The sequence below is a fragment of the Ictidomys tridecemlineatus genome, chromosome 12 (genome assembly GCF_052094955.1).
Source record: "Ictidomys tridecemlineatus isolate mIctTri1 chromosome 12, mIctTri1.hap1, whole genome shotgun sequence".
Lineage (NCBI taxonomy): Eukaryota > Metazoa > Chordata > Mammalia > Rodentia > Sciuridae > Ictidomys > Ictidomys tridecemlineatus.
Genome location: NC_135488.1, coordinates 2,304,075 through 2,561,857, shown reverse-complemented (window position 1 = coordinate 2,561,857; position 257,783 = coordinate 2,304,075). Strand labels below are relative to the sequence as shown.

Here is a 257,783-nt window from a genome sequence, read left to right as displayed (position 1 = left end):
CAGCCATCTCTGTCACTCATTTCTAGAACTTTTTAAGCATGCCATTATTTACACTACTGTTGCACTATTGTTAAAATAATTTTAAGAATAAGAAACAGTGGCTTTATGATTACCCCTGTAGCTCTGACCAGTGGTCATCGTAACCTCCTGTAGAACCGGTTTCCTTTCCACAACATTGATCTCCCATGAGGAAGGCTGTCATGTTGCAATTGGTGCAGCCCTGCAGAGAGATCTGTGATCCAAGCTCAGTCCTTGCCCCCAAAGCCAATCCAATAATGAGGACGTGATTTTGAAAAAAGGGAAAAAGTTTTATTGACCTCAGGGGACTCCTGTCCCAGAGACTTAAGATTCTGCCCATTGGAGGGAACAGAGGGTTCTTACCGAGAGGGTTCAAAGGCTCCATTGTAGGTGCCTTATCAGGGGTCATAATTCACTCATGGGTTGGGAGCTAGCTGTTTCCTAGGCCTTCTGGTGCTGTTCCTGAAGTCTGAATTTCTGGATTCCTCCGTCTGACTGAGCTCTAGGACAGATAAGTGCCTAGGAGAGCAAAAGGACTGCTCTTGCTTTCCGCAAGTTTAGTGAAGGGAAGGGGAGAAGAGAAAGGGGAACAAACCACGTCAGATTTAAGATGAGCTACAGTGGCAGAAAAGAAAGGATTATGTTCACAGCATGAAGTGGACCCATTACAATCCAAAATTGCATCTAGTGATAAATGCATACCAAAAGCTCACAAGTGTAAGGTATGATGATTTTAACAGTTTATAATAGTGGTGAAGTGTAATTTGTTAATAATTCAAAACTGCACTTAATGGCCTTTATGTATATTAAAGAGTACAATTACAAACCTAAGACAAGTGATTATTCACTCATGCCATAGTGTTTGTGAGTGTGGAATGAATGGAAGAATGAGGTGGAAGAGCCAAGGTATTCCCCAGGCTCTGGGGACTGTGGAAAAGCAGCACAGCTTCTGACCACTAGGTGGCTCCAGGCCCGGATGCAGTTTTCCCAGCACAGTCTGTGAACCTGTGATGTGTTGACAGTTGCGTTCCTTACATGCCTCCTGTGTGGTTGGGTGTGTTGATATGTCATTGCACATCTGTCCATTCCTTGCCCCATTTTGAAAAAGCTCCTTCATGAGATGGTAATGATTATGTACAGGGCATTGTTTTTAAAAATCCTTTCTTGGGAAATTAAAGCAATAGCAACCTTATATTTGTTCCCAAAATGTTTTGGTGAAATTTTTCTATCCAGGAGAATTCCAAAGTCAGGTTAGATACCACTCTGCTGATCAGTGGAGGTCTTTCTGCTGAAGAGCCTGGATTTCCTCCCTCAGTCCCTTGTCTGCTTGCCACAGCCTGACACACATGGCTTCTCCTAACCTCTGGGTCTCCCACCACCAACAGACCCTCAATGCCTGTCTTCTGTCCCCATGTGATTGTTGTCTCTTTCCTAACTTTAGCAAGACTTTCTGGGAGAGGGGAGCATTTTAATTTTTTGCTTATGTGTTTATTTTTGCAAGCATAAATGGGTCCCTCAGTGTGGGAAAGGAGTCAGAGTGAGTGGATTGACACACAGGTGAGGGGAGAGACTGCACAGAGAGCAGACCCCAACCTTTGCACACCTGCAGGGACCCCTTCCCTTGGTATGCTGCAAACTGTGTCCCTACAGGGAAGCTGAGTTCAGGACCAGCTCTATTTGTTGGTGTCATGACCTTAACCTCAGTTCATCATCTATAGAATACATATAAGGCCCTCCAGCCACCCCTGGAAGCTGATGGTTAGATGCAAGACACCGGGCTGAAGATATAGCTCAGTTGGTAGAGTGCTTGCCTCACATGCACAAGGCCCTGGGTTCAATCCTCAGTACCACCAAAAAAAAAAAAAAAAAGGAAAAAAGATGTTCAGTTACAAATTTGGGGGGCTGGGGACGTGGCTCAAGCAGTAGCGCGCTCACCTGACATGCGTGCGGCCCGGGTTCAATCCTCAGCACCACATACAAAGATGTTGTGCCTGCCGATAACTTAAAAATAAATATTAAAAATTATTTCTCTAAAAAAAAATAGATGCAAGACATCTAAGATCAGTGGAGTTTTTTCCTTTTACTCCTAGAGCCATAATTCCAAATAGGGGCAATTTTTCCCACTGTGGGAACATTTGTCAATGTCTCGAGACATTTGGGAGTCATGAAAGTTGGGAGAGGTTTGCTCTCAGCCTTTAGTGGATAGAGGGCTCAGAGCTGCTACACATCCTGCAATGTACAGAATGCCTCCCATGGCAGAGATGGCCTATCCCAAGTTTTACAGAGGTGAGGCCAAGCAGTCTGTCCACAAGATAGTGGACAGTAGGACCCTTAAAGGTCTACCTGTAGTATGAGGTATTTACCTGAAATCACTTAATGTGAATATAGGTTTTTAGTGTTAAACACATATCTATATGAGTTTCTATGTCTAGAAAAAGTGAAAGAATGTACAGAAAAATACTTCAAGAAATAGGATAAAAGACAAGTGTTGTTTTTTGTAACTTTCTGCATTTTTATGTCTTTTAAATGGTGATCTCACATTATTTTAATAGTTAGAAAAACAAAAGCAAATGGTAAAGCCATTTGCCTTGATGTGAGGAGTTGGGCTGGACTGTAACTAACGGTGGTCTGCCTCTCCTAGGTTGCCTGGGCCCTTCCAGCACCAAGTACAAATGACTAGCAGAACCTCAGCTTGGATGTATCCATCCCCTTGACCCTGGCAGCATGCTGGGCTATGGACTAGGGATTCCTTCTGGCCCTCTGGAGAAGGAGGCCTGCTTACTTTTATGAGAAGTAAGTGGAACCTGATGTTTCAGGGTGTGGGGGAGAGCCATCCAGGGCTCTTGCTGCCCTACCCTGCCATTGTCTCCACAGCCACACTGCAGACACAGTCACTTGGCCCTCATGAGTAGGGGTGCTGTCTCATACTCCCTTCCCTTGAGTCTCCTCCTGCCTGTTCCTTTAAGCCATTCTCTGAAACCCAGGCTTGATACCTCTCTTCCCCTGAGCTAGAAGCGAGCCCTACTCGAGACTATGTCCCCTGTGCATGTGTCTTCCTTGTGGAGGTGACATGGGTCGGCAACACAGTGTGGGGACGCTCAGTGCAGATGGAAATATGACAGCTCTGCTCACTGCCATGAGCATGGCAGCCACGCCCCCTGCTGCTTATTGAGAACCCCCAAGGCCAGCATCAGTGGAAAGAGATCCAGAGGCCTCGGGCTCATGAACAGTGAAGCCTGTGCTGGGTGTGGTGGTGCACACCTGCAATCCCAGGGGCTCGGGAGGCTGAGGCAGGAGGACCCTATGTTCAAAGCCACCTTCAGCAACCTAGCAAGTTCCTAAGCAATTCAGCAAGATCCTATCTCTAACGAAAATACAAAAAGGGCTGGGGATGTGGCTCAGTAAAAGCAACCCTCAATTCAATCCCTGGTAGAAAAAAGAGTGTGGCCTGTTGGCAGGACAACAGTGGCCAGTGGCTACCTCTGCAAGGGCTTGTTCTGCACTGAAGTCTGGGTGGGTAGCATCCACTGGCATCTAGAGGGACCACATGAGAGAGTCAAGAGCCAAGGGGAAGGTCCTAGAGGAAGGCAGCCTTACCCACACCCATAGCCTCTGGCAGAGGGTCCTGGTCCTATCACCATGTACTACAAGCTGAAATCCAGCCCAGGAACCACAGAGATGGTGATTTTAACAAATTTCCCCACTGAGCTCTCTGGGTGCAGCTGCAGTAGTAGAAGGAGCAATCAGCAGAGCCAGCTTGCCCATATCTACCCTTGAACCATGACCATCTCTGTGCCAAGCCTCTGTCTCCAGTGTAAATTGCCAGGATTTTCTATATTTATGTAAATACACCAAAAACACACTGCAACAAAAAATATGGTTCCAAAGCCACTGTCCCTCCCCAGCTTCCAACCATATCTACTGTGCCTGTCCTCTCTGGTGGCATCTCATTCACACTGACCGTCTTGCTCCCCAGCACACCAGGTGTGTCTCACTGCAAGACAGCTTGTTATCCCTTGATGCAGCACCTGCCTGACAGACACCTCAGAACACCAGTCACAGCTGCGCTGCTGAGGTGCCCAGGCAGCCTGTTCAGCTGGGGATTGGCCTCAGGTTAACCCAGGAGCCATCTTTCTCATCCTGGGCCATGTTCTTATTGCAGATCACAGGATGTAACAGGACAGGACAGAACACATAAGCACAAGAAAGCCCTGTGTTCTCATTGACCTTAACCATTCATTGTGGGGGGCCATCACACTGAGTGACCAGCATTTTCCTTCCTGTGATGGGTAGAGGCTCTGCCAGTCACTTCCGTAATGATCTGGCCACATTCAAAGTGGCCCCAGATGGCTGCCCCATCCTCAAAGTAGCAGAATGTGTCCTCTTGTGTAGCAGTGGCCTCCCACAGCCCCAGGGGTAGAATTACCTTACCTGTCCTTGTAACCCTGCCCTCTTGACCTTTTCTGGATGGAATTTTCTAAAGAATGAGGATCCCCTCAATAAAAGTTCATTTTTGAACGTGCTGCTCCCTCTCGCCTGCCTGTCGTGACATTCCTCACTCTCCCGTTTGGGGGGCTTGAGGCTAAGAGTGAGGAGCCGTCCTAAAGCTTGATTTAAAGGTAAAGTGTGTGTCTGTGTTTAATTTGGTATCCTAGGAAAATCACTCGAGGACCTTTAGTTTAGCCTCCCGCGCTGGTTGGGGGCGGCAATTCATGTTTATTTTTTGTACAGAAAATGTTTTTAATTAAAATTTAACTAATTTCAGTTGGCTATATTCCCAGCTTTAGAAGCAGAGAATGGGAGCTTGCCCTGCCCAAGGTGGGGGGTGCTGCCATCCCGTGCACTGGGGTGGCTGTGTTGTAGTTAAGAACAGGGACCTCAATGCCATCTGCCTGAGGAAGTGCTTTTCTATCTAGCTTATTGTCCTGTCTTAGTTCATTTTCCTCTTATAAACCTCTATTAAATGTTAGCTAGGAAAGGCTGACATAGTCTGTAATGAAAACATTATTGTCCGTTCTCTGCCACCTCCATGTCTATCACTCTGCAATGTGATTGATTCCAAGCACTGATCACCATATTACATCATTCAGTCTATTGTTTGCCTCACTATGCAAAGTATGAGCTCCCCAGAGACCAGAATTTTGCCTGTACTGTCCTGCAAGATGATGAATGAATGAATTCTACATCTCTAGTTCTGGGACAGATTTGTCAGATAAGACCCTAAATTCCATGTCTTTCAGCTTGGAAAGTCCATTTTGAAAATGCCAGAGTGCCCATTTCAGATGCCCTTGGAGAAGCTGCAATCAGGTTCAAGGTGAGTTTCTAGCACAGTGCTGTGTAGGTGCACTGTGACAGCTGTGACATAGTGCTCCCCCTTTCTGTTCCACCCTTGCTTGGTCAGTGAGCACGGATGGCTCTGTTGGGAAACTGGCAACATGGAGACTGGAAACTTGCCTAACTCCTGCAGGATGGTGCTGTGGTCAGGACTGGGAATCGACTCCCTCTCTAAGACTTCCTGTTTGGTTGGAACAGTAAGGACTGGAGTTCTCCCTGCCAGTGGTCATAAGGAAGAAGCCAGTGGGTTCCTTGTTTCCAGCGCCAGGTGTTTGGGTCCAAAAATGGTGGGAAAAAGATGAGAAACAGGAAATCTAAACACAGGCAAGAATTTATTGAAGATAGTCCTATAATCTGTCTCCAAGGTTTAGGGGCATCTTTGTGGCTTGAGAGCCCCATTGAGCAAGTGAAATTGGCAGGTGACATGAAGACGTGAGCAAGGGGAACACCCTACTCCATGGTAGGATGGCTCCAAAGTAGACTAAAATTAGCTCAACTAAAGAGAGATTTTTTATTGTAAGGATTACTGTAATCTCAAAATTAAAAAGGAAATAATACAAAATTATGTAAAGGTCTGGGTGAAATATAAAAGGTATGTAACTTTTTAATATAAAAAACTTTAAATGACAGTAAAACGTGTACAGCATTTCATATGTGTTAGAGTTGATAAAGTTATACGTCTTTATGAAAGCTAAATGGATAGGAAGGACACATTAGAATTATTATACAAAGTCTGCTTCTTGGTTCAAAGCCATTATACAAACCAAGTTTTTTTTTCTCTCATCAGTTTCATCTTGTATTTTCCTTGTAAAACTTTTTAACTGTTGCCTGCTAGTATTTTGCAGAAGTACTACTCTAACAGAATAGCCTGAGTTGATTAAAGACAATAACCATCATCTATAGGACAGGTAGGATATGATGTTGACTCCCAGCTCTAATATTAATCCTAATTAAATGAAAGGATGTGGGAGGCCATCCTCGAATGTGATTTGAGTTATCTCCCTGGCTGGGTAACAGGTGCTTAGACACAGCTGTGTTATTGCCTTCCCCACCCTTTCCCAGGTCCGAGGGCTTGTCTGTGCAGAGGCGTGCCTGGCCACTGCCCCGAAGACCTAATCGTTGCCCTTGACATTGGGATGCTGCCCCCTTGACCTTCACTGGATGGGATTTTCCCTGGAAGTTTTTGTTCCCCAATAAAAGTCCACTCCTTGGTGTGTTCTCTCTCTCTCTCTCTCTCTCTCTCTCTCTCTCTCTCTCTCTCTCTCTCTCTCTCTGTCTCTCTCTCTCTCTCTCACTCGGTCTCTCGCTCTCTCTCACTAGTCTCTTTTGTAAACCTCGCCACCGCATTAGGTGGCTGGAGGCAGGAGCTAGAAGAAGCCATCTCGGAGCTGGTATTAATGGTAATAAGAGTCTTGTCTCTTTAATTTAAAACTCCCTAGCAATTACTTATGAACCCAACCTTCTTTCATGAAGCCAGCGCTGGTCGTGTGGCAGAGAAAGATAATATACAATCATAGATATTAAAGTTAAAGCCCTTCACTCCCACTTCAAGACTGGTGTTAACTGTCCTGCTCAGTATTTAAAACCTAAATTTCGGGATGAAAGGCAAGGAAGTAAAGGGGTAAGGACAAAGTGGCCAATATTTTAATCCTTTCCCTCTAAGTTCAGGCAGGACCAAGGGAATGATAGAACCTCTCTCAAAGCTCTGCAAACCCAGTGAGCCACTCAACCTCCCAATCAGGGGGATCGTGAGGACCCTAGAGAACAGGAAGCCACCAATGCACAGTCTGCATTAGAGTGGGACTTCTCCATGATGCTTCCAAAGGAAGCCATATATGGTCAGCAAGGCCTTGAACCATCCTGGAAGATGGCACAACTAGTAGAGCAAGACCAAAGGAGCCAAGAAGCTTCTCACAAGTTGCCAAGAGTGATCACTAAGGAATCTCAGTCAACTCTTAAGACAGGAGCATAGCCAGGTGCGGTGGTGTATGCCTGTAATCTCATTGGCTGGGGAGGCTGAGACAGAAGAATTGCAAGTTCAAACCCAGCCTCAGCAACTTAGGGAGGCCCTAAACAACTCAGTGATACCCTGACTCTACATAAAATATAAAATAGGGCTGAGGATGTGGCTCAGTGGCCAAATGCCCCTGGATTCAATCACTGAGCACCTGGCACTGTGCCTAATCATAGACTGCAGTCAGGGGCCAGGTGAAAGCTATCCTCACAGAGGGCCCTCAAGGAAGCTGGCACTTCCATCCAGCCTCCAGGCTCCCACCACAGAGCTCAGCAGCAGCAGCAGCAGCAGCTCCCACTCCAAATCCCGTGACCAACTCGACTGCAGCTCCTATCTCAGCATCCAGGAGATTGCTGACATGCCCAGAGTAACCTTGCCAGCTTCTGCAGCTCCATCACGAAGCTGCCAGCGTGAACTTGGTCTCAGAGCTTCCTGATGGCCAGGAGAGTAACACGACTGCCACGTGTCCCTCCTGGTGCCAGCATACCCCAATCAACATCCTCAGAGAGGATCTGAAGCCTTGGCTCTCAGACGTGGCTTCTAAACTTCCCTAGAGCAGCATGGCGGCCTGTAGTGCCCTGGGGTCTGGGCCTCTGTGGTGTTGCCATGTGCCAGGGCTCTGGAATTTGGCTTGCCCAGGGACCACTGGCATCAGCTTGGCATCAGCAGCACCTCCTGGTCTTCAGGCTGGAGCAGGCTCATGACTACAACAGGCACCCTCAGGCTCCATGTCTTGGTTCTGCAGCTCCAGGTCCCACCCCAGCTCTCTGGTGGGCAACCGCTCACCCTCCCTGTGAGCCTGACTGTGGACAGTGGCAACACATAGGAGAGCATCCTGGCGAGCTGGTGGTGGGGTTATCCTCTTGGTGCCCTCGGTTGTCAAGGCAACAAATACAAACTGAATAACATGCACCAGCCCTACCCTCCTAGAGTTGGCCTTCTAGTGGGTCGGGAAGGATGGATGGGAATAAAGAAGACAGAGTCAGTGCTATGCTCTGACCTGTAAGGAGGAGGGATCAGAGTGCCCAGCCCCCATTTGGGAGTGGGCCTGTGGGTTGGGGGCTGGCAGCAAGGTACCCAAGACTGAGGAGCAGGTCTTTGGGGTGGTGAGGTGTTAAAGGTGTCTAGGGTGCAGGCTGTGCTGTATGAACCTTGGCTTTTTTGCAGAGTTGAATGGGCCCTGGAGATCAGAGCAGAAGAGGCAGCCAAGACTTCTGGCATCACCGCAGGAGATAGGCTGCTGGGAGGGAGGGAGGCTTTTTAGGGGGCTGCTGCTGCAACCAGTAGAGGCTATAGTGGGCTGGTGGCCATGAAGGAGGCCAGCAGGGTCCCAGTTTGATGTCACTTGAACAGAGGACCAAGAGGGTCTGCTCACAGAATGTGTATGGTTGTGGAATATGGGCACTTGTCCTCCAGGAGCCCAGCTACAGATGGGCCATGTTAAAACCCACCAAAGCCGGGCCAGATGTCCCACTGCACCCCAGGCTACACTAAGCCTTTGGAGGCCTGGAGCTCTCGTGGGTGTTACCGAACACTCACCTGCTTGACCCTGTGTCTGTGTTCCCCTGTGCTGTGTCCCCTAGTGTCGTGTACTATAGCTGTTCAGCCTGTGCCAGCCACCAGCGCAGCCTGCAGCCCAGCACTGGCCTGGCACATAGGTGGAACTCGGCATCCAGCCTTCCCCTCCTCTCTTGGTGGTTGGGACTAGAGTGGGTCTGCCCCTGGTTGACTGGTCCTCTTACTTCTGTGGCTCCCCATGGAACAAAGGGAGATGCAGGCTGGTGAAGGATAATGGGGCTGGGGTATTTAGGAAGATCACTGCTCATTACATGGACGTCACCCTCAGGAAGCAGGAGGATATGAGGCCCCCAAAACCAAACTGTATCCCCTGTGCTCAGAGCCAAGGTGGTTCCTGATGGTGCCTGGCCAATGGACTCTGGGCCACCACTTGAGCTCATATCCAGGCCCTGATGCCCTGTTCACAACCCTGATCCAGGAGACCAGCCAAGAGAAGGCTTCTGCCATCATCCAAGGCCATGGGCTGGCACAACCTGGACAAGGGTGAGCTGGGGGACCATAAGCTACAGCAGACTGTCTCGGGGGTCACAGGAGAGAATTAGTCAGCAGGAGAATTAGGCAGTGGGGAAAGGTGACAGAGGATTGGGGTCAGCACCACTCCCAGTCCCAGATCCACGTACCGTGACCCAGGAAAATACACCAAGGGTGGAGTGGGGCCTGTGCAGAAGGCAGTCTCCCTGAGCAGCCCTGGATGTCCCCTCATTGCCCAGCAGCTGCTGGACCCACCATGTGTCCTCTAAACCTGGACAAGCTGTGCAAAGCAACATCAGAGGGGAGCAAAGAGAAAAGGGATTTTCAAGGGGCAGGATGGCCCTGTGTCTCTCTGGAAGGGGTGATTTCTGCCCCAGATGGGAAACGCGTACATCAGATGGAATCAGCCCTGCTATGGGCCAAAGCACCCCACGGAACACCTGTGCAGGCATGAAGCCCTCCCTAGAGGGAGCCCAGTCAGCATTGTGGGAAGAGGGGCAACACAGCCAAGAACAAGTGAGTGGGGAGGAAGGGACCAGGAAGAAGATACAGTCCCCCAGGGCAAGCCACAGTGGCACACTTTCTCCAGCCACGCTCCCCCACCTTCCTCCAGCTCCCACCCCCACCCCCCGTAGTCCTTTCAGCTGTCAGTGAATTAGTCCACTAACGAGGTCAGAGCCCTCAGATCCTATCAGTTCCCACAATTCCCCTGTGAACATTGCTGTGCTGGGAAGCAAGCCTTCAACACATGACACTCTGGGGGACATTTCAGATCCAAACCACAACCAGCTCCAGGTCAAGATGGGACACTCAGAGTCCAAGGAGCTTGTTAAGAAGAGGCCTTAGGTGTGTTCAGGGCCTCTGCAGTCTGTCTCCAGGCAGGAGTCGGGGGGACAGGGAGCCCCGGTGGGCTTGGAGCTGATTTGGATGGATCTCAGGTCTGTGGCTCAAACCTGTCCTTGAGGAGGCTCTCAGCTGGCGTGTGGGTGTCCTGCAGTGTCCCCCTTGAGTCCCACTGACCACCTCTTGCCCCAGTCCCACCAAGTGGAAGATCCATGAAAATGCCAACATGTTCTGCAGCGTGAACTCTCGTGACAATTATGATTTTGCCTGAAGAAGTTGACCTTCACCTGGGAGGCGAAGGTCAAGCATAGAGCCAGTTCAACTCTCCCTCATGTGAAGCAGAGATAGCTCAAGACTGCCAAGAGCATGGTCTGAGGATATCGCCCTGGGGTCTGGCTGGCCAGTGGTGAAGCACTTTCAGACTGGAGTGTCCAGATCAAGCAGGACTCCCCACATTTTAAATATGTCTGTATGTATGTATGTGTGTGTATATATGTGTGTGTGTGTGTGTGTGTGTGTGTGTGTGTGTGTATATATATATATATATATATATATATATATATATATATATATATATATTCATTTGTGGAGGGACACAATAAATTTATTTATTTTTATGTGGTGCTGAGTATCAAACCCAGGGCCTCACACATGCTAGAAGGTGCTGTACCACTGAGCCACAGTGCCAGCCCAAGCATGCCCCTCTGACCACCTGCCAGCCCAAGCCAGCCCAGGCTTTACCCCAAACCTCCCCTGCTTCCAGGACTGACACGTGCCATTCAACAGATGACCTGGGCCCCATGGGGCACTCGCTGCCTATGTGCCTCTGCCTCTGCAACTGAAGGACCAGCTGTCTGCAGTCAAGGAGGACTGGGAACGGACAAGACACCCTGCCTCCTCCTGGGCACTGCCCTCTGCACACTCCCAGGAAATGGTTGCTGCCCTGGGGTGATTTTCCCAGGTACATTTCACTACCCATGGACACCCAGGACACCTCTCACCCAGCAGCTCTGACCCCTGCGGTTTTCTCCTGGTGACCTCAGACACTGGCCTAGACCCTCACAGTGATCCTGATCCCAACTCCAGCCACTCTAGCCTTTCTCACCAAAGAGTCCATCTTCAAGGACCACTGAGTGAGAACACCTTGCTCACCACATGTCAAGCCCTCCCTGGGAGCAGACAGAGAGACCCCACTAGGGATCACACTCCTCATCTAGCTTTGAGGACATCCCGGTTGGTATCCAATCTCATGCCATGGAAACTGCCACTCACCACTGCATCCTGGGCCTCCTGAGACCCTGGGAGACAGGGAGACAGGGGTCCTCAGGAGAGGGATTTGGGAGGTGGAATGGGCAACAGACTGCTTGAAAATCAAAAAGAAATTGTTCGCTGATTGCAGTAGGGCAATATTCTTTGCAAATAGAAAGTGCTAGACTTGAAAACCATATCAAAGTCCTGTTTCTACCAGAGCCTGGTCACTGTGGTTTGGTTTGGTTTCCTGTGTTAATGGAAATGAGATAGAGAATTTGACGCTCAGGTGATAGGAAGTGAGCCAGCATGAGAAAGAGTCACGGCATGCTCCGCAGAGTCAGATTAAGTGGGGGAGCAGAAACAGCTTAAAAAGACTCTGTCTGGACTTTCCAATTGGCAGACTAGAAATCCCTGCAGATTAACTTTGTTCTTTCTGTGGATTTTTAATTTTATTAGTTTCTTATTCTTTTTTTTTTTTTTGAGAGAGAGAGAGAGAGATTTTTTTAATATTTATTTTTCAGTTTTTGGCAGACACAACATCTTTGTTGGTATGTGGTGCCAGGCCGCACGCATGCCAGGCGAGAGCGCTACTGCTTGAGCCACATCCCCAGCCCTTGTTTCTTATTCTTGATGCACTTTCTTTTTGAGTACCCAAGACCCAACAGTTACTTAGGCTGAACTTTCCCTGGATTGGTGAGTGTCCAGGCCATGAGTCCACAGGGCACAGGAGTGAGGCTGTCATACAGATTGATGGAAGCTCTGGGTGGTGATGGGAGTCATGGCTGCAGAGAAGGGAAAGGGTGCTTTCATCTGAAGCAGGGGTCTGAACTCTGTGATAAGGAGAAGCGCTGATGGTTTGGAACAGGGATGGATCAGGGCTGGGTGGGAAGGAGTGGTTCTGCAACGTCCTGCCATGAGCACAGAGGTCCCAGAGGATGGGCTGGCATGTCCCACCACCTCCCCAGCTCATGGACAGAGGCTCTAGGAACAAGCGGTGCTGCACCAGCTGGATGGGTCTGCAGGCTGTGTTGCCGAGAGAGCTGGTGATCAGCCCCAGAGAGTCACCCTCCTGTCCCCAGTCACAATAAAAAGCCTCTTGGGGGCACATTATGCTCTGAAATGACAGTACTCCTCCAAAGAGGGGACAGAACTCTGCATACAGAGTCCCGTAATGAGTCTGGCCAGTCTGAGTCAGAGCTGATAGCAAGCAAACAGCGTGATGTTCGTGTTGCACACACACCCTTATAGCTAAGAGTCAAAGGAAACCTCTCCATCTTAAAGACCTCTGCAGGGAGAAAGCAGAATCTCTTATGGTGGCCTCTGCATTCGCTGCTCAATGGGAACTGATTGCTCTGGTCTTCCCAAACTTTGTGTTTTTCCAGAGTTGTAATTTGATGTATTTTGCCAATTAGCTGGATTCTCTCAGGATGCCTCTTTTCTCCTCCCTCATCCTTGTTCCCACCTTTCCTCCTTCATCCTTTCTCTACTCATTTCATCTTCTTTCTCCCCCAACATTCCTTTTTCCTTTTTCTTTATTTTCCTCACTTTTATCCCTCTTCCATTCAATTTAATGTACTGTCATTGATGTGTAATAGTGTATTCTACCCTGTTGTTAGGGCTTGGATGTGGTGTCCCCAAGAGCTGTGTGAGATCTTGCAGGAATGGTCAGAGGTGAAATGAATAGGTTATGAGAGGAATGACCTGATGAGAGAATTAATCCAGTGGTGCAGTTTCCTGTGTTGATGGAAATGAGATAGGGAATTTGACGCCCAGGTCTACTACCTAGCTGGATTAACTTAGCAGGAACTACAGGCAGGTAGTGGGCTGGGGCTGAAAGAAGGAGTTGGCTGGGGGAGGCTTTGAGATTTATATTTTTGTCCCTGGTAAGCAGAGAGTGCTTCTTCTCTCTCTCTCTCTCTCTCTCTCTCTCTCTCTCTCTCTCTCTCTCTCTCTCTACCTGAGCACAGGATTGAGGCTCTCACATAGATACATAGATAGATAGATAGATAGATAGATAGATAGATAGATAGATAGATAATCACTATCCCTATCCCTGTCCCAGCTTCCCTCCATCTCTCCCCCTTCCTGGTGGCCATGTCCTGAGCTGGTTTCCTCTTGATGTCCTTCCACCCTTAATACTCTCCCTCACCTCTGGCCCAGAGCCATAGGGTTGGCCAACTGTGGACAAGCTCTGAAGCAGGGAGCCAAGACAAACATATTCTCCTCTGATTGGTACTTCTCAGGTATATTGGTCACAGCAAAGCAAAAGTTGGCCAAGACAGAAACGGGTACCAGGAGGGGAACCATTGCTATGACTAACCTGCCCAGGGGGTTGAGACACCTTTGGACAGGGCTTGTAGGGGGAGGAATTTTGAAAAGTTTAGAGATGCAAGCTGGAAAGCTTCAGAACGCTGTGAGCAGAGCTTAGTGGGCAACTCCAGGGGGAGCTCAGAAGACCAGATGCCAACAGAACTGTAGAGAGTGGAGACTGCGTTCATGAGATGTCAGAGGAGGAGGCCTCTATTGGAAATTGGACGAGCGACTGGTCATGTTGTATTCTCACAAAGAAATTGTCTACATTTGGCCCATGTCCTGAGACTTCTAATGAGGCTGAATTTAAAGGTGATATACTAATGAATCTGGTGGGTAAAGTTTCAAGGTAGCCCAGCATTCCGGTGATGTCACGGATATTGCTGGAGGCTTTGCACCAAGATCAGTGTGAGCATCAGCAGAAAGCAGAGCAGGAAGATTTGAAAATCTTACAGTACAGCCAAAAACATGGAAGAAAAACTGGGGCTAAGAAAAGTGTGACTGTTGAAGAGCCCATGAACGAAAGAATGCAGAGCCCGGTGAAGACACCATAGGAAAGAAGGCTTGAGGCATCTCAGGGATTGTGGGAGGCAACACCTGTCTCAAGCTCAAGGGTGTAAAGAAAAACTTTCTTTAAGATTAGGTGTGGGGGGCACCCTGTTTTCACAGGACTGACTGAAAGGCTTTTCACCAAGCTCAGCCACACAGACACTCATAGGCTGCTACAGTAGTCATGATCCCAGGAGGCCTGGCTATTACACAGGAGGCTGGTAGACCTTGGTATCAGCCACATGCGCTGGTTATGCAGCATGAAAGGGTCAGCGGGAGTCATTGAGGCTCCCACTGAGATTTCAAAAGAAGGCCTGGAGGCCAGGCAAAGAACAGGAAGGTGCAGTCCCTGAAGGCTTCCCCTGAGAAGGTGGTGCACGAAGCTGTGAAAAGAAAGCACAAAACGAAAGAGGTGAAAGGTCTATATAATGAAAACTGCAGAACCCTAAAGAGAGAAATCAGAGAAGACCTCAGAAGATGGAAAGATCTACCTTGCTCGTGGATAGGTAGAATTAATATTATCAAAATGACCACCTTCCAAATATTATACAGATTTAATGCAATTCCGATCAAAATTCCAATGACATTCCTCATACAAATAAAAAAAGCAGTCATGAAATTCATCTGGAAAAATCAGAGACCCAGAATGACTAAAGCAATACTTAGCAGGAAGAGTGAAACAGGTGGTATCACTATATCAGACCTCAAACTATACTACAAAGCAATAGTAACAAAAACAGCATGGTATTGATACCAAAACAGACTAGTACACCAATGGTACAGAATAGAGGACATAGAGACTAACCCCCTCCCCAAAATTAGAATTATCTTATATTAGACAAAGATACCAAGAACATGCATTGGAGAAAAGATGGCCTCTTCAACAAATGGTGCTGGGTAAACTGGAAATCCATATGCAACAAAATGAAATTAAACCCCTATCTCTCACTGTGCATAAAACTCAACTCAAAATGGATCAAGGACCTAGGAATTAAGCCAGAGACCCTGCATCTAATAGCAGAAAAGTAGGCCCTAATCTCCATCATGTGGGATTAGGCCCCAACTTCCTTAATAAGACTCCTGAGGCACAAGAATTAAAATCAAGAATCAATAAATGGGATGGACTCAAGCTAAAAAGTTTCTTCTCAGCAAAAGAAACAATCTGTGAGGTGAACAGAGAGCCTACATCTTGGGAGCAAATCTTTACCCTTTACACATCAGATAGAGCACTAATCTCTAGCTTATATAAAGAACTCAAAAAGCTAAACACCAAAAAAACAAATAACCTAATCGATAAATGGACCAAGGACCCGAACAGACACTTCTCAGAAGATGATGTACAATCAACCAACAAATACATGAAAAAATGTTCATCATCACTAGCAATTAGAGAAATGCAAATCAAAGCCACTCTAAGATATCATCTCACTCCAGTCAGAATGACAGCTATTGTGAAGACAAACAACAATAAGTATTGGCGAGGATGTGGGGAAAAAGAGACACTCATACACTGCTGGTGGGACTGCAAATTGGTGCAGCCAATATGGAAAGCAGTATGGAGATTTCTTAGAAAATTGAGAATGAAACCACCATTTGACCCAGCTATCCCTTTCCTTGGTCTATACCCAAAGAACTTAAAAACACATACTACAGGGACGCAGCCATATCAATGTTTATTGCTGAGAGCCACAAACAAGTCAAGATGGCGCCTGGCAGTATGCTAGGAGGAGTGGTTTGAGAAGTAACGCCAGAGAGCCATTAAGATGATGTTAATTAAGTTAAGCTGTGTGTAATTATTAAGATGAGGTAACGCCAGCGAGCCGTTGATGATAGAGATGATAAGATGATAGAGATTCCTTATTGGCTAATTGCTGTATCTAGATGATAATTGAGTTAAGCTGTGTATAATTGTTAAGATGATGAGGATTGCTGTATCTGGATGATGTTAATTGAAACAAGCTGTGTATAATCAGTTAAATGTGTATATACCTCTACTGTTCATAATAAAGCGGCTCCTGCTGTATCAGCCTTCACAAGTTGCTTGTCATTCACAGACACACACACACACACACACACACACACACACACACACACACACAGACAAACACACACACACACGCCGGCTATTTTGCCCAGCCAGCCCGGCTGCGGCAGTTTATAGCAGCACAATGCACAATAGCTAAACTGTGGAGCCAAACTAGGTGCCCTTCAGTGGATGTATGGATACAAAATGTGATATATATATATATATATATATAAAATATATATTCCATTGTATACATGTATATGTAATATAAATAATATGTATACATACATACATACAATGGAGTATTACATTCAGCAATAAAAGAGAATAAAATCATGGCATTTGCAGGTAAATGAATGGAGTTAGAGAAGATAATGCTAAGTGAAGTTAGCCAATCCCCCAAAAAACAAATGCCAAATGTTTTCTTTGATATACAAAGGCTGATTCATAGTGGGATAGGGAGAGGGAGCACAGGAGGAGTAGAGGAACTCTAGATAGGGCAGAGGGGTGGGAGGAGAAGGGAGGGGACATGGGGTAATTAATGATGGTGGAATGTGATGATCATTATTATCCAAAGTACATGTATGAGGGAGGACATGAATTGGTGTGAGTACACTATGTATACAACCAGAGATATGAAAAGTTGAGCTCTACGTGTAATAAGAATGGTAATGCATTCTGCTGTCATATATAAATAAAACAAGAAAGAAAGTAAGCCAAAGTTGCAGCAGCGACCCCCCTCCCCCAAGATTTACCAGATGCCAGTAAAGTTGATCAACTGCTGAAGAAAGCTGCAAAATTAAGGCAAAAACCAGGCAAGAGAGAGGCCATGTGGCTTCAGCCAGTCAGGTCACAGGCCAGAGCCCCACAGGCCCCTTAGAGAGAACATCCCAATGCACATGCCCAGGGCCAGTCACAGAGCTACAGAACTTGGTTTCCCAGCTGGACTTTGGTCTTCCTTTGGTCCTTCTCCTTCTTCCTTTGCTCATATTTCTCCCTCATAAAGAGAAGTATAAATGTTTACTCTGTGCCATTGTTTATTAAATATATGCAATTTGCTCTTGATATTTACAGGGCAAGAGCTTAGAATTTACCTTGAGACTCAGAAGAAATTTGGACTTGGACTTTGGGTAATCCTGGAACTGTTAAGACTCTTTGAAATTAACTAGAAGTATTTTGCTTTGTTAGATGGGCATGAGCTTTGGGAGGTCAGGAGCAGAATGTTACAGGTTGAATATGTAATGTCCCCAAAACTCATACCTGAAATAATGCAAGAATGTTCAGAAGTGAAATGGCACACGCCTGTAATCCCAATAGCTTGGGAGGCTGAGGCAGAGGATCATGAGTTCAAGGCCAGCCTCAGCAAAATCGAGGTGCTAAGTAACTCAGTGAGACCCTGTCTCTAAATAAAATACAAAATAAGCCTGGGGATGTGGCTCAGTGGCTGAGTGCCCCAGAGTTCAAGCCCCAATAACCACCCACCCTCCCAAAAAAAAAACCCAAAATTAGATTATCAAAGGTGTAACCTAATCATTGGATTAATCCACTTGAATAGCTTAACTGAGTGTTAACTATAGACAGGCAGACTATGGCTGGAGAAAGTAGAGTTGTGCCTTTGAGGTTTATATTTTGTCCCTGGTGAGTAGAACTCTCTGCTTTTTGGTTGCCATGTTCTGACCTGATTTCCTCTGCTACACTCTTCCACCACAATGTTCTGCTCACCTCATGCCCAGAGCAATGGAGTCAGCCAACCACGGCCTGAACCTCTGAAATAGTTAGCCAAAATAAACTTTTCCTCCTCTGAGTTGTTCTTGTCAGGTATTTTGGTCACAGCAATGAAAACCTGACCAAAACACCTATGTTGTTTCTCAACCACTTTCCTTTTTGAATAACAGAGTTATAGAGATCATTAGCAATAACTTCTTTAGTATAATTGAGACATAGTTGGCTCCTAAATTACCACGGTTACTAGTTCTTACTCCCTCTTCTCAACGTGATACTTTGATTTTGCTGATCCTGTATTGAAGCTAAGATACATCTCCAGCCCTGGGTTTGTTATAAAAACAAATAACAAATAACTAAAGGCCTTCACATATCCCCTTGTTTGGGGATCAGCACCATGAAGCAGCTCCATGCTGTTAACAGGCTGCTCTGGTGACACAGGACCAGGCCTGGCAATCTCCAGACCTGGGAACAAATCCCAGAGAAGGCCCAGTCCTCCGCCTGAGGTTGGCCCAGCTCATCTGGGTGCCTTGCTCCTGCCCCGTAAGTGCCAGCTGGCTGTCAATGAGCAGACATGTCTGTGACGGCTCCTGGCAGCCTCACGTCAGGTAGTGCCAGCCCCTGTCCAGGCAGGGGGTGTCTGGGGAACACACTCCCACGCCCCCACCTTGAGGAACTCCTTCTGCCCTCCCAGCTTTAGTGGCAGCAGAGCCTCTCAGGTGAGGGACGTCCCTTCTGAGTGGTCTTGAGCCTGAGTAGGGAACACGCAGGGCCAGACCTTCTGGTCTTAGCAATGCCTGCCCTTCCGCCCTCATGCCGTCTGGGCTAAGGGGGTGCAAAACTTGGCTCAAGAAGCTTGGAAGGGCTGGGGCCTGTGCTGGGCAGCCTTCCTGGCATCTGCAGCTGCCTTTGACTCACTCATTATGGCAAAGGTAAGGGGACAACAATGCCACCTGCTTCAGACAGAAAGGGTCTGGGATGGACAGCACCAGAGCTAACACTTATAGGCCCTTAGTTCAATCAGGAAAGGTAGATGGGCTGGGTGCGGTGGCACGGGCCAGTCAACCCAGTGACTCTGGAGGCTGAAGCAGAAGGATCTCAAGTTTGAGGCCAGCCTCAGAAACTTAGCAAGGTCCTAAGCAACTTAGGGAGACCCTGTCTCCAGGGCTGGGAATGTAGCTCAGTGGTTAAGCTCCCCTGGGTTCAATCCATCCCCAGGACCACACACACACACAAAGGTAAGTAGTTTATAGGGATTATTTAATCTCACTTTTCAATTCACCTGGCATCATCTTGTTTTTGAATGAATGCAGGTGAGGCCCACGAGGAAAAGGATCCAGTCCCAGCACACAAATTGCTATCTGAAGTGGGCAGGTGCAGCTTTTCCATCAGAACCAGGGCTTCAAAGTTCGGCAGCAAACAAGGATGAAGTTCAGGGAGTGGCCACGTGGGGGCAGTGGAGTCCCATCTCAGCACAGCCCAGCTTTAGAAGGCCCTTCAGGTCCGTTTCACCATCTATTCTATGGATTTCACAGGCCGCCATGAGACCTACCTAGGTAAAAGCCCCTCTGGGACCAGGGGTCCGGTTCTGACGCCAATTCTCTCATTCTCTGGCTGTGAGATCTGAGGGAAGTGCACACCACTCCTGCTCCCTCCCTGGCCTCTCCTCTCCTCTGTGAAGGGACTCAGCCAGGAGTGGGCCAGGGTCCTAAGTGGCCAAGGCTGTGACAGCACCTAACTGCAGAGCCAGGGGTGGGATGATCCCAGTGAGCCAGGCTGAGGAGCAGCTCACAGGCCAGGAGGAACATGTATCAATGCCTATTAAGCGTATAAAAGTTGATCATGTTCCTTGGTGAGATGTCTGTTTTGTCCACATATGAAGAGTGTCATTCTTGATTCTTGTCTTATGACTGAGTTGATTTTTTCTTTTAAGTACTAGGCATTGAACCCAGGGATGCTCTACCACAGAGCCACATCCCCAGCCTTTTTATTTTTTATTTTGGGACAGAGTCTCACTAAGTTGTAGAGGCTGGCTTTGAACTTGTGATCCTCCTGCCTCAGCCTGTGAAGTCCATAGGACTACAGGCAGGTCCATTGTACCCGGCTTGAATTTTTTATATATATTCTGGATATGGGTCCTCATCACATATGTGATGCCCAAGCAATTTTCCCTTGAAAAACCAGCCTCTACCTCAGAGCAAAAACTGTCCAAGGAAGGGACATGATCTTTGTCCTTGGAAAAACCCAGAGCACTCCTAGGTACATTCCCCCCCTGCTAAGTTGTTTATCTACAAATAACAGGAGAGATCTGCTGTGCCAGGTGTCCCCACTCAGTCAGGCTAGGTGGGGATCCATAGCAGCCCCCTAGCAGCCACCAATCAGCATGAAACAGGAAAATACCTGGGATGCCAGATGACCCTCCCAGTAGTTTATGGTGGTTGATAACATGTTGGGAAACCATGTAGTTCAGCACGTACACCCCTCTTGGCTTAAACCAAGCAGTTCAAATGAATACCCCTTTTGTACTGACCAATCACCCCTACCCAACTTGTTCCCACCAGTGAACATGCTAATCATGTTTTAGAGTTGTTATTTGATTTTCCCGCGGTGTGTGATGATTTGCTAAAAGAGGCTATGATGTATGTGAAGTCCCTACCCTCTCCAAAGAATGTATAAAAATGCTGCAAACCCTGGGCTCGGGGCCTCTCAGCATCACCAGTTGCTGTGTGTGTGCGCGGAGGACTGAGCTAGCTCGCAATAAACACCTCTTTGCTGTTTACATCGATCTTGGGTCTCTAGTGATCTTTGGGGGTCCCGAATTCAAGCATAACACCCTGTCTTTCTCTCTCTCTCTCTCTCTCTCTCTCTCTCTCTGTGAGTGTGTGTGTGTGTGTGTGTGTGTATGTGTGTGTGCATGCACATGCTGCGGATTGAGCCCAGGGCCTTGGTCGTGTGAGGCAAGCGCTCTGCCAACTGAGCTACATCCCCATCCCAATTTGTCCCTTTCTGTGGATTCTCTCTTCATTTTCTTAATAGTATCTTTCACCATTTGGTGTGTAATTTTGATGAAGTTTAGGGTTTTTTAAAGAAAATTCTTTTGGTATCCCATCAAAGAATTCTTGCCTAATCCCAGGCCATGAAAAGATTATCTCCTAAATTTTCTTCTAAAAGTTTTATAGTTTGACTTTATACATTTGTAACTATAATCAATTTTCACTACCACTAAATTCTATTACATCACTCAGAACTATGCAATAGTATTTTTTTTGAGAGAGAGAGAGAGAGAGAGAATTTTAATATTTATATTTTTTTTTCTGTTTTCGGCAGACACAACATCTTTGTTTGTATGTGGTGCTGAGGATCGAACCGGTGCTACACGCAAGCCAGGCGAGTGCGCTACCGCTTGAGCCACATCCCCAGCCCCTGCAATTGTATTTTTATTGCATTTATGCAGTCTGGCTGGGCACAAAATAATCGAGCTGCCACGAGGCACTTGTAGGTTCAAAACAGGAATTCATTTATTGCCCAAACTCTCGTGAAACCCACGCAGCCCTTCCAGGAACACCACCAACCAGAAATTCCTCCTCTGGCACTTCCCCAACCAACATGAACTCCAAAGTAGCATGAGAACTCCAAAGTAGTTGTCCCCCCCAGGTGGACAGCAGGGGTCTAATATACAATTGAATACACAGTTTAACATAACCATCATCATCTCAATGCCTCTCTGGTGTCACCTCTCAACCACTCCTTCTGGCAAAAATGCCATGCATCATTCCTACTCGGCTGTGGCTCTCAGCACATTTAAATTCACTCAACAGGTCGATATGGTGGCCATGCCTGGCCATGCCTGTAATCCCAGTGGCTCAGGAGGCTGAGGAAGGAGGCTGAGAAGAGTTGGCCTCAGCAACTTAGGGAGGCCCTAAGCAACTTAGCAAGACCCTGTCTGAAAATGAAAAATGGAAAGGACTAGGGATGTGGCTTGGTGGTTAAGCACCTCTGGGCTCAATCCCTGGTACCAAATCCCCAGGACCTTACCCAGGCGTGGCCAGTGCTCTGCCTCTGAGCTGCACCTGGCTTCCTTTCAATTCTCTTGGGTATTCTGCTGAAACAATTACATTGTCTACAAATAGAGATAACTTTATCTCTTCCTTTTCAATTACTATGTTTCTTGTGTAGTATGCTTTCTCTTGCATAATTTGTGTTGGCTAATACTTCCAAAATGATGTCAATCATAGTGGGGATGGTAGTCATTATTCCTGACCTTATACATTAAGCACGATGTTAACTCGTGGACAGACATAGTGGTGCACCTGTGATCCAGCTACCCAGGAGGCTGAGGCAGGAGGACCACCAAGAGACCAAAGTCTCTTAGTGAGACTATGTCTCAAAATGAAATTTAAAAATAGGGCTGGGGGTGTAACTCGGTGGTAGAGTGCTTGCCAAGCATGAAGAAGGCCCTAGGTCTCATCCCCAGTGTTACAAAAAATGAAAAAAAAAATTATGCTGTCTCCTGGGAAAATTTATATGCATAAAATCAGTTTGGATTATGTCAAGTTCCCTTTTTTTTTAAAGAAAGAGGGAGAGAGAGAGAGAAAAATTTTTTAATGTTTATTTTTTAGTTTTTGGTGGGCAGAACATCTTTGTTTGTATGTGGTGCTGAGGATCGAACCACATGCCAGGTGAGCACACTACCACTTGAGCCACATCCCCAGCCCAATCAAGTTCCTTTTTTTTTAACATTATCTTGGTGAGTTCCCTAGAAAACATACAAAGGATCCTGTGTGGAATCAAAAGTAGGGATGGGAAGAATCAAACCCGGAAAGGTGTTTGTAGGGGATGTGTAGGGAGGATGTGTATAGGTGCGTGTGTATGTATAGGTGTATGTGTGTGTGTGTAGGGAGTGTGCAGGGTATGTGTGTATGTAGGCTGTGTGTAAGGTTTGTGTGTGTGTGTGTGTGTGTGTGTGTGTGTGTGTGTGTAGGGTCTATTATAATATAATAGGCTGGGTGTAGGTGTGTGCAGGCTGTCTGTAGGCTGGGTGTGTGTAGGTATATTTAGGCTATCTGTAGGTTGTGAGTATAGGTGTATGCAGGCTATCTGTAGGGTATGTATGTAGGTGTGTGTGTAGGCTGTCTGTAGGGGGAGGGTGTGGTGTGTACAAGCTGTCTGTAGGGTGTGTGTGTATGTGTGCAGACTGTAGATTGTGGGTGTAGGTGTGTGCAAGCTGTCTATAGGGTGTGGGTGTGGATGTATGCAGGGTGTTTGTAGGGTGTGTGTGTAGGTATGTGTGTAGGCTGTGTGTGGGTGTAGATGTGTGTAAGCTGTCTATAGTGTGTGGGTGTAGGTGTGTGCAGGCTGTCTGAAGGGTATGTGTAGGTGTGTGTGTAGGTATGTGTGTAGGCTGTGTGTGGGTGTAGGTGTGTGCAACCCCCGGGTGGCTGCCAGAAATCACTGGATTAGAACCGGAAGCATCCGCTGTGCTCACCTGTGCCCTCATCAGCGCTGAACCATGACCCAACCCACAAAGAGAAATGCAGGTGTCTGCAGTGTCTGCTGCAGCCCACTTACCAGCACTCACTCTAAATGAGCAGCTCAGGAGGGGACCTGGGACAGTTCACAGGCTGACATTCCATGGGGTGCATGCTGTCAGACTTCCCTGCCACACTGATGTACTGCTGAGGTGTCACTAGGAGCAATAACGAAGAGCATTTGCAAAGGAGGGGAAAGGTGCCCACTTTCTCCACCAACTCTTGATCCTCCTGCCTCAGCCTCCCGAGTCACTGGGGTGACAGGTGTGTGCTGCCGTGCCCAGCACACCTGCACCTCTCTAAGGCTTCTGTGGCTCCCTCCTCCTACCTATTCACATGCTGTGCCACCTCCTGTCTCTGGAATTGCTGTCCATCTGTAGCCCCAGGAGAGGAGCCAGCCTTCCCTCACCTGTCCCTGCCTAGGAGTCCCAGGCTAGCATGCCTCTGCCTTCCCTTGGTTTCACCCAATGCTGGTGATCCTGGGAAACACTCCTCCAGGTGAGTGAAGCCAGCTGTCAAGGAGCCCAGAAGGTCAGAGGAGCCAAGGTCAGTGATATCCCAATTCAGTGGAGCCTGGAGACTGAAGCCCAGAAGGTCACCTGGGGACATAGGGCAAGGGGCTTCTTTTTTGGTTGTTGTTTTGGTACCAGGGATTGAACCCAGGGGTGCTTAAAGACTAAGCCACATCCTATCCTCAGCCCTCTTTTTCTTTTTTGTATTTTAGTTAGACACAAGGTCTCACTAAGTTGCTTAGGCCTCACTGAGTGACTGAGTCTGACTCTGAACTGGAGATAACTCCTGCCTCAGCTTCCCAAGCTGCTGGTATTACAGGTGTGGGCCACCACACCTGGCCCAGGGTGTTTCTTTTGAAGACAAAATAAACATTCCAGAATAAGGTGGTGCTCATGGTGGCCATGGTGGTGCACATCTGTCATCCCAAGGACTGGGAAGGCAGAGGCAGGAGGATTGCAAATTATTATTATTATTATTATTATTATTATTATTATATTTTGTTACCAGGGATGAACCTAGGGGTGCTTAAACCACTAAACCAAATCCCCAGCCCCTTTGAGTTTTTATTTTGAGCCAGGGTCTTATTAGGTTGCCAAGACTGGCTGAACTTGCAATCCTCCTGCCTCAGTCTCCCAAGCTGCTGGAATTATAGACATGTGCCACCATGCCTAGCCACTTTCATCTTTTGAGCGTTTTTTATTGGTTAGTTGGGTTGGTTGGTTTGTTTGGGTATGGTATGGTGATGGAACCCAGGGTCTTGCACATGCTAGGAAACATCCATCACTGAGCCACACCCCAGCCCTTCTAAGCGTTTTTATTGTTACCACTTTACTTTGATATCCTAATAAGATCTGTTAGTCAGCTTTCTGGTACTGAAACAAATACCTGAGATAATCAACTTATGAAAATGAAAGGTTTATTTGGGCTTGCAGCGTTGGAGCATTCAGACCATCTGGTCCTGTGGCTTTGGGGCACTGTTAGATGAAGCTGACTTGGGAACAAAGCACCAAGCAGTCCAAGTGAGTGAAAGAAACACCAATCAGGTACCAATCAGCTGGGTCTCCTGGCCAATCCTGGATCTTAGCCAGCTCCCCCGACCAATCCCAGTAGGACAAGGGACTCTAAAAACCCCTTTTCCTGTCCCAAGCCCTTCCTTCCTGCCCTAAGTCCATAAAAATTCCAGTACGGTCAGCCCGAGTACTTCTTCTCAGACCCTCTTCTTATTCTCCCTGTCTGAGGGTTCCGCCCGGGAGTGGAATCTCAATAAAGCCTTGTTCAGCGGCCTTTTAAAATCTGCCTCCTTTTGGTCACTGCCATTGCCTGACCTTACAAGCACAGCATGGGGAGAGCAGGGGGCAGAGAAAAGCCTCCCACCCATTGACCAAGATATGGAAGACAGAGACTGGGTCCCACAGCCCCCTCCAAGTGCAGGTCCGCGGCGCTGAAGACCCCAGCAGACCCACCTCTTAAAGTCTGGCCACCTTCCTCCCAGCAGTGCCAGGCTAGAGGCAGGGCCTTCAGCACCTAGACCTCAGGGACATCGCAGATCAGGACAGCAAGGTCCTTTAGGAGATTCCCCGTGGGCTTCAGCAGAAGAAAGGGACTAAGCCCCTGGTCCTCTGTGGGCTGGGGGCAACTCAGTGACAGAGCACCTGCCAGGCAAGCACGAGGCCCTGGGTCAGTCCCCAGCATGAAGAAAGGGAAGAGGAAACAAGAGAGAAAGAGAGATGGAGAGGAGATACTGGCCTCCTCCAGGCTGAGAGAGCCAGAGCCTGGGCTGCGGAAGTGGCTAGGTGGCAAGTGCTTGCCCAGCAGGCACAGGCTCTGGGTGAGACCAACAGAAGGAAAAGAGAAGCCAAGGACGCCATGGGTCGTGGTGAGGGGTGGTGGGTCGGGGTCAGGGTTCGGCAACCTGGGGTCTGCAGTGGGTCTGGACAGGAGAGGGGCCAAAGGGGTGGACCAGGATAGGAGCGCTTAGTTAAAGTCGACTCTTACTGAAGTCTCACCCATGCACCAAAAGCAGCAAGCCTAAGTGGGCAGCAGGGGATTTCCACGCCCCACATACCCACATGGCCACCCCCAGATGAAGATCTAGAGCACTAAGAACAACAGGGCACAGCAGCTCACACGTGTCATTCCAGCTGCTCAGGAGGCCCAGGCAGGAGGATGCAAGTTCAGGGCCTGGCTTTCTTAGAGTTCAGGTGATCGAGGCCCACAGGACAGGGAGCAGCTGCCACTGGAGACGTAGTCTGTGATTCAGAGTGCCCGGAGGAAGGGGCAGGCCAGTCTGCAGTCACAGGGGAAGCACCAGTCAGTCTGGGGAAGAGGACTGAGAGGGCTGAGCAAGAGCTTGCTGTGGCCTCTAGGTCTCCGGGTAGGCAGCAGAGGAGAAGCAAGACAAACTGGCTGAGCAGGTCTGACCTGGGCCAGCTGGAGCACTCCCAGTGGGCCCCAGGTGCAGGAGCTGTCCAGAGCCCTCTGGTACCTGGCCCTGGGGCGATTAGGGAAGGGAAACCTGGCCAGAGCACCCCAGTTTTGGAGCCTAAAGCAGGAGGTGGTTGGGGGCTGTGGCCGGCACTGGTTGCTCTGCATGTGAAAGGCCCCCTCCTGGGAGTCTGTGCCTCTCGGGAGCTAGCTGGCCTGGGGAGGGGTGGATTCTCCAGGTTAGCAAGGTCCCCAGAAAGTCAGATGCACAAAGTACAGAAAATAACAAGCATGAATAACACACATATTTTAGAATGAACCTGCCAGTCTACAAACCCCACACAGTCGGTTGTAGACTTTTGATCAGTCTTGCATTGAATCTGAGCATCAATTGGGAAGAATCAGTTTTCCAGGAAGTGGGGCTGCGCTCAGTGGTAGGTAGAGTGCCTGCCTGGCATACTGCGGCCCTGGCTGCTATCCCAGCACCCAAGGAAAAGCTCTTCTACTTGGTGAAAAACAAATACCCGCCTTCCCTCTCCATTGAGGACTCTTTAATTTCTGAGTGAGATTATTCTTTTTAAATATAGGTGAATTCAGTATGATAATATTTTATTCTGAATATTTTCACGTATGGTAATAAAGTTTAACTTACTACTTGCTTATAATATCTTTTTGAAAAATTATGTTGATGGGCCTGGAGGTATAGTTCAGAGGTAGATGGAGTACTTACCATGCATGCTCCAGGCCCCAGGATTGACCCCCAGCACAAAAAGAAAAGAAAAAAGAAAACCCAGAGTATGCTAACCTCATAAAATGAGTGGATTGTTATCCTGACCATTTCTATTCTCTGGAAGTGTTTACATAAATGTGTGTATTGGACCACTACTGTAACAAAGCACAACAAATCATTTAGCTTGTAGCAAGAGAAATTATTGGCCAGGTGCCTGTAATCCCAGCAGTTTGGAAGCTGAGGCAGGAGGATAGAAAGTTCGAGGCTAACCTCAGCAACTTAGTGAGATCCTATCTCAAAATAAAATATAAAAAGGGGTAAGGATGTGGCTCAGTGCACCTGGATTTAATCCCTAGTTAAAAAAAAAAAAAGAGAGAGAGAGAGAGAGAAAGATATTCTGGGGCTTACAAATCCAACATCAAAGGCCCAGAAGGTTTGCTCCCTTGGTGGCTCTGGGTGAGAGTAGACCAGTCCTCTCTCCTTGGGCTGCTGCTGATGGCTTGGAATCCTGGTAGGCCTTGGCTTGTGGTAGTAGCCTAAGCTCTGCTTCCATTTGCATGTGGTTCTGTGTCTCTGCTATTGAGGCCACATTTTTATAAGAAATATTGTGGTAGGAACTCCAATAAAGGCTCTGGTGTGGCCTCATCTTCACTGATCACATCTTCAGAGACCCTGTTTTCAACTGGTGTCACAGTGGGAATTCTGAGATCCAGAGGGTTAACATATCAACACTGTCCAACTCAAAACATATTGTGTTATTTGTTTCCTGAAAAGTTTAGAAAAGTTGATCAGTGAAGAGCCAGGTGTGTGGCACATACCTGTAATCCAATTACGTGGGAGGCTGAGGCAGGAGGATCACAAGTTCAGAGCTAGCCTCAGCAACTTAGCAAGGTCCTAAGCAACTAATCAGGACCCTGTCTCAAATTAAAACATAAAAAAGGGTTGGGGATGTGGCTCATTGGTTAAGCACTCCCCGGTTCAATCCCTGGTACCAACTAAATTATTAATAAATATGCCTCGGCTGGGCATAGGGGCACATACCTGTAATCCCAGGACTCAGGAAGCTGCATCAGGAATATCACAAGTTCAAGCCCAGCCTCAACAACTTAGCAAGACCCTAAGGACTTAGCAAGACTCTGTCTCAAAACATTAAAAAGGACTGGGGATGGGCTTAGTGGTTAAGGGATCCTGGGTTCAATCCCCAGTATTGAACATATGAGAGCCTTGCTGGGCATGGAGATGCACAGCCTCTTCCAGGACACTGAGGATCACAAGTCTGAGATCAGTCTGAGCAATTTAACAAGAACTTTTCTCAAAATAAAAAGTAGTTGGTACTGAATGTTCTCCAGTACCAAATGTATGTGAGTACACATACACACACACACACACACACACACACACACACACACACACACACACACACACACAGATAGCATGACTCGGCTAGGTCATATCTGTGTGTTTGTGTGTGTGTGTGTGTGTGTGTGTGTACTGGGGATTGAAGAACCCAGGGCCATACATTTGCCAAGCAGGCGCTTTACCATCAGGCAACATCCTCAGCAATTTAGCGAGACCCTGTCTCAAAATTAAAAATAAAAAAGGCTATATTGCCTTGCTAGGTGTAGTAGTGAATTCCTGCAATCCCAGTGACTCCCGAGGCTGAGGCAGGAGGATCACAAGTTCAAAGCCAGCCTTGGCAACTAAGTGAGACTATCTCGAAATAAACAATTCTAATTCTTTTTTTTTTTTTTCACTGCATCTATTTAGAAAGAGAAATAGATGGAACATTCACAGCCGGCAGGTTTTTTGTCTGCCTCTGCAGTTTTGGGGATCGATTCCAGGGCTGCACACCTGCTAGACAAGTGCTCCACCTCTGAGCCATAACTCTTTTTTTCCCTTCATCTATTTTGAAGTTATGTTGTTAGGCAAACATGAAGTCCTGAATTAGTCTATCTTTTCCTTTTATCATCAGGAAATGTCCCTGTTATCTTCACTAACGTCACCAATATTCTGTTTTAAAGCTGCTGGTTCTCACATTAGCTCAGACAAGGTGGCTTCTTCTTGTCGGGTGCTGGGATTAAACCCAGGCCCTGGCTTGCTCCCAAGCCTCTGGCACTAAGCGGGTGCTCCAGCCCTCCTCCACCAGTTGAGGGGTGATGGGGTGGCCTCCATTTGGGTTCCTAAGAATCATGCTGCTGTCTTCTCTCCTCAGACCACCATGACAAAATGCCATAGACTGGGTGTTATAAACAACAGGAGCTGAGGAAGTCCAAGACAGTGGTGTCCGGTGAGGGCTCTCCCCAACTGCGATGGCTGCCTGCTTGCTGTGTGCTCACGAGGGGCCTCCTCTCCTTTGCCCCCAGACCTATCAGACCAGGACGCCACCTTCTGACTTCATTGACCCCCACCTACCTGCAGAGAGCCCTGTCTCCACAGTTACAGTGGGGCCATTGCTTCAGCGCCTGAGCATCAGGGGACCTCAGCTTGGTGCACAGCAGCTGCTATGAGCAGGCGTGTGGCAGCCATGGGGGTTCCCGTCTCTTCAGCTCCCTTAGGTACCGGGTCTACAGGCCGAGTTGCTAGGTCATGCACTAGTTCTAGATTCACCATCTGATGACCCTGGTGCACGTGGCAGAGTAGGTGTGAGACTGCGCGCAACTCTGAGGGTTCCAGCCACCTCGCCTGAGCTCATCTCTTGCTGACAGCCCTTGGGTCTGCACACCGGGCTGTCTTTCTCTGGTAGGTACTGATGATGACCAGTTATAACATGCTTGCTTGCTATTTGTATATTTGCTTTGAGGAAATGTTCACTCAGACCTTTTGCCCACTCTTAAATCAGACTTTTTATTATTGAATTGAATTAGTTCATCATATAATCTAGATATGTCTGCTGTCTTATAAATTATTTGCAAAATTTTCCCTCAATCTGTGAATTTTGTTTCATTTACTTTCTTGATGGTGGTTTTTTTTTTATTTGTTTTGTTTTGTTGTTTGTTTGTTTGGTGTTTTTTTTTGCATGATGCTAGGGATCGAACCCAGGGCCTTGTGCATGTGAAGCAAGCAGTTTACCAACTGAGCTATATCCCCAGCCCTCGATGGTATCTTTTGAAGCACAAACGTTTTGGGATGTTGTTTCTCTGAGCCAGATCTTGCTATATTGCTCAGGCTGGCCTTGAACCCATGGCTCAAGAGAACCTCCTGCCTCAGCCTCCGGGGTAGCTGGGACTATAGGTGCAGGCCGCTGCCTCTGGCTAATTTGGGTGATGTGCAGTGTATTTATTTTTTCCTTTGCTGCTCTTATATCTGATGTCATATCCATTGCAAATAAAGGTGAAATGCAGGTCTCACTTCCTGTTCTAATCTGTGACAACATAGGACATTTTTGTTGTTGTTTTGTGGTACTGAGGATTGAACCCAGGGTACTCCACCACTGAGCTACACCACCATCACTTTTATGCTTTGAGACAGGGTTTCACTAAGTCACCTGAGCTGACCTTGAACTGGGGATTCTCCTGCCTCAGACTCCTGAGTAGCTGGGATTACAGGCATGTGCTATCATGCCCAGCTTTTTCTCTTCTTATTTTAACAGATCCTGGATATACAGTGATAAGAAAAACAAATAAAATGTCACAGTGGAGAAACACACATGCTCCTTGAGACGCCACCTCCTTGTGGCCTGCAGGGCTGAGCAGCTTGAGACGCAGTGATCAGCCTGAGTGCATCTGGTCTCTTTTCTAAGGACCAAGCTCCTTGGGAAGTGTGAACATAGCCACAGAAACACAGGAGCTCCTGAGCAAGGCCAGGTCTCAATATGACTGTGTCAGCACTGAAATTTGAATTTCATATAATTTTCATGTGTCAAAAAAATATTATCTTGGGGCTGGGGTTATGGCTCAGTGGTAGAGCGCTTGCCTAGCATGTGCAAGGTGCTAGATTTGATCCTCAGCACCACATAAAAATAAATAAAATACAGATATTGACAACTACAACTAAAAATAAATATTATCTTTCCTTGCGTTTTTCTCAACCATCTAAGAATATAAAGAAGATTCTTAGCTCACAGACCACACAAGAACCAGGAGCAGGTTGTGCGGGGTTTGCCTGCTTTTGAGAGTTTGTGTGGCCTCCACCCGTGGCACTGAGAGTCTCTAAAGTCTCAATGGGATAAAAGAGGGATGTAAAGGATTCACCCACGAGCTTCCTTCCTGGAATGTTGGCTCCTCAAGTTCTTGGTTTGTCCTGATATCTGGAAAATAGCTCAGTGCTGTTTGGTTTTGATGTTTTATTCAGAGTTTATAGCAGTTCTTGATGGAAGGCTCATCTGACATCAGTTCTCCAGTAGAATGGGAAACAACTCTCCTGATCTTGATTTGTTTGGGTTCTGGTGCTGGAACCCAGGGCCTCACACATGCTGAGGGTGCTGGGTCACCAAGCTGCACCCCAGCCCCAGCCCAATTGGCTACTTTCATCTACTATCAGGAGCGTCCTCTCACAGTGACAAACTCACAAAAGCACCATGATTTTACGTCTCAGTTCCCTGTTTGGGACATGAGATTGTTTCCAGGTCTCAACTGGGATGAGCTCACTTCTGCAGGTTTCTTGTACGCCTGGTTATTTCCTTAGTATAAAATACTAGAAGGACATGGTCGAGTCGAGGGTGTACACTTGCACAAGTTTCTATTTTTGTTCTTAGGGATTGAACCCAGGGACACCTTACCACCAAGCCACATCCCCAGCCTTTTTTATTTTTTTATGTTGAGACAGGGTCTCACTAAGTTCCTTAGGGCCTCGCACTAACCTTGAACTTGTGAGCCTCCTGTCTCAGCCTCCCGAGTTGCTGGGATGATAGCAATATGCCACATGGCTGACTTTCAGAGGTTTTGTTTTTGTTTGTTTAGGTGTAGATGAACACAATGGCTTTATTTTATTTATTTATATGTGGTGCTGAAGATGGAACCCCCTGTACCTCACATGTGCTAAGCAAGTGTTACCACGGAACTACAACCCCAGCTTTCACAGATTTTTTTGTAGGTAGTGCGTTTCCCTTCAGAAATGATACACAATGGCACACCTTGAAGCTGTGCATACTTCTAGGATTGGGGGACCAATGCTGGCTGTCACCACTGCATCCTACTGGTGCCAACCTGATAGATGAGAAAATGGCCTCTGTGATGCTTCAGTTTGCATTCATTTCTTCAAGGTTGACTGGTGTGATAGGTTGGTGATGGCTCACTCCCAAAGATATGTCCGTGACCTAATCCCTGGAAGTTGTAGCAGTCTTTGCAGTTGTGATTAAATTAAAGATCTTGGCACAGGCAGATTGCCCAGGATTAGTGGAGTGGTCCTAACTGCCATCACAAGTGTCCTTCCTGATAAGGAGACAGAGGGAGATTGGACACAGAAAAACAGAAGGCAGTGGGGTAGTGACAGAGACTGGAGGGATGTGGCCTCATGTTAGTACCAGCAGCCCCAAGCTGAAACAGGTTCTCCCAGGAACCTCCAGAGGGAGAATGGCTCTGCAGATATCTTGACTTCTCAGTGAAACTGATTTTGATTTCTGTGCCCCTTAGCTGGGAAGGAATAAACTTCTGCTGGGTTAAGCCACCAAATCGTGGTGATTTGTTGAGGCTGTTGCAGGGAACCAATACAATAGGGTTTCCATAAAGCCAGGGACATAAAAAACCTTCCGACTTTAAAAACTTATAAGGGGCTGGGGACGTGGCTCAAGCAGTATCGGGCTCACCTGGCATGCATGCGGCCTGGGTTCGATCCTCAGCACCACATACAAACAAAGATGTTGTGTCCCCTGAAAACTGAAAAATAAATATTGAACTCTCTCTCTCTCTCTAAAAAAAAAAATAAAAACTTATAAAAATATTATGCAATAATGTGTCTCTATATGGATATGCATACATGAGGATATGTGTTTACACATGTTCATAACTGCCTGCAGACCTCTAGAACACACATCAGACTAGCCCAGGGTGCACTGGAGGGTTTCAACTGAAAGTGGCTGATGGGAAGGGTCCTGTTCTGGGGGAAGATGCCCTTTTACTTTTCACTCAGGACACTACTCATGAGGATCTATTTGGTTTTTGAAAAAGGTTTAGGAGACCATATTCACATATTAATTGTGCAAAAATAGAAAGACATACAATTTGTTTTCTGTAAATAAAGAATAAAATCTGTAGAAAGTAGGAAACAATGCTGGCCCCCTCCTCTTACTATTCCCCTTTCCCAGAAATAGTCATTGATAATAATTTGGTGTACATCTCTGATTTTCGATTTGGAAAAAAAAATGTATGGACTCTTAAAACAAAAATGCAACAGTGCCTGCCATAAACTCTGGCTTTGTTGAAGAGTGCTGCGTCCAAATCACCATGGGTCCAGTGTTCAGGGACCGCAGCCTCACAGTAAGGTCCAGGACGCACCATGCCAGTCTTCCAGATGCTTTAACCTTCCTAGTACCTGTCTGTGACTATGCCCACACCTGTGTTACCTCTAGAAACTCTTCTGCAATTGTGTTTAAAATAGTTTTAGTTATTCCCCTACCACCTTCCAGGCATGTTTTTGAAATTTCTTTTGTCACCAACTTTTTCCCTCTGTGGACCACACAAGATGGTACAACCCCACCCGCCCCCAGCCTTGCCCCTAGCCTTTCGCAAACTGTCGGAGAGGACTGGAATAGACATGTTGGAGGTGGACTGAACCCAGGGCAGGCTCCACCACTGGCTGACAATGTACCCCTGAAATGGATAGAATTCAAATCTTTCAAACCAAAGACAGTGATTATTTTGCGTTAGGTCGTAGTTTCAAACTAAGGAGAAAGGGAGATCTTTGGGATTTCAGCAGGGCGTGACTCTGGACGTCTGGACAAGGAGGAAAACCTGGGCAGGGGAGAGGGGATGCGTTGGGATCCACAGGAAAGAGGAGCGGAAGGCCGCCCGGGAGTATTTCGGAATGCCATACATTTCCCCCAAACCCTGCTATGCATCCGCCTTACACCAGCGCGGACAGACCCGCGCTCCCGGGGACTCCAGTGCCGAGGGCCGTGATCTGCGAGCCTGAGGTTTTCCCGCAGGGGGCAGTGCCGCCCGCCAGCGCGCCAAGGCGGTGGGAGGGGGCGCAGACCGGCGCAGAGTTGTGGGGCTGTTTGGAAGAAAGTTAGGGGATGCGAAGAGGTGCGGGCAAGACTCCCCGGGTTTGCGCCAAGCTGCAGAGAGGGCCTCCGAGGCTCCGGGTGAGGCGCGGGGATGGCTGGGGAGAGCTCGGGGTCCCGCGTCTCGCGCTGCGGGGAGGCGCAGCCCCCGGAAGGTGCGAGTGTGAAGGCCAGTGTGAGCGCGCGCTGGCTCTCCGGGCTCCCTAGGCGCGCGGGTGTCAGCTTGCAGCGCGGCTCCTCCCTTCGGCCCCCCTGCCCGGCCGGCGGTCCCTCCCCCTGCCCGCTCGCCCCTCCCCGCAGGCCCGCGCCGGACGCCCCAGCGGAGCAGGCGGCCGCGGCGAGTTGGGGAGCCCGGGCTCGCGCTGCCCGAGGGGCCGATCTGAGCTCCGCGCCCGGCCGGCCGCGCCGCTCCCCGCGGGGCCACGCCCTGTCAAACTTTGCTGCGGCGGCGCCGGGGAAGGAGGGAGGGGCGCGGGGCTGCGAGCGGCGGCCCGGGTCCGCGGCCACCATGCCCCAGCTAGGCGGCGGCGGGGGCTGCGGCTCTGGATCCGGGGCGGCCGGCGGAGGGGACGACCTGGGGGCGAGCGACGAGCTGATCCCCTTCCAGGATGAGGGGGGCGAGGAGCAGGAGCCAAGCAGCGACAGCGCCTCGGCGCAGCGGGATCTGGACGAAGTCAAGTCGTCTCTGGTCAACGAGTCGGAGAACCAGAGCAGCAGCTCGGACTCGGAGGTAAGGAGGTCCCACGCCGGCCGCGGGGGACTCAGCCCCGCGCTCGCTCACCCGCCCGCGCCTTTGTGTCTCCTTCGCAGGCGGAGAGGCGCCCTCAGCCCGCCCGGGACTCCTTCCAGAAGCCGCGGGACTATTTCGCCGAAGGTACGTGTCCATTGGGCCAGTCCCCAGTGCCGGCCCCATGGTGTTCCGCGCCTCAGCAGGCGGCCCGCGGTCCCGTCGCCTGGGTGGCTGAGCCCCTGCTCTCCGCCCTCTCAGCAGCAGTCGCCCTGGAGCGTGCGTGAGGGGCGCTCGAGTCCCGGTCCCCCGCCGGAGCCCCCTGCCGCGGCTCTGTCCGGGGCCCAGGCCTCACCCAGCCTTGGTTTTGTCTGCAGTGAGAAGGCCCCAAGACGGCGCGTTCTTTAAAGGGCCCCCCTACCCTGGTTACCCTTTCCTGATGATCCCGGACTTGAGCAGCCCGTACCTCTCCAACGGACCCCTGTCTCCCGGAGGAGCGCGCACGGTGAGTGTGGGCCGGCAGCGTCGGGCGAGCGGGGGCGGCACCGCAGGATGTGCCCCCAGGCTCGGCGGAGGGGTGGGGGTGGGGCCTCCTGCGCCGACCCTGGGCAGAACTTTTTTGCGGAGTTGAACTTCTCGGTGGCTCCCGAATGCTGGGCTGCGCTGGCCACTGCCTGGGTGAAAGTGAAGTTCCCTTAACTATCCTCCTTTTGCGGCTCGAGGCTTTGGGATCCACCTTGGGGATGTCCCTAGCCCCACAGTCTTTTGCCTGCTTCAAGGAACGTTGGGTCTGTGCCCACTGCGGGGGTCTCACTTCCTTCCAGAGATCTGCTGGCCTGACTTGGCAATAGGGCCCGGAGGAGCCAGGTCGACATGGCCCTCATTTCCCCGGGTTCTCTGGGCGACCCTGAGCTCGGTGCTAACAAACCTGCATTCGGGGCGAACTGTTAACGACCCCGCTCTCCCCCTAGCCCTCACACTCGGGCCTCTACTTTTCTGCCGAGCTCTGGATCTTAAACTCCCGGAGATGATTTCGAGGCGACCCTAGGCATTCCTCAAGTTGAGGAACTTGGCTTTTCCCCCTCTTTTGTTGTGGGCTTTTCTCATTTAAAGCGAGCGCTGCGACACTTTAAACCTGTGAATGGGCGCGCATTGTGTGCTGTGCTCTGGCATTTGGAGCGGTGATTAAGCAAATTGACCCGGCCCCAGACGACGTGCAAATGAGGGCGGATTCCTTCGCCCTCTCCAGCTCCAAACTGCCCACCCCCACGCCCTCATAGCAAGGGGTACGGTCCCGGTCTGGCCAGGCCTTTGTATCCTCCGAGTCGCCACCCCACCCCCGCGATCGCTGCCCAGGTGTTGGGTCCTGTGGAGGGCCTTGGGTGAGCGCCTTCCTACTGGGTGCCCGCTGCGCGCTGCCGCTTCCCACCCATGGTCTTTGCTTCAGCCCTGTTTCCCATTGCCAGCGAGCTCCTGCTCGGGAGTGCTGGCCCTCTGGACTGGGCGTGGGGGAGGTTCTGATCCTGCAGAGGGGCGTGGGAGCGCACAGACCTCTCAGCGTCGCCCAGGGAGGGAGGAGACCCCGCAGGTTTGGCCCTGCCAGATTGTGTGACTTTCGCAGCAAAATTTGGATTTGGGCCTGTAACGGTTGCTTTTTCCCATGCCTATTTCAAGAAAAGTTAGGTGAACTTTCTCTCCTGCGGCCACGTTCCTTCCGGTGCCTGCAGGTGGAGGTGGAAATGGAGTTCCCTAACTTGGTGTGTGTGGTCAGATTTATGCATTGAGCCCCATTTTTCCATTTGCCATTAGGAGGTCTAGAGAGGGGTCCTGGAGAGGGGGAAGGGAGCCACTAACTTTTGTGTCAACCCAGAGCCAGGTTCTGGCCAGTTAGAGTCACCAGACATGTCTCAGGTATGACTCTTTTTTCCTCAAGATGGAGATTACTCCTGTGCCCATTTCTCTTTGGGGCGTTGGATTGTCAGCCTCACACGTTCCTCTTGGACCTTGACTGTGGAAGGGGTCTCTTCCTCTGCAGTCCCGCACCAAGAGCCAAGGCAGGCAGGTTTTCTGTTTGTGCCTGTCTTACCTCCTGTCCTCTTATGGTTTTTTTTTTTTTTTTCCGAACAACTGCAGGCTGAATCTTGCTGATATTGGGGGTTCTTATGACTAAACCTGGGTCTGTGTGGCACTTGGGAGCCTTCCTTAGGGAGTCGATTTTCCCTCTCTGACTGTCCCTGCCCTTCTTTGCAGCTATTCCTCATCGATAGCTCATGCCACCACCCTTTCAAGCCTCCTAGGACATTGTTCTCTGTGTCTGTAACTTGACCCTCTTCCTTGAACATCACCAGCATAAGGAGAGCAAGTGATAAGACTCTTAACCACTTGGTTGGACTGTGGGACTGGATGATGGTTTTCCTTGGGGTGATTATATCAACGTAGTTAACATGATTTTTACCATAGACAAATGGTTCATCAGACAGATTTGGCCTCTGCTGGTTCCCCAGCCCAGGAAAATGAGTATAGCTGGATGTGGGTGGGAAAGGGAGGGAGGTGGCTGCAGGCTGGGGAGGAGGTGTCTGCAATTCATGATCTGATCTCTGTTCTAGGCACCTTAAATCTTTTTTTTTTTTTTTTTTTGTGTGTGTGTGTGAGTGTGTGTATACCAGGGATTGAACCCAGGTATGCTTTAATTTGTTCTAATTAGTTACATGTGACAGTACAAGGCCCCCTTTTATATTTTGTTTTGAGACAGGGTCTTGCTACACTGTGGAGGCTGGCTTTGAACTTGCCATCCTCCTGCATCAGCCTCCTGAACAGCTAAGACTACAGCTGCGTGCCACCATGCCCGGTAGCATTTTAGATCTTGATTTATTTCTCCATCATATAGCTGTGGGCTCTGCTACTCTAAGGCTTGTAAGTGGTATAGAACTGATGGCCCTGGTTCTCTGCTGCTCCAACATTTCTGGAAATACCAGCTTAGGAGGAAGAGTGGGGATTGGCAGATCATGGGCCTTAGGAATCAGAGCAGGGGCAGGCCTCAGTTCAGGTTCCCTCCCCAGTGGCCGGGCTCCTCTGAGACAGCTGGAGCCTGCCAGTCCCACAGCCAGGCTGTCTTGCTCCCTGTGCAGCAGCACCTTGGCCTTCGCCCTGGCTTGGCCGAGATGTGGGGAAATTGCCTCTTCCTGAGGCTCTGTAGAGAAGAGGTCCTCTTGACCTGGGTGAGTGCCAAGCCTCCAAGCTGTGTGCTCATCTGGAGCCTGGAGCCTGGAGCCAGTGGCCTATGCAGAGAAGAATAACTGCCACAGGCCACTTTTCACCATTTGCAGTGTCACATCAAACTCATGTAGTCACCCAGGAAGACTTCCCAGGTTTACAAAACCACCTCAGCCCTGTTGACCAGAATTTTCTTATGAAAGCGTAAGTCAATATGTTAGAAAGTGGATCTCAAAAATAATCTAAGATAGGGCCAAAAAGAAAATGCTGAGAGCATTTCTGCCAGCTAACTCCAAAGGGACAGAGTGGGCTGTGCCACAGAGTGGGTGCTGATGGCCTTTGGAAGGGAGCAGCCCAGGGTGGGTGGTGAGGGCGCCTCTGGCTTCTGTGTGCTGTGTAAGTTTGGGAACTACGGTCCGCAGTGCCAGCAAAGTTTCTCATGTCCTCACCAGACCGTCAACTCCAGTTCTGCATGAAATTGTCTTTGAGCATATGCCCACTTTAAGTCCTCCTGTATCCCCCTGTTTCCCCTGGGCGGTCTGGCCAGGGTCCAGGCGCACCCATTCTTCCAGAAGGGCAGAACTCCACGTGCACAGAGGTTGCCTCGGGAGTTATATGTCACAGCTGAGGAAAACCTTTCTTTTGAAGGATTAGTATAAACATGCTGCTTTTGGTAAAATTCTTTTAAGTCATTTCATCTAAATATAACTTCTGTTCCATTTTTTCTAAATATAACTCTGTGTTTAATGAGGGCTTTTCAGAGAGAACAAGCTTCCAGAGGGCCCTCCCTGCGTTGCAAAAGTTTTGGCACTTGGATTGCTGGGGTGACATTTGATTTCAACCTCTGGGAAGGGACTTGAACCCTGTCAGTCTTTCTTTAGGTGGGTGGATCTGGCAGGGAATGTCTGACTTGACTACTTATGATTTTGGAAAGTTAGTTTGGTCTCATTCTTCATTGATTGCATTTCTTGGAGAGAGAGCAGGCTGTTGCAAGTACACACACACAAACACACACACACACACACACACACTTCTAACTTTAACAAAGAGTATTCCAGCCTTTCCAGGGACATGCAATGTTACCAAAAGAATTGTGGAAGAAAAGAATTTAAATATTTAACCCACTGGGAAAATTTTCTGTAATGGGAAGACCCTATTTATATTTCAGTTTTGAGGCAAATTTTATCTGCAAATTGGGAAAATTCAGAATTGCATCCTTTTTTTTTTTTTTTTTTAATTTTTAATATTTATTTTTTAGTTCTCGGCGGACACAACATCTTTGTTGGTATGTGGTGCTGAGGATCGAACCCGGGCCGCACGCATGCCAGGCGAGCGCGCTACCACTTGAGCCACATCCCCAGCCCCAGAATTGCATCCTTAATATTTTTTTTTAAGAGAGAGTGAGAGAGGAGAGAGAGAGAGAGAATTTTTAATATTTATTTTTTAGTTCTCGGCAGACACAACATCTTTGTTGGATTGAACCCGGGTCGCACGCATGCCAGGCGAGCATGCTACCGATTGAGCCACATCCCCAGCCCTGCATCCTTAATATTAACTTGTAACAGCTTGGCTCCTTCAATTGATTCTTATTGAGTACTTATCATGGACAGTGGCTAGGGGAGCATGGGAGACAAATGCGTTAGACTCAGTTTTTCCCTAAAGGATGTTAAAATTGAGATAACATGCTTGTAATCCCAGCAGTTCAGGAGGCTGTGGCAGGAGGATTATAAGTTCAAAGCCAGCCTTAGCAATTTTAGCAAGGCCTTAAGCAACTTAGTGAGACCCTGTCTCAAAATAAAACATAAAACAGGCTGGGGATGTGGTTCAGTGGTTAAGCGCTCCTGGGTTCAATCCCCAGTACCATACACACAAAAATAAATAAATAAATAAAAATTGAGTTAGGAAGAAGTACTATTAGCATTCAGAGATGCTATATGTCTATGTTAGAGACAAGACTGGAAGAACATTTTTAGAATAAGAAGAAGGGAAAAATTGTTTTGAGCTGGGATGTTGGAGGAAGGCAGGTAGAGGAGTGGTTTTAAACTAGTCCTTGAAACACATACCATTTGGGGTAGCGGGTACAGGGGATTGAACTCACTGGAGCTTTATCATAGAGCTACAACCCATGCCCTTTTTATTTTTTTGAGACATGGTCTTACTGAGTTGTTTAGGGACTTGCTAAGATCTGAGACTGGCCTTCAAGTTGTGATCCTTTTGCCTCAGCCTCCCAAGCCCTGGGATTACAGAACCATCATGCCCAACCCACTCATTTCTTAATTCAAAGTAATTCTTGGTAAATATTTTTTAAAAGTTATCTATACAGATGTAAGAGAGGGCATTTCACTCCATCTCACTCATACTTTGAGATGGGAGCTGGTGCAGGGGGGGCAAAGACCAGCAGGGAGGAGCCAGCCTTTTGGGCGTCTGCAGGTCACTTGGCTCCATCCACCTGGAGGAGAGGAACAGAGAACCCTGGAGTTCACGCAGGGGACTGAGGTGTGGCTGAGTGTCCAGCGCATGCCTAGCATGGGCAAGGGCCTGGCTTCCATCCCCAGCATCACCCCAAAAGAGTTATGATGGGAAGTGTTGGGGCTCGAGGGGCCAGACCAGGAAGGAGCTGACACGGAGCTGAGGCCCGGTGAGGTGAGACCATCTGAGTGGGAGAAAGCATGGGGATAGGGATGGCTGCCTGCATCTGCCTGAGTAGGTGTGGTCATCAGAAAGTGGTCCAGGTCACAGTTAACCCCTGGTGCCCCGTCCTGGCTGACCTGCGAGTGACCTCATAGCCGCCCCCGCCGGACAGATGCTCCCTGGTGTTTTGGCAACAACAGAGCCCACACTGCCCATGTGAGACTCTGGGGGAACTGCTGGGTTTCCCTGGGGACATGCCCAGCTCCAGGAGATGGTGCTGAGGGACTGTTGGAGCTGCAGGGCCTGGATGATGTGGGCAGCGGGAGGAGAGCAGGAGGAGGAGCACTGAGCAAGGCGGCTGAACCACAGAGGGACGCGAAGCCAGTGGAGTGGGCAGACGCCGGGGCATGTATGCTGGGTGGCCAGACGGCTCTGGGACAGTCTCAGTGAAGCCAGGGGCAGGTGGGCTGGGTCTGGACTGTTGCTGACAGCAGGGGGACTACAGGCCTCATTAGGAAGCATTGATGGTGGGACCTCCCTGCTAAATAAGGAGGTGCCACCGCAGTCCTGGGGACTCTCTCCGGCATGGCCTGGAGCTGACTGGTGCTGAAGGAGAGACATGGGAATCCAATGCGACTTGCAGCAGGGGACGGTGCTGGGATGGAATAAGTAGTTTGGGACCAGGAAGGTCCCATCACTTGTGAACGTGGAGAAAACTGCCCCAATTGGTTGATCCAGCTGCTTGGGGAGGCTTTGTATATTCTGTGTGTGTTCTACTGATTGCATTTAGGGAACGTCATGGGCTAGAAATGAGGTGTTCCCCAGAAGCTCATGTGTGACAGTGCAAGACAGTTTGGAGGAGAAACGATGGGTTGAGAATCCACTGATATGGATTAGCTGGGGGGTCACTGCAGGCGGCCGGTGTGGCAGAAGGAGGTGCGTCACTGGGGGTTGTGCCTTTGGGGTTTGTTTTGACCCTGGTGAGCAAAACTCTCTATGTGCTTCCTGGTGCCCTGTCCTGAGCTGCTTTCCTCCCCAGCCCTCCCACCACATTGTCATGCCTCGCTCAGGCCCCAAGCAACAGAGCCGCTTGTCTGTGGACTGAGACCTTGGAAACCTTGGGCTCCACGTGCACTGTTCCTGCTCTGTGTTGTTCTTCCAGCTGTTTTGGTCACAGCGGTGAAGAAGTGACGTCATCGCCATTCCTAGGCCTCCACCTTGGGGACAAGGGTGGGGGCTGGGCTCTCCCCCAGCTGTGGTGCACCTGGCACCCATTTCTTTCTGCCATTCATATAGTGTCCAGCAGTGCTCGAAGGAACCTTGGTTGGTACTTTTAAGGTTCTGAAACAAATTTCAAAATCCTAAAATCTTTTTCATTATGTGCAGAATCTACAGATTTTCCTGGGAAGTGAACATTTAATTTAGAAGTACACCTCAAAGTTTGAAAATAAAATCATCAAAATGCTTTTCTATCCATGGCTGTTTTTATGGAAATCATAAAAGAATGATAATCCTAGCTACCTGGAGTCCCCAGGACAGGAAATAAATCCACTCTCATGCGCTCCAATGGTTGCAGTATTTTTGGAAATCCATATTCAAGAAGAACAAAGCCCCAAATGTTCACCCTAATTGAAAGCAAACACGGTTGTAAAATTCACAAAAGAAGAAACTATAAATGGGTACCAGATATGTAAAACTACATTCCACCATGCAGGTAATCTAAAATGCTAATTGACACGAGAATCATCTTGGCCTATCAAATTGACCCTAAGATTTTGTCTTAAGCCCTTCAAGGCTGGCAGATGAGAACAAAACAGCTACTCCTTCTGTCGGTATGTGATGGATGTAAGTGGCCTAGTCCCATTTGGAAAGCACTTGGCAGTGGTTGCTGAAACCTTGGTGTTTCCCAGTGTCTGACCTGCTGGGAAGTAGACACTTATTCCCATTTGGCTGCTGTGCAAGCAGACTGTGGAAGTCAAGTGTCTTGTACAAGGTCACACTGCTGCTGATGGCTGAAAGTGAGTCCAGGTCCAGGTCTTCCCATTCTGTCCTGGACTCCACACAGCATGGGAGCATTTAGGGATTGCATTTAGGGAACTTACAGGACTGGCTCCTCTGGGGTAGGGCAGGGACAGTAGGTTTGTTCCAGGTGCAGATTGGAGTTGGGCATCCCTTCCCTAATCCACAGCTGTCTGCATGAGTGAGAGGCCATGGGCAAGCCCTGGCGTCAGGCTGGACTGCAGAGGAGGTGGTAACCTTTAGCCGGCTGCCCACAGGAGGAAGAAGTGGTGATCTGCCAGTGTTTGACTTGCTGGGAAGCTGGAAACTGGTTTTCCTTGCTGAAATCTGGGAGGGCTAGAGGAAGACATGTGTCTTTAGCATGGAGGGGCACGCCCATTCACTACCCTGCAACTTAGATCACAAACCCAGTTCTGGTAAATCAAGTGTGCAAATATGTCCTTGTGGTTCATTTATAAAATATTTGAAAATTGGTTGCTTTCTTTGAGCTCTCTACAAGTAAAAAATGAGTCTCAATCAGGGGCTGGGGTTGTGGCTCAGTGGTAGAGCGCTTGCCTAGCATGTGTGAGACACTGGGTTCGATTCTCAGCACCACATATAAATAAATAAAGGTCCATCAACAACTAATAAAATATTTTTTAAAATGAATCCCAATTATCTATGACAGATGACTACAGCGTGAATTGGTCACTGGGGTCATAAATACTTGACATTTACACCCTTTTCATTTTGGAAACTGAAGAGGTATGGGTCTCCTTGTCCCTGTTCTATGTGTGCAAGCACTTGTCTAAGTGGGTAAAATGATTTGAAATTCGAAATTGTGAAATTGAGTACTTCAGCCTTCAGTGTGCAGATCACCTCCAGGGGGTCTTTTCCTGGAAATAGCAGCATGGTGGCCTCCTGAGCATGGCTGTGGGGTTGAGGAGTCCTCAGAATGTTAGCTAAGCCCTCTTGGAGACCTGGGGGTGAAGGCGCTGGCTCTCAGTGAGAAAAGGTGTCCCTGTGAGGGCTGGTAACTGAAGAAACTGATGTATCTGATGAGGAGGAAGGAAAACAAGAAGCAGGAAGGAATGAGATGCAAATGGGTCAATTTGCAAGCCCAGATCTGTTGGCCACAGTGACCTCTGATGTTGGGGCTGCACTCCCCTCCCTAAATTCTCACTATGAGTATGTCAGGGTCCCCAAGATCAGCTGGATTCGTAGGACACCCTCCTTAGCCCTTAGCTGGAAGAAACTGTGAAATCTGCCCCACAGACTCGGGGGACTGGAGGCCCAGAGTGATCCCCCAACAGGTGGTAGGGCCAGTATCTAGCCTTGGGGTTTCTGGTCCACTCCTCCCATGGAAAGTGATCTGAATTTGCAGCAAAAGGCAGAGAGATTGTGTGTAGGTGGAGAGGTGAGTTCCAGCTTACCACAAGCTTCTGGGCTCTGCCTGTCCCTTCCACTCAGGATGCACTTCGGCCCCTGGCTGCTGCTGGAGCCGGATGGGACTGTCCACAGTCTTGGTGGTGTTCCTGGCTCTGATTCGTTCTTGATTTCCCTGTGCTCTGTAGCTCCATGGGATCTCTTTCCCCTGTGGACCCCTTGTTTTCCTCTGACCTCTCGAGGTGGCCGTCTTGTTTCCGAAGCCACACTAGAAGAGTCACATGCATCTCTTCCTGCTTCCTGCTGCCGACCAGCCCATTCTCTTGTAAGGACATGAGTATTATTGTGCATGTAAACTTGATGTAGTCATCACTTTTTTACTAAACAGTTTTCTAGGAGGGGTACACAGAGGAGAGCGCTATAGGACGGGAGGTGGACATCTGTAGTGCTCTGCTTTGCAGTGTGGGTTTCTGTGCAGAAATGCTTCTCAGGGAGATACTCAAGCTGCTGCAGCTTAAGTGGCGATGGGTGGTCTTCACAGCTGAATGCCCAGAAGGTGCTGATGAGAGGTGCAAGAAGAGGCTGGGGTGGATAGAGGTGTGGAGCCCCTTGGAGCTGTGCCCTTGACCTTGCACTGGAAGCTGAGAGGAGTGGGTGGAGGGGTGTGCACCACTGCAGCCCACCTTCCACCCAGGCAAGCAGTGGAGCTAGGGTTTGGCCCAGCTGCCTGGCTTGAATCCCAGCCCTGCCACGCCCTGGCTCTGTATGCCTGTGTCCCTCGCTGCCCTGGCAAAATGGGCATAACCATAGTACTTTGAGAAGCACTGGATGACTTAAAATCAGGATTTGACCAAGGCTATAAAATGCCAGTCATAGAACAGAGAGAAGAAATGAGAAATGAAAAAGAAATGAGAAATGTTATCACAACAATTGATAGCAGTATGGTATTATTACAGTATTATTAGAATATCCAGGAACCAAAAGTCATAAATAATGTTTTAATAAGTGGATATTTTCTTGCCCCATTTAAAAATATCTTTATAGAAAATGATTCAAGAGTATAATCGGGGAGAACGCAAAAGTGCTTAAGAGATACATCAGCATTAGTTTTGGTACAGGTTATGAATTTACTTGGCTCAGTTCCCATTGCAAAGATTCACATGTCACTTTAATAAAATCATGAGTTTGCACAAGTTCCCAATCACCAGACAGTGTGTGTACATGTACTTTTATACACTTTATCTATTAGTTACACTTGCCTGGTACAGTGGCACACATCTGTAATCCCAGTGATTTAGGAGACTTGAGGCAGGAGAATTGCAAGTTCAAGACCAGCCTCAGCAATTTAGTGAGGCCCTAAGCAACTTAGCAAGACCCTGTCTCAAAATAAAAATAGAATGGACTGGGGGTGTGGTTCAATGGTTAAGTACCCCCAGGTTCAAACCCTGTTATCAAAAACAAAACAAAACACTCCATTCTGTAAGTTAAACTTAATTTTTATATGGGATATATGTGACAGTATGTAAATTATATGTGTGTATTTTAACTTTGAATTTTAGACTAATTTCAGGACACAACAAACACAAAGAATTCAACAAATTCCAGGGAATTCCCCCAGGCTTCCCCCAAATGTTAATGTACATTGTTTTTCTTTATCTTTCTTTCTATAACTTTTTTAAGAGCACTTCAGATTAATTTGCAGATTCGAGATCCCTTTACTTACAGGACATAATTTCTCCAGAAGCTATATTATTTTGTGCCACTATATAGCATGCGTATATTCTAAAAAGGTGGACATTCAACACAATACAGTTGCCCAAATCAGGAGATTACCATAGACAACACTGCATCTCATTTATTGATCTTATTTAGATTTTGCTAATTGTCTTACTAATATCTTCTGTAGTGATGGAAAAACTTTTTTTTTTTTTTTAAATTTAGGGGCCTGGGGTGGGTAGGTCAGTGTAGAGAGCCTGAGTTCAGCCCCCAGCATCCAAAAAGGAAAAAAAGGTATTGGGTGGGTTCGGGGGGGGGGGGAGCAGGACTGGGGGCCAGGTTTGGCTTAGACATCTCCTTAAGAGATGGGATCTCCTTCAGCCTGGAGCAGTTCTCCAGCTGTCTGTTTCTCATGCTCTGGACGTTTTAGAGATTACAAAGCATTCTTGACTTGTTTTCTGTTTCTCCATGGGTGGATTCAGGCTGCTCATTTGGGTGGGGGCTATCTCATCAGGAGCTACATCTATTCTCCCAGTGCAGTTGCTGTTAGTACTCCTCATCACGGATGGAAACGTTCCTCCAAGAAAGTTACTATTTTCCTCTTTTGTAATTAATAAGTATCTTATGGGAGCTGCTTTGAGACTATGTAGCCATTCCTTCCATTCTCACCAAATTTTGATCCACTGGTTTTACTTGCCCTGAATGATATTTTTTCTTTTTGCAGCGCTGGGGATGAATCAGGGCCTCACGTGTGCCAAACAAGTGCTGACCACTGGGCCACCGCCCGGCCCTTGATAATTTTTGCCAAAAACAATTATTACTGTGGGAGTTACCAACATGATGATCACATTTTAAAAATTTGACATTGTGAAGAAGGAACAAAGATCTCCCAAGCTGCTGGCATAGTTGTGAGTACTAAGTAAGATGAAGGGATGAGATAGTTTTGGGTCCCTCATTATGAAGCAAGCAAACAGGGCTGGGGGGCAGCCCCGTGGTGGAGTGCCTGCCTGGCACACGTGAGGCAAAAACAAAACCCAAACCAGGTTCTGTTTAGATTCTCTATAGTCTATATTATATTTGTTTCAAAGATGATTTATCAAGAAATTATACCCGACATTGGAGGGTTCCCCCCATGGGAACCCTCTGCTCTTCTTTGCTGGGTAGGTGTCAAGAACTTGCTAATTAGATTTTTAGATCTTTTCCTTGATAACTCCTGTGGAGTCTCTCACCTTCTGCCTTTTGTTAAATGCTACCCCAGTGAGGTCTTTTCTGGTGTCTGTCTCTGTAATTTTTGGAAATTGCTAGATTTGGATTCTTCTGGAAGCTTCAGTGTCCTCTCTGGCTCTTCTTCACCTGTGTTTGCAAGACTATCTGATGGGGGTCATTCCTCCCTGGGAGCCGCCTGAGGTCTCTGTGTTGGTGGCAGTCACCAGTGAGGGGCACTTGCCTCCTTGGCTTCAGAATGGTGATGTCTCTGTCACCCCATCACCCCTCAGCTGTGATGTGTCTAAAAAGTAACACTGTCCAGCATCCGCTATTTAGCTACGTTAGGTCAAAGGTCAGCAAACTAAACCGACCTGTCATGTATTTTTATAGTCTTATTAGGACAGGCCTGCCTGGTCATTTGCATGGTATTCAGTGCTGCTGTTTGCATCATGAGGTGCCCAGTTGGGGAGTGGCAACTGAGGCCGTATGTGGCCCCAGAGATGGCCATTTGCAGACCTCATGCTTTATCTAGGTCATATGGGGAAAGCAACTCAGTGTTCAACTCTGTGCCTATTTACCAGTTTCTAGATGGTTTCTGTCACCCTGTGAAGGTGACTAGGGACTATCATTGTTGTCATGATGAACTTTGGGATTTAAACCCAGTTATCGTCTTTCAATCTATTCGCAGTTATTTTCCTCATGGATACATTGTCCCATCTTAGCCAGTTGGAACCTTTTCAAGTTGGCTCAGAATCCTCTGGGTACCGTCCCGGTGTGGCAGGATGTTCCAGGCCCATCTTGCTTCCTGTCCCAGACCTGGAGCCAACCATCTCTAGAAGGAGCTCTGACTCTGCAGGGGGAACAGTTACTTACAGATCTCCACGTAGACACCGGGTGTGATACCTAGCCACTAGAGGCCATGCTGGGTGCTGTTCTAAGGACACCAAGCAGTTCCGTGGGCCGGGAAGTTGAACTTATGCCTGTTGTGACTTAAGAAATTAATAAGCACTTCTTCCAAATGAATGAGTTCTTTTTAATGGACTCTTGATATTAGTAATGTTATTAGTCCCTTTAACAATTGGTATTGTTTACTCATTTTATATATGAAATTGAGGTCTTTTATGCTTATTTTCTTTTGGGGGGCGTACCAATGTTTGAATCCAGGAGCACTTAACTCTTGAGCCACATCCCCAGACATGCACCAACAAGCCCATTTTACATTTTATTCAATGAAGAAAAAATCCATTTGTAAGGGGGCTGCAGTTGTTGCTCAGTGGTAGAGTGCTTGCCTGACATGTGTGAGGTACTGGGTTCGATCCTCAGCACCACATAAAAATAATAAATCAAATAAAGGCATTGTGTCCATGTACAACTAAAAAAAGTTTATATGTATATATGACTAGGGATGGGCCCTGTGGTAGAGCACTTGGCTAGTACTCGCGAAGTCCTGGGTTCAATCCTCAGCAACACACACACACACACACACGTACACACACACACACACACACACACACACACACACAGTATATTTCTCCCAACTGATAGCATTTCAACAGATAACACAACTTACAGGTGGAGACAGTGACAGCAGACCCCCAGCAGGCTTCCTTCCCTGGCTCCTCGTGTTCCTACACAAGTCAGATCTGCTGTCACTTGAGCACACCCAGGACCAGGTGGGAGCTCAAGTGGAAACGCAAGCCAGCACCAACAGCAGATTTCCACTCAGTACCTCGGCTGAGCCGATCGAGGTCTGATATACCCTAGCTCTGACTTGTTGGTGGCTGAGATGGAGTATTGTACCTGCGTGTGGGAGATATGCCTGGCACACGGTGAGGGGCTTGTGAGCTAAGCTCAGTACAGCTGTAGTGGCCCTGTGTTTTTGGGGTCTCACTGGCTTCCGTGAAATGCAGTCTCATTGAACAATCCCCGGAGCGTGTCTGTTCCGTTTGGTTTGGTTTTCTGGTGCTGGGGATCATACCCAGGGCCTTGTGCATGCTAGGCGAGCACTCTACCACTGAGCTCCAGCCTGGCCCCTGCATTTAATTTTGGATGGCTGGCTTTCCACAGTTCATATTCCTAAGAGCCCAGCGCGGCTGTTTCCTTTTTCATCACCCTGACGAGGCCTTCCTTAACGGTCCACCTTTCTGCACGTGTGTGAAGATCTGATATTGTTTCTTTACGTTTCCCTCTTTTTTATGCACAGTATGTAATAAAACAAATATCAAATGGCTGCCTTCCTCTTGGACATTTTTAGGTTAACAAGGGAACTCATTGTTCACTTCTGGTACCTTGCAGTGTATAATTCTTGATAAGTGATCATTGGTGACTGATCATTTTTATTTTGCTTGTTATGGAAGTTTTCTTTCCACTCATCCCAGAATTGGGGCCATTCATCCTTTTGAAAACAAATGAAGCCAAGCTCTGGCGTGTGTCTGTGTACGTCCCTCCTCGGTGACCCTGACCATGTGTGCAGTTGTGGGGGCCATATGTTTTCCAGGCCTGTGCCAAGGAAAATACTTGAATTACATTAGCAACTCCAAGGTATTTTGGCTGTTCCGAGAGGACACATGATAGTTTTCCAGTTATAGGAACAAGGGCTTTTGTTTTATTCTGCAGTTTCTTATAGGCTATGAGAACAATAGCGCCTCTATGAGCCCTGTGCAGAGGGCATCTTCGCCGTGCATGGGGTGGGGGGACGTGCTGGCTGCGTCTCTGCAGGGCTCTGAGCCTTTATAGCCGCCTGGATCATGCAGGCTTCCTGGGGCCTGTTGGGCCAAATCTTTCCTTGGTCTGGAACATCCCACCGTGTCCCCGTGCCCTGGTCTTCCTGGTTTCAGCCTTGGACGGGGCTTCTGCTAGAAATCCTTAGCACCCTGCACTTGAGCACACCTTGCTGTGGTGAGGCTGGGGCCTGATCATCCCCTACACACCTGCTCCCCAGGGTGCACCTCACAGCTCCTGCTCCAGCACCAGGCATAGGATGAGGGCTTTGTGAGCCAAGCTCGGTACCCCTGTAGTGACCCGCAGCTACCAGGCCCATGTGAGGTCCACAGCCAACACCCATTGAACCCAGAGGCCTACTTTTCAAGTAGCATTTCGTGGGACTAGTGCTCTGTGGAACCCACTGTGGGAACCACAGAGTGGTCTGCGGTACTACTGGACTCTTAGTGTTTCATTTTCAAATGCAGGTAACTGGGATTCTGTGGACCTTCGTGATTCCTGTTAATTCCCTCGGAGCACCCAGCTAGCAGGAGCTGCTGATTTATTTTAAAACGGGGCACAGCTTGAAATGACTTATCTCGGCAGCTCACAGTGAGTCAGCCAGATGAGAACCTTGATTTCCTGCGACCGCCCGCCCGGTCACCCTGCCCGTCTGCTCCTGTTCTGTTACCTCAGTGGGAACCAGCGTTCCGACTGTCAGGGAAAGAAGTCAGATGCCCGTTTGTGCACTAATTAACGTGGGCAGAACAAAAGGCCCAGCTTGGTTTTCAAGTTCAAATTTGGCTCATAGGCAGTGTGCAGAGATTATGATCTTGGATAAATTAAAAACAAATGTTAAAGAAGTCATAATGAGGCAGAGAGGGAGTTCAGGAGCCTTGTTTTTAAACACCCGGGGTAGGCAGGCTGCCCTTCCTAGACCTCGGCCTCCCCGTCTCTGCAGGCCAGCCCCCTCTGGAGCTCTGGCTCAGTGTCCATCAGGCCTTCTTTCTATGTCAGCCTCCTTGTTGCCACACCTCCAGCCCTTCTGCACTGGGAGAAGTTGGGTGGACTTCATGTGTATCCAGAAGTTGGGTGGACTTCACCAAGTCCAAGAGAATCGCACATTTGGCTGAACTCCCCCTGCCTTGGGAATGACCACCACCTGCCGCCGGCTCAGCTTCCTTCTCTGTGGGCTCAAGGCACAGGTCAGGGAGGGATGACACAGACGCTCCTGCATTCTGCTCTCCAGGCCAGGCCCCCTGTGGGGAGCTCAGGTAGCACTGCATGGGACTGTAGCTGTAAATGGCAGAGAAGCCTGCAGGCATCCTTCAAGCACAGCCCCAAGTCCGGGACGTTACCACGAGCACATTTCAAGGGCTCTGTCGTGGAAACACAGTCCCTCTGCTCTCACCCCTGCGGCCCTGAGCACCTCAGGGCCAGTCAAGACTGTGGTCAGCCCCGGCCTGGGAAAGCACAGAGGGAGTCTGCTACCTGTGCCGGAACCGCCCCCCAAGCTCCTGGAGGAAGCGAAGGTGGAGCGGGCAGCTCCCGCTAGTTCAGCGTGTCCGAACATGCGTGGTGCCCTTCCGTGGGGGACACGTGTGCATCACAAGTCATTCTCAGCCAGGGCACGCGCCCAAGAGGCTGAGCACCCTAAGCTCACCACAGAGCTCGTGGCCCCAGGTGTCCACAGCCAAAGTCCAGAAGCTGGGGAGCTTACTCACAGGTTGATGTATTAGAGGGACTCAGACATGAGTTGGATCCTAGTTGTGATTGAGGAAACCGAGGCCCAGGCAGGAGAGGCGTCCTGGTAGGCTGCTTCTCCCTCTGAACACAGCTTTCCGCAGTGACAGCTCTGTCTCTGAGCGATCTCTGTGTCCAGGAGAGTCCTACATTGGTGACTTCATTTGGTTCTCAGAATGACCATGCAAGCACAACTGAGGTTTTCTTGCCTTTCTTAAGAGGAAATCAAGGCTCAGAGAGGTCAACAGCCTTATCTGAGGTTATCCAGCCTTCCAAGGGCAAGGACAGGCATTGAACCCAGGTTCACCCAGCCATGCCATGTGGTGCCACCCCTGCAGGTCATGGAGATGGCATGTGTGAGCCTGAGGGACAGGGTTGCACAGTGGCAGTGCTGGTCCGAGGACCCATCCTGGGGCTGCATGCAGTAGGCAGGTACATTCTGAGGCTCCACCTGGGAAATGGTGGGTTGGGCCTGAGCTGTCTCTAGGAGGACCAGCGGGTAGGGGCTCTTGAAGAGCAAGAGCCTGCCGGGTCCCAGGGAGCTGGACAAGGAGACCCAGCAGGCTTTCTGCCTCCGCTCCTGGCTCCCTCCTTCCCTGCTCATGGGAGGTCTGAGTTGGTGGGAGGTGAGGGGCAATCAGGGTAATTGCTCATCATTTGTGCAGACAGGAGCACGGATGTTAGCAATGCCTTCTGGGGAGAGAGCTGGGACCCAGCACTGCACAGACAGGGAAAGCCAGCCTCCCCTGGGAACTCCCCCGCAGACTGCCCACCTTGAGCCCTGGTGGTGGACAGAAGGCAGGCCAGGACTGGGAGCTGTGTGGCTGTGGCAGCTGCAGCCAGGCCTGAGGAACTGTTCAGTGAAAGGGCTTCATTATGGCCTAAGGAGAGGTCCCGACTTCCACAGTCATGTGCACCGTCTCCCGGAGGCCAAAGCCAGAAGGTCAGAGGGGTCTCAGACAGGGCAGTGGACGGCCTGTTCATAATTTCTGACCACACCTCTTGCTCAGAGAGATTGAGGGGCAGGAATGAAGCTTACTTTCAATCCTAAAGAAAATCACTGTTTGAATTGCTAAAATGTGTTAGCTTGGGCCGGTGGGGGGGGCATGTTGGGGGGGGTGACAAAGTTTCCCATCACCTTTTGGAAAAAAAAAATCCTAGAAATTTCTAGTAGCAATGTATTTTTTTCTTTTTCTTTTCATATTTTCTTTTTTTTTAGTTGTTGATGGATTTTTATTTTATTCTTTTATATGCAGTGCTGAGAATCAAACCCAGTGCCTCACAAACGCTCTACCACTGAGCCACAGCCCAGCCCCTCAGTGTATGTTGTATCCTGCTTTAAGAAAATGGTGTTTTGAGCAAAATAACGCGGTATTTTCTCTCAGGCCTCAGGGTGGCTGAGGTATCCAGCCTTCCAAGGGCAAGGCTTTTGGAGATGGTCCGAAGCACTTTGTCCCAGCTCACCTGCTAAAGGGCAGGCGTTCCCTGGGACCCCACACACCTTCTGACTCTCAAGACTGTGACACATGCTCTGATGAAGAATCCTGTTAGTGAAGGTCCATCTTAAGTCTGGCTCTGCCCTTCTCTGGTGCAAACTGTCTTCCCTCCCACAAGTTTCTGTCTGAGTTGGCGCCTGCAGGAGCACAATGGGGCTTTGTGGTGGAGGAGGGCTTCCCCAGCCCTGGGAGGTGCAGAGGGCTCCCTCCTTCAGGGGATCCCTGGAAGGAGGAAGCCCGGGCTTCTTGGCCTGGGCTGGAGCTGCCCTGACCCAAAGTCCCCAGGACAGACTGCCCTGCCGGGAGCCAGTCTCCACCTGCTATGGACCAGCATCTGCTCAGTCTGCAGCCTCTGTGGGCTGAGCTGTCCACTGCTCTGGGTGATTTGGGGACACTTCTGTCCCTCTGTGACTGTTCTTCAGTCCTCCCTCCCCCACCATGGCTGTGCAGCCTTCTCCAGAACCACGGAGATCAGAAGGGCACATCCTGGCTACTGTTCTTGGAGCTCTGAGCAGGGCATGAAGGCAATCGCTTGGCGGGGCCACTTCTTTCCGTTCCAGAGACGGAGGAACCCTGGAGAAATATAAGGTCATTTTGGGCTTCTCTGGGCCAAGTCCCCTGACAAGCCTCCATAGGGAGACTTAGGGGGAGGGTGGCATCTGGCGGGTCTCTGAACTTACCCGCACAGAGGCCTGCTCTGCCATCCCGTGCCCCTGCCAGCATCCTTCTGCAAGCGCCGAGCCCTTTGGTGCCTTTGTCCTCCTGTGCGGGGCCCAGCCTCTCCCCAAGTGTTTCTGCTCACACCTCCCCCGGGAACGCTGGTAGCTGGTCACTGTGTTCTTTGCCTGCAGAGCTTTGGAATATGCCAGCATCCCCCTAGCTAGGGACTTGCATCTGTCCTGCCCTAGGAAGACCTGCCTCCTGCTGTCCATGTCCTCCTCATTATTGTACCAGCATCAGTGCGAGAGCCAGTTTAATGGAGTGTAGACTCCAGAGTCTCTGAGATACCTTTGCAGTTGCCCAGTTTCCTGGTGAATTTTCAGATTCTCTGGTGGTTGGAGGCCTGGATGAACTCGGTATTTTTCAGAGTCAAGTCTATCAAACGTTATTCTAGTGCTTGGCCTTTAACACCAGAACGCGAAGCCGTCGGCCCTTGTTGGAGGGAACCGAGTCAATCTGGGGCTCCTCTTTAAGGAGGGCAGAAGCAGCTGCCCAGATGTGGCAGTCTCTGCCTCCTAGGATAGAGGTGGTGGCCCAGGAGGCAGAGAGGCCCTGTCTGCACAGGGGGTACACCGAGGGAGTGGGGCCACCCTGTGCAGTGCACCGCCCAAAGCCCCTGGGCAGGCTCTGCATCTCAGTCATTGCATAAGGATCGGCGTGCCTCTCCATGCTGGACTGAGGGTCCGTGGTGACTCACTTGTGGTGGGCCTGTGCTGGGGGTGTCCCCCTGGCATGGTGGTGCCAGGACCCTTGAAAGCAGTAGTCAGACTGGAAGGTGGCTGGGCCTGGCTGGGTCCAGGCTCGTGAGGTCAACTGGAGCCAGGTGGACAGTCTACCTAGGTGGGCCAGCAGGGCAAGCCGGGTGTGAGCCCACAGACCTGGCTGTCTGCTCGCAGGAATGAGGATCCAAGATTCATGCCCTGAGGTCCCCAAAGGCCAGGAATCACTGGCCCTCAGAAGCCCCTAGGGCTGTGTTTCGGGTTTGGTTTGACTGCACACATGGCTAATGCCGGGCTCAGAACCTCTGGGTTTCGGGCCCTGGAAGGTGGCTTTACTGAAAAGTCCCGTTCAGGTGGTGCAGGGCTCAGGTGGAGACCCCTACTAGAAACCTGCCTCAGCCCCTCCAGGCCACCCCGCCCCCTGCACAGCAGACACACTTGGGCAGTGGTGGGAAGTGCTCCTGGTCCCTGACGGTACCTCCCTATTTCCGTCTCTGCTCCAGCGGGACAGTCTGTCTAGATCAAGCCTTCTTACCCTCGCCTTGCTCAGCGGCTGGGGGCTTCTTTCTGGAGACCGGCCTGGAGAATTCTGAGTATTTGATTGTGGTTCAACTTCAAGCTCCAGGCACGAAGGTGCTTTGCACACACCAAAACTTATTGGATAATGTTTTCTTGAAAAAGCTCCCTTTTGCCTCTAACCCCCATTTATCAGAACAGCCCATCATTCCCTGGAAAGGGCGCCCTAGACTGAACCTGGAGGGAGCCAGGCAGCCCGGAGCACGCTCTAAGAACCACTAAGATAAACACAACACGCACTCTTGCCGGGTTCTGAGGAGGAAAGGCCCTCAGAGGTCACAGGGCCCAGCAGCTCTCAGCCTTGGCTACTCATCAGAATCATCTGGGGAGCTTTTTAAAAATGCTCATGCCCAGCCCCCACCCCAGCGGTGGCCATCCAGCTGGTCTGGGGTGGGGTTCAGCCTGGGTGGAATCTTCTGAAAGCTCCCCAGGGGCTTCTGATATGCAGCCAAATTTGCAAACCACTGCTAGAGACTAGAGCTGCTGCTGGAGACAAATGAACAGAGAACAGAGATCTCTGCCGGTGGGTTAGCCCCCCCCCCCCCGTGGGTTAGGGCCCCCCCATCAGGCAGTATGGCAGGTGGTAGACTTGCCAGCCACTCTGCCCCAGATTCCTTGAATCCCTCTATCGTCCAGCCCTGTGTCAACAAACCTTGGCCTCTACCGTCCCTCCTGCCCAGAGACCAGGAGCAGACTCTGTACCAAGCCTTATCTCAAGTTGCTCTGTGGTAAGGAGACAGTGTACTGGGCTCCAAATTAAAGTCTTGTTTTTTCAGTCTGTTCGTTTGATTTTGAATTGGGTTTTTTGTTTGCTTTTGTTTTTGGAAGCAGGGTCTCATCTCACCCTGTTGCCCAGGCTCATCTCAGACTCCTGGGCTCCAGGGCTCCTATGCTCAGCCTGCAGGGAAGCCGGGGCTGCAGGGGCCCCTCTGTGCTGGGGCCATGTGGGTTGTTTATTACTTTGGGGGTACTATAACCGACCACTGCAGCTTGGACAGCTTCAGCAACAGAAGGTAGGTGGCCCAGGTTCTGGAGGTCAAGAGTCTGAGGGGAGGGTGTGGACTGCCCTTGGCTCCTAGATAGCCCATCCTCTCCTGTCTCCTTGTGGTCTTCCATCTGTGTGTGTCTCACTGAGTCCCCTGGGATAAGGCACAGACTCATGGAGGGACCTCGCCCTAAGGACCTCACCTGGCTTGAACACCTCTGTGTGAAGACACAGTGCCCATATTAGGCCTCCCTGAGGCACTGGGAGTCGGACTCTGCCAACGGGGTTCCCCTGGCTTACGATGGGTCGCCCTGAGCGGTTCCGCGTAGCGGTTAGCGGCTGGAACTGGTGCGTGTGCAGGAGAAACGTACCTTGAATTCTCAAGTTGGACCTTTTCCTGGCTAATGGTAAGGTGTGCTGTGCTCTTCCATGTCAGGCGCAGTCCCAAGCCACAGCGTCCGTCAGCTGTGGGTGCAGGAGGGCGAGCGCCGGCCCTCTGGGGTGGGCTAAGGGGTTGAGCCGGGATGTGCAGGAAGTCTGGTGAAGTTGGTGCATCTTCAGCTTCTGGAATGTTCAATGGTGATGGGTTTGCTGGAGTGGCACCCCGTCTTTGATACAGCAGCATCTCTCTGGGGGGATTAGCTGCAGGTCTAACAGGTACCCTTCAAGCTCCAACTTGACTTGACTTCCCTTCAGCCCACTCCTGCCCTTCAGTTGCTCAAATGTGGAGCTCGGGGCTGGTTGCCTCTTGGCATTGGACATGAGCCCGCCCGCTGGCTGTTCCCACCTCTGCCAACCCCTGGAGGACCACGGAGGACCAGGGTTTGTGTTCAGCCTCCCTGGAGAGGAACAGAGCTCCTGTAATTTCCTCTCCCTGGTGGAGAAGAGGGTGGAAGACGGGCCTCTTGTGCCTCAGGCAAGGCTGAGGTCAGGGGCTGCCTCCCATAGGGGAGTGGATTCTGACCACTCTCTGGACAAGGGTCTTTGTTTTAAAGTGAGGGTGCTTTAGAATGTAAATATGTCAACTTCAGTGAGCGGGGGGACAAGAGTGACCAAGTGTGAGGAGGAGGCAGTGTTGGATTCCCACCTCCAACTCGACCACAGGGACCAGGTTCTTTTTTTTTTTTTTTTTTTTTTTTTTAAAGAGAGAGAGAGAGAGAGAGAGAGAGAGAGAGAGAATTTTTTTTTTTTAATATTTATTTTTTAGTTTTCGGCGGACACAACATCTTTGTTGGTATGTGGTGCTGAGGATCGAACCCGGGCCGCACGCATGCCAGGCGAGCGTGCTACTGCTTGAGCCACATCCCCAGGCCCGGGGACCAGGTTCTTAACAGGGTGACCCACAGATGGAGTTTTATTTCATAGTTGAAATGCTGCTTTCCTCCAGCTTGATTGTAGAGGACAAAGCATCCTGACATGGGCAGTTCTCATGACCATAGCCCGTAAAGGTTCTTAGGCGAGGTCCCCACGTGAGGTTAGGTATCATGGATTGTGCTTTTGTTCCTCACGTTAAAGGTCTTGGCCGAAGGTCATGGTAGACGTCTTGAATTATCCTGTCACTGCTGCGAAACTAGAGGGTTCTGAGACATATTGGTCGGTCTCATTGAACTTGGGAACTAAGTGTTCTCGCAGCGAGAATTTAAACTTTGTACTTTTATTTGCGCTTACTTCACAGTGAGTTTATTTCCACTACATATGCTCTCGTTTCTCGTGGGCGCCTCTCTCTGGCCTGAACAGCTTCCTCCTTTCCAGCGGGGATCATGGCCCTGGCGTGGCGGGGTGCTCCTGTCCACCTGGGCAAGCTCAGTGGCCAGGAGTCTGCACCTGGACCCTTATGTTCAGTGCTGCTCTGCATTTTCCAGCCTGTGCGGCAGAACTTCAGCAGGGCTTCTTGGTCCATGACCCCGTGTCCTGCCCTATTTGTCCTGGGCACCCCACCAACTCCACTGTGGTGAGGACAGATGACTCTTTCAGGTCCCCGATGGCTCAAGTGAACCCAAGAGTTGACCCTCTTGGCTTGATGGCTTCGTGGTGTCTGCTGGATCAAATGAATAGTTGAGGTTTCAGGCTGTGCGAGCTGCGTAGATTGAGTGCCATGTTTCTCTGGTTGGTTTCCTTTCCAATCCTGTGTATTGAATGTGTGCGTTTAGTACTATTTGGGAAAGGTCCTCAGCCTTGCCTTGGCTCCTGTTGGTGGGTAAGTCCTACAGATCTGTATTATGGTCTTGATGATCACTTGATTCCGTTTATATTTACAATTTTTTTTGTGGGAGGGGGCTTCCTAGGGCCAAGCAGAGTGTGTGTGTGTGTGTGTGTGTGTGTGTGTGTGTGTGTGTACACGGCTCTGTGCATTTTTGTCTTGTGTATAAATCTGTATTACTAACTGCCACCATCATGATGCAGAACTATTTATGGAACACACTTTAGACCTTGGTTGTGAGGCAGACCGTGCAGGGCACAGTGGAGGTGGCAGCCCCTGCCTCCTGGGTCGCCTGGACTGTCTGGCTTTCGGGCTGAGCCAGGGGCTGGCCCGGGACTGGCCGAGTCCCGGAGAGTGTGGGGAGCACTTGCTCCAGCGTCAAGGCCATCTGTGGACAAGCTCCATCGGAGCCTGGCAGTGAGAGTCTGGCGGCCACCAGGACCTGAGCCCAGCCTCAGAGCAGAGTCTGTTTCCCTGAGTGGGAGAAGAGGAATAAAGTAAGAGGGAGGCAGGGAAGAGGGGTCAGGCTGTGTAGATCCGAGGGCACAGAGGGGACGGAGAGAGGCCCTGCGGGATCTTGGCAGAGTTGGAGGGCTGTGGGCAAGGCAGTGGCTGGGTGGGCATGGGAGTGTCCGGGGCCTGGCCCCTTCCCCACCATGCACATCAGAACTGACCGTGCTGGGTACAGTTGGCCCAGACCCCGCTGCTGGGCACGCCTTCTGGCGCAGGGTGGGAACCCGACATGGTCCACTGCCTGTCATGTTGGGATTTCCAGACACCATAGAATAGGGAGGTTCTCAGTACAGAGCCCATATCCCACCAGGATGAGGGTGGGGAGGTCTCCCCAAAGCCAGTAACACGTTTATTTTCTCTGTGGTATCTCTCAGTCGACCACAAGGTCTGATTAAGTGGAATGCTTCGTTTTCTGACCACAGAGGATCAGCACTCAGGCTGCGTCTGGGTTTTATGGGTTTGGATATTTGGCAATGCCAGTGTGTGTGTGCTTCTAATTTTATTTTCTTGATGGTGCTGGGGATTGAACCCAGGACCTTGTGCATGCGAGGCAAGCATCTACACACTGACCTGTGTCTCCAGCTTACTTCTATTTTAATCTCTTGTTTGCTGCTTGTTCCAGTTTCCTTGGTCCAGGTTTCAGCTAGGTATTCACCATTTCAGTCAGTGTGGCTGCATACCTGCAACCCCGACCCCACCTTTGTCTTGGCCCATTCCTGCAGTGTGGGACAGCCCAGTGGGCAGTGGCCAGTCATGGTGAGGAACTGTGGCAAGGGAACTAAACATTAAAGATTGCCAGGCCCAATGATACCTCCACCCCTCCATGCATCCAAAAGAATTAAAATCTGGCTCTCAGAGAGATGTCTGCTCCCTCCTGTCCCAGTAGCTGGGAGACGGAGGAGAGAACATGGCCTGTGCGTTGTGGGGAGGTTGTTTGGCCCTGTAAGAGAAGGAAATCCTGCCACCTTGGAGAGCTCGGGGTCCCTGGAAAACATTAAGTAAGTGCAATGACCAGGCACGGGGCATGAGCCTTGCTGATTCTGCTTGTGTGGGAAATCCAGCATCACCACACCTAGAGGGACAGGCACAGGCACAGGGGAGTGTGGTGAGTCTGGTGGGGAGGAGGACCAGGGCACATTGTCACTCAGACTAGCTGAGGGCCTCTCGGAGCTGCCTGCAGCACAGAAGCTGTAACTCACAATGCGTGGCCCACTCAAAAGCTGGTTAGGAAGGCAGAGTTCATTCCCTTGGGTGTCCTGCATCGCCACAGTGACAGAATTCTTGGAAATGTTGATGTGTCCACCACCCTGACGGTGGACACAGGCAGTGTCCACGCTCATCCAGCATGTTAAACGTGCAGTATTGGAGCACAACTGGGAAACTTGGGGACATGCAGGTGCACGAAGGGTGGGCTTGGGGGCAGGGCAGCCAGGCCCATTCTCCGTCCACTGCCTACTCAGGTTGGCATGGACAGAACCCCACGGGTCTTCACACCCAGGCCTCCCATAACTCACGGATGAACAGAGCATGAAGCCAGGGTGGAGGCCAGGACTGTCATCCACATGGGACAGATCTGTCATCTCCACACAGCCACCCGCTGTCACAGCCAGCCCGCGGCACCCTCATCCCATGGCTTCATTTCAAGCAGAGCCATGACTGCGCCTGCCCCACCCCTTTCTCAGGACTGTCCACATCTGATCCCGCCCTGCAGATCATCCCCGTTGGCAAGCCAGAGCTCAGCTCCAGTCCACCTTGGGCCACGCTCAGGGATCGGCTTCCCCTCCAGGCCACCCCACACCGTTCCACTGTTTTCCTGGCAGCATGGGGTTGATGGCCCCAAGGCCACGGTGGCCTGCTGCCCTGTCCACCTGGACCTCAGGCAGCACAGCCGCTGGTTAATGGTATTGTCTCAGGGCTTCCGGGTGCTGCTGACGTGTGTGATCGGGAACAAGACAAAGCATGCCGTGCCTTCCCGTGCCTACAAGTTGTGTCCCTCCGGACAGGGCAGGGACCCGTGCTGGACTCCTCTGTCTGCTCAGCACCTGCTCCCTGGCTGCTTGCAGAGGATGCACACCGCCCCCTCCCCTCCCCTCCTGGCTGCCAGGCGGCTCTGGTCTGGGTCCTTGAATGCTCTTGCACACAGACTGGAATTCACAATTACAGTAGTCATTAGCTTGGAATGCGAGGGGCTGGCCATCTGGTATTTTAGTTAATGTTTAGGTTTTACTTGGGCGTGAGATAGCCAGTTGAACTCCTTTTGAGATTTGGCGAGCCGGCCACAAGCTGTGTGTGTGAACTATGAGCATTGAGCACATAAGTGGACTAGACTGACCTTGCCTCTGTGTTTGGGCTGGCCATGTATGTGCCCCTTTCCGCTGGCTCTGCCTTTGATCCCCACACAACACATGAGATGGGCGTGGCCTTCCTAGATGTCAATCAACCTGCTGACAGCTAGACATCAGGAAGCCAGGCTCAACCCCTGAAACCTGACTCCTTGCCTCATTTGAATGGCTTCTTCCCAATTCAACCCGGGTTCCAGGAGTGCTCCCTCTCTTTCTTGCCTGCCTTGCCCCCCTTGTGAGGACTGCGGCTGAGGCGTGGTCACTGAACCCAAAGAAAAGGTAGTTTCTGTGTCTGTGTCTTTATTTAGTCAGCCCAAATTTACTTGGAGTGATGCTAACCGGTTTAGTCATGTGTCATGACATTGAGATAAATGTGAAAGATTAGAATTGAAAAAATAAATAAATGGTATTTCTTTATTATTAAAAGTTGATGTGTTTGAATCATGCTTTTTGCAAACTCCGTTTAGGGTTTGACAAGGTCAACTTAGAGTGTGGGTAGTGGACACTGACGTCCCAGGGCCTCCTGGGAGCAGCCTTCTCAGTCCTGTGAGTGGAGAGCTCCTACCGCCTCTCCTTTGGGGTGGGCAGAGGCGTTGACTTTTGTCTGCTGAGCTGTTCTGGATAAGGGCTGAGGCGGGATCTCCCATAGGTAGACTTCATTTCAGAATCAAGGTTAGCATTTTTCAGCAAAGTGAGCAACCTTTAACCACAAAGTCAAGTCAATTTTGAGGGGAAAAAAATCATACATAATCAGCAAAAGATTGAGTCAGGAAATTGAGGAATATTTTGAAAGTTAAGGAGCAGATAGCTTTGCTCTAGGTTTGGAGCCAAGTCCTGGCTGGATCTAGGCTGCTGTGACGCGCTGGGGTTCTTAGAGTGTCCTCTGTACTCCTGGGCTCCTCCACTGGCCTCTGCCCCGGAGCAGACTGCCCTCATTGGAAAGGGAGGGGATTCTCTCCGGGTCTCCCTCCCTGTCTGCTGAAGCAGCTTCTGCTCATAAAGATCTTACTTCTGAATGCCCCAGAAAGAGCAGGGTGCCCTGGGGCCACCCAGCATGCAGATTGGAGAATCTGCTGCTCCCACCTGACCACATAGTAGCTACACGGGGATCCCTTTTTCCAATTGTCGGCTGACTGTAGCTCAGCAGAAGGACATCAGGTGGTATCAGAGAATTCCCTTGGAGTTTCCCACCTAGAGGCATCTTGGAAAATGCACCTCTAGAAATCAGTTCTGAATCCAATTGTCAAGGAAATCATGCAGAGGTTGGTCTTTCAGACTTAGGAAAAAATGTGTCTGAAAGGCATGGGGGTGCAAGTATGTTTCTGGGCTCCATCCTGAATGTTCTGATTCAGACAGGACAGGAACTCCTCGGGGGATTCTGATGACAGGCAGGCTGGAGCCTTGGAGCGAGTGCGAGTCTTGGAGCAAGTGCTCCTGCTCACAGGGCCAGGACGAGCTCTGCCTCTCAGGAGCTTCCAGCTTTTGTGGTAGCGGATATGGAGACGCCAGACCTCCGTGAGCCTGAGAAATAGCTCTCCTGAAGGTCAGCGAGAGGTGGCACTTGCCCTGGAGCCAGAGATGGTTTACAGCAAAGGAGGTGAGCAGCAGTAGATGGTCACCATGGGTCATCAGCAATGGAGGGTCACCATGGAGAGGGCAGCAGTGGATGCTCACTATGGAGTTGACAACTATGGATGGTCACCTTGGGCCAGCAGCGGTGGGTGGTCACCATGGAGTCAGCAGCAGTGGAGGGTCACCATGGAGTGGGCAGCAGTGGAGGGTCACCATGGAGTGGGCAGCAGTGGACAGGCACCATGGAGTGAGTATCAGTGGAGGGTCACCTTGGGTCAGCAGCAGTGGAGGGTCACCATAGAGTCAGCAGGAGTGGACGGTCACCATGAAGCAGGCAGCTGTGGACAGTCACCTTGGGTAAGTAGTAGTGGACAGTCACCATGGTGCGGGTGGCAATGGAGAGTCATCATGGAGTTGGTAGCAGTGGACGGTCACCATGAAGCAGGCAGCTGTGGACACTAACCTTGGGTCAGCAGCAGTGGGTGGTCACCATGGAGTCGGCAGCAGTGGAGGGTCACTGTCAAGTGGGCAGCTGTGGAAGGTCACTGTCAAGTGGGCAGCTGTGGAGGGTCACCATGGATCAGCAGGAGTGGAGGGTCACCATGGAGTCAGCAGCAGTGGGCGGTTAGCTTGGAGTCAGCAGCTGTGGATAGCCAGCAATTCCATGTGGTCATGAGAGAAGGACCCAGGAAGTCACGATGGCCAGGGTTTGAGGATGAGACCTCTTGTCCACCAGCTTTGTAGTCTGGGTTCTGGGCACTTCAGTCTTGTCACCATGGGGTTTGTGACTTCTCCAGGGCAGATGGTCCAGCGTAGGAATCATGCGTGCATCCGTGTCCTCCAGCTGGTTGCTGCTCTTCTGCTGGAAAGCATTCTGCATATGCTGGCCACGCTGCCCTGAGCACACTGTATCATGCTGGGTCTGGTTTGCACCTGGGGAGACAGGTTCCTGGTCCTTACTGCTCCCATATGCTCTTCTGGCACATCCAAGGAGCTGGGAAGTGTCCCCTACCAAGGCCTGCTCCACATGTCCACCACGAGACCCCATGATCCATCCAGGTTGGCTGCCTCTCCACCCCGCCCTCCTCAGGGAGGCGTCCTCTGCCCTCCTGTCTGGAACTACAGCCCCACGGGCCCCGGCTGTGCCCCATGCCTGCTTCTGTCTCCCAGAGCATCTGCTGCCGTCTGCTCTAGTGAGCCTGTGCTCAGGGCCTCCTCTGAGGGAGCTGTGCCCTGTGTCATCCCCACCTGGCACAGACCCAGCTCACAGAGGTGCTCAGGAAATGTTTTTAATGATTGTGTAGGTGTCAGTAGTATTTTAAATACCCAAATTTGCCTCCTTTTTCAACAGGAACATAGTTTCTGGAGAGACATTAAAGTCACCAAATCAATCCTCCCCTCATAGGAGAAGGAAGCTACAGTAGGAATCTTCCCTGGCAGAGGGGCCTGGCCAGGTGGCCACTGGGCTATCCTGCCCTGGCCACAGATGGCTGGGGAGGGGGGGGGTGGGAGGGGGCACAGGGAGAAGGGGGCTCCTGATGGTGGGCCCTTGGAGACAGAATAGAGATAGAGGAGCTTGTGGGTGGGCACTCAACGGTTTCCAGCCGCCGGGCTGCTTTATCCACAGAGCCCCGGCAGCCTCTCCCCTCCCACTTCCACCTTCGGCCACCCTGGCTTCTCTCTCTGCATCTTGCACATACCACGTGATGGAGCAGGGGTACGTGGTCTTTTCCTGGCTCCTTTCTTTTGGTGTCCTTGGGGTTCTCATGCCACGTGTTACCACTTGGTTCCTTTTTATGGCTGAATATTTTTCCCTTGCGTGGACATACCACATTTTTACCCATCCATCAGTGAACATGCGTTCTTTCAGCATTTTGACTCCTGCTGAGCCACTGGGACATCTAATGGAAGGCCTGTGTGCTTCTCAGGTGGGTCAGGTGGGGGGATGAGGCCCTCGGCATGGTAAGGGTACACATATCTCTTCCAGCTGGTTGCCGTCCACTTCAGAGTGTCTGTCCCCTGCCTCCAGGGCCCTTCTGTGCTCTGCTCTGACCTGCAAATGCTGACCTAGCACTCCAGGGTCCCAGGGACAGCCTCGCTCCTCCAGTCTCCACCGCTGCCCAGCTCTTCTGTTCTGAGGGCTTCTCACTTCCTATTCCCTCTCTGGGGGTCTAGCCTCTTATGTTTCCTGGTCACTGGCCAGGCAGGTCCCTGTCCAGCCCCACCTCTTCCTAGCAGGAGATCAAATCCCTGGGCCTCTCTGTAGGTTTCCTCTTCATAGTGGGGTCTTGTGTCCTGCCTGTGATGTCACAGCCTGGAGCCTCGACAGGGGTCTGGGTGGGGTGCCTTGAGCCCACCAACTCGGGATCTGCTCTTTGTCCGCTACCAACTGACTTCCTGGGGGTCAGGTGAGCTGTCCCCTTGCCCAATTGTCTGTGGACAGAAGAGTGAGCAGAGAAGCAGGGAAGGCCAGGAGGGGACACGTCTGGAGTCAGCGCGAAGGTGACCGGGACCATGCAGCCTGTGGTCCCACTTGGCCATGACAGTCTCCTCGTTACCCACATGCAGGCCAGTCGCCCATTGTTGACCATTTCCTGGAGACAAGAGGCAGCCAGCACCTCTCAGCTGGGGCTGGGCTGGGAGGCAGGTGGGGCTTCCTGGGGGGCATGTGGTGAGGCCAGGATCCGCTGCCTCCCAGTCTCCACCTCATGGAGCGTCCCTGGGGTGGACTGGGTGGCCCAGGGCTTGGAGGTAGCCACCCCGGCAGTCATTCACCAACCAGAGGCCAGGCAGAGAGCAGCCCGCCCCGAGACCAGGCTGTCGGAGCTCGAGAAGGTTTCCCCGAGTCCAGGGTGAGTGAGAGAGGGTCGCTGTGAACCTCCACAGTAGGAGAGGACAGGACAGTGTCCTCCACACTCAGCCTCTGTTGGCACCAGCTTGTTCTGGTTGCACCTGGCTGGCTTTTGTGGTGGTGAACGGGGATTGCTATGTCCAGCCATCTCCTTCCCCGGGCACCATCGCTGACCACCCTGCCTCTTCCTGGGATGCAGTTGTGTGTCTTCCACCCAATACATCCTTCAGGCCCCTCTGGACTCTCCTGTGCACCTGTTCCAGGAGCGCTGGGGCCAGGGGAGGGATTGCCATGTGGGCGGCTGTGAACTGGACCCCAGCCTTAGGGCACCTCCAGGATTCGCTCTCTCGAGTCAGGAACATAACCTTTGGCCAGTTCATTTGTCCCTGCCTGCCACCCTGCTGTAGGAGGGTTTTCCTTTTTGACACTGGGAACCAAACCCAGGGACACTCTACCACTGAGCTATATTCCTAGCCTTGCTGAGTTGCCCAAGCTGGCCTCCAGCATGCCATCCTCCTGCCTCAGCCTCCTGAGTAGCTGAGATCACGGGTGTGAGCCACTGAGCCCAGCTCTTCTTGTTCTTAATAGCAGAATGGGCATCACCCTTAGGGCAGTGTGGACGTTATCAGAATTGCTCTCCTGCCCTGAGAATGGAACTGCCAGAGGGGAGCTGGGAGGACGGGAGCCTATGCTGTCTCCACCAGCCAGGCAGGGAACAGGCTTGGAACAAGGCACCCTGAGTGCTGGACCATTGGTTCCCCACCGAGTTGCCTGTGAGTCTCTGACGCACTTGCCGATCCCTCCCATGCCTGGGGACACTGTGAACTTTCAGCTGCTGGTGGTCCAAGCTAGACCTTGGGGAATGCTCTACAGGAGCACTGCTTAGGCCTGTGCAGCAAAATGACCGGGGGGTAACGAACAACTTGTGTACATTGATACAGCAGGAGTGGGAGCCATTTATTGTAGGACAGGAGGGGTATATATACATTCCACACAGCTTATCTTAATTAACATAAACTAGATACAGCAGTCAACCAATAAGGAATCTCCACACTTAATGGCTCGCTGGCATTACTTCACAAACTACTCCCTCTGCAAAATGCCAGGCGCCATCTTGACTTGTTTACAGATTCTAACAGGCCTGGACTCTGCCCACCTTCCCTTCAGAGCTCCACAGAACCAGGAAGTGTGGCAGTGCCACCTCTGGGGGTCTTCCCTCCAGCTGAGAGCAATCAGGGGACCTTGGCTGTGGCAGGAATAGCTTGGCAGGAGCCTCCGTCTCCCTCCTGTCCCAGTGTCCAATGGCTGTGCCTGTTCCCTTGGGGATCCCTGTGTGTCCTGTGTTTTGCCGTCTCCCAGAGCAGTGGTTCCCTTGGGGGCATCTTGGTATCACCCGAGGGCTGGTGAGGCTGCAGGTTGCTGGTCCGTCTGCTATGAGGAGACAGAAGTTGGCACAGTGGCCCATGAATTTGCAGGAAGCCTGAGACGCACCCAGGCTGGGAGCAGCGTGGTGTCTCTGCCAGGGGCAGCACAGCACCTGGCTCTCCCTGGCCCCTGCCTGGAGTCCAGATCGCGTCCTGGCAGGCAGGAGCGCCTTGCACAGGGCAGATGGCGGGCAAGCTCACCACTGATGCCCAGCTTGCCGCCATGTAAGCATGCCAAGAGGCCACAGGCTCCCAGGAGGGGGTTCCCTGCCGGCCCCAGCCTCAGTCGGGTCCTGAGCCCCGGGGGGAGTGCAGAGAGGAGTGTGTCAAGCAGGAGCTCGTCTGTCCCCACCGCCAGCATCCCACTCCATCTCTGGACCCACGGCTGGCAGCCCAGAGCCCCCCTTGCTGGCTCCAGGAGCGGCAGGTGTGTGCTCAGTCCGGCCACGGGGGCCTGGGAGTGGCTGTCACAAGTTCAGCCCTGATGAGCCCCGCGGTGCAGCAGCAGGCAGTGTCCTAGAGGACAGGCCTCGGGCCATGCCCAGCAAGCATGCCCATCTAAAGGCGAGTGCAAAAGCTGGTGATAATGAGGCTGCAAGCTGCAGACTGGTCACCCAGCACCGACCTGAGTCCCGTCAGGACAGAGGACAGCAGCTGTATGCTGCCCAGGCCCCTCTGGAGCATCAGGCCTTGCTCTGGGGGCACCATCAGTGGACTTGGGCGAGCACTTGATGGTGAGGGGCTGGGGAGGAGGAGGGGAGGAGGAGGGAAGGCCGTGGGCCGGTCGGGGAAGCCCTGCTGGAGTCGGCTGTGAGGATGGTTGATGCCAGGCGTCTTTCCTGGGCAGGACTGGGCCTTGGGGCACTGGGTGCCGTGAGGTCCCTCTCAGTCTTAGATGCAGAGGCACTGGAGCTCCCCGCAGGGAAGAACCTGTTGAGTGTCTCTGGGAGGCCAGTTGGCCTGGAAGGAACAGGGAGCCCGTCTGGTCAGAGACCAGCAGTCAGCCAAGACGTGAAGGGCAGAGGCAGCACCCAGGTGGCCCCAGTGTGACCGAGAGGACAGGGCTGCACAGGCTGCTCTCAGAGCTGGTTCTGCAGGCAGGCAGGAGCTGTGTTCTGGAGAGCGCGCTTGCCCACAGCAGGCTGAGGCGAGGGTGACCACAGATCCTGCTTGTAAGTTTGGTCTGGTGCCTAGATGGTGTAGAGGGAGCCGGGACAAGGAGCCAGCATGCAGGACAGTGGTCTGCAGGTGCTCCAGGTGTCTGTGCGGTGGTTATCAATCATGAAGAGCCTGCAGCCCCAGCCCTCGCAGTGTGAATGTGGGAGGGGCTCCCGACCTGGAGCACAGTGGAGCATGGCCCCACAGCCCAGCCTTCCTCTCATGCTCAGTGTGTAAGCACCAGGCCACAGCACCTGAACTGTCCCCGAGATACCACTGTGCTGGGACTGGTGCAGGGCACCAGTGACTGTGCCCCCAGGCCTGGGCCACTCTCCCTGGGCCTGCAAGCATCAGAAACTAGGACTTTGCTGCTTGACTTAGCGCCTGCTATGGCCAGGCGTCTGGGCTCTCTCACGTGAGCCACCCCTTCCCTTCCTCCCAGCACCCCTGCAAGGCAAAGGCTCCCACCTCTGGATCTGGTATTTCTGGAATGAGGAAATGTGTTCAGAGAAGTCGAGGGCCTGCTTCGAGGTCTCACAGCAAAGTTGAGCAACAGGTTCTGCAGCGTCTTGGTTCTCTGACTGTGCATCTGGTACGCTCTCCTACTGTTTAGGACCTTTTATGACCCTAAGATTTCATGCTCCTTAGGAGTGTAACTGCCTGGACAGGGCAAGGAGGTGCCTGAGAGACCAGTGTCAGGAGAACCTGCCCCCACAGCGGTCAGCAGGGTCCTCAGGGCCAGCATAGGAACCAGAGGCACAGAAAGGTCCACGGGCCTGCTGGGGTCACACAGCACATCCAGTCTCAACAGGACCAGATGGTAGAGCCCCCACCATGTAAACCATGAGCTGCCAGCTCGGGCAGAAGGCCCTGGGTTCAGAGTGGCCCCCAGCTTCACAGGGTTATCCTGTCCTGCCTGTGGGCTCTAGGAGCCTGCACCAGAGAGAGGAGTGGGCCTCAGCTCGCAGTGTGGCACTGTGCTGGGTCTGTAGCCCCTGGCCTGGGGTTAGGGCAGCTTAGGGAGCAGCCACTGATGGCCTGTGGTGACCGATGGCTGAGAGGAGGGCAGACAGGCCCTCTGTGTGGCCTGCATTGGTCGAGGCCTGCCTCTGCCCTGCTGCCTCTTGCACTTGAAGCCCAGGGGTCTCCCTCCCTCCTGTGCAGGGGCAAATGCAGGATGTTTTAAGCGCCAATCAAAGTGGCGCACAACAGGGCCCATGCAGAGCTGGGGCCTCCCGTGCAGAGCTGGAGCCTCCCATGCAGCCATGCACAACAAGCTATCATATCTCCCCCAGCCCCTCTGCAGTTGGGACAGGTCCTAGAGACATCACAGACCCTGCAGGGAAGTGCTGGCTAGAGGTCAGTGCACTTTCCCTGCTGCTGTCCTGTGGGAGCAGACTCGGGAGTGAGCTAGACTCAAGGAGACGGCCACAGACCCCCCTTGCCGTTGCCCACCTGGGTATGAATGAGGGGTGTGGCCTAGGAACGTCCCTCAGCTGCCCTCCTAGAGGTGTCTGGCTAGGTGCAGATTTTGGAAAAGCTGATTTGCCTCCTGCACCATCCTTGTCTCACCATGTTCAGGGCCCTCTTCTCTTCATGTCCTTACTGAGCCTCCTCTGGGCCGTCAGCAGAGAGGGTTCAATGCTCTGATTCATCCAAGATCCTTTGCTTGCCCTTCTTATCTCTCACAACGGAACTTTCTAGATGATCCCTTAAGCCAAAGGTATGACTGTCTAATGGTGGAATTTCAGTCATCTGGGACAGACTGCAGTAGGTGCTAAAGAAGGACTCTTCCTGGTAGCCTGCGAATTACAGAATTGAGATATTTCCACGTGCCCTATGTTTTTTTGCTGAACGTTTTATAGTTCTGTACTTGACGTTGAACCTTTTCAAGTTAGTTCTTAGGGACAATGGTGATTGGATTGGGTTTGACCCCGTAGACGTCCGTTGGTCCAACACCGTCTTGAAAAGCTGCCCTCACCATTGAGTCACTCCGACTCAACTGGACTTGCTCACGTGGGGCTCCCTCCAGGTTCTCTGCTGTGCCCCTCTCTCGGGCCACCAGTTACTGCAGTCACATACCCGTGTATCATGGGGAGAGAAGTCCCTCTGCACTTCTTAAAAGTCATTTGGGCCTTTCTCATGCGTTCACAAAGAAACTTGTCCCTTTGAATGTTCATAGCACCTTTAATCAGAAGGCCACATGCCAGTAGCCAGGGTCTTCCACGGCGAGTGGCTGAACAAAGCATGAACCACAGAGTATGACTCAGCAATCAAGGAGCATGCTCCTGCCGTGTCAGCGGCACAGAGGGACCTCAAGGACCTCCAGCTGAGGGGAACTCCCATCTCCAGGGCCCCATGCTGCCCTCTGGCAAATGGCAATCATGAGCGGGGGAGGAGGTCAGCGGTTGGGGGCTGGAGTGGGGGACAAGGGACAGGGCTATGTGAAGGAGTGGCCTGAGGATGTGTTGTACAAGTCGGTGGCTTCCTGTGGTGCTGGCTACAGATGGAGCTGGGTGTCCATCCTGCACATCCCACCAGGCCCTGTCCCAGGGGAAAATCCAGAGGGGCTGGGGTGCGGCTCCATGGTGGAGGGGCTCCATGGTTGAGTGGTGGTGGAGGGGCTCTGTGGTCAAGTGGCTGTGTTGGAACGGCTCCGTGGTCGAGGGGCTCCATGGTGGCTCTGTGGTGGAGTGGCTCCATGCTGGAGTGCGTTCAATCCCAAGACTTGGGGGAAAGCTACATGTTATAAATTATAAGATCACTCAGAGCCACCTGCGTACGTGAGGGCTTTGCAGCAGGGCAGGTCTGAGCGTCCCGAGATGGTGCCATTGATGCCCTGGCTGGGCTGCGCTGTCTGCCTGTGCGATGCTTGAGCCTGGGGGAGGCGGCCGGGCTGCCTGCCTCCTCCCTGTGCATTTCTTTTCAATTTCTTGTGAATCTATGGTTATTTCAAGATGTAAAGAAGACAGCAATACTGCATTTTCTCATGTCCCCCCAAAGAGGCACACTTGTGAGGACAGGGACACGTGGCCACTCCTGCAGCAGAGCAGTGGCTTCGCCAGGTGTCCAAGCACTTCCTTTCCTTAAAAGGCCCTGGACTTGAAGCAGATGAGGCGGAACACTAACATATGGGATATGGATTTACCAGTGTTTATTATGCCCTTTTCTGTCCTTTTAAATTCTTGTTTGGTTGTGGCTTATCTAGAAAGTGAAATTTAATGCCAACAGGAGCAATAGTGGCCGGTGCAGTTGTGCACACCTGTGGTCCCAGGGACTTGGGAGACAGGCAGGAGGATCCTGAGTTCAAGGCCAGCTTCGGCAACTTAGTGAGGCCCTGAGTAATTCAGAGAGACCCTGTTTCTACATAATAGATATATAAAGGTCTGGGGTTGTGGCTCAGTGGCTGAGACCCCTTGGGTTCAATCCCCCGGGGTCAAAAAAGAGAGGGAGAGAGAAGCAGTAGTGGTGCCAGGGTACCTTTCATCCTGGTCCATTCACAAAGCTGAATGTTCAGTGTTTCCTTAGTAACGCTGTCCACAGCACAGGCTCCTCCCTGAATGCCACCTGCGGGCAAGGCCTAGGAGCTCGATGCACTCTGGCACTGCAAGGAGCCAGTGATTTTTAACTTGCATGGCCTTCCTGCGTGGCCTTCCTGTGTGGCCGTCCTGCTGGCCAGGTGCGCCATCTTTAACTCTCTTTGCGGGTGTTTCACATGAGGTGATCGTGAAAGCTGAGTCACCCTTCCAAAGGAGCCGCCTGTGAGTGGACCTAGGGCACTGGAGGCTGGGCAGCCCAGGGACTGGGGAGCCCTCCTCCCTTCCCTGTCCCACTCTCACACACAGATGGCACTTAGGGGCTTCATTCCTGGAATACACCATGACACAAGAACAGGTCAGTGCCTCCTAGTCCTCATTTAACCCTGGCCATGTCCTCTGGAGGTCATTTTTCTTGGTGACAGGTTAAACAAAATCCCAGGTCAGCAGAGTCCTGGAGACCACCGAAGGCTGGGTTGTTAACGGGTGTGCATGCGGGTATGTCAGAGAGACGGGTGCTGTTCTCTTCTTGGGCAGCCTGTCAGGTGTGGGCCTCGGTTCCCAGCCTCCTGGAGCACCATCCTCTGCGGCAGTGGCCAGCGTTGGGGGCGGGGGCACTCTTTGGTGGTGGCTAGAGCATGCCATTGAAAGCGCGGCCTCGTCTTCGCGCTGTGCTGCTTTGTGGCAGCATGGCCTCCCTTCCCGTGGGCAGCACCAGGCTGGAGCCTCCCGGCTGCCCAGTGGCTTTTGTGTGCACGCGGCTTTCAGCCCCTGTCCATCAGGCTGAATGGGCCCATTCAGGAGCATTCATGCGCCTCGGAGACCCTGGCCGCCTGGACACAATCAGCTGAGAGGGGCACTGCGGGCCCCGCACTGGAGAATGCGCCTGCTCGGCCTGCCTCCAGCGGCCCCCGATTGTGTGGAGGAGCCAAGGCCCAGGAGACCCAGAGGGGCATCAGTGGACAGCATTGGGGCTCATTCACCCTGGGTGCCCGGGGCTCCAGAGTGGGGGGACTCCTTGCTGGGGGGGAGGGGCTGCCTGAGCTTCTCTTTGGCTCTGACCTTCAGCCTTCATCTTTGTACCAGTGTCTGGTCCCCTAAGAGTGGAGACCTCGCATCCTTTATCTTGGTAGGCCGGCATACCTGAGGCACTAAATAAGTGCTTGTGGAATGAGTGAACTAAGTTGCTGCTGCTTCCATTTAGCCCGGTGCTGGTGTCCTTTGAGAGAGATCTTAAGTTTCAAGCACAGTTGGATCTGGGGGGACACTTTGAAGGTGGGAAGTGGCCATAGTAAGGGACATTTAGTAGCCAGAGATCTGCGTCTGGAACTTAGACGTCTTGGCAAAGCGCATCCAGGGCCTGCAGGAGTTGCCTCGAGAGGCCGGTTGCTGGGACAGGGCGGGACCTGGCTGGCTTGGCCAGTGGAGATAGCGGAGGTTGGGGCAGGTTAATGAACTCCCTGTGGTTTGTACCACCTGGCAGCCAACACCCTGGGAGCCCTTCCCTGCTCCCGCTGTGTCCCCACAGCCGTCTGGCCCCAGCAGCGCTCCTGTGAGCCGATGCACCATGGAGCTCTGCTCTGGGCCTGGGCCAGGGCTGCCCTGGGTCATGAGACAGGACACCTGCAGGGATGGCCAGCCCTGGGCGTGGTCCACCTATGGGACAGGTAGGTTTCCTCATTGGAAGTGGCACCTTCCTCCACCCACCAATCCCCAAGGGTCAGAGGTCAACGGCAGCCACTAGCGCCGTGTGTTCTGCAATGCAGAGCGGGTGCCGTTCTGTCCTCAGGGTGGCCCACGCTCCATTTCTGCTCTGCTGGACTTCTGTCCTGCATGTGCACAGGGCGTCCTAGCCATGTGGCTGGCATCCCTCACCCAGCCATGGATGCAGCGTGGCTAGCAGGGGTGGTAACCCCTGTGCAGAGCTTTGGCTTCCCTCAAACCCAGGGTCACGAGCTTCACCTCCTCCTTATCCCTAAGCCTGAGTTCACTCTGCAAAGACTCAGCACCTCTGTCCCTCCAGGCTCAGCCGCATGGTGACCTGCCATGGGGCTCCCTGTAGGGCATGGGTGACAGTATGGGCACTGACAGATCCCACCCAGGAAGCTCCTTGTTTCCGCTGGGTGAGCTGCACCTGCACCTGGGAGCAGTCAGAAGTTGTCACAGTGCTGTTGACTGCCACACTGGCTGGTCCCCTTCAGTATGCGGGGCTGAAGTCCCATGGCTCCCTTTCCTCTGCCCTGTGGGGAGATACAGCTGGGGCCCACAAGGAAAGCAGCTTGTCAGGGTGAATAGCCGGCATCAAGTGTCCCTTAAACAGGAAGCCAGGCTGCCACAAGAAGCTGCACGTCCAGTCCACACTCTGTCCAAGCTGATGGCATTCAGGACCCTGGGTTTTTGGTTTTGCTTTTCTTGCTCTAAAGGACAGTGTTAGGACAACTGACCACATTGGAATGAAGTCTGTAGACTGGGTGATAACATTGCATCAATGTTAATTTCCTGATTAGGTAATTAACCTAGAAGTGTCGGAGAATGTCTTGTTAGACACCACACAGGGTGTGCAGGGTAAAGAGGCGGCCTGTGCACTGCTGTCCAGGGCTGCAGAGCAGACGGTGAGCAGGTGGGACGGTCCTGCTGGGACCTGGGGGTGTAGAAGTCCATCTTACTATTCTCCCAGACCGCATCTGAAAGTATTTCAGAGTTTGAAAATTTGTTAAAAACATTCTTCATGTTTGGAGCACCCCTGTGTGTGACGGGGTGGAGCCCAGCACGGGGACCCTCAGGAGGTGAAGGGGGTAAAGAGAGAGGGCGAATGAGCTGCCAGAGAAAGTTCTCTTGAACACGGTACCTCCCTCCAAAACAGGGGGAGCCACCTTCAGGGAATGACCGCAGACCCCAGGGGCCTAGGAATTCAGGGGGGCGTTCCTGAGCCTGGAAGAGAAGAGGAGGCCAGGGTGCTCAGGAGGCCTCTGCTGTGGACCTTGGAGGATGAAAGCAGGTCAGTGGACAGGGAGGCACCCAGCATGGTTGAAGGCCCTGAAGGGCCTGAGCCCATAGCCCAGCACATTGAGGCGTGCCACATGATATGCTCCCAGAACCCTTGAGCCCAGGGTCAGCAGCAGGTGTGACTTGTAACCAGAGCTGTGTCACGTCCAGGTGACCTGGAGGTGGTGGGCACAGGAGTCACAGGAAGGCCTGTACAGGGACTGGAGCCTATCCCCCCAAGTCCCTGGGTGGTGGAAGCAGAAAATGACCCCTGTTTGCAGGGTCTCGGCTGCAGAGCTTGGGCTTGCTAGCACACTGGTTCAAGCTCTGTCACTGGAAAAGTGCTGCTTTGTCTGAAAGTGATACTTAAGTGATTTTTAACTTCGAAAGATTCAGAGCAGGCAGGGACTGACCGAGGCTTCCCCAGCCTCCTGTGCCTCCCTACAGCACATCGTGGGCACTGCTTGCCTGGCAGTGGTGGGCGTGGGCCCTAGAGCCGGTGGTGACGGGTTCTCCAGCCACCTGCTCCCTGCCAGCCTTATGACCTCAGCAAGTGGCTTCTCCTTTTCTGGGGCTGTTGTGAAGCCGCAGGTGAAGGCAGGACTGCAGGTGGGACCCACAGGTGCCCAGTGCTCAGAACTTAGTGATCACCCTGTCCTCATGCCCCGGACCTCCTACCCGCTATGCGGAAGGGTTCCTGCTTTTACCGCAGGTTCCTCGAGGCCTGCTGTGGTCCCAGAGGGCCTGAGATCAGCAGAGAAGGGATGTCTCTTTTCTTCTTCTTTTTCAATCTAGAATAATTTCAAATTTGCAAAAAGTTACAAAAATGAACACAGTAGTGGGAACACTCGTGTGGTGGGATCTTACTCGAGTTTGCTTACTGTTAACGTCGCTTCCTTGGCTCTGTCATTGAGCTGCACATCACTGCAAATTTGTCTCAAGTTATTGTTCCCATTCATGATGTACTTATTTGCTGTTGCTGAGCAGCATCACCAGTGTATAACCTCACAGTGGAAGAGGTACGAAATCTGAAGACAGTGTCTAGGTTCCCTGCCCAGGGCCTTATAGGCCCAGCTCACACACTGGCCTTTCTGTCACCTCTGGGAAGAATCTCTTCTAAGCTTATGCATCACTGAGGGTCAGACTCCGTTTCTGGTAGTTACATAACTGAAGCCCCATTTCCTGGCTGGCTGTTGAATGGTGATACTTGAGTGGTTTTTAACTGGCCACTCTAAGGTCCTGGAGGTCACCCCGACCCTTGCAACATGGGCCATCCATCTTCAAGCCAGCAGTGGAGAATCTGCCTCATGGCAAATCCACCTCCAGTTTCTTCTAAGAGCTCACCTGATTTGGTCCGGCTTGGCCAGGGTGATCTTTCTTAACCTCCACTGACTGAACCTTAATTACGTCCGCTAGGTCACAGGGTACTCAGATCTGTGTCTGGATAATGGGGAGATGTGTGTGCACACAAGGCGCAGGGATTTGAGGGGGTCACCTCCGCATTCTGCCCACCACATGAGATATGTCGCAAGTCTGTTTTAGTCTGGGCTCTCATAACAAAACACCAGAGCCCCCGGAGCTTCAACCATAGAAATTTATTTGCTCATATTGCTGGAGGTTGAAAGTCCAGGGGCAAAGTGTCAGCAGACATGATTTCTCCTGAGGCCTCTCCGTGGTCTGCAGATGGCTGCCTCCGGCTGTGCTAACCTCACGCGACCTTTTTCTCTATACATGATAACCCTGTTGTCTGTGTGAAAGGACATCAGTGCTCCCCGGACACTGTGGAACCAGCAGCAGCCCAGCCCAGGCACAGTTGCCACAAGGCTGCAGAGTTGAGGACATTGTCCTGGAAGGTGAGGACGTTGTCCTGGGGAGGTGAGGGCATCATCCTGATGTCCAGCCTACGGGTGGAAAGTGGACCCCACCTCCCTTCAGAGTGCAGCGGCCTGGATTCCCAACCAGAATGTGAGTTCAGGTCTGACCAGCGTCTCCTCAAGTGGCTGGTGTTGGCTGACCCTCGTGTCCTGTGGCTGGACTGTGGCTGAAGGATGTGAGCCTCTCTAGACCGAACCCTGGCGCTTTCAGCAATCCCCCGGGGCTGAGCGGTAGAGGTTTTTGCATTTATTTGCCTTTTTCTACATTTCCCTCTGAACATACTTGTGCTTACAAATATCTCTACACAAAATGTGGCATCTCCATTGAGCACATTCTTAGATTTAGAAAAGTATGAATTTTTTTTTCAAGTTAACTTTATAAAATATTCTGTGGGCATTTAAAGATATTTGAATGTAAGTAAACAGTATGTTAAGCAGTTTTTAGAAACTAGTAAAATACACATAAATTCCATCAACCTTTTTCGGGGGTAGGGGCAATAGGGAACCCAGGGGCCCTTAACCATTGAGCCACATCCCCAGCCCCTTTTATTTTTCATTTTGAGACATAGCCTCGCTAAGTTGCTGAGTCTGACCTTGAATTTGTAGTCCTCCCGCCTCAGCCTCCCCAGCCTTTGGGATGGCAGGCTTCCACTCCTGACTGGCCCATCTTTGGGGTTTTTGAAGGCTGCAGGCGCTGGGTGCTTTTGATGTTGTGCGCTTTCACCGCCGTCCCTCCTCAACTCTGCACTGCTAAGTACCCAGCAGAGCCCTGCATGGGAATGGTGGTGGGAGGGCAAGAGGCTATTTTGACCAGAGCGGGAGAAGCTTTTAGGCAGGCAGGAGGGAGAGCCAGGTGACCTCTAGTGGTAGTGGCCGTGGTCCACACTGACCTGTGCCCACCGCTTGGGAACATGGACCGCTCCAGCACCCTGGCCAGTGTGGATTGGCCCAGTAAGGCTATGGTGACTACAGAGTGTCCAGCTCAGGGCCATTGCTTCCCAAGCAGAGCCGCATGGGAGAGTGAGAAAGGGTCCAGCCTTGCTGTGGTCACCCTGCATGGCCTGCTCACCGTCAGGCCACATGCCAGCTCGGGGCTACGTCTGGGCTGGTGGTGGCCTTGGCCTGCTTTAGTTCCCACTGCGTTCTCCCTCCAGCTGGTCACCGTGGAAACCCTGGGGTGTCGAGGAAACCCTGGGTGGGGGGCTTTCTTGGTCTGGTTCTGCACACAGCAGGGCCTCAGTGAGGAAGGGGTGGGTGAACTGAAGAAGCCAGAACCCCCGCCCCTCCCCCGAGCGCCCTTGGCCAAGGTGGCAGATGAGACAGCCAAGGGGCAGTCTGTTTTCGGGTGCCCACAGGAGGCTGGGACCCACTGGATGTGCCCTTGCTCAAGCTGAGGTTTCCTCCTGGAAACAAGTGAGGATCGTGACTGGGGCTGTGTTGTCACAGCCCACCCAGCTCCTGGGGAGCAGACCGCCGTCCAGCCTCGGCTCACTGGGTGCCAGGGCTGGGGTTGGGTGGCAGCAGAGGGTAGTGGGGGTCTCCCTATTCTGTCAGTCCTGGAGTCCTGGAATATCATCAGGTGACCCCAGATCCTCTGCAGTGGGCCCAGTGCAAGTGTGTGTTGCACAGGAAGCTGTAGCAAGTGCCAGTTCTGTAAACACCGGGCACTCGGGTACTGTCTGTTCTCCCTCCCACCCTGTGCCACCACCAGGTGCCCCTGTGACCGGGGCCACTAAGCTCAGGATGTCACCATGGCATACTGTGTGCTTATTACAAGTTGGGCACATCTTGGCCACTGTTCATGCTTGTAATATGGAAACGTGAGCAGCATTCAGTAGTGTGCGGGGCAGTGTGGCCTAGTGGCATGGGGCCAAAGGGGCTGGCACCCAGGCATGACTCCCAGCTCAGCCATGGGCCTCCTCTGTGACCTTGAGCAAGTTACCTAACCTCCCTGTGCCTGTGTTAGGTTCCTCTATCAAATGAAGAGAACAAGGATATTGTAAGATTTCAGTGGGACCAGATGCAGCCTGGGAAGCCACCCCCATGGGAGGGTTTCCAGGTTGTGACTGATGCTATCATCTCAATGTGCATCCTGGCTGGCAGGTCTGGCTGTGACGATGTGCGTGGCACAGAGGCCGCTGTGTATACAAACACATGGCATCAAGACACAGGGGTCACAAACAAGCCAAAGGCCTCCGCAGCTCCCAGGGGGCCGGGACGAAAAACAGACCAGCAAATTTCACTAGACTGTCCTGCCGCCCGAGAGTGGCCTGCTAAGGCCCTGGCAGTGCCAGCTGCCGCTTACTGTTGGAATGGGTGGTTTTCAGCTTTCTGCATCAAAACAGAATCCTGAGGATGTGACTGGAAGCCGTGCTCAGTGTGCAGGGGCACCGTGTTCTCTCCTCCTCCTGACTCCCCTCTTAAGGGTTTTGGAGACGCTGTGCTCATGACAAAGGTTTTCCGTGGATGAGTGAGCAGCCTCCAGGTGAGCACAGTGACCAGGGCCAGAAGCCCCCATGGCCAGGTGGGTGCAGGCTGGACTCTGGCACTGTCCATGGCCAGGGTGTGAGGTGGGTACAGGTTGGACTTCAGGGCTTCCTGTGGCCAAGGCAGTGGTCACTCTGGTGAGCGGGCTGGGTGCCCATGCCCAGAGCTGTGAGCACAGGGTGGTGGCAGGTGCAGAGAGCCGTGCCATGGTCCTGGGGCCTGTGGGCGGCAGGGCTCCTGGGTGGGGACCACATTCCCTGGGAAGAAAGACAAAGGCCTCTTTATCGGTGCGAGGCCGATGAGGGGCTGAAGCCCCCAGAGACGGACAAGCCTGAAAACCAAACCAAGCCAACCAGCAGTCCCCAGCAAGGACACGTGGCTTCTCAGCACTCCTGGGCTTCCTGTTTGGGGTTTTATGAGCTCTTATGAAAGACAACATTGTGAGGAAACCCAGATCAGAATTCAGCCTATAAACCAGCGGGGTGAGTGAGAAGGCGAGATACAGGGGCCGGGCTCTGCCTCGGAAATCCCTGGGCGAGTGGCTGAAGGCCCAATAGAACCAGAACCCAGGGCCCGTCTTGGGAGTCCAGCAAGGGGGTGGACAGTCAGGAGCAGGAGCCCCAGAGAGCTGTGGATGGCCTCTGTCTTCAGGTCTGGGAGGTTCAGGGTGGTCAACCTCCCACTGATGACAGGGTGGGCTTGTGGAATGGGAGGCAGGAGGTCCCTTTTGGCCAAGCTGAAGGTGTCCTTGGGACATCGTGGTGGGCAGCCTGAGTTCCGCCCCTCCATCCTCTCTGGCCATCCCTACACCTGGGCTGTGCACTGTGTCTGGCGTGGAGCAAGCGGAGAAGAGGCTGAGTTGGGGTCCCCAGGATAAAGCTCTAGCCTGGCCCCAGCCCCCGTCAGTGGCCTTCAGATTCTGTCCGTGAAACAGCAATCTGCTGAAGAGACAATAAAATAAAATCCAAGTTCTCCTGGGTTCTGAGAACCAGAAACTGATTTTGAGAAAATTTTGTTTGTCCCATGGTGATGAGAAAGGAAAATATGAGAAAGGATAAATGACCGATACCCAGGCCAACACCAGGGACTCTTAGGAGCTCAAATTCTAGGGCAGCGTTCTCAACTCTGGGAGCTTCTGAAACACAGTCCCCAAACTGCACCCTTTACAGTGAAGCCCCAATCTGTGGGCGGGAGGGAGGGCCAGGCAGCTGCGGGACTGCGAGGTTCAGGAGAGGGTCCAGCGGGCTGCTTGGGGGTCTACCCTTTGGACGTGAGGATCCGGGCTTGCTCTCAGAAATGTTATGCAAGAGGATTTTCCTTTTATTTCCTTAAATGCGTGTTTATGCTGTTGGTTTCATTTAGATATAATCCACATTCCACAAAACTCACTCTTCTGTTACAGTGTCCAGTCCATGGTTTTAGCATATTCACAGTTGTGCAACCAGCACCACTAAATGATTCTGGAACATTCTCCTCACCCCGAGGAGAAGCCCCTGCCCATTAGTGTCACCCCACCTCCCCACCTTTCCTGGGTCCCCTCCCTTGGTGTCCCTCTGTCCCTGTGGAGTTGCAGGTCATGGAGGTTCAACATGACTGGCATCACCAGCATGTGGCTTGCTGTGGTGGGTGCTGTCACCCAGCACCACGCTCTCAGGTGACTCACTGTCGTGACTCAGTAGGGCTCCGTATTAGGGCTGGTCAGGATTCCATGGCACCTGCCTGTGTTCTGGCAGTTTCCACCCCTCGATCTTCAAGCCCTGCGCACTGCGGTTCGTCTGTGTGGCCTGGGGTCGCCTTGCAGCACAGGGTGGGTTGCTGGCCCGGGAGGACAGTGTCCAGCCCTCTATGGGCCCACCACCCCAGACATACTGGCCTCCCAAGGTGGATGCGCTGTCCCACGTTCCACATGGGCTGCGACTCCACCTCTGCTGCCCCCTCCTGTGTCCTTTGGAGGGTGTCCATCCGGTGGGTGGGAAGGTGTGTTATTGTGGAGTGGCTGTCATTTCCTTGGTGGCTGAGGACCTTGAACACTGTTTTATGTGCTTCTTATTAGTGATTTTATTTTTTATTAAGTCCAATTTATCTACATCTGCTGTCTCTTAAGTGTGAGGTAGCATATCCGAGAAGTCGTTGTAGAATCGTAGATGGAGAAAAACCGTGTCTGTGACTTCCTCTAAGAGCTTCATAATTTCAGCTCTGACAGTTTATGTCTTCGGTCAAGTTTGAGTTAATTTTTATACAGACTGTAAGGTAGATTTCATCATCCCAAATGGTACGGGTCTGCCTCGGCTGTGGGAGACCCTGAGATTGGACTGGTGTTGGAGAGGCCCTGGGGCCTGGGAGCTGCTGCCCACGGTGCAGTGGTGAGACCTTTGCTCCCAGGGGTTTCACAGCGAAGAACACAGGCCCTGAGGCCCCGGGGAACCCAGCAGACCTCCTAGTTTACCGGGGTTGGAGGGTGGCCCTGATTCAGCATCTCTGACCCTTGGAAGCCAGAGCTTACCTCTGAGGCATGTGTGTCTTGACCCAAATGAACAGACATGACCAGAGCCACACACCCTGCCACATGCATCAAAACATGCCAACTCATGTCCTGCTTTAAAAGTCTTTGTTCTTGGCAAACAGGAGGCCACAGAGCGGCCGGCATGCAGGTTCGTATTATGAACACAACACTCAAAACTAAATGGAAAATGTGCACCACAAAAGGAAACAAAGTCCAATGAGCTAGAACCTCTGAAAGTTTAAAAAAAATTAAAGATGTTTTACGACTTTTGAAAAAGATGCTGAAGCATCCCGTAAGCCTCCACAAGTTTCATCATCCTGGGTGTGGGGAGGGCCAAGAAGCTGAGAACCCAGCTCCAGTGTGGGGCAGGAGGGTGCTGGCAGGGACTGGTGTTGCCCCGTATCCCCAGGCACCTCATGGAGGAGTGTAAGACTCATAGGGTGATAAGCACAGAGCTCTCCCTGGACGTGGCCACCTCCCTGCTGTGCTCTGCTCCACACTGTCCTCTGGTGTGCGTGCCTCCTGCACAGCTTGAAAGTGTGCATGAGCTACTTGGTGTGTATTGCGAGTGCATTAGCACAGGAGTCATGATGCCCCTGGTAACACACCCTCCCCACTTATCAACCGTCTTAGGCCCAACAGGGTCAGTGCGTGGGGGTCAGCCTGGCTCTTCAGCCACCTCTGCCTTCCAGATGGGGTGCCCCGGAACCCCTGGCAAGGCTGTCGACTCCGAGTCTGAACGAGGCCACATGTCCCAGCTGCACTCACTCCTCACATCACGTCTCGGACTGTGAGAGCAGCAGAAGCAGCGGAACCTGGCCGCGCTTTAGTGATCAGGCCCAGCATTCTTTGGCAGTTGGCGGAGGAGCAAGCACTGGGCTTGTGCCTGCCTTGCTATGTAAATCTTGTAGAGGAGTTGACACTTGCTTATCACTGGTGTAATGACCTCCACACCTCCTGACGCTCTTGGCACAGGCACTTGCAGAGGTGCAGGTCCCTGGACCCCGCACTGGGCTGAAGGGCTGTCTTCCAGGCTGACAGAGTGGACACCAGGCAGAGAGCCTGCAGGGAGCCCACTGTGACAGCGACCTCATTTCCACCCCAGGAGAAGATTCCCAGAGGGCCTTAAAGCCCCATTTGCAGGAGGCTACTGGAGCAGTCTGGAAGGTTCCACAAGAAAACCAGAATATCAATGAGTTAGGAAGCTGTGCATGTAATTTTCTGAGGGATCTCGTCTGAGACATGGGCATCTCTTGGCTAAATGTAACGCCATTGGATGGAGAAGGGGGAGATGTAGAAGGACTGGGCCCAGGTTGGGCCTGCAGAGTCCTCCTGAGTGGGTGTGGATTCAGTGGCACTTTAGAGCCAGGCCTGTCTCGGGCCCTGTGGAGGACACTCCAGCCATGTGGCCTTGACTGGCCTGGTGTGCCCAGCCCTGCCTGCCCCCTAGCTTCCTGAGAGGCTGCCTCCTGCCCACCCCTCCCCAGGCATACTCCACCTGCTTCTGCCCTGTAGGGGAGAGGCCCTGGCTGGGCCCACACATTTGTTGCCCTCAGTGGCCATCTCAGTTCCCTCAAGGTCATTGCCAGGTGGACAAATAAAGGCAGAGGGTCAGGCCGGGGACTGTGTTTGCATCGGCAAAGTAGCCAATACACAGAGGTGAAGCAGCCTGGTGTGCAGATTGTTCACCCCAAAACCCAGGAGGGTCGAGTCCATTACCTCAGGCAGCAGACAGCGAGACCCAGTCAGGACCCACAAGGGCAGCAGGAGTTTGCACCCGGCTGTGGAAGGATGGGGTGACGGCGTGGAGGGCAGGGTCCTTGGGGTCTCCCAGCCCTCAGACCTTGTCAGGGCCTTCTCTTACAAGGGAGCAGCAACTGGGGCTCTCTGACGCTGACCCTTCTGGAGTATTCCACATGCAGGCATGGGTCCACAGGTGTACTTAGCTACTTCAGTACTGGCCACAGTCCTGCGCAGTGGTGACAGCCTCCCAGGAGAGGACTTTTGTCCTGGACAGAAGGGAAGCTCACATGTGGCCCCTGGAACGGCTTGCCTGGGTCCCCCAGCTGGCAGGCAGTAGAGCCCGGCAGTGCTTATCACTGCAAGGTGGGTCTGCTCCCCAGAGGCACCTGTGACCGGCCCTTGCAGGGTCTCTGAACCACTGTTGAGGACCTTTCTCTAGGACAGTGCCCAGCGTTCGAGGTCCAGGCGAGTCTGAGAACTGAGGTGTCCAGGGATCAAGCGTGGGTGAGTGAGGCTTTGCAATTCCTTCCCACTCCCAGTCCTTCCTCGTGACTGGGAGTGGGTCTCCCTGTCCAGAACCTCCAAGATCCTCAGAACTGAATCCTTCAGTTTCCAGAGCTGAAAGGTGCATGGGGGCACTGCTGCCAGTCTGTAACCTTGAGGAAGAGACTCAACTTCACCATCTTCCTTTGTTCAGTGAGAAGCTGGGTCAATGTTACCTACCCAACAGGTCATCTTGCAGGGATTAAGTGAGGCAGTACAGGGGGAGGGTATCCACAAGGTCTCTGGCCTTCCCAGCAGGGAAGGGGCATGTAGGACTTGCATGAGCAATTACAGGGCCTCTCCCTGTCCCCGCCTGGCTTGTCATTCAGGGCTGTGGAAGCCACAAACATTCAGATCATAAATCCACACTGCAGACAGGAGACCCCACGAGGATGTGTCCGGCCATGTGGGCGATGCTCTCCACAGCAGGTCTGACTGTGCCCGTTGGCCTAGTCCCCTTCTGCTGAGGTTCGGGACCAGAACAGTGGTTTTACAGAGTCAGAAATTTGTATCTAGACTCAGCTTGTCTTGGACAATCAGGAGGAAGGTGCTACCTGCCCCTTGGCTCCCCCCTGCTGGAATCCCCACCTGCTGGGCTCCCCATCAGCTGGACTCCCTGCCTGTGTGGCAACAGCAGACCTGGCAGGTGGGCTGAGCCACCTGCTTTAGGACTAAGGAAGTGGGGGAGGGTTATCTGCTGGCTTGAGCAGGCCTCCTGACCTCTCTGAGATTCTCCACAGAGACAGAGGTTCATGGGTCCACATGAAAGGATGGGCCCAGGGCCTGGACAAAGGACACTCCTGCAGTGGCTGCTATTACTGCCCTGGACCTCCCCTCCTGGCCCTGGGAAGCACCCGGTGAGCAATGTGTGGGCTTAGGAGAGCAGGCTCCCTGCAGTCTGGGACAAGTGATCCATAGAGGACCCTCTGAAGGGCAAGAGATGGGCGGAGGGACTTCAGGGGAACAGCAGGACCCTGCTGGGAGGGAGAAAGTACATGTGCCTGCGGAACTGTGCACCCTGGTTCTGTCCCCAGAGGGTCTTCCCCACCACAGTGCATAGTGCTTAGGTGGCCCTTGGGCTCCGAAGCCTCTCCAGCCCCTGTGAGAGGACTTGCTTACTCCTGGGCTGGGCACACGGCCTTCCCAGCACAACACCAACTGAGCAGGTCACTGGATGTCCAAACAGGCGCTGGATGGGTCAGAAGACCCTCCTGCATCCTCACAGGAATTGAAAGAGGACTGGCTGTAAGTTGCCCCCTGGACAAGGACAGAGGGAGTCTCTGGTCAGCAGAACAGCATCTGCCTGGACGGAGGAGCCCTGGAAGTCAGTGGGCAGGGCTGTGGGGAGTGGGTGTAAGGGGCTGGGGAATGGGGCCACCCAGGAGGAGCACCAGAAGCCTTGCAGGGGACCAGAGAGAAGGAGAAGCCTGAGGGTCCTGTGGTCTGGGACAGGAAGGGGGGGTGCTGCACACGTCAGTGGAAGCCAGCTCCTGGGTGAAGCAGGCGGCTATGACAGGAGCCCGCATCTGGCTTGGGAGTGCTGCACGCAGGTATCCTGTGCCCATGTCCTAGCTGTCCTCTCAAAGATAGCCAGCTGACCAGGAGACCAAGAGTTCCACTGTTTCATAGCCAAGTGATACCTGGCTGTCTCTGGCAGGTCCAAGCGATGCCCTTTGGAAGGCCTCTGTGTGTCAGCCTAGGGGCTTCAGTGAGCTTAGGGCCTGGGATCTGCCACTTCCGGCTGTGGCATCAGATCTCTGCACGTGTCCTGTGTCACAAGGTGCCAACAGACTTGGGGTCTCAGCCGTCATGGAAACAAACAGGTGCAGCTAAAAATAACCACGGTGCAGCATGGGGAGTCAGGGGGATCATGGAGGGAAAGAGCCAGGGAGGAAACCCCCTGCTGGGCAGCACCCAGAGGGCCTTCCTTTCTCAGAATCTCTTCTCGCCCATCTTGAATCTGCTCTGATTTCCAAGTGAAAGGGTGGGCCAGAGGTGCAGGGATGGGATGTGCTGGCCACTGTCCTCACCCCCGGCCACCCCATAGTGGCCACCACAGTGGCCCCTGGACACCTCTTGGGTGAGGAGGTGTGAAGGATAGCCTGGGAGTCTTCACTAGAGAGCTGCACTCCAGCTACCGTCCTCCTCCTGCTCTTGCTCCCCCTCCTGCTGCTCCTCCTGTTGCTCCTCCTCCTGCTGCTCCTGCTGATCCTCCTGCTGCACTTCCTCCTTCTCTTCCTGCTCCTCCTTCTGCTGCTGCTCCTCTTCCTCCTGCTGCTCCTGCTCCTCTTCCTCCTCCTGCTGTTCCTCCTGCTCCTCTTCCTCCTGCTGCTTCTCCTCCTCCTGCTGCTCCTCCTGCTACTCCTGCTCCTCCTTCTCCTGCTCCTCCTGCTCCTCCTGTTCCTCCTCCTCCTGCTGCTCCTTCTGTTCCTCCTCCTCCTCCTCCTCCTGCTCTCCCTCCTCCTCCTTCTCCTCCTCCTGCTCTTCCTTCTCCTGCTGCTTCTCCTGCTCTTCCTCCTCCTGCTGCTCCTGCTCCTCCTCCTACTCTTCCTTCTCCCGCTGCCCCTGCTCCTCCTTCTACTCTTCCTTCTCCTGCTGCTTCTCCTGCTCTTCCTCCTCCTGCTGCTCCTGCTCCTTCTCCTGCTCCTCCTCCTCCTGCTGCTCCTGCTCCTCCTCCTACTCTTCTTTCTCCTGCTGCTTCTCCTGCTCTTCCTCCTCCTGATGCTCTTGCTCCTTCTCCTGCTCCTCCTCCTCCTGCTCCTCCTCCTCCTGCTGCTCTTGCTTCTCCTCCTGCTACTCCTGCTGCTCCTCTTCCTCCTCTTCCTCCTGCTGCTCCTGCTGCTCCTGCTCCTCCTCCTCCTCCTCCTCCTGCTGTTCCTCCTCCTCCTGCTGCTCCTGCTGCTACTCCTCCTCCTACTGCTCCTCCTTCTCCTGCTGCTCCTCCTTCTCCTGCTCCTCCTGCTCCTCCTGCTCCTTCTCCTGCTCCTCCTGTTCCTCCTGCTCCTTCTCCTCTTGCTGCTCCTCCTGCCCCTTCTCCTGTTCCTCCTCCTGCTTCTCCTCCTGCTTCCCCTCCTGCTCCCCCTCCTCCTCCTCCTCCTCCTGCTGCTCCTCCTCCTCCTGCTGCTCCTCCTCCTCCTGCTGCTCCTCTTCCTCCTGCTTCTCCTCCTGCTCCTCCTTCTCCTGCTGCTCTCCCTCCTCCTGCTCCTCCTATTCCTCCTCCTGTTCCTCCTGCTCCTTCTCCTCTTGCTGCTCCTCCTGCCCCTTCTCCTGTTCCTCCTCCTGCTTCTCCTCCTGCTTCCCCTCCTGCTCCCCCTCCTCCTCCTCCTCCTCCTGCTGCTCCTCCTCCTCCTGCTGCTCCTCCTCCTCCTGCTGCTCCTCTTCCTCCTGCTTCTCCTCCTGCTCCTCCTTCTCCTGCTGCTCTCCCTCCTCCTGCTCCTCCTATTCCTCCTCCTGTTCCTCCTGCTCCTTCTCCTCTTGCTGCTCCTCCTGCTCCTTCTCCTGTTCCTCCTCCTCCTGCTCCTGCTGCTCCTCCTGCTCCTGCTGCTCCTCCTCCTCCTGCTGCTCCTCTTCCTCCTGCTTCTCCTCCTGCTCCTCCTTCTCCTGCTGCTCTCCCTCCTCCTGCTCCTCCTATTCCTCCTCCTGTTCCTCCTGCTCCTTCTCCTCTTGCTGCTCCTCCTGCTCCTTCTCCTGTTCCTCCTCCTCCTGCTCCTGCTGCTCCCCCTCCTCCTGCTCCTCCTCTTCCTCCTGCTGCTCCTGCTTCTCCTCCTGCTCCCCCTCCTCCTGCTGCTCTCCCTCCTCCTGCTCCTCCTGCTCCCCCTCCTCCTGCTGCTCTCCCTCCTCCTGCTCCTCCTCCTCCTCCTGCTGCTCCCCCTCCTCCTGCTCCTCCTCCTGCTCCTGTTCCCCCTGCTCCTCCTCTTCCTGCTCCTGTTCCCCTCCTCCCACTTCTCTTCCTCCTCCTCCTTCTACTCCTCCTCTGTGCCCTGCTGCACTTCCTGAGCAGTGAGTGATGGTGGCTGTCAGCGGGTGGAGGATAATACATGGCAAGTGGAGTAAACATAGCTTGTTACATCCAGATTCGATTTCTACCAAGACAAGTGGCTGGGGCTTTTCACCACTGAGGGCAGGGGCCGTCCCTGTGGCCAGGAGCAACCTCCTGTGGGGAGGGCTGCAAACCTGAGGTTGGCAGGTGGGACAATCGAGTCATCAGGGTTTTCATTACTGGTCATTTTGATTCAGGGCCCTGGTTCGACCCTGAGAGTAACCAACACTGTGCCAAAGACCTGAGTTCAGGAGATAAAAACAGGTTCAGAGAAAAACAGCATGGTCCAGAGATAGAGGAGGCGTGGGTGATGGGGCGACATGCGAGAGCCTGTTCGAGAGTGTTCTAGCGTGTTCCTTGTCTTGCTCTGGTAGTGGTTCAGGGGTTTTTATATATGCAAACACTAATTGGACCATGGGTTTAAATGCCGTGCACTTTACTACACGCATGTCATGTGCCGGTGCGTCCATAAGCATGAAGGAAAACACATAAAGGATGTCTGTGACAGTTGGGGAACAGCTCTCACCTGCTTGGAATGCACAGTTCTGCGCCCCGGGCCTCAGCAGCTGACGGGTTCATCCCATATATCAAGCACAGCTGCCTGTGGAGAGGTATACAACGCAGCTCTCCATGACTGCAAGATGCGAGCTCCACACCCTGACTCCAAAAACCTGGCCTCTGGTGTTTGTTGGTGATCGCTGGCCAGCTGCTCTGCCATAGAGGAACGCCAGAACCTTCTAGAAGTTGGCTGCCCCTCTGAGGCTGGGTTTCTTTACTTGTGGACCCGTAAACACCTCTCAAGAGTATTGGTCACAGAGTCCCTGTGGGGTGCTCCATGCAGCTCCCAGTAGTGGCAAGGACCAAAAGATGTGAGCAGTGGGTGCTGCTTGCCGTTCGAGCGCCACCGTGGCTGGGTTGTGCCAGGCTTGCAGGAAGCCTGGGAGGCACAGTCCCCACCTCGACTGAGCCGGAATCCGGGGCAGGCCACAGACAGTTCCCACGCAGCGCAGCGGTCCCAGTACAGTGGGTGGGATCCAGGGTGCAGGGCCCTCCGGCATGGCAGGCCTGCCCGCGGCCCCGCTGGCTCTCAGAGCAGGAGCGTGGCCGCGCAGTCCACAGCGTGCCCACGTTGAGGCAGCTGTGGAAACATCTGACTCTGATTATCGGGCTGGGAATGGCTGGGGGTGGGAGCTCAGTGATTTATAGATTGCTCCTCTGGCTGTAAATCCCAGCTGTAATTGTGACTTTGTCCCTAATTGTTTGCAGAGGAGCGAGGAGCTCAATGGCCCGAAGCCCCTGGCAGAGCCCGGCTGGGGGTGAGGCTCGTTGCTAGGCCACGCCGAATTTGTTTTGGGCCCAGCTCAGCAGTGTTTTTGAGGCCCTGTATACATTTCTCTGTATTGTTAATGTAATTTGTTCAGGCGGTGAACAGCCAAGTTCAGCTGAAGGAATCCGATACTCATAACAGAAACTCCAGAGGCCAGGTTTTTGTGGTCAAATTAGGGTTTGGAGGCCTCAGAGGAGAATGAAATGTGGAGCTGTGCGAGGGGACAGTCTCCTTCTCTCCTGCATTCCCGCTTGCCTGGCTTCCGCTGCCTTAAGGAGCCAGGCTGTGCTGGCTGGGGCAGGGCTCCTGGGGAAGGGGAAGCAGAGCCGCTCACCAAGGTGGACGGAGCCTCACCAAGGCCCCTCCACCCGCTCAGCTTGACTGGCAGGACACAGTGGCTGGGGTCTGTGGGGAAGCCATGTGACTGTGCAAAATACAATTTGCCCGTGAAGACCCCGTGGGCCCCGCCACCTGGGATTCCACACCCTGCTGTGCGCAGTGTGTCCGGAAGCGGAGGATTCCAGCAACTCTGAGAGAACTGTCGGTGTGACCAAGTCACCCTAGTGCATCCTGCCTCTGCGATCTGCCTCAGAAAGTAAAATAACAAGAAGCAACGTGCTGGCATCCCCGCACTTGGTGTAGCTTCCGGAACCATGCATGTCGTGACATCCATCAGACCAACATCATTAAGACCCCTGAACACTTGCAAGGGGGCTGCTGTGCATCCGCCCACCCATCTAGTGATGACGCCTCCTGGGTGCCAGGTATGATAGGCTCCTGGCCTCTGGAGCTTGGCACGGGGAGCAAACAGGAAAACCAGTCCTTGGGGTGCTGTGAACAGCAGCTGACCCGGCAGGATCCAGCTCACCTAAGAAAGGAGCAGCTCAGGCCTAGAGGGGCGGACGGGCCTGAGGAGGGGGTGAGTGAGCTGAGCTTCCCAGGGGCCTACCAGCAGATCAGGGACTCCCTGGGTCCTCCCTGGGGTAGAGAGAAGGTTCCCTTCATCCATCCTTCCTTCCTTCCTTCCTTCCTTCCTTCCTTCCTTTCTTTCTTTCCTTCTTTCTTTCCCTCCCTCCCTCCCCCCCCTCTTTCTTTCTTTCTTCTTTGCCAGGGATTGAACCCTGGGGTGCTTACCACTGAGCCACATCCCCAGCCCTGTTTTCTATTTTATTTAGAGACAGGATCTCACTAAGTTGCTTAGGGCCTCGCTAAGTTGCTGAGGCTGGCTTTGAATGTTCCATCCTCCTTCCTCAACCTCCTGAGCCACCGGGATTACAGGTGTGGACCACCACACCTGGTCCTTTCTTAATGATCCTGTTGTCCCTGGAACCTGTGATCTGCCTGAAGTCTTCAGAGGCAAGCCACCTCCAATTCATAAGGCGGATGCCCTGCTGCTAGACGGGGCCCTCACCACGTCTCACGTTGATGTGGTCAGCTGACAGGGAACATGTGGGCACTTTCACCTAGCGGGGTTCCAGAATGACTTGACCAAAAGTGAACCAAACACTTCCTGATCTCGGTAGTTGTAAGGGTGAGGTGGGTGAGCCTGGAGGAAGCCTTCCAGTCTCCTGATTTCCTGCCAGAGCACCCTAAAACCTGGCCCGCTGTGTTAGCAAGAGGAGGCCTGCAACCCATTCCCAGACCTAGTTTAAAGCTGGGGTAACAGGGAGGACCCAGCTGCCCACACTGGGAGCCACAGCCCACGCACAGCATCCCCAATCATGCAGACCCTGATCCCTGTAAGCCCCGTTGGGCCCTGCTCTCCCGGGGCATCTCAGGGCTTCCCGTTCATGTCATCTCTATGGCCCCCCAGGGTGCGGGCATTAAGTGAGCACCAACCCATGGGTGTGAAAGTGTGTCTTTTGGTTTGTCTCCTCCACTAGACTTTGATTTCCCCAGGGTCAGAAACGCCCCCCCCCAGCCAAGGTCACCACGTACATCCCAGGGTAACGTTTTTCTGTCTCTCAGATCTCTTAACAAACTTGCTTTTTAAAGTGCTGAAGTTAACTTTAGCCATTTTTGCTGAAAATAGTAAAAAATGTGCCCTTCAGGTGCCTAACTTCTAGTGGCTTCCCATTCTGTGTTCAGGCCAAGAACTAGGAAGTTCTCCTTAAAGCCAGGTCCTCTTTCCACTGAGACCATTGTCATGGTGTCTTTTCCTAAAGCTTTGCTCTTGAATCCACAGTGGGTGGGGCTTCCAGGGAACTTTCCGCCCTGACTCAGGGACACTGGCTGGTTTTCATTTGACCTTGTCATCTGCAGACAAAGTTGCAGCCGGCCATCTAGATCGGGGAAGGTGAGGTGACAGTATGAAGGGACCACCTGGTGATGGAGGGTCCCACATGAGAAAAGACTGATGTGTGCTCTGCTCTGCCTGAGGAAAGACGCGGGTCAGAGAGGGAAAGTGCGACAGCAGTGGGTGGGAATGCTGGAGTCTAGCGTCTAGAGTCGGCCAGGGTGTGGGTTGTCAGACCCTCAGACCCGTGGCCTAGAGGACTCATATGGGAGCATCCAATAAAGCTGAAGATGTGCATGTCTAGGACCCCACAGGCCCCTCCTCTGTAGAATAGCCCTCACTGTGTTGTTAAGTAGCTTGAACAAGGAGGACTTGTGGCCAATTGTGTGATAAGTGTCCCAGGACAGTGGCAATCACGCTGGGTATGCAGGAGTGCGTGGGGTGTCCAGGAGCCCTGACCTGAGGCCTGTGAGAGATCACAGGAGCTCTTGGCGTGGAGGTGCGCGTGAACACATAGCAGGGAGCGAGCTCCGGGTGGGTCAGTGAGGGGCCTGAGGTCCTTGCTACCCTCTTCTACAGCTTTCCTGTAAATTTGATTTTTCAAAATAAAAAGTTGGTAGTCAGGCCAGGGGTCTCTAACCCACACGTGGATACTCACAGGTGCTGAAGATAGAGTCACCCACAGGAGCCTGGCAGACGGCACCTTTGGCCTTAAGTTAGTTCCAGGGAATGTGGGGAGGGGTGGCCAAGGGTATCGACTTAACTATGTCCCCAGCACTGCACCTCCTTCAACACAGAGGAAGAAGCTGTAGGATCAGTGTGGGGACAGGTTGAGCCTTCTGTCAGGGTGGTGGTGGAACATTAGTGTTCATGTTTTTCGTAAGTAGGTGACCATTCATTAGCTCAGTAACTAAGGATGATGTTTTTTTGAAAACTACAAGGAAGCTGCTAAATGACCCATGTTCTGTTTCAAGTTATTATGCTTTGGGGATTAACAGCTTGCGCCTGCCCCCTCCTCTGAAGGACAGCTGTGAACACCTTGGACAGCTGTGAGCACCTTTGGTGGTGCCTCCCAGGGCCTGCTGGGGCCGTGGACTCAGGTGGACGTGAGAGACCAGGGCTCCCTATGGATCACCCACTCACCCCGGCTGCTGTCCAAGGCCAAGCAGGCTTCGGCTTCACCTGCCTCAGGTCCCATCTGCCCCATGCCCACCTCTCAAGGGCAGGGCTGAAGTCGGCCTCCACTGTCTGCATGGGTCAGGTGTGAGCCAGCCAATTGAGGCAGGAGGTCACAGCCGAGCCGAGTGTGGATGGCTTAGGCCCCCAGGACCAAGGCAGGCTGGACACTAGGAGACCTGGGCAACACAGTGGGACAAACAGTGACCTAACACAGGACTGAAGACATGCCCGTCATTGGTGGTGGCAGTGTGGCATCCTGTCTGTCACGTGCCTTTCGACCTGAGTGAACAGTGATCACACTGATGTCCCTGAGAGCAGGGTCTCCATACGACGAAGGCGGGCAAGACATGGTCAGTGGGGCTGAGGAACACTCCCATGGCCTTCCCCGGAAACCAGAGGACCCCATGATGTCAGATACACATTTCCAGCCCTGTCCCTGCAGAGGCCTAGAGATGGGGGTGGGGGGGCAGTGCCACCAGCGCTCGGCTCTTCTCCAGATGCCTTCCCACCCGGCAGGCACGGAGACATTGCTGGAGAGCACAGCCAGGCCAGGCCACTGCCAAGCAGGCAAGACGCAGGACAGAGAGTGACCGTGGAACCTGGTTGGGCTCAACCAGATTTATGCAGTTATTCACTCCACTTTTGGACGTGTTTGAAAATTTTCAAAATTAATCTTTGAAGGTTCTGTTTTTATTCCCCTGAAAGCATCTCTGGGTTGAAGTGCCTGGCGGACCATCAGGGCTGGAGTCCTGAGCATCTCTGGGGCCAGGCCACGGGGGTGCCTGCCTGGGCAGGGTGTGTGGTGTGCCGTGGGTGAGCAGCAGGGCCAAGGATGCCAAGCCGTGAATAGCACATAGAGTGACCGCCAAGAGCCACCATGGGCAGCCGCAGTGGGCACCGTGCAGCACTCTGCCGAGGCTCTGCGGGCAGTTCCTGGTCCTGAGACCTGCTCCACTTCCCACGTCACACTCAAGGGGCGAGACACTGATAAACCACCTGCCTGACATCTGTAGCCAGCCAGCACTTGGCCCTGGGCACCAGGCTCAGGGCCGGGAGCATATTATGGTGGGAGCATAATTTGCACTAGAATGTCGCTTCCACCCACTTCCCTCCCCTCTCCTGTGGTTCCTGTTCTCTGGTCCTCTGTCCCTCGTCCTCCTGGGCCCTGCTGATTCTTTGGGACAGTCCTCCAACCCAGAGCCACCCCCAGGGGACAGGGGCTGAGGCTCAAACCTGGGTCAGCTCAGTGGACCTGGTCAGTGGCCCTGGTCAGCTCTTCCCCTTCTTGTTATCCCCACTTTTTTAAATTGAATGCACCCCTTTTCACGGATGTCAAAACACCGCTCCCTATGGACCCGGGTCTCATCTCTAGGGCAGAATAGACAGGTTGGAGCTGGGTTCAGATCACCGCCACTGCTTCCTGATGTCGAAACCAGCGCTGGTCTGTATGCAGGTGGGACGCAGGTGACTAGTTCAGGGAGACACTGCAACAGCAGCTCAGAGCACCAGCAGGAAGTCCTCATCCCCAGGTGACCAGTGAATCTCCACTCCTGACCTACTGTTTTGCTTTCCGGGCACCCACCTTAGAACTCCTCAGAATCCACCTGCTGAACTCCTGGGCCCCCCTCGTGCCTGAACCCACTGCACCTTCCACTCTCCTGGGTGGATTCCCGCTCTTCTTCCAAACTCAAGCCCCCCAGGACTCGCCCAGCCAGCCCTGCCTTGGCTGAGCATGGAGCCCCTCCCTGGGCTTCCGGAGTGCTTGCCTTGGCCCTTGGCTTTCCTACCCTGCTGGCACCTCAGACCACTGGCAGGGTTGGTAGCCAGGGACCAGGGGCATTGCCAGCTTTCACTTTTACCAAGAGAGGTGCTGAAGCGAGTCCCCTGTGCTCTGTGGTGCCATTTCCCAGAGCACAGGAAAGTCCTTCACATGGCGCGGATGTGGCTTTAGCAGGAACCCCTGGCGTGGGCACCTTGCTGAGTGGGAATGTCTTACTTGCAACCCTCCGGATGAGCTCTTTGGATTCTGGAGGCCGTCTTGATTGAGAAGCTCCATAAATTCTTGGTATGGGTTAGTCTAAAAGCAACTCCAACTCTTGCGGTTTGGGGTCTTTGGTTTCCACCCGAGGGCTGCGCTCAGAGGTCTGGCAGTGTCTGCAGGACAGACATAGGAAAGATGCGGCCTGCACCCTGGACTCTGCCCTTCAGCAGGGAGCAGTGCATGCCAGGGAGGACAGCCTCCTCCAGGGAAGCCCATCAGGCACACAGCCTGGCTGGCCTCAGGAGCCCAGCCTGCTGGGAATGTCAGGATGTGTTGCAGGAGGGCTGAGACCACAGGATCACTCTTGAAGTCCCTTCTTACTGCTCTTAGAAATGAGGGTCTTGGGCTGGGGATATAGCTCAGTTGGTAGAGTGCTTGCCTAGCATGCACAAGACCCTGGGTTCAATCCCCAGCACCACAAAAAAAAAAAGAAAGAAAGAAAGAAAAAGAAATGAGGGTCTTATGCTGAAGGGCATGGAGGAGCTATTGGGAAATCGGCCAGTGACCCTGGTTCTGCCAGGTGAGGTGGATGCACCCTGGGTTGGCATGAGGCTCCTCATTCCTGGAGTGGAGGCCAGCAGGGCCACAGCAGGGGAGGGCCAGCCTTGCCCCTGAGCTGCTGTAAAATGGGGAGACCGTGTGGGTGAAAGCTGGAGACTGGGGACCTCCGTTGAGTGGCAGTAACAACCTCTCACCCGTGAGTGGCCCCTTGAACATGTCCGCCAGGCCTTCTGGGGTCTGCAGTTGGAGGCAGCCATGTCCTGTGGCTTCTCTGACCACACACCTCGACTCTGGCTCCCCTGGCTCCAGAGACCCGCGTACTCCTTCGAGGGCTCCCAGCAACAGGGGCACGTCTCTGTGTGTGAAGATCATCACCCTCAATGGACCCCAGCCTGGGTTCATCACATCCCTGGTAGGGCCTTTCAGAGCTCTGTACCCGGGCAGCCCTTGCCCTGCTCCTGGCCTGCCACCCTCTCCTGCCCGAGGCCTACTTACTGCAGAGAATCAGTATAATTACAAGTCCTTTTAGATACAGAACATAGTGGCTTCAATCACCGCCGTTCCCTGCGGCCTGTGGTGCCCTCGGTGTTGCTGCAGGGAAACCCTGAGGCAGGTGGATGTCACCTTTTAATTTGCCGTTAGTTTCTCATGAACAAGTGAAGTTTCCAGAACTTAGTCCAAGCTCAGTTAGATCTGCTGACTTGGGAAATATTTGTGCCCTCAGAGTTCGCGCTGTTTCAGGAAAGATGCTCCTGGACATGGGAAGGGTGCACTGGAAAGCCTTGGCCACATCTGCAGAAGTCCTGCCTTTGGATGAGGTGGCCTAACCAGCCAGGGCAGCCAGCTCAGGTGCCTAGGAGCTGAGTCACCTGATTCAGGGGCCCTGGGTGCAGGGCACAGTGCTGACAGCCACCACGCCCACCGCCCAGCACTGTCTCCTGGCACTTTCGGGTGTTCTCCTCTGTGTCGGAGCCGAGCTTTTCCATGAACCCCATGACTCTGGGGACCTCAGTGGCAAGCCCGCTCAGTTCTTGCCACCCAGCCTCTGCCTGAAAGCCGTGCTGATTGATGGGCAGCTCTCCTACTAGCTCTGCAGGATGGGCCACCTCCCTCCTCTCAGGTCATCTCTCCCTGCTGCCATCTGGAGGTCTGTGGCCTGCGGCTGCCTCCAGACTCCAGACAGGGAATTGTGTCCTCAGTCTGACCCAGTTCCCTGGGTACTGGGACGATGTCAGTCATCAGAGCAGCATCCTTCCTGAGGCGCCCCCACTTTGGAGTTGACTCCCCCAGAGGAGAGGCTGCAGTGTGGGGGGGCGGGAGGGCCCGCAGGCCTGGGCCTCATCTCTGTTAGCCTTTGGCTTGATGGTCCCTCCCATCTCCCAGAGCGTAGGGTTAGACCTGCAGGTAGGTCCAGCAGGCTCAGGTCCCCCAGGCCAGTCAGACAGCTTCCCTAGGCCTTGGAATCTTCATCAGCAAAGGGGACCCTCAACAGTCACCTGCCGGAGTTAGCACGACGAGAGGGACAGACAAGTTGACATGGGCGACACATTGGATGATGAGGCCATGTCTGTCACTGTTTGTCATGCTGCTCAGAGTCACTGTGACCCTCCAGACTTGACCAGCAGCCTTTGGGCCAGGCCCGGCCAGGACCACAACACAGGCCGAGGGGCGGGGCTCACACCTCCTCCATTCTTGCTTCTCTTTCTATCTTTATTTTGGGGGGTACTTTGGGGTTTTCTTGGTTATTCATGGATTGTTGAGGGGACAGCTCAGCTGATGCTGCCCTGGGCACAGGGCCACTGCAGGGACAGGAACAGTCACCTGCGTCTCCTTCCACTGGGTGAAGATGATCCCTTGGTGGCGTGTTGACTCCTTTGGGTGAAGACCTTGCTTGTGACCACAGGCCACGCTGCCTCCTCTTCTCTCTCCCCAAGGCTTACCAGCTGCCAACATGGCACTCCATGCGCCCTGGCCGTCCCTGTCAGCCCATCTGGGCTCCAGTTCCATGCAGATTTTTTTCTAATTTTGTGGTGCTGGGGCCTGAACTGAGGGCCTCTCACCTGCTAGGCACAACCCACTGAGCCACACCCGGCCCCTGAGTTCAGAGGGTTTTTGTTTTTGCTTTTACATACCATAAAGTTCACCTTTTGGGTTTTGACAGACTGCACCACCACGATCAGGATGTCCACAATTCCACCCACTCCAGAGTCTCCCTGGGACTGCGGCACCCCTCTTAATCTTACCAGCACTTCCCCCACAGCCAGCCCCCAGCCCCCGCAGCACTGGTCTGGTCTCCCCTAGGGCTCTGCCTCTCGCAGTCCAGCGTCCTTCACGGGTGGCAGGACCAGGAGCTCTTCCTTACTGGTGGGTTTCCTGCTGGAGGCTAATAATCTTTGAGAAGGCATTTCACCATTTTAGGAACTGCCTTCACCCCTGTCATTCCTTCCTCTCTGCCTTAAAGGCTGGGAATCTTGCTGGAACCTCTGATAAGCTGCACATGACAATGCGTCTCTCAAAGGAAGGCCCCGTTTCTTTCAAAGAATTCCCAATCAGTGCCAAAGAATGTCTCACCTCCGAGAAGCTAGAAGCCTGGATCTGAGCTGCGATCCTCACCCACCCACAGCACAGGATTTGCTCCGCCATGGATGCTACTCAGCTTGCCATTCCCCCATCTTTGAGTTGATGTCTTTCTCAGTACAGAGGCCGAGCTGCTGGGCAGGGGTGAGGTCCAGAGGGCAGAGGTCCAGAGTGTCAGGACAGGGTCTGTCTGGGGAGGCAAAGTCTGGAACAGAGGCGGGCAGCGTGGATGGTGGAGGCTCTCTGCCAGGGAGGTGCCCGGGATGCGACGGGGCGTGGGATGGGGCATGGGACGTGCCTCTTTGCTGAAGGGCATTCCCCAATCCTACTCTGGGCAATCCCTGGCTACCATTGAATCAGCGCCATCAAACCCTTCCCTGTCAGGCTGCGAGCCCCAGACCCGCTCTCCTGGGTGCCCAGTAATAGCTCAATTGTGTGAGGGGCTGTGAAGAGCCCGTGTGGGGATGAATAGGCCGGTCTCCATGGAAACCAGCGGCTGGGCTGACCTTTGACCCACTTGTTGCCACCATACTGTTAACCACTGGTGGCTCTTGGCGGGGAGGAAACGGCTGTCAGAGGTGTTTTCTTTTTCCCTTAGTCTGGGTCTGGGTCCACACTAAGTAGAAATAACACCAATATTAGTCCAGGAGAAAGAGTCTGCTTCGTCCATAGACCCACCGGCCCCTTCCGTCTCCCCCAGGCTTTCCCTTCTGCAGTGCAGACCCAGCCCCAGAGCAGGGTGTTTATGGTCGCCCTGGGGGGGGGGACCTGGGAGTGTTGCTCCCAGGACCCTGTAGGAAGGAACAGGCCCCATTCTGCTGCCTGCACTGTGGACCTGACTCCAGCTCCCCCTCTGTTCAGGACACTGTGTGGCACCTGCAGCCAGAGCCTTGAGAAGCCCTGCAGGAAGCGGCCCGGTCCCTGCCCTGTGGCACCAGGACCTCTGGGACAGGGCCAGGTATGCAGCTTCTCCTCAGGGACATCAACAGAGATGTGGTTCCCAGCCGTGTGCAGGGCAGGTCTGTGGTTTCGTGGCCCCAAGGGAGTAGGAGCAGGTAGCCTGAGGCATTCTGGGCACAAGCTGGTTTTCCCCACTCCATGCTGTTCTGGGAGCTGACCTGGGTGACCAATGGTGGTCTGGGGTACAGTTCTGGTGTTCTGGATCAGGAGAGGTGCTGTTCAGACCTGTCTGGCTTGGTTTCCCACGTGCCCTGGAGTATGGCCCAGGAAGGCACCACTTGGGACAGGAGATGTTCAACATGCTTTCAAGGCCTTTAGTTAAAAGTTCCAAGATATTTGTTAAAACTCCTGGATGGTTTTTTTGTTTGTTTTTGTTCTTTTAAATTTCCATCAAATTTAGTCCCGATGGTAACCGTGATCCCTGGCCGACCCGGGAGACCGAGGTCTGCTGGCTGTGGGTCACCTGTGGGGTTCGCCTGTTGTGAGTTGTTCCCTAAGTGGTTCAATCTGCTTCTCCATCCCCGGAAGGTGCCCATATGGGCCCAGGGTCTGCTTGCAGGAGACTGGACTGGGGGCAGCATCCTCACTGCCCTGAGTTGTGGGGAGCAGGAAATAAACTTGGGCCTTGGGCCTGGGGAGGGGCAGGCAGTGTCCCTTCATTCTGCAGCTGTGTAAACAGTGGGGGAGGGGAGCCAGGATGCTGGGGGAGCTTGGAGGAGCAGGAGGCCTGGGGGCTGCTAGGCTCCCTGCTGGGCTCCCTGCTGGGCTCCCTTGGTTCCCAGGGCACCTGGGGTGTGATTCCTGAAATGTCAGGGTCTGGGCCCACCACTCTGGGCCACCTTGCCTGAGGTGGGGCAGGAGACCAGGGTGGGTGGTGGACATCCAGGTGATGTCCATCCTGGCCCGGACAGGCTCAGGCACTGGGGTCTAGGGGAAGAAGCCCCTTCTTGCCCAGCCCAGTTCAAACTGAAAAACATGGCAAGGTCCCTGCTGTGAAGCCAGGGCAGCTCCAAGAGGTGGAGACTGTGTAGGACAGGGGCCCATCAGGGACAGTTCATGGCCAGTGGGAGGAATGGCCAGCTCGAAAATGTACCACGTCCTCGGCATTTTGTCCTGTGAGGGGTTTGGGAGGAAGTGGGCTTCACTGCAGCCCGGCCTCACAGGTTGGGGGAGTGTGCCAGCCAAAGGACCACAATCAGAGTGGCCACTCTGCGCTCAGGTAGGGACAGAACACAGTGTCTCCCAGGCAGGTGGCCAGGGCAGGCGCGTGGCCCTCGCTCCTTCACTCTTGACTGCACCTCCTTTGCGGACTGATGGACGCCCAGAGGGGTCCCCTGTGTGCCCTCCTGGACACTCCTGTACAGTGGGGCCACCGAGCATTGAAGGAGGGTGTGGGTGTGACCTGGGCTGGGAGAATGCAGTCAGGGGGGGGGCTAGAAACCATGGAGACTTACCTGCTAGCAAGTGCTCTACCCTTGAACTGCACCCCAACACTGATGCAGAATTTAAATAATTTTATAGTGTGTGGAAGAGATGGAAGGAGGGATGGGGTCGAGTCCACAGGGTGTTGGACCATGTGCCTGCTGGGGTCGGCTGCTGGGCCAGCCTGGCCCTGCCTGGAGCCCTGTCGAGGCTCTTCCCAGGCAGCCCTGGGCTTCCGTGTGGTCCTCTTCCCTGATGCTGAGTCTCAGCCCCCGCCCTCCAGAGCCTGCCCCACATCTCGGGCACAGTGCTGCCATTCCTCACCCCCAGGCTGGATTGATGACTGCGCTCACCCATCTCGGCCAGCACTGTCCAGTAGCCACCTTCAAAAGGACAAAAGGAAAGAACTGCTCCCAGTCAGATCTTTATGAAACCCAGGTTGTCACAATGTTGTCATTGCAATGTGGAATCTGTCACTGAGACATTCTGCGTTCCCTCTTCATGCCAAGCCTCCGATACCCACTGAACAATAAGCCAGGGCCTCCTGTGACGAAGGGCCACCAGCTCAGGGCAGCCCTGCCAGCTCCCTTTCCCTCCCCATACCATGGAGATGATCATGTCCACACCCCTCTGTCCCCACAGGCGGCTGTGAGTGTGAGGAGGGAGGACCAGGCACCGCCCGAGATTCAGGATCCCAGACACTTACCCTCTCCCCAGAAAGTGTGGTTCCCAAACCAGAAGACAGCAAAAGGGCCTCCGTGGGCATGTCCACCCTGACCCTGTCAGTTCCCTGTAAGAGGTGAGGGAAGAAGGCAGCGCCTGCCCACCTTGAAGCTGCCCTGCCGAGAGAGAGAGAGAGAGAGAGAGAGAGAGAGAGAGAGAGAGAGAGAGAGAGAGAGAGAGAGAGAGAGAGAGAGAGAGAGAGGAGTCTCCCCCAAACCATGCCCGCAGCGAGTGGAGGGTGCTTTTTTTTTTGCTAAGTCTTTTCTTGGTGGAAATGTTCAATCTGTGTCTTTTGCTTTTGTTTTTAAGGAAATGGAGAAAGGAAGGAAGCTGGAGGGGTGTAATTCGTTATGCTAGCTTTGGATTCTGCAAAATCAGGAAATCAGAGAGCGCAGTGCCTGAGCGGTGACATTTAACTTGACTGGGAAAGGCGTGCCCAAGGTCACCCTCTGCAAGGCTCCTCTTCCTTCCTTCCAGTTTTTTGTGCAGCGGGTCTTTGGAGCTCAGCACTTTGGCTCATTTCTCCTGTGGGAACGGGAGCTGGAACCCAGCATTGGACCTCTGGACCCTTGGAGTGCCTTTTTCTCAGTACCTTGTCCTGGCCACCTCAACTGGGTTGTTGATTGGCTCATTGATGGAGCCAGAGGAGGGGCCTTCTCTGGTGGCAGAGGACAGCGTGTTTTCAGACACACCTGGCCCCTGTTGTGACTCAGGCTCCAGGTGTAGGTTTCTATTTATTGGTTTCCTTAAACACTTTTTGCTCCTTGGTGGTGTTTTGGCTCGGTCTGTTTGTACTTCCTCAGGACCTGGGGCTCCTGAATAGCTTGGGTCTGTTTGGCAGTGAACAGTCCTTTCAGATTCCTCCCTCCCTCCCTCCCTCTCCCTCCTTCCTCTCCTCCTTCCTTCCTTCCTTCCTTTCTCCCTCTCTCTCCCCACCCCCATTGTGAAGGGAGGATTTTAGAATAGCCAGAATCCAGAACATCTCCAAGTCTGAGGCCTTTGCAGGCAGGCCCCAGGGGGAGGGGCCTAGGTATTGCAGGCAGGTCTTTTCCATCTCTGGCTCTTTTTCAGTACTGGGGATCAAACCCCCACACACACAACCCTCCCCCCAGGTTCTCTACTCCTGAGCCTCGTCGCCATCCCTTTTTAGTTTTTTATTTTGAGACAGGGTCTCACTAAAGTGTTGAATCTGGTGCCCCGGACTGGCAATCCTCCTGCCTCAGCCTCCAAGTGTTACCAGAGTGGCCACCACACCAGCTATCTCTGGTCCTGCAGTTTAGCCCTTGGTACCATGAGGCTTGAACTCCATGTTTGCCGGCTTCCCCATAGCACTCCTATGACCCTGGGCTAGCAGCAGAGACCCAGCCCAAACACAGTATGACACCCCACCAAACCCACTTCTCTCTTTGCAAGGGCTTCACTGGAGATGGACAATGCCTCAGAGAGCAAAGATGTCCTGGGCGGCCTGAGATTGGTCTGTTCTGCTTGCTCACCACCGCCCTGATGCACAGCAGTGTGCAGACACCCTCTGCCCTGACCCCAGAGGCGCCACTGCCCCTGGCTTCTGCTGCAAGAAGCAGAGAGTCTTAGGGTCCCCGTGAGTGGCGCTGCCCTCGTATGCACCAGTCCCCTTCCTGAGCACAGCGCCTCTGCCCAGCCTCCTCCTTCCTCCTCTGAGTCCCTAGTTTCTGCCTCCGCTCCTTGGCCTCCTTGTTGTGAGGTCCGTATCTAATCTCAGACTTTCCCAGCATACTGCGTGGTCTAAGCTCCTGGGTGAAAGGGGCATATTTTTCTTCCCTTTCCCCATTTAGATTGCAGTCTGTCCCTGGGCCTCCCACCAATCTGCAGCCTGGTGCAGGACAGCCTCAGAGCCAGTGCTGACAAACAGCATACCAAGTGGCTTCTGGTGGCCTCTTCCCAGCAGGTGCCAAGCCACATTCCGCCTCGGCTCCTTGTTTGTTGGTTTGTTTGTTTTGTCTTGCGTTTTATTGATGATCAGTGGCCTTGGGGTCTGAGAGAAGGACCAATTGCAATGGTACCAACCTAAGACAGGAGGCTGACGCCTTGAGGTCAGTTCATCCAATGTTTGTTGGTTTGTTTGTTTTGTCTTGCGTTTTATTGATGATCAGTGGCCTTGGGGTCTGAGAGAAGGACCAATTGCAATGGTACCAACCTAAGACAGGAGGCTGACGCCTTGAGGTCAGCTCATCCGATGACAGATAAGGACCATATGTAGTATTGGACAACCTAAGACAGGCACGGTCCCTAAGCCACAGTGCTTGTTGTTTAATTAAACAGAAGTGGGGAGATGTTGAGGGCCGCAGCCAAGTCAGGATGACACATGGCATTCTGCCAGAAGGGAGTGGTTGAGAGGTGACACCAGCAAGCCATTGAGATAATGATGGTTATGTTAAGCTGTGTATTCAGTTGTATATGGACCCCTGCTGTCCACCAATAGGGTGGCTCCTGCTGCCTGGGCCTGCCGGCTACTTTGGAGTTCTCGAGGTCCAGAGAGGGTGAGGGGGGTAGGCCTGGAGCCCGGGGGAGAGCAGAGAGCGGGAGTGGACGTGGAGTGCTGGTGGAGTTCCTGGAGTTCCGGGCAATAAAGTTTCCTGTTTGAACATACAAGTGCTTTGTGGTGGCTCAGTGATTTGTGCCCAGCCAGACTGTGGCAAGAAGGCTAGACAGGGACAGGAAGCATGTGGCTAATCCTCCTGCAACAGGCTCAGGCCCAGGGGCCTCTCTGAAATGGACCCACGGTTATCCACACACCAAGGGGGTTGCAGATGGAGACCGTTACAGGTGGCGGTGCCCCTCTGGGCAGTGCAGCCTGGCTTTGGCCACTGAGGGTCTCCCTGTTCCCCTTGCCCAAGAAGATCTCCTTGGATGGTTGCCGCTATGCCCCTGAGCAGTGGCACAGGGCAGGACAGCTGGGTGCTGGCTGCCCACAGCCGCGTTACTTATTGCTGTTGCCTGAGGTGGTAGTTGGCATGTTTCTGACTCCAGAGGTAACAGCCACCTGGGGAGCTCCGTCCAACTCTGGGAGAACATGGGTGGACCCAGCACGAGCAAGGGGGTTCCAGCTCCCAGGGGCCCCAAAGCTCCCCCAGCTTGTGGAGCCTGCCCTGCGTGAACTCAACGGCAATGGGCTGCTTCAGTATGTTAAAGGAAGGCAAGCTGGCCTGCCGTCCACCCACTACCTAGGAGCCTTGACCCTTACCACCTGCTTCTCAGACAGTCCTAAGGACCCAGTGAAGGCAGCGTCACTGCTCCCGCTGAGTAGAGGATCGTGCCAGGCTCAGTGCTCCTAACATGACACCCAAGGGAGGGGGCCCTGTGACGTGAGCGCCCACGGATCTGGGGGTTTACTGATAACACGAGCCAGGACTCAGCAGAATAGCAGCCCCAAGTCCAGGCAGGTGGGGCTCCAGTGTCTCCTGACCTGGGGAATTGCACTGTTCCACGGGAGGGTCGGCCAGCATACAGGTAGAGGGTGGGCGGGAGGAGCCATCCTTCCCTCCTGGTCTCTGAGTGACCAGGGGGTCATACTCAAGAGTGTGGCTGTGGCCAAGTCAGCACCTTGCTGGCTCCCTGCCATCTCTGCAGACTGCCGGCTGGCCAGAGGTTGGGAGCCAACCGGCAACCGCCTGCTGTTTGCTGGCCCCGCTGACTTTGCCCCCCTACTAGAGGCCTCTCTGCCTCTGCGAGGCTTGGGCAGGCGAACAGGAGGCCCTCTGAAGTCCCCCTGAAGTCCCCGTGTTGGAGGAAACCGAGTAAACAGAGCTTTACCTGATCCGAGGAGTCCTGCTGGCATGTGGCCTATTACTGTGGCCTCCACCACAGCAGCCTTTCTTTACACAAGCACCTCCATGCACGCCACCCTCTGCCTCTTTTTTGTACCAGGCATTGAACCCAGGGGCTCTTAACCCCTGAGCCACATCCCCAGCCCTTTATATATATTTTTTTATTTTGAGACAGAGTCTTGCTAAGTTGCTTAGGTCCTCACTAAGTAGCTGAGACTGGCCTTGCGATTCTCCTACCTCAGCCTCCTGAGTCACTGGGATTACAGGCAAAGGTTTCTCTTCTTAAAGCCTAAGGTGATTTTTACATTTTACTTCAAACACTGAAGACAAGTGCAGGAAGCCAGAAGGCCAGAGCTGAGCTGGACTCAGGTCCCCAGGTCCAAAGCCCATGAGAAGGCTCTTCCAGTTAGGCCATCTTTTTGCATGTTTTCTGTCCCAAACTGAGTATTTTGAGAAACTTTAATTCAAATTTATTTGGATATTTGTATTTAATTAGACAAATGGACTTTTTCTACTTGCACTACTTTAGGATTCACAGAAGAGAAATCAATTCCAATCTCTTTCTCTGGCAGTGGGATTTTAAGTTTTCCCCAAAATTGTGAGGATTTGAAGGCTTGCCGAGGCCAGGCGGTGGCTCTGTGGAATGAAGCCTCCGCACTGCAGCTGGGACTGCTCCTTTGTGAATATGCAAATTCGCATCTTCTGTGGCTCCCCCTGGGCTTGCTGGAAGTCTCCCAATGTGGTATTTGTCATTAAAATCACCGTGTTATGTGGGGGGTTGCGGTGACTTCCCCAGATGCAGTGATCCTAATTGCAACCATACAGGTTATCCAAACACAGCTTGAGTACTGAAAACAGCCCTGTAAGCCAGCCCTGTGAGCCAGTGTGCCCTGGTAGGTGAGCAACTCGTGCAGAGGAAGGCAGAGCTGGGTTCTGGGTCCTGTGCGGTGGGCCCAGGTCCTTCCAACTGGCCCCTTCTTAAATCAAGAGTCTGACAGTGTTTACAAACATTAGGCTTTACTAATATTTGCTTTCTATGAACGGAAAACCCAGAGCACCTGCAGTGTGGAAGGCAGGGATGCCCCAAATGAGGCCTCTCAGTTCCACAGTTGTCTGGACCAGTACTTCAGAACACGCTTGTGCATGGGGCTTGCAGGAATGCAGATTCTGCCCTGGGCTGGGAACTCTGCACTCCTAACATCATCCCTACAAAGCTGTTGCTGCTGGTCTGTGGGGCCCACTTTGAGTAGCAGAATCTAAAGCCAAGTAAATACAACCCAGTTTCCAAACAAGAGAGAATCTAGCCCCGGGAGGCTGTTTCCATTGGCCTCGGTTTTCCTAGCCTTTTTCATCCACATTTACATCTGCAGAGTAGAAAATGGTGAACATCTGACAACATCCGTGGAACTGACTCTGACTGTTGCAGGGCCCCCGGGAGCTGGGGGAAGAAGAGGCTCTCGGCCAAGCCCACCCCCGCCCCCGCCCAAACCACCGGATCCTCAGCACTGTGCTTGCAGTTTTCCCAAAATGCTCATGGACATGGTGATCCACCCACTCTGGCCTTCCTGATAACAGGCAGCCCAGCCAGCAGTGAGGGGTTGGTCCAGAGTAAACCCACCCCGGGCGCCCGCTCAGACCCCGCTGAGGATTGACATTTCCTTTAGCTGTCTGAGCAAGAGCCATCCTGGGCCTCTCCCAGCAGCCCACGTCTCCTCTGGGCCAGCAAGCCTGTGGGCACTCCATAAATACTTGTTGATTGACTTGACTCGTTCCCTGGAGAAGAAGAAACAGGGAAGTAGGGAAAAGGGAGCGGACTCAGTTCTTTCTAAGCGTCCTGAGGAAGGGCCCCACGCGCCTCGGGCTGCAGGATATGGCTACTTTCATCCTCTAAGCAGCAATGAGGAGTTTAGATTTTCAGTATTCATTAATTTCCCTCCTTAGAGGCTAGAGACAGTGGTTCCCTCTAGAATTTCTAATGGGGAACCCAGCAGTGTGCAGCCTCATTGCTGCCCAGAAGCAGCAGCCCTGGCTATCCCGTGGCACGGGTACTTGTTCAGTCTCCAGCTTCTGGTGGGCAAGGGTGGACTTGGCCGCAGGCATTGTCTGCAAGGCCTGGGCCTGTTCTGCTCTCTTCATCCCAGTCTGGCCCCCGTCTCCTTTTGCTCCAGGTGGGAGGCCTGTGTCCCCTTGGCACAGCATGTCAGCAGAAAGGGTTTGTGACAGGAGCCAAAAGCCCAGCTCCCAGGCCAGCCCCACATGCCACTCAGCCACCTTTCTGGGATCTGCAGAGCCTCCTCTGAGCCTGAGCGGCTTTGACCTCCTCCCCAGAACCCTTCCTGGACCACACTCCCCACAAGCGCCCTTGCTCCCGAGTCTTCCCTGGGGGCCACATGCCCTGAGAGTTTGAACTTGGGCTTCCACCAGGCTTTCAGGAGACTCAGAAGAGACCCAGGAGCTCCTGGGTCGGGGAAAACCCTCAGGTCTGGTGCTGCACACCGCTTCCCAGGTGTGACCCACCCGGGAGCAAGGTTTCTGCCACTCTGCTTCAGCTTCTCATCTGTGAGAGGAGATCACGGTAGTTCTATGGCCTGAGGCGCTGTGAGCATCGGTCTATGGGCGCCAAGAACTAGGGCAGTGCTGGCTGTTTTGAGGGTCATCAGTGCTGTTTTATAGAAATTGTGAGCCTTGGCTTTAGGCCAAGTCCACCCCTGTCAGCACCCTGCGTACTCAATAGGTGCATTCTTTAAATTAAAGCATTAATTTTCTAACAAGAAAGAGAAGTGGGAAGCCAGGCATGGTGGTGTACACCCCAGCAACTCGGGAGGCAAGAGGATCCCGAGTTCATGGCCAGCCTCAGCAATATAGCAAGACCCTCATCTCAAAATAAAAAATAAAAAGGATCCGGGCGCAGTGGCACATGCCTGTAATCCCAGCAGCTCGGGAGGTGAGGCAGGAGGATCGTGAGTTCAAAGCCAGCCTCAGCAATGGCAAGGCACTAAGCAACTCAGTGAGACCCTGAGTTCAATCCCTGGTACCAAACGAACAAACAAAAACCAGGCTGGGGATGTAGCTCACTGTCACAGAGCCTTGGGTTCAATTCCTGGTGCCAAAACAGGGTGGTGGTGGGGGGGGCGCGGGGGAAATCTCACAGGGGGATCCCGCAGATGGTGTTAGGAGCAGCAGAATGCAGGCATATGTTAATCAGCAGCCCTCTGGTGGAGGAACACTCAGGCAAATTGACATTTGCCAATTTTCTTGGTGTAAATACCCCCACCCAGGCGAATGTCAGGCACCAGTACAAAACACTGAGTCCTGAGTTTGGCAGAGATGCTAATGCCTAGTGCCAGCCAGCTCTTGTCTGCCCTTGGGGCATCTGTGACAGAGCCACAATCTCTACCACCACCCCTCTTCCCCACCCCCACAGGTTGACATTTTGGCCTTTAAAAAAAAATGCTAAGATATCAGACACAGCCTAGCTTGAAGGGTTAGTAACCCTCCATGGGTCACGCTGCCCAGAGTTGGTATCCCTGTCAAGGAAAGCCCTGGACGCAGGATGAGGGAATCTGGGGACAGACAGCCTTCCAGGGGCCTTATAGAGCCACTTCAGGCTTGAAGGAGCAGCTCGATCTCTGAGGGTGCCCAGTGTGAGCAGAGACGGGCCAAGAGGCCTCACGAGCTGGGTTACAGGTGGCTCCAAAAGTCCTGGGGCCGGCCAAGTGGCAGAGGCCAGGAGGAAGACCAGGGCAGGGTGCAGGTCCGCTCCTTGAGTGGGCGCATGTGGTTGGCTGGTTTGGATTTTGGTCTTTTGGTCTAATTGAATGATTTGGGAATAAGAAGAAAAATTAACCACTTTTTCTCGATGTCTGAATACTGTTTTGGAATAAGCAAGAACAGGTCAGCGCTCTTTGTGGGCGGGTCCCTGCCTTGCTGGTGGCCCACACCCCATCACTGTGTCTGGGGAGACTCCTGTACTGTGCTCCGGATGCTGGCAGGAGGAATCAAACCTCCTGCTTTGTAGTGCGTGGGGCTTGGGGGGCGGCAGTGGGCGGGCACATGGAGTGGCAGTGAGCTGGCTGGCATACCTGCAGTGCACGGTGCGACATTGGGTGGGCAGGCAGTAGGTGGGCACACCTGCAGAGCATGGGGCAGCAGTGGGCGGCCACACCTGTATTTCCAGAGACCTTTTTTAGCATCTGTGCTCAGCTAGGAGCACAAAGTCACCTGCCAGTTGGGACAGTTAGAACCAAGTCTCAGTTTCGCCTGCTGTGTTCCACCCACTCCCTGCCTAGCCCTCAAACCCACCAACAGGTGAGTCTACCCTGCAGACCAGGAGAGTCCAGCACCTGTGCTGGCCGTGCTTGCTGGGGCTGGAGAGAGATAGCAGGAAGTCCCCCTCCCAGCAGCTGTAATGCCTCGGGATTCCCAGTGGTCTTCAGCTGAGGGTGCCTCTTGAAGCCACAGCCTGGTGACTGAGGGCCCTACCTTCAGGAGCCTAGCTCCCCAGGCACAGCACAAATCCGGGGCACTTCTGACTGCTGCCTCCCACGCTCACCTCCGGCCTCTCCAGAAGTGCTTCCATGGGAGTTTAGGACTCTCCAGCTCCCAGGAGAAGGGCCACAGAAGTCACAGTGTGATGGAGCAAGTGTCCCCCAACAACGTGGGGATGTCTGCACTGTCACTGGAGCATGTGACTCCCAGCAGCACCCACCACCATTCCCCCAGCCCTGGGCCCAGAGTGCAGGCTGCACCTTCAGGGCTGAGTGGCAGCAGCTGGAGGAAACAGAGGCCTCTCAGCATAAAGCCTCAGAAAGCCTAGGCACTCTGCACCGGAGGACATTAGCCCAGGACTTAGCCTGGGGAGCAGCCAAGGGCCTCATGAGGCCTGCAGCACTCCCAACCAAAGCCCTCACCCCTGGAGGAAGCTGGCCCCTGACCTAGTGGCCCATTCGATAGGGAGAGTGGCAGGCGTCTCACTGAAGCACATGTCCCTGTCTCTGACGCACTGCAGAGCCCTCCGGACCGCAGTCCTCGTGTGGCAGACGTCACTTACATCTAAGAGAGAAACCAATGTTGGCGGTCATTACCGTCGGAGGTGCGGAGGGACTCTTCCTGTTCTAAGGACAGAGCAGAACCTGCTGTGGAGGGTGGGAGGTCTGGTGTCCTCCCTTATCTCTGTGGCTGGCTTATGCTGGCAAGCCAGCATGGCAGTTAGGGACCAGGTTCCTCCTGGCTACACGCATTGGGGAGCATTCAAGGAGAGACCAGACCTCATGCAGGAGCTTTCTGACTGAGAAGGTGGACTCCCAGGAGGAGCCTTGGGCCTTGGGAAAGGGGCTGTAGGCCACCCCCCATCTCAAAAATACCTTCCTGCTGTTTATCATCCAGTAAGAGCTGGCCTGGTCCAGGTCCTCGGCTCAGGCCCCGGGCTATACTCATCTTCTAACACTTATCACCTGAGGTCCCTGAGTAACCATGGACCACGTGCATACAGCAAGAGACGCACAGACCCTGCTCTCAGCTGTGACTTGCAGGAAACTGGGTGGGAGCTGGGGGCTGTTCCACCTTTGGGAGCTCTGCACCCTTTTTGCTAAGTAGCTCGCAACCAGGAACAGGTGGGAGGGCCGAAGGCAGTGGGCACAGGTGGCCTGTGAGGGCTCTATTTGGGCTGCTATGCATCATCAGGGATAGTCATTTGTAGACTTACTGCTCCTGCAAACCACAAGCCCTGTGTGGGCTCCATGTGCTATATGGCAGGGATGAAGTGACCCCCCAGGGCAGCACTGATAATTCAGATTTGGGCAGATATCAGGAGGTGAGGGAGGCTTCTGAATTATAGAACTGACCAAAAGGGCACTCTGTTTGGTTTGGGGGTTTCTTTGGTGGTACTGGGAATGGAACCCAAGACCTTGTGCATGCTAAGCAAGTGCTCCCCTGTAGTGTCAGATCCACAAATACCAAGGAGCAAGATTCGCCACACTGACCTTGGCCAGGAGTGTAAGCCAGGCCGTCAGGCGTCCCTGGGCAAGGCCTTTTGGGGGTCCATTGTAGTTAAGGGGTCCTCTCCCCTGCATCTGGGGGCTCAGAGACCGTTTCATAGCCATTCAAATATTTTCCTTGGAGTGTCGTTTGTAATTCACATGGCTGTGGGTGAAGAAAGGGCTTGCGCTGGGAGTCGATGGAGCCTGCAGCCGGCACTTAATGAGCTCTGCCTGTGTAAACCGTATTAATTGTGGTTGTTGCTTTTTAATTGCCCTTAAGTTTCTTGTATGCTCACCACCCCAGGGCAGGAGCTCTGGTTTCTGTTTCCGCTGGGGGCCCCTCTCCTACCCTGATGCCTAGTGGCCTCATCAGACCGCTGAGCTCTGCTACCCCACCCCTCCCTGTCTGGCACCATTGCTGGGAACAGTGGCTCAGAAAACCCGCCTTGCTGGCCCCTCCCATGAGGAAGAGCTCCAAGGTAGCCATCCACAGCAGCGCTGGCTGCCCCCAGGGGGGTGGTGACCTGCGATTCTCCAGTGGCAATGAGCCGGTTACCAGTGGGGGGACTGTGCCTCACAGCCAGGTGGGCATCACCAGGAGACTCCCCCACAGGCCCATCGCCGGGACCTAGCAGCATAGCAAGATCCTCAGCATGTGAGGATGTCCACCCTGAGAGGCTCTGGTGGAGGACAGTGCACTCGAAGAACCTGGAGGAGGTTTTGAAAACAGAAGGCCAGACCTTGATCTTGAGTTTGGGGTTGAGGACCCCTAATGCCGATTCACCCCAGTTCATGTGTGGCCGCCTTGCTAGCAGACCGATGGGAATGCCTGTAGAGGACTGTCCATAGGCACCTTGGAGGACTGTCCACAGGCGCCTCGGGCTGGGCCCTGCCTGTGAGAGAGCCATCGCCTGCTTCCCAACCCCTGAGAAAGGCCGCCTCCCTTCCTACTCCTCCCCAGGCCTCAGTCCCTGACCCTTGGGCCTCTCCCAGGCCTGTGTGTGAACAGGGCAGGGCCCTGCCCTGTCAGGGACCTCTGCAGCCCGCGGGGCAGATGCTGGAGCAGGAGGGGCAGTTGTGGGGAGCCTGTCTGTCCTGCGTGGAGTCTAGCCCTGGCCCTTTCTCCCAGTGGTCACTGTGCAGCGGTTGGCAGGCCTAGTGTCTACAGTCTTTATCTGAGCCCCCTGACTGTCCCCAGGGACTTTTGTTGGTGGGATGTTGATGGCAGCCCCTGAGAAGCTCCCTGGCAAAGGGGAGGTTAAAGTGCAGAGGGTGGGGTGCTGTCAGTGTGTCTGGGCTGCAAGGAGGGAAATAGCTGAAGATCCTCTTCATGGCTCCAGGGGAGGAGGGTGGGCACGAGCAGGCCCGGCCTTGTGCTAATCTTGCTGGAATGTAACCAGTTCGGGCAGTTTTTGGCCTGGTGTTGCTCTGGGGCCAGCGCCCCCGCCTCTCGAGCCTCTCAGGGGTTGGCGTGGTCCCCAGGCCCCTCCACCTGTGTCTGTGTCTGCTCTTCGTTTGTGGCAACCAAGCTTTGGGGAGTCCGAATTAGATGCTCCAGGTGGCAAGGTCAGGAGCACCCATAGTGCTCACCTGTGAGGGAGCCCTGGCGGATCCAGGCACCTCACTTGCAGGGTGGGCAGAGGGGGACGCTGCAGGAGGAAGCCCCACCTGTTGGGTCAGGCTGCTTGGCTGCCTTCTGGGGAGTTCTATCTGCTGCAGGAATGGGATCTGTTATCTTGGCCTGGATGCTGGTTACATAATTTCTACATGTTAGAATGTCCTCGAGCTACACACGGGATTCGTGCACTTGCCTCTAAATCATAGGCCTTTGTTTAAAAGCTTCAAAAACAAATTTCTAAAAAGCCTCCTCCCTATCCAAGGACTGGGGTGGGGCCCAGGTCGTCCCTGTCACTCTGCTCACATGATGCCCCTGGTCCCCAGGGCCCACCCTGCTACACAGCTGCCCTCCAGGTGCTTCTGTCCCCTGAGCTCTGGGGACACCTGCTGCCCTGACAGGGGACACCCAGCAGGCAGGACTCTGCTCCTCCTGTGCCATTGCCCACCAGCAACCCGTCTGGAGCCTTGGTGCTTCCTTTAGACACCTCATTTTCTAGTGATTCTGGATCAGGAAGCGATTTCCCTCTGAGTATTTTTAGGGTCATGAGATTCAGCATCTAACATTCAGATCCTGGCTCCGCACTCCACGCTGTGTGGCCTGGGAACCTCGTCTGAGAAGTGGGGGCAGCAACAATACTGACCTCACAGGGCTGACGGAGGACTGGGAGAAGCTTGGACCGATGGCTGCGCTTATTACACGGACAGCGATTAGTTTCCATCATCGTCATCAGAACCACACTGCCCCTCACCCTGTGGTCCCTTCCCACACACAGCATTGCCCTGGGCCTCAGTAGCTGGGCCCCAGTGGACACCTTCCTCAGCCACTGCCCTCCCACAGGGCAGCCAGAAGTCCAGGAGCCAGAGTACCGATCTCTGCCTCCCCAGGGCCTGCCTGGGCTCCCTCTCTGGCCTGTCCTCCAGGTTAGCACCCAGTCCCTAGGGTGCACACCACTAGACTGAGGGGCACCCAGGGCTGTGTCCGGGGTGTTCCCAGGTGTGGTCTTGAGCCCTCCTGGGACCGGCTAGAAGTGGGGGTGGACAGGGAGGCAGGGCCTGCCGGATCAGGCTCCTCCCAACACCACCACAGTTCTCACAAGTCTGAGAACTCTGCATCTAAGCGTTTTTACCTCACTAGGAAAGGGTTCTGCCATGCTAGGCAGACGCACTCGACGGCTTGTCAGCTTGAGTCAGAGCTCGAGTGTGCAAGTGTGTGAGTGTGCTGCCACACCGCCCCCAGGCAGGTCTTGCAGATATGCAGGCGGGCATGTCCCCTTGCCTAACCATCACAGCCTTCTGAGACCCAAGCCAATCAACCACATTCTCCTCCGTCGTTGTCTTGGGAAACCAGGGCCCCATGTCCCATGTTATCTGGAATTCAGCTAAGGGGTGAATATGTGGTTCTAGAACAGAGAGCCCTGCCCTGTGTGGGACGCGCCCTTCCAGGCCAAATGCAGCCTCACCTCTGGCCTTCACTGTCGACTCACACAGCAATTATCTCTTGGGACACAGGCACTGGCCTCGATTGCTAGAGTGTGACCACCCCAAGCCACAGGGTCCCCGTCCCTGAACCACAGAGGCCATAGCATAGACGCACAGTGCGTATTTGGAATGCGGCTGTACTCGGCTGTACTCGCCTGCAGCAGGCACGCTGATTGGTGTCCCTGATTAGTGTTGGGGTTCAGAACCAGCCTGCGGGTGAACCTTGCCCTCCCTGTGAACACATCCAGGCCCTAGAAAATCCAGTGGCCAGCCTGCAACACGACCGTAAACCCAGGCTTCCTTTCTATTATCTTGGATGGGGTTGCTCGGTCATTTGTATCTGTAGGAAATCTCAGTGCTGCTGCTGAAAGGCAGGTTTTTCACATTCATTTGTTCTTTCAGTGGTTTGGCCCATAAAGCAAAGGGCTGGCCTGAGGGGAAAATCCGGCCTGAGAGAATCCCAGTTTGTCTTTGGTGGTAGAAATTAAACAGCTTCTCCAGGCCGTGCCCTCAAACTTCAGCCCCGTTTGCTATTGAAAATGGCATCTCAAGGGGTAAAGAGAGCCGTGGGATAATAGAGACTGAAAAATGTTTGAGTTTTAGCCATTTTGTTTTCTTTTTTCCTTGGAGAATAATCTTTTGGGAAAAACTTGGAAGGAGACCTTTCGAGCCACACAATTTCTTAAGCTGAATTCAAGCCTCAAGTCGTGGCTTGATTCATTTTTCTAAACAATGGACAAAGAAGTGCCGGGGGAGAGCCGGAGATGCAGGGTGTTGGGCAAGGAGTGCAGAGCAGGCAGCATTGCCCAGGAGTGTCCCACGCTGGCCGGCACCATAGCAGCCCCCCAACGTTGGCAATCTCCATAGTTAGGTGGCTGGGACTACAGACATTGTGCACGTGTAGGGGGATCCCCAAGATGCCCCCTCCCTACACTTAGATCTCCCGGGGTTTATATCAAACTGGGGTCTCCCACGTTGTCCATCTCCAGGTGGTGTGTGGGAATCAACCCATCGCTCAGAAGCTGAGGGTAGGGGTCCAGGTAAGGCCTCTGGGGATTCAGGTCTTGCCATAGTTGGTAAAAAACTCGCTCTCTGCAGCACCATGTCAGCTTGCAATGGCCTGCCGTCTCTGAGACTCTGCGTGCCACAGCTTCTGCTGCGGCTCACAGGATCTTTACAGTGTGCACTTACTTTACAGTGTGCAGGAGCTGAATATACACTCGAAAGCATCATTACAGTTATCAACTACTTCTGGAATTCTTGCTGGTGTGTGTGTGGTAGTTGAAAGCCCAAGCTATAAAATTTATTTCCAATAATATTAGTAGAATTATTTGAGCCCCTAGAGCCCATCATAAAAGCTAACTATGATGACAGAGGCCACAGGCCTGTACCTGCGGACATTTGGTTTCTATCAAGGTGCATCACACAAGCCAAACCTCAGATGGCCACCTCCAGAGGCTGCTCCCCCAACAGACATTAAAAGAAGGCATTTGGGGCAGGCTTGTGACTATGGGCCAAGTGAACTGTGGGCCTGCAGGGCCAGCCTGTGACAGCCTACTGTCAACCACCATGACAGGGCGTGGGAGGGGACTATGCAGTGCCATGGGGACTGTGTGTGTGTGTGTGTGTGTGTGTGTGTGTGTGTGTGTGTGTTTTGACATCCACCTCCCAAGTGCACCCGCGTGTCCCAACATAGAAGTAAAGACCAGAAGTTGCACTTTTTTTTGGTACTGGGGATTGAACTCAGGGGCACTCAACCATTGAGCCACATCCCAGCCCTATTTTGTATTTTATTTAGAGACAGGGGCTCACTGAGTTGTTTAGTGCCTTACAGTTGCTGAGGCTGACTTTGAACTCACGATTCACCTGTCAGCCTCTCAAGCTGCTGGGATCATAGGCATGTGCCACCGCACCTGGCTCAGAAGGTGCACTTTACAGTAACCAGGAGCCAGCCTAAGCAGCCACGGGGTGGGAGTAGGTATTGTCACTGCTGGAGCAGGACACAGGCTCCAAGATTCCCTGCCCTCTGGCCCCCTGGGCCCTGGCAAGCCCAGTGTGGAGGCTGCCGGCTTGGCAGGAATAGCTAGCCCACGTCCAGGGCGTTTTACCACAGTCTCCCTAAATAGCCAGGTTCCAAGTCTCCAGGAAGACTCTCTTCAAGATGTTGCCAAAAGAAGAGGTCAGGGGCTAGGGGATGTGGCTCAAGGGGTAGCGTGCTCGCCTGGCATGCGTGAGGCCCGGGTTCAATCCTCAAGCACCACATACAAAAAAAAGATGTTGTGTCCACCGAAAACTAAAAAATAAATATTAAGAAATTCATTCTCTCTCTCTCTCTCTCTCTCTCTCTCTCTCTCTCTCTCTCTCAAAAAAAAAAAAAATCTTAAAAAAAAAAAAAAGAGGTCAGGCCATGAGCAGAGTGGGCCATATGTCCATGGGGGCTCCCAGGACCACAAGGCCCCTTGAACTCTGAAAGCAGTGGGGAGCAGGAGTATGGACAGTCCTCCTGGAGCCGGGGCCCTCCAGTAAGTCCTCCAATCGATTGCCTGGGGATACTCAGTGGCTGAGGGACAACTGCACCAGAGGGTGGAAACTGGAGAGCAGCACTGGGATCAACCGCTGTGGCTTCAGTGCCCTGTCCTCACCCAAAGTCAGGCCAGGCCAGTGATGGTGCTCTCCAGAAATCACAGAGCCGTTTCTGCTATGCATGAGGGTCCTGTGGGTGTGTGTGTGTGTGTATGTGGACCACCCACCTTCCAAGTGCAGGTGAAGACAGCAGAGGTCCCCCTGCACCATCAGTGACCCAAGGTGCCCAGGGTGGTGACCAGCCCCTGGTAGGAGTCTCTCCCAGGCATAAGTTGGGATGCGCTGTGAGCACTGTGGCTAGAGAAATGTCAGGGGGTGCGTGGGATCAGGTGGCCAGTGTGGGACAGGCTGGGGCCCTGAGGCCTACAGGGAAGGTAGGTAGTTTTTTCTGCAAACTTGGGTAGCACCAAAGCTCTTGGCAGGGCAGTGACACAGTCATGGGGAGAAGGACAGCTGGGCTGCAGAGGCACTGCAGAGGGTTAGCGCCATCTTCGGAGGTCGGGGCAGTGGTGAGAGACTAGTGTGGAAGTGACCTGAGAGGCTGACCAGAGTTAGGATGAGTGGACTTCACCTCTACCAGATGCAGGGGCCTGGGAAAAAAGAAACCAGAACTGTCCCTAGGGTTTGTGCCATGGTCCTGTGTCCTGGCTTGCCTCAGTTGTGCAGTGGCAGTGTCCCCTGGGCTTTCAGAAGAACCCTGGCTTCCAGGACATTGGAAAGCTGGACCAGTGCTGAGGCTGGAAATGAGGAAAGAGGGCAGGCCAGGGCAGGGGGCTGAGGCACCAGGGGTGACGGAGGGGCCAGCTGGATGTCCCAGAGAGGAAGGAGCTTACTGGGGAAGAGACCTGGAAGGTGGCAGTGTATTCAGCATCTAGGAGGTCAGCAACAGCCTTAGCAGGGTTAGTGTCCCTGCAGACAGCTGTGGACGAAGGGATGGAAGGAGCAGAAGGGCCGTTGATAAGGGGAGAGTGGCAGCCTGTCTGTCTGTGGGGGTTTGGCCAGTAACACTGGTTTTCTTTGACTGTTTTTCCTTCTGATGGGAAAGTGGGAATTGAGGAAAAAAGAAATCAATGGCCCACTTGAACCCTGGCCTTGAGTTTGATTCGGCACATGCTTGAGTGAATAAGGATTCCTGACCGTGGACCGTCAAGGTGGATCAAGTGGAGAATTTGGCCACTGAGCTACAAAAAAGCATTGAAAGGGGCCACACCTCCGCGACCTGGCTCTGTGTGCCCATCACGGATCCTGGGACACAAAGTAGTTGTCTTCCTATCCAGTGATGGCCTTTTAGAGTCAGCGGAAGGAACCAGGTCCTTCTGAAGTGGCAGGAGTAGCATCTTGTCACCAGCTACAGAGCCTGGTCACTCAAAGTCTCCAGTTGGTTCTGTAACTGACCTGATGCCCAGGTTCTGCCTAGACCTGGGCACCACCAGGCCACTCAGGAGATGGTCTCTAGGGTCTCTGCTCAGTATGTGCCTCCTCCATAACAGAGCCCTGGATTGGGCTGCAGAGGTTGGAGAACGCAGCAGCCCCTCTCTCTGCCTGGAAGCAAGGCCAGTGACCAGCTAGGGCCATCGGGAATGTCAGGAAATTCTGGCGTGATGGAGACTGTCCCAACACAGGCATTTCCTCTCTAACTTCTGGTGGCTCCTGTGTGAGCCCTGTGAGGGTTGTTCTGAGCTGGTGGATTTTCCACATGTACCAGAAACTTCCACCTTGAGCCTTAATGGAGCTGGGTGTAGGCAGGGGACCATGGTGGCTGGCATACAGTATCACTGAGAAATGAGTAATGGTGGGTGAGTGGGTGCCTGCCCTGGGGGCATCAACAAAGAACATGAAGGCAGACTGCAGGGCGGCAAGTGTAGCTCAGTGGTAGCACACTTGCTTAGTGTGCACGAGGCCCTGGGTTCCACCCCTAGCACCAAAAAGAAAAAAGGCATAAAAGGGACCCAGGACTGAGGATCAATGGAGTATCTCCAAGGAGAAGCCCAAACAGTGGGTAGAAACTGCAGTGTTAGCCAGGCAAAGTGATGTACTCCTATAATCCTAGCAGCTCTGGAGGCTGAGGCAGGAGGATCCTGAGTTCAAAACCTCAGCAAAAGCGAGGCGCTGAGCAACTCAGTGAGTCCCTGTCTCTAAATAAAGTACAAAACAGGGCTGGGGGTGTGGCTCAGTGTGGATTCAATCCCTGGTACCAACCCGCCCCCCCAATAAAGAAACTGTAGTGTTATGAGGCGGGTGAGCACAGGGGACAGCTCCAACCTCATTAGCTTCACCTGCAATCATCAGACCACAATGAGAGGAAAGGAATCAGTTTCTCGAGCTCCTGCAGGTACCCAGCTAAGGCCAGCCCTGAGAATTGGCAACATGCTTTGCCTCCATACTCACCCCTTCCCCACGGGGGAACCCTGTCAGCCAGGAAAGACAGGGGCAGGGGCAGGGTGTCAAAAGGCAGGGTCCTCCCAACTGGGAAGGCATGGGCCAGTCACAGCACTGCTGGCCCAGGACCAGCAGGAATGTCCAAGTGGCTCAGGACAGCTCTTCAGGACCAATAGGATTGGTGGGGGGAGTCCTCAGGAAAAACCCATTCCAAGGAAAATGACATTGGGAAGCTGTGGCTTCCACAGAAATCAGTGGCTGGCAGTCTGAATACAGACTTTCCTGATTCTTTTTTTCTGCTTGGCTTTATGTCTTATTCTCACTGCATATATTTATTTTTACACTTTAAAAGCAATATAAGAGCCAGGTTTGGTGGCGCACACCTGTAATCCCAGTGGCTCGGGAGGCTGAGACAGGAGGATCACAAGTTCAAAGCCAGCCTTAGCAAAAGCAAGGTGCTGAGCAATTCAGTGAGACCCTGTCTCTAAATAAAATACAAAATAGGTCTGGGGATAAGCTCAGTGGTCAAGTGCCCTTGAGTTCAATCCCTGGTACGCCCCCCCCCCAAAAAAAGCAATATACGTTTAGCTGGGTGCCATGGTGCACACATGTCATCTCAGCTTCTCAGGAGGCTGAGGCAGGAGGATCACAAGTTCAAAGCCGGCCTTAGCATCCTAGCAGGCTCTAAGCAACTCAGTGAGACTCTGTCTCTAAATAAAAAATTAAAAAAACAGAAGAGGCTGGGGATGTGGCTCAGTGATAATGTGGCCCGGATTCAATCCCTGGCAACATATATCTATTTGTTTAGCCAAAAGAAGAAAATGATGCTCATGACCTTGTCATTCAGAGATACTTTTGGCTTGGCTCTCATTCTCCCTCCCTCCACATCTCTGTTTTTCAAAAGTGGACTCTGTATCTGTTTGGCATCCTTCTTCTCCACTTGAGCATCTGTGACAAGCACCTATGCATGTCTAAATGTTCCCCCGCTACGTGAGGCCAAGCGCCCTCATGGCCCTCATTCCAGCCACTGCGGGACCCCTCTCCTACATCTGCATTTTGCCCACGTCCTTAGTCACTTCCTTAGATGCATTCCTAGAGGTGGCGAGTCTTTGGAAACTTGCTCCAAATCTTGAAGTTGCACAAGAAGGAATTTACTTATAGATCCTCCCACTAGCAGGGCATGGAGAGGAGCTCATGGGGATTAAGAAGGAAAAGCCTTTGCCAACCCGACAGAATGCCTGGCTCATTCCTGAGTGCATGATTCCCTCCTCTCGAACTCAACTAGCAAAGCGGAGGGGAGGCTCCAGCTTCAACTAGGTGGCTTGGCACCCAGCCCAGAGGGTCTCTGCTGTCTGCCCACATAGCTCCCTGCCTCGTCCAGTGGCTCATGGGGACAGCAAGGGCAGTGTGGAGGTTTGGTGGCTTCCCATCTAGCCACTCTGATGGGTATTTTATGGCTTCTGTACATTGGTGTTCATAATATTGATTTGCTTGCGTTAATATCTCGTTCGCTTTCAATTACTTTTACATTTGCCCCTGTAGTTTATATGTTAGCAGCAAAAAATAACCTGAGTCCTCATAGCTCCTCTACAGCTGGGGGAGGCCCCTGGGTTGTTCTGACTGCAGCTGGACCATGGGTATCTGGCGCCCTGAGGAGCCCAGGGCAGGCCGCAGGAGCTGCGCCACCCTCTCCCAGCACTGAGTGGTGGGAGTCTGACGTGGTCTCTGGAGGTGACTTGGCAGGCTGCTCCACCTCTGTGTACCTCTGTCCCTTGGTCCCTTCATCCAGGATCATAGTGGACAGCTTCTAAGTCTGACAATGGAGTGAAACAGTGAGGGATATGGTCAGGTGGACAGCTTGGTGCAGGGCAAGCGCCATCTTCAAAGGAAGCCTCCTGTGCAGACGGTGTGGCCGTGGCCTCTGCCATTCCTCCCTATTTCCTGGAATGACACCACATCAAACAGTGCATTCCAGCAGTGTTCTGCACCGGGTGAGGCTGAGCAGCACAGCCAGATAGGAAACGTACTGTCCTGGGTGTCTGAGGGTTGGTCCCAGGTCCCTGCGACAACAAGAGGCATGGATGTGTCGGACCCTTATATGAAACAGTGTCATGTCTGCAACGAGCCCAGGCACACCTCCTGTTAAATTACTTAAGATACCTGACAGATGCTGTGGAGATTGTGGTCATGGAGTCATGTTGAGGAAAACCTGGACGTGATCAGTACACATCCCATGCCATGGGCCACCATTCTCCAGTGTGCAGTGGGTGGAGCCTGGGGACCAGCCACCCGGGGATGTGGAGGGAGGGATGGCAGCATTCGCTTACCTTCTGTAGTCAGTTTATAAACTATAAGGGAAGTACAGATGTTGTCCGTGAATGTCCAGTGGCTGGTGGATCCCCACTGGCAGTGGATCCCCGCTCCCGTTTCATTGCTTTCATCCTAGTCAACCGAACAAGGGACAAGTTCAAGAGTAGCCACTGATTTCCCAGAGACATGACATTTCCATCTGGAGCTGGCTGGGCAGCGGCACCTGAGACACCTGCGGTGGTGACCAGGCACCTCTCAGGAGGATGTGCTGTGCCATGGTGCAGGGCCAAGGGACACATAAGATTGGGTACCATCCCCAGAAAATGTGGGGGAGATGGAGAGGAGATGTGAACCTTCCTGTGAGCAGGAGTCGGTGGGCAGTGGGGTGGGCCACTGGCTCAGAACAGGAGGCCAGGCCAGTCGAGGCCAGGGTACCCCTCTAGGTCAGGGATAGAGATGGAAGGCAGCTGTGCTGACCTCTGGGTCTGTGGACAGAGCCTCTTCTTCCAGTCCCTGGGGTCACCCCACCCACAGGGCATCTGCAGAGGCCTTCCCAGCGCCTCTTCCTGGTGCTGCCCTGGCCTCAGACCCCCTTGTACTAGTCACACTTGTTTTCCTGCTTTTTTATAGTGGCTCCTCATTCTAAGCAAGTGTCCAAAAAAATCAAAGTTTTCCTGAAATGTGTGTGTACACAAAACACATGTACACACATCGTAAATGGGATATCTGAGGTATCATTAGACGGAAACTGGGGGCAACACTCTTTCCTGAAGAGAGGAAGCAGTGGCACCACAAGTCTGTGTGCTGCATGTGGCCAATCCAGGGGCAGTGGCCACACCAGTGATCCCAGCAACTTTGGAGGCTGAGGCAGGAGTTCAAGACCAGTCTCAGCAACTTAGCGAGAATCTGTCTCAAAATAAAAAGGGCTGGGGGTGTAGTTCAGTGGTAGAGCCCCCCTGGGTTCAATCCTCAGTACCACTTCAAAATAGATGTCTGACCCACAAGGCCCATAGCCTCTCCATCTAGCATCCCTCACCCTCCCTTCAGGGCGATGCAGAACTGCCTCCTCCCTAACCCTGAGGCAGGCCAGGCTGAGGTGTGGGATCTGTACTCTGGGCCTCCAGGTCAGGAGCCGGGACCTGTGTGGAGGAGACTGGGGCTGCCCTGCTCCCAGGACCTTCTCATGTTGGGTAGAGACCCTCCTGGAACTGCCCACTGTGGAGGGCGCCTCCCGGGGCCCAGGGGCTGTGGCAGGGCTGTGAAGAAGGGCTGGGGGCCTGGAGCTCTGCACCGGGAGGCAGCTCCAGGCTGCCTGGCTGCCTGGCTCTTCTCTGGTTGTTTTACTGGCCCCAGATAAGCACTTCCTGTTCCCCATTGATCTCACTCAGGCCCGGCTTCCTGCCTCCTCAATACCTGGGATGCCTTCCAGCCCCTCCCCCACCAGGGAAACCCACACACTTGAGTTCCCAGGCCTGCACTGGGTCCATGGGACTCTGCATCTGTTTCTGTGGCCAGCCACTTTCTCTGCAGCCCTCACCCCTCCCAGGAGCTTGTTTCCCGATGCCAGCAGGAGAGGAAGTTCCTGCCTGTGCTGCTCTCCAGACAGAGCACTGGCCATCCACCACCAGGCCTCATCTGAGCCTGGCAGAGTAGTCTCAGCCCCCTGTTGGCAGCTACCTGGTGTCATTCAAGACACCCTGGTCCCACAGAGCCAAGGCAGGGAGCATGCAGTGACCCCCAGGCACAGTCTGCTGTGGGCACAGGGACATGGGAGCACCTGTATCCCACACCCGCCTTTCCAAGCTTCCAGGATCAGGCCAAGGCTTCAAGAAGGCAAAATCTGTCTCCTTGTACCCTCCAAGTTCCTCTGTGAAAGCCCAAAGCCCTGCTTTCTAGTACCAATGTCAATTGTTTTGATGACCTTGGCAAGCTCCGTTTCCCCATTTTCAAAATGAAGATGACAGTATCTGCTTTACCTGTATCCAGAGGTCAGGAACATAAAATCAGATAACATACAATGTTACCTGAGAAATGGCCAGGCCACCATGGTGCACACCTGTATCCCAGCTTCTCAGCAGGCTGAGTGAGGCAGGAGCATCTCAAGTTCCAGACCAGCCTCAACTACCTTATTAAGACCCTGTCTCAAAATAAAAAGGGTTGAGGGTGTGGCTTAGTGGTAGAGCACCTGCATAGCAGGCATGAGGCCCTGGGTTCCACTCTCAGAGCTGCTAAATAAATCATAGAATGAATGGCTGCCCCACTCAGAAGCCCTCCTGCCCTGCAGTTTCCAGACTGATGCTCTAGTCACTTGTGCTCCTTGTCGAGTCTCCCCTCTAGCCCATCAGGCCATCATCACCTCCTTCTGTCTGGGTGCTAGGCATTCCTGGGTGCTCTGCAGAGCTGCCCCAGTCCAAGTCAGTCCGCAGGCAGTTCTGAGGACAAGTGAGGACCCACGGACGGTGGTGGGGGGAGATGGGCTGGGCACAGGAGCAGTAGTGGCTCTGAGCAGAGGGGAACTGGTGCCCTTCATCTCCACCCATGCCCTCAAAGAGGTCACTCCCCCAAGATCTTCCAGGACAGGCTACGAAGGGGCCTAGCCAGCGCAGGAGACCTGAATTCCAGCGATTCGATTTGTGGCACAGGTTTGGGATGAAAATAATTGAACTAGGGTTGCTTTAAACAGCTTTGGTTACCTCTGTGGGCCTTTGTCTTGGTGATTGCTTTTGTTTTTTGGTATGAGGGATTGAACCCAGGGCCTCCCCACCCCTGAGCTACATCCCCAGCCCATCCCCCAGCCTCCCTAACCATAACACAGAAACGCAAATTGAAACTCCAAACCTTTCCAGTTGGCAAAGATCAGAATGTTAATGACCCCTGTGGACCTGGTGGTGGGAGTAAGCTCTCTCCTGAGGAAACTTACCAAGACCTCAAAACCTCCTGCGCACACCTTAGGCCTCACTGCCCCTCACAGCTAGAAATGAGTCCCACGACTCTGTCCACCCATGAGCAAAGAGACACGGGCTTGGGGAGTCAGCCGGGTTCACTGCAGCCAAGGCTGGGAATCACCCACACAGGGCTCTGAAGTGAATCGTGGCGTGAAGCAGGCGCCATGAAGCCGTCACCCCGAATGAGGCTGCTCAGCAGGAACCGCCATGGCAGGGCTCACCTAGTGGAGCCTGTACACAGGCCAGAGGACAGGGCCTGGAGCTCCAGGCACAGAAATGAGGAGCCAAGAGCAGGATGGAAGCCCAGAGCTCTGCTCCTGCCAGAAAAATGCCCCTGGCCAAGTGTCAGCTCCCCACAGGACCCGGGGTCCCCACAGTGAGCAGCTCTTCCCCCGACTCTGCCTTCCCTTGATTTTATTTGTTTGTTCATTTTTTGTTTTTTTCTTTCTTTTTTGCTTCAAGACAGGGTTTGGGGCTGTGTTGTTTTGAGAGTCTGTTGCTAAGGCTTTACCTACACACCCCTGGGTGGGACCCCTTCCCACCAAGCCCCACTGAAGAGGGAGAGCCCTGCAGAAGGTGCAGTAACAAACATGACCGCTCTTGAGTGACCACGCAGTCTTGCCCTTTCTTTCTTTCTTTCTTTTTTTTTTTTTTTTTTTTTGCTGTTCTTTTCTCCCTCTTCTTCCTTTTTCTGCTGTGTTGTGTGAGCTGGCCTCAAACCCCTGGGCTCCAGCAATCCTCCTGCCTCAGCCTCCCAAGCAGCTGGGAAAAGAAAGTAGCCGCTGGTTTACCTGTTCCTCAAGAGCTCACTAGGTGCCCTCTGCCCTGCAGCCTGTCCCCTCCCGTGTGATTGACACTTGGAGACACCCCCTGCCCAGTATACAGCCTCCTTCCCAGGTCCTCCTCCGTAGGAGGCCATGGGGTCCAGGCCCTGCCGATAGGTAGGTAAAACACCCCATTTTGAAGATGAGCCAGTCGAGTCCAAGGAGGCCAGAGGGGCTAGGACCCTGGTCATGCTCTGTCCTGCCTCACTGAAAGCTGTTCCTGAGGAGCAGCCCATTTTTTAAAAAAACCTCTGTCAAGTTCTGGTAGGCAAAATTTCCTGGTTCTCTGGAGCTGGAGGAGAATAATTTGAGGTAACTTGAAGGAAAAGGGGGTGGTGTGGGGAGAGGCAGAGTGTGCAGGGCTGATCGGCCTCTGGGGGCCAGGCCTGTCCTACCTACGTGTTGTTGTTTACTGTTTTCTGAGTTGACGACTCAGGGGTGAAATTATTTTGGAGCCCTCTGCCACCAGAGCATGGAGCGGGCAGAGCTTCAACTTAAAAAAAAATTGTTGAGGGCTGGGTTGTGGCTCAGTGGTAGAGCTCCTGCCTGGCATGTGTGGGGCACTGGGTTTGATTCTTAGCACCACGTATAAACAAACAAACAAAGGTCCATCAATAACTAATAAAGATATTTTTTTTAAAAACTGTTGAGCCAGATGCAGTGGCCCACGCCTGTAATCCCAGCAAATCAAGGTCTCACTAAATTGCTTGTTAAATTAAGTGTCTTGTTAAATTGCTAAGGCTGAGCTGGGTGTGGTGGCATACACTTGTAATCCTGGTGGCTTAGGGAGGCTGAGGCAGGAGGATCAAAGGTTCAAAGCCAGCCTCAGCAACTTAGCAAAGTCCTAAGCAACTTAGTGAGACTCTGTCTCAAACTAAGGGAAAAAAAAAGAATTTTTTTTTTTTTTTTGAGGGCTGGGGAGGTAGCTCAATGGTAAAGTGTCCCTGGGTTCAATCCTTGGAACCAAAAAAAAAAAAAAAAAAGACTAAATGTCGTGATGAGGGATAGAAAACCACCAGTTTATTGGTTTGAAATCTGCAGAAGTGTGACTCTAAATAACTGCAGTAAATTGTGTCTGTCACGTTAACTTCAAAAGCAGTTTATGATGGAGCAGGAGGCTTTTCAATTGGACGAATTTGTAATGACTGTCTGGTCAGAAACTTGAGGAACCCAACTTCTAGTGAGGTGGCCTGTGGCATTAGGTGCGGCCACCTTCCTGCACATGCTGAGACTACTCTTTTTATAAAAGAAAGCAAGGGACTCAGGATGAAGCACAGTGTAGAGCGACGGAGACCCCGGATTCCCTCCCAGGGCCACAAAAACGAAATAAGACAGTGGAGGCCTGCTTTGTGGTCCTGCTCTCCAGGTGTTCCGGCTGATCTACCTTGTTGGGGACCCAGTCCTCCTAAATCTTATGTATAATTAATTATAATGCACCAGTTAAAAATAGGGAAAATATGCCTTTTGGGAGGGATCTCAATTTTTTCACTCTTGGAGAGGCTTTCGTCGCCCTGCTGCTGGGCTAATTGCGCCATGTTGGTGTGTTTTCAGCTGTTGGGCCAGGTCTGGTGTCCTTCCATTTCCGCAGAAGGCAAAGGATCTTGCCCCAGCGGCAGGCAGAGGCAGGCAGGACCAAGCTCAGGGTGCCCGCGCTGCCTCTGCAGGTTCTCCGTGGTACCCAGCTCAGCCCACCTCTAAGGGGGCACAGCTCGAGGCGGGACAGCACCCTGGGAACCCCGTGGCCATCCAGATCCCAGCGCCCGAGGTGTGGGAGCAGGAGGTGGAGCCTGGCGGGGTCAGCTCTGGACTGCTAGGGAGTTTGGGGCTTTATCCCTTGACCTCAGAATCCAACCAGGGAGAGCCTTAAGCGGGGAGGAGATCAGGCTGGTTAGGATTTCAGAGCCAAAACTCTTGTAGGTGTTTGTAAAACCTTTGAGAATCAATTAGCTTCCCAACTGGCAAGATGGAGAATAAGGGAAATGTGCATGTTTCTTCATATGTTTCCATTTATAATAGGATTCTTTTTGTTAAAATTGCCTTTGGCCGGGCATGGTGGTGCATAATCCCAGTGACCGAGGAGGCTGGGGGGGATCACAATTAGAAACCAGCCTTAGCAACTTAGTGAGACCCTGTCTCAAAATGAAAAATTAAAAGGGAGCGCATTTTCCATATTTTTAATAAGTGCATTATAGTTGTACATAATAGTGGGATTTGTTACAAATAGTGTACATGCACACAATATAACAATATAATTTGGTTAATATTGTCCCCCAGTACCTCCATTTCCCTCACTTCCTCTGCGGCACTGATCTCCTTTCTGTTTTCATGAGATTCCTCTCTACCTTCCCCATGAGAGAAAACATATCACCCTCTACTTTCCATTTGACTGATTTTACTTAACGTGTTTTTAAGTTCCATCCATTTCCTGCAAATGATATAATTTCATTTTTCTTTTTTTTATAGAATTTATTTTAGTTGTAGATGGATACAATACCTTTATTTTATTTATTTTTACGTGGTGCTGAGGATCGAGCTCAGGGCCTCTCATGTGCTCCACCACTGAGCCACAACCCCAGCCCCTCCATTTTTCTTTACGATTGAGTAAAACTCCACTGTGTACACAGGCCACGTTTTCCTTTATCCACTCATCTGCTGATGGACGCCGGCTGAGGCCGGTTATGAAAGGTGCTGGTGTAAACATGGGCTGCGGGTGTCACTGCAGTGTGGTGACCTCGGTTCTTCAGGATAAATATCAAGGACTGGCACCTCTGGTGATATGGTGGTTCTGTGCCTAGTCTTTTGAGGAACCTCCATTCTGATTCCCATAGCTGTTGTACCAACCAACGTCCAGTCCCACCAACAGGTTAAGTGTCTCTTCCCCAGGTCCTCCCCAGCACGAACTCTGCCTGCGCTCTTGACGACTGCCATTCTGACTGTCAGATGAGGTCTCAGTGTAGTTTTGGTTCAAGTTTCCCTGATCGATAATGATGTCAGACATTGTTTTATGTATCTGTTGGTCATTCGTATTTCTTCTTTTTTTTTTTTTAAGAGAGAGTGAGAGAGGAGAGAGAGAGAGAATTTTTAATATTTATTTTTTAGTTCTCGGCGGACACAACATCTTTGTTGGTATGTGGTGCTGAGGATCGAACCCGGGCCGCACGCACGCCAGGCATGGCGCGCAACCGCTTGAGCCACATCCCCAGCCCCGTATTTCTTCTTTTGAGAAGTGTCTGTTTAGCTCATTCAAAGGTGGTCTAGTGAAGTTGTCGGAGTCTGTATGTTTTCTGATATTCCTCAAGAGCAGAGCATCTGAATGTCATTGTGGGAAGACATGGGCCTGTGGGGCCGGGGATTGTAGCCTTGCTGTGGTATGCCAGGCCCGAGCATCCTCTCGGGGAGGACGGGGGTCCTCACTTCCCTACTCAAGGGACCCGGGCTTCTTGGGTCTCTGGAGTCACTCACTGTTTACCACTGGGGACCACAGAGGCAGGAAGGACCCGTCACCTAAACTTGCCAAGTCCCATCTTCTGCTACTGAAGCACAAAAAGTCAGCCTGGAAAGCAGGCCCTGGGGCTGTGGTTGTCACACCTGGGGACATTTGCTGCTTTCCTCACTCCCCACCACAGCAGCATCCCATTTGGAGCCATGCTATGGATTCTGTGACGTGAGCTTTGTTTCCTCGGGTCCTGGGTCCGCTCAGAGGGCTTTCTCTGAGAACAGAATGTGAGCATCCCCAGAGCTCTGTGGGTCCTGCCCCTGGGAGCAAGCCTGGGGCGTGGTGGGTTGGCAGGGACAGGTCTTGTCCTCCCTGCACCCGGGAGCGGGAGGGTTAACCTGTACGCTGTGGCAGGTCACCTCTGTACAGGGCATGCTGGGACTTCCTCCCAGCTGTTTTACATCATGAAGATTTGTGTGCTGGGGAAATTCCAGGGCACAGCTGCAATTAATCTGCTGCTGGGTCTCCAGGCGGAGCTGGTCTTGGAGGATGATTCTCCACCTCCCTGCAGGAGAGGGGCTCAGGTCTTTAGGGCAAACATCCTTCAGAGGGTCCCTTCCCCAGGCCCGAGTCGAGCGGAAACAGCCCACCTGGCCCAGTGCTCGTCCAAGGAGGGCTCCGGGGAGGAGCCTGAGGACAGAGGGGGACGTGGAGCAATGAGGAAATGAGGAGCAGCACCCTCTGCCTAGTGGGCCAAACCACACCGACAGCAGCATTTGACACAGATGTCACCAAAAGACTTGTTCACCCTGAGTTAGGAATGTGGAGGTGAAAACCTCTGGCAGTCTGAGGAGCATCCCCCAGCATAGTGCAAGAAGAGCGTGGCCAGTGGGGCCTCCCTGGGTGCCCCAGAGGTGCTCCAGCGTGGGAAACCCATCAGCCGTCCAGCTCCCCCGAGAGCCGGGGAGACCACAGGACGACTTTGGTGGCTGCTGAGAGAATTCAACTTTTCCAGTGAAAATAGGAACAGAATCAGACTTCCTTAAAAGGTAAAGATGTGATCAGACCCTGGCCTCACATCCTGAGCCACCGTCCAGAGCCCTAGCCCCTCAGGAGCTGCCCCCACCTGTCCATCACACACCTGATGACAGGCTGTGCAGCCTGTGAGTCCAGGCCAGCTGTGCCTGACTCTTGTCTCCTTTCTCCTTCCCATGTCAAGAGTCCTTATCTCATGTGCAGCACCCCAGAGGCTGCTGCTCAGGTTCTGCATTCTAGTGGGACTCCCAGGAGGGAGACGACCTGCCCGCAGGGTACTCCCCTCTCCCTGTGGGGAAGCTAGCCAGGAGCCAAGCCTGCAGGAACCAGTTGCATGGACACCTGAGGGCTCAGAGGATCCAGCAACTTTCCTTGGCCACATTCTGTTACTGGCAAAGAATCTGAGTTCAGCCACATGTCACTTAATCCCCAAGGACAGGAGCAATAGCTCTGTGAATGAGGGGCTGACCTTTGTGAGAATCACCAGCAGAGGGAGCTTCATCTCCTGGCCTTGGACAGGCCTGACCTAGGACCCCAGGACAGCCCCGCCACCTCAGTGTCCTCACCTGAGGTGGGAGGTGCAGTGAGCGCTGCCACTCCTGTTGCCCAGATTCTGGCCCTGGGGTGCTCACCACCCCTGCAATGCACCTCTCCTCAGCTGCAAGGCCTCCCGTCCTATAGGTCACCGCACCCCACCCCAGCATGCATTGCAAACCCTTGAAAAGGCACACTGCTAACCCAGGACACGTCCTCTCTGCATGACACCCCAGAGCCAACACTGCTATCTTCCCACACTGGGGGACACACCTATAAGGGACTGCTCTTCAGTGGTGGGCAGGGCTTCAGATTGTCACCCACCCTGCAGGCTCCTAGGACTCGGGTACACTTAGCATGTGAGTCTGGACCGGGGGGGAAGAGGCTGGGGTGGTCTCCTCCCCCTAAAGTTCAAGACCCGCATTAGATGGGTGAGACACCAAGCACATGGCAAGCAACCCTAGATCCTAGCTGTTGCCAGAGCCCTTTACCATTAGGTGCGTGTGTGTGCCTAACATCCCAGAGCCTGGCAGACAAACCCCATGGGTCTCAGGGAATCGGCATAGCCTCCCTGCCCCGGGGACCTTTGGCAACGTCCAAGACGTCTTTGGCTATCACACTGGGCAGGAGGCTACCACCTCCAGTAGGTGGAGGCCGAAGCGCTACTCATGTTTCAGCACTGTCGCCTACGGCAGAGGGACTACCCAGCCCAACGCCAGTGGTGCCAAGGCTGAGAAACCCAGTACTGTTGCCAGCATCACTCAAGACCCCAAGCCCTAGTTCCGACCCAGACTGATCTCAGACTCCCTGAGCCACGTCTGTGACCTGGCTTGTGGCCTGAGGGCTCCCTTTCCCTGTGTCTCATGCTGGCAAGCTGGGCCTTCTAACACCGATGTTGGATAGTTGCTTCCAGGATGCGCTAGCACACAGCTGGTCCTTGGGCAAAAGCTCTGGTGGCCTTGAGCATAAGATCTGGTGACCTCGAGCATCCCCACAGAATGCTGGTGCCTGCATGTCCCCTCACGTCTGGGTGGCAGCAAGAAAACTGAAAGACCCCGGCAGAGTAAAGGAAGCGTTGGGGTAGGCATCGGCATCGGTGCTGTGAAGAGTGTGGGGTCTGGAGTCTGCCCCTGCCCCAAACTGATGTGTGAATGGGCTTTGAAAATCGCAAATGAGGCACTGGGACCGTTCGCTGGGGAGATTTAACTACTGATGACAGTATTTGTCCAGTGCCTTCACTTGCCATGAGCATTGCAATCCCAGTTAATTTGTTCAGGAAGTGTGGGTTCTGGGTAGGACAAGGTGGGCGGGGTGGGAAGGAGGAAGAAGATGGTCAGCAGGAGATGGGGATTGGGCTGGACTCCTTGTGCAGGGCTCCAAGGGCCCAGCCTCTGTGCCCACCCCACAGGTTTCCTGAAATTTCCTGGAGTCACCACTTCCTGTCAGAGCTTCCGTTCTCCAGGTGGCTTTGAGAACCCTGCAGGGAGGCTGCCTTGCTGGGCTGCTGCCCCAGGCTACCTGTCCTGGTGGAAGAGGACACCTACTGAAGGTCTCCCTCCTGCCAGGTGCTGTGCTTAGCCCCCACACTGTCCCTCCCGCACAACCTGCAGTCAGGGACAACAGCTCCCCTTCAGATGAAGGAACAGGCTCCGAGTCACATGGCAGGCGGATAGAGGAGAAGCCCTGTGTGTTGGCCTCGGAGTCCAGGTGGCTCTTCCCAGGAACCCTGCCTGCTGCCCGCTCTCTGTTCCAGCCCAGGCCAAGGCTGCATCACCCCAAGTGGAGGGAGACTTTTCCTGGAATAGAGCACTGTGTACACGCATGTGTGTGTGCATATGTGCACGTGTGTGTGTTTGTATAGGGTATTTACTGCTGGGTTTGAGTGTTTTGCAGTGACACAAGGTGGGCAGGTACTGGTGATCTTTTTAAGGGTGAGAAAACCAAAAAAAGCTCAGCAAACTCTTGGATGATCGAGAAACCCCGTGGGCTGCGAGTTTAGCAGGTGGTTTTATTCATTTGTTCACCAGCTACTTCTGCTGAGTTTTTTCTTTGGGACCATTGGATGAAGCTGCAAGAGATGGGAACAGGCCAGGCAGGATGGCCACCTGGGGGGCCTCTGCTCCTCAATGGGACCGGCTTGTCCCATGACTGAAGCAGAAAGGGTTGGGGGCTGGGATGCATGGCCTCCTACACCACAGGGACCCCACTGCAGGGCTGCTTCTTTCTCACTGGGCACCCCCCTCACCAGCTGTGTTATCTTTCCTCCCCATGCAGTACCTGCACATGAAATGGCCCCTCCTCGATGTGCCCCCCAGTACCACAGTTAAGGACACCAGGTCGCCATCTCCTGCACACTTGGTAAGTTCATTCCACCCTAAAGCACTAAAGGGGCCCCCAGTCCTCATCCAGTCCCCTTCTCCCCTGCAGCTCCAGGAAGCTGATGGGGGCTCACTGAGCTTCCTCCAGTCCGGGGGCACAGTGGGGCTGACAGTGAGGTTGTGTCCTCTCCACGCCCTTGCACTGTGATTGGCACACTGATGGGCCCCCGATGCACTGGATCCCGCAGCTAGGTCACATGGGCAAGGGAGTCCTTTCTAGCCTATTGCATCTCAATCAGAACCGCCTGGGCTTCTTCTCAAAACCACTGCAGGAAATGATCCACTAAGATGTGTTCACAAAAGCTCAGTGGGGTCCAGTCTAAGCAGGTTTCAGCTCCTCAGGAGATGCGGGGGCTGGTATCCAGGGCAGAGCAGATGCTGAGCCTCACCCTTACCCTGCTATTCCCACATTTGAGCTCCTTGAGTCCAGTCTCCTCACCACCAGCCAGAGGTGGGCCTCCACACTCTGAGTCCCAGAACCTCAGAGGTGTAGCCAGGGACCTGCTCTGCCTCCACATGGCCATGGTACAGATTGGAGACCAGGGCTTCGACAACACCCCTTGCTAGCTGTGAGGCAGGCGAGGTGACAGGTGGTGTTCGGGAAATCTCATCTCAGAAAATTTTAAAGACACATGAAAGTAGAGCACCTTATATAAGGAACCCCACACCCACCTACCACAGAGTGCCTCAAAGCAAACTCAGGCACAATCCTTCCTCTCACAAGACAGGTTAGGATGTGCTGCTAATCCTCCCTCTTCAAAGTCAGTCAGCCTGAGAGAGGATGGATATACAGAGAATGGAATGGTGGCGCTGTGAGCCTGTGCAGCTTCCAGCCCTCTGGGACAGCCTGCAGTGTCAGAGCCCAGCAGGCCCCTGTCCTGGTAGCATCTGCATCTGGGTCGGGGATCTGTGTAGGGCCAGTGAGCAACCCAGACAGCCCTGGCATGCCCACCCTGGTGACAGAGCAGCCCATTGAAAAGCTCTCGGGTTAGGCCAGGCTGACAGCTCTGGCCCCAGCTGGCCCCAGAGTCCCTCTTGGAGTGATGAGCATGAGGTCCGGGTGCCCTCTAGTGGCCTGAGTGGCCTCAGTGGAGGATTCCACCCCATCTACCCACCCACTGACTTTCCCCCTGCCCAGCCATCCTGCTTCCACCTGCCCCCAGTCCCCTGCTGCAGATCTGAGACTTCGGGGCCTGTTCTTCTCTCTTCTGTCCACCTAAGATCTCTCAGCATATTGTCGCTCCTTGGCTTCACTTATTTCTTCAGGTACTGGGGATTGGACCCAGGAGTGCTGAGCCACATCCCTAGCCCTTTTTAGTTTTTATTTTGGGACAGGTTTTCACTAAATTGCTTAGGGCTTCACTAAGTTGCCCAGGCTGGTCTCGAACTTGCCAATGCTCCTCTCTCAGCCTCCTGAGTCACTGAGATTACCAGTGCACCACCATGCCTGGTTCTGGGTGCTTTTAAGAGGACACGATTTCCCTTTAAAAACTGACACATGGGCTCCGGGTTTCCCATCCTTCCTATTACACAGAACAACCCATCTCTGAAACATCAAGGCTTGTGCTGTGTCCCGCCCTGCCACTGTGAGCAAGAGGCTGTTCCCTCCAGTCCTTGCCGCCTTCCCTGGCTGTGTGTTTTCTCTGGGCACCGCTGCAGCCTGGCTCAGTCCTGTCCCTGCCAGCTGAGTCCCGCCCCCTCCTGCTTTCGGTGGTGGCATCTGAGAGTGCTGGCTCCTTTCTGTGCTTTTCATTGCCCCCCAGACGTTGTGTCATTCTCCCATCAGTTCCTGACTTTTCTAGGCTTTCGTTTCCTTTCTAGATCCTTTGCCTCCAGTAAATCAGCTCCTCACCACTAACTGTCTCAGGGTAAGTCAGAAAAATACATGAAACTCCTGAACCTTCCAAAGATTCTACCCCCGAGGTTGCAGCTGCACACACCTGGCTGTAGAGTGAGCTCTGCTGATAGCAGTGCCCCACCAGCTGCAGAGGGGACCCTCATTTTGACTGAGAGCAGAAAAGCACCAACTGTTAATAGGTGTTGCACTGTGGTCAGGCCTAGCAGTGAAGCATCCCTCAAAGCCCACGGGGCTCGGGACCTGAGGGCCTTTGCGGGAGGGGACCCCAGCGTTACCTTGGGACTCTGTGCTTGGAGCTTTAGAGTGAGAACCGCACACTCCCAATTTGAGGGCGCGTGCATGGAGGAGGATGCGGGCCAGGCTGGAAACACAGCTGCTTTAAGCCTGCCCCACCGCTTTCCTGGGCAGCTTCAGGCATATGGCATCACCTCTCTTTGCCTCAGTTTCCTCATCTACTAAGGGAGGCTAGAGGGACCGCTCCAGAGCTGTTGTGCGACGTGAGTGTCCTAATGAGCTCAGCTTCAGCCTCACAGAGTAGGTCTCATCCCCAGCGCTTGCTCCCACATGGGGCTCCACCGCCAGCAGACTAGACTGCCACTGCAGTGTTAAGAAATCCATCCAAAAGGGAATGAGCAATTAAAAATCCCGGTTAATTAGCTAAACTAAGAGGTAATGCTCGCCTGAATTAGGCACCAGAACAAATGGACAGACAGCAAAGGTAACAGAGATAATGAGCCCATAGAATTCAGCTCTGATCCCCCAAGGACAGGATTTAATTGGCCTGGGGTGGGGCTGGTGTCCTAGGGTTTTAAGCTCCCCAGGGAATCCTAAAGGGTCCTCAGGGGCAGCCAGAACTGAGACTCTGCAGGGATTGCTCTTTGCAGGTAGAGGCAGAGTGGAGGGAGGCCCCGAGGCACCCCAGCCCCCTGGGCAGGCCTCTGGGAGGTGGCAGGTTGGACCCTGGATGGTTTAGAGAAATTAGACACTGGATGATGGGAATTTGCTAGAGAATCAGGGGTAAAATGGTTTAATAAGAGGTCTGACCTGGGAAGGAGGCAGATGAGGAAAACTACCAGGTATCCAGGGAGGCTGCGTGGGTCAGGTGGGGTGTCCATGAGGACTTGTGCATGAACCGGCCATTACCCAGAGGGCAGCTGGAGTTCGGTCACTGCTTCTTGTATTTCTACTGTTCTAGGCAGCTCTGAAAACCCAAGAACAAGGATATTTCATAAATAACTATTTCCAGTACAGGATCACTAACCTCGCTGCTCACAGTTTATCTACCCTGTGGACAGACCCTGGCTGCTGCGGGTGCTGTCCCCTGCCCCCTCCACTCCCTCCCTGGAGCACTGTGCCTGGCCAGGCCTTGCCAACACAGGCCCTTCTAGCATACAGCCACACCCAACAGAGACCACATCAGGCTCAGTTCCCTACCCTGCACCTGTCAGGTTATCCAGTGAAGGAAGGGCCAGTGCCCCAGTACACCCTCTCCCCCCAGCCCTCAGGTCCTTCCTCCCTTTGGTTCACAGCCAGGTGGCCATGGCCCATCCTAGGCAGTCCCCAAAGCCTGACAGCCTTCCGTCATTTTGCCCTGTCCTTTTCCCAGCCCAAGAGGTGTTGGGGTGGTCTCTGGGCCACAGATCACACCCACAATCTGCCAGGCGACTGTCCAGCCATTTCCTGGGTGTTCTCTGCAGAATACACTGTCTCCCTTTTTTTGCCATAAGAATAGGCTGAGAATTTCCAAATCTTCAAGTTCTGGTTCCTTCTTGAATAAAAATTGAATAATCTTCAATAAATCCCTCAATCTATCTTTCTCTCACGTTTTACTGTTAAGTGGGGAAGAAAAACCAAGCCACACCTTCAGCACGGTGCTTAGAAAACTCCCTCTGCTAAGTTCTCAAATCCATCACTCAGAGCTCCACCTGTTACACCAGAACACAGTACCCTTCCAGCGAGGTCCTGGCCACTGTGGAGCCAGTGTCACCAGAGTCCTGCCAGTGTCCAACAGCATGTCCTGCTTCTGTTTCTGAAGCCCCACTAGTCATACCTGCCACCTCCATATTTCCCTCAACAGTAAACTTAAGACACACACCCAGCCCTTTTTATCTTTATGTGGTGGTGAGGTTTGAGCCCAGTGCCTCACACATGCTAGGTGAGCGTTCTACCTCAGAGCCCCTCTGCTTTTTTGAGTAAAAAGAATATAACAAAAAAATTATAAGAACCAATTAATTCTAGGTTGAAAATTGGGGTTGGGTGTCATTCATTATACTTTTTCATATTTTCCAAAAAAATGTTTTTGGAAATCTTTGCAGAATTTATAAATTGTCAGCTATTTCCTTGACAAGTGCTATGTAACAGATGATTCCATGGCTTGCAATGACAAGTGCTTTTTTCCCCCCACCCCCTAATTTTTTGTTGTTGTTCTTGGGTACCTGGGATTGAACTCAGGGGCATTCCACCACTGAGCCATATTCCCAGCCCTATTTTGTATCTCATTTAGAGACAGTGTCTCACTGAGTTGCTTAGCGCCTCACTTTTGCTGAGGCTGGCTTTGAACTTGTGACCCTACTATCTCAACCTCCAGAGCGGCTGGGATAACAGTCGTGCACCACAATGCCAGCTCTTATTTTTGTATTGGTGCATTAGAGTTGTACATAATGTTGTACATAATGGGATATGTTGTTACATATTTATACATGCACAAAATACAACAATAAAATTTGTCAAATATCTCTCCCCACACTTCCAACAAGCACTTCTGTTTCTGGTGTATGAGTCATCGGAGTGGCTCTTGTAGGGTAAGAATGAGGTTCAGCTTTCCTCCATGTGGCTTCCAAACCCGGAACCAGTGTCTGCCCCTTCTCATGTGGTAGACACACAAGAAGGAAAGCATCTTTATCACTTCCTATCACCTGCTCATGTTCCCCTGGTCAGAGTGTTACTGCTGTTGACCAGTGACGAGTCCTTGCTTCCCCAATGTTGAAGAATAACACCAGAGAAGCACGCCGAGGCAAGGTCAGAGTAGAAATTAGAAGTTTATTAAAGGGGCTGGGGAATGTGGCTCAAGCGGTAGCGCGGTCGCCTGGCATGTGTGCGGCCCGGGTTCCATCCTCAGCACCACATACAAAGATGTTGTGTCTGCCGAAAACTAAAAAATAAATATTAAAATTTTCTCTTTCTCTTAAAAAAAAAAAAAAAAAGAGTTAAAAAAAAAAAGAAATTTATTAAAGGACAGCAGAAAAGACTTCTCCCGGAGGAAGAAGGTGACCCAAGAGGTGGAATCCGTTGAAGGGCGAATGTGTTCCCCCTTTTATAGTTTTTGGTGATAGAATGTAGGTGGGAAGGTCCAGAAGGGTTGGTACACCGGTGGACCAAAGAAGTAATCTGGGCACTTCCCAGTCAAGTTTGCTGATCATTAACATTTCTTTGGGATGGGCTATCTTCAGATCTGTTGGGGGCTATTTCCTGGGCTTCACTAACATTCCAACCTAACTACACAGACTACCTAACTTTAAATCTGGCTTCAAGACAGCCTAATATCAATGGGAAGGGAAGGAAGGGTTATAAATAAATCTCAAAGTGTCACTCGTGTCACCACATCTTGATTTATCAATCTCCTTCAGCATTTAGAATTCTTTCTGGAACATTCTCTGAACAATAATAAGTTATTACAGATATCAACAGTGGTGCTCATTTACTTTCTGCCAAATTTTAGTGTCTTCAGCAAGATCAAAATTAGAGCTACCACTGCCATTCCTCGGCACTAGGAAGACCCTCTGGCAGTATCTCAGGTCCTTCTGTACCAAGCAGGGACTCACCCTCTTGAGCAGGTGTTGGAACCAGCACAGAGGAGCTCCTTAGGCCAAAGATCTGGGCCCCCACCCCTGAGGCTGCTGATGGAAGCAGGTGTGGCCTGAGAACGGGGTCAGAGACACTCCCTGCAATTCCAGCTTGGCTTCTAGGACAGTGGCCCTGTCTTCAGCAGCCACCAGAATCTTCTAGAGAGCTCAGTAACACACACCTCCACCTGGTGGAGTACTGGCCTGCATGAGCAGGGGCCTGGATTTGGAACCCTTGACTGCAGTGCACACACTCTCCTGGGCTCCACTCTTGGAGTTTAATTCAGTCGGTCTGGGTGGGACGGGACCTGGGAATTGGCATTCCAGCTAAGTCCCAGGTGGTGCAGCTGCTGCTGGCTGGGGACAACTCAGAACCTCCTGCAGGGCCACTGTCTGCAATGGCTCCATTTCAGTGTGGGAGCATCACTGGGTGGTTCTCAGAAGCAGAGTGCAGAGCTTCCTGTCACACTGCTGGCTGCCAAGCCCGTGCCTGACGCTCCCTAAGGATCACATCTCCCCTCCTCAGTTCCCGCCATGAGACCAGCGCTGCCTGGCATGCAGCTCTCAAATTAAGACATGTGCTGGCCTTTTCCTTTAAAAACTGTACCCCATGCTAGAGGGGCTGGCGCACCTGTGACCCCAGCTACTCTGGATTCTGAGGAAGAGGGGTAAAAGGTTTGGGGCCAGCTGGACGACTCAGCAGGACCTTGTCTCAAAAAGCAAGAAGGGCTAGGAATGGAGCACAATGGTAGAGCACCCTGGCTTCAATCCCAGTACTGAAAAATATATATGTATAATTTCTTAAGAACAAAGATGTTCTCTTAACATGATCACAGTACAGTTTCAGAATCAAGAAAGACACGCTAATATTTCCCCTTACCTACCCATGCACTGCCAGGTAGACTGGGAGGTCGGCCTGTGTCAGCCCTGGTGTGGTGTCTGGCCAGGCTCCTAAGCTGCAGTGGACAGTGTCTTTGGTCTCAGCACAGTTCCTTACCCTCCCTTTCCCTTCTTGACCTTCTGGGTTTTCGAGAGGTACGTCCAGCCATCTTGCAGAGTACCCCTCCCCAGGCCTTGCTGAGTCTCCGCCCACTCCTACTCAGGCCATGCTTTCTGGCCAGGAGCAGCAATGGCTATGTTGCACCCTGTCCTGCCCTGCCCATCCGTCCAGAGGGGGAGATGTTGGCTGCATGCTTGGTTAGGGGTGCGACTTCTCTGCAGTGCTGTCTTCTCCTTGGTGATGAGCAAGTGCTTGCAGCACACTGAGGCCCTGGGTCAACTGGCATCGGTGACTTTTCACCCACGTCAGTCCTTCTCTTAGTTTCTACTACTGAGCTTTGGCCCCTCTGAAATTCTTATTCACATCTCCCAGCTCATTAATCTCTGCATACAGCAGAATTGACTTGACATTGTGGAAAATAAAATTTGTGCCACTGGTCACACTGATGAAGAAGCTGGAGGCCAGGCATGGCGGTCATGCCTGTGATCCCAGCCACCCAGGGGGCTGAGGCAGGGGGATCACAAGTTCAAGGCCAGCCTAGGCAAGTAAGTGAGACCCTGTCTGGCAATAAAAACAAAAAGGGGTGAGGGTGTGGCTCAGTGGCAAGCACCCCCCCCGCCCCCCGTGGAGAGAAGAGAACATCATCTTCACTGGTAGTGGAAGACTGGCTGTGAGGGGACAGACGTCTTTATCAGGTAGAGCCACCAGTCCACTGGCCTATGTCCCCCAAGCAGGCTACTGTTGAGCCCATGGCTTCCTTGTGAGGCTTACCTCCTTTGACACACCCTTTTACCTCTGATCTCTGGAGCTGGGTTAAGAGAAAAGCACAGGCCCTTCAGGTGGCTTTGTGGAGGACTCCCAGTAGGCTGCTGAAGGGGGGCAGGCAGCAGGTCAGGGTGGCCCGGATCCCTGCGCAGTCACCTTTCCTTTGGCTTCAGAGTAAGTCCGGAGGTGTGGGAAAGGGGCCACGTCCCTGGGAGCCAGGGATTTAAAGAGCTTTGGCTTGAATAGTTCTAAATACAGATGAACTGGACCAGAAGTAGTTGTCCCTCATGACTTCAAGAATAAACTGGGTCCCAGATGGCGTTGAGGCGCTCTCTCTGGGCACAAAGATCTGGACCGGGCCACTCGCTCACTAGAAGAGTGTGTACTCCTACCCCTTGGCCCGAGTTCACGCTGTGGATGTCCTGCCCCTGGGGGCAGCTGAGCAGGCACAGGGCAGGACCTTCACTATGAGAGCAGCCTGATAGACCCGCCCTGGCTGGCCTCTAGAGGAGTCCTGACTTATCTGCCTGCCGCCTCTCCTAGCTCACTCTCCGGACCCTGGCGACACCTAGCGGGGAGCAGTGGTAACTCAGCCTATGGGTGAGCCCACCTGGGCTTCAGGCTTGCTAAGAGTAGGCCAGGGCTAGTGCTGTTTGCCACAGCTGCCAAGACCCAGCTCAACCGCACGTGATGCTGCAAAGTGCTCAGGATGAGCTGGATAAGTGTCAAGCACCATGGGTGGGCAGTCTCAACAGCAGGAGGTACCAAAATGATGAGCAGATTAAATGGTGATTGTTTTCTAAATGTACTTTCTGATGTAGCTTGTAGTTCTTAGAAAATTTGTGCTATTCAATACTTTGAATTTTTTATATTCTTTTTTACTCTTTTAATTTTTCCCTTTTCTTATATATTATCATATATATATATATATTATTTTTTTTTTTAGTTGTAGATGGACACCATACCTTTATTTTATTTATTTTTATATGCCTCACATGGGCTACGGAAGTACACCACTATCAGCTACAACTCCAGCCCCTTTAGATATATTTTCATTTGTGCATTACAATTGTACATGATGGTGGGATTTGTTGTTACATGCACATAATATAACAATACAGTTTGGCCAACATTATCAAAGTATATGTTTTTAGGTAATAAAGTAAAATAGGAAAATATAGGCATGAAAATAAGAATCATTCATGGACTGGGGTTGTGGCTCAGTGGTAGAGCACTTGCCTAGCATGGGTAAGGTACTGGGTCTAATCCTCAGCACTAATAGAAAAATAAAGTTAAATAAAGGTAAATTCTTTTAAAAAATAAAAACCACTCAGTTCTATCTCCAACATAACTACTGTTCACATTTTGATGTGTTACTATTTAAGTTTTTTGTTGTTGTTATTGTTTGTTTTTTGTTCTTTTGTTTTTGTACTGGGGATTGAACGCAGAGGTGCTTTATCACTCATATCCCCAGCCTTATTTTTTTTTCTTTGAGACAGGGTCTCACTAAGTGGCTGAGAGTCTGGCTTCGAACTTTCGATCCTCCTACATCAGGCTCCTGAGTCAAAGAATTACAAGGGTGCACTCCACACCCACTAATATTTTTTTAAAGTGATAATTTATGTATTTTTTTTAACTGTCACCTGTAATGCCAGCAACTCATGAGGCCAAGACATGAGGATCTCAAGTTTGAGGTCAGCCTCTACAACTTAGCAAGTCTCTATATCAAAATAAAAAAAAATAAAGACCTGGGAATGGGGGCTGGGGATGTGGTTCAAGCGGTAGTGTGCTCCTGGCATGCGTGCGGCCTGGGTTCCATCCTCAGCACCACATACAAACAAAGATATTGTGTCTGCCGAAAAAACTAAAAAATAAATATTAAAAAATTCTCTCTCTCTCTTTAAAAAAAAAAAAAACCTGGGAATGTAGCTCAGTGGCAGATCACTTAAGTGCTCAAGGTCCCGGGTTCAATCCCTAGCACTTAAAAAAAAAAAAAAATATATATATATATATATATATATATATATTCTGTGTAATTATCACTTTTATCACTTATTTTCTGTCTGGGAATTCTGCTGCATTTTTTTACACCAAAATCAATATTTTGACCAAGTTGTTTCCAAGAAACCCAAATACATCATTTAGATGCATTGAGTGACTAGAAAGTGATCCTAGACTTATTTTTTATACTTTTCTTTGTGTTATATGTTCTTGTGTGTAGAGACATTGACAACAACCAGTAAATGAACAGGTGACAACAGTAGGAAGAAAATGTTTTAAATTGTTGTGCAGCATCACATGAGCCCACCCCAGGGGACAGGAAGTTGTTGAGGGGAAGGTGGAGGGTGTTCCCACCAGCAGGTCCTGTGCCCACCCCCTGGTGACTGTTCTCTGCGGTTGTCCAGTTGTCCGAATGGGCACTTAGGGAGTGCACAGGTGTTTGCGTTATGAGCAAACACACATCCTATGAAAGGAATAAAGGCTTAGAATCCACAGTCAAAAGATTCAGACATGCAGAACAGCTGTCTAGAGTTCTAGCCCCAGGGCTACCTTCAGATCATCTCTTTTACAAATCTCTTTTGTAAAAAAACTCCTCCACTTATAACTTGTTCATCTTTAAATAAATAAAAGAAAAAGAAAAAACTGAATGTTGCTGGGTACAGTGGCCATGCCTATATCCCAGTGACAAGAGGCTGAGGCTGGAGAATTGCAAATTTAAGACCAGCCTCAGCCACTTAGTGAGACCCTGTCTCAAAATAAAAAGTAAGCCAGGCACATGGCACACGCCTGTAATCCCACCAGCTCAGGAGGCTGAGACAGGAAGATCATGAGTTAAAAATCAGCAAAAATCAAGGCTCTAAGCAATTCAGTGGGACCCTGTCTCTAAATAAAATACAAAAGGGGGGGGGCTGGGCATGTGGCTCAGTGGTCCAGTGCATGCCCCTGAATTTAATCCCTGCTACCAAAATAGGCAAAAGGACTGGACATATAGCTCAGTGGTAAAGCAGCCTGGGTTCATTCCCCACTACCAATAGATACATAACTGTCCCTTCTCCCTGACAGATGTTTGCGCGGGTTCTTGGGAGGCCACTGGTGTGGGGAAAAGCACTCTGGTTTGGCAGAGCCACATAGTGCGAGGGGAGCCCACTTCTATTGCTTGCTTGCTCTGTGCCTGGGTCTAGTCACCTAACCTTCCTGATCTGTTTCCTCGTGTCGGGGTGATGCAGCTTCTTGCCAGGTGAGACAAGGGCTAGAGCCCTTTCAGAGTTACTGAGATTACCCAGCACCCTCAATAACTGAGCCACCAACATATAGCACCATAGAGTACAGGCGAAGGGGTGAGGACAAAGGGGTAAGGACAGGTGCTTTGGGCAAGGTCTCTCTGGGAGGCTGTGACCCCCTCTCATCCTGTGGCTTCCTCCTCTCCAAGGCTGTGGTGAGGACTGAATGGAATGTCACCTGGCATGCATTCTACTTAGGAAATAACAACTGGCTCACTCCCAGCTCACAGGCAGCTGGTCCTAGTCTCTGTTCTCTGTCTTTCAGTCTAATAAAGTCCCTGTTGTTCAGCACCCGCATCATATGCACCCGTTGACGCCCCTCATCACCTACAGCCGGGACCACTTCTCCCCTGGCTCCCCTCCCACGCACCTCTCCCCGGAGATTGATCCAAAGACAGGTGAGGTGTCGACACACAGGTTGCGCTCTGATGGGCTTTTTCTTTGGGGACATTGTAGCTTCAAATGAGGCAGACCTTCATTCAATTAGTGTCCCCAGTTTGCAGGAGTCTCATGACCCACTCGCTCCTTTAGCTTGCTCTGCTTTCTCCTGGGCTGTCCTCGGGCCATCTTAGGACACAGGGCCTGGCCCCACAGTGAATATCTGGGTTGCTCTGTCAAAGTCCAGCCAGCTGCAGGCTCTGACTCCCTGAACCACAACCTGTGCCTAGTCTGCGAGCATTCAGGTAGAATCACCTGAACCAGTAAGGTGAGGCACAGGAAGGAGTCACCCAGGGAGCCACAGGCTCTACGACAGTCATGGCTCAAAGCAGGTTTGGATCCACCTTGGGAGAAATAATGATTCCTAAAGTTGTAGATAATGAGGGCAAATATGGAATAGAAATCTAGAGTTTAGGGCTAGGGTGTGGCTACCTCAAAGAAAGCCTTGGGTCCAATCCCCAGCTCCACACACCCAAGCGAAAAAGAAATCCAAAGTTTATTTCTCTGGAAATGAGGCAGATTTTCTAAAAGTCAGTTAACTGATGACTCGGGATGTCGGGGCTTTCTGTCAGGACTTCCTGGTACCCTTAAAGATGCTGGTGGTGTCCATCCAGTGGGAAACTACTGCAGCCCAGAGACTGGACCCAGGAGATACAGAGCAGATGAGTCAGCCCCAACTGGCTGGCCAAGGGGAGGGAGCAGCAGAGCGCAATGGGGCTGGAGGGGTGTTCCTGATGCTTTTTAAGCTGCTGGGGTGGGTGAGGCCAGTCTGACTCATGGCTCTTGGGAAGCAGGAATCCCTCGGCCCCCTCACCCATCGGAGCTCTCACCGTATTACCCGCTGTCTCCTGGAGCTGTCGGACAAATCCCCCACCCCCTCGGCTGGCTCGTCCCACAGTAAGGAAAGCCGCGGCCTTCTTACCCTCATCCTTTCCACAGACATCCTTGCTCCTGCCCTGTGCCTCCCCTAGCCCATCACCCCCGCATGAACTTTACCAAGAGCTGAGCAGATGTCCTTGTCCCTGGCCCCTGCAGGCAAGGACAGCCCATGTACTCCCTTCCTCCCGGTGGCTTTCGGCACCCGTACCCCGCCCTCGCCATGAACGCCTCCATGTCCAGGTGAGTCCTCGGCTGGGCCTTGAGCTCGAAGCGACGTCAGTGCCTCGCCTGAACAGGCCCAGCCTTCCCTTGTCAGCTGATGAGAAGGCATGAGGCCACCCCCAACTCCACTCTTTCTTGGACAGCCTGCCTGGAGCTCCCTGTCCAGCCCCAGGAGGTGGAAGCCACAGGTTTATTGGCTCCCATCTCTCTGAGAATCTCACAGCCCCCTACCCTCTTGAGATGATGTCAGGAGACTGTAAAAGGCAATTTCTGTCCCACTGGTCATTCTACCTGGCTACCTGGTAAATGGGTCCTCCAATGGTGGAGGGAGTACTACCCACACAGGAGGCTGTGCCCCTCCCTCTGCAACCCAGGGCAGAGCCTGCTCCTGTGCCCCACCTTCTGCATAACCCAGCCTGCTCCCGCACCCCGTCCTCCTACAACCCGGGGCAGAGTCAGCCCCTTCTGCACTCCGCCCTTTGCAAAACCCAGGGCGGAGTCAGTTCCTCCTGCACCCTGCACTCATCCCACACAATTTTTGCTTTTTGTTTGTTTTTAGTACCAGGGATTGAACCCAGGGATGCTTGAACACAGAGCCACATCCTAGTCCTTTTGGTTTTTTATTTTGAGACAATGTTTCTCTAAGTTGCTTAAGGGCCTCACCAGGTTGCTGAGGCTGGCTTTGAACTCATGATAGTCTCTGGGTTTACAGGCCTGCACCACCACACTGGGCAACTTCTTTGTTTTTCAACCCACCTGTGTCCAGCACCAGATTTGGCTGACCTGTGTGTTGGGACAGGGGAGTGTCATTAGGTGTTCCCAAATCTGATTTTTCCAGAAGACAACCAGTGCCCTTCCACTCTCCATCTCTGCCCAGCAGGGGTTGTTCATGCCACTGCCCTGGGGAAGAAGCCACTGGTTGCCCAAGTGGCATGCTCACCTGTGTTCCTGTCTTTGCTTTCCCCGGGTGCACAGCCTGGTCTCCAGCCGGTTCTCCCCTCACATGGTGGCTCCCGCCCATCCTGGCCTGCCCACCTCAGGGATCCCCCACCCAGCCATCGTCTCCCCCATTGTGAAGCAGGAACCAGCAGCCCCCCGTCTGAGCCCCGCAGCCAGTGCGTAAGTGACAGCAGCCTGGGTGGGGAATGACATTTGTTTCCCTCCTCGTGTCACCCTGTCCAGTAACCCAGGGCCTCCCTTGGGACCATCCCCTTCATCATCTGTGTTCCCTTCCTTTAAGACCTCCTGCACCTCTTATCACATAAAGGAAAGTGGTGCAGACAGGTTCTAGAGGCTGAAGAGGCTCCAGTGTGGTTTTTAGCTTCCCTTCCCCACCCTCTTGTGCCCACATTTGTGAGGCTATGAGAGCAGACAGTACATTCAAGGACTCCTGGCAGCAGCAATGGCAGAGCTGAGGAGCAGAGGCCCCTCCTTCCCAGGGCTGGAAAGCCAGAGGGGAAGTGTGCTGGCAGGAGAGTCCCACTTCTGCCCAGAGGGTCCCACCTGGGAGGCAGCAGCTCTCCCCACCCTCTGTCCCTTTGCCAGGAGATCATCAGGTGGACTTGCAGAGAATTTGGTATTGGGGTTATTTGGAGGTTGGGAACTGTGGGAGGAAGATGCTCAGGGGCTGCAGCAGCCGTGGGTGACGGAAATTAGCATCCAAGCTGCTCTCTGTGCTGGCAGGGCTGGGGAGCCGGACCCAGGTAAGGATGCTGACCTGCAGCTACCTGCCTCCCTAGGAAATCCCCAGTCACCGTGAAGAAGGAGGAGGAGAAGAAGCCCCATGTGAAGAAGCCTCTGAATGCCTTCATGCTGTACATGAAGGAGATGAGGGCCAAGGTGGTGGCTGAGTGTACCCTGAAGGAAAGCGCAGCCATCAACCAAATCCTGGGAAGAAAGGTAAGACTTGCCCTGCCCTAGGCAGCCTGGGCCAGGCCCTGTGGGCTCGGATCACATCTCTGGCCCTCTCTCCTTCAGTGGCACAACCTATCTCGAGAAGAACAGGCCAAGTACTATGAGCTGGCACGGAAGGAACGGCATCTTCACTCCCAGCTCTACCCAACCTGGTCAGCCCGGGACAACTACGTGAGTGCCCTCACTGTACAGGGAGACACTCAAACCCCAGGAGCAGCATCTGCAGGGGACAGAGAGAAGAAAAGTGACTTTGCGTATTGAAGACTCTTAAGACAAGGGAGAAGGTCCCATTTCTCTAAAAATCAGAAAGCTGTTTTAATTGTCAGAAGGTCCACGAGATAGCCTGAGGACAAACTTAAGTTTGTGCCCTTCCCATTTGAACTGGACTCCACCTGTAATTTCTACCTCTGGGCACAGTGCTGGCTCTGCAGCAAGAGGGTCTCCAGACACGAGCTCCTCATACAGGTCTCAGAGACCCGTGTGTGGGCCTCAGAGAGGTCTGTATACTTCCTCAAGCTGGACAGACTTTTGTATGTACGTTCCTTTTGGCTTTTTTTGTGATAAGAGGATTCATAGCTACGTCAGATTTTCAGAGGCAACTGGGACCCTTCTAAAGAGATTGAGGACCACTGTTCTAGGAACAGAGATGGAAAAACCACCTCGAGGAGCAGGGGTCAAGGCCGTCCAAGAATGATGGGTGCTCCCCTGAGTGGGAAGGAGGGCATCTGCCCTCCCCCAACACGGCTTCCCTGACCTGCACTCCCCTGCCAGGCTGCTCTTATTCTTTCCTGACTCAGCTCTTCTTCTGCCATATTTTTCAGGGTAAGAAGAAGAAGAGGAAGAGAGAAAAGCAACTGTCTCAGGCACAGTCGCAGCAGCAAGTGCAGGAGGCAGACGGTGAGTCCTGGGACTTTGTCTCTTCAAAGCCCAGGCACTTTTCAGTGGCATCTTGGGGGTGAGGTTCTAGGGTTGGTGCAGAAGGCAAAAATGAACGTGGTTGAAATCACCCCGGAAATGCCCTTGGGAAGACAGCACGGCACAGACTGCCACGCCACTCATCAGCAGACCCAGGAGATCTGGGCTGCCTCCCACATTTCTCTGGCTGCACACCAGAAGAAACAGTTTGGTTTCAGAGCCACTTAGAGATTTTTAACCCAAAATATCACTTAGCACAGAGAAGCTTCCCCTGTGAAAGTATTTAGCCACACTCCTCTCGTGTTCCTGCCAGTACAAGTGTACAATGGCTTTCAACATCCACAGTGCTTTGGTCAGCCCACACACATCCTCCTGTACACTTTATATTGTCTCTAGGTGACCTGGGACACCCAGCAAGTCCACTGCCCTGTAAATGCTGCACTGTTCAGGGAGCAGGGCAGAGGAGAAGGGTCTACGTGCTAGGTGCGGTGCAGAACTTTCCTGAGTATTTCCTGTGCACTGTTGGTTGAGCCCACAGATGCGGAGCCCCGGAAACCAGAGGGCCAGCTGCACATAGTGGCACCAGGCCATTGCTGCTCACGTTCTCACCTTTCTTCCTAGGTGCTCTGGTCTCCAAGAGTAAGAAGCCATGCATCCAGTACCTGCCTCCCGAGAAGCCCTGCGACAGCCCTGCCTCTTCCCATGGCAGCATGCTGGACTCCCCTGCAACCCCGTCCGCAGCCTTGGCCTCACCAGCTGCCCCTGCGGCTACCCACTCAGAGCAGGCCCAGCCCCTCTCCCTCACCACCAAGCCTGAGACCCGGGCCCAGCTGGCTCTCCATTCGGCAGCCTTTCTTTCTGCGAAGGCTGCAGCCAGCTCCTCTGGCCAGATGGGCAGCCAGCCGCCCCTCTTGTCCCGGCCCCTGCCCCTGGGGTCCATGCCTGCGGCTCTGCTGACCTCTCCCCCATCCTTCCCTGCCACACTCCACACCCACCAGGCCCTCCCTGTGCTACAGGCCCAGCCTCTCTCCTTGGTCACTAAGTCTGCCCACTAAGCTTTCCTGTGACTCATCGAGGAGAAACAACTCAAAAGAAAAACAAGGAAACTTTATTGGTCAATATTTGACCACTCTGGACTGTTCAGTAGAGTGACTGGTACCAACAGCACTTTACGTTTTATAGGTGTAACCAGTAGCCGACCTTCAGGCTTTTTTAAAAAACAAACAAAACAAAACAAAACTTCATAAGAAAGAACTCCTTAGTAGTGTTGCTCTCTTGTGCTGCGGTGGGTGCGCTGGGCAGAAGTTGCCCTCCACTGCCTCTTCCTGCTCCTCGCTGTCCACACTCTCCTCACCTCCGTGTCCGGACATCCCCTTGGTTGCCAGTGCCCGGAGAGCTCGCCCAGGGCCTCCATCTCGACCATCCTGCCTCTCCCGTTGCCCAGCCCATGATCTCGTCACAAGCTCAGCCTGCAGTCGCTCTCCCATCCTCTACCAGGGCTGGGACCATGTGCCATCACAAGCTCAGCCTGCAGTTGCATTCTCTAGTAGGGATGGGACCATGTGCCAAGACACCTGGGCCTGATCTGTTTGCATCAGCACCCCTGCTCCTGCCCTGGGGCTTGGCACTGCAGAGCCCCTACCACCCCCACAGCCGGGGGAAGGAGCTCCACTGAGACGTCCCCACCCCTGCACTGAAAGGGACTCCAGGTGCCTGCCACTTCCCAGGAAGAGGTCCTTGTCCATTGTCCCCCCCACCCCTCAGCCCAGCTGCTGTCACCTGGGCCCTCGCCAGCACAATCTGCCAAAGCCAGAAGACCCTCTGCCCTCCCTGTCACCTCACGTGCTTTCTCTGTGTGTATTTCATTTTGTTTTTATGGGTTTTGGAGCAATTTAAACTCCCTGTTGTTTACTTTCACAAAAGAAAATAAAATTGCAGTTGTAATACCTTCTGAGTGTCCCTCTTCCTTCCCTGGAATGGAGCCTCCATCAAACCAGGCTATGTCCACACATCCCTGTTGGAACAGAATCAATCCTAACATGATTGGAACACCAACCTGCCTCCAGTCCCAAATGCACATGGGCCAAGCTGTGGTGTCGTGGATATTGACTGGGCTCTTCCAGTTCACAGTGGAACCCATCTGCCACCAGGAGGACTTCTGCCTGTGCTTCTGCAGTTCCCAGTGTGCTTGCTTCCCAGGGTTTCACTGTGGCTAATATTTTGGGAAATAGCTTTATTGAGATTTAATTAATCTATTCAAAGTTACAATTCACCAATTTAACACAGTGAACAGGGCTGGGGTGGAGCTCAGGGCAGAGCACTTACCTAGAATGTGAGACACCCTGAGTTCCATCCCCAGAATCACAAGAAAAAAATTGGACAATTTTAATGTTTTTTAGTATGTTGAGTATGGAGTATTTTAGAACATTTTTCAATTTCAGAACATTTTAATCACCCCAAAAAGAAACTCTGTACCCTGTACCCTTTTTTTTTTTTAATTTTAATATTTATTTTTTAGTTTTCGGTGGACACAACATCTTTGTTGGTATGTGGTGCTGAGGACCGAACCCGGGCCGCACGCATGCCAGGCGAGCGCGCTACCGCTTGAGCCACATCCCCAGCCCTACCCTGTACCCTTTAAAAGTCCCCCCCATGTCATGCTTTAGGCTAATTTGTCCTGAGGTATCTCTCCAGAGAGTGGCTGTGAACTCTGGCCCTGTGCTGAGGGAGCTCAGGTGCGTGGCATGGGTGTGTGCAGTGTCTTTCACAGGACACTTTGCCCTTCAGGTGGCCTGATGCCTAAAGTATCCACCAGTGACCAAGTGGCCCTCTTACAGGAATTGGGTTTATACTGGCAGAAACCCCTGTGGCTCTGGTCTGGCCTGTGCCAGTTTATCTCCACAGCGATAGCCAATCTCCAGTAGAGCCCCTACCCTAAAAGAAGTTAGTTCTGGTAGGATGGAGAAGGAGACAAGACAATCCATTCCAGAAGCAGTGTGTCCCTCACAGACCAGAGAAAAGACAGCAGCAGGGCCCATGGGAAAGGGTCAGCCTCTGGGACTACTTGAGTGAGGAGCAAGACAGAAGTTGTGGGGCCGTGAGCTGTCACAAGCTGTCCCCTACGGCCCAGCATGTTGCCTACATGTGTCTCCTGTGGCCAGTTCTGACAGTGGGGCTGAGAACAGGAAGGAGCTCGGAGCTATGACTCACTGAGGTGGTCACTCAGGTGTCTGGGCAGCACCTGGAAGCATGGTGTGGGGTCAGAGCAGGTTGAGTAAGCTGGATACACTTCTGAATCACTCCATTGTGCTATGAATGAACTATTGTCCTAATTGCTATCATGCCCAGAACAGACTGACCAATCAGACTCTGGTCTGTTGAACTATCTGTATTACCTGAACTTAAGTTTATTTGATTTTGTCCTATAAGGAAATGGTTACAGGAAGCTATTGCATAGGGCAGATTTCAGGATGGGTCACATTGAGGATGTGGGGGCAGGTGGAGAACTAGAAACTGTGAAGGGTGACTAAGCCCTGCTTCTAGAAGGAAGAAATAAAATTTGCTCCAAACAGGTGCAGAGGCCACATAAAACTAAAAATTCACTGCATGTGTACACAAAAGTGTGTGTGTGGTGCTGGGGATTAGAACCCAGGACCTTGTGCATGCAAGGCAAGCACTCTACCAACTGAGCTATGCCCCCAGCCCTGCACATATATTTTTGATGGTGTCCCAGCCTCATTTCCTGTCATTTTCCTTGCTGCTGTTTGACGAGCCTGGTCTTTAGACTTCCACAGAATACCAGGTTCTCACCCAACTGCAGGCCATTGTATGAGCTGTAACACCTGTCTTCCCTTCAGCCTCACCTGGGACCCAACTACAAACTGCAATCCTCAGCTCCAAGATTCCCCTCCTTAATGGATCCCCACTTCAAACTCTTTTCTGGTACTGCTTGGAATGCACACATGTGCATATTTTTATTTATTCATGTGGTTCACTAGATTACACACTCCATTATCTTGCCCAACTCCTGGGGCTGAAGCCATCCTCCTGCCTTAGTCTTCTGAGTAGTGGGACCACAGGTGCATGGCAGACACCAACTTCTGGGAAAACCTATTTTTAGCAGTGCTGGGGATCCAACCCAGTACCTTTACAATACTAGAAAAGGCTTCATCACTGAGCCATACCCCCACCTCAAACCTATCGTTTTTTAAATCGCTGTGTAAAAGCACCTAGCCTTGGCAAACGTTCATAAAATGATTTCAAGTCACACAATGTTTAAACATAACAGAAACTATATATAAATAAGTACAAAACTATTCAATGATTCCAACTTGGGGAGGAAATCTATATGCATAGAAAAAGTCAGAGAAAACACACCAAGCAAGAAAGAGAAAATAACTACAAATAGTAACCAGTAGATTAGTAGAGAGCTAGAATTTTCTAATGTATATTTCTTTGAAAATCCTGTTTTGATTTTTGAGTAATTTTTTTATTTGATTTTGAGCCATGTTTGTAGAGCATAAAACCCTCAAAACTCTAAGAACGACTATCGCAGAGGGGAAAACTAAGATTTTCTTTTTACTAGACGTATGCGATCAGAAAAGGATGCGCTTTTTAACAAAGATCCTGGGCGGCCTCGGACTCCAAGCAGCTGTGAGAGGCGGCGGCCTGCGGTTTTGAACCCCAGACCAAGGCCGTCATCGGAAAATACTCCCAGCCCAGGCCCACCCAGCATAAGCCACGAGGGGGAGAGAGGGACTGGAAGGGGCGGGGCCGAGGAGGCGGGGCCACGGAGGGCCGCGGGAGGGGCGGGCCTCCTGGAAAGGACCGAGCCAAGCCAAGGAGGCGGGGCCAAGGAGGGCCGTGGGAGGGGCAGACCTCACGGAAAGGGCGGGGCCGCACGACGCAGGGAGGCACGCATAGGAAGAGGCGTGGCTACGAGTTCGGAGCTCTGTGCGCCGCTCTCGCGAGAGCAGTACAAGAAGGAAGCGCAGTCTGTTCAGGATGTGGTTCCTGGTTGCGTGTCTCTTGCTAAATGTCGCTGCGGCGGGTGAGACCCCTGCCCATCCCATCCTCGCCCCAAGCTCCCTACCTGCACCTCGGCCAGTGGCCGCCTGGGCTCGCTCCTCCCCTGCCCGCCCTACCCCTCCGCTCGCCGCCGCGCCCCCTGCGGCCGTCGCCCGGTCTCCGGCGGCTCTGAGCCCCTTTTCTCCCGCCTGCTGTCTCCTGGGCTTACCGGTTTTCTGTTTCAGGCTCCGTGTCGTCTGACCCACGTCCCAACGCCGAAGGTTCGGATAGGCTAACCCCGGTCCCGACCCGAGGAACTCCAGACCGGCCTTCTGCAGGAAAGGAGGGCAACAAAATCCTGGAGACCCAGCCGCCCCCTCCGAACCGGCCTTCCACCCTAGGCGGGGCCAGCGGGTCGGAACAGGGGCAGGGGCCCCCGAAAGGAAGCGCCAGCGGATCGGAACAGGGGCAGGCCTCCCAGAAAGGAGGCGCCAGCGAGTCGGAACTGAATCTGGAGCCCCCAAAAGGAAGCGCCATAGGATCGGAACAGGGTCAGGTCTCCCAGAAAGCAGGTGCCAACGGGTCGGAACCTGGACAGGAGCCCCCGAAAGGAGGCCCCAGCGGGTCGGAACCGGGCCAGGGACCCCTGAAAGGAGGTGCCAATGGGTCGGAACCCGGCCTGGGGCCCCCGAAAGGAGGCTCCAGTCCCCCCTCAGATAACCAGGAGACATCCAAGACTGATAAAACCCAGGAGCCTGGAAAAGAGCATACCTCTCTGCAAACTTCCAAAACTAAAGCTGGGGAGAGAGTGACGATGGACTCGGACCTCTCTTCTCCCCAGCAGGAGGGAGAAGATGAGTCTGTAGAGCCTGCTGAAGAAGGTGATACAGGGCCTGAAGAGGGCTCACCAACTGGAGAGGAGAAAAAGATGTCCAGCCCTGCCTCCAGTGAGAACCATGAAGGGTCACTTTTGGATTCCATGAATAGTGACAAGAATGACCTTTATAAGGACAATCCTGGAGGTGCCAGCGCAGAGAGCAGCCACTTCTTTGCGTATTTGGTCACTGCGGCCATTCTCGTCGCAGTCCTCTATATTGCCTATCACAATAAGCGGAAGGTAAGCCAGGTGCTGCCTCAGAGAGGGGACTTGCTGGTGCAGGGCAGGTATCCATGGCTTATCTGCGTATGAGTACTGGGGATTTTAAGACAAACTGCCACTCTTCCTCAGACCCTGCCAGGATTCCTTATTCTTGTTTTATAAACTATGTGACCTGTTTCCCCTGAGTCTTGCTGCATTAGGTGCCAACTTAGGACAAGATTATAACATTAGCTAAAGTGAGACCTCCTCCCATGACCTTGACTTTAGATGCTTGACAGCCTTAGGGGACCCAAGTATTTGAGGCAGAGCTCTTTTCCTTTTTCCATGACTGAGACAATGTATTATTTCTAGTTTCCTTTCCCAGCCTGTCTTCCATCTATGGTGGCTGGAAGAATAGATTCAGCTACACTCTGATATCAATAGCGAAGACTCTCTTTTGCAGGGATAATCAGAAGAAATTTAAAAAATTACAGATAAACACATTTTTTATTTCTTCAGTAGCATTTAGTGTGAAGTGGTACCCATGTCCCTTAAAACAATCCTGTTGAACCCTGAGAATTTAGAAGGTAGTTTCAGTAACCTGGTTCAAATTGGAAAATTCATTTCATGGGCTGGGGCTGTAGCTCAGCGGCAGAGCACTTGCCTAGCAAGTGCCCTGGGTTCAATCCTCAGCACCACATAAAAATAAAATAAAGGTATTCTGTCCATCTACAACTACAAAAAAAAAATTAAAAAAAGAAAAAGAAAATTCAATTCATGATGGCCATCAAGTCTATGGCATGGCATTAAAATGAGAGAAAACTATTAGTAAAAATATATACATTCCTGGGGCTGGGGCTGGGACTGGGACTGGGGCTGGGGCTGTAGCTCAGTGGCACAGTGCTTGCCTAGCATTCATGAGGCACTGGTTTTGATCCTCAGCACCACATAAAAATAAACAAAGGCATTCTGTTCACTAACAACTACAAAAAAATTTTTTTTTCATAAATAAAACAAAAAGATTTGGGTGAGATGGCACATGCCTGTAATCCCAGCCACTCAGGAGTCTGAGTATTTGGTCACTGTGGCAAGTTCCAGGCTGTCCTAGCAAGTTGATAAGACTTTGTCTCAGAATTTAAGAAATAATAGTAACAAAGGAACAATCTTCCTAGAGCTCTCAGGGCAGGGCTTGACAGACCTTTGACTGAGTACCCTAGGTTACATCCTGCAAACTCCCACAACTGGGCTCAACAATAACATCTTGTTATTGTTAAGCAATATAAAGAATTCTGATGTAATTAGGCTCCATCATTATTAAACTGTTAACAGTTTTTTTGTTTTGTTTTGAGGACCTAGAGATCAAACCCAGGGCTTTTTGCTATATGCTAGGCAAACACTATCCAACTAAGCCACACTCCCAGCCTGATAGAGCACTTGCCTAGCATGCACTAGGCTCTGAGCTGGTTTCCATCCCAACGAACACCACTCCCACTCCCACATCTTGTAGTTTAAATGGGGCTCTTTGTGGGTATACTTCTCTTTCTGTAGTCCAGTGATTAGCAAATGTACTACCAAGCGACTGCCTCTGATTTCAGGGACTGAAATGTGTTATTATAGAGCCATTTGTTAATCACTTTTCCTTTTCTTTCCCCAGATTATTGCTTTTGCTTTGGAAGGAAAAAGATCCAAAGTAACTCGGCGGCCAAAGGCTAGTGACTACCAACGTTTGAACCTAAAGGTAAGGAACGAGGAGCCAGCTCTATGGAAAGAATATAAAACCTGAGGGGGCTCAGCAGTGGGTTTGTATGGTGGTGGCTGATTCTGAGGGTACTACTGCCATTTCCCCAACCTTTACAGACCACAGTCTAGAACCATCCATGTACTGTCTGCAAAGTCAGAGCAGGAAGAAGCCTTGCTGTCCTCCGCAGCAGTTCCTTCCTTTGACATATGAAGAGAGCTAACTTGTCCAGAAACATTTTCACTCTAAGATAGTGGTGACATCAAGACTGAAGGCAGCTCCCTAGACTCCCAGCTTGAGCTTTGCACACTATACCAGCTCTTCACACTTTCAGCAGGTGTAAGACTCATGTTGGGATTGTTATAAAAAAGCAAAACCTATTCACTAGGTATAGGGTAGAGCCCTAACTTTTGATATTTCTGGGATGTTCTTAGGGGACACCAAATGCTGCTGGTGCCACACTTTGGGTGGCAAGTACTAGACTACACATCTTGAAAACAAATGAGCCCAGAAGCACATAGGCCTCCAAATCTCTGGCACAGCCCCACGTTCAGCACTGGGCTGAACTTCCTGAGAACAGTTGTCTGCCTCTGCCAGGAGAACAGTCCTCCTGTATCCCATAGTATACGAGCTAACCAAGTGCTCCAGAGACAGCCTGCCTGAGCTGGAGGCCAACGTGTGCTCTTCCTGCCCGTTGTGTTCAGTATCATGGAGGGCACTGGCAGAGGAGGCTTGGCCCAGCTCCAGTGTTCCCAGGGAGCACAGTTCTCTCATACTCTTTGTACCCACTACAGAATAAGCCGCTTGGCTCCGAAGGTCTTTGCCAGATGGGTCAGCTTCACCTTAGTTCTGGCCTACTGCTTTCCCTGATGTTTGGTATAAGAATTTTTCCTCCTTCATTGTAACTCTTCTGGTTGGAAAAAATATAGCAGGAGGCTGGGGATGTGGCTCAAGTGGTAACGTGCTTACCTGGCATGGTGAGGAACAGGGTTTGATCCTCACTCAGCACAACATAAAATAAAATAAAGATATTGTGTCCACCTAGAACTAAAGTAAATATATATATATATTATGTATGTGTGTGTGTGTGTGTAAAATCTCGGGAACCATGGCACAGGACCTGTTATCCCAGCAACTCAGGAGGCTGAGGCAGGAGAATCACAAGTTTGAGGCCAATCTCAGTCATTTAGCAAGACCCTATATCAAAAATAAAAAATTAAAAAATGGCTGGGGAGGGACTAATGTTATAGCTCAGTGGTAGAGTGCTCACCTAGCATGCATGAGGCACTGGGTTCTATCTTTGGCACCACATAAAAATTTAAAAAATAAATAATAAAGATATTGTTGTCTACCTAAAACTAAAAAATAAATATTTTTTAAAAAAAAAGCCTGGGGATATAATATAGCTCAGTGGTAGAGCACTCCTGTGTTCCATCCCTAGTACCAGAGCAAACACATAAAAATACACACGAATAATTCAGAATACAGAAGAGTGTAAGCAGAAGCCAGGGTTTCCAGATTCCCTTCCTCAAGTGTGTGTCTTTCTAGTTGATGTTTTATTTCAAACTGACTTTAAAACTCATCAGTGTAGCCCAGTGCAATAATGCACACCTGTAATCCCAGCAACTCAGGAGGCTGAGATGGATCACAAGTTTAAGGCCAGCCTCATCAACAAAGCCTTCAGCAACTTAATAGCTGTCGCAAAAGTTTTTTTTGTTGTTGTTTTGGGTTTTTTTTTATTAAAAATTAAGAAAGGGCTGGGGACATGGCTTAGTGAGCAAGCCCACCTGGATTCAATCCCCAATACCCCCAAAAAAAAAAAGACGCATTAATGTGACTCATTTGATGTGCCCTTATCTTAATTAGTTGTTATTTGTATGGTGCTGAATCAGTTTGTCCTGGTTAATTGTGAATTATTCCCTGAACTGAAGCCCCTATAAATCTTACTGATAGGATAATCCCCTTGGAAATGGTGAACATGGAATGTGTTGCTCTGTTTCAGCTCTGATTTCTGCCCGCCATGCCCTTGTCTTCCCTGCTGATTTGTTTCTGAATCAAGAGAAATGAGGAGAAAAGCACTGTGACTTGAGACGCTCCCCAGGGTGTGTCCTTCTGTGTTCCCTTCATGCTGTCATGTTCCATCATCCTTTCCTCGGAGTGTGAGTCGGGGGAGCATGTGGGAATGTGGCTGGAACCAGAGGGAAGCCTGGCCTGCAGGCTGCACTGTCACCACCCTCCGTGGGCTGTGGCCTGGTGGTAAAGTTGGGCCTTGGCCGTGGTACCGCCCTCTGCACTGTTCATCTTTGCAGACTTATGAAATTCTGCAAGTGGAGGGCTTTCCTACTAAGCCTCCTTGAGGGGATGTCCCCTGGTAGAAGATGGTGAGATGCTGATGGGCAGAGGGCACATAATTCTCTTCAAAGGCTTTAGCAGCAAACCAAAACAGCAAATTAAAGAAGTGCTTCATTGCCTGCGAGTCTAACCTATCTAACATGAGCCCCCTTGCTTTTCTGATACTTTATATTATTGGAGACAGTGATTATATTTGGATGTACTGAGCGCAAAGCTCAATTTGGGGTTTCTGGAAGTAAAGCCACTTTCCCATCATTTTTCATAAATAGTTATTGTTGAAACAGGATGTTCTTTGATTCAGTCACGCTCAATAGGAGCTTTTTGAAAAGAGCAGTCCATGCTTAATGCTCCGAAACGTAGGAGGGTTTCATCTACACTTTTTTCAAAAGACTTCTGTGGAACAAGTTTCCTACCAACTCTGTTTTGCCTTTGTTGCCTAAAATAGACAAAATAGGTTTATAGTCATAAACAAACTTCACTCTGACCATTACTTTTATCTCTTTGCTAAGATACCAAGGGCAGCTGGTACAGTTCTCCCTGCGCCCCGTGTCAGGAATCCAGTAGGTTCCCTAGGATAGTGGAGGAGTATCTGAATGGCACTGCTATTTGGATTTTTATTCCAGTCCTCTCTAGTCTTGCTATGCTATTACCAAGAGCCTGAGGAGGGTTGGATCTCTGCTCTCGGAGCCACACAAAGACCGTGTGAGGAGGGAGATGTAGAAGGTCCTGTGCTGTGACAGGCCAGCCAGTGGCCGTCCTGATGTTGGTACTTTCCCCTGCTGCCTCAGTGTGCCGGGAGTAGAAGGTCCCTTCTGGGCAGGCAGCGGTCTTGTGAGATGAGCAGGAGCACTCTCCTGCGCGTTGCTGCTTGTGTGCAGGTCCTTCGTCACCTTATCCAGCTTGGGGAGTCAGGCTCCTGCGTGTCCTTGAGACCCTGGTTGGGTGTGCCCTGCTGGCCCCTTTCCCTTTGCTTCCCCTCCCTCTCATGTCGGCACAAGGCTTGTGCCATCTACATGAAGTTTCCTCTGAGCTTCCTTCCTCCTGTCGCTCATCCTTGGTGACCTTCACAAACCCATGTTAGTCCGTGTCCTACTGCTGTTGGGCCACTAGATCCAGTGACTCATTCTTGGAGCTCAGTCCTGTTCTTGATGGTCGGATGCTGCTGACAGGCATGGTGACATTCCCCTTTCTTGATGTCTGACGTCATCCTTTGCCATATTCTGTGCTGGTGGGGATGAGGACCTGCAGAGCCAAGTCTCTGTGAAAGTCTTTCAGAATTCACCTTTACTTTGTCTCTCCTTATCCTTGATTAAGCTGGGTGTTTGTGTGTGTGTCACTGGAGCTGGATTCCTCTCATCCCCACTGAGCTGCCCTCCAACTGCCCAGTGTCTTTAATCATATGAACTCCACATCACAAACTTGATTTTTCTTGCTTCCTGTCTTTTAAATCTCCAGCTGATCTCTTTCCATTTTCCTTGTTCCTCTGTCCACACATTCACCCATTTCACTTCTCTGCCGATTTTTTTTTTCCCCCATGGACCACCACAATTGGTTCTGTCTATCTTAGAAAGATCAGTACTGGAAACACTCATCTCCAGGGTTCTGGCCTGGTCTGAAGCTTCTGTCTGAACTTCTTGTGGCTTAGAAGGTCAGGTAGTACATGGGTGTCGAGGACTGTGCATGCTGACACCTTCCTCTCTCCACCTCTCACACAGACCAAAGCTCCCGCCTGTGCCTCTGTGCCTTTATTCTTAGTGTGTCCGCATAACCCAACTTCCCATCTTTGTTATTTGGTAAGGTTTTCTCCCTTTCTAAAACCTACCAAATCCCACTGCTCCTTGGTACTCTTTCAGACTAAGAAATTCTTCTCACGCTCAAAAGGTGAAGCTATGTGGACTCCACAACAGTACTTAGGTGTCCGCTTGCTGCCAACCTTCTGCTTCCCAAAACTACCTTTCTTCCTGCTGTACTCTTCAAAAGCCAACATGTCAAGGTCACTGCCATCAGTAGCCAGAAAGTTGTGTGAGCCCTCATCTCTCAAAAACAGGTGTCAAGATGAAAGGAAACATCTCTGCAAGAAGTAACTGAACTACCCAAGTCCCTGGGAATATCACTGTGCTAGGCAAAAGCAAGTGTCGAGGGCTGTCTTTCTAGATCATAGAGATCAGGGTGGAACTGAAAGAAGCAACCATACAGGGCAGGGCAGTCAGACATGGGAAAACATGGGTTGGGTCTTAAGTTTCACCCCTTTTCAGGATGGCTGTCTTTTTGCAGATGGAATATATTGGAAGCATGTTTTCCCAAGCTGGTGTGGATGGGGATGACCTATTGAGGGGTCTCAAGCCAGGGGCTAGGGTGGAGCCACAAGAGGCCCCCTGTGGAGATGGCCGTGGGCTTCCTCTGCTGTTAGGAGGAAGGGGCTTCAGTCGTGGATAATGCTATACATTAGGGACTGGACTGTCTAGAGTCCTCAGGCATTGAAGACCCAGCTCTCTGGAAAGGCTGAGGCAACTCAGAAAGATCTGACACTTAGCTGCACATACTGACATGTTTTTCCCTGTCTTTTCAACATTTGATGATAGAACTCTGCCTCCAAAATGCCCAGTGGTGATGCTCATCTTCTTCTCTAGTTCCTGTTCCCATCACATTATGCACCAGTTGGGCACACGGGCGTGCACACACCAGCCCTGTGCTTACCCATTCTGAAAGCCCTTGCCAGGAAGCCTGCACTTGGCATTGCCTTGCTTAAGCAGGAATGTTGGAAAGAGACGTTGAGGCTTCACTTAGCCAAGAGTGACTCACCTCCGCAGTTCCCCAAGTCAGATGTGGATTCTAAGTATTCCAACTTGGAAACCCCTCTATAATGGGCTTGGAACTGAGCTGCACAGTATTTCAAGCTGCCCACAGAGCCAGGCCCTCACACTCTGATAGGTGTTCATTTAATTCATAAACTAGTGGGATAAGTACATGATCAACTATTGAAATTGTTTCCCTTTGTTTGCCCAATGAATAGGTTGTCATGGTTTAGCACTGTTTTATATTTTCAGTTCTTTGTAACTTAATTACATAATTTTATTTTTTTAAAGCTTATTTGGTGTAATGATATTTTTCAGTACATGTTTTAATGAGCTTCTGTAAATGCCATCTCAATGTGGTTTTGTCACTGAATGGAAACCAAAATAAATTTCAGATAAAGCAATGAAACCATTACATTTATTAATTCTGTATTAAAGTGTACTAAAAATAAGACACTTGGTGATTCGGGTAATAAGGGAAAATGGTATCTTTCTTAATCTTTGGCTGAGCATCCCTTACTGACATCAAGAATTCTTGGATTTTACAAAGTTTTCTGAGTGCCATTGTGACCTCATGTGACAAGAAGTCAAAATGCAAAAAAAAATTGTTCCAAGTATCATAAAATTACTCTTGGTTTGTATATAAGGTATATATGAAACATGAATGCAATTTTTGACCTGGGGGTGCAGCTCAGTGGCAGAGCATTTGCCTGGCATACACAAGGCCCTGAGTTCCATCACCAGCACTGCAAAATTAATTGTTTAGAACTAGGTCCCATCCCTAAGGCATCTCATTGTGTACAGATACCCCAAATCAAAAGGGGAGGCATGGGGGATGAACAACTTGGATATGTACCAGCAAACTACAGGTGTCATCTCTGGGCTTTGCTCACATCCTAGTCCTGACCGACTTTCTACCACAGCACCACCTATCTGAGCCTCAAACTGTCCACATCAGCAGCCTGGCCACTTGAGGAGGAAAGATATGTCCTCAGAGGTAAGGAAGAACTCCACTGGAGAAGTGTGTTCAGAAATCAGTGCAATTAGTGCTTTCTGTGTGCAAAGAATTAACAGTGCAGTAAAGGCATTACAGGTGGGTCAGGGCAGGTGCAGGGGCCACTCATTGTCCCTAAAGAACTACATCATCTTCTTCTGGGCCCGCACTCTTGAGCCGAGATCCTTGAGGTCTGAGTATAGGTTCCGCTTCAGGATGGCACTGCTGCACAGCAGTGCCCCTTGCAGGGCCCCCATCAATCCGCAGGTGAAGATGTCCTGGCCTAGGAGGCAAGAGCACAGACTGTGAATGTCCACCACGTGAAGAGAGGGAGGGCCAGGCTCCCGTCTTTGGATGCCAGGGAGGCCCAAGGTCATGGATCCTGGCAGAATGGGCAGTGTACCTGTCAGGTAGAGGTTGGGGATGGGGCTCTGGGCCCTGATGGAAGCCATCACGTAAGGATGCAGGCGGTCCAGGTCATGGTCGGCCCCATAGGTGGCCCCTCGGGTAGCAGCCAAGAAGAACTGATTGGTCAGTGGGGACCCTCCCGTGGCACTCTCCACCTAAGGCAGGAGGGAGGGCATGAGTGGGAGCCCCGACAACCTGAGCTCTGCCTCCTGGACGCGGGGTCCCCACCTGCATGCTCACCCTACCTTCCCCTCCAGCTGTGGGAACAGTCTGAGGACCACGGATATGGAGGCTTCAACAAAGGAGCTTTTGAGGGTCTCATAGTCGTGGCTCCGCTTCCCTTGCGGCTCCTCCTGCCACTCCTCAAACCACTCGTAGGCGGTGGGTATCAGCACAGTCAGCGTGGACCGGTCTAGGGACGCACAGCGGGGTTACTGCTGTGCAGTCCCACCCACCGCTGACCCAGGCAGCTTCAAAATATGGACCTACCTGGGAAGCGGCCGGGCCAGGTCGGGTCCTTGCTTGAAGGGGAAGCAATAAAGTAGAGGGGTATGTGTTCCACAGCCTTCTCCCTGGGCATGGAGATGTAGCGCTCCATCCTGTGGGGAGAGGAGTGTGGCTGCAATGCCAGGCCTCACCTCAAAGCCTCCACTCGTCCCCAGGACCTCCTTGGAGATGAGGCTGGGCACATTGCCATGTGAACCTTCCAGGAGCACACTGGAATGGCCTATTGACTGCTCATCCTAGTGTCCAGGCAGGAAGCCCCAGTGGGTTGACAGCCCAGCCAACACCTGTCTCTGCATGCACACAGGGCCCCTGTGGGTTGATGGCCCAGCCGATGCCTATCCCCCAACTGAACACAGGGTCCCCGTGGGTTGACGGCCCAGCTGACCCTATGCCCACATGCACACGCTTACGCCTTATCCATGTTGATGTCGAAATAAACATAGTAGTTGGTGGACTGCAGACCCAACTCCTCCTTGGTCCCGCGCAGGCAGATGAAGACAGAGAACATGCTCAGGCCTGGCCGCACCATCTGCAGCTGTTGCTGCACACCTGCCAGACAAAGCAGGTGGAACTGTGGACAGACACAGGCACTCCCTGCTCCAGACATCTGCAGCCCATTCCTCGGCTGCCACTGAGGAGAGGGTCCAGGCCTTTCTGCCTGCTCACCTGCCCCTGCCTGTGTCACACACGGCCTCAGGCTCCAGCTCTGCTCAGTTGAGCCCAGCCCTTGGCTGCCACTGGTTTGCAGCACCTACAGGACAGTGGATCTGACTGCTCCATCACCCCTTAAGTGAGGAGGAGATGACAACTTACAAAGACTACACAAATAGTAGTTTGTCACAGCCTTACTGTCAGTATGTAACACAGCCATCTAATGAAAACAGTGGTAGTCCCCATGTGCTCTGTCACGAGGCCTCGAGATGACAGGCCATGCATGTGATTGCAAGTCAAACAACATTAGCTCAGCATTCAACTGCGAGGCACCCCAGACCTAAACCACTGGGCTTCCCCTCTCAACAGATGATCCCAGACCAATTTTTAGAAAATTTACCCACAATTCTTATCCATTACCTCCAGACCTGTCTCCAGCAGCTGTGTGAGAGCTCAACCGCTGCTACTCTGCCTCCTCCGTGAACAAGGATTGGCTGATGCCCTAACATGTACTGGGCCCTGCGGAGCTAGCCCTGGCTCACAGCAGTGACAGGAGGCCCATTTGCTGGGAAGAGGCTTTCCTGGAGGAACCATGTGCTGAGGACAGGGACACAGAGGGAGGCGCTATAGACAGCCATGGCAGGACACCCAGTTCTGGGGGCGCACAGGAGACACAGAACGTGGGCTTCCACAGCTGCAGTCACCTAGGTCCTATATCCAGGTTGGCTATAGGCAGGCATGGAGGAGAGCCCCTGTCTCCAGAGGCCCCTCTCTCCCCAGTTGGAAGGAAGAGGCTGGGAAGCCAGACCCTTCCCTCTGGACCACCCCAGTGTCTCCTGGCCTCTGTAGGTGGAAGAAAGGCCCTCCCATCCCTGAAGGATCCGCTGCCAGGTCCAGCAATTCCACTCCTGGTCTAGCTGGCCCCACCGGCCCCAGAGGCCACCAGATATCTGGCTCCTGTCTGAAAGGCATACCAAAAAATCCCCACCCCAAAGAGCTGGGAAGAAGGAGCACCACCCAGCTCCTAGAGCAGGCACCTGGGTTCATCTGGGGCAGTCTCTGACCCTGCACCCAAGAGGCCGAGCACCCAAGCCAGCTGGTGTGCCCTGGACTGTTCAGGGCTAGGATACATGCGGGCAAGACCTGCTATGGGGCTGGTGGCCTGGAGAGGAGCAGGGGGACCTGGGGCCTGTCAGGGCAGAATCCTAAAAGAGGAGGAGGCAAGGCCAGTCTGTCCAGCCAGGCCAGGCCCCCCTGCCCTGCACTGGGCAGTCCCTATCATGCCCCACTCAATTCATCCTGAGACACAACTGCCAGCAGATACCAGCTTGTGACACTCATCTGTTGTGGGTGGCGGTTTTTAGGACCCAAGGGTGCTCAGCCACATCCCTGGCACTTTTTTTTTGTTTTTTGAGACAGGGTCTCACTAGGCTGCTTAGGGCCTTGCTAAATTGCTGAGGCTGGCTTTCACCTGCTATCCTCCTGCCTCAGCCTCCAGAGCCACTGGAATCACATGCCCAACTGCTGTGGTTTTGATAAGTATCCCCCAAGGCTTGGTCACCAGTATGTGGTGCTACTGGGAGGTGGCTCAGCCTTGAGGAGGTGGGCCCAGTGGGAGGGAGTTAGGTCACTGAGTGTCTTTGAAGCATACATGGGACTCCAGCCCCTTTCCCACTGTTTTTGTTCTTCTGGTACTAGGGATTGAACCCAGCCAGGAGTGTTTAATCACTGAGTTATATCCATAGCCCCCCTTTTTATATTATTATTATTTTAGATGTTGACAGACTTTATTTTATTCATTTTATTTTTATGGTGCTGAGAATCGAACCCAATGCCTCACACATGCTAGGCAAGCTCTCTGCCACTGAGCCACAGCCCCAGCCCTTCCACAGCCCTTTTTATATTTTGTTTTGAGACAGGGTCTCACTAAGTCACTTAGGGCCTTGCTAAATTGCTGAGGCTGGCCTCAAACTTCTCATCCTCCTGCCTTGCCTCCCAAGTTGCTAGGATTGCAGGTATGCACCACCATGCCCGGCCTTCTCTCTCTCTCTGGTTCCTGGCAGCCATGAGGTGGACAGTTCTCCCCCACACACACTCCACAATGTGACATCCTGTGCCACCACAGGCCTAAAACAACGGGCCAACTGACACAGATGAAGCCTCTGAAACCATAAGGCAAAGCAGATCCTTTTCTCTTTTTAAATTGATCACCTCAGGTATTTTATCACAGTGACAGAAAGCTGCACGCCACTTTAACTCTTAGAGACAATACAGCTATCACCCCCCCCCCGCCCTCCCCAGGAGACCCAGGACCACACTGTTCTGCCAAACCACTGCTCAGCCTCTCTAGCACAACCCTAGAGTGGACAGCCCCCTCCCCACTGCCACGAACTCCATCCCAGCCAGTCAGGGCCGCTCTGTCCTTCCCACCTCTTGCCCCTGCCAGAGGCCTTTGTCATCCCTCCTGAGTGACTTGTCCCCTCTGGCCAGCAACCTCCATTCCCTATGTCACACCAAGCTGCAAGTCACATGCTGTCCTGACGTGACTTCCCATCTCAGCACTCCACACATCCCGGCCCTGCAGGGAGTGCCCCAGAGCTTGGCTCTCCCTCTGAGACCAGGCTCCTCACGGCTCTGGCACTTGGCTGGGCAGCAGAGGGAGGGGTTCGGTCCCCTGTCAGGGCCTCCACCTCCCCAGCCACAGACATGGGGATGATACTACAGCTCAGAGTACTTACCTGCTGAGACAGTCAGAGAGGGGCGTCACCAGGCTGAGCATGTCCATGCCAGAGCCTGGAGCAGCAGAGCAGCCATACCTGACAGACAGCGGGCACTCTCCGGCAGTAGGTGCTCATAGGTGTTGAACAGGCCTGCGTTGGAGACCACAGTGGGGCAGTAGATGTCCACCAGCTCTTGTCCCTTCTTCACACGGACACCTGCAGCACAGGAGCTTGGCTGAGGCTCTGTGAGCTCCAGGAGGAGACCTCGACAGGTCTGGCCTACACTCCATCTCCTCAGACTTGGGAGTCCAGCCTGCTGAGGGCCAGGCAGGGAGGTGACCACAAGCATTCCACCTCTGCCACAGTCGCTTCTGTGCTGACCTGCCTGGCTCCCTCCACATGGCAGATTAACTTTCCTGTGGCCAAGACCCCACCCATCCCTAGCACACCAACTCCCAGGCCCCTTCACTGCTGCTGGAGGCAAGTACCCTAAACACTCCCCACTGACACCTCCTCTGAGCCTTGTGATCTGGTCCCTCCATGTCCAGCCTCACCTCTGCCTCTCCCTGGCTACTACGTAGAACTAGGCCCACAGCCGACACCCTGACACCGGCTGCTCAGCAGCCCACCATCAGTCACCCAGCAGGTTCTGAAGATGTGAAGACAGACAACTGCTGTCCTGGCTACTGGACGGCAAGTTTGAGCCCACTAAAGGCAACACTGTGAGATCTCGACTCAAAAAAAAAACATAAAGAAGATACAGCCTTGGGCTAAGGACATAGCTCAGAGTAGCGCACTTGCATAGCAGGTGCAAAGCCCTGGGTTCAGTCCCCAGTACCACCAAGAGAAAATGACAGCCCCTACAATCAAGAAGGTGGTCACAGAACACTGGATAAATATTTTTATCTATCAAATAATTCAGAATGGCTCTTTGGAGCCCACGTGGCCCTTTTCATGCCAGACTCATCACTCTGCTACCCGCCACACTCTGCAGCACACCTGGCCCCTCAGCCTGCAGAAGGTGGGTTCCTCTGTGCCTTCTGCCCTCAGGGACCCCGGAGCCCACAGCACAGCTCTCACCACAGGCTTTCCCAGCTGAGTCCAACAACACAGTCTGCACAGTGGCCTTTGTGAGGACAGCGCCCCCGGCTTGCTTAATCACAGGGATGATATGAAAGGCGATTTCACTGGAACCCCCTCGGGGATAAAAGGCCCCCTGTAGGTAGTGGTTGACCAGCAGAGCATGCATGGAAAAGGTGGTACGGCTGGGGGTCACACCTGCAGGAAGAGGGGAGGAGGGTTATGAACAGGTACCAGGACCACTCAGAAAGGAACAACACACCACCAGAGTCCATCACAGGACCCAAGGCTCCTAGGGGCTAGGGCCACCGCAGGAGCCATCTCCATCCCACCAGGACCCTTACAACCTAGGGTCCAGTAAGAAGGTACTGCCTGCAAACTACATGTCACCAACACCAGGAGCCTGGTGTTGGCTAAGAGAAAAATCACCCAGGGAATGGTTGAAGGGGACTTGCACAGCGGCACAAGCTGCAGAGGGCCAGGCCATTCTGGTCCGTTTGTCAGCCAGGCAGATTCAGGAAGAAGATAGAGGCCAGAAGGAGGGAGCACAGCCTGCAGCTAGCACACACCATAGGTGGGGAAAATGTAGCTGAGCACGGCCTGGAGCTCAGGGGAGGCCCCCAGCTGCTGCAGGACCTCAGCCAGGCTCTGGGTGGACGCATGCAGGAATGGAGAGAACCGAGTCAGCAGCCCACACTTGCTGAGGAGCTGGGCCACGCACAATGGGAGGAACTTCAGCAAGATGGCGTGAATGGATCCATCCGCTACCACCTGGGAAAGAAGACAAGTGTGGGAACAGGCCTTACTCTGGGACAGTTGACACACCATCCCTTCTAATAGCTTGCACCGGCTGAGGGCCAGCAATACTTACCCTTCGTTGAACATTGCTGAATTTGGACTTTAGTTTTAATTTACTTTAAAAATATTTATTTTTGGTAGCAGGAACTGAACACAGGGACACTCAACTACTGAACCATATCCTCAGCCCTATTTTATATTTTTCTTAGAGTTAGGGTCTCACTGAGTTCCTTAGTGCCTCACTTTTGCTGAGGCTGGCTTTGAACCAGTGATCCTCCTGCCTCAGTCTCCCTAGCCACTGGGATTACAGGCATGTGCTATCATGCCCTGCTTCAAGTATTTAATTTTATTTGTTTTTTTTTTTGTGTGTTTGCAGTGCTAAGGATTGAACCCAGAGATGCTCTATCACTGAGCTACACCCCAGGGCTTTTCCATTTTGAGACAAGATCTCAGTGAGGCACATGCCTGTAATTACTGCAATTCTAGAGGTTTAGGCCAGAGGACTGCAAGTTTGAGGCCAGCCTGGGAAACTTAGCAAGACTCAAAATAAAAAATAAAAAGGGCTCGGGATGTAGCTCAGTGGTAGAGTACCTCTGCCCAGTATTTATGTATGTATAAATAAACATATATAAATAAACAAATGACATGTCTTGCTAAGTTGCCCAGGCTGATCTTGAACAGGGGATCCTCCTGTCTCTGTCCCCCAGCACCATAGCTGGGGTTATAAGTATGTACCACTGCACCCAGCCTGAATTGGGTGGGGAGACTCTGTACTCTAAATATTCCCTTCCTGCATACTCAGATGAGGCTTTTCTGCTTATAAATTTCCTGGTCAAATTCCTTTTCAGAAATCCCATCTGGTCTTAGAAGAAATAAAAAGGAGTAGAGATCTATCACCTGCAAGGCAGCATAGCCAGGAGAGCAAAGTGCCCTCCAGAGGCCAGAGTGGGAGTGGCATCCATGAGCCCTCCTCCTGGCCCTTGGGGCTACCCACTCCAGCCACTCCCCTGCTCAGGTACTCCACTAATGAGGAAGATCAGTCTTGGGAATGAACTGGGTCCTGAGCAAGTCCAAGTTACCTTCACCAGCTTTATGTACTTGTCGATGACATCTTTTTCCTGGGGAAACTTCTCCTTGAGGCCTTCAATGTATGCTTTCTTCCCGCTGTACATGGGGAACTCCTTTCGGCCACTGGGCCTGTCTAGTACCACTGTGTCAAAAGGCGAGGACAGAGAAGCCCAGTCCAGCTGCCCTTCAGTAATCTGGTCCAAGATAAAGCGGCCAAAGGTGCCCTCCTCCATGTGCCCAATATAATGGATCCCTGTTGGGAGGTGGAAAGACAAGGTGGCTCAGGGATAATGGGACTGAGCCTTGGGAAGGGGAAAAGATGGACCAGAACCGCTGCCCCTCCTTCCTGCAGAGAGGTGGCAGAGCAGACCCACCACATCAGGTGGTATGGCTGTCAGACAAGGAAAGTGGTTCCCAGAAAGAAGATGGCACCTGCAGGACAGAGAAATGTGTCCCCCAAGCACTGATCCCAGCCCTGTTCCACACAAGCCTCACCTGTGTCAAACTCAAGGCCATTTTTGCCAAAGGTATGACAACAGCCCCCTGCCTTGGTGTGCTGCTCCAAGACCAGGACTCGCTTGCCAGCTTTCGCCAGAATCGCAGCTGCAGCCAGGCCCCCAATGCCACTGCCAATCACCACCACATCCAGGTTCTCTGGCACTTGACTTGCTGAGAAAACTGCAGCAGAAGGGAGGAGGAAGAGGGTGGGCTTCTCAGACAGGGGCAGGAAAATGGCAAAGACAGAGAAGACTCCTCTAGCTTGGACTGCAAGAAAACTTAGAGCAGTGTAGCTGTTGACTAAGGTTTCTAAATTCACCTAGGAATAGTCATAACCAGCCAGCGATTTGCATTGTCTGAACTAATTTAACCACAACCACTACATACCTGTGGATTTTTACAACTTTAAAAGAAAGTAGAAATCAGTTAACTACAGAAACAAAAAGAGAAAGAGGATAACAGGTGGATACACCTCAGTGTAGACACTTCTGAGGAAGCAAGAGCCAGGAAAGAAAGAAAATGGAGTGGGGGATGGGGAGAATGCTAAAGGGCAGGCTGGAACCAGCCATTCACAAGCTGGGTTTCTTCGGATGATGTAGGGTCTGCAAATGCCACCAGAGCATCTGGTGTGCATGTGGTTCTTCCAGATCCTGATTCAGAGGCTCAGCAGGACAGTAATGCCCAGAGCCTACTGCTCTGAGAAATCACAGCACCACCCCCTACACTGGGAAGGAGAGGGGAACACCTTAAGAGGAACAATTTGTGCTAATGGGCACTTGCATATACATCTAATCTAAAAATCGTGCCTAGTGCCAGGCACAGCAATGCACAACTGTTATCACAGCTAACCAAGAGGTTGAAGCAGAAGGATCACAAGTTCCAGGCCATATAAAGTACAAAGGGCTGGGTATGTAGCTCAGTAGTACAGCAGTTTCCTAGCATGTAAAGCCTAAATTCAATCCTACTACCCTCCCACACATACACACACACACACAAAGGAAAGAAAGACAAAAAGTATTGGCTGACTATAGCAAGTTTGGTCACAGAGGGAAAAAAATCTATAAGCAAGAGCGCCGTTGGAGATCAAACAATATTTTGGGGGGTTTTTGTTCGTTTTGTTTTTTGCTTATTTTTTCCATCGAAACTCTCTCTAACCTTGCAGGTATCCCCACTTGAGTTTCACGACGAATGCAGGTGCTGGTGGACTAGAGCAGTGGGTTCAGAGCTGAGAAACCCTGTTGAGCCTCTCCCCAAGTTCAGAATCCAGACTCAGTTCTATAAACTGGGGCCACGCCTACCCCGTCCAATCCCTTGGCCTGCAAAAGCCATTTCCTCTTGCAATGGGGAGAGATTTCTGTGCGAGCCCGCACAGGGTCAGAGAGCCAAATCGGGGAAAGGACGCAGGGCAGGGCATCGCAGGCCATCACAAGCCTAGGCAGTGCCAAGACAAGGACAAGCCCTCGGGCAGCAGCTTCCGGGCTTGCAAGCGCAAAGTCATCACCGCGCACCCACGAAAACCGGCCCCACTCCAAGGAAGCCTCCCGGCACTTTATCACAGGGAAACTGAGGCCAGCCCAGGTCGCGAGGCCGCCGAGCGCAGCGCGGACCCCTGGTCCGGCTGACCTTGCTTAAGAACCCTTTTCCTGGCCTCCTTGTCGGTCACCAGGGGCGCGGGCGGCCGCTTGACGTCCTGCAAGAAGGGGTTCGGGGAGCGCCCGGCGAACAGCCCCAAGTAGACACGGCGGACGCCCGCGAGCAGCAGCAGCACCAACAGCAGCACCAGGGAGAGCCACATCCCGACGGCTCACAGAAGTCTGGGCGGAAACGAAGCGCACAGCTTTTAGGGCCGGTCGCACCGCCCTCGGGTCCCGGGACTGAGGCGGTTCTGACCACGCCCACGCGAAGCAGGCTCCCAGCGCCGGTTGGACTTCCGGCCCCCGGTACAGGCCTGGCCGCGCGCCGAGCTCGCCGCTTGCCCGGAAGGGCGGCTCACAGCCGAAGCGGCGTGCGCCTGCGCAGAGCAGACCGATGGCGCCGCTTGGGGCGCACGGACCCCGGTGAGCGGGCGGCGCTGAAAGGAGGCCGGGCCGCGGGGCCGCGCACGGCCGGGAGGCGCGCACCCTGACCGAGGCCGGAGCCGACGGGCTCGGGGACCCAGGCCAGGGCCCGCCGCCCGGGAGCAGACGCCGAGCCCGACCAGGCAGGCTGGCCGAGGGTGCCGTGAGCCGCCTGCCAGGGCCCTCCGTGACGCACCGCAGGGCAACCCGCCCCGGGTACCGCCGCCTGCAGGCCAGGGAGCGAATCCGCCCCGCGGCGTGGGCCTAGGGGACTAACCGAGTTCCTAGGGGCCGTGCGATGGACGTCCGCGACGTCCAGTCACGCCTGAGGTCGGCGCCGTGAGGTGACCGCGGTGGTGCAGGGCGTGCAGCAGTTGGCGGTGGCTGCTTTGGACAGTCCACCTCCCCGGGGGCCGGACCAGGCTTTGTCAGCCCCGACGCGACCGGTGCTGGGAAGGAAGCAAAGCTGAGGCTCAGAGCCGGGGCCGCCTGCGCTCCGCTCCCGGGTTAGCTGGCCCGGTCCCCAGAACCGCAGGTCCTGAAGTCACCCCAGCCCAGAGCCGTGTCGCTGCCCTCCGCGCGCCGAGGTCTGTCCCCGCCTCTCCACCCGTGGCCCGGGTCGTAGGAGGCTGCCTCTGGCCACGGCGGCTCATTTATTCAGAATAAATTCACATCTGTTTAAAGATTTTAAGTCTCTTTTTTTCTCAGTAGAGGCATAACTGAACCAAGAGGCTAGCTTTCTCTTCTGTGTTTTGCAGAGCCGAGGCGTCATAGCCTCAGAGACTTCTTCAGGACTCACAGAAACCAGCGATGCCGTGGTGATGGCACAGTGGGACTGTTTTCTTCCTCCGGGTCTGAATGAGCGCAGGGAGGAGGGCCAAGGTAGAACCGGCGGACCTCTGGCTGTCCTGTAGCATCATCAGACCTCCGGGAACCCCTTTTTGAGCCCAAGACAAAGCTCGCGTGAACAAATGATTTTGAGTCATGAATGAAAAATTTTGTTCTTTCTATAATGAAAAAGAATTAAAAGACGGGCAGGTAAGCATGCCTTTGGGGAAAGAAGATGTCGGTTACAGATATGTTGTTAATAATAAGAAGAAGACAAGATATCAAAAGAATGTGAAGTTTTAGAAATACTTAGGGGAAAAAAATCTCATATCTTTTTTGTCTTGTTAAAGGAGATCCTGGGCTGGAGTGTTATCAGTGACAGAGTGCTAAACTAGTATGCAGGAGGCCCAGGGTTCCCTCTTCAGCACCACAGAAAAGGAGATTCTGTTCACCTCTGCATCATCTGCCTTTCCTGAAAACTTGATTTCTAAGTGGCTTATGAAAGTTTATTTTTGTTTGCTTGGGTTGGGAGAAAATTTCATTGAGAAATCACCCTGCAGCTCAGTCTGCAGCTCATCGGTATGACATACCTTACTGTCCTTACCCCTGTCAAACACCGCTTGCCTGATTATCCTCAGGCCTCTTGGTTCACTGTGCTGTATCTTTCTTGGGCTTGACAGCGAATCCTGCATTCTGTACCTTTTCTTCCACCTTACCTCCGGAAGAAATGGTCTTCAATTTAGCTTGTGGGATTCAGTGGCCAGAACAAGGACACAGTTTTGCTTTGAAAATCTAGGAAAGTTTCCCCACTGTAGGAAGACAGATGAGCTGTTCTTCCAGAAAGAGGTCTCTGGACATAGAGATACCTAAAGTGTAGAGGGGAAAGGACAGGGTAAATCCTGGGTATGTAGACTCCTGCAGGGAGTTGTTTAGCATCATGAATCACAAAATTTTTTTGAAGCAAGATTTCTTTTTTTTTAATCTTTATTTATTTAAGTGAAGCAAAATTTGAAGAAAAAAATTTAGTTACATATTTCATACCTTTGTGCTGTGTTAAGAGGTGTGGGATCAGACACAATGGTGCACACCTATAATCCCAGCAATTCAAGAGGCTCAGGCAGGAGGGTCGTAAGTTCAAGGATAGCCTCATCCACTTAGTAAGGTGTTGTTTCAAAAAGAGCTAGAGATGTAGCTCAGTGGCTAAGCATCCCTGGGTTCAGTCCCTAATTCAAAAAAAAAAAAAAAAAAAGGAGGGCAGGGTGGCAGGGAAGCATCAAAGAAATGACTTTGTGTTCTGTGCAAGGGCCAGAGGAGAAGTGAGGCACCATTATAGCCCCAGTTGGTAAAGCAGGCCACTGAGGAAGTAGAACCCAGCTGGAGGGGATACCGAAGGCAGAGGTGGGGTATATTCTGCACAAAAACCAGTCGGATCAAGGGTCAAAGGTCAGGAGAGCAATTGCTGCAAGTGTGTTGGCTGGGTTGCTCTGGACAGTGACACATTGGTCACAGGCCAGTTTTGAGGGGAGGGGGTTCTGGTCAGCCGTGATATGCCTGGGTTTCCATTTTTTTTTTTTTAATTAAAGGCATAGGGCTGGGGTTGTGGCTTGCCTGGCATGTGTGAGGCACTGGGTTCAGTTCTCAGCACCACATAGAAATAAATAAAAGGCCACTGATAACTAATAAAATATCTTTAAAAAAATAAAAATAAAGGCATAGACACGAGTTTATTTAGGAAGATAGATACACATTCAAGGGAGAATGCATGGTGTCTCAAGGGTGAGAGGCCTGGGCTGTCATTCTTGCTTCCAGGACATAAAGAAGTCAAAGCTGTGTATAAGAAGTGTTAGTTACCAAAAAAAATTTTTTTTTAAAGAGAGAGGGGGAGAGAGAGAGAGAATTTTAATATTTATTTTTTAGTTTTTGGTGGACACAACATCTTTGTTTGTGTGTGGTGCTGAGGATTGAACCCGGGCCGAACGCATGCCAGGCGAGCGCGCTACCGCTTAAGCCACATCCCCAGCCCAGTTACCAAAAATTAACAGGAAGGTTAGAGTAACAGGATAATTTACGATTTCAGGGCCTTGACATAAGTGTTGATTTCTTTGTTAATTGTTTCCTTTTAATTACTGTTTTTTCTTTAATTTAGAGAAAACATTCATATGGTTCGAATCTAAATATTACAGGGGATATACATATAGTGAAAACTAGCTTCCATCTTTGTCCTCCACTACTTGGTTTTCCTGCTTGTATGGATCTATCTGCCTCCTGGGGTGTAACTCAGGACATAGTCATTCAGAGGTGCTTATGGGTTTATGAAGACAATGGCGAGGTGACCTGCACACTCTGCTCTGCCTTTCCTTGAGAAACCATGGAGATGGCCACACCAGGCATCCTCCTCCTTCTTCATAGCCTTGCATGTGTCACTGGATTCCTGGGCAGTAGATGTCTTAATCAGTGCATTGGTGGACTCTTAGGGTCCTTCAGCCCCTTGCTGTTATGAACGGTGCTGCAATGAGTGACACTGTCAAGGTACATGTTGTTTTGCACAGGGGTGAGTGTCTGGTGCGTGAGGCACTAGAATGCAGGTGCCAAGCCGAGGTGTGTGGTGTGTGGTCTGATCAGTGTCATCGACTCCCCCGTGTGGGCGCTCTAGCCAACAGTCTTAGCAGACTTTTTTTGTTGGCTGGTTGTTTGTTCGTTTTGAGGGCAGTGGCTGAGCTAGAAACTGAACCTAGGGCCTTCCACATGCTATGCAAGGGTGTGTCGCTGAGCTCCAGCTCTCACACTCTGACCTTTGATAATCTGACAACTGCAGCATTATCTCTAGATTTTTAGTTGGCATTTTTCTCATTCGGAAATTTGAACATTTGTTCATGTTTAAGGATGACACCTTCCCTTTTGTGTAAAATGTCCAAATCCTTTGCCTTTTTCAGCTGAGTTTAGTTTTGAGGGTTGTTTTGTTTTGTTGTTGTTTTTTGATTTTTTTTTTTTTGATACCAAGGATTAAACTCAGAGGCACTCAATCATTGAGCCACATCACCAGCCCTATTTTGTATTTTGCTTAGCACCTTGCTGTTGCTGAGGCTGGCTTTGAACTCAAATCTTTCTGCCTTATCCTCACAAGCTGGTGGGATTACAGGTGTGCACCACAGCACCTAGCCACTGCTGCCACCGCCGCTGTCGCCATCGTCATTGTGGTCTTCTTCTTCTCCTCTTCCTTCTTCTCTTCCTCCTCTTCCTTCTTCTCCTCCTCCTCCCCCTCCTCCTCCCTCCCTCCCTCCCTCCCTTCTTCCCTTCCTCCTCCTCCTCCTCCTCCTCCTCCTCCTTCTTCTTCTTCATGCTATTGGGGCTCAAACCTGGACCTTGCCCACAGTAGGCAAGAGCTCTTCCACCACACTATCTCCCCAGCCTGCAGTTTTTCTTCACACCATATTAAATAGAAGTTCTTCATGACGGTTCCCTGGAGTTCATGTCTTTTGTGATTCTTGGTAAAGGTGCAGCATTTAAACTGTGGTCCTTGGGGAAATGTTATGTCCTAGGAGATTGACCCTGGCCTGTCTCACAGGTTAAAAGACTATCTCCTGGGCGTTCTGCGGCTCATGACAAGAATGGTGGTGCTCTCGTGGACTTCAGAGGAATTCCTGTACGTATCACCCACGCTCAGTGCCTCCTGCCAGCACAGGCCTTTGCTCCATGCTGCTTTATAGGCTAGTGCTGTGCTGGGCACTGGGGACATGGGCTGGCATAGGTTCTGCCCTCCAGGGGCTCACAGTGGGGGTGGGGGTGCAGATAAACCACATTACTTCTGTCTAGTAAGGTAGCTGTTGTAGGAAGCAGAGTGTAAGGCAGTGCAGTACAAAGGCACTCTGTGGTCTCAAGGTGTTGTGTGAATGTCTGTTCATTCACTGTCAAAGAACACATGCACTTGTCCCCACATTGCCCAGCTTCCACATTGTAATTGGAGCTTTCCAGGCACTCCTTTAAAATAGACTTTGGGGCTATGGGAGCTCAACCTCCAGCATGCACCCCCTACCCCCCAAAACAAAAAAAACTTAATCCACCTATCAGTGGATCACCAGAGCCCCTGGCCTCCAGTTTCAAGGATATTCAGTGCAAGTGGGTGGGAAATATTTGTGTGTATGGGGCACATGGATTCTGCCCTCTCTCTAAAGGTGACCTGCCCCACAGATCTCAGCGTTGAAGACTCATGATGTTCTCCGGGCCCTGACGGCAGAAACTAATGGATGGGAGCCAGGTGGTAAGGACTTCTTGGGGCCCCGGAGTCGGGGTGGAGCCTAAGCCAGACCTTGTATGGATCTATCATTTATCATTGGAATTTCTTATATTCTTTATCCTTCAGAATTTTGTGGATTTATGTTCCTCAAGGATAATTAGAATCAACACTGGGTCAGGAGTGTTTCTCTGCTACTAGTTCACTATGTGCCTCTGGGAAAATCATGTAATCTCTGTCTAGAGTAGAAATATTGATCTCTCTCATTCTCAAAGGGATAGTACAAAGATGAGTCCACATTTGTGAAAAGGCATTGGAGTAGTCTCCTGTTTTATCTGTACTCTATAAAGTTCATTCAACTTGCTGATTTATTATGGAGAGAGATCCTCACTAGCTCAGAAGCAGCCATTGTGGAGTCATATGTCTGGTTTAAATTCTGGCCCTCTCACCTACATCACCTGGAGGAAATCACTTAACCTTTCTAATCCTTTCCTCTAATGGAGGTGGGGGTGGGCGGTGGCTCAGTGGTAGAGCCTAATTTGCAAGAGGCCCAGCACTGCAGAAAAGAAAGAAAAAATGAGCAGATTGTGTAAGAATATGTATGATGGGAGTTTTGTAAGGATTAAGTGAGATAATGTAGATAAAGTGCTTTATACAAAAAAATATGGATTGGTAAGTACTCATTACTATTGGTAAGTCTTACACACTAAAATATAACCTCCAGAAATATGGAGCTTTTATAAATATTGTAATGTAGAAAAATTATTTGGGCATCTACAAAGTTCTCTTAATAGAATATCATCCATACTGTATGGTGACAAACCCAACATTAGTAAATAACTTTTACCTTAAATGCCAAATATTTTATACTTAAATTTTTTGTGCCAGATACTTTTTATCATATTTTAAAAGTTTTTCATATTGTTCTTAGCTAATTTCAATTAAACAGGATGACTAAATCAACAATTTTGTTTCACTTATGAATACATGGAAGAGAGGCAAAATAAAGCAGACACTTCAAAAGGAAAAGCACCTGTACTAATCTAAGCTGAACCAATTCCCTAAAGGTCTGCTCTTTGCCCTGTGGTCTTCTGTTAGTCAGGATTTTCTCTGGAAGCAGGAGGGTCTCTAAGAGGACAGGGAAAGCTCTTAAGTGGTTTGGGTGTTGTCTCCAGTTTGTAGGCGCTGGCCTGGTATCTCTAGTGGGTTTCAGGTAGCATGTTTTTGGTTTTCCCCCAGGGTTGGGACGGAACCTAGGGCTTTACCCATGCCAGCCAGGTGCTCTACCAGTGAACTGCATCCCAGCCCTTGACACTGCTAGCCAAAAGCTAGTACTTCCTGTTGTCTAACCTGTGGTGACAGCAAATCCTTACCCCTTTGCTGCTGAGCTCTCTACTCCTTGCACACAGGCTTTGGTGAAGCATTTACGGGTGAGGGAACACAGAGTGAAAGATTGATGTCAGTGCTTGGAGGTGAAGGTCTGAGGGTGAAGAATCACAGACACAGGAAGGTGGGGATAAAGGTGGGGACATTCACTTAGATCATAGGCATTCCTTGTGGTTGTTCCACTTCTCCTTTTCTGGCCAGTCACTTTGTCCCTCATTTGATCTCCTAGGGGCCCTGCATGCTAAAGGCAATTTTTGTTTTGTTTTTTCCTAATTAGGTATATATGACAGCAAAATGCATTTTGATTCATTGTACACAATATTAGCACAACTTTTCATTTCTCTGGTTGTACACAATGTAGCGTTGCACCATATGTGTAGTCACATATGTACCTAGGGTAATAATGTCCATCTCATTCCACCATCTTTCCTGCCCCCATGCCTCCTCACTTCCTCCCCTCCCCTTTGCCCAATCACAGTTCCTCCATTTTTCCCATGCCCAGCCCCCATTATGGATCAGCATCCACTTATCAGAACATTCATCCTTTGGTTTTTTAGGATTGGCTTATTTCCCTTTAGCATGATATTCTCCAACTCCATCCATTTACCTGAAAATATCATAATTTTATTCTCTTTTTACGCTTAGTAATATTCTATTGTGTATATATATCACAGTTTCTTTACCCATTCTTCTATTGAAGGGCATCTAGTTTGTTTCCATAGTTTAGCTATTGTGAATTAAGCTGCTATGAACATTGATATAGCTGCATTACTATAGTATGTGGATTTTAAGTCCTTTGGATATAAACCAAGGAATGGGATAGCTGGGTCAAATGGTGGTTGCATTCCAAGTTTTCCAAGGAATCCCCATAACTGCTTTCAAGATTGGTTGCACCAATTTGCAGTCCCATCAGCAATGTATGAGTGTGCCTTCCCCCGCACATCCTCATCAAATTTATTGTTGTTTGTATTCTTTTTTTTTTTAAAGCTTCCAAGGCATGTTACCATTTCTTTTTTTTTTTTTTTTTTGAGAGAGAGAGAGAGAGAATTTTTTGATATTTATTATTTTAGTTTTCAGCAGACACAACATCTTTGTTTGTATGTGGTGCTGAGGATTGAACCTGGACCGCACGCATGCCAGGCAAGCGCGCTACCGCTTGAGCCACATCCCTAGCCCCCTGTTGTTTGTATTCTTGATAGCTATGAAGGCAAGTTTTATTTTCTTGACCATCCAAGGTCGAGTATTTGTGTGAAGTTGTCTACCTTGGAAGCCCTCAGTCTCAGTGTCTGCTGCCTCAGACTAGAGGTGGCAAAGACAGGGTTTCCTTGAGGTCCCCACAGGCGGGCCCATCTCACCTGCTGTCACTGCCCGCAGTCGGCTGTGCCTGAGCACGTGTCTGTGTCAGTAGTAATAGCTAGTGTTTACTGACCCCTAACCTTTGGGCTGCAGCACTCTCCAGTGGCTGCAGAAGAGATACAATTGACTAAGTAACTCATCCAAGAAGCACAGCCAGTGGGCCACGGGGGTCTCACCTTTACACCTTGTCTGGCTGTCAGGTGTGCTTTCAGCCACTCTGTTGCTTCTCTGCCACTGTCTCTTCTCACTCTCCATTAGCATTTGGTGGCATTTAACCTGCAAGTATACTTATTTCTTTATCTATGTTTCATTACTGTCATGAAATAGCTGAGGCTGGGTGAGTATAAAGAAGAGAGGTTTATTTTGGCTCACAGGTCTGTTGCAAGGTTGAGGATGCCTCTGGTAATTGCCTTGCTGGCAGGCCCAAGGTAGTGTGGGACATCTCAAGGGAAGAGATCGGGATCACACCTGTGTGTCTCCTCTGGCCTCTCTTATAAAGCCCCCAGTATTCAATCTTGGGCTCCACCATGATGTCCTTATTTATTTCCAGTCACCTCCTACGGATCCCAACTGTGAGTAGGAGAGTCAGACTGTGTCCCCACTCTTAACCACTCACAGTAGAATTGAATCTCAACACTGGAAGGGTTCTACTCAAGAACATGCTTAAGCCACGTCCAAACCTAGTACTCTCCAGATAGTTCCTCACCCCATGAGGGCCTCACCGACACTATGAGGCAGGAGGAGCCATCCTAGCCTACCTGTGGTCCTTGCTGTTGTTAGTAAAGTCTCCATCCTTCATGTTGTTGGTTGATGTCACACCTAGAAACTAGAAACACTTGTGACAGAAGGTACCCCAGCAGTTTGGGCTAGAGTGGCAGCTATGGTTTGGAGAGAAGACTATGCAGTGGCTGCTGCCCTTTTGCTCCTGCTTTCCACTGTCATGGAAGTTCATTGGGCATTTGCAGAGCCCCTGCCATGCGTGTGGCACTGTGCTGGGGTCTGGCGAACCCTGCCCTGTGTCTCACTGCCCAGTGGGAGACAGCTAGGACACCATGGTGAGCATCAGGTCTCCTAGTCCAGACCTGAGGTCAGAGGAGCTGTCAGGGAGGGAGGCGCAGGAGCCCACCTACAGTGAGAGGAGCTAACCAGCAGGGATCTGAGCTTCCTGGCTAGCAGTCTGGGAGGACCCAAGGGTGGAGAAGGCAGAGCGAGTTCAGGTCCCAGCTGGTTCCCAGGCAGCAAGGGGGCAAGGCTCTGGACTGTGAGGGACTCGCGTGTGTCCCGCAGAGGGAGGACTCTCTGTGGGGGTGGTGGCCTGGAAGGGCAGCTGGAGGACACCAGTGCTGCCTTCCAAAAGCCCAATCTGGCAGGCCTTGGGAGCCGGCAGCCCATAGCAGACAAGCTGGCCCTGTCTTAGGAGTGCTCCCTTTGTCTTGCAGTCGTGAGTGCAGAGGTGCTCCAGGCCCAGGAGGAGTGGGAGGCTGTGGACACCATCCACCCCGAGGCAGGTAAGCGAGGGCACCTGGTAGTTCTGGGGCTCTGGGATTAGGAGACGATTCCTGAGTGTTCTCGTTTTAGCAGTATGACATAGAATAAAATCTCTTTCCAAACCCAAGGATGGTGATGTTCTACCTCCAGGGGAATGGAGATGAACACCAGGGCTGCCAGCACTGCCTGCCATCCACCTAGCCCTGAGGGAGGCAAGGAGGACCCTGGGTAGGGGCAGCCTCTGCAGGGTGTGGAGGATAGAGGCAGGCAGCAGGGACCCCACACAGGATGGTCAGGTCGTTCACTATTCAAGAGGGCTGTGAGGACGGGGTAAAACCATCTATGAGAGTGCTCTGAGGTCTGGGAACAAATAGCCGCAAGTCTCTTTCTGAGAGGTCCAGATACAGGTGTGGGAGGATCGAGCTAGAACCTGGACCTAGCCTGAGTTCCATCAAGCTCCTGGAGAGACACGACAGGGAATAGCATTAGCCATCGCCTCTAGGGAGAATGGTAAGCTAATTCCCTGCAGGCTATAACAGGATAGGAGAAGGGCCTGCATGGTGTGAAATCAGAAATGCCCCTGAGCAAACCTGGAGCACACTCCCTTGAGGGTACCCACTCCAGGCAGTGACTTGCTCCCTCAAAGATGGGTAGAATTTGGGGACCCTTGCAGGTCACCTCTCTCTCTACTCAGTGCAGAGGGCAGCTAGCAACTCTGAACAGTCCAGTCCAGCAGGTAAAGCCAGCTCCTTGAAAGAGGAAGGCAGGGACTGGGGATGTGGCTCAAGTGGTAGAGCGCTTACCTGGCATGCGCGAGGCACTGGGTTTGATCCTCAGCACCACATAAAAATAAAGATATTTTATTTATTTTAGTTTTAAAACTAAAAAATAAAATAAAGGAAGGCTGTGGCTATGGGTGTCTGATGTTCAACTGGAAGCCAGTGCTTGGCTCCAAAGTGACAACCAGGAGGCTCTAGGTAAGGTTTGCGGACAGATTGACGACTGTTACAAGTCCTCAAGTATCTTCCCTTTTGCCACAGAGAGCTGGGGCTACTCAGACCAGCCTGGACAGCTCATCTCCTTTGGGGAGGCCCTGCAGCACCTCCAGACTCTGGACCTCTCTTCCTTCAAGGTAACAGGGAGGGTTGGGCTCTCAAGAAGGCTCCTGCTTCCCAGGAGCCGAGTTCCCCTCCCTCCAGGGTAGGGCCCTGGGCCAGCAAGTTGGAAGCTTCCATGTAAGGGCCTCATCTCACCTAGGGAACACTGGAGCACAGGATCCCAAGTGACCAGGGCCCATGACTCATCATGGCACTGGTAGCTTTGTGGGACTGTGCTTGTGGAGTTCCTGTGGCCCTGTCCTTCAGGGGCCTGTGCAGCTGTCCTCTGCTTTTCCCTCTTAGTGATGGGAGGTGGGAACCAAGGACCAGTAAGCGCCTTGGGGAGGCAACACAGCTGTCCAAGGAGCTGAGTGAGTCATAGCCAATGGAGGCAAGCTCCCTGAAGGATCCAGGAGCCACTTAGGAATCTTAAGTGTGGAAGGCCATCCTTGAACGTGATTTGAGTTACCTCCCTGGCTGGGCGAGAGGCGCTTAGGCACATCTTGTGTCCAAAGCTTTCCCCATCCTTCTCAGGTCCGAGGGCTTGTCTGTGTGGAGGTGTGCCTGGCCACCCAGTCATCACCCCTGATCTTGGGACACTGCCCCCACCTTAATCTTCATTGGATGGGATTTTCCCCAGAATTTTTTGTTCCCCAATAAAAGTCCACTCCCTGGCGTGTTCTCGCTCTCTCGCTAGCCTCTTCAGTAAACCTCACTACCACAATAGGTGGCTGGAGGCTGAAGCTAGGAAAAGCTGTCCTGGAGCTGGTTTAAAGGTAATTAGAGTCTGTCTCTTTAATTCAAAACTCCCTAGTGATTTCTCATATTCTGAACTTTCATCTATGAAGCCTGTGCTGGCCGCTGGCTAAACTTAAGAAATATGTGGGGTTAGAAAAGGAGGGAGTATGGGGGAATCCAGGCTGGGCTTTCTGGGACATCCTGAGTGTTTAGCAGTCAGTTGAGAAAAAGGCAGGTGCAGATCGTCAGCATGGAACCTGGCTCAGGAGTTGTGGTGGTCACTAGAGTCCAGAGAGTCAGAAGCTACCGATTGGAGTATCCCCAGGCCGGGGCTGGAGGTGGGCTCAGTGGTAGAGCATTTGTCTTTGCCTTGCGTGTGTGAGGCCCTGAGCTCCATACCCAGTCCCTTAAACAAAAGAAAAAAGAATGTTCTAAGGCTAGCAGCAGTGGTCCTGACCACAAGGAGCCAGCACAACCGAGCTTAGGAGGCGCTGGTCATGGCCAGGGCTGCAGCCACACCTCAGCCAGCGAGTCCCCATTAAGCCCCTCCCCACTGGCCCGCATCCTGGAAGTCGAGTTGTAATTCACCTTGTGAGAGAGGGAGATGGACATGTAAAGGGTAGGGGCAGCCCTGCTGAGAACCCTGGCCACCTTTTTGTCTAACTACATGGGGATTCCTCAGAGCTGGGCATCCCAGGAGTCACTGGAAGAGCTAGTGTTGGAAAATTCCGAAGGACCAAGTGCACAGAACTGGCAGGGAATATCTCTTTTATAATCCAACTTCAGGGCACCTCTTTCTCCCTGCAGAGAAGCTGGAAGAGCCTCTGGGAGGCTGGAGGGTTCTTGGCAGTCTCTGCCTTCTTTCACTCCCAGAGGCAGATGCTAGCTGGGAAGCCAACTGACCCCAGATGATGGTCAGTTCTATAAGGCAGGCTAAGCTGGCCCTTGGCCCATTACCTGTAATCTTTCTCCCCAGAAGAGAATACAACCAACTGTTCGAAGGACTGGGCTCGCCGCCCTCCGGCACTGCCTCTTCGGACCTCCAAAGCTCCACCAGGGCCTTAGGGAAGAAAGGGACTTGGTCCTGACCATTGCCCAGTGTGAGTGTTGGGACTGCCACAGGGCACACACTGTCTGGGTGCTGGGCTAGAGCACTGTGCCACTCATCCAAGGCCAGGCCAGGGCTCTTGCATGCACCTGAGGGCAGGTGGGAGCTGGAGCTGAGAGGAAGGTGTCTTGAGCACCCAGTCCTCCCACGGGATAGTCGGCAAAGCATTGGTGCTTTGGGGGGCAGGTGGCCTGGACAGCCAAGACCCAGTGCATGGCCGTGTGCTCCAGACCATCTACAAGAAGCTGACTGGCTCCAAGCTGGACTGCGCCCTCCGGGGAGACCACTGGGAGGACCTGGGCTTCCAGGGTAAGGAGACATGCACTTTCCCCTTGCTTGCCCCTGGTCCCACAGCCAGGGAAGAGGCTGCGCCAGCAGTGTGAGGCAAGATGGGGGAGACACCTCAAGGGTACAGCAAAGGCAGAGGCCGAGGACAGGAGGGGAAAGACCCCAGGCAACCCTCAGAAGCGACAGGACCTGGAATAGGATTGATTTGGTTCTGTGCTCTTTTTCTAGTGAAAATCTTATTATATATTTTTAAAATTAAAGGAAGATGATCTCACTTGTTTGGGGTGATACTTTTGTGGCATGTTTGGGAATCACTGGGTCAGTCTTGAAGCAGGATGTGAAGCTTTATTCACTGGTGGGCCAAGGGGCAGCAACTAAGTTGCCTCTGCATATCTTGACCCCTTGCAGAAAGTAGGATATCTCTTTTATAACCCAAAACCATGAGCTACCAGTAAGTCAAAACATAGCAAAGTAGGAAGTGCACTTCAGGGTATAGTAGTACACTGCTCAGGAAAAATGGGAATTAAAAAGAGAACTTAATATGTTGTATAAGAATAACAGCATATGCTTAGCAGGAGGTGGGTTATGTAGCAGGGTTTCACATGGGAGAAGCATTTCTTATGTGAAATGGAGTCTCAGGGTAAAATGGAGTTTGTTTGGTCAAGGCACATATAGTTTGACCCATAACAATACTTTTTTTTCAAAATCATATTAGGTTATATTTGTATGGAATAGCAAATGACCTTAATTAGAAAAGCCTTTACGTATGCACACTTGGTTATAATCTGGTGGCACTGGCAGTGTATTTAAGCCTGTTTAGCTTAGTTGTCCTTCCTGCGTATTGAGAACCACACCATACAGTTGATTGCTTCCACCATCAAACATGATGTCAAAAACTCTGGAGGGAGGGCTGGGGCGCAGCTTGGTGGTGGAGCGCTCGCCCAGCATATGGTGGCCCTGGGTTCCCTTCCCAACACAAAAATAAGCCACAGGGGCCTTGGCATCCCACCCATGCACCTGCTTGCTCCTCGCCTTGTTCTTCCCTCCTCGTATTCCAGGACTCCCTCTCCTAGTCTCCTGGGAAGAAAGTTTAGAGATTCCCTTCACCTGAGAATGCCTCTATCTCCCCTCCTCGGAGGTCTGTGGGTACCAACGTTAGCCTGTTTCTCCTTCAGCTCTTGAAGGTGCACTGCTTCCCTCTGGCCTCGTAGTGTCTGGTGAGAAGTCCACAGTCCACGGGCGCTTGACTTCCTCCCCTATGACTAAGAAGTGTGGTTCTGTCCGTGCTTCCTAGATCTTTTGTCTGTTGTTGTTGTTTTTTTTTTTTTTGTTTTTTTTTTTTTTTTTTAATAACGGGGATTAAACCCAGGAGTCATGTCCCCATTCCATTTTTTATTTTGAGACAGGGTCTTGCTAAGTTGCTTAGGGCCTTGCTGAATTGCTGAGGCTGGCCTTGAAATTGCAGTCCTCCTGTCTTGGCCTGGGATTACAGGTAGGCGCCCATGATGCCTAGCTTTTGTCTTTAGATTTCAGGATTTTGACCAGAACATGCTTGGGGTTAGCTCAACTGCTTGAATCTGTCGGTTTTATGTCCTTTGTGAAATTTGGTAAATTTCCACCCATGATTACTTTGAATACTTCTTCAGACTTTGTCTTCTCTTGTGCTCAGGCCACAAAGTTAGACCTTTGCTGCTGTTGGGTTTTGTGGTTGTGGACATTGAACCCAGGGCCTCGCACTGCTAGGTAGCTGTTGTACCACTGAGCCACATCCCCAGCACTTTCTGCTCATTCTTTAGATCTTTGTTATAACCTAGTAGATCTCCCATGCTTCATTCATCTCTGCTCTTTCCCCTGTACTCTTGCTCAGATGGGGTAATTTTATTTGTTCCACCTTCATAGTCACTGATCTCTCATTCTTTATCTTCAATGTTTAGATTTATTTGATGTATTTTTTCATTTCTAAAGTTTCCATTTGTTTTTTTCTTATTAGTATTTCTTCAGTGGAACTAGAGGTGTAGCTCAGTGGTGGGGTACGAGCTTAATGTGCACAAAGCCCTGGCTTCCATCCCCAGCACTGAAAAGAGAAAAGGCAAAGTATATTCATTCATAATGGCTCTTGAGAGGCAGAGCTGCTGTGGTAGTTTTCTGCTGTTGGTATGACAAATCTCCAGTTTAGTAGCTTGGAATAACACAGCATGTTCACTGTCCTCTGATTCTGCAGTCCAGAGGTCCCACGCAGATCAAGGCTTCATGGGCAGCCCTCCTTTTTGGAGGCTCTAAGGGAAAATCCACTTCTTGTCTTTCCTGTTTTCCAGAGGCCTCCTGCATTCCTTCTTCTCAGAGCCAGAAACAGCTCCTGTGAGCCACCCTCTCTCTGGCCCTGTGCTTGTGCCTCCCCTTCTGCTCTTGGGGACCTTTCTTACCACACTGGGCCCTCCCCAAGAGCCCAGGAGAGTCACCTGCTCTGCTAATGAGCATCTTAATCTCTTTCCCATGCAGTGTATTCGGAGGCACTGGAGATGGAGGTGTGAGGCGTTCTTCTGTCTACAATGGCTGCTCTGAAAGCCTTGCCACGTCACCCCAGCTCTGTGTCACCTTAGCATTGTGTCTATTGAGGGTCATTTCTCATGCACACTGAGGATGAGAAATGAGATCATCCTGTTCTCAGCTTCGTATGTGGTTTTCTGTTACATCTTGGACATTTTGAGTATTGTGTGAAGACACTCCGGATCTCATTTATATCTCCCATTCTAGCAGGCCTCCTCGGATGCCATGCCAGTGGGGAAAGGAGGGCTGTCACCTCACTGGGTAAAGCCCAAGTGTCCCTTTGGGCCACTGGACAAAACTGGCTGGGAGGGGCAGGAGTACTTCACAGCTACTTTCACATGACCTCCACTGACGTGCAGAGAGGACAGGGTTGCTCCTTACCACTGGGAAGAATAAAAATGCCTCGTTACAGACAGGTCAGGGCAGAAGTTCAGGCCCCTGTGGGGCCTTTGCTGAGGAGTGGGAGTGGGGACATGTTTCTCTGTCCTGTTTGGCTGGATAGGATGGTTATTATCTAAAGTGTTATGTCTTGGCTAGGCATGGAGGCCCATGCCTGTAATCCCAGCAGCTTGGGAGGCTGAGGCAGGAGGATTATAAATTCAAGAGCAGCCTCAGCAATTTAGCAAGGCCCTAAAAGCTTAATGTGATGTTATCTCAAAATAAAACATAAAAAGTGCTGGGGATGTGGCTCAGGGGTTGAGCACTCCTGGGTTCAGTCTCTAGTACCAAAAATATAAATAAATAAAAATAAAATGTTCTTTCTTGCTAGGCTGCTTCTCTCCTGGCCCTTTGGCCAGAACAGCAGGCTTTCTTGGGTCTTTCTCTATTTGTGCTACCGTAATCTGTTTTCTGTTGCTATAATGAAATACCTTCTTTAAAAATGGAAGTGGATCTGGCTTGTGAGTATATTGGCTGGGAAGGTCAAGAGCGTGGCATCCCGTCTGCTGGGCCTCTGGCTGGGGCCGTCCTGCTGTGACATGACGTGGCAGAGGACAGCACACGGCCCAACAGAGAAGCACATCCCCTGAGTCGCTCCTCTTCATGTGAAGCTGCCAGTCCCTTCATGGAGGCCCCACCCTGGTGGCCTCATCGCAGCCTGGTTACCTCTCAAAGGCCCTACCACCCAAAGCCACCAATATATGAATTGGGGGTTAAGTTTCTAGCACATGAAATTTGGGGCATACATTCAAGGCGTCGCATGCTCCCCTTGGCATTTCTGGGTTGCCACTCTTCTCCAGCTTTTGGATGAAATGTATTAGGCAAAAAGAAACCCAAAAACTTCACCACAGTGTTGTTCCAGGATTCAGAGCACTGGCCCGGCGGAGGCGCCTGGCTGTTGCAGCTGCTCTTGGTGGAGTCACAGGGAGGATGTGTTACTCATCTCCCTGGAACCAGAAGTTCAGATGTGTCTTGTAAAGGCTCTTAAGTGCCTCCAGAGGGCCATGCAGACAAGAGAAAACTGCTGTCGGAGGTGGCCCCCGGGATGCCGGGGGACAGGCCTGGGTGGTCCTGGAGAGCCAGCGGAAAGGGGCTGGTATAGGGCAGCTCCCCAAGCAAGTCCCTAGAGGTCAAGGGGTCAGGGCTTGGTTGAGCCCACTCACCATCATGTCGAATTTTCTCATGGCTGTTGTAGGAGCGAATCCAGCCACAGACCTTCGAGGGGCGGGCTTCCTTGCCCTCCTGCATCTGCTGTACCTGGTGATGGATGCAAAGACCTTGCTGATGGCCCAGGAGATTTTCCGCCTGTCTCGTCACCACATTCAGGTGGGCTTTGGTGGGAAGCCAGAGGAGAGAGCTCTGGAGCAAGGAACTGAGCAGGCGGGAAGACTTCACTGGTTGAGACTGATACTAAGGCTCTCGGATAGTGAGTCAGACCCTGTCATACGATGTGTTGGAGTCTGAACTCCACCACTCATTAGATGTGGTCTCGAGCAAGTTCTCAGCAGTATGGAGCCTTAGTCTCCTCATCTGATGATGGGGATCCCAGCAACTGGATCTGGCTCCTTGAGAAAATTAAATGGGACTGCACACAGAGCACCAGACACACACGGGAAGCTGTTCACCCTCTGCGCCTTGAGGAGACCCTTGCTCAGGGTTGGTGGCTTCTCCTGACCCTAAAGGCAAGGAGTCAGCCCTCAGCTAACCCTGTACTCGCCATCAGGGTCCTGCTCTCTGTCCAATCCTGCCTTCTGGGCTTAGGGCTAATGGTTTCCTAAGCAGTGAAAGGAGGTAGTCCCTCCATTTTAGGGGACAAGTTTGACCTGCTTCCTTCCCTCGTCTAGCCCAGGTTCCTGGGAGCTGGGGCTCACTCACCGCTGCATGGAGGTCGTTCACATCCCATGTTAGTCACTTCTCGTGGAGCTTGGGATGCCTCAGGAGCAAGACAGGATCCCCTGCAGAGCTGGCATGACGTAGGCTTAGTGCCCAGGTCCATTAGAGCATGAGAGGCAGCAAGTGCTAAGAAGGCACAGTGGGGTGGGTCAGAGAGGAGGAGGAGCTGGTGACAGGATCCCACAAGAGGTGAGCCAAGATGTCACCAAGCCTTGAAGAAGGTTGGGGAAGGACACTCCAGGCAGAAGGAGAATGGCAAGGAAACCAGTGGGAGTGGGAGGGACACAGGAACACAGCAAGACTTGGCCCAGAGGTGGCAGCCAGATTCCACAGGCCTGCCAGCCACAGGAGAGGCTCCAGGTTTTTCCTTGAGTCAGATGAGGAGCGGCTGCAGGGTTTGAGCAGCTGTTCTTACTGTTAAATTAAGGTGAAGGGTAGTGTTCAGGAAAGGCTTTCTTCAGGTCCAGGCTGGTGGTGATCGGGGGCTGGGGCTGGGGGTCTCTAGAGGAGATACTGATTATACAGAAGTCAGTGTGGGCGTAAGAGTGTAGAGCAGCTGTGTTGAGGGTTGAGCAGGGTTAGGGCTAAGAAAGCAGACAGTGGGGTTGTTCAGTACATGCAGCTGAAAAGGAGAACAGGGCTGGGGTTCTATTTTCCACACGTATTTTTAAAAATCCCTCAGACTTGGAAGTGGCAGTGTTAGTAAGCAGTTGGATATATGAGTGTGGAATTAGGGAGAGGGCTGTGGGCTAGACCTGTGGCTCCAGAGATGCCCTCCATCAGCCTTCCTGGGACTTGTTAGAAATGGACCTTCTGCGCCCTCCCCAGACCTCAGGAATCAGAAACTCTTGAGGGGGCCAGGACACCGTGTGCAGGACATTGTGTGCGAGGGATCCTGGGAACCTCCAATGAAGGTGGTTTTCAGGGGTGAGGCAGCCTAAGCCACTGCAGCATGAAGTGGGCAGCGCAGGCTGAAAGCAGGACGGGAGCCCAGGGGTGGGTGCCACTCTGGAAGCCAAGTGGAGCAGGCCTGAGCCACCTGGGCGGATGGTGCCGACTACGGAGAAGAGCATCTGCAGTGTCTGGGTTTGTCCTCGGGGATCTTGATGTGAGCATTTTCAATGAGGGTTAGACACAAAAGACCTTGATTTAGATTGGGTGTAAGAGGGAATTGGAGGGATAAATTGGAGATGGTAAATTAGACAACTTTTTCAAGGAATTTTGTCACAAAAGGGAGCAAACAAGGCATGGTAGTGGGAAGGATACTTTTCAGTAGTTTTTATTTCACATAATTCCAAGTACTTGCAATTTTCAAGTGGGCAATATCATCTGATAAGGTGGCAATCAAAGCTGGGGGCTGTGGGAGGAGCATGTACAGGGATCTGCAGAGCAGAGGTGCCTCCCCTCCACATCCGCAACAGCAGCACTGTGGGCACACAGCCAGGTCCACAAGTCAGTGAGTGTGGGAATATATGCTGTTAACATGCAGCAGCGGCATGCTGGAGTAGGGAGCACGGAGCACTACTGTTCTGCCAGGGACGTGGTGGCAGGATTTGGGGAGTTGAGGAAGGGTGAGAGGTGTGGACCAACCAAGGCTTAGCAGAGGCTCGTGGGGCTGGGATCCAGGAAACCAGTTGTGACCTGAGGGTCTGGGGAGAAGTGTATAGTCACCGCAAGCAGAGGTGCGAAGAAGACGAGCTTGGCCTCAATACATTCAGGATATATAGGTGGCCAGGTACGGTGATGCACACCTGTGATTTCCCACAGTTCAGGAGGCTGAGGCAGGAAGACCTCAAGTTCAAGGCCAGTCTCAGAATTTTAGCAAGACCCTGTCTCAAAATCTCAAAAAGGGCTGGGAATATAGCTTAGTGGTAAAGTGCCGCCCGGTTCTATCCTCAGTACAATAAGTAAATAAATAACGAGGTAGGGCAGCAAAGTGTTGGAATGAAGGGAGCTGTTGGGACCCCACACACCCTTAGCCATTGGGTCACATTGTCTTAAAGAGGCCAAGTCTAAATAATGCACTTTAATTTTTATTTTGAAATAATTTTAGACTTAAAAATTGAAAAAGTAACCCAGAGTTCCCATATATCTTTCTCTTACCATCCGCTAGAAATAACCTTGTGTAGTCCTAGAACCATTATCAAAACTAAGAAAGTATTAGCTGAACTACAGCCTTTGTTCAGTGTTCTTTCTGTGTGTGCTGTGCTGGGGTCGCAGCCTGGGCCTCATGCTGGCTAGGCAAATGCTCTGCCACTGAGCACACCCCAGCTGCGGAGCACATAACCTCAGTGGAACCCTGGTTCCCTGCCTTAGGAGAGCCGCTCAGAGCCACTGACCTCAGTGTTCTCACCTGTAAGATGGGATGACAGCATGAGCAGCCACCTCTGCCTCTGACTGGCTCTGGCCAAGCTGGGCTCAGGGTAAAACAGGGTGAGGCTGGGCAGCCACTGACCCGCTGCCCCTCCATTCCAGCAGTTTCCTTTCTGTTTGATGTCTGTGAACGTCACCCGCATCGCCATCCAGGCCTTGAGGGAGGAGTGTCTCTCCAGGTGAGGCCCAGCTGCAGCTGGTTAGTGTGACCCCTGCTAGTCCTGGAGAGCCTGGGCAGAGTCCCTGTGCACCAGTCTCCAGCCACCTCTGCTCCCCGACTTGGCCCAGGAGCAGAGCCGCCTGGAGAGCAGTGGTATCTGGGTTTGGCTGGCTCCTCTAGGGCTCCCTGAAGGGAGGGAGGGAGGGTGCCCGGGTGTCTGCCTTCGTCTGTGGCTTAACTGGCCACCTCCCTGGTCTCGTAGGGAGTGTAACCGGCAGCAAAAGGTCATTGCCGTGGTGAACAGCTTCTATGCTGCCACTTTCCTCCGCCTCGCCCACATCTGGAGGACCCAGCAGAAGACCATCTCAGACTCGGGCTTTGTTCTCAAAGGTGTGCTCTTTGTCCTGGGGAGCTGCAGCCCCTGAACCGTGTCTCAGGTCCAGAGACCCTGGTGGTTTCTGCTCCGGGCTGCAGCTCCCTCTCTTGCCCCCATGCAGCAGCCACCCTCCAGGGCCTGCTGCTCTGAGTTCTATGCCACTACTCCCTTCCTTCCTGGCCATATGCCTCTGGGGGTCACATTTTCTGAATCAAACATGGGAACCAAGGGTCCAGCAGGGGACTGACTCTTGAGAGCTAAGACCAGCTGGATAAGGCAGCACATGGGCCTGCGCTCTCTTGTTACTCTCCGTCCTAGGTGGTCTTTCACGTTGGCCTCCCTGGCCCAGGGGTTAGGAGTGCTCACTGGAGCTGCTAGGCTCAACGCCCTGTCTGTTGGGTACCCAGAGCTCCTTGAGCTTTCTTTTCCCTAATCCTCTCCTCCAGATTTGGAAGCGTTGGCCAAGAAGAGCCCACGGCGGCTGCTCAAGACCCTGGAGAGCTACCTGGCCCGGGCATCAAAGGGACAGGCCTCCTTATTGGCACAGAAGTACCCTGGGCCACAAGCCTCTTGCGCCTCAGATCTCACCTTCACAGGTGTGTGTGACCTGCAGCCCCACTCCTCTGAGGGTGCAGGGCTGATCTGAGCCTCCCAGAGACCAGCTGATAGAAAGACTCCCAGCCTGGGCCACCAGGCTTCCAAGGACACATGGCAAACCACGTCTAGTGCCCCCTGGCCAGGCCAGGCGCTTTCCTGCCTCGGCAAATGAGGTGAGAAGCTCCTGGACCTGGGTACCCTCACCAGTGCGAGATGCTCTGGGCGACTAGACCTGACTGCTCCCTGCAGACCTGCCCCAGGAGCAAGCAGAGTCCTGCCGTCCCACCCGTGCTCCCGCCCCCAGGGCTGCATCCCAGCATTCGTGGCAGTGAGTGGTGCCACGCCTCTCCACAGCATAGGAGCTTGCCAGGTGGAGACAGCTGGAGCTCTGGCTCCCTGGCAGCATTGAGTCCTACCTCTGGGTCAAATCCCAGGGGGAGGAGCAGCGATGACAGCCAGCAGGAGGCAGCACTGGCAGCTGGTGCCGCTCCTCCCCAGGCCTCCCCTCCTCTCCCCTCAGTTTGTGGTCTAGAGATGGGCATTGGGCTGGTGGCCCCGGCTGCCCCATCCCAGCTGCCCACCAGCTAGGGGCTTGTCCTGGGAGACTGTACGCTTCCTCATGATTGTTTTCTGTCCTGAGTGAGGAAGGAGGAAGTTGCTCACACACCAGCGCTTCTAGAATAAAGCAGTTGCTCCAGTTGGAGAGTCTGGTCCCCACCGTATCCTTCCAGGACCCGTCTTGCAGGGCCTTCCTCTGCCTTGTCCCAGGTCCCAATTAGAGCCCTGCAGGTGGAAGCATGTGGCCCAAGAAGGAGCAGCTGTCTATGCCCTGGCCAGACTTGGCACTGAGCTCCTGCCAGGCTCATCTTCACTGGCTGCAGGTGCGAGCTCTGGCCAATGGACACGGTGGCCCTGGGTCTTATCAGGGTAGACTGGCATGGTGTCCTGCATTTGCTTCTGGACAAGCCTGGCTCTGTTGCTCCCCTCACAGCTCCAGGCCAGGCACCCGAGCTGGGGGTGGGGGCAGGTGAGAGCCCCCTCCATGCCTCCATCCTTCCTTCAGGCCTAACAACTGCAGGTGGGACCCATTCCAGAGGTGAGGATGACAGATGGCCTTCTAGGTGCAGAAGGATACTCCCTCAAGTGCGGCTGGTGACAAGCCCTGCCGTCTGCCTCATGTCACCTTTGCTGGACTTAAACAAGGCTTTGTTCTGTGAATTCCTGCAGCAGCGCCCTCAGACCAGCAGAGGGGGATGCAGGCACAGTGGGCTTGGAAGGGAGGAGAGCTGCACCTGGGTCGCGTTGCCGGAGCCTCAGTCAGGTGTCCTCCCTCCCTCCCTCCCGTCACCTGAAGGCCCACTAGGAACATGGGCCCCACCCGTGGGGGCTAGGCTGCATGCCAGGGCTCTGGCTAGGCTGCATGCCAGGGCTCTGGCTAAAGGGGAGCAGCTGTCCCCTCAGGAGCAGCAGTGGTCTTTCCTCCCCCTCATGGCCTACTTGAGGCTCCTCAGACCAGAGTGCTCATGGCTGCTTTCCTCAAACCTTCAGCAGTGGCCAGTGGTGTAGTCCAGGAGCTGTTAAGGTACAGGGCTGCCAGAGGGGAATGAACCCTCTGACAGGAGATGCAGAAATCTTAACCTGTGCGTTTTCCTTAGGGAATGGCCTTGCCCTCCACGGGGACTTGCAGTACTCCGTAAATCTAAAACTATTAACAGAGCCACTGTGTGTGTGCTAGCCTCTTGCCTTTCAAAGCTGTGCCTGGCACCAGCTCTTGCATCCTGTCAGATCAAGGATGGGAGGATGTGGGGATCTGCAAAAGGCAAGTGGTTTTTCAGTGTTGTGTGGCACAAAATCAGCAAGAAGAATTGATCAGCTTTGGAGCTGGGAGCCACCACTGCCTCAGGACGAAGCCCTGCCTGGCCTCAGGGCTCAGGCTTGTCCAGGCCACACCTGCTGTAGCACCCCTCTGCCCCTTGGCACTCCTCCCTTTGCTGTCTCTCCCCCACACCACACACAGGAGAAGGAAGCAGGTGAAGACAAGAGGGGCAACTTGCCCAGGAGCAAGAGAGGCAGACGCCCAGACAAGAATGGTGCTTATCTCTCAGCCCCACCCTGGGCCATCAGCCAGCAGGACCCAGGCCACCTCTAGTCCCCCTTGCCTCCATGGCCCTAGGGACTGTGAAGCATCTGGAGGGACAATGAAAACCCACCCAGGCAGGCAGTGGGAAGAGTGGGGAAGGCACTGGTTTCCTTTATTGAAGTCAGCGGGGCTTCTCAACACTGAGCAGGCAAAGGCAGGCAGGGGCAGGGGGACGTCCACCCTCACTTCCAGTCCTTGAAGAATTGCTTGAAGATGGGACTTTCGCGGCCCTGGGGCAGAATCTCCACCTGCAGGACAGTGGGGAGAAGGCTGGCTTGGAAGCTGCCACCTCTATCACTAACAGGGGTGGGACAGAAGGCCCAAGCACATGCAAGCCAGGCCAGGCAGCTCCTCCAGATACGCGGAGAGAGGAGACGGGTTACAGGGACCGGGCTGAGAAAGCCCTGCTTCAAGGACCAGTGCAGTTTGGCAGAGGCCACCTGTTATCCATGAGCCCTATCAGAACGAAAGGCTACCAGGGGTAGTCACAGCCAGAGACAGTAGTCCCAGGGAGCACAGGCCAACCACACTGGACAAGGAGGCCCAGGAGTGGGGCCTGGGGCCCAAGGTGCCTCCTCACCTGAGTGTTTGCGGCATACTGCATGCGGGAGATGAAACCTTCCGCCACTTGCAGGGCCGCCTGCCGCTCCTTCTCGTTAGCCTTTCTCCCTGCAGCACAGGAAGAGTAAAGAACAGAGATCCTTTAGAGTTTCCATCCCATTTTTCTTGAGGAAATTTAACAGGGGTCCATAGACTAGCTATCAAATTTTTGTTAATGCGAATGCCAAATAGCTCTTTGGAAGTATGAAATCGGCCTCGTAATACTTTTTCTAAACTGGCATCTCAAAGGTAAATGAAAACTACTTCTGCCAGGTCTGACCATCAAAACCCACGCTGGAGCTCTTGACCACTTGGATTCCATCTCCAGCAGCACAAACTACCTTCTACTCTGACCAGGGCCCTGGGGATACATCAGGAAGAATGGGTTTTCTCTCTCCATCAAACTGTAGGGGCAGGACCCTTACCTGTTGTGCCTGTCAATTGTATGGCTAGCAAGCCTTTTCTTTTCTTCGTACTGAGGACTGAACCCGGGGGCACTTTACCACTGAACCATATCCCAAGCCATTATTTATTTGTGGTGGTGCTGGGGATTGATCCAGGACCTTGTGCAGGCGAGGGAAGCACTAATCCAACTGAACCATACCCCCAGCCCTTATTTTGTATTTTGAGACAGGGTTTCACCAAGTTGCCCAGGCTGGCCTTGAACTTGCGATTCTCCTGTCTCATCCTTCCAAATTGCTTTAATATAGGCATGGTCACCGTGCCCAACTCAAGCCTTCTTGACAAACAGAACAAAAGGGACAATTTATTATGGAGAACGGACTTCTATAATGCCAGTGAGTCTCCACTGGTATAATGGTTGTGCTACTGGAGTGCTAATCAAAATAAACCACGCAGAATCCACCCATTTCTGCAGGACAGTCCTTAAACCCAACCTGTGCTCCAGTTCAAGGCATTTTTCCCAAAGAAATAGTGCTGGGAATGGTGGCTGGCTCTGCAGCCAGGCTGTGGGGACCCCGTGAACTACAGCATATCTGAACTGACATGCTTCAACTCCCTGTGAACACACCAGCCGCACCCGACCCACAGGCACCCATCTTCCTGGCTTTCACACTCCCCATTTCTCCTCTGGATTCTCTTTCTGTAATAATTCTTTGCTTGAGGTTCCTATGCTTGGCATCAGTGCCGCAGGGCACGTCCCCTCCAGGGAGGGCAAAAGCAGCCCCAGCAGGAGCCTTTCTCATCCCCTCCCCAAATCCTAGAGATCAACCATGCTGCCAGCACCTCCAGGCCCCTATCCCAGGTCTCTGCTGGATTTGGGAGGCCACAGTATGAGCCGCTGGGAGCCGCCATCTCTGGACACCTCACCTCTCTTTCTGACCAGGCTGGGGGCTGGCAAGTTCCACATCTTGTTAACCCTGTAGCTATCTCATCGAGACCATCAGATAAACATAGTTCCTGCTTTAGAGAAGCTTGTCCGCTGATCAGGAAGGTGAAACAGGCTCCAGGAAGCAAAGCCAGGGCCCAGGGCCTGAGGGCCAGAGCCAGCAGGACAGGAGGGCTCAGCACAGCAATACCCCTCCAGCCAATACCATCTCTCGATACCATCTCTTGGGAAACAAGTTCTGTGAGTTCACCACCCACTGCATAAGGTGATGTGTAATTTATCTAGAATTTACCTGTCACACCTTGAGGCAGAGTCCAAGGTTGGGGTTTCCAAGCCCTGAAGGCCAAGGAAGGGGCTAAAAGAGTGGTTGCCAGGAGTGGTAGCTGCCCCCAGGTCTAGCGAGCTTAAATCTCTGGGGCAGGACCCAGCAACACGTCTGAGTAGGCCCTCAGCAACTGCAGGGGGCTGCAGCTTCAGAGCAGTGGCCATGGGTGCCTGCCTGGGCCAGGGCAGCTACAGGGCCCAGGCGGCTGTGGAGAAGCCCCGCGTACCCTTCCAGATGTAGATCTTGCCACAGAGCCCGTTGTCCAGCACGAAGCAGTCGTCGGGCACCAGCAGCTCAGGGGCAAAGGGGCTGGAGTCGGCCACCTTGGTCAGGTCCATCTGTCCAGTGGCATCAGAGACCTGAGGGGGGGAGGGAAGGCCAAGTCTGACTTCCCGGAGCACTAGCCCTCGTCTCAGCCCAGAGAGGGCCAAGGCCCTCTCTCCTGCTCCCCAGAGCCTTGCCCTGGCCGAGGCAGCCCCCACCCCTGCCCTCCACCTCGATACTGCTGGGCATTGCCTGGTGAGGCTCCAAATCCACTGACTCACCAGAGGAGTTCAACAGAGGACACTTGGAACTAGCTTCTGAACTTCACCAGGAAGGGCCCCAAGGTGAAATGACAGTTATGTCCTTGGGGATTGCCACCCCCCACTTCCCATCCTCCTGCCCTCTGAGCTGCTCCTCTACCTTCAGCCCCAGCCCTGCGCCTGCTGCACAAGGCCTGGAGTGCCCACCTTGTAGAGAGCCGCAGCCTGGGCATTCGCCTGGTCAGCTGTGAGGTCTTCTTCAGGGTTCCCCTCCTTCAGAGCAGGCTTGGGGCCCAGAACCTGCAGAGCCAGAGCAGGCCAGGTATACTGGAATTCCTGCCCCCAAACTTTAAAGCCGTCACGCTCAGGGCCACCCCTCTGGTCTGGCTCACCATGTCCTGCACCAAGGCACTAGGGAGAGTGAGCACACCCCACCCACCAGCCAGGCTGCCTGCTCCTCCTCACAGAGATGCCTGTACCCTGGCCCAGCCACCCTCGCATCCCAGCTCATCACTGACTCTCTTGACCACTTCCAAGGAGGGCGCCCAGCTGCCCATGCCAGTGTCCTCCAACCTGGATCATCTCAGCAGGCTCCTCCCCATCAGTGACGATCTCCACTTGGGCCTTGCCCTGCCGCTCGCTGTCCCGGATGGCCAGGGCCAGGTCCCGGGCCTTGTTGCGCTCCAGGATGTTGGACCTCCCACCACACCAGGCAAAGATGCTCTGCAAGGAAGGGGGCAGCCCAGTCACAGCCAGCAGCCGAGTCCTGCCTCAGCCCAGAAGGGTCCTGTTCTCCCTGGAGGACTGTCCCTGGATATGTGACAGAAGGCAGGGACAGACTCCAGAGGCCTTAGAGGAAGACTGTGCTATTCTTGCCCATGTCACCTCTCACTCTAGGAAGTGAGCCTGACAGACTTGCTCCCTGCCCTGTGCCCTCGCCAAAGCTGAGCTGGCACATAGTTAGGCACAATACAGATGTGTGCTGAATGGCGGGGGGGGGGGCAGGCTGCGGGGAAGTGGGGATGCCACCCCAGAGCTGTTTCCCCTCCCCCGTCTCCTCTCCTGAACTGCCACTGGATACAAGGCCTGTCCCTGTGTCCCTGCCTCCACTCATCACCGCCGCCCTCCTGAGAACAGCGAGGTTGACCCTCCCACCTAATCTTCAGCCATCCTCCAGCCCCAAAGCAGTGTCCTCAAGGCCTTCCTTAGCCACCTGCACTCTAGGACCATGCCCCTTCCCTCCCCAGCCCTGCTCGCCTGCTCCCTCCCCTGAAGGTCCATCTTTGGCTTCTCCCTGGGATGGGGGCTGGTGGTCCCTCCCTGCCTGAGAGCCCCAGCCCCTGGCCTCTGACCTACTCACTGCTGCATGGGCTAGGATGGGGACAGACCATCTTGGCTGCCTCCCCAGGCCCCCATGCTGGCCCAAAGGAGCATCCTGGACTCAATGCATGAGTGGCCAGCAGGCAGGTAGCCCAGGCCACCATGGCTCCTGAGAGCGAGGGAGTGGACTCAGAGCCTGGGAACACCGCCAGAGGCCAGCTCTGCCCACAGTGGCCCTCTAATGTGGGTGCAACCAGATTCAACCAAAGATCAGAAATACTCAGACACATTGCGTCTGTGCTCCCTGCAGTTACTCCCTACCTCTCCAGCACTCACCCGGGAGATGTTGTGGTCACCTGGAGGGGACCAAGTACACAGTTAAGTGCCTGAGTCTACATAGAGGCCATCTTACACAGGTCAGAGCCACGGGGCTCTGGTGGCTGTGGCCCTGGAGACAACCCCAAGGGCTGGGCTGGGGATGGCACTCCCTGGTGGAGGGTCCACTGGGAGTGGGGTATGGCCTCATTCCTTGCCCAGCCTCGGCCACCCACCTGGCCCAGGTCCAGGATGAAGCAGTCCCCGGTGTTGAAGCTGTCCCAGCTCAGCGCCCGCTCTGTGGCCCGGATGTTCTTCTTCCCCTTCACCTGGTAGAGCTTCCTGATGGCCGCCGGGGCTGTCCCAGGGGAGGTTTTGTGGAATGCTGACTCCACACCGCCTTCCTGCAGCCCAGAAGGGACCCCTTCATGCGCCTGAGCGACCAGGGCTCTGCACCCCACCCGCAGGAGACAGGCAGGAAGGGGGGACACAGGCTGAAGTTGCCCTGACCTGGTACTTGAGGCCCCGCGGGAAGTAGCTCATGAAGAGGTCAGACTCGTTGCCCTGCACCTCCCGGTGCTGCACGGGCCGCTCCCCTAGCAGGGTGTTGAGGTGGACAGCCAGCACAGCGCAGGCCCCCTGCTCGTCCCGGGAAGACTGCTGGCCTGGGGCAGGAGGGAGGTGGAAGGGCAAGGTCCCCGAGGCCCATGCCAGCCCCCACCCTGAGCCAGACCCCACCACTCTGCCCTGTACCTATCCACAGGTGGAGATGAGAGAGATCTTCCGGGCCATTGTACAGCACCAGGTAGGAGTCCCCCGAGAAAAAGACTCCCTGGGTCTCGCGCGCCACAGGCACCGGCTTCAGCTTTTCCACCCGCCACACATGCAGGCCAGGATCCCGCACGGAGGCCGGGAATGGAGAGCCACTGCGGGGAGGGAGAAGGCTGGTGCCCAGGACTGGAGGAGTGGATGAGGGCTCAGGGAGTGGGCAGCCCTGGGGGTGCTGGGAGGGGAGGGTGGGTGGCTGCCTACCTCTTGGGGATGGGTGTGAACATGTTGTCTCCGGACCTGCAAGACAGAATATCCTTGTCACAGGGACTCAAGGGCCCTCACATATGGGTCTGGAAGGCCCTGCCAGGTGGCCAGGTATATTCAACTACTTCACTTACAGGAGTCCAAGAGGGGATTGCCCCTGGTTCAATTACACAGGCAAAGAAAAGCAGGTGGAGAGTCAAAGTCCAAGGTCACACATGGTCACTCAGCTGGGCATGGCTTGTGGAGACCAGATCTCTGCACCTGGCCAGGTGTCCCCACTGTCTGACCTCTCAGCCACACCTGCCTTCCACTCAGACCCCAATAACCAAGACTGGGAGGCAGCTCTCTAAGCAGAAACTGCCATTAGAAAAGCCAAAAGCCAATGGCTTCAGCTTCCACCATAAAAAGAAAAGGACAGAAAAGGACAGCTGGGCACAGCGGTGCACGCCTATGATCCCAGCAGCCCGGGAGGCTGAGGCAGGAGGATTGCAAGTTCAAAGCCAGCCTCAGCAACATTGAGGCTCTCAGCAACTCAGTGAGCCCCTGTCTCTAAATAAAATACAAAATAGGGCTGGGATGTGGCTCAGTGGTCAAGTGCCCCTGAGTTCAATCCTTTGAACTGTGGGCTTCCCTAGTCTGGGTTCTGTGCTACGAGAACAAGCAGCCTGCCTATCCAAAAAAAAAGCCCAAAATGAAAGGACAAGCAAATGAAACCCAAAACAATCAGAAGGAATTAAATAATAAAAATAAAAGCAGCCGGGTGCAGTGGCACACGCCTGTAATCCCAGCAACTCTGGAGGCTGAAGCGGGAGGCTCACAAGTTCAAGACCAGCCTCAGCAATTTAGCAAGACCCTGTCTCAAGACCCTGGGGATGTAGCCCTGGTAGACAGAGCATCCGAGGGTTCAATCACTAGTACTGCATTAAGAAAAAACTATATCTCCCCTTGCTTAATCTATTTATTTTATAAACTAATCAAAGTGAACATGTAATTTTCACAAGAGGGGGTGGGTTTTCAATAACTCTAAGATGCCCAGGTTTCCCATAAAAGTGGGAGAGACAGATCTGAGAAGACTGAGCTTGAGAAGTGAGAGGGATGGACAGGTGCATGGGACCTCAGATCAGCATTGTCCTTCCTTGTCCTTCTCCTTGTCTCTCCTACTTCTTATTTCTTCTAACCTGCCTCAGAGTCACTGTAGGTTCTGTAGAGATTCAAATGACAACTGAAGGATTTCAAAAGTTTTATGCCAGTGCATTCACTGTCTCAGGTGAACAATGAACAAGCGTGGTCCTGGAAGGTACAGAGTGAGAACTCAAGGAGAAACAGACGGCCCGAGCTGGGGCTGAAAGGCACCTACCAAACACAACAAAGTGAAGCCTCACTAAATGTCCTTAAAGGCTGCCTAACTACTCCCTGCCCTCAGCGGCTCCCCAGCCTGGTCCCTGGCATCACTGTGTGCCCAGCTCCCTTCAGTGCTGGCATGAAGCACCCATCTCTATTGCATGGGTCAGGAAGGACGACCCATGGCACGGATTGTGGGGAGAATACAAAAAGCAGGCATTTTAAAAACACATCATCATCATCTTTAAGGTTCAGAAAATGGGTGGCGACAGCTGGTTTCTTCCCACATTGCGGCACACCACACAACACACACCGTGTGCCCACCCAGCTCAGCTTTGTAAGGGGCCTCCCTCTAGGCAGAGTCAGGGCGAGGGGAACCAGCTGAGAAGCCAAGGGGTGTCACTGGGACGATCTTGGAGCCACTGAATGGAGACCAGGCGAGCAGGGGCGGTCTGAGCAGGCACCAGGGCGGGTGAGAGCAGGGTGATGGGTGTGCAGTGCCTGAAAACCACGCCTTTCCTTTTCCACCAGCAGCTACAGAATAGCAGAGGCGTTCTTTGGCATCCCAGGAGGAGAGGAAGGGAGGGGAGTTGCTTCTGGGTCCCACCAAGGGTCACATGCTATGCCCACAGGCCCTGGCTGAGTCACCAGCAGGGAGAGCTCAAGGAAGGAGTGCGGTCAGAAGCTGTGGGCTTCCCTAGTCTGGGTTCTGTGCTACGAGAACAAGCAGCCTGCCTGTCCAGGCCGTGAGCCCCCACAGCAGGGCAAGTGGCCTGGGGGTCCTATAGAAGGTAGGTGCGGGGCTGGCGCTGCACTCAGTGGTAAAGCATTGCCGGGCATGTGTGAGGCCTTGGGTTTAATGCCTGGCACTGCAAAAAAAGGAAAAATACTAAAACAAAAAATTTTTAAATAAAGTACATGCTTGACAACGCTTTGGGGAACCTCCCCTGTGTCTCCCTGTGAACCCCAGGGTTAGCAAAGGACCCAACCAGCAAGCTTCACCAGAAGCCATCATCCACATCCAGCCACCTTCAGCATCATCAGTGCTACATCCTCTGCCTCCCCCCAGGGGCCTTGGATCAGGGTCAGCCTGGCTGGTCTTCAACAAGTTTCTGAGGGTCTGTTAGACAGAACCCTGCCCTGCTGTTCCCCTGGAATCATCTGCCATCCCTGGCCCTCGCCCTGCTCCTTAGCTTCCACCCTCACTGTATTCGGAATGAGCCCGATCTCTCCCACCTGCTGCACGACTCAGTCACTGTGGTCCTGTACCCTGGACAGGCCAATAAGGTGCTCCCTGTCTGGCTTTAACTGGTCTCCATGAGTAAGCGGTCCCCTACGGGCTGCAGGCCTGAGGCCTGGCTCCTTTGCTCTGCAATGAGGTTGCGCATCCACATGCTGACCGCATGCTGAAGTCACCCCATGCTGCTGTGGACTCTGTCTGGAGCAGAGTCACCCTTGACATACCAGGATCACCTGAGGGGTTTTGTAAACTCCCAATACCTGGCCCCAGACTTGGCCAGCTACAAGCAGGCTCCCTGGGTAGAGCCTAGGCTGCCCCATCATATCCCTGTCCCCCACCTCGCCCCAGGCTCTCCCAGGAGGGACCAACCCAACCTCTGGTCCTTCCCTCTTTTCCCCTCCTGCCAGCCACTGGCACCCACAGCTCCTCAGCCTCCTTCATGTGTGCCTCCAGCCTCACACCCATCAGAGCCCGGCATCCCAGGGCCCACATTAAGGGTCCAAGGGATCTTCCAGATCCTCCTCCTCAGCCTCCCCAGGAATTACCCCAGGCCTCCCACCTGGGAGGAAAGCTCCAGGCCCCACTGCAGGTGGCCCTGCAGCAAGACCTGACTACTCCACATCTCCACCTGAGCAAGGGGCACTCTCATGCCTCCCTCTGCGTGTCCCCCAAGCAGCCTGTGGCTGTCCACTCTGTTCCACTCCTTCAAGGCCTGTGCTGGGGCTCAGCACAGGCAGGAAGGGGAGCACAAACCCAAGGAACAGCCCAGGCTTCTGGGTCCAGCTGCAGGGCGTAGTGAGGTAGAGGGCCACCATGCCCAAGGAAACCTCAAACCTCCCCTGGGCGGGACATCACTGAATCACAGACCCAGCGTGAAAAGGAGCCCTAATGCTCATCTAGCTCAGTCCAGCCCCACATCTGCCTCCTGACACACACCCAGACATGCACAGCACAGAGCTCCCCCTGCAGTGTCCTCCGCCAGCCCCTCTTGGATGCCATTGGAGATGGGGAACTCACCTCTAAGGAAAACAGCCTCTTCTATATCTCCCCCCAGGTACTGAGGGTTGAACCCAGGACCACTCCCATGCTAAGCTGGCACTCTACCACTAAGCTGAACCCCCAGCCCTTTTTATTTTGAGACAGTCTCACTAATTGCCCAGGCCTTGAACTTGCTATCCTCCTGCCTCAGCCTCCTGAGCCACTGGGGTTGCAGGCGTGTGCCACTGAGCCCAGCTAATGCACACCTTTGAGGAAATGCTTGACAGCCGTCAGTGTCCCCATTCCTCTGGGTACCTGTGGAATATCTGCCCTCCTCAGGCCCTGATTCCATAGACCCCTGACTGGCCTCTTCGCCTCACAGCCAGGCTGCCCCTCGGTGTGCAATGCACTTGTCCTTCTGGATAAGGGCAGAGAGGAGGTCTGCTCCAGAACCACACCAGACCCCCAGCCTGGAGGGCTCCTCCCCAGGCTCCACCTCCTCCTCTCACCCCAGGCAGGCCCTCCGCAGGGAGTTGGTCAAAGTGCCTCTAGCAGAAGGCCCGGCCTGCCCACCTGGCTGGAGCCCCTCCAGTGGTCAGACCCCCCATAGTCCTGCTCCAGGGCACTAGATGCTGCCCAGGGGGACAGAATTCGCACTGGGGGTCTCAGGCATCCCTAGGGGGTCTTCCACCACCTCTCACACTCAGGGTAAGCCTGGGCTCCTCCCTCTGCCTCTAGGGCACAGCCCACCAGGACGCTCCCATCCCCCAGGTCATCTTGGAGAGGCAGTCAGGTAGGAACCAGAATCTGGCATAAGCCTGCCAGGGCTACAGGCCAGGGCCACCAGTCCTGGATGTTTCCAGACCCTGCAAGTCACCCTTCCCTGTTCACCCAGAGGGTCCCAGCCAGCCCCACTCCCAGGGCCACTCCCCGTCACCTCGCCTGGTTCCTGCTCCTGCTGCTGGGTTGTGCTCTACTTCTCCCAGCCAGCCCCGCCCCAGCTCTCACTTCCCTCTCTCCTCCACGCTGCCCCACCCACCTGCCCCGCCCTGGGAGGACGGGCAGGCCTGGACAGGGGAGAGCCAGCATCTGGTGCTGTTAGGCACCTCCTCAGGGCGTCCATAGGAAGACTAGAGGTGGCCTTGGGCCAGGAGGCCCTGGCCAGCATGTCTGAGTCTGGAGCCAGCAAGAAAAGCCATGTTCCCCATTCACCAGTCCAATGGCAGCCTGCACAGCCCTGCCTGGCCTGGTTAGTGTCATTTCCTGGGTGGGGTCACTGACTGTCCCAATTTGTTTTTCCCTTGCCCTGAATGCTCTTGATTTCTTTGGGTTTTTGTTGTTGTCATTGCTTGTTTTGGTACTGGGGATGGAACCCAGAGGCACTTAACCATTGAGCCAGATCCTTTTGATTTTTTGCAGCTCGCTAAACTGCTGAGGCTGGCTTTGAACTTGCAATCCTCCTGCCTCAGCTTCCCAGGTTGTTGGGATTATTGACCTGTGCCGCCATTGCACCCAGCTAGATTGGTTTCAAGTTCAGTTCTGAGGGAGGTCTGAGCCCCAGAGTGCTCAAGATGACCTCTGACCGGCTGCTCACTCACCAGGCACTGGCGGCTCTTGGGAAGCAACAGAAACCAGTGCGACTCAGGCTGACCAAGTGCCAAGTCAGTCAGAGACACACAGCTGGTCTGGTCCAGCTTGAGGCCACACAGGGAACAGGGGCCCCCCATTCCCTCTGAATTGGTGTGGAAAGAAAAGTGGGGCGCAGGTGAGGCTCCAGAATGAAGTGAGCACCAGTGACTCCACCTGCTGGCTTGGGGCTGCGCCTGTCCCTGAAAAGCACTGGTCAGCAGGGCTATGTGGGGTCAAGGCTCCACCTGGGAGCAGTGGTGGGCACATGGAGCAAACCCCAGAATGAATCTCTCCATTAGCTGATCTCTCACCAAACCAAGATGTCCAACTGCCCCAGAGTGCTGGATGGATGCTTCTTTTCCTTTTTTAATTATTTTTGCAGTATTAGGTTTGGGACCTGTGGCCTTGCACGTGCTGAGCAAGAGCTCTACTATAGAGCTACACCCCCACCCTTTTTAAATTTTATTTTGAGACAGGGTCTTGCTAAGCTGACCAGGCTGGCCTAGAACTTGGAAGGAGGGAGTCAGGTGCTGCAGAGTGCGGGCCCCTGAGCCCCAGCTGCTCAGTGGCTGAGGTGTGGGGACCACTTGAGCCTGAGTGGCCAACCTGGGCACACAGTGAGACCTGTCACACATAGAGGAGGTAGGTCATGTGCCTGGGAGCTCGACATGCCTGCCAGCCACCTCTGGTACAAGGCTGCAAAGCTGGGGTCAAGGATCAGTTTTCCTTCCTTCAGTGCCCCTTGCAGGACTGCACAAGTTTGTCCCAAATGGAGTGAAGGAAGCACCTCCTCACCACAGCCCCACATGGCACACCACCCTTCTTCCCTGTGGATCACAGAGCAGGCACACCCCCGAGGCCCAGGGAGGTGGACAGCCACCACAACCTCCAACCCCAAGCCCCAGAGGGCGCTGCTCAGTGACCCCACCTCCAGCTGGCCGCTCAAGACCATACCTCAGGGCAAGTCTGGGGCTGGGGCAGCTCAGGGCAACCACGCTGTACACAGCTCTGCAGGGGGTTGCAGTGTGCCTTCCCAGTCTGTCCCTAGGTCCTTGGCCTTTCAGGCTACCAAGAGCTACTGTTCCTTGAACTTGGTGCATCAGATGGGATCTTGTTGAGCCTCTGCCTCTGCCGGCACTGCTCAGGCTTAACAAAGGAAGTTTGAAGGAGGTTCAGTCCACTCCTCTGGGGTGATGCTGGTTTCTGACCTGGGCTGGTCTTCGCAGCAACACCTGGGGGAGAGCCGCTGGCCAGGCTTTGCTCCAGCAGCCACGCTCTTGCAGCATGCAAGGCAGCAGAGGTCCTCGCTCCCACCTCGGCTCCAGAATGTGAACTCCGGCTCCTTCTGGGCTCCTCATGCAGTGCAGAGACCTGTCCACTTCTTGAGCAGCCACCCAGAATAGTTTCTCCACGGCCTGCTGGTGGGTGTGAAACCACGGCACCTGGCTCCTCCTCGGCATGAGTACCAAGCAGCCCCACTCCAGAAGTGCCAGTCCATCCTCTTCACCCACCTCTGCTACCTGCAGACACAGCTGAAACCCTCCACAGTGCCCTCTGCTGCTCTGGGCATCAAGGCCACTGGGCCATCAAATCTGAGGGGGAGTCCTTCCAGCCACACCCTATCAGCAAGTGTGTGCTGGTGTACCCAGCACCCTGTTGCCCTTGGCCTGGCTCTGCACAGCCGGGCTGGAGCATCCATGTAGGCCAGCTTCACAGTGAAGTGAACTGATGGCAAATAACTCATGATTCTGACAGATGCAACAGCCACCTGGCCCACGTCCCTGCCAAGTATGAAACACTTCCACCACTCAAAAGGTTCCCTCCTCACTGTTTTGCCATGCGCCGCATGAATGGCACTCAGTAGGTGACAGACTCCCCCAAATCTCTACCGAATATCTTAACAGATTAGAGAGCAAAACTCCCACATCCCAGGACTGCTGCAGCTTTCAGCCTTTCAAGGCCCCAGGGACAGAAACCCCAGCCCTGTGCAATGGAGACTGGGAGGCTACAGCCTGGCAGCCAGTGGGAGGCCCTTAGAAAAGCCTGAAGCCCCTTGTGGACAGGAACTGTTGCCATTGGTATTAATAAACTATTTCTAAGACAAACATTTGGTTGAGAAAAAAAAACAGAAGAGCCTGGGTTTTGACTGCCCCAAACGGCCAGCTTCCTACTACTGTGTCCGGGTACACAGGCTAAGAACTCCTGAAATTGCAAAGGAGACTCCCTAGCAAGGTCCTGTGCTGTCTTCCACTATTGACCGGGCCTCCCGCTTCAGGTCTTAGGTTCTGGTCCATAAAATGCTCCTGACTCCAGTCCAGAGGTGCAGCTCACGCCACCGTTCCTCACCCAGGGCTGATTTGAACCTGCTGCAATTCGTCACAATCCCAGCCAGCCTCAGAATTGCCCACACTTCTCAGGGTGCTTCTAGCCTGTGAACTTGATCTGCAAACCCATTTTTCTAGATCATTTCTCATTCCCTGAGGAGAGGTGGACATAGTGTGTAAATAAGACCTAAGATTCAGAAAGATCTGTTTATCATGTGTGTATGTGTCTAGTGCTGAGGGGGAACCCAAGGCTCACTCTGTGTTTCTTGGTACTAGGATTAAACCCAGGGACCCTAACCACTGAGCAATACCCCTAGCTCTTTCTTAATTTTTTGAGACAGGGTCTTGGTAAGTTGCTTAGGCTCTCGCTAAGGTGCTGAGACCGACTTTGAACTTGCAATCCTCCTGCCTCGGCCTTCCCAGTCCTTTGAATTACAGGTGTGCGTCCCTTGTCTGACTCTTTTTCTTTTCCATAAGCTTTTTGGAGCATTATAATTATACATAATTGTGGGAAGCCATTCTCACACGTGACTGGGCGACTCCCGGTTTGGGTCTGAGGCATTCTGGCTGTGTCGGAGCTTTCCCGGCCCTCTCCTGATGAGAGAACCCGTCCGTGTGGGGGTGTGACTGACCACTGACCCCGGGGCCCCAATCACTGACCCTGACCTTGGAGTGCAGGCCCCCCTCAACCTTCATTGGATGGAATTCTCCCCTGAATTTCTTGTTCCCCAATAAAAGGCTACTCCCTGGCGTGCTCGCTCTCTCTCCTGCTAGCCCTGAGTAATCCTCGCTGCCCTACTTGGTGGTTCGAGGTGGCAGCCAGAGGGAGGAGCCGTCTCGGACCTGGTCATAGAAAAAGGTAACTGAGTCTGTGTGTTTTATTTCGATCTCTGCTAGCTAACTTTTATGCCAAGAACCTCATTAATGAAACCATTGTGCTGGCTGCATGGTGGACATAATAGTGGGACCATCTGTTACACATTTATACATGCACACAATATAGCAATATTATTTGGTCAACATCATCCCCCAGGATTTTCCTGTCTTTCCCCTCTTCCCTCCCCTCGACTCTTTCCCTTTGATTTTTGTGAGACTTTTCTTCCCTTTTTCCTCTCTAGCTACCATATGTGGAGAAAAAGCATCCAATTCTTGACCTGTTTCTTTTTTATTTGGTGCTGGCAAATGAACACAGGGGCCCTTTACCACTAAACCACACCCCAGCTCTTTTATTATTATTCTTTTAGATGTACCTTTATTTTATTTATTTTTATGTGGTGCTGAGGATCAAACCCAGGGCCTCACATATGCAGGCAAGCACTTTGCCACTGAGCCCCAGCCCCCACCCCCAGCTTTTTGAGACAAGATCTTGCTAAATTGCCCAGGTGGGCCTTGAACTTGTGATTCTCCTGCCTCGGCCTCACAAATACCTGGATTTCAGGTGGCTTTCCTTGTTTTCTCTTTTGAAGTGGGACTCCTTAAGGTCCAGAGCCAGATTCTGATACCCACCCCCCGCACACACACACCTTGGGGTTTAGTTTACTTAATTCCCACACACACACACCTCCATCCTTTGATTCTCAAAGCAAAGTACGGGCCAGAGTTGCCCATATATTTTGTTGATGAACACAGACTTCCTTCGTGTTCTCCTTGGTAGAGTTGAAGTCTCCATCGGCCACCCAGTGACCAGCCTAGGGCACTCAGCCAGTCCTCTGAGGGCCTGAGCTCTTTCTCCCTGCAGAACGGGCAGAACCCAGTGTTGTTGTGTGAACCTATAAATACAATCAGTAAGAGTGTAAGTTATAGGTTATAGAGTAGTAAAAAAATAGATTATTGATATGTAAGATTTTGATAAGTGAGATAAGACAATTATAAAGCAAGAACTGTCACAGACTGGTCTAAGACTCCATTTTGCTGCCTTCTGTTAAGAAAAACAAAAACTGTTACAAGAGCTGTTTCTGGGGCTGGGGATGTGGCTCAGCTCGCCTGGCATGCATGCGGCTCGGGTTCGATCCTCAGCACCATGTACAGACAAAGATGTTGTATCCACCGATAACTAGAAAATATTAAAAATTCTCTCTCTACTCTTTAAAAAAAAAAAAAGAGCTGTTTCTGAGAAACTAAAACGAAAGCAGATTTCTTATATTGTTCTTTGAACTTTGTAACCCACAAAATGTACTCAATTAAGGATATCGTGGTCTTGGTGACCAACTATGAACCAGAGTCTCGCCCCCACTAACCACCTGCTGGAGCTCAGCATATGGTGTCTAACACCTGCTCGAACCCAAGATGCCAATGCCTTGCGCTAATTGCTGTCTTAGCGTCTATGACTGGCTTGCATGACGCTAAGCAAAGTCCCCAAGCTGTGGTTTTTCGTCCTTTTTCCCAAGACATAGGCCAGGAAAAGGCTGTTCTCCCACACAGCTTCAGTCTCTAGGGTGGGTGACAGTCCCCCACCAGGTGAATAAAGCTCTCTTTGATTTGAATTCGGACTTTGAGCAGTTTCTTGACGGGGCTCCCCATAACACCCAGGAGGCCTCTACACTACAGCCCGGGCCCTTTTTATTTTGTATTTTGAGACAGGGTCTCGCTGAGTTGCGCAGGCTGGCCTACGCGATCCTCCTGCATCAGCCTCCTGTGTCTCTGGCACGACAGGCGGGTGCCGCCACGCCCTGCTGCCCGGCCTGGGCCTCCATGCCAGGCAGGCCTGGGCCTCCCAGCCCACGTCCCCACTCGAGGGGGGACATGGCAGGGACGCGCCCCTCTCGGTGCCACGGGGTGCCCTTCTGGAAGCAAGTACGTCGCGGGGCCGACAGTCGGGACAGGGAGGATCCCAGCCTGGCCGAGCGCCCACAGCCGGGTCATCTGGCGGGCCGTGAACTGAAATCCTCGGAGAGGCGGCCGCAGCCTTCTGCTGCGCCAGGCCCACAGGGCCGGAACGCAGTCACCACCACCAGACTCTGACGCAGGGCTCGAAACAGCCGCACGCACGCACGGACGCAGGGACGCACACACGCACGCACCGGGCGCTCTGATCCCGTCCAGCGAGTTACGCACCTCAGCGAGGCGTGGCCTCGGTCGCAGCACGCTCGCACGCACGCACGCACGCACGCGCCGGCCGTCCTGGCTCCGCCCCTCCGGCTGTCCCTCCCAGCGGCCGTGGGGCGGGCCTTGGCGCGGTGCAGTGGGGGCGCGGTCAGGAGTGGTGGCCCGGGTCGCGGGTGCTGCCCCGCGGTGGAGGGGAGGGTCCGGCAAATTAGAGGACGAGGCTTCCCGACCCTGCACGCTGCGCGACGGCGGGGCCGACCCCGCCCCGGGGGAGGAGAGCCCCTTTGCTTAGGGGGAGAGGAAGGAACGCCCCCCAATCCTAGGGAAGGAGATCCCCGCCCCGGCCCTCCTAGAGCAGGAGTGCCCTGCTGCCCTGGAACGGCCCAGCCGGTGCGCCCACATGTCTGCCCAAGGCGGCGGTGCGGATGGGCGGGTCCCTGTGTCCCGGTGCGGGTCCCGGGCTGCTGACCTTCCCGGGGCACCGGCCTCACGTGGCAGAACAGGTGAGGGTCGAGGGTCACCACTGCGGGTCGTAACCGGGCACTCCCGCTGAGCATCCTCTCCTAGTTCCCTGCTCAGGACTCCGGGTCTTTGCCACTATCTCGCCCCAATTTCCTGGGTGGCCCAAGGGCCAAAGAAGGGACTTACCCAAACCCTTCCGTGCAAATGTGCAAATCAGCCTGCTCCGTGGGGAGAGCTGTGCTGAGGCCCCACTCCCTGCACCCTCCGGAGGCCTCTTATCTGATTTCTGGCTCCCAGGTGGGGCTCAGGTTACACCTGTATCAGGAGCAGTGACACCGCAGTGGCTAGGAACACGTTCGATTTCTGTCTGCAACCCATTTTCAGCTTTTACACTTCTTGATCTGGGCACATAACTGCTACTTGCCTCATGGTCAAAGCCCATGAAGGTAGAAGCTCATGAAGGTTAACCGTGGCCCTGAAATGCCAGCAAGCGGTCAGTCCTATGTAGGTAGTTAAGGGGAGACCTGTTAACTCCCTAGAAATACTCCATTTACTCTAGGAACAATGGCAAACTGCTCCAGATGGGTTCAAAGCAGATAGATTGTCCAGATTCTCTTGGTAGAAGGGAAAGCGTTCATACTGACTGGACAAGTGGTCAGTAAGCATGCCCATTTCTACTTGGAAGGTTCTAGAAGACATTTTTCTGAATCTTTCTGGTTTTTGTTTTGTTTTTTTTTTTTAACCAGAGTTCGGGGATTGATTCCAGGGACGCTTTATCCCTGAGCTACACCCACAGCCTTTTGTATTTTGAGAAAGTATCTTGCTAAATTGCTGAGGCTGACCTGGCCTCGAATTTACAATCCTTTGGCCTTACAACCCTTCTGCCTCACCGTCCTCCAATCCCTGGGATTACAGGCATGTGCCACCATACCCAGCTGAAAAACCATCCTTTGATAAGTAGCCTTCTGCCCCTAGAAACCACAGATGGGTACCTAGAAACTTGAGGGCAGCACTGACTCAGTCCCTTACTGAGTTTTCTCATACATAAGAAAACTCAAATGGAACCACCGTTTGACCCAGCTATCCCACTCCTTGATTTATACCCAAAGGACTTAGCATCAGCATACCATAGTGACACAGCTGCATCAACATTTTAGCAGCTCAGTTCACAATAGCTAAACTATGGGATCAACCTAGCTGCCTTTCAACAGGTGAATGGATAAAGAAAATGTGGTACATATGCTGAATGGAGTATTACTCAGCCTTAAGGAAGAATGAAATTATGGCATTTGCAGGTAAATGGATGGAACTAGAGAATATCATGCTAAGTGAAATCCCCAAACCAAAAGCTGAATGCTAATCCATAATGGGAGCAGGGGATAGGGAAGAATGAAGGAAGTTTAGTTGTGTCAAGGGGAGTGAGGGAAGGGGTGGGGCTGTGAAGATGGAAAGGACAGTAGAAAGAGACATTATCCATATTTACATGTCTGATTGCCCTATTGGAGTGACTGCACCATGTACAGGCAGAGGAAGGTTGTGTACAATGTGTTCAAATGCATTCTGCTGTCATGTATAACTAATTAGAACAAATTTTTTAAAAAAGTTCATTCTGGGGGTGGGGAGGGCTGAGGTTGTGGCTCAACAGTAGAGCGCTCACCTAGCACACAGAAGGCGCTAGGTTTGATCCTCTGCACCACAAATAAATAGATAAAATAAAGGTATTTTGTGTCAACTACAACTAAAAAATATTTATTTAAAAAGAGTCCATTCTCTCACTATGAGAAAAAATATTTTCTGGCATAGAAAATGAATTAAGCAGAAATTTTATTTATTCTTCTCCTCAACTTTTTTTGTTGTGGTTTTGTGGGGGGTTTTGTTTTTTGTTTGCTTTTTGGTACCAGGGATTGAACTCAGGGGCACTAAACCACTGAGCCACACCCCTATCCTATTTTGTATTTTATTCAGAAACAGGTTCTCACTGAGTTGCTTAGTGCCTTGCTTTTTCTGAGGCTGGCTTAAATTCCGGATCCTCCTGCCTTAGCCTCCCAAGCTGCTGGGATCACAGGTGTGGGCCACCTGGCAGGGCTATTATTTTCTTCAAGCATTGTTACAAAATTTTTCTAAACATGTCCCAACTTAAATCAAATGCAGTTTTCAAGTAAAACACAGTGAGGTGAAGAAATTTTTTAGATTGTGCCAGGCACATTGGTACACCCCTGTAATCCCAGGAAGCTGAGGCAGGAAGATCCAAGTTCAAAGCCAGCCTCAGCAACTTAATGAGCCCCTGTCTCAAAACAAAAAAATAAAAAGGGCTGGGGAGGAGACTTAGTAGTTGAGTGCTTCTGGGTCCAATCTCTGATACAAAAAGAAAAAGACAAAAAAACCACCTCTCATTTAGAAAAGTCAACATCAGGTCTGGGGTGGCTGAGTGGTTGAGCACTGGTCCGGCATGCAGGAAGCCTTGGGTTCACTCCCCGGCCCTGCAGGTGTGCGTGCGTGCACACATACAAGTGTCTAAAAGGCATTTGACCAGGGAAGGGTTTTCGTGTGATTTAGAGGCGCTCATTCCTCGTGTCTTCCTCCCGCCTCAGCCTCCCGAGCAGCTGGACCGCAGGCATGCACCCCTGCACCGGCTTCCTCCAGTCTTGAGTCAGCACAGGCCCTGGTCCCTGGCTGGCAGTCAGCCCTCAGCACTGTGAAGCTCTGTGGCCACAGAGAGACCCTGATTGCAGGCGCTGAGGGTGCACAGCTGGCCTGCAGGACGTGACAGGCCTGGAATCATATTGGAATGAGAGCTTCCTTATTCGGCTTAGTCCCAAACTCCTGAATCATAAGCTCCTGTGTGGCTTGCAATAGCTCAGAAGCCATTGACAGCCTGTTCCTGCTTCCTCCTGATCTGCCCGGCAGACTGCAGTTGACGTCAGAGCAGTGCTATTAGGTCATCAGAGAACGTGGAGAAGGGCAAAAAGCAGCAAAACCTGGGTTCTTTCCCCTCAGGGGCTTTTCCCTACTTACTTTCTCTGATAATAAGGCCCGGTCCCGTCCGGTCACGCAGTTTCCTCTGTCATCCTCGGGGTCCTGGGACTGAAGGAACAGGCCACCATTCGTCTCCTTACCACCAGGGGTCGCCCTTTCCCATGGAACACCTGCTTAATTCTATAGTGACGTGAGACAGGGTGAGGGGACTGTGGCTTTGGCCCTGTGTTCATAATTTAATGGCTTTTTTGGGGGGGGGCACTGGGGACTGAACTCGGAGGCACTCAGCCACTGAGCCACATCCCCAGCCCTATTTTGTATTTTATTTAGAGACTGAGTTGCTTAGTGCCTTGCCATTGCTAAGGCTGACTGAACTTGTGCGTGATCCTCCTGTCTCAGCCTCCTGAGCCACTGGGATTACAAGCTTGGCCACCGCGCCCATCGTAATTTAATGGCTTTGATCCAACGCCTGGAGTGCATCTCCTCTTCCGTCAGCTCTTCCGCTGGTAAAGGAAGGATGTAGGGATGGAGATACATCCTGAGCCTGTGTCCAGCCCCTCCAAGGGAAGGTGGAAGTTCAGCCAGTTTTCCTAGCCCCTCCCCTTGCCAGTCTAGGGAAAAAGAAACAAGGACAGGCAGGGCAGGGCAGGAGATCTGGAAGGCAGCTCCCAGCAGGAGGAGGAGGCTGCTGTGCACAGAGAGAATCCTGGGGGAGTAGCAGTGTCCACTTCAGGCTTTGAATGTGGCCCTGCTGCTCTGCCACTGCAACTGGTTTTTAAAATGGACACTGTTTCTTTCTCTCCCTGCTCCTCCCTAAACTCTCCCCCTCCCTAATCTCAGGGGAGACAGGATCACCTTTTTGGCCCATCCTAGGCAGAGGTATCTGTCCCTGAGCACACACCCACCATAGGAAAGAAGTCATCCAGACTTTGGAGATGGCACCAGAACGTCTCAGAAACGACCATCTCCCAAATTAACTCCAACAGAGAGCACAGGGAATGCAGCCTTTGAGTCACCTCTTTAACAGCCCCAGTTCCTGCTGATGGATCACAGCCTCTGAGACAGGAATGCCCTGTGTCTCCTTTGCTAGCAAAACAACAAACTTTTTTCCTTTTTCTCAAAACTGTGTCCTGAGTACTGGACTGGCATCGGGGACAAGGATGGAGCTTTCAGCAGCAGGGGGAGAGCAGAAGGGTGTTTGGGAAGGTCAGGGGAGAAGAGTCCCCTCTGGCAGGTAGACAGAGAAGACCCAGAGGGTGGAGTGGTCAGATAAGGATGTGCTTGCACCTGAGAGGGGCTATGCTCAGCAGATAAACAGAACAAGCCTCAGGGCCTGTGCCAGGCCTGGGACTGGTGATATGGGCAAGAAAGGAACAAGACAGGGCATTTTGACACATTGTACACAAATGGAGCAAAACTTCTTGCTCCTCTGGCTGAATATGGTGCAGAATGACTCCCAGGGTGTGATCTAGTAGTGAACCTGACAGGCAGGGTGACCGCCCACTTATCCTGGAGAAGGGCCCCCACAGGCTGGCTCTGGAGCAAGCATGGAGGTTTCTGTTGGAGCCATGGGGGTCTGCCGTGGTCTGGGACCACACCAAGGAAGGGTCCCTCAGCTGTGGCCTGCAGGCAGAGGGGGAATGGGCAGGGCAGGCCCATAGAGGCCACGTGACATTCCATCTCCTCCAGCAGGGCCAGGCTTCCAGAACGGGCCTCTGCCTCCTGCTGGGCAGAATATGAGAGTGGGCAAAGGGAACAAGCTAAAGATTAGCTCAGGAAGCTATGGGGATGCCTGGAAGGAGGATCCGCCCTGGAGGGCAGAGGGCTGGGCTCCCGGAGGGAGAGGAAGGGAAGGGATGGTCCTCAGGGCACAGGCATTGCCTTTGGGGGACAGGGGTCTCTGTGTGTGAAATGTTTTGAAGTGCAACTTACTTATGAAGAGTCTTTCTTCTTTTTTTTCACTTGATGGTGTTCCGTTGGTCTGCTCTCTGAGAACTTAACAGAGCCCTTTCTTTCTGCCAACTGAAATTTCCTCAAGTCCAAGAATGCAAAATGGCCACCCCAGGCCCACAAGTCCAGAGAGAAGGCGGGTATGCCTGAGTCCTGGGAAACATGGAGGCAGAGGCTGCAGAAGCAGGTGGGGCCTGGTGGACAGGAGGGAGACTGGGGGCCACCGGGAGCCTGAGGCAGGAGAGTTGAGAGTCCCAGGCCCTCTTGGACCACATGGCAAGGCCCTGTCTCAAAAACACAAAAGACAAGAAGCATGTGATCCTCATTCAAGGAGCCACAAGGGATACTGCCACACCTGCTGGGAACAAAGGTTCTAGAACCAAACAGGGCAGGCCAGTGGGTCAGAGGGAGCAGGGTGGTGCCAGCTGCTCCTGCACCTTGCTCTAGAGGCCAGAAAAGCCCACATCACCTCTCACCCCAGCCCTGACCAAAGCCAGGAATCCACTCTTAGGAAAAACATGGCCTTCCGTCCACTTTCAGGGGAGAGGAGGGAGGGTCTGATACAAGCAGCAGTAGAGGATCAGCACAGGGGGCGGGGCAGAGACCCCATCTAGCAGCCCTCCTCCCCCCATCATGGGTGTCACCAGGGCAAGCTGACTCACTGCTGTCACTGAAAGCCACCTCGGGAGGGCGCTGGGGTGGAGAGAGGGCCCTCTGCCAGCGGGTCATCTCGGCCATCCTCTCTCCGTGGTGCACATGGCTCCCTTCTAGGTTGTCCCTAATGGCAACTTGAACCCAAGCACACAGAGCTCAGTGGGTTTCCACCAGGGGCGCACTGGCCCCGGACTTGGCCACCTCTCTGCTGAAGATACCCCAGCACTCAGCACCCCTTGCCCTCTGCCTTCTCCCCACCCTCACCCTCCTCTCCCTGTCTCCCACCCAACCCTGGCCAGGCCTCTCCTGGTGCCAGCCACAAGGCTCAAGCTCAGGTTCAGAGGTGCCTCCTTCCACCAGATGGAAACCCCATGCCTCCCCTTCCCACCCCAGGAGGACAGTCCTGGCCCTGCCAGCACCCTGCAGGATTTCTCCTTCCCTGAGTTTCCCTGGTGGAGCAGAACCTGGCTATAGGACCCACCTCAGCCCAGCATCTCTCTCCAGGGCTGGCTTCCCCTGGCACAGTGGCCCCCTTGCTTCCTTATATCAGAAATCCTGGTCACCTTTCTCCCTTCTTTTTTATTTACCCCAATATTTTATATATAAACATATATAATTATTATTTCTGAACTGGGGATTGAACCCAGGGACACTTAACCACTGAGCCACATCTCCAGCCATTTTTATTTTGAGGCAAAGTCTTACTAAGTCACTTAGGACTTTGCTAAATTACTAAGGCCGGCCTTAAACTGTCGTGTCTCAGCCTTCTGGGCCGCCGGGATTACAGGCGTGCACCACTGCACCTAGCTTATTATTATCAATAATATTATTGTCATTTTTAAAATTCCAAGGGTCTAAGAGTAAAGCTATGGCCATGACTCTGGGTCTTCTTGGTCCCTCCTTCCTGAGGGCACCCACACTGGGGCTCTCCCTGTGGCTTCTTGGCAGCCATTTGGTGTGATCCCACTGATGCTATGGTTTCCTTTCTAGGTTAGAGTTCTTAACCAGCTCTGGCTAGTGTGGGTGGAAATAACTTATGACAAACAAACGTGCTGGGGGTCCTGGGTGGAGGGCAGGGGTTGGGGGTAGTTGAGCTTGGAGCAGTGCTAAGTTTTGAGGCTGACGTAGAACTTGTGCTTTTCCTGCCTCAGCCTCCAGAGTTGCTGGGGTCACAGGTGAGCATCATAACACCTGGCCAGAACCGATTGATTTTTGACAACTCCCTCCACAATTCTTATGATCAGACAAATGGAAAAAACACTGCTCTAAATAGCTCTATCCGCCCCCACCCCCACTTTTTTTTTAGTTGTCGATGGACACACCTTTATTTATTTTTATGTGGTGTTGAGAATGGAACCCAGGGTCTCACATGTGCTAGGCAAGCGCTCTGCCCCTGAGCCCCAGCTCCAGGGCCCCCCCACCACCATTTTGTTTTGTTTTGCAGTAGAGGGACCAAACCCAGGGCCTCACTCATGCTAGGCAAGTGCTCTGTGGCTGAGCTGCATCCCCAGCCCTTTTTAGTTTGAGACAGTGTCTAGCTAAATTGCCAAGACTGGCCTCAAACTTGAGGTCCTGCTACCTCAGCCACTGGGTGGCCAGGATTACAGATGAGTGCCATCCCCATGCACCCCGCTGGCTGCTGGTTTTCTAAGGTGGATTTAGACGCTCCTATACACTGTGGCCTGCTCTCACTGGACATTGGAAGCTGGGCTCTGAAAAACCTGAGAATCACCTTGTGCTCTGGAAGAACCATAAAACGGCTCTGGGTGCTGCCAGAGCGTGTGACAGTAAACCTTCACAGTGTGAGTTTCTACCAATGTTTCTAGGGACTCCTCCAGAGGGAATGTCTGTGGTGTAGCAAAGCACCTATGCCAGAGATGAGGAGGAGGTGTCCAAATCGGCCTGTGTGACAGTAAACAGCAAGGTTCTGCAGGGCTGGGGGTCACCGAGCACCTTCCTGCCTGCTCCCAGGTCTGTGCTGGTGGTGGCCTGCCCAGATGGCTTGGGCTGCAGCCTCCACCTGGACCATGGCATTTGCCTATGCAAACCCCAGGCAGAGGGAAGAGACCACTGGGGTGAGGGCAGGGACTCTGGGAAGCGCTCTACTGGGGTTTAATGGTGGGGTGTGTCCATTACCTTCTTTGCGCTCTGGTTTGTGGTCTCTAATCCCATAGGAGGTCTCTATGAGTGAGGGAAGTTGCCCCTGCTTTACATTCAGCTAGCTAGGAGGGAAGGACAGGAGTGGACCTGTGTGCCTAGCTTGACTCTTGTTTTTTTGGTGGTTATTACTGGGGATTAAACCCAAGGGCACTTGACCACTGAGCCCCATCCCCAGCCCTATTTTGTATTTTATTTAGAGACAGGGTCTCACTGAGTTGCTCAGCACCTCACCATACATTGTTGAGGCTGGCTTTGAGCTCACAATCCTCCTGCCTTAGCCTCCCTGGCTGCTGGTATTACAGGCATGTGCCACCGTGCCCGGCTCCTGGTTTGACTCTTGTTCTTTTTTGTTGTCATTTTTCCTGCACCACTAGGGTTCCCGATTAAACCACCCCAGTGACTCTGCATGAGTTTTATTTATTTTTTCTTTTTTTGTATTACAGATTGAACCGGGTTACCACTGAGCCACATCCCCAGCCCTTTTAATTTTCTATTTTGAGATAAGGTCTTCCTAAGTTACTGTGGGCCTTGCTAAATTACCCAGGCTGGCCTCAGACTTGTGATCCTCAGCCTCCCCAGTCCCTGGGATCACAGGCATGTGCCACAGAACCCAGCTCTTCATGGCTTCTGAAATCCTGGTCCCATGACTCACCTGGTCTCCTCTTAAGGCCATGGCCAGCTCCAGCCCCAGGCTCTCTCCTCAGTGCCCCAGCTTCATGCCCTCCAAAAGCACAGGTGCCTGGGCTCAATTTCTTCTTTGTGCCAAAGGTCAGTCATCACCAAAGCAGAAAATGCAAGAAAGCTACAGACCTCAGAAGGTCCCATATCCACAATTATAGTGTATTTTGTGGCTCAAATGGTCAGACACCCGACCTGCCCTCCCTTTATCTCAACACTTCTCAGAAGTCAGTGTTCCAAAATTTACTTGGTCCTCAAGGAAGCCCACAAATGCCAAAGAATCTAATGGCATCACAGGGGATCGGGGTTCAGACCCCATGTTAGAGGAGGATCTGCGGTGGTCAGCACCCAGGCAAACCTCAGAAAGAAGCCCCCTCACTGATTACAGGCCTTGGAGAAGCCCTTCAGCTTCTCCGAGCTTCCGCGTTAGAGACTGAGTTGTGTCCCCACACTAACATGCTGAAGCCCTAACTCTTAGTATGGCTGTCTGTGGGAGATAGTTCTGTGTACAGATAAGAGGTCTGTGAGGACACAGGGAGAGAGGTCACATCAGGAACCAACCCCAGTGACCTGCAGAGATTCTAAGCCTCTCAGTCTGTGGCATTCTGTTGTGGAAGTTTGAGCTGATTAATACACCCAATCTCTTCTTTGAAAAGTATAGATGAAACTAGTGCCTGTGTCATGAGATTATTTTGAGAATCCAACAAGGAAATACAGACGTAATGCTGTTCATCTTTCTACAGCATCTTCACCTCCTGGAATAGTGCCTAGAGGTTCAATAAATACCCACTGAATAGACCCATCCATGAAAAGTGATGATGTCACACTGAATCTCAGGGCCTATTTCTGAGCTCCTCGCTAGCCTTCATCTCTCGGCTCATTGGTCACCACTCGCCAGCCAAGGGCAGCAGGAGCCAGGCTCAGGGAAGTATGTGCAAGGGCCATCTTGTTCTTAATTGGAACTACCAGCTAAAGCATCATTCTCTGTGAGGCTGGAGATGGTGCTGTGTAAATTGGCTCTCCCTGGCACCCTTGAGGCCCTGGGTTAGATTCCCAGCACTGGCTGAAAACCAAGCAAAACAGGGGGATGAGAAGAAGAGCAAGAGGAAGAGGAGGCATGGACATGGATCAGAGCCCAAGGAAGGCTGCCTTCCCTGGTCCCACTTGGTCTGCTCCTAGGGGCAGAGAGACTGGAGACCACAACTGTGGGGGAGGAGAGCTGGGACTGGGAGTGGGCCCTGGGAGTGTCCTGGGTGAAGTCCACTAGAGTTGTAGGCCACAGCTGGCCCACCTTCCCAGTGCTTAGGAGATGCAAATAATGGGAACAATAGGCCCCTGTTCCCAGGCCACCAGTCGCAGATCCTGGGTTCCAGGGAGGTAGAGGTCCTGTACACTGCCATGGTGAGAGTTGGTGGTCCCAGGGTAGCCTCAGCACACAAGCCTGTCCGTGCTAGGGGCCAGGGCACGAGAGGCACTTGCTAGGCTGACTACCCGGCCCCTTCCCTCTGGCTCTTTCCAGGAGGAGCGTAGGAGCAGCAGCAGCAGGCCCCAGTGAGTACCAGGGAGGGCTCTCCATTCCCTTGCTTCCACTTTGCCCTACCCTCTGCAAAGCACCTGCCCCAGGGGCAGTGCTGGGTCTACCCCACTCCAAGGACCCTACCTGTACTCCCACCCTCTGTCACCCCACTCCAAGGACCCTGCCTGTACTCCTACCCTCTGTCACCCGCGGGCCAACTCATCTACCTTTTCACCCTGAGGGCACTGGCTCTGTCCCCAGCCTCCTGCTCTTGCTGCCCTAGTGCCAGGGGCATGGTGTCCTACAACTCTAGGGCACTCACACTGTGCGAGAATGTCCTAGAGTGCCAGGTCTAACTGACAGGAGCTCAGAAGCCCCCTGAGCAGAGTTGACTGCAGTCTGCTTGCAGGTTGGGGCCACCCCTTCCACCCCCCAGATGTGTGGGTAAGTGACGGGATCCCACAAGTAGGGTGTCCCCTAGGGCCCCCCGACACGCATCACTGGGATCCAGCTCTCCCACCTGTCTTGGCCAACATCTGCAGCACAAGGGCAGAGGACTAGCCCAAGTGGGACTGTGCCTGGGAGCCTTGTTTCCAAAATGCCCACCCATGGCCTTCAAAATGACCTCATGGCTCTGCCCTGCCATGGTGCTGTGTTCCTTTAGTTAAAAGGATGGAGAGGGGGTTACTAGAGGAGGGTGGACTGGGAGGAGGTGAGGCCTGTCTATCTGTTCAGATGTCTCAGCTTGGAGAGAAGATGTACTGGGCCCCTCTCCTCTGTCTGCCCCAGAGACCTGGAGACACAGGGTAAGTCCAGCTGCTGAGGCTGGGGTGGGGCAGGGGGCAGCAGGCAGAAGCTACTGGGGTCCTGGACCTACTCCATCCTTCCCTATCCAGCATCCCTTCCTAAAGGCCCGAGAAGAGGACGATGAGGAGGACAAGTATGAGCTGCCCCCCTGTGAAGCTCTGCCTCTCAATCTGGCCCCTGCGACCCGTCCTGGAGCGGAGGAGGACTCCCTGTACCTGGGTGAGGGCCGGCAAGTGGAGGCGGGAGGCGCCCACAAGGGAAGACCCTGAGTCCTTGCCTCTTCTCCCGGCCTGCGCAGGCATGGAGGGGAGCTGCCCTGGCTGCGGGGCCTCCGGGCCAGGCGCAGGGGCTGGAGAAACGGAGCGGAGAGGCGGGAGGGAGAGAGCGAGCGCGTGACCGAGGCGGCCGCAGGAGGCTGGGACCCTGGCCGCGCCTTGGGGGCCGGGTGCCCTCTAGCCCGCAGTGCACCCTGCGCTGGCCTCCCACTGCGGGCTTCAGCGGCGGGCCAGGGAAGCTGGCCTTCTGGTTGCCATGGCGACGGGGATGCGCGCAGCCAAAGAGGGAGGGGAGCGGGCGGGGGCGGGGGAGAACCGGGGGCGGGGGAGAACCGAGGCCCGGGGGCCGGCGGAGGAAGCCCGCCCACGAGCGGGGGGTCTTTTACAGATCGCCCCGGCCCTGGGGGCCCTTCCAAGCCAGCGCCCCGGCCTCGGCCTTCCCCGGCGAGCGGCCTTCTCGCAAACGCCTCTTTCCCCGCGCGCGCCTCCCCAGGCCCGCGTGTCCCCGTGAGTATGCGCGGCACCTCGTTGGCAGGCTCGCCCACATTTGCACTAGAGGCCTCTGAAATGTAGGGGCCAAGCTCAGAAGACAGAGCCCATAACCTGGGTCGCCGTCGTCCCGCCCCTGGTCCCTTCCTGTGCCCATCGCTTCAGCAGGACACCCGCTCCTGCTCCCACAGCTTGCCCAAGCTGGGACAGCTGGGACAGGAGCCAGCTCCGTGACCCTCCTGGACCCTGGGCCTGAGAACCCTGCTCAGGGAGTGAATCAGCACTCTCTCAGCTGCTGGTCACTGCCAGCCCCCACTCCGAATTCCATCTGGGTTATGGATTTGAAAGCTACCACTTTCATTCTGTATGTAAAAATGGAATAAAAACCAGGGAGGGAGTGGCCACAGAGGAGAGCAGAGCCAAGTGTGGTCCCTTTTCTTCTTGTGTCTGGTGGCGGTTTTTAAGGCTGCAGGGATGTTACACTGGCCATCCAGGCAGTCCATCCCTGCCTGCCCATGCCTCAGTCCCTCCTCCCTCCTCCCTCACGAGCCCCATTGTGCCCACAGCTGAAGGCAGCAGCGAACCTGCAGGTGGCATCAAAGCAGGCACCTGACTTTGGGAGTCGAGGTAAGGGGAGTCCTCTCTTTCCTGGCTGCATCCTGGGAGGGGAGTCCTCGACCCCCACGGAGTAGAATTGAGCTGGCTCATCACCTTCTCAGCTGCCCCTCCTTTCTACCTGCCAATCCCCAGAAGTAGGGAGTCTAGGTAGGCAGTGAGCAAATGGCCTAGACTCTAGCCCTGTCTGCACCTGGAGTAATCTCTGAGTCAGTTGAGGGACACCCCACAATGAAGTGGTCAGTCTTGAGGGCCTTCTACTGAGACATCTGAGCCAGTCCCTATTAAGGGCATTCTGGTTCTGCCTATAACCCTTGCCACCGCTGTCCACAGACTAGCCCTTATGGTCCATTGCCCTGAGGTCTGTTGACCCAGAACCCTGGGAGGTCAGGATAGGGAGGGACCTGGGGAAAGAAGAGGCCTTGCAGGGTGACCTTCTCCTGCTCAAGGCCAGCACATTCCCTTCTACTGTGCTCACTGGTTGCTAAACCCTCCAGACCTTGAGAGTGGCTTTGCTTTTTGGACCAGCCCAAAGTCATCTGGAGCCATGCCTGGCAAATGGGTGGGGAGGGCAAGCTGGACACCCACAGGGTTGGGTAGAGCATGGCTTTCCCTGGGGCTTTGAAGCTGGCTCTGAAGACCCTCTGCAGAGACCTCCCAGGGTTCTCACCCTCTCCCTGCTGGTTCTCTCTTTTTCCATGCAGAGTGGGGTGCACCCGCCAGAGTGGTAAGCTGCCCCATCCCCACCTCCATTCTAGGGTTCTGGCTGGAAAGCCACTTGGGTGGGTGGGCCTTGGAGGGCCAGGAAAGATCCCTGAAACTAGGGGAAAGGCCCAGTGCCTCAGGCCCCTGGCAGGTGTGGGATTGCTGTCCTGAGGGCCTCCCAGCACCTGCACTTCCTGTGCTGTCTCTGAAGGGGAGGGGCTTACAGGATGCCCCTCCCAGGCAGAGGAGCACTTTTGACCACTTAAGCTGATTTCTAGAAAGGGCCACTGGTGAGAAAAGAGTGAGGTGCCCGAGCCTCCCCCATTACTGCCTCCTTCCTGCCCCGCCCCACTGCTTAGGTCAGAGGCCCCCTCCTCCTAAAGTGAACCCCCAGGGCTGGCCACCTACACCCCTCCCTACCCTAGGTGCCAAGCCCTGTGAAGAAACCTGAGGAGGACATCTACCTGGAGTGTGAGCCTGACCCAGGTGCTGCTCGGTTCCCCCCAGACCATCTAGTCCTACTGCATCCAGCTGTCCCCAGCAGGCTCCCTCTCCTGCCCCATCTTCTCCCCACCCCCCTACACACAGTTACCCTCAGACACCACAAATCTCTTTGCTTCATGGCCCAGGCTGACCCACCCTGTTTCTACAATGAGGTGACCCCACCCGATAGAGCAAGGTCTGGGTGGATCTCTCAACCCTGCAGCCAGGCAAGCCTTGCCCTCAGGTTGGAAGGAGTTCCAGAAAGCCCCACTGCAGAGAAGCCGAAGGCCCTGCTCCTCCCTGACCCACTGCTTGGATTTCCTGGGCTGCTGTCCATCCAAGCCCAGCCTGCCCTCTCTGTTTCAGTTCCGGCCTTGACTCGGACTCTGAGCTCTCAAGTCCTGCTGCCCCCAGTCCCTCTGCCAGTGACACCTGTGGTGCCCAGGTGAGTGCCCCACCAGATACACAGGCACATGCCTGAGAGCGAGCAAGGGGGCACCAATTCAAGCTCCCCCAGCCCTGATGCAGTGTCCTGGGGTTGCTGGCAGGGGTGACAGGAGCAGTTGGGAGGCTGGGTTTACTGGGGTGCTACTCATGACATGATAAAGACCTGAGTTCTGTCCCCAACCTGCTCCCTGCAGGCCTACCATAACCCCCCAGGAATCTCGGAAGGTAGGAGGCTAGTGGTCAAGGGGGGTGTGAGTGTTGGGAGGGAGGAGCAGGAAGACTTCAGGAGAGGGGCATGCTAACCAGACCTCTGCTGTCCCAGGGAGCAGCAGATGCCACCTCCAAAGGTGAGTACATCATGTTGGGGCACAAACCAGCAGACCCCAAGGCCCCAGGCTCTGTAGGCCCAGACTCCCTCCCACCCCTGGAGACTCATTCCCACTTCTAAGACTTCCCCAGCCATGAAGACCCCACTTTGCTGAGATTAGGCCTGAGCGGACCCTCTTGGGCATTTTCCAGGATCTGCGCCAAGTGGGGAAGCCAAGATTCCTCCTCACTTGGGAGTTACACAAGGGCTGGCTGGTAGGTCCTAACAGGGCACAGACCTACCCACAGGGGAGCATGGGGTGCCCTGCGGTGGGCCTCAGGACTCCTCCCACTCCTGCTCCTGCCCTAACACCTGAAGTTGTGCCCAGAAGCTGCCTTTGCCCAACCCACTCCCAGCCCCAGCTCTATAGTGGCTTTTTCCGGCAGGAAGGAGATTGTCTCTTCCCTCCAGAGGGCCCCCCAGGAGCACCTCTGCTGCTCAGGTGAGAGGGGCTGGCAGCTGACTGTGGTGGAGGCCAGCAAGGAGCAGACCTCTCCCGGAGCCCTCCTGGGCAAGGCAGCTGCTCCACCAAGATCATTCACTGAGCACATGTGCAGTGCCCTGTGGGTGGGACAGTATTGAGCATGCGTATGGTGCCCAGCTGTGCAGCAGCAGGCACTGGCACTTGGCTCTGCATGTGGGGCTCAGTCTGGGGCTGAGACATGTCAGCCCCAGCATCCTCTGCACCCCCCATGCCATCCAGTGCCCACACGTCTCTGAGTGGCTATGTGTGTGCATGCAGGATGGCAGCCTGCTGGGCCAGCCATGGTATGCAGGGAACTGTGACCGGCTTGCTGTTGAGAGGGCCCTGCTTCGCTTCCAAAAGGTGGGCAGCTGCAGGTCCCTGGCCTTCTCCAAAATCCCTTCAGCTCACAGGCTGTGGCTGGCTGAGCAGACGGGAGCAGGAGACCGGGTGGTTCTGGCCCTCCTGAGTTAGGGCTGCGGTGGGCAGTTGAAGACAAGGCCCATGGCTGAATTCTCTCCACAGGATGGAGCCTACACAGTGCGCCCAAGCTCAGGGCCTCACCGCTGTCAGCCTCTCACCCTGGCGGTGCTCCTCCGAGGCCGGGTGTTCAACATTCCCATCCGGCAGCTGGAGGGCGGGGGCCACTATGCTCTGGGCCGGGAGGGCAAGAGCCATGAGGAGGTGAGCTGGAGGAGGCAGGGCGTCTGGGCCAGGGGACAGATCACGGTGCCCGCTGAGGCCTAGCCAAGAGCACGTGCCAGGGGAACCCACAGTTCACATTTTCCTGGGGTGGGTAAAAATGACAGCAGCCCAAGTCTGACCTTCCTCAGAGATACCTGGCACTTTGGGAAGAGGCCTGCCCCTCTTGCCAGGACTCAGTCTGCACAGGGTGGGGCTTTGTGCCTGTCCTGAGTCTTGTGGGCAGAGGGCAGAGTCTCAGGAGCTGACCCATACCAACTTGCACCCAGGATGCAACTTTGCACCCAGTGTTTGCAGGGGTGTAGTCCAGAGGCAGCCACCCACCACTCGGCTCCCCATACCAAGGACAGGCGGAGGCAGGCCACCAGTGGTTTCCCTTAGTCTGGCCACTGGGAGCCCATGGGTGCAATCACAGGGAAGTCACAGAGGCTTGTTGGGACTGGGCTGCAAAATGACAGTGGAGCTTCAGGGGCCACAGGAAAAGGAAAAATACCTGGAGAGGTGTCAACACGCCCCCTGGGCGGCCACAGCTGCCTCAAGAAGCTACTGGCAGCACAGAGCTCAGGGACTCATAAACGCCCTGCCTCCCTCCACAGCTCTTCCCCTCTGTGGCGGCCATGGTCCAGCACTATGCAAAGCATCCGCTGCCTCTGGTAGACAGACACAGCGGTGGCCGGGAGCTCACCTGCCTGCTGTTCCCCACCAAGCCCTAAGTCTACAGTGGACCATACCCATACCCTCCCCCACCCCACCCCCGGCCCACAGTGTGCCCCTAGACCCCCATCACCCAAGATGCCTTCAGGTCTCTTCCCCATCTCCAACATATGGTCCCTGCAGGACCCAGATAAGAAGCACTGACAAAGGTTGGCTAGAGGGAGGAAGAAGCTGCCACCATCCCTTCCTGCAGCACATCAAGGGCAAGCATGGCAGCGTCTGCCCTGTGTACTAGGCCACTTGAGGTGTCCTAGGTAGAGGCAGGATGGTGGCCCCAAGAGGGTGACCTCAGGGAAGCTGAGCCACAAGGAAGCTGTGAACCACCTCACAGCACTGCTGGGACAGCAAAAGGAATCCCTTCACATTCTCTTGGGGACATAGCACCTTTGTGAAGGGCCTAGGTCACCCTGCACTTAGTACCCTCTCAATAAACATTTGCTAGATGAATTATTTTGTGCTGGGGATTGAACCCAGGGGCACTCTACCACTGAGCTACATACCTGGCTTTAAAAAAAAATTTGTTTTAATTAGTTATACATGACAGTAGAACGCATTTATGCACTTTGATATATCATACATAGATGCAATATAATATGTAAAATGAGAATTTATATATATCTATATAATGTTTAATATATATAAAATGAGAATTTTTCTGAATGTACATGTTGCAGAATCACAATGGTCATGCTATCACATATATACATAAAGCAATAATGTCTTTTCTTTCTACTATCCTTCCTATCCCCACATCCCCTCCCCTCTCCTCCCATCACTTCCTTCCACCTAATCTAAGGTAACACTATTCTTCTCTAGTTTCCCCCCTCCTTATTGTGAATTAACATTAAAGAAAACATTTGGTCTTTGGTTTTTTGGGATTAACTTATTTCATTTAGCATGATATTCTCCAACTCCACCCATTTACTGGCAAATGCCATAATTTCATTCTTCTTTAAATCTGAGTAATAATCCATTTTATATATATACCACATTTTCTTTTTTTTTTTTAATTTTTTTTTTATTGAGAGAGTGAGAGAGGAGAGGGGGGGGGAGGAGAGGGAATTTTTTCTCGGCGGACACAACATCTTTGTTGGTATGTGGTGCTGAGGATCAAACCCGGGCCGCACGCATGCCAGGCGAGCGCGCTACCGCTTGAGCCACATCCCCAGCCCCCATATACCACATTTTCTTTATCCATTCATCTATTGAAAGACATCTAGGTTGGTTCCATAGTTTAGCTATTGTGAATTTTTATATTTATATATTTATAAATATATAAATATAAAATAATGTGAATTTTTATATTTATAGCAATGTTTATAGCAGCTATTGAGCTGCTATAAACATTGGCTTGGCTGAATTAATGTAGTATGCTGATTTTGGGTATAAACTGAGGAGTGGGTCAGCTGGGTCAAATGGTGGTTCCATTCCAAGATTTCTAAGGAATCACCCTACTGCTTTCCATAGTAGTTATACCAATTTGCAGTCCCACTAGCAATGTATGAGTGTACTTTTTTTTACCTACATCCTCACCAACATTTATTGTTGATTGTATTCTTGATTGTCATTCTGACTGGAGTGAGATGGAATATTAGTGTAGGGTTTTTTTTAATTTTTAAATTCTAATTTGTTATATATGGCTGTAAAATGCATTACCATTCATATTACACATATAGAGCACAATTTTTCATATCTCTGGTTGTATACAAAGTATATTTACACCATTTGTGTCTTCATACATGTACTTAGGGTAATGATGTCCACCTCATTTCATCGTGGATTTTACATCCCTTGCTTTCCATAGTGGCTGCACCATTTTGCAGTCCCACCAGCAGTGTATGAGTGTGCCTTTTGCCCACATCCTCTCCCATACTTATTGTTGTTTGTATTCTTTTTTTTTTAAGAGAGAGAGAGAGAGGAGAGAGAGAGAATTTTTAATATTTATTTTTTAGTTCTCAACGGACACAACATCTTTGTTGGTATGTGGTGCTGAGGATCGAACCTGGGCGGCACGCATGCCAGGCAAGCGCGATACCGCTTGAGCCACATCCCCAGCCCTGTTGTTTGTATTCTTAATAACTGCCGTTCTGACTGGAGTGATATGAAATTTTAGAGTAGTTTTGATTTGCATTTCTGTAATTGCTAGGCACGTTGAACACTTTTTCGTATATTTGTTGGTCGATTGTACATTTATTGACTGGGTTATTTGTTTTTTTTGGTATTAATTTTTTTAAGTTCTTTATATATCCTAGAGATTAATGCTTTTTTGGAGAGGCATGTGGTAAAGATTTTCTCCCAATCTGTAGGCTCTCTCCCCACATTATTGTTTCGTTTGCTGAGAAGAAGCTTTTTAATTTTAATCCATCCCATTTATTGATTCTTGATTTTACTTCTTTTTCTTTTTAATATTTATTTTTTAGTTTTTGGCCAACACAACATCTTTGTATGTGGTGCTGAGGATTGAACCCAGGCCGCACGCATGCCAGGCCAGCACGCTACCACTTGCGCCACATCCCCAGCCCTTGATTTTACTTCTTGCAGTTTAGGAGTCTTATTAAAAAAGTCAGATCCTAAGTTGACATGATGAAGATTCGGGCCTACTTTTTCTTATATTAGGTGCAGGGTCTTTGTTCTAGTGCCTGTCTTTGATCCACTTTGAGTTGATTTTTGTGCAGTGTGAGAGATAGGGGTTTAATTTCATTTCATACCCGGCCCTTTTTATTTTTTATTAGAGGCAAGGTCTTGCTAAATCCAAGCTGGCCTTGAACTTGGGATCCTCCTGCCTCTGCCATGTCCCTGGGGTTACTGGTGTGTAATCTGACACAACCAGTTTGTCGAATTAATTCTGGAATCTGCTAAGAGACACTGAGATGGTGCCCAAGAGGCTCCATGGTCCCTGAGTGTTGAGATGGTGCCCAAGAGGCTCCATGGTCCCTGAGTGTCACAGGACAGACTGGACGGGATTGGCAGAGGTGCGGTGGGCTAGGCTACATCAGCAAGGGACAGCCAGGTCTCTACTGCATAGGGCTTTTGGCCTTAAATGGGCAGTGCCAGGGAAGAGCAAGGTCAGGCCGGTTGTATTTTCGTTTTGTTTTGCTGTGGCTGCGGGGTGAGGAAGGGAGGGAGACTGAGGGCTGCCTGTCACGGGTTAAGCAGAGAGTGGAGTTCATTAACCACCGCGTGTCCCCGGGGACCAGCTCGGGGAGACCGGACAGCTCGGCTCTGATGGACAAGCGGGGCGGGGGCGGGGGCGGGGCTCCGGGCCCTGGCGCGCCGCCCCGGACGCCCCGTGCGGAAGTGCCAATGACCGCCCTTGCGCGCGCCTCGCGAGCTCCGCAGAACAAAGCGCGGCCCTGCGGAGCGCGCCCCCGCGGCCGTGCCCGCGCCCCTCCGCGCGCGCCGCGTCCCCGCCCTCCGCTGGTCTCGGACCGCCAGAGCCTGGGCCGCAGCGAGCCGCGCGGCGAAGAGGCCGGGCAGGCGCGGAGGGAGGAATACCTGAGGCGATTGAGATGCGACCGCGAGGTGCCCTGACTCTCCACTCTGACTGCTCGCGCGCACGACGGGCGGAGGGCTGTGGCAGGGCTCTGACCGCGCGGGAGCCACGGCCCGCCACCCCAGCCTCTCCCGCAAGGCGCCCGGACTCGGTCGGTGGCGACGCCACTGCGGGCCCGCAGGTTCCGGCGGGGCGCCAGGACGAGGCCGGGCTGGCGGCGCGGCCACCCGCGGGTCTGTCCACCTTGGGACATTGGCCCCTTCGGTTGGGCCTCGGTACAGCCAGACACTGCGTGTCCCCCCCCCCCCCCGCGGCTTTGCAGGGTCTGCAGCCCTGGAAGGGCTGCTCCCTGTGAGGACACAGGACTCGGACCTGTTGTTGCTGAGCTCTGAATTTGTCTGGCTTCCAAGGCCGGAGAAACTGAGGACAAGGTCTCAGGGGGCGCCTTTCAAGGAGCGAGGCTGCGGTCTCCCTGCGGGAGAGGACAGCAGTTCAGGAAGTGGGGTCCCTCTATGACTAGGGCTCTTGAGGGCGGGAAGAGAGCATGGCCTGAGCTGGGCTGCAGGTCTGCACTGAGGTGCCCCCTCTGCTCCTTAAGCCCCAGCCCCTTGCTGCTCAGCCCACCAGTTTGCCCTCCTGGGTGCCCTGTGGGGAGAAGTGCCCCCTCTGCCAGTTGTTCTGGACTAATTGATAAGCCAGAGGTGCAGTCTGTAAAAGGCAGGCCCTGCCCCCACACAGGCCTGGAGGTCAGGAGGGCAGATCAGAGACAAGCGGAAGCCACCACACAGTCCAAGTCCCCCAATGACTAGGCGAGGAGAGGGCTCCTAGGAGCAGACATTTTGCCAACAATGAGAGGACCCACTCCAGGGCGCTCCTCACTGCCTTGTCTTGGCTCCTCGGGTTGAGATGAAGAAATTAAGGCCCAGGAGGGGAGGGAAGTCTGAATGGAAGAGAGAGAAGAGAGGGGTATGCACATTTTTTCCTCTAGAAGGAATCTAGGGGGAGAGACCTGGAAACTAGGGCCAAGGGAGGCCAGAAGTGCTGAGCAAAGACTGACTCAGAACCAAGGCCACAGTCCCAGGAGCCTGGTGTTCCTGCTTCTGGCCTGCTGCCGGCCTAGCCTCTTCTTGGGGCTCTTTTCCTTCACTCACAGCCCTCATCCCTGTCTGAGGACATCCTAGAAGCAGCCCCATGGCCCTGGAGCAGGATGCAGGCCCCAGAGTGCAGTGGGGCTGTGAGGGCTGGCCTTGCCCTCCAGGGCACCTGCTGTCCCATCTTGGCTCCAGAAGGTCCCCAGTGGAGACCTAGAAGAGACAGTGGGTAGCCCAGACGGTCTTACACACACACACATACACACAGGCACTTTTGTACTCTGAGAGGATCCAGAGACAGAGGAGGCACAAGGCAGGGGTGACAGTCCCAGAGGGCCAGAGGACCAGGTTTCCCTCCTGTGAGCCTCCTGTCACAGTCAGCCCTGAGCTGCAACAGAAATAAGTCAAGGCCATGATGGTGCCTGTCATATGGCCTCTGCCTCTCTAGTACCTGGAGCTATGGTGGAGGGTCACCTTTAGTTATCATTTTATTTTTTGGTACTGGTGATTGAACCCAGGGGTGCTCTACCACTGAGTCGCATCCCCAGCCCTTTTTATTTTTGAGACAGGGTCTTGCTAAGTTGCCCAGGCTGGCCTTGAACTTGCAATCCTCCTGCCTCAGCCTCCTGAGTTGCTGAGATCACAGGCATGTGCCACCATGCTCCATCACGGTGGAGGGTCAATTTTTTAAAGTGGTGATCTCATGGGCTAGAGAGAGACCAGACCCCAAGTTCCCAGATCCACCCAGGAGGAGACAGCAGCCAGTTGTAAGAGGATGTCCTGCAGAGACCTTAGCAGGCTGGGTCCTCTCAGGCCCTCCCCTTGCCTGCCCTTCACTGCACATGTTGCTTGCTGCCTGGGTACTTGAGTGACCTGGAAATGGAGGGGCTGAGGAGTCCCTGAAGTGGCTGCTCCCTTGCTGTGCTCTCCCTGACTGCATGAGGCAAGACCAGCAGGCTCCTGGGAGCTGCCCGCCTCATTCCCAGGGCCTGGCAGCCAGCCCTACAGCTGATGCAAGGCCTGGATGGGTGAGCTCAGCCTGTCCCTGGCACTAGAAGCCCCTTGCACCCTGCCTGCTCTCACAAACAGCCATTCACGCCCCCTCTATACCCATTCCCTCCAGAAGCAGGCCCTCCCTCCTTGAGCATGAAATGTTTCTGAGTCGACCCCACATGCAGCCTAGAGTAGAAGAAATGGAGGCCCTAACCCCTCAAGACCTGACCATGCCAGCCATTTTCTTTTTTTTTTTTTAAGAGAGAATTTTTAATATTTATTCTTTTTTTTTTAGTTATCGATGGACACAACATCTTTGTTGGTATGTGGTGCTGAGGATCGAACCCGGGCCACACGCATGCCAGGCGAGCGCGCTACCGCTTGAGCCACATCCCCAGCCCCAGCCATTTTCTTTTACCCTGGGACATTCCCCACTTCCCTCTACCTTTCCATTGAAAAGAGGCCTTCATCCACTGCCCAGATAGGCACTACTGGCCCACCACAATCAAGGACCCTTGGGTGCTGCCATCTCAGAACAGGACTCGCTCTGTGTTGCTGACTAAGCTCAGAATACCTCCCACTATCTCTGTTTACAAAGTGGTCTTAGGGATCCTGGGCTTTGAGGATTGCCTTGGTGAGACCGAGGCCTAGGCAGAAACCAAGGCCCATGGGCTGGGATGTGGCTCAAGCGGTAGCACGCTTGCTTGGCATGCGTGCAGCCCAGGTTTGATCCTCAGCACCACATACAAAGATGTTGTGTCCACCGAAAACTAAAAAATAAATATTAAAATTCTTAAAAAAAAAAAAAAAAGAAAGAAACCAAGGCCCAGGGGGCTGCAGTGGCAGAGCGGGGTCCTGCCCATAGCTCTCACCACAGCTGCATGCGGCTCGGTCTTGCCCACCAGCACACCGCACATGGGCAGGAGGTGGGCTCTGCACAGGCTTGTCGCTGGACAGCCCCATGAGGCAGAAAGGGTGGCTTCTCATGAGCAGCAGCGGGCAGCAAGTGGAGGCGTCTGGGATACCAGAATGTGGATTGGGTAGGGGGAGGGACCGGAGACTTCAGGGAGCACACGAGGAACACAGGAGCTGCCCACTCACACAGGCTCCTCTGTCATTCTGAGTGCAGGCTAGCACTGGCCGGGTTGGAGCTGCTGCCTGGGAGCCAGGGCTGGCAGCAGGACTAGCCATGGCTATGGCCGGCCTCCCTGCTGACACTGGGGCTGGGCAAGGCCTCCCTAATCTGGGCAGTTCTTTCTGGCCCCTGCCTTTTCTCCTCAGCCACATCCAGTCCCCTTCCTGACCCCCATACCCACTTCCCCAGCAGCTGTGGCAGCTGAAGCGAATTCTGAGACTGATGAGCTCCAGTGTCTGGGACTGTGGGCAGGTGAGCACACAGCATCTATGCCCACAGCACCTGCCCCTCTCCAACTCCAGCTGGCAGCCTGGCAGGCAGGCCCGTGGGGGAGCAGGAGGCTCTGGAAAGTCAGAGATGAGATGCCTAGCCCCAGGGCTGGCCTGCAGGGTCCTCCAAGCCCTTTCTTCTGCTCTCCCAGCCCCTCAGGGTCCGAGGAAGGATATCTAAAGAAGAAAGCCCCTCTCTGGCTCTGCCCCGAGCTTGAACCATCCCTGAAGCACTGACTCATTTTTGCTGCTGTGAGAGGTTCCAGCCACATGGTATCACAGTCTAAAAGTACAAAGGAGTATGACACAGAAAGCGGGTCTCGCCCACACCTACCACTCAGCTGCCCCGTTCCCTCCCCAGGGGCCCCCAGGTGCTAATCTGTGGTGCCTCCCCAGACATGGGCTTAATCGATCACTCGGTATTTGGGCCCACAGCTACGGCTGGGCCATAGCCTGCTTAATGGAAGCTTGGGGAGGAGAAGGACAAACTCCTTTGCTTTGACATTCCTTGAGAATGTACCAGAAACAAGCAGAGGTCAATTCTTCCACCATGGGTCCATGGTCCAGTTCTCTGTCCCCTTTCCCTCCCCGCCATTGCTCTACTGGACACCCAGGCACAAGTGAAGACAGGTGGCATTGCCCTCTTTTCTTAGATAAGTTAAGGAATCAAGAGACCCAAGGCCACACACTGGGCACTTGCAGTGTTCCCATACCATACCCCCTAAGTTCTTGGCTATCTTACCACAACTCATCTATGGACATCTCAAGGACAGGTTCAAGGACTCTTCTATGCCCCCATTCCCCATGAGCTGGCAGCCTCTGAGGCCCAGTGATGCTGGCTGAATTGAGGGAGAGAGGGTCTTGTACTGCCAAGGGCACCTCCCAGCCCTGAGGCTTCTAGCTGGATGCACCTGTGTCCCTAACCACCAAACTCACTGACCCAAAGGCTCTGAGCCTCATTAGTTCTATTCTGCACACTTGGCTCAGTTCAAGTTCCTGTTCAGAAGTCCAAGGCCGTGGGCCAGCTCCTGGGGTGGGATCATCCTCTGGAGAGACATTGTGTTCCTTGTCCGTGAACTCAAGTGTTGCAAATTACAACTGGGTGGCAAAAAGAGACAACCTCCAAGAAACGCAGGTGTGTGGCTCCTCTACCCCGCCCCCCTCACCCTCACCCACCTCTGTGAGGCCTCATCTGGCCTCCTGTTCCATCTTTGCTATAGAGGCTAACAAAGCAGGTCTCTTTCTAAAAGTCACAGTGCCCAGGAGGGTTAGGCACAAGGAAAACCATGAGTAGGGACAGGGTCTTCGGAGGCTATGAGCTGTGCCTGACTGGCGATGCCTGGGGACCAGGAGGAGACTTCTCACTGACTTTGGGGACCAGGACGCAGTGGTCATGGCTGGTCTGTGTGGGGCCTTCAGAGTGGCAAGGGACCCTGGGAGAGAGGCTCATGAATCAGAGGGAGGGCTGCTGACTTGAGCGGCTCGGCAGGCTGTGCTTCTGGAGAGAGCAGGCAGAAGTCGGGGGGCTGGAAGCGAGAGGTTCCTGAGCACACCTGTCATGGGGGACAGAGCATGAACGTGCAAGCTCTACCTGGGTCCTCCACCAAAAAAACTGTGCACTCAGGAAAGAATTCACTTGCTCAACACCTGGCTGCTCATCCTGCTTCATCTGCCAGAGCTTCACCTCCTGATGGGCCCAGATCTCGTCTGATCTTCACACGCTCCCCCAGAGATGGCAGCTCTGTTGAATTCTGGGAATTCTGCCCTAGCTCTCCCACCAAGCCCTGCTCCCCACCACCCACTGCCCTGCTGCCTCCTGACTTCCACCACAGGTGGATGTTGAGAGCCACAGCGGAAGAGACCCCAGCAAACTTCCAGCTGATTGGCTCCTCTGCGGTGACGCTCATTGGGCTGTTTCTCTGCCCTTTCAGACCATGGAGCTGCTCATTGGGGGACTCTTTTGGCTCCGCCCATGCGACCCCATCAAGGGCGGGAAGAGTTCCCGTTGAGAGGCTCACCTGAAGAGCCGGTGGTGGCAGTTGGGCTCTGAGGGAATTCCTGGAGAGCTCCAGTGGTGCGGGGTGCTCTAAAAATAATGTTCATTCCTGCTTGACAAGTGGCTCGTGAATTGTGCCCAGCCAGACTGTGGCAGGTAGCTGTGTGAAATCAAGACAAAACTGCTTGGGGGACAGGAGTGACTTCTGCATTCAACTGATCAGCTACTGGTCATTAAAAATGGCAGCCTCTCCTTCATAAAGCAGTAGTGACTCCATTTATCTGGAGTGGCTGTTGACAGGTGTTAACAGAATTGTCCTCCTGCGGCCTGGATCCAGTCTGTCAGGAAGAGTAGCAACAGCCACAGGATTCAGGCATACTGAACTCCTCAACATGGCCTTCGGTCCTCCTTCTTCATAGAGTTTTCTGGTTGCTCACCTTCCTGAGATCAAAACCTTGCAGAACCTCAGACTGTCCCTGCAGGACTGAGATCCTGCTCATGCCAAGATGGCCTTTTCCAGATCCACAGCTGTAAGAGCCATCTCTCTGTGCTGACGACTCCCAAGAAAATAGCTCCATCCCTGGCCTGGCCCGGAGCTCTGCCTTGGACGCCCAACTTCCTATTTAGCACCTACACCTGGGCATCTCACAGGCCTGGCCAATATGCCATCCAAAATCAAATCCTATGTCTCCTGAACCTGCTCCACCTGCAGCCTTGCCTGGCTCAGCAAATGTCACTCAGAACAGGGCTTTTCCTTGAAGTGTTGTGTCTGGTTTGTTTTCTTTCTTTCTTTTCTTTTTTTTTTTTTGAAGATGGGAACACAGGGACACTTTACCATTGAGTTACATCTCCAGCATTTTTTTTTTTTAATAGGATTTGACTAAGTTGCTCAGGCTGGTGTAGAATTTGTGATCCTCTCAAGCTGCTGCGATCACAGGCATGCACCACTGCGCCAAGCATTGTTGTAGTTTTGTTTTTACTAATTACTTCTCATTTTAGTGGATCTCAGAGGGGAAATATGAATTGATTTCTGCTGTCTTTTTTTTAAAAATCTGTTTACATTTTATTTTTTTTTTAAAGAGAGAATTATTTATTTAGTTAGTTAGTTTTTGGCGGACACAACATCTTTCTTTGTATGTGGTGCTGAGGATCGAACCCGGGTCGCACGCATGCCAGGTGAGCGCGCTACCTCTTGAGCCACATCCCCAGCCCCTGTTTTATGAAAAGAAATACATTTGATTTTCTTGAACTTGGATCCAAAAATCCTGAGGAAGTGACCCCTTGTCCAATTTGAGTTAGGTGTCCCCCAGTGGATTTTGGCAAGGGGAGTAGAGCTCTGTCCCAAGCAAGATCAAAGGTGCAGCCAGGCTTGGAGCCACGCTTAACGGGCATGGTGGCTCCTATGGCCAGGGAGAGGGGTAGGGCCATCTCTAGAAGTGGATGTCTGGAGCTGGGGATTACAGGCAGGTGCTGCCCTGCATGGCAAAGTGTTGTTTTTACTCAAAATCCACTCAAATATCAGCAGATTTGTTATCCATTTATTCTGTATGTCCACGGTCACCCCATGTGTCTATCCTGGTCACGGGCTATCTCCCTTCACCTCCCTGGCCTCCTCTCCTGCTCCCTCCTGTGGCTCCTGCCACCTGGGCTTCTCCTTGCTGCTCAGACTCTGTGAGCCCACCCCTGCCTTCTGGCTCTTGCATGCTGTCCTTTTGGCCTGAGAGTCTCTTCCCTCTGATCTCTGCTTAAATGTCACCTCCTCATTGAGGTGTCCCCAGACTGCCTTAAGATGATAATCTTCCACATGCCACCTTCTAGATTTCTCCTTCTGGGGTGCAGTTTTCGTTTGTTTGTTGCGGTGCTGGAGATTGAACCAGGGCCGCGTGTGCACTAGGCAAGTGCTCGCCCACTGAGCCACACCCCAGCCCAACCTACTTACCTTCCTGCTTTCCCTCCCTTTCTTTCTTTCATTTCTGTGGTACTGGGAAATTGAGTCCAGAGATGCTCTCCCCCTGAGTTACAGCACCAGCTCTTTTTTTTTTTTTTAAGAATTTTAATATTTATTTTTCAGTTTTCAGCGGACACAACATCTTTGTTTGTATGTGGTACTGAGGATCAAACCGCACGCATGCCAGGCGAGCACACTATCGCTTGAGCCACATCCCCAGCCCAGCATCAGCTCTTTTTATTTTTCATTTTGAGATAGGGTTTTGCTAAGCTGCTGAGGCTAGGGTTGAACTTGTGATCCTCCTGCCTCAGCCTCCCAAGTCAGTAGGATTACAGATATGCAGCATTGTGCTTGGCTTTTGATACCATTTAGTTATTATCTGACACATCATATATATGTGTGTATGTATGTAAACATGAATGTGTATGCTCATGTATGTGTACACACATATAAAAATATAACATCTTGTGGGAGACTGAGGCAGGAGGATTGCAACTTCACGGCCAGCCTGGGCAACTTACTGAGACCATGTCTCAAAATAAAAAGTCAAAAGAGCTGAGTGTAGCTCAGTGGTAAAGCACCCCTGGGTTCAATCCCCAGTGAGACACACACACACACACACACACACACACACACACACACACACACATCTTGGATATGCAAAGATGGTTAGGAAGAATACTTTCTAGTGTTTTATAGCACAATTGGGTGACTGTAGTTAACAATGATTTATTATATATTTTTAAATAGCAAGAACAAAGGAGACGAAAATACCATGACCCAATCTGCTCATTACATACTGCAGACGTGTGGAAACACACTGTACCCCATAAGTGTGTATAACCATTGCATGTCAGTTAAAATAAATAAAATGAAATACCACACATTTCTTGGTTGTGAATTAGCTGCCTCTCCTTCTAGAACGTGGAAATCCATGTGGTGGAGAGCTATGGGACTGCTCACGGCTCCATCCAGCTTGCAGCTCAGCAGGAACGAATGCTGACCAGCGAGGGGGCTTGAGGAGCCTGGGTTAGTTCCTAAGGCCATGTAACCAGTAACCACAGAAACCCAGGCGGCAGGGAGGGGGCCAAGCTGGGGCTCAGGCCAGGTGGGAACTGGCCAGGGCAGCAGCCTGGCCCTCCATCTCGACACTCTCAAGGTCAGCCCTGGGGTGAGTCCCGCCCCACCTGGACCTGGACTGGTCCAGCACCTCCCTGATTGTGTCCCCCACCCATGTCATCAGCTCTAGGGCACCCAATGCCGGGAGTCACAGCAGTGGCCACGGGGCGCAGCTTCACAGTTGCCCCTTAACCTAGTTCCCTTTCCCATTCTCCGGCCTGGTCCCAGCTCTCTCAGCTCCACTCCCCACCAACAGCTCCACTCATAGCTACAGGTGACCATGATGTTCATGTTAGACCTGCTGACCAAAGCGGGTGCAGCCCTGTCGGTCCACAACACAGACTCCTACCCAGGCCAGCCGCGACATGCCCACCGCTCTTCCAGCCCTCGCTGAGATGTAAACTCTGGTTCCAGGGCCAGGGATGGGCTGGAGATCTGGGTTTCTAACCATCTCTTGGGGACGCAGATGGACCATTTGAGTAATGTGTGGGTGACCAGGTGGTCAGTTTAACCTCTCTTGGTCCAGTTTTCTCAAACAGGGCTCTGACCATTTCTCAGGATCACCATGGGGTCAAAGGAGTTTGAAAATAAACAAAATCCAACGTGGAAAAAAATGTCAAGTGCACCACCTGGCTGGGGGTGGGACTGCCAACGGCTCTCCCCAGAGGCTCCGGGGGAATGGAGAGGTCTGATACCTGGTAGGCAGGTGAAGACACAGGCCTGGCCTCCTCACGGACAGCTACCCCACCCTCAGCAAGTTGGCTTTCTTGTTTTGTTTTTGGTACTGAGAATTGAACCCAGGGGTACTTTATCCTGGATCTACATCCTAGCCCATTTCATTTGTTATTTTGGTAAGGGGTCTCACTGAGTTGCTCAAAGGTTTTATGCTGTTGCTAAGGCTGGCCTTGACCTTGTGATCCTCCTGCAGCAGTCTCCCAAATTGCTGGGATTACAGGCATGCACTTGTAACCACACCTAGCTTCAGAAATCAAGCTTTATCCCAAGAAGCCAATCAGAGGCTCACACGCTGTTCTTCAAGCGCCCACCAGCCCAGCTCCTGGGCCTGCTCTGGCCCTCAGCTTCCTACCCTGCTCTCTCGTGCCTGAGACCCACTGGGGCCCAGGAATCTCGTGCAGCCTTGATCTTGTTTCCCCATACCCTCTGGGGGCCTACGACACAGGCCGGTTCTGAGGTTTGTGAACTTCTGTGCCAACAGCAGCCTGCTCCTGGTAGGCTTGCTCTGCTTGATCTGTCAGACTGATGCCCACGGCCACCTCCTGCCAGATCCAGGGGGGGTGCCCCTGATTGGCTGGGTGCCTAAGCCAAGGGAATATAGAGTTGAAATCATTCCCAGGCTTCAAGCCCAGGAGGTGAAAGAGGGATGAGATCATTTTGGAGCACTGAGCTTTGGGGCTGACTTCTGTGGGACAATAGAATGGAATTGTCCCTAGGCAGTAGGATTGAGGTTGTCGTGGAGGTGGGCAGGATGGAGGGTTGAGAGACATCCATGCAGACGTGATCACAGATCCTGTGCAGACAGAAAAGAGAAGGTCAGGGGCCAGACCACGGGGAGCATCTCTGTGCATCCTGCAGCCAAAACAGATTCCTGGGTAGGGTGGCTGACCAGATTCTCCAGCCTGTCCTTCACTCCACAGGGCCCACAATGGAGGTGGGACAGGATGCCAGCAGGAAGGCAAGGGGCTTGGGTCTCACAGATCTCACTTTAGACTTTTTTTTTTCTTTCCTACTGGGAATTAGACCCAGGGGTGTTTTACCACTGAGCCACATCCCCAGCACATTTTTATATTTAATTTAGAAAGAGGGCCTCGCTAAGTTGCTGAGGCTGGCTTTGAACTTGCAATCCTCCTGCCTCAGCCTCCAAAATCACCGAGATTAGAGGTGTGCGCCATCACACCCATCTTCAGTTTAGACTCTTGATGCTATTTCCAAATAGGATTGTACATAGAGCGACAGAGAAGCTACTTCTCCTCACTGTCCATCCGGTAGCACCAAGAGTCAGAAGTCTTCTGTGGACATCCATTCCAGCTCCTGCCTAAAAACTGAGGAGACTCCCCCTCATCTCTGCCCTCATGACTGACCAGTAAGATATGCAGAACAGAAAGAGCCCTGGACTTAGGATCAGAACCTGAGATCTTAACTTCCTATTTCTAGCTGTAGTAGATCCTAAGGGACCATCTATTCCAAAACCCCAAACCCACTGCTTTTTCCTTTTGGTGCTAATGATTGAACCTGGGGTGTCCAGCATGCTAGGCAGTTGCTCTAGCACTGAACCACATCCCCAGCTCCAGACATCCACTTCTAGAGATGGCCCTTCCCCTCTCCCTGGCCACAGGAGCCGCCGTGCTCCTTAAGCATGGCTCCAAGCCTGGCTGCACCTTTGGTCTTGCTTGGGACAGAGCTCTACTCTCCTTGCCAAAATCCACTGGGGGACACCTGACTCAAATTGGACAAGGGGTCACTTCCTCAGGGTTTTTGGATCCAAGTTCAAGAAAGTCAAATGTATTTCTTTTCATAAAATGTAAACAGATTTAAAAAAAAAAAGACAGCAGAAATCAATTCATATTTCCCCTCTGAGATCCACTAAAATGAGAAGTAATTAGTAAAAACAAAACTACAACAACAACAAAATGCAACCCATAAATGAGCAAAGGAACAAGAACAAGGAAAATGTGTGCATACAATGCGTCAGGCCTTGGGTTCTGTCCCAGCACAGCTGGAGACAAGGGGCAGGCGAGAAGGCTGGGAAACCAAGCCTCAGCAGCTGTGGGGAGAGGCAAGAAGCGACCCGTTCAGACCCCAGGACCCCACAGAGGCCTGGGTGAGAGGTTCCGGACCCACCTGAAGTAGGTTAAGGGTGGACTTGTTGCCTTAATCATAAAGAAGAGACAAATTATGCAGTTTGCAGGAAAAGGGATGGAACTGGAGACAATTACCTTAGGTGAAGTAAGTGGGACTCAGAAGGTCAAGGGTCACATGCTTTCCTCCCATATGCGGAAGCTAGAGAGGAAAAGGGGAAAGAAAGATGAGGGTGGGCCTCGTGAAAATCAAAGAGAGGTCAACAGAGGAGAGGAAAGAGATGGGGAAGGGGAAGGGAGGCGTGAGGAAATAGGCGGCCGATCACATGGTGTGCGTGTGTGGCTCTGTCTCAACAAATCCCACTCATTATATAATTCAATACACCAATAAAAATTTTTTAAGTGGGCCTAAAAGCAGAAAAACGGATTAAACGTCTATTTAAGAAGCAGTTAGCCAGGTGCAATGGTGCAATGGTGCACACCTGTGATCCTAGCAACTTGGGGGCTGGGCAGGAGGGTCACAAGTTCTAGGCCAGCCTCAGCAACTTATCAAGATCTTGTTTCAAAATAAAGAACAGCTGGGGTGTAGCTCAGTGGTGGAGTGTGAGTCCTGGGGATACAGAGAGAGAAGGAGAAGGAGGAGGAGGAGGAGGAGAAATTAGATCCCAGGTCCCTCCCCACAGTCCTTTAGAGAGTGGCTGCCCCTCCTTAGCCCGGGCCAAAGACACCAGGCTTGTGTGGGGAAAGGAGGGCCCGTGTTCTGTCTGGAGACACGAGTCACAGCTGAGGGCTCAGGAATCCTGACAGAAGCAGGGGGTGTCAGGAGGGCCACTCTCACGCTAAGAGGATGATAACTTCTCTTTCTCCACTCAGAAGCCAGACTCGGGCAGCCAGATGGTGTCCCCTTTGGGCAGAGCCAGAAAGACACTTTTCCAGGAAATCTGACCATGTGGGATGGGGAGTGGGATGTGTAAATGTGACACCAAAGGCTTCCCACAGCGTGGGCCCAGTCAGAGCACTCAACAGTGAGTCCAGTGACAAGCCCTGCGTGTCCAGTGGGCACCAGCGAATGCCTGGTGCCCCACTCCTAGGTGTGTCCCAGATGGCCCACTGAGCCCTCAAGGCCACCTGTGTCACAGGCTTAGAGAGCAGCCCATGAGAAGGGATCAGGCTGAAGGCCACGGTAGGGGTGGGGGGGTGGGGACCCTTCACGATGCCTGCCCCGGGGAGCAGCCCTGAACCTCCTGGAGAGGTCTTCCCTGCCCCTGGGAGTGTGGGGAGCCTCCCCTGTGGGGAGCCAGGGGAGTGTGGGGAGCCTGGGGAGTGTGGGGAGCCCGAGTGAGCTAGCCAGAGGCATCCAGGTGACCAGGCAAAGGATAGCACAACTCAGCCAGTCCCTGGGGTGAGAGGACATGTCCCCCAGGGACTCAGCCCACTGGGACAATGGTGGGGGCAGAGCAGGGTCAGTCCTCACCCTCCACACAAGGCTCGGCACACCATGCCCAGAACTCTTCCCTGGGCGCAGGAACACCACCAGCCTTCCAACAAACTCCCCCTTTTCACTTAAGCTCTGCAGAGGTGTCTTCTGTTGCTTGGGATGGAAAGAATGTCAGATGCCAGTCATGTGCCCTCTTTGGACAGCAGACTCTCGGATTCCACGGGCCCTCAGCAGAGGACCTTCTTCCCCTTCAGGGCCCAGCCTTCCTACCCAGATCCGCCACCACACCCATTTTCCAAAACCCAGCTTCCTTTGGTGGGGAGGCGGCTGCGGGCGGGCCTGAGTCCCCAAGCAGAAGCTGAGGGAGCTAAGCCTGGGTGGCCCAGGGAGGGCATCGAGTTCTGGTCTTTAGATGTGATTCTTGCTCTCCAACCTCAGGCCTTCTGCTTGATTATCTGCACTTTAAATTGCAAGTTGATTTTTTAAACAATTTATTGCTTCTTAGACAAATTGGGAGTCAATTTTATAAAATTAATAAGATCTAAAAACAATAAAAAATATACAGATCGACTAAGACTCAAGCAAATGCTTCAGGGAAGCCCTGGCTTTTGTTCAAGTGTGATGGGAGTCAGCAGGGACAGCAGTCACATGGTTCTGTGGCTACTCCACCCTCTATGGACACAGCAAGCACTGAGCCTGGCAGCATTGTGTTTATCTAAAGATAAACTGCTAAGCATGCTGTGCCTCCTTTGAGGGTAAAAGAAGTCTGGAAGGAGGGGGACCAGGAGTGGGGCCTCTGACTGTCACGTGGCTTTCCAAGCTCCTGCACTCACGTCAGCATTCTAGTCAGAAGGAAGGACAGCCTGGGGGATCTCCCTTCCATCCTAAGAGACTTCCAGGAAGTCCCACCTGCATTTCAACATCCTGAGCTCAACCACAGGACACACCTAGCTACCAGGGAATTTGGCACACCAGGCTGCTGCTAGTCTTCCTATCTGAGGCAGGGGATGCCCAGTGCGGAGTTTGGCAGCTGGCCCTTCTATGACAAGCTCTTCTGGGGCCGGGATTTATCCAGGCAAAGAAGGCACAGTGCTTCTGCTCAGGAGTCATGGCTTTTAGGAAGGTGTTGCTAATAAACTGGCTACAAAACGACCAGAAAAAAACAGTTTGTAAAGATGTGGCGAAGATGGTGGGAGGAGGAACGAGGCAGCCGCGTGTCTCGAGGGTCATAGAGAAGTGACACGGAGCTGGACCTTGACAGGAACAGGAATGAGGAGCAGGAGGTGTTCCCGGCTCAGGAAGAGCACGCACAGAGAGGCATCCACACACGAAATGTTGGTGAGCTTTGCATGTCTTTAAATAGCATGTCACAGTCCACCTAGAAGATGAGACCAACTAAAGTGGCAAAGAGCCCAAGAGAGCCCAGGACTCCACAGAGACTGGCAGCTGCAGGGAAAGACAAGCTCCCCGGCTCATGGTGGGGGGCATCCTGAAGCCAGATCTTCCAACCCCAGGGAGCTGCCGTGGCAGTGGAAGATGAGCAAGGACAGGAGAGGTGACAGCAGGGTGGCACGCTCAGGGACCTTCACCAGGCGAGAGACCGGGGCCCAGATAGAAGACACAGTCCTGAGAGAGAGGTTGGCAAAGGCAGGAACATGTGTCCCCTCTGGCCCAGCAATTCTAGAAATCGCTCTTAAAGAAGTAATCAAAGTTGCAAACTGTCATATTAGAACCAGGCACGGTGACGCATGTCTCTCATCCCAGCTACTTGAGAGGCCAAGGCAGGAGGATCGCCAATTTAAAGCCAGCCTCAGCCACTAAATGAGGCCTTAAGCAAGTTAATGAGAACTTGTCTCAAAATAAAAATAAAAAATAAAAAGGGCTGTGGATGTGGCTCAGTGAGGTGGCCCTGGGTTCAACCCCTAGTACCAATAAATAAATAGAAAGATAGATAGATAGATAGATAGATAGATAGATAGATAGATAGATAGATAGATAGATAGATAGATAAAGTTAGACCATAAAATGAGGCCACTGACCCAGGACAGAACACAGTTTAAACTGATCTTTTCTTTCAAATTCTCATCACCAAATGCACTCTCTCCCATCAAGGGTCATTCCCCTGGTGTTCAGGATGTGACCAGTCATTGGGGTCACAGCCCAGAAAACACCTTCTGATTGGTTCCTTGGCTCTGCCTCCCCCAGCACCCCTCACCACTGCAGCCGGGAGCAGGGACTGGACAGTCCCAAGCACCCCACGGAGGCCCATCTGGCATTGCCACCTTGCTGAGCTGGGCCTTGTCTCCACAACCGCTGAGGCGTGCCCTTATTTCTTGCCCCTTGGACTGGAGGCAGTACAGGAATGGGCAGCACCGTCATCACAACCAACAGCGAGTGACACACAAGCCTGGCTACCAGGAGGTGGGTGGATACCATGTCACAAGGTCACACAAAGGAACACAGCTCATCAGAGAAAGCCATTGCCACCATAGTCACAGGTAGCTCTTAAAACACAGGAGTGGAAAAAGTGAGTCACGAAAATACGTTCCCAGTGATGTCATTTATACAGCATGCAGAAACTGCCCTAGAAACATTGCACAGGAACATGCACTCCAAGAGCGGACTCTGGAGGAAAACGAGGGCAGGATTAGCTCCAATTCCAGAGAGTGATTATCACAGGACACTGAGGAGGCCCCCACGGGAGCCTCCTAAAGCACTAATTAAGTTCATTTTTTCTAAAGCTGGATAATAGGTGATGTATCCATTTTTGTTACTAGTTAAACTATCCATATATGTTCAGCACTGTATGTGTGTGTGTGCGCGCACACACACACACACACTACACACACACTAGGGCTTGCACCAGGGCCTTACACTCTGGGCAAGTACTGTACCACAGAGCAGAGCTCCACCCCAGCCCAAGCATATTCTTTGGTTAGCACAATGTTAATAATTTAAATAAATGGAAGGGTCGGTCGTTCTTTTCCCCCTCACCTTTTAAAAGGTAGACTTGTTTCTCATTTTTCTTTTTCATTCTGTGGAAGATTCTAAGGATGGAAAGAGAAGTCAAAATATGTGTCACATCTCCTCCTCCCCCATCTTTCTAGGACTCTCCTCAGGGATCTGAATACTTCACCTGCACAGCACGTGAAAGCTCTGGCCATGAGGGCCCTATGGACTTTGGGTTCTGTACAACAATGAAGAAAGCCAGTCCAGGGAAACATAGAGCAGTGCTGTATGGAGCAGTGCTGTGAATTCTAGGACTGTTTGTTTGTTTATTTATTTATTTATTTATTTTTAAAGAGAGAGAACTTTTTTTTTAATATTTATTTTTTAGTTTTCCGTGGACACAACATCTTTATTTGTATGTGGTGCTGAGGATCAAATCCAGGCCGCACGCATGCCAGGCGAGCGTACTACCTCTTGAGCCACATCCCCAGCCCAGGACTGTTTATTTTTTAAACCCTTGAAAGGAAAAATGACATCAGTTCAGAAACTGGCTCCGATGTTTGGAGGGCATTGGGGAAGCGGGGTGGATGCCCTGGACAAGCAGCTTGGAGAGGAGGAGGGAGGCCTAGGGTGGCTTGGGCGAGGAATGCTGGACCCAGGGGGGCCGCTGGGATGGTGAGGAGGACTCTCACCTCTCTCAGCAGGTTGGCACGGCTGCCAGGCAGATCACTCTGCCCTCTCTGGATCTGTGGGTGCCAGAAGGGCTGAGCCCTGGGGTGCTCAGCCGTGGCCCAGAAGAGACTACATGTTCCAGCAGGCGGATGGACGGGGGTGGAGGTGACGCAAGATGCTAGGAAAGGTCAGCAGTGGACTTTGAGCTGAGCCCAGTGAGGAGCTGTTAAAGGCTTTAATCCAGGAAGAGGCAGGATGAGATGTTTTTCTTCAGGGCTCCTGCTTGCTGGAGGAGCGTCTTGCCACTGAGCTCCCCTTCAGTCTCAAGCAGGGGAAGATGTGATGGAGAATATATGTGATTTAAAAAAAATGCTGGTAATACTTGTCCAATTCCTTTAAAAGAATCTCTACTGTATTAATTACGAGCATCTACATCAATCATGGCAACATGGCAAAACAGGTCTCATTCTCTGGACAATAATTGGGACATGTAAAGATTTAGAGACACTTGGCAAACTTCACGCCCAGCTCCCCACACTCCCGGGCCTCAGGACCCGCAGATGGGTCAGGCACAGCTGATCCAGTTGGCATGAATGCTAGGTCAGGCTGGTGAGATCATGACTCCAGCATGGGGGAAGCTTGCCTTCCCACCTACTAGTGAGGGACACACGTCCAAGTGGACAACCGTTACTCCCAACCACTGAAATATAGGCAAAATGTAACGTGGGGACAGGTCTGTCTTGTGTGTCCTTGCCTCCTTGGCACCTAGGATAGAGCATGAAATGTGGTAAACATTCACGATGAGTTTACTGAATGAATTCTGCACTCTACAAGTAAGGACCAGAAGCCTGAAGATGCTAAATCGCTCACCAGCTGCTAGGTCACCCCTAATCCAAACTCACAGCTGCTGGATTTACCAGCTCCCGGATAGTCTAAGGCTTGAAGTAAACAGCTATGGAGAGGTTGATCAACACCCTTCAAAAGGCCTCCCTTTGCTCATTTCTAGAGCCTAAAACAAAGCAGAGGTGAGCTGGGTGAGTTTCAACTTGCTGAGCCTCACAGGACATTAAGTTCACACCTGGCCTGGAGAGCTAGGAGGGATTACTAGGAGGCATTTCCTAAGCTCATTAGCAATAAAAAGCATTTTTGTTAAAACAGATCATATGGTTTTAAGGCTCCCTCTCCTCAGGGGAAATGGAGGTTCCTGCTTCCACAGGCCACCTGGCTCTCTTCCTTCTTACCTTACTACTTGGATTATTGGCCTGAAAGCCTGGCCCCGATTCTAGCCCTTTCACTACATCCAGCTCTGCCCTGGGCACAATTCCCTTCTCCATAGTCTCCAGAAGAAACATGGAAAAATAAGATGTCTGTGTCTCTAGGAAGGGTCCTGAAGCAGAGTTAGCTCTTGGATTTCACCCTGCATCCAATCAACCAAGGATAGGAAACACTCTGGAAAATAAGTGTATGGAATCGACCAGTGAAGATCTTTCCTCCCTGTCAATATTCTCTGTGTGATAACTCTGTGTGACAACTCTGCCTGGCTTTCCATCCTGTCCACCACGCTGCCAATCAAGGCCTAGGCAGAAGGGTAAGAAACGGACGTGTGGACACGCAGGCCCTTCCCCGAAGGCCAGGCAGACCCCTCCTTGGGCACACAGTCTGACCGTCTTTATGGCACCTCCACATCATGTCTACAGCCACGTCATCCCAGGCCAGCTTCCCGGTGGGAGCTGCCCACTCCTGGGGTCTGGACGTTCTCCCATGTCAATCATCTGCCACCTGCACAGCCCTGTGCTTGACCTCTGGTGGGTCAGCACGGAGAACCTGGTGAACCCTTTTACTCTCTTCCAGAGAAAAAGCTCATCCATTCATGTGCGTGTGCCACACACACACACACACACACACAACACACAAACACACATCATCCCCAAAGAACATGCCCAAAGCTTCCCAGGGCCCTTGTTTGTGAGAATCTGTGAAGGATGTTATTATTTTTTTTTTTTAAAGAGAGAGAGAGAGAGAGAGAGAGAATTTTTTTAATATTTATTTTTGAGTTATTGGCAGACACAACATCTTTGTATGTGGTGCTGAGGATGGAACCCGGGCCGCACGCATGCCAGGCGAGCGTGCTACCGCTTGAGCCACATCCCCAGCCCCGGATGTTATTTTTTTTAGGGCCCTTTTTGTGCCTAAATAATATTATTATTGCCAAAATCTCAATCCTTATCCTTGATGCCAATCTAATAACAAGGACACGATTTTTGAGAAAAAGGAAAAAGAAGGTTTATTGCTTTGCTAGCAAAGGAGAAACACAGAGGACTTCTGTCCCAAAGGCTGTGATCCTGTCCATAAGCAGGAACTGGGGCTGTTAGAGAGGTGACTCAGGCTGCATTCCCTGTGCTCTCTGTTGGAGTTGTCATTCACTTGTTAATTTGGGAGATGGTCATTTCTGAGATGTTCTGGTGCCATCCCCAAGGTCTGGAGGACTTCTTTCCTATGGTGGGTGTGTGCTCAGGGACAGATACCTCTGCCTAGAATGGGCCAGAAAGGTGATCCTGTCTCCCCTGAGATTGGGGGGAGAGCGGGGGAAGAAATTAGGGAGGAGCAGGGAGAGGAGAGAAGAAGAGAAAGAACCGCGTCCATTTAAAAACCAGTTGCAGTGGCCGAGCAGCAGGGTCACATTCAAAGCCTGAAGTGGACACTGTTACATTATGATAATAATATTCTGAGGTACCATTCTTAGTCTTGGGTTTTAAAAGGCTCACAGGGCTGGATATGTGGGCTCAGAGTACTTGTCTGGCATCTTTGAGGCCCTAGGTTTAGTCCTCCACACTGGAAAAAAAAAATTAATGTTGTTGTGAGTTAGGTATGAGACAATGCAGGAAGGCTTACAGGTTAAATGATTGGATTATGAGAGCCTTGACCTACTCAGTACCTTAATCCACTGTAGGCAGGTAGGGTGCGGCTGGAGGAGGTGCCTCACTGGGGAACAGGCCTTTGACTCTTTCTTGACTTCCTGGTTCCACATTCTGAGCTGCTTTCCTCCACCGCGCCCTTCCACCATGGGCCCAGAGCAATGGAGTTGGCCGTCTATGGACAGACATCTATGAAACCCGCACCTCCTCTAAATTATTCTTATCAGGTCTTTTGGTCACAGCAGCAAAAAAAGCTGCCTAAAACAAATGGACATTCAGCACACTGATTCCTTTGATGGAATTAAATTTATCTCAGAAACTGTTCTTAATTTTAGCATCAGAATTTTTAAAACTAAGACAAAAGTCCTGCCTTCTTTTTCACTTAACAATGTCTCCTTTGATTCCTCTCTCTCTTCTTGCAGTTCAGTAAGCAGAAAGGAGAAAGGTGGTGTCTCCCTAAAAACGGGACATGGCATCTCTGAAGAGGGGATACCCGCCACAGCCCCTTCTGACCCACTGCTACTCTTGTCTAGGTGAGTGGATCTCAAGGTTTTGGGTGTCTGGACCCCTGTACTAAACTCTTAAAAATTATCCAGGACCCTGAAGAGTTCTGTTTATGTGGGTCACATCTATCAATATGTACTGTTTAGAAGATAAATATAGGGAAGGTTAAAGGATAGTAATCATTTGGAAAAAAACATTTCGAAGGGAAGCCAAGAGTTGGGACCAGATCTGGAGCCCAGCTCCCTGCTCTCCCTCACCCAACCTTTGCCTTTCACAGCACTAAAACCAAGCATTTTCTCCCCTCACCCTGAGTTTAGTGATCAGTGAGAGGCCAGAGCAGCTCGCCATGCTGGCTTACCAGGGACTGCACATGGGCAAACTCAGTGATACCAACAGCGGAGGAGGTCAGGGTCTTTGGTCCTGAGATTTATCAGACAGAAGAGCAGCTCCTGACTGGGCGGCCTACCTGCTTCGAGCTGGGCACACCCAGGGCCTGCTGTGAACGGTGTCCCCGATGAGTGGGCATCCACACCCGCCCTCTTTATAAGTCCCTCTTGACTCAGCTTCCCACAGGTTGGCTTTGTGACCGAGTCCTCCCTTCGCTTAGGAGTGACCAATCACCCCTGCCCAGACTGTTCCCGCCAATGAATGTACTAATCATGTCTCAGAGTTGTTGTTCAATTTTCCCGCACCTCATGATGATTTGTTCTGATGTATGCAAAGCCCCCCCCCCACCCCCTCCACCCCCGGCCCTCTCCAAAAAGTGTACTTAAGCTCTGCTTGACCTCTGCTCTGGGCTCTGGGCTGCTCTCCTTTCTTGAGTGGGCACAGAGCCCCAGCATGCTGGTTCAATAAAATTCCCCCCTGCTTATTGCATGAAGTTGGTCTCTTGTGGTCTCTTTCTCCGACGCTCCGCCGGACCCTTACAGTTTACATGGGCCAGGGACCCAGAGGATAGCACAGGAGGAAGGAAACCCAAGTCAGTCTACACTGCAGTAGGCTGAAAGAGGAAAAGCTCACACTAACCTACATCAGCTTGGAGGCCAGGGCCCTCTGGGTGCCCAGCAGAGTGGCCTCCTCCAGCAGGATCCTGTGTTCTCGGCCTTCTTTGTTCTTCTCCTTGCCTCCGGGGCATGGAGCAGACACAGTCCAAAGTCCCTACCTGGCCCTCCATCTGCTCCTCACTGTAGCCTTAGGCTCAAGGAAGACCACCTGAGGGCAGGCAGATCTCCACCTTCCAGCACTGGAACAGGGCCCAGGGCTACAGGTTCAGTTTGCCGGCTCAAGGGACTAGAAGGCTACCAGGAAATGGCATGCCGCTTCCTTCCTCATGTCAGAGTTCCCCAGAGTCCCAAGCAAAGCCAGCCACGCCACGGCTGCAGTGCGTCATGGTGCAGTGATCTGAGTGTTCCCTGGAAAGCGCTTTCCTATTCTGTTGCAGCTTCCTTGGGTTACTTCTAACGCTTTCACATGGTTTAGCTCCTCATCTGGGATTTATTCTGGGGTCTTTCCCAAATCTGTAGGTCACTCAGCCCCTCTTGACGCGTTTCTCCGTTTATTTGAGATGCCCCATAGCAGCAGAACAGCCTGCGACCCCGAGGCAGTTTCTGGGTGATATTCATCCTGTGATTCCTTCTACTGATTCTGGGGGCACCACTCTGCTTTCAGAGCTTTGAGGTACGTTAGAACATCTGGAAGGACATCCTCTCCTTTTTCTTATTTTCCCAGTTTTGGGCTCCCGTCTTCCTTCCTTGGGTTCACAGCCCTGACAGTTACGCAAGTCTGCATTGCTGTTCTGTCACTTGAGACGTGCGAGGGTCCACCCAGGAAGCAGCCTTTGGGGTGCGTCCCCAATGCAGGCCCTTGGCAGATGGAAGGGGCTCAGTAGGAGGAGATCCAGGCCTAGGGCCAGAGGTGGGTTGGTGGGACAGCTGCCTGAGGGGAGGGCCTGTGGGCAGGCGAAGGGGCAGATGCAGAAGCTGAGAGACCAGGGCTTCCCTTCCATGCCACCCTTTCCAGGGCTTCACTGGAACTTCCCACCTAGAACCCAGAAAGCAAGAGAGCCTGGGAGGCACGGTCCTCTGGGAGGGGAAGGCAGGGGATTCGCCTGAGGGGAAAAGCACTGAGGCCACGGTGGCTTCCAGACGCTGTTGACCGGCGACGAGTCCTTGCTTCCCCAATGTTGAAGAATAACACCAGAGAAGCACGCCGAGGAAAGGTCAGAGTAGAAATTAGAAGTTTATTATAGGACAGAAGAAAAGACTTCTCCCAGAGGAAGAAGGGGACCCAAGAGGTGGAATCCATGGAAGTGTGGTTGTCTCCCCCTTTTTATAGTTCTTTCAGTGATGGAATGTAGGTTGGAAGGCCCTAGGGGTGGGACATAGGTGGGCCAAACAAGTAATCTGGGCAGAAAGGACTTCATTAACACTTCTTTGGGATGGGCTATCTCCAAATCTTTTGGGGCTGTTCATTAACATTCCTTTGGGATGGACTTCATTATCATTCCATGAGTTGTCCTTTTCCGGAATCATTCTCAGCATGGCCTCCGTTTTAGATTTCACTGATATTAGACCTGATTTACCTAACTACACTGACTACCTAACTTTAAATCTGGCTTCAATAGTGCAGGGTGGGGCACCACCAGGCCCCGCTTTGGGGCAGGGTAGGGGGGTAAGGGGGGATGGGGGTGGGGGGGGCAGTTAACAGGCAGCCTGGGGCTGTCGCTCAGCTGGTAGAGTGCTTGCCTCACATGCTCAGGTCCCTGGGTTCAGTCCTCAGCCAGCCAGGCAAGGTGGCACACACCTGTAATCCCAGTAACTCAGGAGGTTGAGGCATCGAAAGTTCAAGACCAGCCTGCACAACTCAGTGAAACCTGTCCCAGCCCCCAGCGCCCACCCCTGCCCTCAGAAGTAAAGGTCTGGGGATGGTAGCTCAGTGGCGGTCCCTCTGGGCTCAATCCTAGTGCCTAAATAAACAAACAGGCCTTTAAAACCAGCCCTGCGGGGCCAGATGGGTGGCCCCAGGGAGATCACTTAAGCTCTGTCAGCCTCAGCTCCCTCCTGGAAGTTGGGGGCTTACTTCCCCCAGGCTCCTGTGAGGAGTTACACCCCAGGTATGGTAAACACCTCCTAAGCACTCAGAGGTTTTATTTATTGTTAATGCTTCTGTAAGCCGAGAGCAACATCCAATCCACAGCCACAGCGTTAATTTAAGGTCAAGGAGCCAGTGATGATGGCTGTGCACTGTGGGCCTGCACACACAGGGCAGAGCCTGGCCGCTGCTGATTCCCCTCACACCCCCAGGTCCACCACACCCCCAGTGTGCTCAACACTGTCTGAAGCCCATGAGCAGGTTGGCCCTGGCTGGGCAGGAGCAGCCTCGGGAGACACCAGCAGACATGGGCGGACACTCCTGTGCTGGGGTTGCACGCAGCATGACCATCAGGACACAGCCTACACTGACCAGCACGTCCACCCCTAGGGATGTTTTTGGACCAGATCTGTGACCTTTCCAGGGGCTCCTCTGCTCCCTTGTGCCCTTCCTGGTTTTGCCTGATATTTGGGCTTCTGCATTTGCATCTCTGCTCTCAGCAGGCAAGACCAGGCCTCCTGTGTCAAGCCCTTTACACCTGCAGGCCTTGCCCCCTCCGGCCCCAGCACCCTGGGCCTGTGGAATAGCAGTGGGAGCCAAAGATCCACCAAGCAGGCCACCTGAAGGTCCTCAGGGAGTGGATCATCCAGGATTTGGGGCGAGGCCATTGCAGTCCAGCTCAAGACCCTTCCTACTAACGCCCCAGGTTGCCTCTCTACAAGCCCCTGGAGTTAACAAACACACACACATGCATGTGCGCTGGACCCTAACACACGTAGTGCATCCAAACCCCTCTGGACCATAGCAAGAGCCTAAGGCCACGTCCAACTTTACTGAACTCTGACAAGGTTCTTGCCCTGGAGTCTCCCTCTACTCAGGTCCTTCTCACCCACAGAACAGAAGGACCTGGCTACTGGGAGAGGCTACGGTGCCCAGGAAACAGATCTGCCCACCGGGTTTGGCCCTGGGTACCATACGCCTCCTCTGGGTGGGCCCTGGCTGGCACAAGCTTGTGCAAGGCTCCAGGCTAACCACCGACCACTCCAGGCTAATCTGCGCCCACTCAGCCCTGGCGTCCACACTGTCCTGGCAGGAGTCCGAGCACAGGCCCTCGCTCGCATGGGCATGGAACGCTGGCAGGAAGCAGGGACAGGAGAACTGGAGCCTGGGCTGATGAGCAGGTCGCCCTGAGGCTCTGTCTGTTAGTGCACTTAGTTGGCTGCCCGGCAGGGTGCCCGGCCTGGCTGCACTCACAGGCCTCAGATGGACCTGCTCCCTTCTGTGCGGAGTCCACTGGGATGGTTTAGCTGAATTTCTCATCTCTGCTCCTTCTCCCTGTCCTGAAATGGGAGGCCACCGAGTCCACCTGCCTAAGGACCAGCCTGGGGTGCAGGCAGCCTCTGTACCACTGCTGAGCACTGCCCGACTCTGCCCTCTGCCCACAAGAGTCCCCATGCCCTGAGAGTCGGCAGGAAAGCTGGAGCCCTGTGCAGCACCTGGGAAGAGGGACATCAGGCTGGGGTTGTGGCTCAGTGGCAGAGCGCTCACCTTGCACGTGAGAGACCCTGGGTTTGATCCTCAGCATCACATAAAAATAAATAAACAAAATAAAGATATTGTGTCTATGTATAATTAAAAAAAATTTTTTTAAAAAAGGCCTCTCATGGCTGAGGCCCCGATCCTGCCCTTGTTGCCCACCAGCTCACCTCCCGCTCCTTCGTCCCTGGTGCTGTGAGGACATGCTGGGGCTGGGCTGTGGCTCAGTGGTGGAGCATTTGCCTCCTCGTATGAGGCACTGGGTTCACCCTGGGCCTTCCCGCCTCCCAGAACCTCAGGGCGTCTTTCCCATCTCCACCTCGGTCCCACCATCCCTGGCAAATCCCCTTCCGTGCCTGCTGGGCCAGCCACCCTAGGGGCCCCCAAGCCAGTCGTGTGTCCCCTTTACGCAGCACCCTCAGGGGCTCTCCATCTTGAGGGAGGAGCTTCCTCTCAGTCCCCCGCCCTGGGGGGCTCTCCCACCTCACCAGTTCATCATCCAGGCAGCTCCCTCACACTGCTGTCTGCAGTGTCCCTGTGTCACTGCAGTAAACCCAGGAGTGGCTGGTGAAAATGAAGCGCTGTGCTGGGGCTGTCATGCTCTGTCGCTGAGCTCTGGCCCGTGGGTTGAAGTAGGATGCGAATAATGTCAGAGCATCGGGCGTTGGAAAGATTTTAAAAATACACGGAGGGCTTTAAACTCCCACTCTCAGGTGTAAACTTCTCAAGTCTTTCTTAGTCAGAGACCAAGACAGGCGGTATGGACCGAGGGCCTGTGCAGACTTTGCCCGAGCCATACTTATACACAAATAGCTGAGCAAGGGGGGCACCCAAAGCCCATTTTTGGCCTGTAATCATGAATTCCCTGGAGAATGGGCAGAAAGATAAACAGTTTAAAATAAGCAAATGACCCACGTGGGCTGCAAGGACCTTTTCCCCTCTTAACAAGGACAGGAAGCCACAGAGCCTCCCAAGCTCTCCCAGCGCTGCTCTGAAGCTCTGGCAGTGGGGAGGGAAGCTGGTGTCCTTAACCTCTCTGCGTGTTTCTTTTATCCTATCCCACTGGGGGAGCCCACAGTTGAGGAACAGTGTCCCTGCCAGTGGTGTCCTGGAGACAACGCACCATCTCTAAGGATCTGACATGTCACACTGTGACCTATGCATCAGACCCAGGAGGGCCAGGCTTGAGGAATCAGCTGTGTGCCAAGGCCATACCAACAGGGACTCCATGGGGGACTGGCTCCAGAGAGCCCCCACGGTGCCCCCACTTAGGTAGGTTTTAGAATATCAGCTGGAGATAGGGAGTTAGGATGAGAGAGAGACTGGTCTTCAAGGAAGCACCAGGAGTCACTGGGATGCAACACATGCATGCCCTTGGCTGTGCCCTTGTAAAATGCTGGGAATACTCAAGCGCAAGGAAAACTGCTAGAAGGAGTTCGACTCCACCCTGGCTCCAGTCCTACCCTGATATAGCTCTCTATGATATGGGAGCCCCAGCCCCAGGCAGGCGGAGATGGCCTGCATTCTCTCTTGAATGCCTGTCTATCTCCTAAATGACCTCTGTCCATGCCTTTTTCTGGAGGATGCTGGAATTCATTTTGGTAGGTGTGCCAAGACCCCCTGACTCAAGTTCCCCCTTCTCTCTGGGAGCCTTTCAGACCCTTCTCCAAAGACAGCTCTTCTCCAGAGACACTGATTAATGTGACTGTCCCTGGGCTAGAAAGATGGCAAAAACAAAGATGCAAGGAGGCCAGCAATCAATAAGCCAGTTTCTTGGTTTGTCATCCTTAACTGTGCCCAGTTACTGAGCCCCCGGTGTGGCTCACTGGTGGAGCGCTGCCTCCAGGCTTGAGGCCCTGAGTTGATCCCCAGCCCCTGAGACAGAGAGAGACAGAGAGGGATATGGTTGCAAAACAGATAGGGGCAGAGTTGCCAGGCTTGCCCAAGGTGGGCAGGAGCTCTGTGAGGCAGGCAGGCTCCTGGCCTCCAGCTAGCCATGAAGGGCTTCAGATGATGCCAATGAGCTGGAGGAACTGATCAGTTGGTTCATTTAACAAACACCAATCACGTGCCAAGAAAGGTTCTGGGTACTCAGGAAGCTAATCTCCACCCTGGCAAGCGTTGGGGTTAGACACTAAACAAAATACAGAAGAAAACTAGGTTCTGTGGGCAGAGAGGTGAAACGGTGCAGCCATTGTGGAAGACGGCATAGTGATTCCTCAAAGGATTGAACACACAACTGCCATTGGATCCAGCAACTCTACCTCTGAGCACAAACACTAAGATTTGAAAGCAGAAGAATTTGAAAACACATTTGTACACCCATGTTCATAGTCTCACATTCACAATAGCAAACTGTGGAAGCAACTCAAGTGTCCGTTGACAGGGGATAGATGAACTTTCTCTCTCTCTCTCTCTCTCTCTCTCTCTCTCTCACACACACACACACACACACACACACACACACAGCCCAGAGTATCATTCAATCTTCAAAGGAACACGATACTGGTAGCTGCTACAATGTGGATTACACCCCTGAAGACTCCATGCTAGTGAAATTGACACTCAAGGACAAATGTTAGCCAGGCGTGGTGGCATTCATTTGTGATCCCAGCAGCTGGGGAGGCTGAGGCAAGAAAATCAGGAGTTCAAAGCCAGCCTCAGCAACTTAGTGAGGCCCTAAGCAACTTAGCAAGACCTTGTCTCTAAATAAAATATAGAAAAGGGCTGGGGATGGGGCTCAGTGTTTAAGTGCCCCTGGGTTCAATGCCTAGTACAAAAAAAAAAAAAAAAAAAAGACAAATACTGTCTGACTCCACTTTTAAGAGCCCCCTAGTGTAGTCACATTTGTAGAGACCAAGGGGAATGTGGGGCCTTGGCTGGAGGGAGGGTGGTGGCTAGCAGGGGTCCATGGGCAGAGTTCTACCTGGGGAAGGGGCAACAGCTCTGGAGACCAGGAAGGGCATGGCTGCCCCACACTGCGCCTGTTCTGGGAACAGGGGTGTCATGGTAAATTTCATGCCACATGTGTTTTACCCCCCAAAATTGAGTAAATAAGCCTGGGAAGAAAGTAGGCTAGATGGTGTAGATGCTACGGAGA

General features: G+C 52.6%; 6 protein-coding genes and 2 long non-coding RNA genes across 36 annotated transcripts; 4 read left to right on the top strand and 4 right to left on the bottom strand.

The window, feature by feature from the left end:
- The first annotated feature begins 34,454 nt into the window (after nt 1-34,454).
- On the top strand, nt 34,455-149,385 carry Tcf7l1 (transcription factor 7 like 1). Of its 2 annotated transcripts, XM_013364326.4 has the most exons (13): nt 34,455-34,551; nt 35,078-35,200; nt 35,281-35,344; nt 35,575-35,702; nt 132,220-132,303; nt 143,335-143,467; nt 144,302-144,404; nt 144,543-144,626; nt 145,584-145,727; nt 146,348-146,507; nt 146,586-146,693; nt 147,344-147,419; nt 148,059-149,385. In XM_013364326.4, the coding sequence occupies exons 1-13, from the start codon at nt 34,483-34,485 to the stop codon at nt 148,490-148,492; spliced, it is 1,710 nt and encodes a 569-aa protein (XP_013219780.4). In that variant the 5' UTR covers nt 34,455-34,482; the 3' UTR covers nt 148,493-149,385. The 2 variants fall into 2 exon arrangements, with proteins under 2 accessions (XP_013219780.4, XP_077884117.1); XM_078027991.1 differs by lacking the exon at nt 34,455-34,551 and having other exon boundaries at nt 34,762-35,200.
- LOC144369523 (uncharacterized) lies at nt 100,377-101,255 on the bottom strand. Its single transcript, XR_013429322.1, has 2 exons — nt 101,006-101,255; nt 100,377-100,682 (listed from the first exon to the last, which is right to left on the bottom strand). It is a non-coding gene; the product is annotated as an uncharacterized LOC144369523 (long non-coding RNA).
- Nucleotides 149,386-152,331: 2,946 nt separating the features above from the next.
- Tgoln2 (trans-golgi network protein 2) lies at nt 152,332-160,816 on the top strand. Its single transcript, XM_005338459.4, has 4 exons — nt 152,332-152,487; nt 152,690-153,561; nt 155,177-155,260; nt 157,263-160,816. Exons 1-4 carry the CDS (start codon nt 152,442-152,444, stop codon nt 157,266-157,268), a joined length of 1,008 nt encoding a protein of 335 aa, XP_005338516.1. The 5' UTR covers nt 152,332-152,441; the 3' UTR covers nt 157,269-160,816.
- Nucleotides 160,797-170,926, bottom strand: Retsat (retinol saturase). The gene is made up of 11 exons (XM_005338457.4): nt 170,755-170,926; nt 169,129-169,311; nt 168,645-168,886; nt 167,337-167,538; nt 166,768-166,965; nt 165,784-165,903; nt 162,727-162,865; nt 162,299-162,408; nt 162,055-162,221; nt 161,805-161,964; nt 160,797-161,684 (listed from the first exon to the last, which is right to left on the bottom strand). The coding sequence occupies exons 1-11, from the start codon at nt 170,924-170,926 to the stop codon at nt 161,545-161,547; spliced, it is 1,833 nt and encodes a 610-aa protein (XP_005338514.2). The 3' UTR covers nt 160,797-161,544.
- Nucleotides 170,927-171,047: 121 nt separating this feature from the next.
- On the top strand, nt 171,048-192,795 carry Elmod3 (ELMO domain containing 3). Of its 6 annotated transcripts, none has more exons than XM_078027970.1 (13): nt 171,048-171,188; nt 171,947-172,226; nt 172,367-172,595; nt 175,582-175,659; nt 176,205-176,274; nt 180,429-180,497; nt 181,518-181,609; nt 183,289-183,412; nt 183,607-183,729; nt 187,889-188,019; nt 191,062-191,138; nt 191,382-191,509; nt 191,942-192,795. In XM_078027970.1, the coding sequence occupies exons 3-13, from the start codon at nt 172,413-172,415 to the stop codon at nt 192,139-192,141; spliced, it is 1,275 nt and encodes a 424-aa protein (XP_077884096.1). In that variant the 5' UTR covers nt 171,048-171,188; nt 171,947-172,226; nt 172,367-172,412; the 3' UTR covers nt 192,142-192,795. The 6 variants fall into 6 exon arrangements, with proteins under 6 accessions (XP_077884096.1, XP_077884098.1, XP_077884100.1 ...); XM_078027972.1 differs by lacking the exon at nt 171,048-171,188 and adding an exon at nt 171,195-171,694; XM_078027974.1 differs by lacking the exon at nt 171,048-171,188 and adding an exon at nt 171,195-171,775 and having other exon boundaries at nt 183,292-183,412.
- A 1,519-nt stretch (nt 192,796-194,314) lies between these two features.
- Capg (capping actin protein, gelsolin like) lies at nt 194,315-215,707 on the bottom strand. Of its 8 annotated transcripts, none has more exons than XM_078027968.1 (10): nt 213,734-215,707; nt 208,773-208,980; nt 199,697-199,732; nt 199,418-199,590; nt 199,175-199,329; nt 198,901-199,068; nt 197,603-197,752; nt 197,237-197,329; nt 196,732-196,864; nt 194,315-194,901 (listed from the first exon to the last, which is right to left on the bottom strand). In XM_078027968.1, exons 2-10 carry the CDS (start codon nt 208,817-208,819, stop codon nt 194,705-194,707), a joined length of 1,152 nt encoding a protein of 383 aa, XP_077884094.1. In that variant the 5' UTR covers nt 208,820-208,980; nt 213,734-215,707; the 3' UTR covers nt 194,315-194,704. The 8 variants fall into 8 exon arrangements, with proteins under 8 accessions (XP_077884094.1, XP_077884093.1, XP_040127542.2 ...); XM_078027967.1 differs by lacking the exons at nt 208,773-208,980; nt 213,734-215,707 and adding an exon at nt 210,266-210,616 and having other exon boundaries at nt 194,315-194,480; nt 194,813-194,901; XM_040271608.2 differs by lacking the exon at nt 213,734-215,707 and adding an exon at nt 210,232-210,247.
- On the top strand, nt 210,630-227,586 carry Sh2d6 (SH2 domain containing 6). Of its 16 annotated transcripts, XM_078027975.1 has the most exons (18): nt 210,630-210,759; nt 211,930-212,013; nt 220,656-220,687; nt 221,062-221,096; nt 221,388-221,458; nt 221,549-221,678; nt 222,123-222,241; nt 222,790-222,850; nt 223,543-223,565; nt 223,969-224,029; nt 224,393-224,471; nt 224,668-224,698; nt 224,796-224,820; nt 224,993-225,055; nt 225,227-225,282; nt 225,583-225,666; nt 225,829-225,987; nt 226,602-227,586. In XM_078027975.1, exons 2-18 carry the CDS (start codon nt 211,993-211,995, stop codon nt 226,716-226,718), a joined length of 1,167 nt encoding a protein of 388 aa, XP_077884101.1. In that variant the 5' UTR covers nt 210,630-210,759; nt 211,930-211,992; the 3' UTR covers nt 226,719-227,586. The 16 variants fall into 16 exon arrangements, with proteins under 16 accessions (XP_077884101.1, XP_077884107.1, XP_077884104.1 ...); XM_078027981.1 differs by lacking the exon at nt 224,668-224,698; XM_078027978.1 differs by lacking the exon at nt 224,993-225,055.
- Nucleotides 227,587-238,965: 11,379 nt separating this feature from the next.
- Nucleotides 238,966-246,122, bottom strand: LOC120885106 (uncharacterized). The gene is made up of 3 exons (XR_005727626.2): nt 246,012-246,122; nt 241,718-241,781; nt 238,966-240,291 (listed from the first exon to the last, which is right to left on the bottom strand). It is a non-coding gene; the product is annotated as an uncharacterized LOC120885106 (long non-coding RNA).
- Between the last annotated feature and the right edge of the window lie 11,661 nt (nt 246,123-257,783).

What these genes read in the sequence shown, in the direction of transcription:
- Tcf7l1 (XM_078027991.1), top strand. Translation starts at nt 34,979, where the DNA reads ATGCCCCAGCTAGGCGGCGGCGGGGGCTGCGGCTCTGGATCCGGGGCG. An exon ending in CTCCCGGAGGAGCGCGCACG is followed by an intron (nt 35,703 to 132,219) that starts GTGAGTGTGGGC and finishes CTCCCCATGCAG; the next exon opens with TACCTGCACATGAAATGGCC. An exon ending in ATGAACGCCTCCATGTCCAG is followed by an intron (nt 144,627 to 145,583) that starts GTGAGTCCTCGG and finishes CCGGGTGCACAG; the next exon opens with CCTGGTCTCCAGCCGGTTCT.
- Tgoln2 (XM_005338459.4), top strand. Translation starts at nt 152,442, where the DNA reads ATGTGGTTCCTGGTTGCGTGTCTCTTGCTAAATGTCGCTGCGGCGG. An exon ending in GCTAAATGTCGCTGCGGCGG is followed by an intron (nt 152,488 to 152,689) that starts GTGAGACCCCTG and finishes TTTCTGTTTCAG; the next exon opens with GCTCCGTGTCGTCTGACCCA. An exon ending in CCTATCACAATAAGCGGAAG is followed by an intron (nt 153,562 to 155,176) that starts GTAAGCCAGGTG and finishes TTCTTTCCCCAG; the next exon opens with ATTATTGCTTTTGCTTTGGA.
- Retsat (XM_005338457.4), bottom strand. Translation starts at nt 170,926, where the DNA reads ATGTGGCTCTCCCTGGTGCTGCTGTTGGTGCTGCTGCTGCTCGCGGGC. An exon ending in CTCAGCTGGGAAAGCCTGTG is followed by an intron (nt 165,904 to 166,767) that starts GTGAGAGCTGTG and finishes CCTGTGCTGCAG; the next exon opens with GTGTCCGTGTGAAGAAGGGA. An exon ending in CCCCAACCTCTACCTGACAG is followed by an intron (nt 161,685 to 161,804) that starts GTACACTGCCCA and finishes CTTGCCTCCTAG; the next exon opens with GCCAGGACATCTTCACCTGC.
- Elmod3 (XM_078027970.1), top strand. Translation starts at nt 172,413, where the DNA reads ATGCAGGAGGCCCAGGGTTCCCTCTTCAGCACCACAGAAAAGGAGATT. An exon ending in GCTCAGTCTGCAGCTCATCG is followed by an intron (nt 172,596 to 175,581) that starts GTATGACATACC and finishes CCTGTCTCACAG; the next exon opens with GTTAAAAGACTATCTCCTGG. An exon ending in GGAGGACCTGGGCTTCCAGG is followed by an intron (nt 183,730 to 187,888) that starts GTAAGGAGACAT and finishes TGGCTGTTGTAG; the next exon opens with GAGCGAATCCAGCCACAGAC.
- Capg (XM_013364330.4), bottom strand. Translation starts at nt 204,347, where the DNA reads ATGCTGGCTCTCCCCTGTCCAGGCCTGCCCGTCCTCCCAGGGCGGGGC. An exon ending in AGCCTGCTGAGATGATCCAG is followed by an intron (nt 197,330 to 197,602) that starts GTTGGAGGACAC and finishes CTGGCTCTGCAG; the next exon opens with GTTCTGGGCCCCAAGCCTGC. An exon ending in CAAGATCTACATCTGGAAGG is followed by an intron (nt 194,902 to 196,731) that starts GTACGCGGGGCT and finishes CCTGTGCTGCAG; the next exon opens with GGAGAAAGGCTAACGAGAAG.
- Sh2d6 (XM_078027975.1), top strand. Translation starts at nt 211,993, where the DNA reads ATGAAATTATGGCATTTGCAG. An exon ending in TGAAATTATGGCATTTGCAG is followed by an intron (nt 212,014 to 220,655) that starts GTAAATGGATGG and finishes GGCTCTTTCCAG; the next exon opens with GAGGAGCGTAGGAGCAGCAG. An exon ending in TCCACCCCCCAGATGTGTGG is followed by an intron (nt 221,097 to 221,387) that starts GTAAGTGACGGG and finishes CTATCTGTTCAG; the next exon opens with ATGTCTCAGCTTGGAGAGAA.